Source organism: Perca fluviatilis, chromosome 9 (genome assembly GCF_010015445.1).
Source record: "Perca fluviatilis chromosome 9, GENO_Pfluv_1.0, whole genome shotgun sequence".
NCBI classification, from domain to species: Eukaryota; Metazoa; Chordata; class Actinopteri; order Perciformes; family Percidae; genus Perca; species Perca fluviatilis.
In genome coordinates, this window is record NC_053120.1 from 20997853 (window position 1) to 21282417 (window position 284565).

General features: G+C 39.5%; 17 protein-coding genes across 40 annotated transcripts in view; 9 read left to right on the forward strand and 8 right to left on the reverse strand.

The window, feature by feature from the left end:
- Positions 1 to 8996: 8996 nt before the first annotated feature.
- LOC120566203 (carboxypeptidase N subunit 2-like) lies at positions 8997 to 11515 on the reverse strand. The gene is made up of 2 exons (XM_039812523.1): positions 11428 to 11515; positions 8997 to 11231 (listed from the first exon to the last, which is right to left on the reverse strand). The coding sequence occupies exon 2, from the start codon at positions 11220 to 11222 to the stop codon at positions 9120 to 9122; it is 2103 nt and encodes a 700-aa protein (XP_039668457.1). The 5' UTR covers positions 11223 to 11231; positions 11428 to 11515; the 3' UTR covers positions 8997 to 9119.
- Positions 11516 to 12814: 1299 nt separating this feature from the next.
- Positions 12815 to 29006, reverse strand: LOC120565639. The gene is made up of 4 exons (XM_039811545.1): positions 28905 to 29006; positions 26760 to 28390; positions 26472 to 26671; positions 12815 to 15141 (listed from the first exon to the last, which is right to left on the reverse strand). The coding sequence occupies exons 1-4, from the start codon at positions 28924 to 28926 to the stop codon at positions 13425 to 13427; spliced, it is 3570 nt and encodes a 1189-aa protein (XP_039667479.1). The 5' UTR covers positions 28927 to 29006; the 3' UTR covers positions 12815 to 13424.
- A 3256-nt stretch (positions 29007 to 32262) lies between these two features.
- Positions 32263 to 33769, reverse strand: uts2d (urotensin 2 domain containing). The gene is made up of 5 exons (XM_039812033.1): positions 33636 to 33769; positions 33298 to 33402; positions 33168 to 33205; positions 32811 to 32901; positions 32263 to 32683 (listed from the first exon to the last, which is right to left on the reverse strand). Exons 1-5 carry the CDS (start codon positions 33742 to 33744, stop codon positions 32658 to 32660), a joined length of 369 nt encoding a protein of 122 aa, XP_039667967.1. The 5' UTR covers positions 33745 to 33769; the 3' UTR covers positions 32263 to 32657.
- Positions 33770 to 38424: 4655 nt separating this feature from the next.
- ccdc50a (coiled-coil domain containing 50a) lies at positions 38425 to 62987 on the forward strand. Of its 2 annotated transcripts, none has more exons than XM_039811188.1 (12): positions 38425 to 38756; positions 45288 to 45350; positions 48329 to 48458; positions 51858 to 51948; positions 54919 to 55021; positions 56931 to 57800; positions 58576 to 58751; positions 59164 to 59208; positions 59491 to 59643; positions 59793 to 59869; positions 59968 to 60077; positions 60667 to 62987. In XM_039811188.1, the coding sequence occupies exons 1-12, from the start codon at positions 38702 to 38704 to the stop codon at positions 60684 to 60686; spliced, it is 1893 nt and encodes a 630-aa protein (XP_039667122.1). In that variant the 5' UTR covers positions 38425 to 38701; the 3' UTR covers positions 60687 to 62987. The 2 variants fall into 2 exon arrangements, with proteins under 2 accessions (XP_039667122.1, XP_039667123.1); XM_039811189.1 differs by having other exon boundaries at positions 58576 to 58730.
- A 12278-nt stretch (positions 62988 to 75265) lies between these two features.
- Positions 75266 to 77586, forward strand: LOC120564993 (claudin-19-like). The gene is made up of 4 exons (XM_039810280.1): positions 75266 to 75615; positions 76068 to 76232; positions 76981 to 77059; positions 77207 to 77586. The coding sequence occupies exons 1-4, from the start codon at positions 75414 to 75416 to the stop codon at positions 77367 to 77369; spliced, it is 609 nt and encodes a 202-aa protein (XP_039666214.1). The 5' UTR covers positions 75266 to 75413; the 3' UTR covers positions 77370 to 77586.
- Positions 77587 to 81781: 4195 nt separating this feature from the next.
- On the forward strand, positions 81782 to 148558 carry p3h2 (prolyl 3-hydroxylase 2). The gene is made up of 15 exons (XM_039811301.1): positions 81782 to 82455; positions 129239 to 129391; positions 130311 to 130500; positions 137488 to 137619; positions 140055 to 140182; positions 142327 to 142416; positions 142924 to 142964; positions 143702 to 143793; positions 143921 to 144048; positions 144138 to 144233; positions 144509 to 144659; positions 144947 to 145064; positions 145206 to 145281; positions 145926 to 146066; positions 147266 to 148558. Exons 1-15 carry the CDS (start codon positions 82039 to 82041, stop codon positions 147356 to 147358), a joined length of 2046 nt encoding a protein of 681 aa, XP_039667235.1. The 5' UTR covers positions 81782 to 82038; the 3' UTR covers positions 147359 to 148558.
- A 10-nt stretch (positions 148559 to 148568) lies between these two features.
- On the reverse strand, positions 148569 to 153960 carry ccdc181 (coiled-coil domain containing 181). Of its 2 annotated transcripts, none has more exons than XM_039811303.1 (6): positions 153761 to 153960; positions 151882 to 151986; positions 150490 to 151476; positions 150185 to 150331; positions 149862 to 150019; positions 148569 to 149328 (listed from the first exon to the last, which is right to left on the reverse strand). In XM_039811303.1, exons 1-6 carry the CDS (start codon positions 153815 to 153817, stop codon positions 149157 to 149159), a joined length of 1626 nt encoding a protein of 541 aa, XP_039667237.1. In that variant the 5' UTR covers positions 153818 to 153960; the 3' UTR covers positions 148569 to 149156. The 2 variants fall into 2 exon arrangements, with proteins under 2 accessions (XP_039667237.1, XP_039667238.1); XM_039811304.1 differs by having other exon boundaries at positions 151882 to 151991.
- Positions 153961 to 154725: 765 nt separating this feature from the next.
- cpox (coproporphyrinogen oxidase) lies at positions 154726 to 159230 on the forward strand. Its single transcript, XM_039812305.1, has 7 exons — positions 154726 to 155293; positions 155476 to 155619; positions 155750 to 155860; positions 156067 to 156208; positions 156845 to 157063; positions 157905 to 158009; positions 158109 to 159230. The coding sequence occupies exons 1-7, from the start codon at positions 154726 to 154728 to the stop codon at positions 158191 to 158193; spliced, it is 1374 nt and encodes a 457-aa protein (XP_039668239.1). The 3' UTR covers positions 158194 to 159230.
- Positions 159231 to 173378: 14148 nt separating this feature from the next.
- On the reverse strand, positions 173379 to 180141 carry prrg1 (proline rich Gla (G-carboxyglutamic acid) 1). Its single transcript, XM_039811870.1, has 4 exons — positions 180044 to 180141; positions 179186 to 179226; positions 178136 to 178296; positions 173379 to 176460 (listed from the first exon to the last, which is right to left on the reverse strand). Exons 2-4 carry the CDS (start codon positions 179193 to 179195, stop codon positions 176011 to 176013), a joined length of 621 nt encoding a protein of 206 aa, XP_039667804.1. The 5' UTR covers positions 179196 to 179226; positions 180044 to 180141; the 3' UTR covers positions 173379 to 176010.
- Positions 180142 to 184950: 4809 nt separating this feature from the next.
- Positions 184951 to 191222, forward strand: tmem47 (transmembrane protein 47). The gene is made up of 3 exons (XM_039811283.1): positions 184951 to 185388; positions 189717 to 189857; positions 190152 to 191222. The coding sequence occupies exons 1-3, from the start codon at positions 185163 to 185165 to the stop codon at positions 190328 to 190330; spliced, it is 546 nt and encodes a 181-aa protein (XP_039667217.1). The 5' UTR covers positions 184951 to 185162; the 3' UTR covers positions 190331 to 191222.
- Positions 191223 to 192315: 1093 nt separating this feature from the next.
- Positions 192316 to 199969, reverse strand: tab3 (TGF-beta activated kinase 1 (MAP3K7) binding protein 3). 3 transcript variants are annotated; one of them, XM_039811284.1, is made up of 7 exons: positions 199763 to 199968; positions 198891 to 199062; positions 197375 to 198641; positions 196646 to 196806; positions 196117 to 196210; positions 193639 to 193758; positions 192316 to 193244 (listed from the first exon to the last, which is right to left on the reverse strand). In XM_039811284.1, the coding sequence occupies exons 2-7, from the start codon at positions 198990 to 198992 to the stop codon at positions 193099 to 193101; spliced, it is 1890 nt and encodes a 629-aa protein (XP_039667218.1). In that variant the 5' UTR covers positions 198993 to 199062; positions 199763 to 199968; the 3' UTR covers positions 192316 to 193098. The 3 variants fall into 3 exon arrangements, with proteins under 3 accessions (XP_039667218.1, XP_039667219.1, XP_039667220.1); XM_039811285.1 differs by lacking the exon at positions 199763 to 199968 and adding an exon at positions 199406 to 199624; XM_039811286.1 differs by lacking the exon at positions 193639 to 193758 and having other exon boundaries at positions 199763 to 199969.
- A 5110-nt stretch (positions 199970 to 205079) lies between these two features.
- On the forward strand, positions 205080 to 217333 carry nexn (nexilin (F actin binding protein)). 4 transcript variants are annotated; one of them, XM_039812060.1, is made up of 15 exons: positions 205080 to 205224; positions 207271 to 207729; positions 207873 to 208070; positions 209551 to 209635; positions 209748 to 209896; positions 212029 to 212232; positions 212826 to 212999; positions 213167 to 213355; positions 213746 to 213937; positions 214342 to 214386; positions 214700 to 214894; positions 215131 to 215352; positions 215564 to 215740; positions 215872 to 216235; positions 216402 to 217333. In XM_039812060.1, the coding sequence occupies exons 2-15, from the start codon at positions 207319 to 207321 to the stop codon at positions 216413 to 216415; spliced, it is 2619 nt and encodes an 872-aa protein (XP_039667994.1). In that variant the 5' UTR covers positions 205080 to 205224; positions 207271 to 207318; the 3' UTR covers positions 216416 to 217333. The 4 variants fall into 4 exon arrangements, with proteins under 4 accessions (XP_039667994.1, XP_039667993.1, XP_039667995.1 ...); XM_039812059.1 differs by having other exon boundaries at positions 215872 to 217333; XM_039812061.1 differs by lacking the exon at positions 214342 to 214386 and having other exon boundaries at positions 215872 to 217333.
- Positions 217334 to 219878: 2545 nt separating this feature from the next.
- Positions 219879 to 228514, forward strand: mindy4 (MINDY lysine 48 deubiquitinase 4). Of its 4 annotated transcripts, XM_039812179.1 has the most exons (18): positions 219880 to 220178; positions 220508 to 220627; positions 220717 to 220940; positions 221028 to 221289; positions 221394 to 221647; positions 221740 to 221798; positions 222007 to 222119; positions 222198 to 222314; positions 222419 to 222510; positions 222710 to 222811; positions 223042 to 223105; positions 223447 to 223512; positions 223599 to 223666; positions 223779 to 223842; positions 224116 to 224277; positions 225747 to 225927; positions 227315 to 227393; positions 227591 to 228514. In XM_039812179.1, exons 1-18 carry the CDS (start codon positions 220119 to 220121, stop codon positions 227637 to 227639), a joined length of 2136 nt encoding a protein of 711 aa, XP_039668113.1. In that variant the 5' UTR covers positions 219880 to 220118; the 3' UTR covers positions 227640 to 228514. The 4 variants fall into 4 exon arrangements, with proteins under 4 accessions (XP_039668112.1, XP_039668114.1, XP_039668113.1 ...); XM_039812178.1 differs by having other exon boundaries at positions 219879 to 220178; positions 220338 to 220627; positions 222007 to 222314; XM_039812177.1 differs by having other exon boundaries at positions 222007 to 222314.
- Positions 228515 to 235025: 6511 nt separating this feature from the next.
- Positions 235026 to 243579, reverse strand: alkal1 (ALK and LTK ligand 1). The gene is made up of 6 exons (XM_039812524.1): positions 242939 to 243579; positions 242369 to 242647; positions 240029 to 240082; positions 239276 to 239359; positions 237964 to 238037; positions 235026 to 236520 (listed from the first exon to the last, which is right to left on the reverse strand). Exons 2-5 carry the CDS (start codon positions 242634 to 242636, stop codon positions 237973 to 237975), a joined length of 471 nt encoding a protein of 156 aa, XP_039668458.1. The 5' UTR covers positions 242637 to 242647; positions 242939 to 243579; the 3' UTR covers positions 235026 to 236520; positions 237964 to 237972.
- Positions 243580 to 244492: 913 nt separating this feature from the next.
- Positions 244493 to 252309, forward strand: zgc:153738 (uncharacterized protein LOC558115 homolog). Its single transcript, XM_039810296.1, has 19 exons — positions 244493 to 244625; positions 245163 to 245490; positions 245642 to 245761; positions 245986 to 246168; positions 246267 to 246338; positions 246724 to 246929; positions 247051 to 247135; positions 247234 to 247344; positions 247500 to 247575; positions 248494 to 248600; positions 249211 to 249297; positions 249402 to 249463; positions 249567 to 249649; positions 250013 to 250120; positions 250204 to 250403; positions 251154 to 251240; positions 251343 to 251520; positions 251607 to 251845; positions 251946 to 252309. Exons 1-19 carry the CDS (start codon positions 244615 to 244617, stop codon positions 252054 to 252056), a joined length of 2454 nt encoding a protein of 817 aa, XP_039666230.1. The 5' UTR covers positions 244493 to 244614; the 3' UTR covers positions 252057 to 252309.
- Positions 252310 to 253253: 944 nt separating this feature from the next.
- On the reverse strand, positions 253254 to 258133 carry si:zfos-1056e6.1 (uncharacterized protein LOC107988029 homolog). The gene is made up of 9 exons (XM_039811776.1): positions 258009 to 258133; positions 256756 to 256823; positions 256527 to 256574; positions 256322 to 256386; positions 256183 to 256220; positions 255454 to 255533; positions 255185 to 255247; positions 254547 to 254597; positions 253254 to 253638 (listed from the first exon to the last, which is right to left on the reverse strand). The coding sequence occupies exons 1-9, from the start codon at positions 258091 to 258093 to the stop codon at positions 253585 to 253587; spliced, it is 552 nt and encodes a 183-aa protein (XP_039667710.1). The 5' UTR covers positions 258094 to 258133; the 3' UTR covers positions 253254 to 253584.
- A 4941-nt stretch (positions 258134 to 263074) lies between these two features.
- obscna (obscurin, cytoskeletal calmodulin and titin-interacting RhoGEF a) overlaps positions 263075 to 284565 on the forward strand; it is a 47643-nt gene continuing 26152 nt past the window's right edge. For 5 of the 14 annotated variants that reach the window (XM_039810709.1, XM_039810716.1, XM_039810714.1 and 2 more), the window contains exons 1-35: positions 263075 to 263344; positions 264228 to 264313; positions 264403 to 264669; positions 265493 to 265654; positions 265799 to 265903; positions 265996 to 266262; positions 266475 to 266744; positions 267716 to 267982; positions 268138 to 268401; positions 268514 to 268780; positions 269091 to 269360; positions 269504 to 269770; positions 269965 to 270231; positions 270809 to 271081; positions 271746 to 272009; positions 272159 to 272425; positions 272881 to 273147; positions 273296 to 273565; positions 274939 to 275205; positions 275377 to 275652; positions 275995 to 276261; positions 276362 to 276388; positions 277495 to 277761; positions 278377 to 278643; positions 278727 to 278993; positions 279408 to 279674; positions 279892 to 280158; positions 280320 to 280586; positions 280838 to 281104; positions 281263 to 281559; positions 281697 to 281954; positions 282285 to 282551; positions 282897 to 283163; positions 283446 to 283712; positions 283839 to 284105. In XM_039810709.1, coding sequence (XP_039666643.1) covers positions 264274 to 264313; positions 264403 to 264669; positions 265493 to 265654; positions 265799 to 265903; positions 265996 to 266262; positions 266475 to 266744; positions 267716 to 267982; positions 268138 to 268401; positions 268514 to 268780; positions 269091 to 269360; positions 269504 to 269770; positions 269965 to 270231; positions 270809 to 271081; positions 271746 to 272009; positions 272159 to 272425; positions 272881 to 273147; positions 273296 to 273565; positions 274939 to 275205; positions 275377 to 275652; positions 275995 to 276261; positions 276362 to 276388; positions 277495 to 277761; positions 278377 to 278643; positions 278727 to 278993; positions 279408 to 279674; positions 279892 to 280158; positions 280320 to 280586; positions 280838 to 281104; positions 281263 to 281559; positions 281697 to 281954; positions 282285 to 282551; positions 282897 to 283163; positions 283446 to 283712; positions 283839 to 284105 — 8383 coding nt within the window. In that variant the 5' untranslated portion in view covers positions 263075 to 263344; positions 264228 to 264273. Of the gene's footprint in view, positions 263345 to 264195; positions 264314 to 264402; positions 264670 to 265492; positions 265655 to 265798; positions 265904 to 265995; positions 266263 to 266474; positions 266745 to 267715; positions 267983 to 268137; positions 268402 to 268513; positions 268781 to 269090; positions 269361 to 269503; positions 269771 to 269964; positions 270232 to 270808; positions 271082 to 271745; positions 272010 to 272158; positions 272426 to 272880; positions 273148 to 273295; positions 273566 to 274938; positions 275206 to 275376; positions 275653 to 275994; positions 276262 to 276361; positions 276389 to 277494; positions 277762 to 278376; positions 278644 to 278726; positions 278994 to 279407; positions 279675 to 279891; positions 280159 to 280319; positions 280587 to 280837; positions 281105 to 281262; positions 281560 to 281696; positions 281955 to 282284; positions 282552 to 282896; positions 283164 to 283445; positions 283713 to 283838; positions 284106 to 284565 lie in introns of all 14 variants that reach the window. The other 9 variants (XM_039810720.1, XM_039810724.1, XM_039810711.1 and 6 more) reach the window with 8 other exon arrangements.

Genomic DNA, 284565 nt, shown 5'->3' on the forward strand with positions numbered 1-284565 from the left:
GAAAACACTGTTCACAAACTGCTCCAAACAGCTCTATTGTAGTCCAGCCTTTACTTCCGTGACGAATGTGCGTCACTTTGTAACACACGTTCTAATGCTCGCCTAGCTGCTAGCGTGGCACGCTGACTAGCTTGTAGTGCTGACCTAGGTACTGCGCATGTGTGACTCCCAACAAAGATGGAAGAGAAGTGAGATGCCTCACTCTGTAGCTAAAACAGAGAGCTCAACACACAGGGTGAAAAGAGGAGCTGCAGCAATGTGCAGTACGACAGAAATATGGTGTTTTTTGAAGATTAAACCATGTAAACCTATTCTGATACAACCGCTAAATACAATTATGAACCTGAAAAACAGCATAACATGAGCATAATATTTAAGTTGTGTGAAATGGATGTTTAATTCTCATGACAATTTGCATACCTAAACTGAAAAATTTGAAATTCAAACAGAGATTTTGTATTTGAAAAAAATCAATAATAATGTGTATTACTTTTTTTCATTTTGATTAATACAGTGTACAGCTTCCTGATGATAAGTAAAATAGAGGATTAAACGTCAAGCATGACACCAGTAGGTGATTTAAGGGATGGCAAGTGTTCTTTGTCATTTTGAAATGTGACACGGAGTAAACAGATCAAATTTAAATTCTTCCAACCCTGGGCCCAATATCAGGAAGGTAGTAATCTAAATGATCTGATGAAGCTCACGATTGAACAGTTTGTTCCAGGCTCTCTTTGTTCCCGCTGTGCACAGGAACCAAACAAGTCCCAGGGGGCTTTTACTTATTACTTAAGGGAGATGTTGAGGGAACATTTATAATTTGTGGAATTGTCGTGAGCTATAGTTATATTTATATTTTATATATTTAATCTCCTCTGTGCTTTTAGGCCATTTAGATAGCAAATACAATACAATACAAAATACAATACAATGCAAACTCTGAATGTAAAACAAACTGAATGTAAAGTTTTTCTGTGTCTGTTGACATTTGTATGTGTGTTCACACCAGCAGGTTGCAGATGCACCAATAGGATGCTTCCGGAGGGCAACTGCTGGAGTCCACTGAGCCAAGAGAAGATGTCTGTCGGTCTTTGTGTCAGACATGAGGAACAACACAGTCATTGAAAGCTTAATGCATAAATAATAGCATAGTTGTTGAATGCAAAAACAAAGAACGCATGTATTCTGTGAATAACACAGAAAGAAAAAAGTTTTGCAGCTTTGAAGTAACTATTTTATTTTCTGTGCCCACAGCAGGTGATGTGGTGGTTAAAGCTGCATTTGACCATTATGGGTTAAGTAACCTCATAGCAACAGAGCCTTGACAAGACTCCAGCAGGTACAGTCACAACCTTTCAAATGTAAGTTCCCTGGTCTGGTCCTCCCAAGTTCTGAAAAAAAAAGCCCAGACTGGTCTGACTGTGGATTGAGCGTTTTGATACTTTCACAGTATTTAGATAGCACCTCGACCTGCTTTATAATAATAAACATGTAAATGACACTTTTTACAATATGGGACCTTTAAGATTTCTATTATGTAGCCACAGGTGATCATGAACTGAATCTCCCCCAAGATCTTTCTCTCAGCTTTTCTAATGACTTCATAAAGCAAAAAATACTGTGAAGAATGGGGGCTTGAGTGCTAAAAAATCAGTCAGCCACATCTCTTCGTATGTTCCACTTATTCTTTATAATAGGCCTCTGTTGGTCATTAACCCCAGGTAATCAGGTGTACCATCCCAGCTGAAAATCCGCCTGGTTACTGCAAGCTATTTTCCAGTTGAAATGTCTTAGTTTGGCTGTAATGGGCTCCTCCTCATTTTATGGCCTCTTATGTTCTTCAGCACATTGCCCTTTTCACACGCAATTACCCCTCAGCTCTATTTCAGGCTCATTAGCAGGACTTGCAGGCTTATCCCTCCCTAAAAGCAGCAGGCTTCAAGGGATATGACAAGTTCTTCTACTTCTGGAAGAGAATCGTTTAGCTCATCTAAAACTGTAGAACTGTAAAGCCATTGAATTTAAACATTTTTCTTATAATAGAAAGGATCACTGAGGGAAGATAAACGCAAGTTTTAAGTTATATCATACATAGAGTAATAGTTTCATCACTTTGGCTACTGACACTGATACACTGTATTGTATTAGCACTAAGGATTTCTGCTGCAGATTCCTCCATGTTTTTTTTTTCAAATCACCTTGGGATAGTCCATCAGAAACTGCAAAAGAGGTTTGCTCCCAACAACAACCATGCAACCTTTAACGGTGTTTATGAGCAATAACCTAATTCTCTGCTCTCTACCTCATTGTGTGTTTGTGTGGCTAAAAGAGGGTCCGCTGCTTATTGTCAAATGGAAGCCCATGTAGCAGAAGCTCAATTGCATTGCTTTGGGAACATTAGATAACCTTCAGAGCAGGGCATAAAATGCTATAGTCAGCAAATACGTAGCTCCAGCCAGTCATTATAGTGAAATTGCCTCATGGCGAGGTCACCTGCCAGCTTGTTAGATATAACTGACCTTTTGATAGCAGGTCTTTTTTGCAAATACATTGTTTTGTCTCTTGGACATCTGCACTGTGAGGTTTAAGAAACATTTAATAATAAGTCATATTTTGTAACATTATGAGAAAATCTTCTCCAGGATTTTTTAAAACTTAAAAGTGAATTAACAAGTAAATTTAACATCAAACGCAAATTTGCCAGTAGTAACATTCTTTAGAGAAATGTTTTTCAAAGGGCAGAGAGTTTGAGATGTTCACATTTGGAGCTTTGTTCCCAGGCTTTGGCTGTCAGGATGTTGCTTGACCCGAGGAAATTAGGAAATTATTGTTTTTGAATTTCAGTAAAGTAGGACATTTCAGTGGATGCAATTGAAAGTCAGATACATAGTTTTGAATCCACAACTGGAGCTGCCAGTACACTAAAGACAGTTTAATAAGGAGATTGGAAGTGTATAACAATATTTATTAGCAACAGGTTAGCAACAGAGAAAAACTTTGGCATTTACTGTAGTCGACTACACTAAGCAGAGGCCCATATGAAGATAATAATAATTATTTGTAACACACTATATTTAAGCAAATCTCAAAGTGCTACATAGAAATGCAGGAGAAAAAAATATTAAAAAAAAAAAAAAAAAAAAAAAAAGAACAAGGAAAGGGTTAAGTAATCAGTCAAAAGCTCTGCTGAAAAGGTGGGTCTTAAGGCCTTAAAAGCATCCCCAGTCTGGTGTCCTCAGGTGGTCGGGGAGAGCATTCCACAGCCTGGGAGCAGCTGAGCAAAATGCCCCATTGCCCATAGTACGGAGCTTGGTTCAGGGGGGTTTCAGGAGATATGCTGAACCAGAGCGGAGGGAACGTGTGGAGGTTTGTGGGGCGAGGAGTTCCTTGAGGTAGAGGGGAGCATCACCATGGATGCACTGGTGGGTAAGAAGGGAAACATTGTACTCAATCATGAGTGAGACTGGAAGCCAGTGGACTGATTTGAGGATGGAGGTGATGTGGTCATGTTTGCACACCCTCATTAAGATCATGGCAGCGCTGTTCTGGATGTACGGCAGCTTCAGGAGGCTTTTGCCAGAGATCCCAATGAGGAGCACATTGCAGTAGTTGAGCCTGGATGAAACAAAGGCATGGACAAGCTATTCGGCATCTGGCAGAGTCAGTGTGGAGTGGAGTTTGGATATGTTTCTGAGGTGGGAGAAGGAGGTTGTTTGATGTGTGCCTCAAAAGTCAGGTGAAAGTCCATTTTAACACCCAGGTTGGGGACTGATGTTAAAAAAGGAATATCCTGACCAGGGAAGGTGACGCTGGTAATGATGGATGACCGGACCTGGTGTGGGGTGCCGACTAGGATGGCTTCAGTCTTTGAGCTGTTTAGCTGCAGGGAATTTTGCTTCATCCACACCTTTATCTCATCCAGGCAGGTGGTAAGTGTGGATGATGGCATAGCAGCAGAGGGGGTTGGATTAGTCCTGATGAAGAGTTGATTGTCATTGGCATAGCAGTGATATGAGATTCCATGCCGGCTGATGACATGTCCGAGGGGCAGCATGTACAGGATAAAGAGGATAGGGCCGAGTACTGAACCTTGAGGTACACCACAGGTGACGTGTCAGGGATTTAGCCTCTCCCAGGGCTACATGCTCCGTTCTACTGGTAAGGTAGTATGAGAACCAGTTATAGACCCATGTCGGAGAGACCAATTTTGGAGTGTAAGCGGTAAAGGAGGATGTTGTGGTCCACGGTGTCAAACGCAGCAGTTAAGTCCAGGAGAATGAGAAGAGATGGGGAGCCAGCGTCTGACCAGAGCTGTTTCCGTGCTGTGGCCTGGGCGGAAACCAGACTGGAACTTCTCATACAGGTTGTTTTGGGTTAGATGGTCCTGAAGCTGTGTGACAACAACAATGGAATATTTGAGATGGGCCTGTAGCTGGCAAAGACTTCTGGATCTGATGTAAGATAAGAAATAGGACAAAATGAGTCGAGATGCAGGAGATGGTGGAGTGAAGTCAGCCGGTGGATGATGGAAATTCTCAGTCACAGTTTATTTTGTAATTGCTAAACGACAGTAGGCACAACTGGAGCCCCATGTGCATAACTCTCACCACAGTCTGCACAGCAGCAGTTTATGTGGCTTTAACCACAACCTGCACAACGCTGTGGATCTACAGCACTTTGTTCAAATGCTAACACACTGCTGTCAAAACTCTTAACCACAATTTCAAAACAGAATGGATTTCTACCTGGTGCATTTCAAACGCTGCTGATTGCAATTCCAGCTGAAAGCCTGAGCAGGTGTCTTTTGTTTTAGACTTTTTTTTACTGTATATATATATATATATACACATATATATATATACACATATATATATATATATATATATATATATATATATATATATATATATATATATAGGGAAAAGCTCAGAAATACTTTTTTTTAAATAAAAAAACACCAAATAAGAATGAAACAGTTATACACTGTACTGTTTGAAAGAAACAGTGAACAGGCAAAAGAGCAAAGCTATCAATATGTCTGGGTAAGATGTCTGAGGTTACATACACAGCTAACAATAATATAGCTTTACTACGTACAGTAAAACCGTGTTTTTCAGAAAGTAATGGAGGTGGAAGCAATGGAAACACCACATTCATTTGTATTTAGAGATGATGCAGGTGCATGGCAAGCGAGGAATTCCATGTGATGATGAAAACTTGTTGCATGATGCTGGAGAGAGGCAGGATTAGCCCCACAGTTCTTTGTTACTATTACTTTAGTTTGTAACCTTTTTCCCAGTAATTATGTAAATTACTACAGACAAACTGAAAATACATATCTATTGAAGCAAACTTCTATTTTTCATTTTCATTCCTTCTTGTTTACATAAAAAACTGGTATGTTATAAAATAAATCATGTGAAAGAATTTCACTCTTTTCTTCATCGAAAATATTGATTTGTGTGAAGTCACTGAAATAATTAATAAACTGTAAAGATTTAAAATGTTTCTAATTTTCTGTCTTGGTGTCTCGATGAGGATTGTTTCTCTGCACTGAGCCTGTTTTGGGATGTGTGAAGAGTTGTTGTTTGGAATGAGTTTTGCAGGTTATGTGAACTGTTTAGATCAGGTGACTGTTGGTAATGCAGACTGTGGTTAAGGTTTTGCACATGTGGCTTCAGTTGTGACCACTATCGTTTAGCAATTGAAAAAAACTGTAAATGTCTTTGAACATCGTGGAGGTTTTGGTGGGGATGGTGGTTATTGTGGTGGGTTGTGCAATATTGGAACAGGAGAAAATAGCAGAAGTAAAGGCAGAAAGTGAAAGAAAAGCTCTTCCATATTGAACGTTTCCCAAAGCTTCATGATGATGTGATGATTTTTACACCAATGCAGGAGAGCTGTTTAGGATATACCAAAACCTCTGGAGACTTATGCCAGACATCCCAGGTAGGAATGCTGTTGTTTATAGGATGCATGGATTAAAAGATAAAAAGAAAAATAAAGTATTTTGAATCAGTACAGATGCAATCAGATCATAACTTTTTTTGTTTAATAAAGGTACATTTCAGCAGTTTGTAATACATTTCTAACTCATATGCTGAGGTGTTTCCACAAGCTCTGCAGGGTCATAGCTACCATTGAGGACACTGAGGTCATGTCCTCTGTATTTCTGTTTTTCTATTGTTAATTTACAAATTGGGGTATTTATGAGCTGGTTGTGTCATATTTAAATTGGACTACTTTAAGGCCAATAAATCAATAAAGGTTTTAGCTTAAGTTGTGTAATGAACTGGATGATTTAAACCGCGTCTCATTTTTTCCCCCTTTCAGACAATCAAAGTCCCAATAACTGCAATGTCTTTATCTGCAATCACTGAGACACAGACAAGCAAGTATAGACTGGACTAAAATACATCAGTTACTCAAATCGGCATAAATAATAAATACATCAGACTGCTTACTTCATTTGAAGACGAGAATAGCTTTGTGATGCAACATCACAAAAAAGGACTTAACAATAGCTAAATGTGCAACACAGCTGCAATTCAGAGCGGGATGAAATATTTAGCAGCACAACTCTTCACTTGAGTTATATAATATGTTGGTGTTTTTCAGACATCTGTTGTGTGTGTGTGTGTGTGTGTGTGTGTGTGTGTGTGTGTGTGTGTGTGTGTGTGTGTGTGTGTGTGTGTGTGTGTGTGTGTGTGTGTGTGTGTATATAGCCCCGAGGTGAATCTGATAAAGCAAAGTTGTGTTACCCTTATTCAGTCTCTTCATTAACCAGCCTTGCGGTCTGGCACAACTTCATAGGATTTTTTCCTTTACAGAAGACTCCCCCACTCATATGCGTAATTTACAGGGGGGATGGGTAAATTGCAGTGACTGGAGTAGTCTCCAATTAGATCCCATAAAAAAAGATGGCGCTGCCCATAGCCGTTATTCAGAAACGGTGCCTTTAAACAAGCCGCCAGGACTTCTGTACGGTTGTGATGTTACAAATATACTTTATATAGGTAGTAAGTGCTGCTACAGTGCGGTTACAGTCATTCCCCTGCTGCAATCACGGTGCAGAGACACAAAGAGCACAGTTACGGAAGACAGGAAGCACTGACCAATCAGAGCAGACAAATGGGCTTTTTCAGGAGTGGGGCTTTAAGAATATTCAGATAGTATGAGAAAAATAAAGTTTTTTGAACATTAAAGCATGTAAACCTGTTCCAGTAGAAACAGTTTGACTGACAATAGAAACACCACTGGGAACATTTTACGAAGTGAAACTGTTAATGTATTAACCTTTATTAATTAGCAGGCAATCCAGTCCCAGACTCATCCTCAGGGTTTTCTACTCTACATATTCATGAACTGACCTGTGGGATTTATTTTTTTAGCTCTAAAGATCCATTTTGACCTTGTGGAAAGACAGCAATAATTCAGTTTTTAGTAATAACATAAGGTTGTTTCTTTAATTAACGGCCACTGATGAAAAAATAAATAAAGCAGTAACATTTAACTGCTAGGATGTCTGATGATCTAAATTGCAGACACGTGTTAACCAATTCTAGATTGTGTTAAATAAAGTTTCCTATGAGCTTCTCTTGTTTTCTGTGAATGAGACACATCTTGTGGATCTCTGTCTCCCCCTGCTGTAAGAGTGTGTTTGTTGTGGCAAGGTGCCTGGATTTCAGTCATAAAAAGACAAAAAGATTTCCAGGAAGATGATTCAATCATTTTACAATGCATTATGAATTTAAAACATTTATATATATATATATATATATATATATATATATATATATATATATATATATATATATATATATATATATATATATATATATATATATATATATATATATATATATTAAAAAAAAATTTGTACAGTTACACATGCAGTAGATTTATAAAAACACGGGCACAGAAAACAGGATTAAAACATGCAAATGCTAAAATCCTTAAAAAACACACATGCAATTAATGAATAAAAGAACACACCAACACAGAAATTCACATGCAACAATACAATAAGTGGCATACACGGATGTTATTATATATTAAAATTCTTCACTTTTGACATACAAACTAACTACCTGCTCAGCACCAAACAGCAAACAGACACAGTTAGCAGAGAAACACATTCTCTAAATAAATGACATTCTTCCTCTGTATCTGCTGGATGTATAAATAGGCAACTGTTTGCTGACAAGTTTGCATCAACGTCATACCTTAATGTGATAAGTCAATGTTCTCACAGCTCATTTCTACTGCTCCCAGTTAGCCAGAAAATCAGTTAATGCAGTTTAAAGAAGAGTTGTAGTGCCTGTATAGATCCATCAACATGTACAATTTCAGATCTTATACGTATGTTTTTATGCCTGTTGGACAGCTAAACAATGAGTGAAACTCGCTATAAAGCTCCATAATGCGGATGGTAGCTGCAAATAGAGGTGATATTCTATAGAGTCATCGCTACGAGCGACCCCTTTTTCTAGTCACATTATCATTTGATACATTGTTAACATAAGAATGTTGATTATTGCCGCTAATATTACATGTTGGCTTTTATACAAGCAAATAGGGGGTTTAACATCTTACCTAAGGATGCTTTGGAAGATCAAATGTATTTGTATTTATTATAAGGATCCCCATTAGCTGACGCCTAGATGACCAGCTAGTCTTCCTGGGGTCCAAAACAACATTTAATCAGACAATATTAAAACCTTTCATAACATATACTGAAAAGAAAATAAATTAAAAAAGAAAATAAATACAACAATATCTGCTTACAAAACTAAATAACAAAGAAGAAAAATTACAATTAAAATTAAATGAAAACAATAACAAACCAAGCAAATGGCTAACAAACCAAGCAAATGGCTGCTTAAGTGCTGCTGTTGTTTTAAAGTCCTTCAGTCTCTGCCTCTCTTAGAGGCCTGAGGATGACCTCTTTCCTGTAGGAGAAGCGTGTGAGTTTGACCCTCTGGTAAATCCTCTCCCTGCGCTGCAGCAGGCGGTAAAGAGACAGGGTGAACTTTGCCAGTGCCAGTGTGCAGGTGATCTCCACCACCAGCAGCGTGGTGTAGATCATCATCTGAGATTTGCACCCCTGAACTTTGTTTCTATACTGATCCATGAAGTAAGGCGATGGCTCCTGAATGATGGGCTCCATGAGACAGGTAAAGATCACTGGAGTAGTTTGTGGAGGAGCCGTCGTTGTTTGGGTAGTGGCTGGTTGGGTAGTCATGAGTGTGGTGGTTGTGGGCATAGTTGTATAAGGTATAGTTGTTGAAGGTGTAGTTGTGGTCATAGTGGTTGTTGGTGTAGTTGTTGTGGGTGCGGTTGTTGTTAGAGTAGTTGTGGGTGTTGTTAGAGTAGTTGTGGGTGTGATTGTTGTTAGAGTAGTTGTGGGTGTGGTTGTTGTTAGAGTAGTTGTGGGTGTGGTTGTTGTTAGAGTAGTTGTGGGTGTTGTTAGAGTAGTTGTGGGTGTGATTGTTGTTAGAGTAGTTGTGGGTGTGGTTGTTGTTAGAGTAGTTGTGGGTGTTGTTAGAGTAGTTGTGGGTGTTGTTAGAGTAGTTGTGGGTTGTTGTTAGAGTAGTTGTGGGTGTTGTTAGAGTAGTTGTGGGTATGGTTGTTGTCGGTGTGGGTGTTGTTAGAGTAGTTGTGGGTGTTGTTAGAGTAGTTGTGGGTGCGGTTGTTGTGGGTGTGGTTGTTGTTATAGTGGTTGTGGTTGTTTGCAGAACAGTAGTTGGTATAGTGGTTGTAGCTAGTGGTGTGGTTGTAAGGATGGTGGTAGTTAGTTCTGTGGTTGGGAGTGTAGTAATGGTTGTGGTGGTGGTTGGTGTTGTAGTAATAAGGGTGGGAGTTGTGGGGGGAAGGGTGGGGCAAATAAATTGATCCTCTGTTAATGATTTGATTTCCTCCCCTTTTAGAGCTTCTGGATACTTACAGACAGCAGGAGACACAATCTTGTCAGAGTTTGCCTTCATCCAGAGATGAAGATGTATCAGATTACAGTCACAGCGCCAAGGGTTGTCATTGAGGTGAAGTTTTTTCAGTTTTGTTAAAGGCTCAAAAATGTCCTCAGGAAGCGTCTGGAGGTTGTTGTGAGCTAGCTTGAGTGTGATCAGTGATTGTAGCTTTTCAAACACATCTGCGCCCAGCAACTTTATCTTGTTGTTCAGTAGATTTAGCTCTGTTAGCTTCTCAGGGCCTTCAAAGTATTCAGCATTCAAGGTGACAAAGTGATTTTTAGACAGATCTAACTTCTTGAGTTTCTTCAGAGGACTGAATATTTCTTTAGGAAGAGTGCTGAGATCGTTTTGACTGAGGCTTAATTCTGTCAATTTAGGCATTTCTCCAAAGAGCACAGGTGGTAGACTAGTCAGTTTATTTTTTTGTAGGGTCAACGTTTTGAGCTGAGGGAAACCAACGAAGAATCCTTGAGGTAAATCAGTCAGAAGGTTACTATCCAAAAGCAGTTTACTTAGCTTGTCTTTATGGGGAAATAGATTAGGTGACAATTCGGTTATTTGGTTTCCCTGCAAGCCAATTTCCTTCAAGTTTGGCAAATTCTGAAAAATCTCATCAGGAATGGTGGTCAGTTGATTCTCATAAAGCCGTAGTTTCTCCAGCTTGTTTAAGTTTGAGAACCAGTCTGAAGATACAGCGGTGAGATTGTTTTTAGCTAAATGGAGCAGTATAAGGTTCTCGAGACCATCAAAGGTCCCGTCTTCAATTGATTCAATCTCATTCGCATATAACCAGAGCTCGTTTACTTTGTTAAGGCCATCAAACAAGCCTTTCTGCAGACTACGGAGCTTGTTTAGCTTTAGTATAACCCTCTCCAGGTTGCTGAGGTCTTTAAAAACTCCCACTGGGATCAACGTTAATGGAGTGTTGGAGATCTCAATGTACTTGAGGTTTACCAAACCTTCAAAAGCTTCTGGCTCAATAGATGTTGTGTTGGTGTTAATGAACTCCACCTTTTCGAGCTGTGGGTTTTCAACAAAGGCTGCTTTGGGGATTGTTTTAATCTGGCTATCCAGAAAGAAAACCTCTGTCACACCTGGTCTCAGGGTGCGTGGGATTTCCGTCACAGATAAACCGAAAACATGCTGGTTTTCTGTGGGGCAGTCTGTCTCCTTTGTACATGGTTGGTTTTGAGACAATGAAGACTCAAACAGTAATAACAGACAAAGAACAATGATTTCTCCTCTTGACATGCTTATTCACTATGAAAAGAAAAAAGTGATAAATACAATGTTATATAAAATTGAGTAGATTTAACTTGGACCTTGTATACAGTTTAGAAGTTAGTTTAATGTGTAATATATCTTCCCTGTGGTCAAGTATGGGTAACATCATAAAAAGCTTTTCTATGTCAAGTTATTATTAAATGTGATGTTGCAGAAAAATGCCAAAACCTACCTTATTTTTTCCTTTCCAAGAATGAAACCGGTTCTTGCAGCAATGAGGAGACACAAACAAGCTCAGTCTCATTAGTTATCTTCTGTATCAATGCTGGCCAGCCGGCCTCTGTAAAGTGTGCGTCACATGTGAGGCGTGGTCTAACACACTTCTGCAGCTTGAGATAAGAGCAAGGATGGAAGGTTTTTGTTGTTTCTGCTCTATATTTTTTTCTTTTCAAGAATTCATACATTTCAACAGCATCCACAAACTTTTGTTTTCAATAGTCTGAATATTCTAGATTAAAGTAGCGTATAAAACAGAGCCCTCTGCCATCACTAGGTACAAAATTATTGAATGTTAATTTTACATTTGATGGATGATTAAGCTTTCACTGCTGACTCTTAAGACTGCACTACCTACCATCTGACGTGTTAGGTATGTTAGGTTATTCACCACAGACAGTAGCATAAACAGATAAAAGCTTGATTATTATTCATCATTCATGCACACTCTCTAAAAATACTCTATGTTATATAAACATTTTGAAAATATGTATCTGTTCCCACATCAGGAAAAGCCAAAACTTCTATTTTACATGCCTTTATGTACATGCTTGTTGATTGTGTTTTGTTTTAACTTCCTTCCTAGAACATTGTTATTGTCAGGCAACAATTAGACATACATTACGGCATTTGTTACTGATTTGATTTGGCAGGCATCCGTAACTGCAGGCAAAGCAAAGAGTGGAATACTTGGCTTTTATCCAAATGTTTCAAACTTTTTCTGACTTTCTTCCATTAGATGGCAGTATTTTGTGTATAATTGATTAAATGGAGAGGAAAGTAGACATAAGTCAGATAGGTGGCTGTCGTTATTACCAGTGATAAATGTACACCATCACTACATTGCAAAATAAATACAGATTGCTGTGAATGCCACCAAGCAACACGTTTCTGGTGCAGTATCATGCTGTTCCTTCTTCCCTTCACCATGACCACTTTTAAACTTACTCAGTTTGAACTTTTCTTTGTTATTCTGAAAATCCCACAAAATGATTTGGTATAATCAACATAATCAGAAACATACAGTTGATTAAAAATGTTGTGATCACAACGTCCTGCAAAACATAGACCACAGCATACTGACAAATAACATAATCTTAAATACTTTTAGATGTGTTAATGTATTTTTTCTCATGTAATGTACAACACAGTATGTCATTGTAACTTCCAATTTTTATAACTTAACCTGTATGTGTAGGCAAACTCATTTTCAGAAGCATTTGGGGAGTTTTATCCACCTCTACACTCCTAAAAAATAGGTCGATAACGAATAACTTGCTATAGATTCAGGAAGGGAAGCTTGCATGTAATAACACTTAGTTCAGTAAATGATTTACACTATGTACAATTTCTCCCACTAAAATAGTGCATTTATTCATTGTATAGTAGCATTTGGCATTGCAAGTGTGTAAACTATAGGATGAATTGTGTTACAGTGGAGTCAAAATTACATGATTTGATTTTTCATGGATACCATTTTGCAAAAGAAAGTAAAACCGTCTCCTCAACGTATTGTTTTTAGCACAAAAGCAATTTTCAAACTGTAATTATTAATACTGGAAAATAAACAATACTGAATTCAGTCTTAATTCTACTAGAAGAAGTCACAGTGTTTCAGTGCATCTGAGCTAACATTCACCAAAATGTCCAGTTTGTCCACAAGATGGCAATGTGAGTTTACCATTAGTACATACAATGTCTGTTTTTACAGCACAAATGAAGAGGAATACTGGCTGGTAATTTTGATCATTAAAAATTAAAAGCTAATGAATTCAAAAGTTTACTTGTCTGTTCTAGCTGGTACATCTGAATGAAGTTGAAGTGGTTCTTTCTGTTGTCTTTTAGGCTCAAATATTCACTCTGGGCTGCACATTTTCCAAGTAAACCACAGCAATCAGAGCAGTTTCCCCTTGGCTTTAAAGTTCTTGGGTTGCGAATATTGGGTGGTCTAATCTACAGCACAGAGTTCTTATTTCTGCCGGCAATATTTCCCCTGCCTCTTTTGTTTCGCTTCCAGCACAAACAGCTGATGATCACAGTGCTGATGATGACGGTGGCCACTACTGCGATGACGATGAGAATGATCGAAGTATCATTTGAAACCGTTTCCTTCTCCCCTTGTCCACCGCTCGTGACCTCCATGTGCTCTGAGGTGAGGGTAGTCTTGACAGCAGGTGAGGAAGTGCTTCGTCTAGTTGGAGGAGTGTGGGGTTTTCTCCTCTTCTCTGTTGAGGTCAACACAGGCTGCTCTGTAGAGCTGAGAGGCAGGAAGTTCTCATCTGCCAGCAGAGCAATTACCTCACCGTTCTGACTGAAAGGTGTTTCACAGACCACAAGAGTTTGGTTGACCTTAGATGGGTGCTGTAACATCCAGTCTCTAAGTGGCAAAATATCCTTGTCACACCTCCAGGGGTTCTGCTGCAGAAGAACTTCCTTTGCTGCAGTGAGGGCATCTAGACTCTCCTGTGGCAGGTTGGGAAGGGAGTTATTTCGCAGGTCTATCTGTCCGAGGTTGCTCAGGCCTTGGAGAAAACCCAGAGGGAGGGAGCTTATGTCATTGTGCTCCAAGGAAATGTTGACCAGACTGGGCAGACCTTGGAAGGTCCCAGCTTGCAGGGTTGTGAGCAGATTGGTGTGAAGGGATACCTCTCCCAGCTGCTCCAACCCTCCAAAGGCCCTTTTGGATACAGAGCTGATCTGGTTGCGACTGATTACCAGGAGATGCAACTGAGTCAAGTTCCTGAATGTGTCATCCTCCAAACGGCTCAGCTTGTTGTCATACAGCCACAACTCCTTCAGGGCCATGGGCCCAAACACTCCTGGTCCCAGACTCTCCAGTTGATTTTCATACAGGGAGATCTGGGAAAGGAGGGGCAGGTTTAAGAAGATCCCTTGTGGAAGAGATGTGAGCCTGTTGTTGGAGAGGAACAGTTTCCGGAGTTTCAAAGTCTTGGAGAACAGGTCATGGTGGATATGAGTAATTAGATTGTCATGTAGAGATAGTTCCTCCAGGTCTTTAAGATCATCCAAACTGCCAAGGGGGAGTTCCTGTAGCAAGTTTTTGTTAAGCCGTAAGGTTTTAAGCTTAGAAAGACCCTTGAAAGTTTCTCTCTGTAATTGACTGATATTGTTTCCAGAAAGAAAAAGGTACTGCAGTTCAGTAAGAGGATGAAATGTTTCCACAGGTACAGATGTGTAAAGGTTCTTACTGAGGTCAAGGAGTTTCAGCTCTGCTAACGTGGAAAACCAGTTAGGACGGAGTACAGAGAGCTTGTTGCTCTTCAGATTCAGATTCTCGAGCTTCTGAAGATTTTGGAACAAGGCCTCAGGGAGATCATGCAGTTCGGTGGTACTAAAGAGTAGGGCAACTAGGTTCGGAGTAAAATCAAATGTACCAGTGTGCACTTCCCTCAAAACAGTGTCTTTAATAACAAATGTGCTAAGGGAATTAGAGAAATCAGTTAGGTCCTCTGGTTTCAGGAATTTGATACTGCAATTGGAGAAGGAGAGGACGTTGGTAGCAGATGGTACAGTTGTAGGGAAGTCAGAGAGGCCAATGCAGAGGATTTTGGTTCCTTGACATTTACACCCATCCGGACATGCCCAAGAAGCAGTGTTGAGAAAACAGAGAAGTAGGAGCACATGAAGGGTCAGAGGCAGGTCCATTATTTAACCTAGAACAAAAGAAATGGCTATGTTACAGTCCAGGTTGGTAATGAATATTGTATCAGATAAACATGGAGATCAAAGGCTCTTGTGAGCACGCATGGTCATTACATAGTGAATACCCCTTTTTTGTCCTTAAGAAGCACTCTACTGTTCCCTACTACAGAGAGTAGTCTACACACTGTGAACGTTTTTTAATTCCCTCTGTGGCTCTGGAGGACTGGAGTCAAGTCCAAAAAAGAAACTCAAATTACATTACTTAACTTTCTTAAAAATAATGCCAGTTACAAATGGAGATGGGGTGTTTGAAAGTGCATTAACCAGAAAGGAAGGGCATAGCAAAAGATGCTATCTAGCCCCATTATGCAAGAGTGTATGGCTGCAGCCTCCGTGCCTCCTGTCTCATGCCTGGGCGTGCCCAACGGTAAATTCAGATGTTCAGAATATGAAATCATGAATTATTTTCTAAATAAAGTCAGGGTTAAATTAGTGAGCATGATGCAATTCATTGAACGCCGTTTAAACTCTTAAATTAACGATAGCCATACATAGCCTATAGTTGGCAGATTTGTGAATGTTAATGTTGTCTCCTTGATGTTAACATTTGTTGTTTATTTGATGAAACCTGCGATGACTTTAAATTTTTTTAAATTAATGCTTTATTTGCAAATTCATAACCGTAAAAAAAAGGACAGGCGTAACATAAAAACTAGTGCTGTCAGTTAAACGTGTTATTAACGGCGTTAACGCAAACCCATTTTAACGGCGTCAATTTTTTTGTCACAATATTAACGTTCTTTTTGGCCTAGCAAACTTTGTAGTTTTTTTCACATGCTGTTGGAACAACTAGTAAAGTTAGAAAAACTACAACACCACACCGGATCTAGCCTGACCGGAAACAAAACAACAGGCACGCGGCTTGCAAGCCGGCCAAAGAGTAGTAGGCTAACGTTACGTTTTGAGTGGATGGCGAGCGCGAGACGCCGAAATGGATGCCAATAAGATTCTGAATGGAAAGTTTACTTTAAAAAAGTTGCCAAATGGTTCCATTGACAAGACCAAAGTGATCGGTGTGTTTTGTCGTTGTGAACTGAGGTATCATCGCAGCATGTCCAGTCTGAAATACCACTTGATGACCAAGCACACAGCTGATGCGAATTCTCCGCCCCCTCGTCAAAGCCAGGCGACAATGGATGACTTCAGACAGAAGCACATGGATACCACAAGAACAAACTTACTGCAGCCATAGCTAAATGGGTCCAAGTGAGAATGTTAGTGTGAAATTCAACACTACAGTGTAGCAACCCGATCCACTTTTCCATGTTGATAAGAGCATTAAAATGAGAAAAAATAATGGGACAAAAACAAATCAAGGGACATTTAGAATAGATAAAAATGTGCGATTCATTGCAATTAATTGCGAGTTAACTATGAAATTAATGCGATTAATCACGATTAAATATTTTAATCGTTTAACAGCACTAATAAAAACGTATGCCAAGTGAAAAAAATATAGCTCAACAATGAAGCCACCCACATAATAGTAAAATTAATACACTTTTACAATTATAACATCTGACCACAGAAGAGTAGGCTACAATAAAAAGGTTTTCATGCCTCCCATTAGCAGGGGATCTGATATCTAAAATTTAGATAAGAGGAGGTTAACCATTAACCATTATAGGCTAAATCTTTTTAATCTTCTATAATTTCGAAAGCTGCATTTATGGATATGAAATTTGACAAGAAACAATAGGATTAAAATAAAATATTGGTTAACCTCTTCCGTTTTGAAATCATAAAACATTTAAAACTGCATCAGCGTTTAACGTTAAGCCATATTACATGAGAAGGTCAACTGAGGTCCGAAAGGCGCATCACTGCAGTGTAGGCCTCCTCAAGTGTAATATTGTGATTATACAACAACGGTTGCCAACAAAATAAGTGGTAATCAATTCATATTGTGGAGCAATTTGCTCTTGAAATACAAAAAAACAAAAAACAGACAGGATTTCTAGTCCCTCCATGTTTAGTCAGCCAGACAATTTGAACTATAGCTTTGTAGTGACCGTGGGATTTCCCAAACTGAATAAATCCTGCCCGCACATAAACACAAAACTGCTTTGCTAGCTGTGTTGTAACTACATTGACATCTGCTGAAAAAATAATTGTATTCATTAGCATGATTGCCGTACTGTTTAGTTCAAACAAAAACATCCAAAACACCAAAGTACGAAGACATAGCGGACCAGACGCGAGCTTTTATTTTGAAAAGTCAAAGCTCGGGGATGGCACCAGCTGAGAGGGCATGAGACGGGAGGTTTCTAGGCTGCAGCTATATACCCAACTCGCATTAAGGAGAAATGTCCTGTGTCTTTGGAGCTTGACCTATACTAGCGAACAAAAGTCAGGTCTTGTTGGCCCAGCTGCTTTTATTTTGTTTGTTCTTTTTCAAATATGACTTTCGCATTAGTTGTATTTTCACTTCTCTTCACTCCATCTGAGATTTGATGTACAGAAGTTGTCAGTTTCCAGGACAGTAAAAGAGGTGACTGTGGTCACTTGTTTCTCCTCTCACTGAAAGAACAGCCACAAAGGGGATTCTCTTCACTTTAATTATCGCCACCATAATAAGGCAACTCTAATTAGTAACAGTGCCTACATGTTTCAGCCTTAGCATTCTTGTTTAAACCAAAAATGAAACATTTGCATAAATTGATCCAGTGTTGTACTTTGTTGCCTGTTGCTAGTCGCCAACATGGTTGGCTGGTAAAATCACCATGCTAAGCAGTCTTTTGGCATCAAAACCATTTACTTGATTTTTGTTCAAACAGCAATTTTGGAGCTCACATATACATTTAGCTGCAAAATGTTTTTTAGAAGTAAATCCCCAAACCGCAGATGATATCCTCATTGAAGGTGGACATGGTGTTTGTGTTGTGTCTACAGTGCATTTAAACATGACACGTGACATGTTTGAGGCTGTGTAGGAGGCTGTGCTCGCTGTTTGTTATGGAACAGGAGGTTCCAAAGGCAAAGCTGTGCCAACACAATGACCTGCTTCAAGTTCTGCAACTTAAGGTTGGCAAGCATGAGTTGTTTCTCACTGGCTGAGGGGTATTAGGGTGCAGAGAGAGTCTTTCCGAGGAAATAACTTTCTAAAGAGGCCAGTACGTCCCTTAACGAGCTCAGCTACAGATGTACCAGATTTATATATTTATTTTCTTTCTTTCTTTCTTTCTTTCTTTCTTTCTTTCTTTCTTTCTTTCTTTCTTTCTTTCTTTCTTTCTTTCTTTCTTTCTTTTTTTCATCCTTTCATTTAGTTTTGTTTTGTTTTTCACATCAAAGATAGAGGGTCATAAAATACATTATTGTGCATCACAGCTGTTTCCATTTTCAATACATGTACTCATGTATGCTTTCATGTGGTACTTTGGTCCCTGCTGCGAGAGGAAAAATGCCATTCTTTATTCCCAACCCTACCAGTATTTCTACTTTTTTTTAAAGATCATTTTTTCTGGGAATTTTCGGCCTTTATTTTTGACAGGACAGCTGAAGACATGAAAGAGGAGAGAGGGGGGGGGGAATGTCATGCAGCAAAGGGCAGCAGGTTGCAGTCGAACCCTGGCCCGCTGCATCGAAGAGTAAACCTCTATATATAGGTGTCCGCTCTACCAACTGAGCTATCCGGGCACCCCCGTACTCCTACTTTAACAGTACTCATTACTTTAACTGCTACTATCAATAACCCTTAGTAAAATGACTTATAACTTTCCTTCATATTTGTTCGAATGAGGTTTTGTGGGTCAACTCCCACTGGTTTCATCACAAAATCAACTGAACCTGACAGCTAGACACATGTTTCCTCTTTTAGGTATTATAACATCCCAGTCCAACCAAAACCAATGTCTGCTCCCGACTGGGAACCTGGAACGCCCTGCAGTACAGTGTAATGGCTAAAGCATTTCCTGTTCACAATTAATTGCTTTGATTTGTTTTCCCCCTTGCCACAGCTGAAGGATCAGCACTTTGTCTGTTTCATGAAAAGACTGATCTAGCAAAGTGGGGAACCGTACTGCCAGAGTACAGAACGCAAGCCACAGAACTTAATTCATGTTTTGTATAAAAGCTTTTGATTATCACATATTTATCTAACATACTGTATTAAGACTTTCGTTATCTAACATAAACCACATTTTCAAAAAAAGGAAAATGTCATCAAATTCAGTTCAAACTAAGAATCTTAAAGGCAGTATTGTACTTTACACGTGAATAAACACATGATATAACAAAAGTAAGGCTTGAATGAATTATGTACAGAAGGTTGTATTTTAAATATACAAGTAAAAGAGATTGCACAAACTTATAACTTATTGATCGTTATCCTTATTTTTATTTAGGCTCAGATTGATTTCATCATGTAATCTTCTTGCCTCATTATTCTTGACAAGTCTGTTATAAGTATAGAAGACCAGTATTCTGTTAAGCAGGACAGCATGCAATTTTGCCATTACTTACCTCCTGTAATGTTTGACGATTGAATGATCAGAGTTGGTGTGGTTGTCTTTTATGTACGTCCTCCCTTCCTTCTTGCTTCACATCCTCTGATGAAAGTTTCCAGCACCGTCTAAACTCTCACACCATCACATGTTCCTGTTCTTCGTCATCACTGAGCCCTGAGCCCTGAGCTCACAAAATCTGCAGATCTTTTTTCTGAGGCTTCAGTACTGCGGTCAAAGCCAGCCGACAGTCGGATGTCCGTGGTCAAATCAGCCGACGTTGAAATTGCACTTATATACTAGTACTTTTGGTAAATGCATTTAGACGGCGCAGATCGACGGTTTTAGCAAAGTTAGCGGTAAATAGAGATGGGACTACTTCCGGTTTTCAAAATAGCTGGTTTCAAGAAATTTTATATATAAAGTACACAAAAATAAGATTATTTGATTATTTTTACAACATTTTTACTGTATGCATTTTGAGATTTTATAAAGTAATTGTCTCACATTTCCACTGTAAAATGACTTCAAATCTGAAACTCCAGGGGTTAAAAAACTATTTTGCTCCATAAATCCAGTCAATGACTAAAAACACCAATAATTAAAATCTAACAATTTAACTGTATGAATATGGAGGGTTTTCCAAGTAAAGTTCAACATTTTAACTGTAAATTGATTTATAATCTGAAATTATAGGTGCAATAAAACGACATTGCTCCATAATTCCAGGCAATGATATATATAGATAGATAGATATATGTGAGTACAGGACATCTCTGACTACACCCTTACTGAAAATCAAACAATTTTACTGTATAAATATGGAGATTTTTCAAAGTAAAATCCCATACCTCTACTGTTAAATGACTAAAAATATGAAACTGGAGGTGCTATAAAAAGACTTTGCTCCATAATTCCAGACAATGACTGATATATTTGAGTACAGGACATCTCAAACTACACCCTTAGTGAAAATCAAACATTTTTACTGTATAATTTTGGAGATTTTATCAAGTAAGTGTCCCACATTTATGCGGTAAAATGACCTCAAATCTGAAACTGGAGGTGCTATAAAAAGACACCGGCATACTACACCAGAATACTTGCATGTTGGATGACAGTTATCCTTCTTTGTTCATCACAGTCTCTAAGAAAAGTTGCTTTTTGCAATTATCTGCAGCACACTACTCTCATATGTCCTTTCCCTTGCTCAATTCCTTCATATTAAGTAAAATGTATCATTTTGCAGATTAGCAACCAATCAAAATAAAAATGTAAAAACTGTGACAACTGCAATGAAACATTTGGTTAAATTATGTTAAAGCTTGTTAAAGGCCTGCATTTAAAAATGATATTAAACAACATTAAATAATATGGGACAGCATGAAGCTCTGTCTTTTCAATTAAAAGTGGTTCTATAATAACCATTTACAGATTCAGTGTGACAGCTGTTGCCAGTGGTTTCACGCTCAGTGCCTACAGATGGACAACAGCACAGCTTGATGCTGTGAAGACAGGTGACAGCTGTCATTACTATTGAAATTATTCAGTCATTGTTCTTATAAAGTTCTAACAGTAATATTTTAATTACATTTTTCTAATGTTTGTATTTTGTATTGTAGCCTAACTACTAACCCAGGATAAATAACCATACACTGGAATACAGCATAAATCAAGTGGTTTTCCTGTAGTGCTGGCATTGTTAAAGAAAGGTATAGAAGGAAAGAAATGTGTAACAGTGGGGACTTGTATACTACAAAGAAGGTAATGTACTATTACAAGATCAGTTTCTGAGTGAAAAGTGCTACCACCAATCTACCATGTTGGTGGCAGTGGTGAATAAACACTGTAATTTAAACATTAGCCTACACGTAATAAAGATTTTCAATTTAGGCCTGGTATAACAACAACAGTGCCAATGCCAAGAACCCTAACCCTAGACTAGAGGCGGCCATTCCTTATTTCCCACACCCCTGCTTCTGGCGCACTTGCTCGGACCACACAAGCAATGTCTTTTTTCAAAAACTCAAGTTTCAGAATTACCATAAAATGTATGGTATAAATGTAAGACTTTTACTTTGAAAAATCTCCAAAATGATACAGTAAAATTGTTAGATTTTCAGTATGGGTGTAGTCAGAGATGCCCTGTACTCAAATATATCAGTCATTGCCTGGAATTATGGAGCAAAGTCTTTTATAGCACCTCCAGTTTCAGATTTTAGTCATTTTATTGTAGAAATGTGGGACATTTACTTCATAAAATCTCCAAATGTATACCATAAAATTGCTTGAGTTTTAGTATGGGTGTAGTCAGAGGTGTCCACTGAAATAAATCAGTCGTTGTCTGGAATTATTAATGTCATATTCTTGTAAAATCCAACAATACCTTCCTTTCACAATTTAGTGGAATTTTATTTGTATTGTATAAGGGACACAGGTTACATATATTTTACTTCTGGTGAATGTAATCCATTACTCTCGTTTAATATGTACTTTGTATTAACACCTTATTTTGAAAACCAGAAGTAGTCCCATGTGTATAATTTCTCTAACTTCGCTAGTCAGTCCATCGCTTAGGCTACTTGTTTTATATCTATGCTTACTCGGTCTGGGACGTTTGAATGCATTTACCACGCTTACCAGTATAAGAGTGCACTACAATTTTAGTGTCGGCTGATTTGACCACGGAGATCCGAGTGTTGGCCGGCTTGACCTTAGTGCTTCTACCTACTCTCTGCCTCCTCTGTTTCTCTCACACACCCATGCTTCATCAAGCAAGCATGGGGGGGAAGCCCCACCCTCTGAGTTGTCTTTACAATATAGGGCGTGTGTTTGATTGAATCCATGTGATGGATGTGTGAGCTGTGCTTCATGTAGTGGATCCATATGTTTTTAAACCAGGAATTTGTGTTGGAGGTGTACGTGACTTTTTGTTTTGGGTGTTTCACATTTAACGATCAGCTGCTATATCTTTGTTATGACATCCCTGGTATGCTTGTAAGAAGACGGTTTAGGCACTTGGCAGTTTTTAGACATTCACAAATCCAGGGTTATAATTATAACTTTCAAATATCTGTTCAGTCTTACTTGTGTACAGTGGTGTAGTCTAATGTATTGTAGTGGGTATACTGTACTGTATTATAGGCCAGGATGGGGGGCCATAGTGGGGTTCTGGGTGTCCTCCCTCAGGAAAATTTTCAGTGTCAAAGACTTCATTTCCTGCACCAATTTACAGTGGAAATATCTTTAATTAGCCTATGAAAGAAAATAAAACAGATGACAATTCAAAATATATCAAAATAATAATGCAAAGTATGTTTCTACGTGTCATTGCACCTTTTTAAGTGAGCATATGGAAATCCTGGAGCTTTCTTAGTGAGTATACTGTGTAGTAATCAAGCAGTTTGGCAGAAAACATTAGCCTACATTACAAAAATGTTATTTGTTTAGGGAACAGAGCTTTACAGTTTTGTTTTTCTCAACCTGTTCATGTAAATTCATTGGCATTTCATTTTGGTGCTAAAATGTGAAGTGGCATTTCTTCAATACATCAGTGGGGGAAAAAGGCTGGGCTGGACGTGTTCTGCTGCGTTTAATATTCCTGAGCTGCCATTAGTGAATCCATCTGTTTGTAAAATTAAACTAACAAATGAACTCCTCACCACAGAAAACCGATAGTGAGGGTGGAGTTAACGTATAGAAGTCAGTTGCTGCAGCACCCAAAAATCACACTGGACACATGGTGGTTTTAAGGTTTACTGTTAAGATACTGGAAGATGTATAGAAGGGAATGTATTATCTTCTGAAAAAGGACATACTAGTCATAGATATTCTTCAACAAAGTCATCATGACCTCTTGTTATCATTGAGTAACATTCTGGGATGCAGGAGATACACCATATGCACTATTAGCTAATACATTGATGGTGAAAAGGTGAAATACTGAAGTTCAAGTTCTGTATTCCTATCTAAGTGAGATTAAAAGGTCAGCAGTGAGCACACAGATGAATAAACGTGTAATATGTCGGTATAAAGTACTTTATTTCTCCCTGTTGGACAAAAAAGAGAGTCACTGCATTTGCAATTAGATGAGTTACAGATTGAAGGTAGTAATATAGCACTATTGATGAGTTTACAAGACTTACAGTAAAAACTCCACCTGGTAATAATGAGTGTATGTTTTCCCCAAAATATTCGAAAAATGAATAATTACATAGCTAAATCAGGCATGACTAAAGTTAGAGGTTTTATGACAAAACAACTTCGTTTAGATGAGCAAGTTGGAGATAAAAGAGAAACACATTACAATGTTGTGTTAGCTGTCTTGGGCAGAATGTTAGGCTAAAACTATATTTTGTTAACGTCAAAATGCTTTCTAACAGTTCATTATTGAACTTAATAGGAGTATTGCTCTACTCTACAACCAAGAGTCGGCTAAGACCAGAGCTACCAATGGGCTGTGGAGTACATGCCCTAAATACTCCACCGGTTTTCTACTGTGCTCAAACATTCCCCGTGACCCTGCAGTATCATTTCCTCTTCCCATGCTTACCCTGTGTGTGTGTGTGTGTGTGTGTGTGTGTGTGTGTGTGTGTGTGTGTGTGTGTGTGTGTGTGTCCACTGTTGTGTGAGCTCAGCATACTGAAAGGGCCCATTCACCCGTTGCCATAGCAATGAACTTGGGTGTCGTTCATCAATTCGTCCTCTTTTGTTTGTGGTTTGTTTTAAAGTCCAATCACTTCTCGTGGAATTTGTGGCATCCATTGTCATTTTGTGCAGGTTTAAAAGCTTTGAAAGCTTTTTCGACCAGCAGTTGAACATTTCACCTCAAAAGAATAATATTATTATCATTAAAACCATTTGTATGAAAACTTAACGATACAATAATAGAGCAACTATGTTTTTTTCAATCCTTTTCTAGGCTATATTGTAAGTTATTTTGAGTGATCAAGGACCACTCCAAAAAAGGAAGTCATAACTGCACATTGCACATTGTTGTGGTTCTGTTTTTATGTGGAGGCTTGTGAAATTACAGGGGAACTGTTAGTCATCTCAACAGCTACTCTGCTCCACGAACTTGTGAAATCTGACGGACTGATGTTGTCCTTCCCGGTGTCCAAGACATGATTCGTTTGGGAAAAGCACATTCCTCCCTTGTTTTCATTTAAGGAAAAGAAACTCAGATAAGGGATGTTTATATATGCCGCTCTCTCAAATACAACTAGTGCCCTGGCACAAGTTTATAAAACAACCAGTCTTGTAAGTACTTGAAAGCAATACTTGAGTAAAAGTACAAATATCTTACCAGAAAAAACATTGGTAGACGTTAAATTCACCTTTTAGAATATTACTTGAGTAAAAGTTTTTCTTCTTTTCTTTCTCTATTTCCTGTGCTTAAGTATCAAAAGTAATTTTCTGATATTAAATGTACTTAAGAATTAAGTAAAAAAAAAAACTTTATTGTGGCTTCATTAATAAAGCATAACTCCAGGGTTTCCTCACCTTCTTAAACATCATGTAGTGGAGTAACATTTCCCAGAAATATAAATAATGAAGTAAAGTACAAATATGTGAAACTCCTACTTAAGTACAGTAACAAAGTATACTATACTATACTTACTTACAACAAAGTATTTGTACTTTGTTACATTACAACACTGGAAACAACACGTTTCAAATATTCTTTGACACTGATTTATTGGTGCATATATTCAGGTATGTGATCACAGGAGTGGACCAGAACACACACTGCGATGTTGGACCAGGTTGCATAATTTTTTATTTGACTGATTTAATTATATATATATGTATATATAAACTTACATCAGCATAGCTGTTTTTGAAAATTGCATACTGTATTATAAATGATGTACTGTATTATATAATATCAAATACAGTATATATATAATACATATGATGTAAAAAAAGATATGAAAGAAAGAAAGAGACATTTGCACATTTGATGTCTCTTCACGCAGTTTGAAGCTTTCACATCTAGAGGAAAACAAATGACTTGTGATCACTTTTGACTACATTGGCTTGACATTTGCTCAATGAAGATTAACATTTCACTGTACATAGGAAAACAGAAAAATAAAATGTGTAAAACTTACAAATACTGTTAGACATTAGTACGTATCACATTTAGCATGCAATCTTAAGGAGATAGCAAAGAAAGGATGACTGAAAGCAAGTTTTATTTCAAATGTTTATTTTAAAGATTAAATGTTTGGTCTATGAAAAAGAACTGAAAAATGCTCATGATAACCTCCAAAAGCCCAAAGTGAGGTCTTCCAATTGCCTGGTTTGTCTGACCAACAGTCCAAAACACACAGCTATTTGATTTATTATCATATAAGACAAAGAAAAGCAGCAAATCTTTACATTTGACAAGCTGATTGAGAAACTAATTGCTCAATTCCCCAAATAGTTCCTGATTAATTTTCTTTTGATTGGCTAATTGAATAAGTAACCAATCCTTACAGCTTTACATAAATTATATAAAATTATGAACAAGGAAAAAAATATAAACTTACATCAGCAAAGCTGTTTTTGAAGCTTGCATGCTGTATTATATATACTTAACTGTATTATGTAATATTAAAAACTGTATTATCGTACAGAGATTCTTTGCTATCTTAAAATACCTTCATCTTAAATTTTGTCACAATATTTTAAATTCCATATTCCAAGTCTGACTGCCTTGAAACACTTGAAGATACAACCACGTCTAGAAAACCTACACCTAATAGGGATCTTTTATAAAGTGCAACCCTTGGAAAAGGACTGTTATCTTGGTCTGTTGTGCACCAGGCCTGATAACATGTTTTGTTACACTGGAGGATGTGCACGCTCCGCCTTCAGCTCATCCGTGAGGCGACACATGCAAAACATGGCAGCAAGAATGAGGAACAAGCCTGCGGCCACGAGAAGGATGTGACTAAACATGAGGAGCCCAGTCAAGGCCTCATCTGAGGGCAGAAACCACACGTACACCCAGCCGTTGTGGAGTTTGTGGTGAACAAATTCGGGCCCCTGTTCAACCACCAATGTGTCATAGAAAGGACGGGACATGTAATCAGATAAGGCAATCTCATTGATGAGATGGAACTTCTCGTTAGGCCGGGTGGTGGTGGGAGTTTGGAGAGTTGTTGGTAGGATGGTGGTATGTAAGGTAGATGGTTTTATAGTTGGAGTGGTTGTTGGGACGGCGACTTGTTGGGTAGCTCCTTGAGTGGGGGTTGATGTTGTTGTATGCGGGTGTGGTTACTGAAGCTACAACTGATGTTTGTCTGCTGGTTGTAATAGTGTGGAATGGTTTTGTTGGCTCATGTGTAGAAAGATATCTTGATTTGACTATCACAGCATCGCAAAAGTTGAACTCCTCATCACGCAGGGAATCAATGGTACGGAGCTGTTGGTGCACTGGACTCTGACACATCACATCCTGTCTGTCAAGAACCACATGCTCATTATGTCTTATCCATTTTGCAATACCTCTGATACTACAAGTACAGTCCCAGGGGTTGCCACTCAGAGTAAGAACCTTCAAAGCTGTCTTAAGGTGGTTATTGTTCAAATCAACTGAAAAAACCCCTCTGATGCCCTGAAAGATGTTTTCCGGTAGGCCCTGCAGCTTATTGTCATTAAGAAGCAGCATGCCCAGTGTGGTTAGTCCGGAAAACAGTTGAGGATGTAGATAATGGAGGTCGTTGGATTTCAATGAGAGCTTCTCAAGCTTGGGAATGCAGCAGAAGAGGTCTGAGGGCAAATCCCTCAGCTTGTCATTAAAATGAAGGTTAAGGCTCCGGAGCCCAGACATGTTTGCAAACAAATTCCCAGGAACAGTGGTGAGGTTAGTGGCATACAGATAAAAGTCTGTCATGTCAGGCATGTGACCCATCAGCTGGTCTGGTAGAGATAATAACGGGTTGTTGTAAATGGTAAGCTTGCTCAGCTTTGGCATGTTGTAGAAGCTCTTTTCCGGGATAGCTTGAAGCCGGTTAGAGGAAAGGTTCAGGATCGTTAAGTTCCTCAGTGACCAGAACACCTGAGGTGGAAGGCTGGTGATCTGGTTCTGATGGATTTTTAGCTCCACGAGGTTGACAAGTCCATCAAAAATCCCAGCTTCTAGCACTTCTAGCTCATTGTTATAGATCATAAGCTTGCGAAGATTAGTCAAGGTGTGAAAGATAGTTGGTGGAAGTTTCTTTATGGAGTTCCTGCCAAGGTTCAGAAATTTAAGTTGGGTCAGTCCATCGAAAACATTTGAAGAAGGACTACTGAGTTTGTTCCAGCTGAGGTCCAGATCCAGCAACCTGACAAGTCCATCAAACATATCCGGAGCAATGGTCTTCAACTGGTTCCCGTCTAAATGCAGCTGCTCCAGAGTGATCAGTGGACTGAAAACCCGAGCAGGGAGGGTAGAGAGATCATTGGACGACAGCTTGACAGACTTAAGCTGTGGAGCAACATGGAAGGCGCTGGGATGGATACTGTGCAAATGGCTGTGAGTCAGACTGAAACGCAACAGGAGGTCCATGTTTGCCAAGCTCTGCTCATTTATGACGTTCATGTTTGTGTCATTAAGCTGCAGCAGGTATGTGTGGACAGGCAGCTGCTTTGGTATATCTGTGATGGTGTCTCCAACACACTTGACAGGGCCTTTAAAATAACACTGGCAACTGCTGGGGCAGAGCATATTGCAGCTGAGGTGTGGCAGTGTCAAGAAGACAAGTATAATCCACAAAGTGCCTGCAAAGTCGAAATAAAGACACATTTGACAAATGAGATTAAATCTAAAATGAAGTCTCATTAAACCCCCTCAAGTAGCAGTATATACTGTAGTAAAGGTCTTTCACTGTTAATAAAAAAAAGGCCAAAGATTTTTCTTCAACTCAGATTTGATCCGTTTTCAAATCGAATTCAATTCTTTTTTTTCTGGCATTTTAGGTCTTCATTTTGACAGGACAGCTGAAGACATGAAAGGGGAGAGAGAGGGGGAATGACATGCAGCAAATGGCCGCAGGTCGGAGTCAAACCAGGGGCCGCTGCATTGAGGAGTAAACCTCTGTATATGGGTGCCCGCTCCACCAAATGAGCTATCCGGGCACCCTGGAATTCATTCTTATTCTTGACATAGTTCTCAAAGAATACTTATAAAACAATAAACATTTAGGATATGTTCGCTTCTCTTTAATAACAGTAAAAGACCTGATCCTATCCTGACTTGGGATAAAAACCAAAACAAGTTAAATATTCTACCAACCTTTGAAGGGAGAATCCATCATTGTTCGTTTGATGTTATGACCATGTCGCTGTGATCTGTGCTGCTCTTTCAGGGCTGTCTTAAAGAGCTGGGCACCCTGTCTATCAAGTTACCCTGCCCTCTGCTCTACCAAAATGCCCGCCCAAAAACTACACTACACATCCTTCATGCTGCACAACCACTGACCTTAGCCCCCTATCTCACCAACTGTGGACGTGGAATAATGTGACGATATTGGATATAGGCGATGACTTATTTAGATTGGCTTATTTCACTGGACCCATGTTTTACTGGACATATTAGTATTGGAAATTCTAAAATAAGTGACACTACAGGCAAAAACATTTTTCAATTTTAAGGGTTTTGGGCTATTTTGCTTACATAATACTGTCTTATTTCAGGCTAGTGGGAAAAACATCAAAAATACACTTTTAGGTGTTTATTGTCTATTTGTGCCTGTATATTTCTCCTAAATTCACCTCATTTGCATATTTAAACATAAAACAGTTTCATGGTGATATGTGTTAGTTAAAATAGTTTCCCTATTCACCTGTAGTGTCTCCCCTTAATATTGGACCCATTATAAACGTATTGTAGCGTTACAATTATTCTCTTTTTATGTTTTGTGCTTTAACTAACTTACAGTATTTGTAATTGCCAGTTTACGACTGTTGCCCCAGAAAGGGGAATTCTGAGTTGCCTTTCACATGTTTTCTTTCCTTATGTGCTATGTTTTTGGGGGAGTTTTTTCCTTCTTAGGCTGTGCCAGATATGGTTAAGCCTTTGGTACATACTATTATTCACGGTTGTGTGAGTGACACAGAGGATGCTGTCTCCTTTCCTGTAGACTTATCTCCATGGTCTGACTCCACTCTGCCTGCGCTCCATTATGGACTGAACTGAAATAGATAACACCAATTTCTGTATTGAGTCAGTTAGGTTGTTTTGTGTCTTCTGCCTGTAGTGTGACAGGGCAGTTGTATGAACACTCTGACTTTTGTGACTTTTGTTTTAGATTTGTATAGATTTGACACATACAGGTTCTTCTTCAGTGTGTCACGTTGTTGCGTATGTGTAGAGAGAGAAAGAAAGTGTTTTGCTAGTGTTTGTGATTCATTGGCCTCTCACTGGCAGTCAAAGTTAAACTCCAGTTCCAGGCCGTGATGATGTACTGCTGAGTTACTCTGATACAACAGATGCATGATGCGTGTTGAGTATTACACCCCTTGAATTTAGGGGCAAAATAATTATGTCAGCAATGTGCAAAAAATACATTGAAATGTTAAAGTGATGGTTCGGAGTAATTTCACCCTAGGGTCCTTTGCACCATGATCTCGAGCCAAACACCCCCCCAGAAGCTTTTTTCACCTGGGTCGAACATTGGGAGCGTTAGCGTAGCGTAGCGTAGCGTTATCAGCTGAATAGCTTAGGCGCAGAGGCTAATGGATCGCGGTGTCTCTTAACATTACCCCACTAATAATGCCCGAAATGATACCAAAGGTCTACACTAGTATATATAGGTTGTGCACTCATAAAACGATGGATTGTAAAGTTTGTGAGTACACCAGAAGTTTATGTAAATAACACTTGCCTGCTGGCTTCTGCTCTCTGCTGCTGCTGCTGCTGCTGTTACTACCGGGCAGTAAGAGTGCTTAGGGACATCTACAAATTACAACACCGAAAAGAGATGCAACAAAAATATTTATTAATTTAATGATTAAAAAAGGTAATGTCTACTTGTCTCCTGCTAGTTTATACTACAGCACTTACTTTAAAAAATAAGTTAAATTAAAAAATATTTTTGTTGCATCTCTTTTCGGTGTTGTAATTTGTAGATGTCCCTAAGCACTCGTCTTACAGCAGCAACAACAACAGCAGAGAGCAGAAGCCAGCAGGCAAGTGTTATTTACATAACCTTCTGGTGTACTTACAAACTTTACAATCCATCGTTTTATGAGTGCATAACCTATATATACTAGTGTAGACCTTTGGTATCATTTCGGGCATTATTAGTGGGGTAATGTTAAGAGACACTTCGGATACATTAGCCTCTGCGCTAAGCTATTCAGCTGATAACGCTACGCTACGCTAACGCTCCCAATGTTCGACCCAGGTGAAAAAAGCTTCTGGGGGGGTGTTTGGCTCGAGATCATGGTGCAAAGGACCCTAGGGTGAAATTACTCCGAACCATCACTTTAACTTGGGAAAGATTTTTCAGTCAGAATAATTTGCAATTAATTGCGGATTAGTTTGATCAAGTTATGTTTTTTTTGTTTCTTTTCAGTGGCTTTAAAGTCCTCCGAGAGCTGATAGTGATGATGGAGACAATGAGTGAGTTTGTGTTGCTGTAAGCTGCTGAACTGGGATAGAAAACATGAATATAGTCCTGTATATGAAAGAAATAGTTAAAAATAGAACCCAGTGATAATTATGTGATATGGAAAGTTTTGGTTAGTTTATTTTTATTTTTCCAGGTACATCTTACTGGCTATTATCTTACCACATGACACGCAGGAGCAGATACAGTGCCAAAACATAAGTAATAATGAATGAATTATACTGAACGACTGAAAAAATACAAAATGCAAAACAGAAAATAAGATTATTTGTGTATGGCTATATGTAATGAACCGCCACAGAGTAATCTATTGTACCATGGATTGATTCTTTGTTTATTTCCCTTCACTATTTGAAATTAAAAAAGGACTATTTGGACATTTACTTCAGAAGTGCTCACTGATCAAATTATTTTTGCCTTCTTACACAGAAGAATGTGTTATCATCCCTTTACTGTAGATATTTTGTCATACCATATTTCCCATGTTTACTCGTGTGCATGTGGCTATTTGTGTGTGCAAGCAAAAGTCAACACTTTCTTTGATGCTGCTGTGAATGCAGCTGAGCGTCACATTCAGTCTGGTTTCCCTGAAACCTCTTCTGGTCATCATTCTCTGTGTGAGTCAGATCTTTTCACAGCAGGTCTCCCATTATTTAGACTAAGCCTGTGACTCAGCTTTGTCACCCTCTTCCGAAAGACACAGACAAATGAACTTCACTGTGCAGTAATGTGCCACATTCCTTTAGATAGGCGTTTATTTCCACTGTTTAGTTGATATCTGAAGTGAATAAATAATAAAAGTAGGTATGACGGTTAAGAGTATTTATATTGTTTAGTTATGTGTTTTCTTTTGATGGGAAAGTGATGCAAATAATTGTCTCCGTTTCCAAACCTCTAAACAGAGTCAATTCAGTAACCAGGTCATATTCAGTCATTTTCTCTGAAGATTAAAAGAAAAAAAGGAAAAAGTACAGATTTACATATAATTTTATTTATTTTGTAAAATTAACAGCAGTGCATTTCTAAAAGCAGTGGCAGATGTGATGTTTGTTGGCAGCGGTACAAAAAAGGTTATGCCCAATACTGCCACAAGAGAGCGACATAAACACAAGCAGTAGGCAAATAAAATCCCTGCGAAAATAAATAATATATCTTTGCAGTCAAGTACATTTAGTCATATCTGACCCTCAAGTATTTCTAGGGAGTAGCTGATTATTTACAGATTAAAGATGTACAGCCGCAGTCCTTAGATCTCTCATGAGAGCACCTCAGTGCGGTGGAAATGTTTATTGATGACTTTAAATATGGTACAACTCTATATTGCTGGGATAAATACAGTGTGATATTACTGGTGTTTTGAGTCTTAAGGCTATTTGGGATTTGCAGCTAGTGGTCCTCCTGCTCTTGCATCCATGTCAGACGCAGTACTTCCAGAAGCAAGCTGCAGATGAAAGGAGACAAATACATCTTACATGCAGAATATTACTACCACAATGGTTAGAATTAACTATAAATATTAATGAGTATGTATGATACATTTTAATCCAGAAGTATCGAATTTAACTCACGTTCACCCCGCTTCCTTGTTATGGACTTGCCTTCTGCCAAATTGGCTGTGATCTCCCTCTCCAGCTCCAGGTCCTCCCTCAACGCCTGCAGCTACAACCAGAGATCAGAGTAATTAAACGCACCACGACATCACAGTATCAATACACCATCTATTCAGTGACTTTTGTAAGGAAGTATAGTTTGACGAATTTTCATTCAGAGCCTCATGTGTACTTTGATTTTTTTTTTTTCTTCCAAAAATAAGATGCAAACACTCCATGTATACACAAATACAAGATATTAACACTGTGGTAAACCATGTTCCAATTCACATTTTTTCCAAAGTTGCTTCAAGGTCAATCTGTAAATATTCTTACCTCCTCTAATTGAGCTAATTTATTGGCCAGCTCCAGACCTGCAGATAACAAATCCAGTCATCATCAAAGCAAATAATGCACTTGTGTTATTCATATTAGTTTCACAATTATTTATTTTTTTATCTCTCACCTAGAGGATCATCCTTTTCAACAGGAACTAAGCTATTGTGTAGTAACAGTGCTAGAATCTTGCTCTGATGATTTGTGTCTTCTTTTGGATTAAAAACATTGTTTCCTGCACATACAAAGCAAATAAAAGTGCACCGTGAATATCACAAAACATGAAACAGAAAATGTCACATCCATCCCATTTCATAGTTAGGCATCATCTCCTAAATTGTTGCATTTTGGCAAAACTGAACCATTACACCAACAATGGCACAAATTTAACGGATGCAGCATACAGCATCCCCAAGCAGCATTTTCACTATATATAGACGTAAAGCAATGATATTTTTGCACACTTACCGGGGTTAAATATGCTCTGTCCCTCCACATTTAGCACTCCCTGCAGTAGTAACAAACCCAGCAGTCCTAAGCAGTAGTTCACAACTGTAACCCTATCCATAGTACTCATTGTAAGGTCCCAAACTATCGCTGCACTACGAGCACTCCTTTAAGCAAGACTGCCCTGGGTCCATCCTGTCAATATATTTATCCTCTCAGGGACCAGGAGGAGGGGCCAGTCAGCCCCTTGTGTACTAAATCAATAGCTAGTCATCGTGGGTTTCGTCAATAAGCCACCTTTTCATGGACCACGGAGAGTCTGAGTAAAATATGGTAATCTGATCTGACGTAGGTGAGGCCAGTAACCCTACATCACTCTGACAAGGGCAAATCAAACCAAGAGAGGAAGGTATCAATCATCCTGTTGGTTATGAGAGACCAGAATCAGATGTTCTTGGCACATGCAAGTCTTTTTCTTTTACATTAATTGCTTCTTTAAATAGATATGTGAAAGTGTGTTGTTCTGGGGAACGAGGGGTCAAATAAATTGATTCAGTCTCGAAGTGCATCATAGCCAGAGATGAGCTCCTCTAAGGAAAACATATCTCATACCTCTGCCAGAGAAGCAGGCACTGCTTGGGCAGTGTTAGGGTAATGAGCTAGCTGACACCTACTTTGGCTTGTGAGGGTCTCATAAAAGCTGCGATGCACCCCTTCAGACTTGATTTAGGAGCCTGGTGACATGTGGTGTCTCGCATCCAAGATCCTTTCATAAATCTATCAATTTAGTCAAGCAGCTTTTGAATACAAAGCAGCTCAAGGACCCGATGAAAACTAAATCCAGCAATGTGGAAAAACCTGAAAGAGTCTTAGGGATCGAACCAGTAGTTTAAGTCATATAAAGTAAAATTAAATGGATTGATTAGGCAACTGAAACAGTTATGTCACAAATACAGACAAACTAGACATAATTAGCAAGGGAAATAACTAAAGGGAGGGCTTAGCCTATTGTTCAAATCAAGTAAATGTCAGCTGCATGCACCAAGGCCTTATTTTTTCTCTAAATGATAAAGTATTGTTCAAAGCTTTTGCAAACAATTGAACCACGTTTCTATTAATTCTTATTCTTTATTCATAAAGGACAACACACATTAATCAACATTTCTGTAAATGTGCCAGTATTAACCAGTTGGCTAATTTCCAACTGTAGTCCTGTGGCCAGATGATTTTAGACCAGAGCAGCAGGAAGCAGCAAGAAATTAGTACAGGTTAAACTATACAGATAGTCAACAAGACACCATACAGACCACTAAAACAACATATAAGCTTTCTCAGTTAGCCATGCAGAGCTACATGAAGCAGCAAAACATTAGCATAGCTACACATCAAACAGTATCCACATTCATTATAAGAAGCCATGTAAGCATCAGAACACAGCCAAGCAACATAGACCTAAGCCATCTTCTAGCACCGTTTAAGGTGTGAGAAATATGTGGGCCGAAGTCATGTAGTAATCAATCCTGTTTCTGCTCCCAGCAAGTCCACTGCATCACTAATGAAAGAGGCCAGGGCCATGTTGGCCTCATAATATGTCACTGAAAAATAAACCGCAAGACTAATTTAGCGTTAAGTATGGACACAGTCCCTGGATGATGTAATTGACAGGCCAGAAAATGGACCACTAATACCAGTTGATTAAAATGTATGTCCAGTAAAGAAAATGTATTGGAAACAGGTGTTATGCAGGTGTGGTAGACACCAGCAAGTTGAAATGCTGAACACTAGAGGGAGCAATTACATTAACGCAATCATAAAGTGTAGTAAAGGAGAAAGAGAAGGAATTTAAGCGTAAAGTTTTTACAGCAAAAATAGATTTTAAGAATAAGGTTGAGCAAAGATTTTGTACAGGTAATGCAAAACAAGCATGGGAGGGATTAAATACAATGATGGGTAGGGAGGGAAAAAAACAAAGTGTAATTGTGACAGATTGTGGCAAATTTGTTAATGATTTAAAAATCTTCTATGGAAGATAGGATGTGAGAGACCCAAAAATAGGCTGTAGTATTACCTGTGATCAGATTGGTAGCTATGAACATATACAGCTTTCAGAGCAAGAAGTAGCCAGGTGACTCTCTAAAATTAGACCAAATAAAGCCCCGCGGCCTGATGGCCTTCAAGGAAGGGTGTTAAAGGTATGCTCTCAACAGCTTAAAGGGGTTCTTACTCAGCTGTTTCAAATTTTTTTCCAAATTCATGGAAGAAATCCACAATAATACCTGTGCCTAAGGTCTCGAAGGCTGCAGCCCTTGGAGACTTTAGACCAGTGGCACTCACTCCACTCTTAGCTAAGTGTATGGAGAGGGTGGTCAGCACCCATTTAATGTCTTCTGTTGAGAATCAACTTGATCCCCTTCAATTTTCCTATAGGCCACACAGGGGCACAGAGGATGCAACTCTTACTCTTGTAAATCAAATAGCGAAACATTTGCAAAAACCAAAATCGCTTGCTTGGGTTCTTTTTATTGATTTTACTTCTGCTTTTAATATTATGCAAATTGACATTCTTTTAGAACAACTTCATAGGATGAATGTGAATGGCGGGCTCATTCACTGGATTAGAAGTTTCTTAACTGACCGCCCTCAGAGAGTGTTAATGAACGGGGTTTACTCAGATGAGCTTGTTATAAATACTGGAGCACCACAAGGCTGCGTGTTGTCACCTCTGTTGTTTTCTAAATGAAATGACTGTGCATAGCACCAATGTTAGTTTATATAAATATGCTGATGACATGGCCTTGGTAGGACTCCTCACAGAAAATAATGCAGCACATGAGGAAGCCTACTTTAGCCAAGTCACTTCACTGCAGGACTGGTGTCAAATTGTTAAATTGGAAATTAATGTGACTAAAACAAAAGAACTTGTAATACAAATGAAACTGAGAGAGGCCAGTAACTTAAATCCTGTTGTACTTAACAGCCGGCCTGTGGAAGTAGTTGAAAATTTCAAGTATTTGGGTACAATCATTGATCGCACTTTAAGTTTTAATGTTAACTCAGAGAGTATTTTTAAGAGAGCTAACCAACGGTTGTTTTTAATTAGAAAATTGAGGAGTTTCGGGGTTAGTCAATACATTCTTGAGATTGCATATAGGGGCCTAGTAGAAAGTATTTTACAGTTTCATATAACTGCCTGGTATGGTAACCTGAATGTGAAAGATAAAAACAAGCTTTCCAAAATTGTTAATACTGCAGGGAAGGTGATTGGCAAGTCACAAAGGCAGCTTGGGGATGTATTTGATAATGCGGTACTAAGGAAGGCTAGACAGATATCAGCAGATACCCACTAAACTTGGAGTTTGAGTTGCTTCCATCTGGCCGTAGATTCAGGGTTCCAAGGGCGAGTCGGAACATTTATAAGAGATCTTTTATTCCTCATGCCATACATGAACTTAACTTAAAATGTTAAATGTGTTAATTGTAGATCGAAACTTACCTTATCTTAACTGCTTGCACTGTTTTCCATTCCTGTTGTTGCATGTTGATGGTATTAGAGTTGTACTGTTAACTGTGTGTATTTTAATGTAATTTTATATTGGTGTCATTGATGTCGGAGAAGTCGAAGACAAATTTCCACTGAGGTGGACAATAAAGTCTAATCAATCAATCAATCAATCAATCAATCAATCAATCAATCAATAATACCAACTGCTGTGTGTGTGTGTGTGCGTGTGTGTGCGTTGTTGGTGTGTGTGTGAGAGAGGAAAAAAAGAGAGAGAGAGAGAGAGAGAGAGAGAAAACAAGAAGAGCACATAGACAGCTTGTGTCCTCTTCAGTCAAACAAACACGCTTGTAGACTATTGTTCTTAAACGTACGCCGCGTGCAGTTCCTCGAGGTATTTTTATTCATTTGGACGATAGATTTAGCCCAGGGAGGTGATGAAGACTTCCTGTAGCTGCAGATGTCTAAGTCCCTTGAGGAGAGAGCTGCGTCAAGACAACCTGCTGTAGCTGGAACTATACCGGAAGTGCGATAATTCGGTCTTAAAAATTAAATCGAAAGTTGCAAGCGTGGCTGCTGGTAGGCCTTTCTAAAATGTTATGAGTAGGCCTATCCTTGGATTTGGGTAGTGTAAATGTTCTCGCAGATTCTTGCCTATGACTTGTGAATTATTATTTTACAGTTTGGTTATTTTGGATGCTATTAATAGGCTACTGAATACACAATAAGTCTTGACATTTTTGTATTTTAGCCACTATTGTTTTTAACAAATTGCAGCACTGTGCATTTTTGTGTCATCAACGTCCAGATAAACATAATCTAATAACATTCAATCAAAAAGTCAAGGTTCACTTGTGAGCAAACTATTTTTTTTTTTTATCTTTCATTTACTTGACTACTTTTTAACATGAAAATGTAATCTATGTCTATTTTTCTCTGTGATCTTCTCACTGGTTGGAAGTTACAGGGCTTATTTGGAAAAATATGATGCAATGTAGCCTACTGTACTGACAGCATTTTAACTGACGTCAGTCACTGACAATCACATACACTCACACACTGAGTCACACACTGTCCTGAATGAAGCAGACTAGCTGAGTTTTAATGTAACAATATTAATAAGTAATACCTAATATTTTTGTTTTTTTGTTTTACTTTAATTGTCGCTTATTTGACCATGCATTGTTATTGATATACAGAAACATTTTAAACTAAAGCTAAATTTCCATGGGCTTTAAAATGTCACGTCTTTTATTTTGAAATTTCTAGCGGAAGTCGTGTGTTAAGTCGCCGTGACTTGGTGGGTTGGTTAGCTAGTTGGTTGAATGAAGGTTCAGGGAGGGACGGACGGACGCTCGTAGACAACCTGGCACGGTAGCTCTTCAGCAGAGTAGCTGCTAGGCAATTTCAGCAGCGACGAACCGAGAGAGGGTGGCCTCCGAAATTAATCAAAAGGGCCGTCCAGCACCTGAACCATCAATCGGGTTTATGAGTAAAGGCGATCGATCAACCTGCGGTTAACCTTCGGTGAAAGGCGGGAGTGTAATTCAACGTCAGCGGTTTCTTTTGACTTATTATCGGTGACAACATGGCTGAATGTAACGTTAGCATCGACAAGAATAAACTACCTGGAGTGAAAGAGGGTAACGTCCATAACATATTTGCTGGCTAAATGTGAATTAAGCTAGCTGTTTAGCATGGTGACACTAGCGATGCTAATAAGTTGTATTATAACACAGGTGTTTCTTTTTGGTATTATGGTTGTGATTGTTGTTAGCACAGCTTGCTAGTTGATGCTAAGTCAGTAGTCTTAATCCTGGAGTCAGGTAGAACAACACTGATTAGACTTCAGTTACAGGCGTCGTGCCAGTCGTGTTTCCAGTCAGGGCTAGAAGGCGAAACACTATTTTAGCACGGAGGTTGGCATAATGTATTTTCACATTTCAGATAACGTTAATTGGTTTGGAGTTAGGTGAAATGGTTTGTGGACAAAGGGACATAAAATGTATTGGATACCTTTTTCAAGTAGATTTGTAACCTTAATAGTGTTAAATACATAATTTTAACATGTAAGTATCTGTCATATCCACCTTGGATATATAAGCAACCTGTTTTAATAATAATTCTTAATTTATTCCACCACCATTTGCACTTTTGCATTGCCCTATTGTATTACGGTTTACAATCCTTATAAAGCTCTTTGTTTACGTGTGTATCTGTAGGTATGTACTTATATCTGTACATAGTAGTCGTATGTCTGTTTACTTTGTTGAGCTTTGTTGTCCTTGTTTTAGCCGTATGTCTAGTTCTGTGTATGTACTTTGAGATACAACAAAAAACCGGAGTCAGAATACTATTGTTCACATTTAATTAAAGCTGAATCTGATTTAAACAATCTGGCCCGACACCAGTTTGTGGAAATACAGCGTAGGAACCAGGGGATTTGTAGCCTAATCCCATGGAGGTGTTTTCCTGTTGTAAGATATGTGGATTACATACAAGATGCATTGTCTGTTGTGATGATGAAAGCAGCATGGGCAGTGGCCTCTCTTTTTTTGATTTTCATATCCGCCATATCCGGTTACACTTTGCTTTTGGCTGTAAAGTCAGCTTAGAAACATTATCTTGAAAGACTTGGTCACCAGCAAGACAAAAACAACGCCAACCCCATCCCTCATAACTTTTATACACACTCAAAACTTCTTCTGCGGTTAACTGATGTGAAGGTGAAAAGCAGACGGAGAGTGTGGCTTTTACACTGAAGCAGATTTTGGATGGGATGCTGTGCTGCAGGGAAGGACCCGTCCTGTTAGTGTGAAGCAGCTGCTCAGCAGGATGCTTGTTATTCTGGTCAGAGAGAGAGAAGGATCGTGCATTCCCGCTGCTTGGCTAGTCTGCAGAGGGAAAGCTGAGAAAGCTGCTGGAAAAGTTTTAGTTTCATCCCTCATGTGTTAGGAAAATAGTAAAAAAAAAAAAAGTGAGCGGTCTACTTGTACTGCTATACTGTAACAGTTGATCACAGATGATCTGGGCTTGTAACCGGCCATTTCGCTCTGCACATGAAGCACTGAGACTTGAGTCTTTGTGCATCGTGGTGTCAGGCTGATTTTCTGTTTCCAGCGCAACACGTTAAAATGATGGTGTGAGAACTTAAAACCGTAGCAGATGTAGTCCTTCTGTCACTTGTTGCTTAGTGTCATGAAAACTAGACCCAGTTCAATACTGCATTTTTTTTCCAAAATGTTGACTTTCAAAAGATTTTTAAGGAACTGTCACACAAACCCAAATTGTCACTGTAGTTAAAAGAACTAGTGTTTTGCACTATACAAGCCAGAATAAATCTAAGGTTTCTTGGCTTAGAAGATTAAGCATATGGTTGAAAAAGGCCCGGTCCGTATTAATCAAATCCCATACTGATCGGAGGCAGTGGGGGGCTTTGTGGAGGTCTCGCGCTTCTCTTCGCAGCATCTGTTTGAATCCAACAATCCTCCCAGTCATCTCGCATCGTTTCAAATCAGGAAATCTGGACCACTCAACATGTTTTATTTGAATCCCAGGTGTTTTTGTGCTTGTCAATGCACAATAACACATAGTCATAGATTGTTGCTGCTTGTTAATTTTTTATGTGGATGAGGTCATCTTTGTGAGAGCAGATGATGGCCTGTGAGCCTGGCAGTGTGTGGTTACTGAGTGTGGCTATGCTCTGTAATGAAAGCTGAGAGGAAAAGAGCTGTAAATATGAGATTGTCAAAGAAATTTTATATATAAATGATGATGTACGATATGAATAAGTTTCATCGTATAACAAGAGTAGGTAAAAGAAATATCATGACTACGTTTAATCTTTAGTTTGGTCTTCACTGAAGACAACTGCTGGCAACAGCAGAGGGGTGCATGGCTGCTTGCAAGATGAAATCATGGCTTAATTTTGTTCTTCTATATTTGATGCAATGATGTTTACACACGTTTTGCAGCTGAATAAGAGTTTCTTACTGCAGCATTTTAAGATGTATGCTAAACAGAGGGTGGTTAAATCCATGTTGACTGAACCGTAGAAACGAACGCTTTAAAGTACATGAGTCCTATGCTATAGGGTCCACATCCATAGTTGGCGGAGGCTGTGAGAAAGGTCTTACAGTCCCCCTTAGCTTTTACTGTTTCCTACACAGGAATCTGTCAGCATTTGAAGACTGGTGGATCCCAAATATTCAAAGAAAGAAAAGTGGCCTCATTTCAGTACAGTTTAGATTGATATGTGGTGTGTTGGTATCAGGTCTGTATGAGGGAAAACTCCCCTTGTGCAACCGTTTGCACAATTGTTTCCACAATGAATGTTCAGTGTTTTGGCAGTATCTGGATTATTGAAACCATAAATGGAAAGTCTGCTCTAGTTAACATTTGTTGTGAAGATGTAAGATGAAAACGAGCAGTAAAGTATCTCACACTCGGTATACAGATAATTAAGATCATGATTTTAGCCATACATGTCCAGTTTGGCGAGCTTACAGCTGAGAAAACCGGCCAAATAAAATTATAATCTGCTGTCAAAAACTTTTAGTAAATGACTCGCTGGTAAATACAGTGGGGAGAACAAGTATTTGATACACTGCCAATTTTGCAGGTTTTCCCCACTTACAAAGCATGTAGAAATCTGTAGTATTTTTATTCAACTGTGAGTGACGGAATCTAAAACAAAAATCCAGAAAATCACATTGTATGATTTTTAAGTAATTAACTTGCATTTTATTGCATGACATAAGTATTTGATAAATCAGAAAAGCAGAGCTTAATATTTGGTACAGAAACCTTTGTTTGCAATTACAGAGATCATGAGTTTCCTGTTGTTCTTGACCTGGTTTGCACACACTGCAGCAGGGATTTTGGCCCACTCATCCATACAGACCTTCTCCAGATCCTTCGGTTTTGGGGCTGTCGCTGGGCAATATGGACTTTCAGCTCCCTCCAAAGATTTTCTATTGGGTTCAGGTCGGAGACTGGCTGGGCCACTCCAGGACCTTGAGATGTGCTTCGGAGACACTCCTTAGTTGCCCTGGCTGTGTTTTGGGGCGTTGTCATGCTGGAAGACCCAGCGACGACCCATCTTCAATGCGCTTACTGAGGGAAGGAGGTTGTTGGCCAAGATCTCACGATACATGGCCCCATCCATCCTCCCCTCAATACGGTGCAGTCATCCTGTCCCCCTTTGCAGAAAAGCATCCCCAAAGAATGAGGTTTCCACCTCCATACTTCACGCGGTTGGGATGGTGTTCTTGGGGTTGTACTCATCCTTCTTCTTCCTCCAAACGCGGGAGTGGAGTTAAGACCAAAAGCTCTATTTTTGTCTCATCAGACCACTTGACCTTCTCCCATTCCTCCTCTGGATCATCCAGATGGTCACTGGCAAACTTCAGACAGGCCTGGACATGCGCTGGCTTGAGCAGGGGGACCTTGCGTGCTCTGGAGGATTTTAATCCATGACGGCGTAGTGTGTTACTAATGGTTTTCTTTGAGACTGTGGTCCTAGCTCTCTTCAGGTCATTGACCAGGTCCTGACGTCTAGTTCTGGGCTGATCCCTCACCTTCCTCATGATCATTGATGCCCCACGAGGTGAGATCTTGCATGGAGCCCCAGACCGAGGGAGATTGACGGTCATCTTGAACTTCTTCCATATTCTAATAATTGCACCAACAGTTGTTGCCTTCTCACTAAGCTGCTTGCCTTTTGTCCTGTAGCCCATCCCAGCCTTGTGCTGGTCTACAAATTTATCCCTGATGTCCTTACACAGCTCACTGATCTTGGCCATTGTGGAGAGGTTGGAGTCTGTTTGAGTGTGTGGACAGGTGTCTTTTATACAGGCAACAAGTTCAAACAGGTGCAGTGAATACAGGTAATGAGCGGAGAACAAAAGGAGGGCTTCTTAAAGAAAAACTAACAGGTCTGTGAGAGACAGAATTCTTACTGGTTGGTAGGTGATCAAATACTTATGTCATGCAATAAAATGCAAATTAATTATTTAAAAATTATACAATCCGATTTTTCTGGATTTTTGTTTTAGATTCCGTCTCTCACAGTTGAAGTGTACCTATGATAAAAAATTACAGACCTCTACATGCTGTAAGTAGGAAAACCTGCAAAATCGGCAGTGTATCAAATACTTGTTCTCCCCACTGTAGGTTTGTTCAAAAGATTATTAGATCTTCTGCTGTCTGCAATATTTTAGGTTTGAGCTTTGATAAGATTCATTCACTGAAGACAACTGCTGGCAACAGCAGAGGGGTGCATGGCTGCTTGCAAGATGAAATCATGGCTTAATTTTGTTCTTCTATATTTGATGCAATGATGTTTACACACGTTTTGCAGCTGAATAAGAGTTTCTTACTGCAGCATTTTAAGATGTATGCTAAACAGAGGGTGGTTAAATCCATGTTGACTGAACCGTAGAAACGAACGCTTTAAAGTACATGAGTCCTATGCTATAGGGTCCACATCCATAGTTGGCGGAGGCTGTGAGAAAGGTCTTACAGTCCCCCTTAGCTTTTACTGTTTCCTACACAGGAATCTGTCAGCATTTGAAGACTGGTGGATCCCAAATATTCAAAGAAAGAAAAGTGGCCTCATTTCAGTACAGTTTAGATTGATATGTGGTGTGTTGGTATCAGGTCTGTATGAGGGAAAACTCCCCTTGTGCAACCGTTTGCACAATTGTTTCCACAATGAATGTTCAGTGTTTTGGCAGTATCTGGATTATTGAAACCATAAATGGAAAGTCTGCTCTAGTTAACATTTGTTGTGAAGATGTAAGATGAAAACGAGCAGTAAAGTATCTCACACTCGGTATACAGATAATTAAGATCATGATTTTAGCCATACATTTCCAGTTTGACGAGCTTAAAGCTGAGAATACCGGCCAAATAAAATTATAATCTGCTGTCAAAAACTTTTAGTAAATGACTCGCTGGTAAATACAGTGGGGAGAACAAGTATTTGATACACTGCCAATTTTGCAGGTTTTCCCCACTTACAAAGCATGTAGAAATCTGATTTTTCTGGATTTTTGTTTTAGATTCCGTCTCTCACAGTTGAAGTGTACCTTTGATAAAAAATGACAGACCTCTACATGCTTTGTAAGTAGGAAAACCTGCAAAATCGGAAGTGTATCAAATACTTGTTCTCCCCACTGTAGGTTTGTTCAAAGGATTATTAGATCTTCTGCTGTCTGCAATATTTTAGGTTTGAGCTTTGATAAGATTCATTCACTCATTCATTCTTTGTGGGTGATAAACGTATTGTAACTGTAAAATACATGAATATACATGTATCTATGTCTGTACTGATACACGCAGTGTTTTTCGTAGCGGTGAGTTTTACTCGTGTACTGTATTTGCCTGCTTGTCACATTTTGTCAGCCAGTTCAGGGACTCAAACCGGCAGCTTGTGAGTAATACGCCTACTTCTTGCTTCTTAATGCCTCTCGCACCTCTAAACAACTTTTAAGAAAAAGCAAAAAAAAAACTCCCGTCTTTATTTAGGCTTTACTGTCTGAGGGTGGATGATGGTTCCTCATTCACAGTTTCACTTCATGTTGTTGGAGACAGAAAATAACCAAACCACAGCTCACTTGCCAGCTGGCCAAACTTTTTATCAGATTAAGAAAAACAGTTTGGCCCAGTTTCTAATCTGTGAAACCTAGACATACGGTTTTTAAATGTCTCATATCATCATATTAAAATATTCAATAAATTATTAAACGGATCTTTTGATTTTGGTTCAATATCATCTAATAGTCATACGGCTCGCAAGGCAAATCCATACATCAGGTAAGCTCATCAAATAAAGAGCCACTGAACATTAAAAAAAAAAAAAAATCACAAATTAAATCTCTCCTAAATTACATTGACAGCAATTTCGTTTGGCTGCTTGTGTGTTCTGGTTAACCCATGAAACTTGGCCTTCTGTTTTGATTGGGAGTTAGATTTTAGATCATTTTTCTATGTAGGCAGATGGGCCGGATGTTAAGCACCTGAAACTGTGAATGTCTGAGATCTAACATCTCAACTGCTTGGCTTGTTTGACTTTTACTAGATAGATGAATGAGTTGAAACTAATTTTAAACTTTGTATTTCTCAGTATTCTTTTTCAATTTCAGTCTTTCTTATTTTATTTTTTTCCCCAGTGTGCCGGGACTTTGCTGTGCTGGAGGACCACTGCCTGGCCTACAACCTCCAGGAGCAAGAGTGTAAGAAACTACAAACTAGCCATGTTTTTTGATTTCTTCTTCCCAGCTCCCATGCTTTACCCTTAAGAGACAGTGAACTCTCTGTTTCAAACTGGGGACTCCTGCTTTGCTGCTTTTAACGGTACTGATCACTGATCTGTGATCAACTTCAGTTGGAGAAAAGCTTGCTGCTTTACTAAGATGAAAAAATGTGTGGAGTTCATACAGATACTGGGCGTCTGTTTAAAGACTGAAGTCATTTATTGTAATGTTTTCTGCATCAGACCCATTACGTCACTGTGGATGCAATTACAGAGATCAAGCTACCCTGCTGCATTCCTCCTGTAGGTCGCTTAATGCTTATTTTGCAAAAGAACAAACTATGAAAGATGTTTTTAGAGAGTACCAGTAGAAAAATGAATGCAGTCCACATCCTCTTTTGTCTTCTGGACATTTTTTCAAGTGTAACAAACTGCAGCGTCAGTGGCTGCTGCCTGCTTAAGCCTACATAAACCCTGCTGAGGCCACACAGTTAACTGTGTGAATGGTGCAGGATGCTACAACAATACTGTATCAGGGCTGGGCTGTGGCAGACTACAGTGGACTGGTGCATGTGATTTGTTTGGATCACATTTAATTTGTTTGTGCTACAGTTGTAGCACAGAGAAGCTGGACCTCAACTGAAGTTAGACAGCACAGTCAGCTTCGCAAGGGTTTTTATATGGAACGCACTGTGAAATACTATTGTCTCTAACTCTGTGTGGGTGTGGAAGTGAAGTGTTTGTCCTGCATGCCTCATTAGATTAGCTGGGGCTTTTATGTGAGCTCATATGTGTGTAATTAGCCGGCATCTTTTTTCACATGATTTGAAAAGGCACTTTGGAGACTCACTAAAGAGGGGTTGTTCCCTTGCTGCTGTTTTTTTTATTTATTTTTTTTTTTTTATGTGCACTATGAATGCTGAAATCTCGTGGTTACAACTCTTACACGTTCCATTCTCTTATTAAAAGCTTCTTCTGCTTTATTGTTTCAAGTTGAAATTGTCTTAGGCGCTGCTGTTCCCTCACTGTAGGTCATCTCCTGTTGAGTCAGGTTGAAAGGAGATTTTCTGACCCAGACATACAAGGCCTTCCTTTTCAGGAACAAATGAATATCTGCAGATGAACAATGGCCACCAACCTCCTCATATCCTTTACCTGCACTCATTCATAAAGAAATGACAGGAACCAACAGAAAGAAGCTTTTTACGTTGTGCAGGACATTGGGCAGTTACTGTTCAGATATCTTTGGTGAGCTTTTTATTTGAAGGGATGGATGCATTTAGAGTTTAGACAGTGGAAACATGAGCACTTTCACTTATCTGCACTGGACAGTAGTTTTGTTTTTTCTGTTTCCATAAATATGTCACCATAAAAGGGTAAATTTTGCATCAAGATCTGCAAGAAAGAAGGCCAGATGTCACCCAGCCATACCCTAAGTGTAGAGTAGGCTCTGTTTTAGCTGTGATTAATTCGGTTTTGGCTGGCCTGCCCTTGTGTTGCCATTAACCCGTTTAAAGCTTTAGTGATCCATGGCTTTTTGCTTCTTTTGTTGTCACACTAACTGATCTGTTTTGAGCTGGGAAAATCTTTGTTTCCTTTGACCCCAGAGGTCACTGAGGAGATTGCTGGTTGACATAGCCTGACACACATTTTTATTTTTTATTTATTTTTTTCTCCACACTTTTTTCCCTGGATCACATCAGCAGATGGCCATCCCAAAAGGGGCTTTTTAGCAAATTCACTTCAAGCTGTCACTTCAGTAGTTAAAGCTGGCTTTTATTTCCATTCAAAATGTTGAGCAAATCACGCATGGAAACCATTTCTTTATGACTGTGTCAGCACTTGGCATGCTTGTTTCTGGAATGTGTTTTCTTTATTTCCGTGTACAGCTCCCCACTGGTATGTCTGAGGTTCAGCTAGTCCAACATTTCTTACCCTGACTCCCCTTTTCTTGAATGATACGAGACCTTTTCAAGGTTGGGTTTGTTGAATGAACAGATGTCACAATGTCCGGGCATGTGTGTTGTGTTTTTTTTTTTTTGGTCTTGAAACGTGAATCAATTTTCCTGTTGAGAAATGTGGCAGTGGATAAATGATAGCCTTATCTTGAGTTGTGACATCAGTTTTGCCGCTCAAATCTATTTTTCTAAGGTGTCATCAACTTAAACAATTGATCAGCATCATCCAAACAAAATCGATGTCAACCCCTTGACTTTTTATCAAGTCGCCACAGCTGTGACTCAGTTTCCTCTTTCAATCCCACCAGTCAGAAAGCAGAAACTTTACGGAGCCTCTCACGGGTAAATTGCCAAACGCAATTTGGTCCTTTTCCCATGAAAGCTGGGAACAGATCGATAGCCAGGTGAAACAGAGCTGAGTGAGTAAGTGATGCTCTCCATGCTCACCAAGTCCTTGGAGTGCGTCAGCAAGCAGGATTTATCATCTGTTCTGGCCGACAACGTGCATCAATCAACCTTGGCACCTCAGCTGCGAACATTCATTTCTCAGTGAATAAGAGCATTTATTACCAGAGACTGAAGCATCTGTGTCCTCAATGTTTATCTTCTTCTCTTCAGAACATATAAACAACACTACTGCTCCTCAGAGAGGAAACCATAAAGAATGTGTGGATCTTTTAAATAAACGGTTAAACTTTACTTGAAGGTATCTACATAAGAGTTACATGACACTGTCATGAATGTGTCATAAACATTATAAGCAAGTAATAAACGTTTATAACATAGTGCTTCTTTTAGTAAGTGTCATTCGGTTTTTATCATGAGAAGTTAGGGTTAGGGTTCATGTGTCATGACAGTGTCATGTGTTCATGCTCTGCTGCTCATCATTCATCTACCTTTTATTCCTCATCATTAGTGCGGTCCAGCAATCGGCTGACCTAATCCTGCTTTGTGTGTACACAAGTTTTAAGAGCAGGTTTTATGTGTTTGTGTCTAACAGTTGAGAGCCACTTGGCATCTAACGTCAACAAGAGCCGTCTGGTGCAGAAGGATCTGCAGGTGGCCAAGAAGCTGCAGGAGGAGGAGGATCAGAGGGCCAAGGGCCAGGCCCAGAAACAGCATGTTGACATGTGGGTTGCACGCACACTCACTCACTCACTCACTCACTCACTCATTCCATTTGATTACATCTATATCAAAACATAATCCCAATATAAGAAATTGACAATACAACCATACACACAGAAGTAGGTGGATGTAGATAAGGCAACCTATTTGATTATTACCTTGTAAATTAAATTAATGAATTAGTAATGTTACTGACTCTGTTAGTTAATGCATTTACTTGAAAGCTGTTATCTGGTTATAATTCTACACAGTATAATCATATAGCTATAGCTATCCTTTTAATAGCAGAAATACAAAACTGTATTGGTTTAATTTCAAATTATACTTTGCAATAATAGCTGGCCGTTTTGAAATAGCCTACTACAGACAAATGCAGTAGGTACTGCATACTGCGGTCATCAGTAGTAGGAAACTGTTAAATCATTTTATTCTGCAGAATGCTAGGCCAGGCTGAGCCTTTGAACACGCTCTTAAAAGCACCGGACAAAAAAAAGAACTCACACCACTATTGAAAATATTGAAATGAAAAATAAAACCTTTTTGAGCTTTTAATTTTTGTTTTGTTTACTTTATAATATGCTGCATGGTTAGCTCCCCCACCCCTTCAACTTTTCTAACAGCTCATGGTGAGCAAAGACAAACAAGATATTCAACGAGGGGAGACTGTTATGTAAAGCATTGCTCGACAACATTTGCTCAAACTTTTTCAGTTATATGAACAAAACCGGTTTAGTCAGTTTAAAACTTATGTTGAAAAAAAGTCACGTTATCATTAAGGTCTGATACTACCTCTCCAATAAATAAATAAATGAAAATAATATGCTTTGGTGTGTCCCCTTAAGTCTAAAATAATATATGCCAAAGCATGTTACCACTTAATTTCTTAAATGTTTATGTGAAATAAGCAAATACAACAAACAATAATTATGAACTGAAATATTAAATCTAATGTATATACATGTTATAAGTTATTTACAAGTCTGTCAAAGAGAGACGGGTATCTCTCAGTCCTGTCAGGCACTGCTCTCGTGTGTGTGTGAGTGTGAGTGAGAGTGAGTGACAGTCGGCCAGCGAGCTTGTTAAAGTTACGCCCACAATCTCTTATGGAGCTTTATATCTCCGAAAAGGCAGAGAGCCACAGGTTCCAGTTACTCTTATAATGGATATTTGTGTTATTTCACCAAACGATCGGGGAAATAAACTCCTCTTGTCCGAGAGTTTCTTGAGAGCGCTCCAGCTGACAGCGGGGTCTGTGAAGGTGGACAGCGGCCAGCCATCAATTTTCATAAAACTGCCCATATTAGAGCTCTACACAGTTGATTTCTCACATAAAAAGAGTCTTGGAAGTGAATTTAGTGATGAAATAGTAGAGGAAAATGTGAAGAGTTTCCAGTTGTTGGCCACAACGGCAAGATGGGGTTGTTGTGATTGTTGCGGCGCTTTGCATTGTGGGATACAGTAGGCGAGATAGACTGGTCCGAGGCATACTGGAGATTTTCTCTGAATCCGTACGAAATCCGTGTATTTTTGACATACTGCAGATTTAGCTTTTGTTTGCACACTACATGCTACATTTTGGCCAAATCAGTAGGCACTGCTAGTACAGTATTTGTTGCTTTGTTGATCGCATCTGTTTTAGATTACTGCAATCTGGTGTAATTATTTCAAACCCTGTACTTAGACAGATTTATGTTCCACCAGCGAGGTGATCCATTACTCCTGCATAGACAACTCCAAAATGATTTATTGCTTAGTGTAGGTTTGGCGCTTTTATTTTCATAAAATAAATTTTTATTTTTATGCTCTTTCGTTTTGTTTGTGCAAGAGTGCAAAGATGCGAAAGTTTTGCAGGTCAAAAAATACCAATTTTTCTGATTACTGAAGAGGATTGCTGAGTCATACGTTCAGTATAATTAAGATGTAATTGCCTTTACATTTCTACACTCACACTGTTATAAAGAGCAACTGTGGAGAAGATTTGTGCTGCTAAAGTCTTTGCTACACAAGCAGCTTTTGGTTTTGTTCTCTGTGTGGTATCTCATATCCCTGAAATATAATTATATTTTCTAAGGGGTTTGGGTCCGCTCCAGCTGCAAGTCCAAAGTTATGCAGCTTCCACACAAAGTTGACTCTCAGCTCCTACATAGGGGAGTGTTGCCTGTGCTACGGTCCAGACCAGGAGCTGCAACAAAGTCCACTTGGTGTAAAAGTGCCCCTCTGTGCTCTGCAATTTTAATTGAAATAAAATTGATGACTCACAGCTCAGTGAGATTTCACAAACCCATACAGACATATATTAGTGCGCACCCCCGGGGAGAGGCCAGATGCTACACCATCGATGCAGGCAGGCCAATGCTTGTCGTGCTGGTAGCTCACACTGCCATCCACCCCGCACTTGCCAGTGCCACTTCATATACAGCCACTCTTGTGTGACTAAACAGACACACACTCTGGTTTGACTAAACACACAGACACACACACACACATAGGGGAATGCAGCATCACTTGTTTCTTCATACGTACCGATAAAGGGATATTAAGGTGCTACATTCTGTTTTTTAAGTTTGCTGTCTAAAGTCCCCCTTCTGCTCGGGTCAAATACAGGAGCAGCGCAATGTAGTTAAGCTGTTACTGTTGCTCTTTAAGTAAAGCATTACACCCGTGTATGTCTACACGTACAAACAAAAAAAATATCTTTGCATACCAGACCTCCAGGCAGATGGTGGTGTTTTAAAAATTGTGTTTAAAGATGCGAGTTAGCCAAAGTGAGCTGTTGAGATCAACATCGCAACAGGCAAGAATACAAATGCCTGAAGCACACATGCTACCTTTTACAACATGTTGGATAACTTCACTGCTGATCATGTAGTGAGTTCATTGCTCTGTGTTTTTCTGGTGTAACTTGATCAGTTAAACTTTTGTGCTTTTTGTTGGCGGGTGCATTTATTCATATATATTACATAGTGACTTTATGTTTTCATCATTGATAATTGTGAGGTGTGGCAGTGATGGGGTGTTTTTAATTTTCCATTAAAGTTTCTGTCTGCTATATTCAACCTCATGGCAAGTCAGTGGAACATGCATCTACTCTCGGAGAGTGAGATAAAAATCTTAATGTTCAGTAGAATGCCAACAGAAGCATCAGCAGAGAGTGCTCAAAAAGGGAGACATTGAAGTATTAAACAAATGTGTATGAGAGATTACTGTACATAATATGCTTGTATTACAAGTATAAACACTGGTTCCTGGTAAGAGTTTAAATATTAGATTTAAACTTGCTAAAATGTTGGCCATCATCATCTTAATTGTACAATTACAAACATTTTAGATTAACAGTTGTGCCTGTTTTTAATGTGTTCCAAACCCCTCCCCATATACACATGAACCTTTGGGAACCTCAGTGAGCGTCAAGACAATGAGATCGCATATGAGATTCAGGAACAACTGGTCCGACAGGCAGAACTACAGCGACGTCAGGAAGAGAAGGATGCGGTAAGAAACATGCAAACACACATACAGACATTTCTGCCCACTCAAGCACAATGTTGATCACCCATCAATGACTTGACTTTTACTATTGATGTACTGTACTGGGTGGGTCATTCCACTTAAACAAATACCTTGTTTGTGCCTCTCCATTGTGATAATTGAATGACAGTTATAGTGACCTGACCTGAATTTTTTTCTCAAGGTGTTAATCACAATGTTTATGCCCTACATAAAGTCCAGAGATTTAAGGTTTATGTGTCTGTGTTTTCCCCCCACAATGAGATTAGACAAAGGGCTGTATGGAGGAAATATTTATTCATAATTCAAATTGAAAGTCCAAAGAGAAAACAAAGCGAGATCAAATTAAAAATATTATTATATTTTTTTAATTTTCCATTTGGCTTTGGCTTTTGAATTTAATATTTGGCTTTTGAATTTCAATTTAACATTGGCTTTTCGTTTGGACTTGACACATGTCAATGTAAATGAGGAGGCGTGGCCCAAAGGCTGGTGGGAGGGTCTGAAACGAAAGGGGTGCAGAGGCACCTTATGAGCAGCAGGGGGAGCAGACCGCTGAGGAGCATCTGTCTGCAGCTTCAGGCTGGCTGGCCTCTTGTTTCACATGATAGAAAATGATGATGTAGGCTAAACACAAACAACATTTCATGCAACAACAGCGAAGTTTTTATGTAGTTACTATAATTGGGCCCGTGTTAGTGAGGACTAGATTAGGACTGTATTTAAAGCTGATTCTGGTTCCCAACTTCACCCCAGGTAGGTCTGTTTAAAACACAACTCGGACAACTTCTCTCTTTTGATGTTATATTTAATTAAGCAACAGTAGAAACATGGGTGTGGGTAGCTCTGCTTACGTGTGTTTGTGTGGTCAGATCTCGAGGACACACACACACACACACACACACCTTGTAATCAATTGGTTTAGAGGAATTGGCCAGAGGGGCGCCTCTCTGCCTGGATTGGTTGAGGCAGGCGGCAGGAAAGAGAGGTAGTGGGCGATAAGAGGGACATACACCAGCATTCCTCTTGGGTGCTTACGTCGTCAGACTGAAGCTTCTGACGACATCAGAGAAAATGTGCAGTTGGCCATCAACGTTATATTCATATTCAAACTCTACACAGTTAATTTATCGCATAAAAAAGTCTCAATAGTGAATTTAGTGGTGGAATAGCAGATGGAAATTATAAAAAGTTTCCAGCTGTTTTCTGCTGCTACTACGGCAAACTCCTGATCTAGATTATAGAATCGATTGCTTTTTTACAATTTTCATCTGCTATTTCACCACTAAATTCAACATTGAGACCTTTTTAATGCGATAAATTAACTCTGTAGAGTTTGAATATGGGCAGTTTTACAAACGTTGATGGCAAACTGCACATTTTCTCCGATGTTGTCAGAAGCTTCAGTCTGACGGGACAGCCAGCTGGTGGCGGCCGGGATCGCCTCCCTGCTGGCCGGCCATTGATGCTTACAGACACCGCTGTTAGCTGGAAGTCTGACAAAGTAGCCTACACGGGCTGTACAAAAGGCCGTCAATCAGGAGTGATTGTTGTCAGTAGGCTACATGTTGGAGAATAGCGTGGATACGCACCTCACACCGCGCGCACCACCCGGAGAAAAAAGTGAGAGAAATAAAAAGGAGAGGTCGCAGTTCGGACGATGACTATCCGTGTGTGTGTGTGTGTGTGTGTGTGTGTGTGTGTGTGTGTGTGTGTGTGTGTGTGTGTGTGTGTGTGTGTGTGTGTGTGTGTGTGTGTGTGTGTGTGTGTGTGTGTGTGTGTGTGTGTGTGTCCTCGAGATCTGACCACACACAAACACACGTAAGCAGAGCTACCCACGCCCATGTTTCTACTGTTGCTTAATTAAATATAACATCAAAAGAGAGAAGTTGTCCGAGTTGTGTTTTAAACAGACACACCTGGGGTGAAGTTGGGAACCAGAATCAGCTTTAAATACAGTCCTAATCTAGTCCTCACTAACACGGGCCCAATTATAGTAACTACATGAAAACTTCACTGTTGTTGCATGAAATGTTGTTTTGTGTTTAGCCTACATCATCATTTTCTATCATGTGAAATAAGAGGCCAAGCCAGCCTGGTTGTGAAGCTGCAGACAGATGCTCCTCAGCAGTCTGCTCCCCCTGCTGCTCATAAGGTGCCTCTGCACCCCTTTCGTTTCAGATCCTCCCACCAGCCTTTGGGCCACGCCGCCTCATTTACATTGACATGTGTCAAGTCCAAACGAAAAGGCAATGTTAAATGGAAATTCAAAAGCCAAATATAAAATCCAAATGAAAATCCAATGTTAAATTGAAATTCAAAAGCCAAATGGAAAATAAAAAAAATAAAAAAATAAATATATATATTTTATATTTTTATATATGGAGGAAATATTTATTCATAATTCAAATTGAAAGTCCGAAGAGAAAACAAAGCGAGATCCAAATATTATATATATATATATATATATATATATCTCTATCTTCTTTCTTTTTTCTTTCTTTCTTTTTTTCTTTTATAATTTTGATCTCGCTTTGTTTTCTCTTTGGACTTTCAATTTGAATTATGAATAAATATTTCCTCCATAGGGCTGTGGTTCAGTAGTGATCCATCAATCATGAACTGCCGCTGTTTTATATTTATTATACACTTATTGTCTTAAAGGGTGGCCTCCAACTTTAGTAAAATTGTCTGTAAATCTTGCAAAATATCTCAGATGCTATTGATTATTTCTTGCCTCTAAGTTGAAGGAGAGCTGGGTCTCATTGCTCTTGTTCTGGAAAACATCAGGGAATGATCCACTGTAATCTGATATGTTTGAAGCTACAATCACTGTCAAAAGATTAAAACTAAAACCCAAAACAAAGTGACATATTTGTTACAGATCGTCCCAAACAGGGACTTTTTCATATTCATGTGAGACAACATGCTTACAGTGGCCTTGTTTGTTTGTAGGCTATAGCTCGTAAGCTGCAGGAGAAGGAGATGAAAGAGGAAAGGAGGAGACAGAAGCAGCTGGAAGCAAACTTTGAGGAGGAGTACTTTGAGGATCACGGAGGTAGGGCGAGCACCACTGGCTCATGTGAATGTGTGGCTGTTCCTGCGTCTGTGTGTGCATATCTGTCTGTGAGGACATGAGAGAAGATATACCTCCTCTGTTTCAGCTCAGGATGTGTGAGGCTGTGCTTTTGATGCTGCACAGCGCTGGAGATTGTGGAGACTGACTCGAGGCAAAGATTTTGGAATGCATTTATAAGCACATAATTAACCTTGAAGGGAGGCTTGCATGTTCCTACAGGGAAATAATTTGTCATTTTGCTCACATTCAAGAGCAAACACAGCTGTAAATTGGTTTAACAGTGCTCCAGTTTCAGGATACAGCTTACATGTGCTTCGATAGCAGAGTTTTACCTCATATATTAAATGAATATCCAGTTAGTGGGTAATGAATGCATTAAAAAAAGGATTTAGATTTACGAACTAATGTCACACACCCACAAATGTGTTTTTGTTCTGCTTCTTTTGTAACATATTGGTGAGTGTTTTAGTGTCACATATTGGAATCTATTTCAAGTCTTTTCATGCACAAATCACCCGACTGCATGATTCATCCCACTGGAGGTCTGTTCATTTTCTACTGAACGAGAAACAGTGGATCATTTTAATCTTCCTTTTTGACTTCTTTGTAAATTGTTGCCCTGTGTCGAGTAATTCACCTCAAGTTTAGGTGTTAAATACAGTTCTTTATAGTGAAAAGTAAAGCACTATCGGTTTGTCAGCATTAGAAATGTTGCTGACATGTAGCAACTATCTGACAGTAGTGTGGCTAGGTCTGAATTCAGTTACAGTTCTTGAGCCAGGATGTTCTTGAGGAAAATAATTTTTAGTCACCTTAATAATAATACCAAAAAAGGTTTCTATTTTCTCTGCTTTTGTTTTTTTTGTTTTTTTGCCATCATCTTTCCATTCTCTGCAATGCAAATATATTTCAGAGAAACAATATTATTTACATTCGCATCCAGGGCACTGTTGTGTTGGTTATTATTGTCTGCAAGAAGTGCGTGCATGCGTGTGTGTGCGTGCAGTAGAACAAATATTCAGTTCCTTTGTTTACACTGCATCTCAATGCTGTGAGGGCCTGACATCACAGTGAGTAAACAGACACATGTTATGCAGGTTAGGAGATAGTCACTGTGTTAAGGGTTTTCATTTTGAGACTCAATCTGAGCAATTTCAAGTTTTATTTTAAATCTCCATACCACTAGTTTTTGTATCCTCCTTGTGTACACACACACACACACACACACACACACACACACACACACACACACACACACTTCACAAATCATGTTTCACTGAAGATGTCATGCTTTTGAGGATGAGGATTACAGTTGCACACGAACCAGCATGTGGTCAGAACCCTTCTCTGCTTGACAGATACATAAATAGGAAAAAATTGTGAGGAAGAGAGACAGTGTATTTTAAAAGTAAGGCTGGATAGAAAGACCAAACACTTAAACTAGCCTAGTCGCTCTGAGCATGTACTAGTCAGGATGTCTTTGTACCTGCCTCCTTGTACCCTGACGATTACATGTCAACCAGCTGGTTATATAACTTGAATTCCATTGAGCTGACTAAGTACTGGCTTCTGCTGTGTGCTTCCTCAATTTGCTTTTCCACTCATTTGTTTTAATTCCAAGTTTTGTCAGGCTCCCAGCGCAATGGTTTTCTTAGTAGATGTAAGTGTTCTCAGTCTCTGGACATTTTGGATGCAGCTAATTCCTACACTCTTTACTGTACATCTATAGCATGTACTTTTTATTTTCATCATCACTGTCCTCATCACTGTTTTTTTTTTCATCATCACTGTTTTTTTTTTCCAACATTTCCATGTTGTCATCAACCATCATCATTCTCTCCACAACGCCCTCCTCCCACCCTCGCTCCTTCTTCTCTGCCCTGTTCAGCTGCAAGAATACCCCTTGACTTGGACAAACACACCCGTCACCAAACCAATTCCCCAAGCCCCCGTGATGCACATGCTCCAGTGATCTCACATCGTGATTACTCCCCAGATTATAGCTCACTGGAGCCCAAAAGGAGCAGGTACCCAAGGCAGGACCCAGCAGCACCCCACAGCCACTTCAGATACCCTGAGCACTGCTTAGAGACAGAAGGGGGGCGAAGCAGGCATGCAGATCCATACCCAGAGCACCTGCTGGCTTCTAGAGGCAGGCATGGGGACAGGTACCCAGATTATGAGCCCACAGAGACTGGAAGAGCCAGGGGCCCAGGGTGGGGGGACACAGAGAGAGTGTTGAGAAGCAAAGAGAGACCAGCCAGACCACCTCTACCACAGAGCCTCATAGAGAGAGACAAGACCTGGGACAGAAAAAGGGACAGGCAGCATGACCTAGACAGGGGCAGAGACCTGGAATTGGAGAGGCATATGGGAAAAGAGCAGAGGAGAGACAGGGAGCAGGACCTCAGAGGGGCGAGAGCAGGAGGAAAAGACAGGGAAAGATCCAGAGAAAGAGGATTGAGTGGGGACAGACAGAGAGAGAGAGACAGGCAGATACAGAAAGACAAAGATAGACAACGAGTAAGAACCAGGACCATGGAGAGGGGACTTGAAGAGGAGCCAGGGCGGAGCAGGGACTGGCCGAGGGAGGGCATGGCTTCTTGGGAGGAGCAAGGGGATGATGGTGAGAGGGAGCGGAGGGCCGGGGGCCGGCAGCGTGTCCAGTCCGGCCCCGAAGAGGTGTTTGATGATCCGGAAGAGCAGGGCGGGGTTCCTGGCAGGGAACGCAGTCATTCTCACATCAACGGAGAGACAGGTACCACCCTGAGCCACCCTCTGGGCTCTGCGGGGGTGTTTGTGTGGTGTGCTGGAGTTGCTTTTTTTGCTTTGGCAATCTCAGGTGGTGGGTTGTTCTAACATTGCGATCACTAATGAAGACACTCATTTCCTCTCGGTTTTCATGAGGATGACGACATGTCCACAGTAGTTTCTGATGACTGTGACTGTGATTCAGATTTTGATGGTTTGAAATAATTGGATTTGTTGCTGTGCTCTGGGGTTCGCTCATTCTTGTATTGTCTGCTGGGTTGTTGCATTAAGCAAGGAAAAGATTACACTGAAATGTGTGCTGTGAATAGCCTCATGGATTTGGATAAGCTAAACTTTGGCATTCACAAAGGGTTTCAGGGCTGGTGAGCTGGTTGTTATCTTATCCTGAAGCTGTAAAAATAAAAACAGTAATAAACACCAGTAGAGATGCACTGCAGCCCTTTAGGTGCCTCATGGCTTTAATCCAACTTCAATTGTATCTATTGTGGTGTTGAAACGATAACTGGATCAGACAATTACTTTGATAATTTTAATTTATTTTGTCATTTATCAAGAAAATGGCAACCAAAAAAAATTACGCAAAACAAGAAATTTGAAGACATAGCCCTGGGCTCAGAGAAATTGTGATCGTCATTTTTTTTCACAATTTTCTGATGTCTTCAAGACTAAACAAGTAAAAATAAAAAAAACTCATTATTCGATAATGAAAAAGTGAGTTGCAGGCCATATCTATTATTAATATAATGTGCCGACATCCACAGGTCGTATTGTGCACCGAGGGAGTGGAGCAGTAGTAGTAGCAGAAACGGAGTATGGCGTGAGCGAGGCCACCAAGGGGTTGGCAAAGCTCGATATCCGTGAGCAGGAGCTCAAGGACATGGAGGTGGCCAGGAAACTGCAAGAGGAGGAAGTCAAGGTGAAGAAGGAAACCAGACAAGTATTAGATTAAGTTTATTTTTGCAAATAAAAGCTGAACAGAGAGAGAGATTGAAATCAAATCCAACAACCTGAAAAACATAGAAACTGGATATGTTGAAGATATTTTTTTTATACACCAGGTTTTTACATTTAACAACTCGTCCTCCATTAAGCTGCTATGTTCTGCTGAAAGATTTCAAAATTCCAAACTGTGCAGACATTAATACGGTCATAAGCCCAGGACCAACCTCAAAACACTTAAACTTGGTATTACTGAAGAGAGCAACACTCATTTTCTGGATTAGCCTTGAAGGTGAAGTCTGGTCAGATATTGGCCTCAATCTCAGTCCTTTCCTATGTTCTATAACCTTGGAACAATGTGTTCCACTCTGGGGAAATGTGACATTTTTTTTATTTTTCTCTGGTTTCAGGCCAGCAAGATGCATGTGCGTGCAGCCCAAGTGGCGCAGGATGAGGTGAGTGGGAATGAAGTCTGGAAACTTTTCATATCCTTAAATTTCCTGAGCTGACCCAATTAAATCAGCTTTATTGTCATATAACCCTATAATGTCTAGTGACATAGTTATTTTATGCGCTTTTAATTACATGTATGGCTGTTTCCTCATATATACAATTGATAATGCAATTATGTACTGACATCACAATCGTGTCGCCCCCACGCATCAAATCACGCAAGATTTTCTGTGGTTGTTAATTATCCAGTTGATGTGGATGTGTCTGATGTCTCGCTCTGGCAGGAAATCGCCCGACTGCTGATGGAACAAGAGAAGAAGGAGTACAGGAAGAATCGAGAGCGGGAGAAGGAGAGAGAGCGGGAGAAGGAGAAGGGAGAGAGGTTGGCCATGGACAGGATGGCAATGGAAAGAAGGCGGCTAGAGGGAGACCACAGGGTAATTTGCCCTAAACATACTCATTTTAGAACGTGTGCTTTGGGGTGAAATATTTTTTGCAACCCATGACTTTATTCTATGTAAAAGTGTTTCCACTGTGGTACTGGAACCATAATATTTAAGAAACCGTCAATTTTGTTGGTTTCCAGCCAAACTTGGAGGAAGTAGTCCGGCCCAGAACACGAGATGAGTATGAGAGGCAGAGGAACCATAACAAGCCTGCCAGGTACAAGACTCATTACTTCTTACTTCAGTCAAGAAGTAGAAACTCAAATATTTCATTAATTTTCTGTCTCTGTTTTTCTCTCTCTCTGTCTGTCTCAGGCCTCCTCAGCCTCATGCACACGACTATGAGAATGTGAACTCTGGCTATGGCTACTCGGACCACCCAGCTCCCCCTCGCCCTCCCACCAGACCTGAGGCTGCTTACAAAGGTATGATGTCCATTCTGTGACAGAATGGCTGTATTTACTTAATCCTAACATAAAGTGCTTTCTAACTAAATAAGGATGGACCCTGTATTTAAGGACCACACTTGTTTGTTTTTTCATTATTCAGTGTGCCAATGTGCTGCAATAGCAGCAATCGGCACTTATTAGTGTCTTATTAGTGATGAGAGAGAGAGAGAGAGAGAGAGAGAGAGAGAGAGAGAGAGAGAGAGAGAGAGAGAGAGAGAGAGAGAGAGAGAGAGAGAGAGAGAGAGAGAGAGAGAGAGAGAGAGAGAGAGAGAGAGAGAGAGAGAGAGAGAGAGAATCAGAAATGTTGCTGCTCATAGTCTGTGCTTTAACCTCTAGGGCACCCTGGTAATTGATGTATTATTGAAGCTTAAACAGTCCTTGTTTTATATAAGTAGAAGAGTTATGTGAAGAAACCCAACAGCAGAAATATGTTCCTGATCTCAAAGAAGACAAACTGATGTCTGAAAAGTGAAAAAAAGAAACACTACAACTGCTATACAACTTAGCTTGCAGTGTGACGTATGAAGCTGCTGATAAATCTCTCCGTCTCTTCCATCTTTTCCAGGTGCCTATTACAAGCGGTGACTCAGGCTCTCTACCATGTCCAGACATGCTGTCAGTCCTCCTTTTTTTTCTTCTTTTTATTTATCTTTTAGTTTTCAATCATTTGCACTCTGTTGACCAGAAGCCTTGGGACAATCTAATGAGTTGGCAGTGGAATTTCTTTTTTATACCCTCCAAAGTTTAAAGAAGTGGGTCTGTGAGTGCTGGAACCACACTCATCTTTTCTTCTTTTTTTTTATTTTACTTTTTTAAATTGTGATTTAATATTATTTCTTTCAACTCAACATCAAGACAAGCCAAAATAGCAGCCTTGTAATATAAACATAAACTCCCCTTGATTCTTAGCTGTTGAAATAGAGGAACCGGCTCCTCACCTTCTGTGGTCATCATGTGCCGATGTTCGTCCCATCTGTGGACCATGCCATCACAAGGGCTCAAGGCCTCTGCTGGATATAACCATGCAATCTCAAAATTCCTCATGACTCTTCATAGGATGGGCCTGTCTGGTCCAACATGGCTGCTACAGTGTCTTTGATACCAACATGGCAGCTGCTTTTTACACCCATGCTGCATTTCTGTTCTCTTGTCATGCTGTGCAACGAGGCTACACAGGTCCTATCCATGTGCCACACAGCGTACGCCTCTGGGGGGGGATACTGTTTTATTGCTGTATTCAAACAACAAAAGAATAAGCCTTTATCAAGATGCTGGTACTTTTGGCTTTGACATGTTTTACCACCTTGTTCCAGTGCAGAGGAGGTGGAGCTTTGTGATGATCCATGGACATTTAATTGGCTGTAGACTGTCATCTTCTGCTTGTGAGGGGCACTTTTTAACCCCATCACCCTTTAAAAGTGTAGATGGATGATGATATGTGTATGACTCACTGTTTCTATGTGCATGCTTACTGAAAGTGTACAACTGTGTACATGCATTTCAGCTCTATATCAATTTATATGGCTCCCTCTTTATTCTCAGAAAGGGCTAAAGCCACAAAAAGCCAATAATCTGTCTTTGTGAATTAACAGTATATGTTGGCTCATATACTGCTGTACAATATCACTTTTCTGCCACCATTTCATATCAGCTAATCATTTACAAACCAAAACTGGCCCATAAAAGAACCAGTACCAAAATGAAATGCATGTACATTGCTTGTCCGTGTCAAAACCTGAATTTGTGCGTGCTTACGGCACAAATGTGCAATTGAATATTTGCTTGTTTTATTTAAATGTAAATATCCATTTTCTTCTTCTTTTACTTGTGCTACCAAATTCTGTTTCCCATTGTGGAAAATACAAGATCCTGTCTTCAGTCCCTTTTATCTGGTGTCCCACTAGTTATGTTTGTTCAGAAAGGGAACCTTATATTTTATTTTTATACAATATTTTGTTAGTCTTTCCTCAAGATTGTTCCCTTTATTTTCATTGCCCCAAGCTTCCAATCCTCTTCTTTGTCTCAAGCTCAAAGGCAGACATCACTTACTGCCTACAGAAAAGAAAAAAACATTCCCACAATAAAACTGCATCTGCATAGAGGGAACTCAATCCCAAGATCAGCTAAAATATATATTACTGCTCAAAGGGACCTATTTTAGAGCGTAGTACTCCAGGATCCATTATTTTCTGTTCATATTGAATAATAAGGATAAGGAAAATGAAGAGCACGTTCAAGCTTTTGAGTTTACTGAAATGTTTGTGACGGCCACAAGCTGTTCAAAAGTCTTTGAACATTTAGTGCTGCTTCAAGGTTCTCGCGTTGTAATAAATGTTGCTGAAATTATAAATCAGCTTCCAAAATGATTCCCTCCCTGTTCAGAGAAAGTGTGAGATGTTTGTATTGCCAATGACAAACATGCAAGTGTTATTAAATTATGTGCTAATTGCTGTTGACAGAATGAGATTTGTGCCATACGTTTGTCATTTTTTCAGGGACTTGAAAATGGGAAAAACTTAAAGTTGTTGTGGTTGTAGCAGTTACCACACCCGCCAAGGTGGGACTCCTTATTTATTCTTTGGCGAGAGCACCGCCGTGTGGACATGTTGACAATGGCAAAACGATGTACAAAATTGATCTGATCAGGATGTACATTTGTGGATGTTGTGCATCAGACATGGAATCGAATGCTGTCCACAGCTAACATTGAGTGCTACATTTTTTTCTTTAATCCAGGGCTTGTATGCAATCTACCAATCATGAATCGGCACATATGTTGGCACTTGCTGTAACAGAACTTTTTTTATTTTAAGTAAAACCAATTAACAAGTTGCTTTTACTCATAGCATCTCAAAAATATAATAAACTATCAGCATTTCCACTGTTTATGAATACGACTCATTCATTAAGTCCCAGTTAGGACACTGAAACACATGACGCTGTTCAGCGAGTTCAACCAGTAAAACAAAGGATCAGGCCTCAAATAACCTTCAAGAAATACCTTAAGTCTTCTTTAAGGTATTTATATACCACACTTTCCAGAATGTCACCAAACCATAAAGATGACACATTGTCTACCTGTAGTGCAGGTTTTAAGCTTTTCCAAGAAAGACTAACTGCCCACAGCAGCCAAGAGGACATTGGGTTATCTTCAGCTGCATACTCTTCCTCCAACCTCTGACCTGCTGAAGCTTTTGGCCCAGAGCAAATCTACATAGCAAAAGCAACAAAATATACTTAAATTTTAAATTGAGCCTGAGTTGGCTGACACCCAGGTTCCTCTAAATGTTGCATAATGTCTTACTCACCTGTTCCCAGTATTGACGCAGGTAATGTTGGTCAATATTCACACAAGTATACTCTGCACCTCAGCAATACAAAACAAAAGGGAACCCATTGAAAAAACCTGTTTGAACTACAGGTACAGACCTCCAGCAGTTCATGCAAATATTAACTACACTAATTCAAGACTATTGAGAAAAGAAAACCGTTCCATATACATTAACTGCTGTACAAGCATTTGTTTCTCATTTCAGTAGGAACAGATACACAAATATACATGCACTGAAAGCATAAGGGCCATGCAGCATTTGGTTTTTGATTTTTTTATGAAACAAATGCTTGATCCAGGACCAATTATTTCATCTCTTTATCTTGGACTCATCTTATACTCAATCATGTGCTCAGTGTATTCATAGTGAAATAATTTCCGTGTGCGTCGTGTCAGGTAGTCTTTTATTGTCAACATTTTTTATAAATCATGCCAGTCAAGGAAAGTACAGAGTTACACCCATCATCTGAGAACGGCTGAGTGGATCTGGTTCACCAACATACCTGACATACTGAGGCCTGCATGTGGCAACACCACTGTCATGCCCTCAGTGGGATATGTCACAACCAAACACCTGGGAGCTATACCTCCGTAACCAGAAAAGTTGCTGCTGCTGTTGGGAGCTTAAGATGTTTTGAAATCAGACAGGATATCTGTTAGGCTCCTTTTGGCTTTAGTATCTGTGGTTTTAAAATAAAATGGTCTTCAGATGAGACATTAATGTATTCAAAAGGCAGATTAAAGTCTACCAATATGTGGCTGGTAGCTTGTCATTTCCAAAGCAGCTTTAACACAGACACATTCTACAATGACGATGCAGGTGTTGGCTATGCTTTCCAGACAGCCGACCTCAGCAGTGTTCCGAGCTGGCATCCGTTTGGCTGTCAATTTCTTTACAAAAATAAGATATTTATCAAAAGCAGAGATCAATGTTGTACCTCAGCCTGACAACTGCAGTCAATCCCAAACAGAAACAATCCATCCAAACCTCCCGTGTGGCACCTCTCTTTGGTCTCGGATGCACATTATTACACACACGACCAGAAACAATGACTGAAATTTTTAAGCACAAATTCCCAGTCAAAGTTTCCAGCTGTGCGGGTAACGGAAACACTGTAAAACAATTCTGCGAAGAGGAAAAAAAAAAAAAAAGTTATTGTTTTGTATATCAACAGTTAGTGCGTCATTATTAGGCCCACACATTTGAGCGTGCTCTTATTTTAGGCCTATACTGGCTGCATCACAAAATACACACAACAATCCTGTAGATCACAACTGCAAGCAAATACGGATTATCCGTGTTCTCAAACTCGTTTAATGTTAGTCTGTTCATTTGACTCATCGCTGTGCGCCAACACTATCATTCCGCAGCCCCAACAGGTGTTCGCACCATAACGAGCAGGACTGCTTGTTAACAGTGTTGCAAAAATAGAACAATATGTAGGCTACTGACAGGTTATTGAACTCACCTGTCATCCAATCATTCACGGTGCAAGAGAGTGATGAACGAGCTGCTGTATTCACCGAGTGAGTGAAATCAACTCTGAGGACTCAACGTCTTTTCCGTCTCTCACCTGGCAGGTAAAGAGGTGAGTGCAGCTGTCTATCAACTGCTGCACGCCGTGTTGAGACACGAAGACACACCCACTACGAGAGAGAGAGAGAGAGAGAAAGAGAGAGAGCGATACTACCAATTACTCTACATACTGGAGGTTTCTGTCATACATATTATATATTATTATATATATTATATACATATTTACCTCAGGTTAAATGTAAATCATTCGCAGAGAGAAAAAAAACATGCGCTTTCGCCACACTCTGATATGACTGTAAGGAAAAAGCACCAGTCATTTTAATCCAGTGCTCTCTCTCTCTCTCTCTCTCTCTCTCTCTCTCTCTCTCTCTCTCTCTCTCTCTCTCTCTTTCTCTCTCTCTCTCTGCCTGATGAAGCCTGGGGCGCATCTTCAGGAAAAACCGGTTGAGGTAGAACTATTTTGTCAGACGCTCAACTGATCCAACCCTCAACAGAGGAACGCTGTCTTTTTGGGGGGGTGGGAGGGAATCATTACAGCAGTTAAAAATGTAAATCACAAAAAAGAAAGATTTTTTTAAGTGAGGCTATTTAAACACTAGCCTACATTTCCAGTATTTCTTTTTTTTAAATAAATCTGAGCACTTTATACACTAATCCTCTAAGTATTAATCCTACACAGACAGGATTGCATCATTAGAGTTGCCTCTGTAGCCACACCTTCAGCAAGTCTTTTCCTAAATTACTTAATCTATCCACTTTGCATTTGCAGAATAGAGCTTGTGGTCTAACATGAGTCTGTGAATACATTTAGTAAATTCTAATCACTTGATATGAGGTAGCCCATAATATCAATGCGAGAGGCATGACACTTATATTTGTGGTCATATGCATAATGGGCATCTCATCTATACACTTTTTTAACTTTGACTTTCTCAAGACTTCTTGTATGAACCTAATCAAGTGTAGAATGACTCTCTCAGCCCTTGAGAAGTGGTTGTCATATTGTAAATGTTGAAATAAAGCTGCAGAAGGTAGGTGCTCCTGAATGCCGGCATGTTGACAAAAGCAAACATTCATAGAGAGGTGTATAAATTAAGCAGGCCGTTGGCCCTGAGGCGCTCTGTGCTGTGCCTGATGCAGGAATGACATCGGACTGGTTCAGAGATATACCAAGGCCCATCTTTGCAGGGAGTCACCCTTGTGTGCCTGCCAAGGCAATACTCGGGTGATTTGTTATAGCTTGCACAAAAGGACACAGTACTATTGAATTTATTTTAGGATCTTGATCAACTGGTACAATTGCAGTTTTAAGCAAAATGCCATAGAAACCCCTAAAGAGATTGGATATAAGAAATACAATATGTCTTGTTGTTGTATTATTCTATCTTATATCTTATTGGCCTGGTTAAGCTTTTGGCAACTTTTATGTACCTCACAGGTTTGACACGACTAACTTTTGAAAGGTTTGAAAATATGTTGCATGTTGTTTATTTGTAAGAGTAGCGGAGCATAATGAGGACCACAGCCCCTAACCTTCCTGTTCAGGGGAATACATGCTGTTAAAATGCTGAAATTGTTGTGTTCAAAGACATTGCTTCCCTGACCTTAGAGGACCCTAAGGTCAGGAAAAACCTGCACCAACTTTGATTTTACATGTTTAAATGTTTAACGTAAAACATCTCTCTTTGTGTCAGAATTTATCATGATTTCTACATAATTTTATTCTGCCTTAAAAGTCACAAAGAAGATTGCCTACCCTCTGGTGAGTTTGTATTTTTAATATTCTTCTGGTAACACATTTTATGAATCCCCACCAACCAACAAGCATAAAAAATACATAAAGTCAAAACACTTTTTTTTTTTTTAAGATTATTTTTGGGGCTTTTCCGCCTTTATTTTGACAGGACAGCTAGGTGAGAAAGAGAAGAGAGATAGGGAAGAGGAAATTGTCACAGGTCAGATTCTAAACCTGGACCACTGTGTCGAGGCATAAGCCTCTCAGTATATGAGTGCCTTCTCTACCCACTGAGCCAACCCGGCAACGAGGCAGTTATTCTACACAGTAAATATAAGTCAAAACTACTTACACAATGTCAAAAGCATACTACAACACTTGCCTTGTTTGTATTTGTAAAACCAGACGCACTCTAACAAACCTTTCTCACAGCAGGCGATGTGATTTTGCAGGAAATGCATGTGTACTGTAGCCTATATATAGTACCAGAGCTTTTGCATTGAAACACCTACTGGACTGTAGCCATCCTTAATGTTATGGACCTTTTTCACAGCAGACATTTTGACTTGTCATAGTAGGAAAAGCACAGCTGAAATTGATAACCTTAACGATGGCTCAATTCCATCAAGTGTCCCAGTAAGCTATTTCAGTGAGTCAGCATGCACAATACCAGGGCCTCTCCTAAGTGGAATGCAGCCATCATTAATGGTTTTGAATACACCTATACTCCTACTATGACATGTCAACATGTCTGCCGTGAAAAAGGTCTATTAGTTACAACATTGTTTGACAAGGCAAACCTTCCTTATGTGAGAAAGGCTTGAGATAATGTCACTACATTAATTAAAAGAACTGAGTAAGAATGGCTGTTTCTGTACAGTCAAAACGTTACTTGTTTGAGTCACTTGGTTACACATTGATTAATTGACTGTTTGAACAACATTGGAAGTATTGCAGTATAATTATTGCAAATATGGTATATATACTACATGCATATATTATTTGTGTAAATAATAATATAGTTGTAAATAAAAGACCAAAACTATAAACTAATACATTGACACTGAAGTCAGTAACAGGTGTCTTATTGTGTCCTCAGCCACACCTGCTCCTGGTGGTTGTTCTGCTCAGAAGGGCCACTAGATGGTGACATCCTCACATATTTTCCTGTTGGCCTATAAGAGCTTCACCAGCACTTTGCAAGTTGTGGGCTTTTCTAATGTAGGGTTTGCTTGATCAGGGTTTGAGGAGCTTTTTTTCAGCTAGCATCAGTTGGCTGCTGTCCCCTTTGAGAAATGTATTTTTAGACATTATAGAAAGCCACATGACTTTAACCTACGTTCGATTCGGTCCTCTCTACTTAGCAACTTAGAAAAATAAATATGTGGGTGTCATTAACTCCAATGATTTACTGCCACAACTGAGATTACACTGAAACTCCTCCCCGATATCGGCTTCCTCCTTTTGTGTGAGGACGATGGGAAGCATAAGGCAGCAGCTGCAGGAAGCCATGCTAAAGAAATCTAGAGAGGTCACACAGTGAGAAATACAGGAAGTCCATCCTTGACCTCTTTGGCAAGAAAATGTATTTTACATGGAACTATAATTATAATTTTACTGTAAATTAGATGCACTTTTTTCCAATGAAACCTGTCCAAGGGAAAACTGGTTTGGTCACTTGTGTGTAAACAACAGGTTTCACAGCTCGCTGCATAAAAAAAACGGCTAAAAGATTTGTGTTGCATCTGCAGTTTTGCAATCCTCCCGTTTAATTAATAGTAATTCTGTTACCCCAACACATTGTAGCCTAGTACAAGAGCAGCATAAAACAGGGCACTGGCCACTAAGTTTAAAACAATTAAGAGTTTACTACTGATCTCAAAGGACTAGTTTCCTGAGAAAAACAACCTTTATAAGCACCACATTTACACTTTCTGGCCATTTTATATCCACATAAAGACCCAGACATGTATTTGTTACAGGAAACAATGTCAGCCTGCTGATTTTTGATAAAGACTGGAACAACTGCCTCTTTCTTTGTTTGGGAGATCAGGAAATGTTTTTCAATCAATTGAGAATATATTCTCATTTGCAACAACAACCTGTCACATTCACACATTCATACCTGGAAGCTGCCCAGTATAACCACAGTCTGATCTGCTGGCCACTGAGCAGCTCCACTGGAGCAGGTGGGGTTAAGGGCCTTGCTCAAGGGCACCTCAGTGGTGGTAATGAGGGAGGGACAAGCACTGCTCTTTTCACTTTCTCCAACCAGATTTTATCCTGTCGGTCTGGGGATTGAACCGGCAACCACGCGGTCACAAGCTCACTTCTTTAACCTTTAGGCCACCACTGCCCGTAATATTTAAATGTGCGTGTTTATAATTTCATTTTATCCCTTTTCATTTGCTAAAGTTTGTCCTCATTTTCAGGATACAGACATCATTCCTCTACATAATGCCTATGCTAACATGCTGATGCTAAGCAGGAGCAATGCTTACAATGATCACCATCTTAGTTTAGCGTGTTAGCATTCTAACGTTTGCAAATTAGTGATTAACACATAGTGCAGATGAGGCTGATGGGATTGCCAATAGTTTTGCAGGTATTTAAAGGTGCTCTAAGCAATGTCACACATTTTTTAGACTACAACATTTTTTGTCACATACAGCAAACATCTCCTCACTATCCGCAAGCTGCATGTCCCCTGAACACACTGTAAAAAAAACGCGGTCTCTGTAGAAAGCCCAGGCTCCACAAACGCCAACAAAAACAAACTGTGCCAAGTTGCACCACACAACATAACAAACAGTCTTCCAGCGTTCCAGCCAGTAACCGACAAGAAGGATTTGGGGGTGGGGGGTGGGGGGTTGGTGGGGTTGGTGGGGTTAGTGGGCGGAAGCATGGAAGGGAGGGAGAGGGGACGGGATGAGGAGGAGGGAGGGGCGAACTAGCCTCACTTTGTTTGAAAATACTTTGAACATCAACAATAATTGCTGTCACCCAACATGGTTTATAGCACCTTTAATCACAAACCAGAATATTTACAAATTTTGACCAGATGATGGCGCTAGATGAAACGTCAGGGGATCACTAAAGTTACTACAGTTCATCTTCTGGTGACCAGTTAATGTCTGTACAAATCTTCACAACGGTCAATTTCATATTTCAGTCCGGACCAAAGTTGTGGGCTGACCGACCGACATTTGCATACCTACAAATTAATTTGTCTTTGTCCCAATTGTATGGCAGTTTAGATTTATGTTGATATCCATGATTTTTTTAATGTGTTTACTACTGTCTTTGCTGTGTGTGACTCTTACTCTACATGACTGTCTATAGGGTGTATCCGCTGATGAGGCGGCACGATCATAGTCATGCCGACTAACTTTTCTCCCTCCCTCATTTAAAAAAGTATCATACTTAATGTTACAGACTAAAGTACACCCACACACACTCTGTGACCTCTTCACCTTTTGATTTACATATTTTCTGTTCGGAGATTCATAGGAAACAACTGTTTTTGGCAGCTAAAAGGGAATGTGAAGGCCTAATTTAATTTTGGTTGCAAATATTGTAACAAATGCCTACGACACGATGATTCAATATGATTTCCAGCTGTGTCCGTAATTATGTAAAATTTGTAAAATTGTAAAAGATTATGTAAAAGTGACTAGAAACTATATTCAGCAGGGTACAGGATACACACATGCAGGCAGTGGTGTATTGGTGACCACAAGAAGGTCCTTAGTTCAAATCCAGGGATATGAACTAAGGACTTAAGTTAACCTGACTGAAGCTTTGCCGGGGACTTTCTGGCCCTTTTTTTTATGAATTTTGTGTGTTCTTTCTGTGCCTAAATTAGTTTCCTGCCTCATTCCAAAGATATGCCCGTAGGTGTGAGTGTTTGTTAGGTACCTTTTGCCCAATGTGAACTGGGATAGGCTCCAGCCACCCTCGACCCTACAGATAGCAAATGAAAAAAATGGCAATGAAATCATGAAATGAGAATCATTAAAACATTGGGGCTTGGTATTTAATTTTTTTGTTTTTAGCCTCTTCTGTGTACTTTGTGACAGAGAAGAACATGAGGTGTCCGGTGGCTGAATGACTAAGACACATCATATAACCACAATGACTCTGGTTAAATTCCAACAGGGCACCTTAGTTGCATATTCCCCCTCTCTCTCTTTGCATGTCCTGTATGTATATGTACTATCACAAAGTAAAGGTAAAATGCAGCGAGCTAAGCACCCTTAAAGCTTGAACACAGGAATTGGCCTTTTAAGTTTTTAGTGGAAGGAATTATGAAGCTGTTTACAACAGGTTCAATGTCAGGGATTCAAACTCAGAAAGATATTGATACCATAAACAAGTAGTAGGCCAACTGCATTGTAAATTATTATTCCATTTTGAAAAAATAACCTAAATGCATAGACTTGCTGTCGAATTAGTTACACTTTTCCTCATGCCAGAAAGTATCACAAATGAAAAGAATATTATGAACTTGATTAAACGTGCTGTTTTAATATTAGTTGCTAGTCTATTGACACGTGCATGTGCTCCTCTGATGGTCCAAGTTTCTGAAATCGGAAGTCCTTCGTCCGACTTCGGTGTGTTTACATGCGTGTTTACGTGCGTGTTTAACCACAACAACAAACATGGAAACTACAAAGAAGATGTGTAGGATATTAAAAAATTATATTTGAGCAAAACGTTTATATATAATATAATATATATATAATATGGGAATTAATAAAAAGTTTCTCACCGTTAAAAAAAAACTATCTAGTTTTATGTCAATGACACATATGACGTCAACTCAGCAAGTCGGGCACCAAGATCTTTCCCGAGTTTCCAAGTTGTTGTTCTGACTTTAACCGGTTTTCACATGCATTTTCCAACTCAGAAACTTGTTTTTCTGATGTGCCTGACATCACATAAGCAGCAAAACACTTTACACATTTTCAGCCCCTTCCTGTAAAATGGTGATACATTTTACTTTCATGAACACACACCAGCACCTGTTGCACATGTTAATCAGCACATATACAGTACAAATCCCTAATGCTTTTACCATCATTATTCTCATGAAATCCTCCCTTGATGGGAATCGATTGAAGGTATACGGGAAGGTAGCCAACAGCTGATATACAAACCCCATGTTGTGGGAGGAGAGATTGTCGGGATGAGAGATGACATAATCTTTTCTATATAGATCTCTGGTACTGAACAAGTTATAAAAGGAAGTCTGTTTTTATTCAGACAGAGGTCATCTGGTTTAATAACTTGTTATGGTACATTTTAGCCATTTTAACAGTTGATTGATGTTTTTTTTGCTACACAAGAGAATCACAGGGAAATGTCCTGATATTATCATTAACCATCTGGTTGTGATATGCAGCCTGCAAACATACAGCAGGAATTCCTTGGAAATAAAGTTTTACCATATCAGTGATATTAAACAATAGCTGTGAAAAAATGAAATAAATAAACTTAGTGCCTGTGAGGGAACGATACATAATGAATTGCTTTAGGCAAATTCAGACCGGTGCTGTGACTAATTGACACACAATGTTTTGATGGAGGCGTGTTCCAGGAAAGGGTGGACACTGATCCCATCTAACAGGCAAATGCGTTTGTGAGTGCGAGTGTTTACAAACTGGCATCCCCTTCACCAAATATGGTAAAATAATTTGGTAATTGTCTGGGTAAAGTGAAGACCATTTGTATATGTAAACACAAGCTTGCTGCTGTAGTTTGCTGAGCAAAGGAATGACAATTGAGAAATTGAGGTGAAAGACCTCTTTTACTGAAGTTTTTGTCAGTTTGTTTCTTGTGTTGTTGCTGTTGTTGTTATGACTATGATACTACTGACATTTACATTAAACTCAATGTGTAATGACAGACACTTGTTGCATAAGGCTCTGTCCTAAAGTGAGTGATTTGACTAAAAGTGGCTATGTGTAACTTTCAGTTTGTCTAGCGGCTGCTTTGGACAAAAGCGGTAGTGTTTTTACCACACCTGCTGTCGTGAAGCTCTTTTATTTCGATGCTGTATTGCCCACTGTAGATTACTGAGTTAGCGTTACCGGGAGGTCATAGGCCTATAATCGTGATGATTATTTTGTTCAGACAGAAAATCATTCATTTACAATAAGAGCATACGTTCAAGATGCATCGTTGCTTTTCAATTGTTGCATACGGTAACATTGTGATACCCGGTTTAGCTTACGATACCCGGTTTAGCTATATAGCCTACTCTGGATGTATCGTAAGCTAAAACGGGTATCACTGTCACATGTGTCACGAGCCAAAGCTTTAAGAGTTTGTTGTAGCAACCAACGTAATAATAACTAAGATTTAATAGCGCATTTCATGAACCCCAAAGACGCTTTACACAAGTACAGGTGGACAATGGAAAAGATAACAGTAGGCCAACACAAACATGGACTAAAAGGAATAAAAGCTCTAAATGGAAGGGGGACGTAACTTAGTCTAGACTAGGCCTACTGGTGTACAACCACATTGTGTATTGTAAAGTTGTCTTTCACGCTCCCTTTTAGCTTTTAGTTGTTCTAAGTTTAATTTCCTGCTTTTTTGTGATGTCCCTGCCCCAGTTTCAGCCATAAGTACCGCAGATAAGCGTATAAGGAAATCTCCTGACACCTTTTACCTGGCTGGATACAATAACACAGGCTTTTCTGGTGTTACTCCGAAATCTGTGACCCGGCAGAATGTTTGCTCTCTAGCGCCATCTACCTGCCGTAAATCAGTTTGTGACTTGAAAAATCGGACCTGGGCAGAGGCATTAATAAAAACTATATAAAAACAGTGTTCTTTTCACTGTGAGTCTCGATTGCTGTTACAGGTCATTTATGATCATCAGATGAAAAATTACACAGTTTCAGAAACATTTAAAGGTCCCATGGCATGAAAAATTCCCTTTATGAGGTTTTTTTAACATTAATATGCATTCCCCCAGCCTGGTCCCCCAGTGGCTAGAAATGGCGATAGGTGTAAACCGAGCCCTGGGTATCCTGCTCTGCGTTTTAGAAAATGAAAGCTCAGATGGGCCGATCTGGAATCTTGCTCCTTATGAGGTCATAAGGAGCAAGGTTACCTCCCCTTTCTCTGCTTTGCCCGCCCAGAGAATTTGGCCCACCCGTGAGAAAGAGAGAGACATCATGGCTTTCAAACGAGCAAAGTGGCAGTTGATCAAGGCCATACCCCCACCCTCCCCTTTCCCCCCCTCTCTCCTCCTCAATAGCTACAGACACAGAAATGGCACATCCTAAGGAAAGCTCATTGTGGGACTGGCTCTAGTGGCTTCGGATACAGTATTAGGGGACCACTAAGGTCTATATAAAAGCATCCAAAGAGCGCCATGTCATGGGACCTTTAAAAGTTACCTATAGTAACTTTAACACAATGTATACAATGTGTTCATCAGCTCTACATGCCAGGTGTATGAGTCCTTCTTGGTAGTCAAAACTAATGGGGCCAGCCAAGCTGCAAGTGAGACCCATGTGAGCAATGATGACTTGTTAAAAACTTTTCCTTCATTTGCCACTCAAATTTGCACATTGGCCTTACTCCACGTAACCACTGAATGCCCACCATAGACAAAAGGGAGCCAGTGGACACACTTTGTGGTATTAATGTTACCTACTTAACTGAGGCTATGTTGAGAAATGTTGATTCAACTATAAGAACGTTTGTGACCGTGTGAGATTCAGACATTGTTTCTTCAGTTGTAATATGATTGTGAGTATAAACATCAGAATGCAAGTGTTGCTTACAGGCTGCAGTAACTGTCTCTGACTGACAAGGTAAGTTGAAAGTGATTTTTGATAAAGACTGGAACAACTGCCTCTTTCTTTGTTTGGAAGGTCACTTCAGGAAAAGATTTTGTGTGTGATTTTTAGTCAGTTTTACTTTTTTATTAAAATGTGTTTACAATTTAATTTTAGCCCTTTTCATTGGCTAAAGTTTGTCCTCTATCATTTTGAGGATACAACATAATTCCTCGACATAATGGTAAGTTGAAAGTGTCAGCTCATCTTTTTAGTTAATTTGTATGTAATTCGTGTAGGCTATATATTATATTTATATATTTTTTTCTTGATGTTCTGATTTGGAATGATTTTAATGTAGATTTTATTGTTGATTATACGTTTTGTATTTTTTCTCTGAATACGATGGTATTATGATTATGGCACTTGGACTCCTGCACCAATGCTGTCTTTACATCAAGGACCACAATGGAAATACGTCTTGGATTTGATTGTGTTATCCTTGAGATGTGTGTGACCTGGGGTTCTCTATCTTATTGTGTCAAGTTAACTAAAATACACGACACTTTAAGGGGGAAAGGCAATCATTTCACAGCCTAAACTTACTGGTGTTGAATCAGATTTTATTTCTTCAGAATAGTCTGTATTTACCGCAATGTATTAACTGGTAAGACTTCGATCAGAAAATCTTCCCATCATCCACTGCAGATGGAGGAGAGATCTCATGCGTCACGCGCCTTGGACTTTAAATAGAGGCTGCAGGGAGGCATGTAGCATACTGTCTAACGGTCTGTGAGAGCAGTTGACTACTGGCTTCAGCGACTTCTGCTCACTCTCTGCTAAGTTTCCAAACAAGTTATCAGAGTTTTTTTAATTCATTGCTCTCTTGCCGCTCTGCTGTTGTCTGGATAACATGGCCAGCTCGGGACTTCAGCTCCTCGGTTACTTCCTCGCACTTATCGGTCTCGCGGCCACTGTTGCCGCTACTTTGATGGTTGAATGGAAGAAGCAGTACCAGGGCAAAACTTACCGCATCTATGAGGGCTTGTGGATGAGCTGCAGTGGCAATGAGAGAACAACCTGTGAATTTCACCAGTACCTCCTGAAGCTGCCACGTAAGTTTATTTATTTATTTATTTTTATTTATCGCATCTGCATCTCCTCTAAAAACCAGACGCTGCTTGTTGAGATACCTTCCACTGACAAAGAGTTACTATAATTAGCCTGAAGTGCGTCTTTGTCGTGTAAGCTCTTAGGAATGACATAATTTCTCTTTATGGCATGTCTGATGATATTCATATAGGAGTTTTTTTTTTTTTATTCTATTCTAGAATTAAGGTACTGCCAATTTTGTAGAATTATAATCTTCATTTCAGCTTTATTTTGAGCTGTTGAAAAAGTTCAAAGTTTAAGCCTACTGGGTTAACCAGAAAAAGACTGCACACATAATACAATAATATGAGTATTATGTAATATCTTATAGAGATCTTTCCAAAAATCACAGACTGTATCCATGAGAGGTTTACTGTACAGTATGTACTAACATTTAACCCTTCTGCTCCTCTAGCTGAGGTCCAGGCTACCAGGGCCGTGATGCTGGTCAGCGTCTTCCTCTCCTCTGTGGCGCTGATGGTCTCAACCGTGGGAATGAAATGCACCCGCTTCATGGACGGCAAAGCTGAGTTCAAATCCGCAGTAGCTATGATTGGAGGAATCATGTTCCTGATTGCAGGTGTGTTCAGTGGCAGCAGAACCAGACAGTCTTTCACAGCCACTCAGAATGGATAAGGTGTCAAATATAATGTGCTTATAATGTTCCCATACATTATATTTTTTTTATTTGACCTTTAACTAGGAAAGCTTCATTGAGATTTAAAATCAGTCTGTTTTCTACTGGCCAAGATAGGCAGCAATAACAGTGACTAAAAACACAAGAAAGATATCCCACAAAACCAAAATTAAATGATTAAGTGATTATAAAAATCAGGACATTTCTAATACAATCATGTAAAAGATTTCATCCTGTAAACGACCTAACTGGCTCTTTCAAAACAGCCCAAGAGCTGTTTAAAACCATAGAAATAAATAACTAAGACTGATCCAAAACAATAACTAAATGAGAATAAAATATCAAGACTCTAAACTACCGCAAGTCATCAACAGCCACCAGAGAAAGCACCCAGTTTGTGCAGCAACGTGAGCAGAAATATCATCAGCACATAAGAAAAACTTGACCACCTATATTAGGTTAGTCGAAAGATATTGCCTTAATCATTTCATAATTGAAACCTCATGAAGTCCTATGAAGTAATCCCCGGAAATTGTAGTTCTTCTGTTTATTCTCCATCTCTACTATTTTATCATCCCTAAAACGATAATAAAACTGCACACACAAAATCAGTAAATGCAGTGTCTTAAAACAAAGATAGCAGGATTTAAATAAACACTGATGAAAAATATGATGTGTTTTCTTGTTTCAGGTTTATTGACCATTACCATGACTTCCTGGTATGTCAAAATGATTGTCCAGAAATCCTATGAATACCATAGCCTGACCAGGTACACGCACACACACACACACACACACACACACACACACACACACACACACACACAAAAAAATTGTCACACACAGTTGATTCTGTACATACATCTTAACGTATGTGTGTGTGTGTGTGTGTGTGTGTGTGTGTGTTTTCTCTGCAGTGCTGAGTTTGGTAATGCCGTCTTTGTCAGCTGGGCTGGCGGCTTCTTCACTATGGCTGGAGGGGCTTTCCTAAGCTGTCGGAGATGCTCAGGGTCCCAGACTGGGTCCATCAGCTCCAACCACCTCCTCCCCACCACCCACCCTAAGTCAAACTACGTCTAGTGGAGGAGGGCAGGGGAGAGGCCCTGATACAGTCATTTCAGCGGTGAATTTACAAACTGGAGCAGGTTGTGTTTTTACGATGTGGAAAATGCCAATGCAGGATTATAAATACTACCTATCGAACATGAACACAGTTACCAGGATCAGAATTACACACACGATCAGTCTGTTTGTACTGACTTTAAATCCCAGTTTATAGCTTGAGCTTTTCTATTTTAACACAACACCTGTGTTTGTTTGTTATGGCGTCAGTCATTGCTGTAGTTTCTGCTGCTCTCAGCTATTTGTTTTTTTTCATTCAGAGAAATAAAAGGAAGGATTACATTTGTTAATAATTTCAAAAATTCTAACTACATATTATTATATCAATTCTTTCAGGTCTACTGTAAATGTTCTGAACTTTGTCAGCCTGTTTGTGTAAGTATAACTAGCAATGAAGAACACTTGATTTAATAGTTTATTCAGACATAAAGTTTTGACACTCTGTTGGCAAGATTTCTGTACATTTCATTGCTTTTCAAATTCACGCTGGTGTTTATATAATGTTGTGTATGTTAATTATATGACTAAAGTTTTATGTTCTTTTTTCTATTTTCATCTATTTTTTTGTTATCCAACACATTATGTGGCAGTTTGAAAAACATTTTGAAATAAATCAAATGTTTTGGTTTTCTTTACTCAGGTTTACCTTACTTTCTATTATATCACATACAGTGTTACACTTCTTTTTTGTTGTGTAGAACTCAATAAATCACTGCTGACATGGTAAATACTTGTCATTCTAATTTATATAATCATAATGAGATTATATATTCGTAGCATGTGTGTTTGTTTTGAAAAAAAAAAGTCATATCATTTTAGTCAGTCCCTCTTTGAAGCGTTATGTTTTAAACACTCAAACATTGACTTTTGATGCAGGCAGAATCTTTGGACTCAATGGAAGGTTTGTTCTTATCAGGACAAGTGAAGGTTTTAGGCAAATGATGTGACATTTTCTCTGTTTTCTCTGTCACTCATGACACTAAATTAATGTTTCTTCTTGAATTAATTTCTTTCTTAAATTACTCTTTATACTCAAATTCTGACTCCTAGGGTGCAGTCCAAATCAGTGAATGATTCCCTTGCCTAACATGAGCAGTGTTATGGTCAGTGGTGAAAGAAGTGCTCAGAACCTTAAAGTATTATACCACACTGTAGACATTTACAGAAGTGTTCGCATCAACATGTACTTAAAGTACTAAAAGTAAACACTCATTATGTAGAATGGCTAATGGTGCTCCAGTAATGAGAGTTTTCCTGACACTCAATCCCTTTCCTTCCTCTCGCTTTACCCTCTACATACTGTATTCACTGGCATCTGGTATCACAGCTACTCCCATTGTGAGCTCAGAATTGATTGGAAGGGGAGTAAGGATTTCTATAGAAACCGAGCTGAGATTCAGTGTTATGAAATCTTCCCTAGGAAAAAGGAGTGTTATCTCAAACCCGGTAAATGTACTTTTGACATTTTGTTACAAAAGAATACAAAAGACAAGAAACAACTACACAAGAGAAAAGATGGCCTTAAAATAAATAAATCAAGTCTGAGGGGATTAACTCCTTGCATGGCAAAATGATTTGATCCTTTGATGATATTAATTGCAGAAGACTTTGGTGCACAGGTAAGCCTTCCTGGACAGGGTCAAACTGAACCAAGAAACAGCCTCATTCTTTAGTGGAAACACAAATAGCAGGAGAATGTGTTGTGTCTTCGGCGGATGTCAATTAATGTAGGAATCTCTCATGGGACTGGCACCCTGCTGCAGAGACACTTCCTGAACTCTCAGAGTGGAAGTAAAAACAAGGATATTTTTAAAACTGATTACTGACTACAACAAACACAAAGGTAAACAATGAAGTGAGCGATCTACATCTTTCCGTAATATTATTTACTTACAGATAATTTTGGCCCATCATATATCAAATTAATAAAGTCTGGGCATAATGAAATCTTCAGGACTAAAAGACAGCAGACTGAACAAAAACACATGTGGGTGCATCTATGTTTCTTGTAGTAATTTTATTATAGAAGCAGTTTATGCTGCAGTAACAACTGCAATACAATCCAGTACAACAGTCCTACAATAAAATGCTACAAGTGTGAGTTGTTGATTCAACTCTCCTGTTTCCTGTTATTTTGTGCATTTATTGTAGGTGTATGGACTTTGTACAAACACGTAGAGCCATTCATACTGAGGCATCTTTTGCTTTAATGTGTTTTCTTTCTTATCCATTATACCCTGTACCTTTTTCACATTCAAACACCGCTGTTATCTTTGCAAATAGAAACACAAATGTCCTTACTGTAAAGAAGTTAAAACCTCAGCAGTATCAAAACCTTTTTTGAACAGGGAGTATTTTGTGATCCTCCCACACACTCACTTACTCACTTAGTTTATTTAGAAACGGTGCACACAGCACAAACTGGAATTTAGATCTTAGAGGGGGATTTTGGTAAAAGGTTGAGTGACTATTCAGGATGCCAGTAAAGTGTATTTTAATGCAAGTTTATGTTGCTGAGAATGACATGTACCGCCCTCTAGTGGTCTATTATAACATTATAATAATATAAGTATAACATTTGTCTACACTTGCAGCTTACAGTATCTACTGTCTATGTTAGTGGATTCACAGAAGTGATTTTACCGGCTCGGCTACATACCATCACCTCTGTAGTTTCAAGGAGTATTGGGTTAGCAGTTGCTCAACATGTTGATGTATTATTTATTTATTTAAGATTCACGTGTTTTTGTGTGTGTGTGTGTGTGTGTGTGTGTGTGTGTGTGTGTGTGTGTGTGTGTGTGTGTGTGTGTGTGTGTGTGTCCAGCACAAAATTCTGGGCCCTGTAGAAAGCTATTTTCTAAGGGCCCCTCTATTCTCATTCTAGCCAAGGGGTTAAGCGAGCGTCCACAAAGCGTAGCTTTGGAGCCATTTTGTTGCTATCAAGCCATCACCCGCTGTTAGCATTCCATTGACTGCCATTCATTTTGGCGCCACTTTGACAGCCAATAACTTTATATCTGAAGCGTTTACAGACTCTATTTGTCCAATGTTTATTTCTAAAGAAACACGACAATGTATAAAAGGCTCCATTACCTTGTATCTCACGTTATGGCTCCGTAGCAGACGTTTTTGTAAAAAATTGTGTCATAACCACGCAACTTACTGTCGCATAGTAGAGGAATTACCGTACAGGAAAGGAGAAGCTCGCAGGCAGTTTTGACTTACATTAGCTGTTTAAGTTTAATTACTAATGTTAACTTGCATTTTAGTTAGCAATAATTAGCCTGTGCCTATGTTATCTCTTTACATATACCTACGCTCTCCGTCTCTGCAAAATTGTGAATGACTGAGATTTCTTTTGGCACAGTTACCAGAAGACTTACAAATTTCAGACAGGTTGCTCATGTCACATCTACGTCTTCAAGCTCAGTTGGAGGCTGTGCAGTAACACTCAGCTATCACCGGAAAAGTGCTTCTAATTCACTTCACTGGTCTCGTATATTTTTGGGACTCACATTAGGGCCCTGGGTACTCAGTCTCCTTTTCCCCCCAGTTCGACGCCCCTGTGTGTGTCTTTGTGTTTGTCTTACATTTGTCTGTGTAAGGAAGCTGAGAGGTTGGTTTTAAAAAACAGTGATTAAACTGCTTATAACTGAAATAGCCTCCAGAGGGAGACAGTCACCTTTAAGTGGATTGTGTCTGATTCTCACACTGAACCCCCTAAACGAAAGAAACTGCCAGAAAACAAGACAGCAAGTATTTGTACATATATCTCACCATACTAGATTATGTGAAAAACAAACACTGAAAGTATCTACATAGCCTATTTTTGTATTGCTTTATTTACCAGGGATAGGGCACATTAATAAACAAACGCTGTTTTCATCTGTAGCCTAGTCTCTGGACAGATGTTACAAATTCATCCCCCAAAAAAGAACATAAGATTAAAATGACAAAGTTGTTGATTTAATATCCTTGCGCCATTTTCTTGGAAAACACAGCTAGGCTACTTAAAAAGCATAGAGCTTCTTGAATTAATGGCCGATCTCAGTAAAACGTTGTATTAATCTAATCTAAATAGTTTTAGATAGGCACATTTTTGTCTATGAGGAAAACTCTCTTTTTATGCCGTTGGTTTAACAGAGGAACTTTTCTTTTTCAGGCATCTTTCTAGTCACTTTTAGCCACGCTTTTATCTTCAATGTTTCCTCAAAACCGCAGTGGAACCTTTGGAGATTTAATATTTTTCTTATATTGTTTAAGAGACGAATAAAGAACCGTGTGGTGAAATGACGTGAAGTTGGTGTTTGTGGCGACCCACGGGACTCCCTGAAGGAAGGACCCTCCAGCAGCCTGGAAGGAAAGCTGTGATTGTAGCTACTTTGGCCATTCATGTCTTGGAGGGGAGGAGTTAGCAGAGCCAGAGAGGGGTCATAACAAAATGTGTGTCCCCGACTGACTAAAGCAACATTATTTCCGCCCTGGTCCGGTGCCGTCCTGAGTATCTCTGTGAGGAGCTTTTAAATGGACTCTAAAACGAGTCGAAGCTGGTTGTTGTTGTTGTGACTGACAGCCGCTCGGTCTGCTCTCCACCGGTCGCTCCTCACTGTCTGAACAGAAGCAGAGGATGGATGGAAACTTTTCACCGGCTGCTATCTTCTCAGTAGTCCTGCTCACCGTCGTGTTGTCATCCTCAACAGCTTTCCTGGAGCCTTGCGACCTTTTATATGACAAAGCGGTGCAGGCATTCTCCAACGGGGACTATACAAATGTGGTGCGCTATATGGAAGGAGCGCTCAGCAGCTTCACAGAAGTCCGGCACACTAAAGTCCGGTGCCGGTTGAGGTGCCAGGACCAGCATCCTTTTGATGAAACCTTCTCGGACCTGCGCTTCACCGACGTGCTGCTCCGGAGAGCGGCGTGTATGAACACATGCATCGAGGAGAAACTTGGCACTCAGTCTGTGCATAAAATCAGCGAGGATGTAGTGCAGGACTTCCACAGGAGGATCCCCTACAACTATCTTCAACTGGCTTATCAGAAGGTAAGTGAGGGGGGAGTAGCAGAGTAAACTAGCTCTGAATGAGCACTACTGTGCTCTACTCAGCGGGGAATTATTTATCTCGCTGATCTGCTTCACGTTACCTGCTACAGCTACAGCATCATCAACTGTTGCTGCTACCCGGGCAACTGATACAGAGGGATCAGATAAGAGGTCAGCTGCACAGCACACATGTAGAAAACAAGTGTAGGAAACATGTGTTGCCAATCCACGTCAGTATTTGTACATCCAAAATTTGCCATAATACTCATGTGCCAGTAGCCTACCTCACTCATGTGCAATACATCTTTGTCCTACATGGGACATTTGTTACAAAACAATTTTTTTTTTCAGGTCCTGATAAAAGTTGAACATGTTGACCTATCAATCTAGCTAGAATTACATTTTCTATAAAGAATACATTAAACATACATATAGCAAAACACATATATAAAGAATTGAGCAAAAAATGTGTACTGTTAACATTAAAATGCAAGACAAAAATGAATGTACCACATCTCTGCCATATATGCCGTTACTGATATCAGTGTGGTAAGCCAATAATGGTGGCCTGCTGATAATAGCTATCAGTCGCACTCTGTGCAGAAACCTAAATAATAAACAAGCTTTGTCTTAGTTCTTTAAAAGTAAATTTTTATGTAAAAAGTGACATTTTCAGTCTTGACAGCAGCAATATGCAACAGTGTGATGTAATGCAATACATGTGTGCATGTATCACACTCATGATGTCAAAAACGACTATCCTGTTGATATTAGATTAAGTTACAGGTAGATCAAGGCCCAGCGGCCTGATTACAGCTGGCTGACTCGACAGATGTCTGTGCACTTGCTTCAGTCCTTTGTTTACAACCATGCTTTCGATTTTATGGCTCCTCTGTGTGCAGTCAGTTATTTTTGAGTAAATGTTTGTAGATTTTTTTTGTTTCTCCAACTTTTTCTTTCTCTTTTCTGCTTCATCCCACATCCACAATGGTAGCAACACACTAGTGTATAACTTAAGATCTACTTAAAAGTGCAGTCAGATAATAGATAACATGTGCTTTTGTATTATTGCAACTCTTAAACTGCCACTATATTCCTCAATCTCTAAACTATAAAAATCTTTGTTATTCGTTCTACATTCATACAAATTTCCAGAGCAGCATTTCCCATGAGGTTTATCTCTTGCCTGGGACGATGTTGAGCGCTCTGCGTGGGAAAAATCCAAGAGACGGATAAAACAGGAGAGCTGGGAACAAAGTGTAATTGCTGATTCAGATTCTGATGTACTATATTTGTCCCTGATGAGCGAGTGAGTTTGATGTGTCTGTCGAATATTTGCCGTCAGTTTCGTATTGGTAGCATCACAAATGTATGAACATCTCCCATGTGATGGCAATTTTGTATTCAAAGCGCCTTATTTAGAAAGAGTTGGAAACCCCCCCCCCCTTGTTATAAAGTGATCTATTCATTAGGTTGACTGCAGGTGTGTGCTAGCATGTTTTGTGTGGAAGAAAAAAACGGTAACAGGAACATCCTGAATGTCTCCCAACCTCCCTTTATGCTGACTATTATTGTGGACTTCTGACAGATGAAAAGAGTGGAACTTGAGCTTTACAAATACTGCATTCAACAGGAAGGCATACAATAAGATGTGTGATTGCAACAATGATACAATGATTCCTGCAGGGAAATTGTCTTTCTGCATCCGTCCCTCAAACAGCATGGTCTGGGTCAACTTCAGGACACTTGCAGTTTCAGTGTGACTATCATACAGCCGTGACTACATGTTAGTATGTAAAAATAATTAACTTAGGCTATGGTTGAGTATTATTCAACATTTGACCTTCATGTGAGTAAGAGAGAGGCATTTTAACCCAGTTGGAGCTCAGCTAGGAAGCTGGCACCATCTCCTCACATGAACCTAAGACCCAGTCGACTTCCACTTTTGCTGACTGCAGACCAGCTCCACATGCCAGGGTGATGACACACAGCTTCCACCTTTCAGAAGTGGTGGGAAGTTAATCCACAGTCTTACTGTCTGCTGGGCAAATGGTTTCTCCGTTTTTTTCTGAATCAGCAGAGAAAGAGCTGATGTGATCCTCTCATAAAATTGCATGCTTTGGTCTAGACATGAGCATAGACTCAGTCTTACACACAGATCCTCGACCAGCTGTAAAAATATTACTAATCTTTTGTGATTAGAATTATGATTTCTCTAACATCTGTTTAGAGAAGTGGCACATTTAGTTTTTTTCTCTCTCACAACAAAGCAGAAACTGAAGCTCTCATGAATGTTTTAGCAGATCTTTATTTCGGCCTCCTCTGTGTCTCCTAGCGTGTTGACGTCTTTCTGAACTGAGTACACAGGAGCACATCAAGGCAGTGAGCTCCGATGTTAATCTTACCACAGGTAAGGAGAGGCCCAGCTGGAGCGTTCCCATTGGCCAGGCTGATCAGAGCACATCAGACCAGTCAATGTGTACATATGCACATTAGCATCTGAATCGTGTGTGTGTGTGTGTGTGTGTGTGTGTGTGTGTGTGTGTGTGTGTGTGTGTGTGTGTGTGTGTGTGCACCCTCACGTGTGTGTTAGTATGGGGGTATTTGGTGGTGTTTGTGAAAATAAATAACATTCCTGCACATTCCAGCGTCACACTCCCTCCTCCTGACATCCTCTGGCACAATGCTTCCATTGGGCCTGTTAGAGGCTCCACAGTCACCAACTGTTCTCACTCAGGCTGCTGCGTATGTCCCCAGCTCGCCCATCATTTAGCCTGGCAAATATTTTATTTTCCTGTTGTGGTCTGTTTGCTTTTCTAAAAAAAGAGAGGTATTTCAGGTATTAAAGGGAGACTTCTGTAGCTGCCATTGGGCTGGACCCTGATGGCCTCCAGTGATCTCTGGCTCTGGCTACAGCTCTTGCTACAGTTGCCCAACTGCAGAGGGATCAAAGGCCCTGAACTGCCCGAGGGACAAGAAAAGATCCTATCTCCAGCCTCTATATCCTTAATCTGATACATTTTACAGCGCTGCCGATCCAAGATGTTTCCAAGTGATTGTGAAAGAAGGGCTCTGTGAATTTATCAATGTTTATTTAGATTATGGAAACATTTTGTGAAAATCATATAAAAACCATAATACAAATATCCAGAGACAAATTTGGTTGTAAAAATACTACATGAGTTGCAAACACTGTAACATTTGTTTTTCTATTTAGATAGACTTGCGCATAAATAGTAGCTAATTTGCATTTTCACAATTTTTACTTTTCATTTTCTCATACTGAAAGCCTTTTACTATTGCAGGACTTTTTAGGTGCATATGGGCTTTAAATCCTAGTGAAAATCTCTTTAAACTGTCATTACCTTCTAATAATCTGGGTATTTTTCTTTGAAAATAAGTTAAAAATGATGAGCCATAGGTATAAGCTCTTAAGTTCCACAACCTACTAGTTGGTCAGTCATTACAAACTTCCATCAAAATATTTAGGAGCCTGAATGCAGTGCCCAAGGACAGCTAGACACACACTCTTGTCGTAGCGTCATGTAGTGTGTGCATTTGTGCTCACCTCACATTACATCTCACATAACCAGACCATAATTGGGTTTGTTTGACAGCTCACATTAGACTGGCATCAAATATATAATTTGTATTAAAGGTGCCCTGCCACATGTATTTCATTACTTTGTGGTAATGTCTGAAGTTATACAATGGACTCTGTAACATTTCTTATGGAAAAAAATGCCTTGGTTACCTTGTTTCAAGCCATTCTAGCGTGGTATAGAAAGCCTACAGGAAGACTCAGCTCGATTTCTGCCAGTTCTCATTAATATTCAATGAGCTAAGCTGCTTGACTCTGATTGGTTAACAGCTAGCCAATGAGAGCCTGGCTATCAGCATCCTTTACCCAGCGCAACTGGGCGAGCTCATGAATAGTAATGAGCTCAGGCAATATGATGTCAGACTGACCAGCTTTTGTAATTGGCCTGATTTCTCCGCTTATTTCTTTTCAGTGGCTAGAGCTGACATAGGAGGTAGCAGTTCATTTTCACATTCACCACATAACACAAACACATATGGACCTAACATATTTCAAAAAATACAAGTAAAAATGGTTTTGTGTGGCAGGGCACCTTTAAGGATTCTCTATGTTCCAGACGAGTTTGGGGAGATTTTGATATGGCATTCCATAATGATCCTGTTAACGTGCTCATCCTGTTTAAACCCACTTGTCCAGACAAGACATTTGGAGCCACCGATGTAAATGTAGCGTCAATGTTGAGGATTTACAAGGATTTACAAGGATTTACAAGCCCCAAGCTGAAAGTTGCAAAGGATTTGACACACACAAGGCATTTCTTTTAATTGCACTGACCTCATAGAGAAGTCTTGTGAACTTGGGACACAACTATCCCATCTTCATTTTGTTTTGAGAACTTCCCTGTCTCCCAGCACGATGTTAAAAGGTGACAGTAGGTCAGGACAGTCTCTGAAGCCTGCTGATGTTGTGAGCCTCTTCTGGAATTTTCTCTTTAAAGTTCAACCCATTTATAATTCCACTGTGAATGTGATGATTTGATTACAATACAGCAGGCAGCTTGTGGCTCAAGTACAGCCCCCCTTTAGATTGCCTTTTGATGGCCACAGGGTGGGATGAAATCTGCTGGCTTGGTTTTGATTACAGGTTTGGTGGTGTGTTTGTGTGGTAATGATTGCAAAGCTTTTGGTACATTCTTGCTGTGATTTATTTTATATTTTCTTTCTAGCTTATTGGGAGAAATTGGCAGAATTAGCCAAACACACAGCTGCAGCATGGGGGGACATGTCTGTTTCCAGCTTGAACCCCAGCGAGGAATGTTGGACATAGAGAATATTTTAGTGGAAAATTAAGAGATTTTGTACAGACAGAGCTCATAGCAGTGAGTGTTTATGCACTAGATGGGAATCACAGATGATGTTATTGTCATCTGCAGCTGATAATAAGAGTATCGAAGGGTTTTAGACGGGGAGAAGGAGCTCTGTCTTTGGATTGAATAAAGCAAGCGGTAACGCTGCCATTTGCTCAGAGGCAGGCAGGTTGTTCACCGCCAAGTCAGATTTATGTGTTTGATGTATCGGCAGGGTCGTTTTGCGGTTATCCTATTTGCAAAGTGACTGGGAGCGGGACAAAGAGTAGCAACAAGACCAGATGAAATTGTAGGAAAAACATATGCTCAAATGAAGGAAATGCAGACTCAGTGATTCAAAGGTCTATTTAGAGTTTGTGATACCTAAAGTTGCTCAGCATGAAACCATAATAATTTGTAGCAAGTCCATCTTCAATTCAATTAAATTTTATTTATAGTATCAAATCATAACAAGAGTTATCTCGAGACACTTTACAGATAGAGTAGGTCTAGACCACACTCTATAATTTACAAAGCCCCAACAATTCCAGCAATTACAGTAATTTCCTCAAGAGCAAGCAGTGCGACAGACTTCAACTCAAGTAAGTGTTTCAATTCAATACTTTAAAGAAATACTTTTTAATCATTTTGGGACATGGAGTATCCGCTGGATGCTTGGCAACCTCATGGTGATGACTAGACTCCAGCGCCCGGCCAAGAAATGTTCCTGCACTTAACTCTACGTAGAACAACAACATGTTGTTTTTACACAGATTTCAGTACAGATGTTGGAGATAAAGCAAATGAGACACAGCATGTTAATTTTGGAGCTTTAAAAGTTAGGCAAATTTTATTACATTTAGACAGGGCCAGGCTAGCTGTTTCCCCGTTTCCAGCCTTTTGTGGGCTGTAACTTCATATTTACCGAACAGACATAAGAGTGGTATCAATCTGAACAACTAACTCCCAGCAAGAAAGTGAATACAAGTTTTTTCTAAAAATGTCAAATTATTCCTTTAATGAACAGTTTGATTGTCTATCAATATATTTTAAACTTTCTTCAAAATAAATAAATATTAAAATCGAATATATCTTACCTGAGGAAGCCACTTGATACGCTGCTGGTGACAGATTAACTGTTTGTAAAATAATAAAAATACTCAACTCTGAAGTGAAATGACTATTGCACAAGAAGGCAAAGCTGACAAAGTGTATTTCACTCTTCTGTTACTAACATGAAAACTAGAAATAATATAATTAATTTAAGTGCTGTGATTGATGTGATTGTGACTGTGATTGTGATGTGATTTTGGTGTACATATTCTGCTTGTACTTGCTGGGCAAAAAAACAACACCAAAATAGTTTAGATAAGATTCAAGTACTTAGTCTTCTCTTATTAAAATTCCCAAGAAAATAAAACATATTGATAATGGAAAAGGAAGGATTGGTGAATACGAACCTGGATACTGTATATTGTATTCAATAAATGTAAATAATCACTGTAGCAATGATCACCTTCACCTATTCCTCTGCACACACCTGCAGTGCCAACATGCTGCTCTCCTGGCTCCCCTGACCTAGCGTGCAGTGCTGTGCTTTGCCCAGACAGCCAGACATTGTGGCACTTGGCTGTGCCAAAGGCCTTCTGCATGAATGGATTTGAGAGGATAACGCACTACAGGAATGTGGGGGCATGCTGTGGCGTAACACACCCATATTGTTCTCGCCCTGATTAACAATTAAACGGCTGCAGGAGAGGAGGAGGCAGGAGGCTGCTAATGGGTCACTGCTGAAAACACTGCAGTGGTTGGTGAGATGGGACGAGACCGCAGCAGGTGGAAGGGAGTCGGACTTGGATCGGAGGTGACTTTGTCAAGCGCTGGCATCTGTGGGCGAGACCGAACCGAACAGCAGAGAGGCCAGATGCGGGAGCTGACGGAAATCAGGAACGTTTTTGATTCAAGTTCCAAACTCTTGATTAATAGAGAAATATTTATCACAGCGGCGAAATTGTGGCTGCAGTATATTCTCAATTTATGGAAGATCAGAATTTGACTTGTCACAAAAGAGAGGATTTGGACCAAGATTCACTTTGCTGATCCAACCAGCTGGAGAAAATAATTTAGATATACGTGTGTGTGTGTGTGTGTGTGTGTGTGTGTGTGTGTGTGTGTGTGTGTGTGTGTGTGTGTGTGTGTGTGTGTGTGTGTGTGTGTGTGTGTCTGTGTGTGTGTGTGTGTGTGTGTGTGTTTCCATTTCATGGATGCATTTCATGGATGGACAGATTCATTGGGTGTGTGTGTGACTGTAAATTCTGGTTATGTATGTCTGAGCTGTCTGAGTGGAGAAATAAGGGCTGGGATGGAAAAAACAGAGTTTGCCAGGCATCTGTTCAGCTTCACTAGTGACTTGAACAATGTGTTGGCTGCTGCGGGGGTGCAAGCAGAGAAAACACTTCTATCCATCATGTTACCTTCTATACAGCAGACATGATCACTTTTTATTTTCCATTAAATCGTGAAAAAGCTGAACATATTTATCCACACATATACGCACAAACTGAGTAGAAATGTTTCTTTCCTGTGCTAACTTTACAAAAAAAATTACTTTGGATTGTTTCGAGGATGTACTGTTTCAGACAGACCGTGAAAAGGAAGCTTTTATGCTAAAGAGGAAGAACATACATTGATCTCTGTTTTGGATTTATTCATACACCCATGGGTGTGTCATTCACTGTAAATCTAGAGATAGAAAGAGCCAGTGTACACTACGAGTGGTGTTGTTAATTTTCTTTTTACCAAAATATTTGTTCACATGAAGCCAGTAGCCAGATCAGGATCTATTCCGAGTGTGACTGAACACATATTTGGCTTTGACAGAACTGTTGGCACATATTTAAGTCCACACAAGAGTAAAATATTCCACAGGTTTTCTGAGGTTCCTACACCTCACAGCTTGTTCTGCACAACCATGTGCTATAAATTGGGCTAATGTCTCAGGTTGCATCTGTCCTCGGGAGATCATTTCTTGGAATTGGAGAGCTGTGGGCTTTGGGTTGGAAACCACAAAGAGGGTATAGGCTACAGGAAGTTGTGGAAAACACTTGAAAATTAAGTTTCTAAGTTAGCAGTTAATGCAAAGAAGGTTTCAACATCTTTATAATTTAATAAATATTTAATCTGTGGGGCCCAGTCCTGTATTGTAGTGAGAACTCCTCTGGTAAATTGGTAAAGTGTCTGTCCTCTATGTCAGAAGGTTTATGGTATTTGGTATGTGGCTGCTGCACTGTGGTCCCAGCAGCAGGGAGCCTGCTCAGAGCCACAGCAGGGTCTCCTATGCTCTTTTTCCACTGGCTTGGTGAAGCACAGATTTGTGATCACATGACATGATCGTATACATTTCCAATGCGCCCTCACAGCAGGGGTACCTGATATTGTTCTGATGTTATGGTTCTGCTTGGGAGATGGGCCAAACGAGAACTGTCTCCACCCTCAACTGAGCTGTGACATCGGCTGGATCAACAGGAATCTGGGTCCAAAGCAGTGGACTCTGACCACCATTCAGCAGAAAGATAGGATGGAAGACTACAACTGAATGGCTCAAGTGTTAATGTTGTTTATTATGAACATAACTCTATTATATATATTCTACAACTCTATTGATTCCAGCTTCTCAAATGTCAAATGATCTTCTTTACTCAGACCAAGATTGTCAATCTAATTTGAAAATGTAAATTATAGATCCTGTGCTAAATCCTCCAGTCCTCCTCAGAGGTGAGGATCATTCATCTTTTGAGGGCAGTTTGTTTGCCTTTTTGACCCCACAGCTGTTTCCTGTCAAATTCAGTTAGAAGTATTGATTGTTTATCCAGGCCCTCATTGCTTTCGTCAGCCTGCAGGGTGATGGTCCCATGGTGACTCTGTAGTTAATGCATGCTTATGTGGCATTGTTTATGTGTGTGTACTGTATATGCGTGTTTTAGTGTGTGTGAGAAACTAAGATATGTAGTTGGAAATCAGAATGTGTCTCACATGAAACGGTCCATGGTCGGGCCTGAGATGTACTTCAGCCATGTCCTTTCTTGTATTAGAAAGGTTCCAGTACAGATGTCTTTATTTTACACCATGAAAAGACAACATTACAGCTCTCTGAATTCACCCTACTCACACATCACCAAGTTAAGTATGACAGCTGGCATGGAGAAGGAGACTATTTCCAATTTGCACACCCACCTCTTCCTCCCTCCTACCTACGACTGCCAAAGAATAATTAATCTTAGCAGTGCATAACGCCAGGATTTCCAACTATTATCCCCTGCCGCTCTGTGACCTGCTTATCTTTGTAGTTAGATCTCAGCACCTCCTCTGCCCTAGAGGTTTTTCCCTGCAGGTAAACCGGTAGTATTACACCTATTTAAGAAGACAGGAGAGAGTAGTTTTCATGATCCCTTGTTGACCTGAACCCTGGCCGACACTGACCTCGCAGCGTCTCCACATCTGGTTCAGATCTCTGTGATTTGCAGTAGTGTGGCAGGATTTGAAGAAAGTGAAGTTGAGGCGGAAATGTGCACTAAGGTGCTTTTTTTTACTGGTTTGCAGTTGTGTCATCTTTGGCCAATAAGAGGTGCTTCTAAATGGCTCAGGTAATGAGACAGGTCAGGGCTATCACTGCTGGTCTGAATTTTTGGGGTAAGCCCTCTATCAGCTGTATGAATGACTTATCTAAACACACAGTGGCCTTTATTTCACAGAGTGGCTTTATTCCTTAACCTGCCTCTTGATTGTTCATTATTCACGCTGCTTAAATTGAACTGAGACAATTATTTAGAGAAAAAAAATTTAAATAAATTCCCTTAATCCCCCAAGAAAGATGACCGTAGTTTTGGACTCCCAACATGTGGATGGATCATATAACATGGCTGCCAGAGATGGTGATTAAACAAAGAGTGTGTATGTGTTAATCTTCCCTCATGAAAGCCAAATGTCCTTAAACAACCTTTGCTGTAAATTTAGGACTTTCCTGGAGCAGCAGGAGTACATCATTGGCAAAAAGTTAAAGCGTGGTCAGTTCTCCATTATTGCCTGTTGGCTCCTACAGCAAGCTTTAAAGATTTGCTGAACTGAATTATAGGACAAAAAGTGAGACAGAAGGAGTTACTCAGGACTGAAAATCCTTGACAGCTCTTTGGATTGGAAAATAAAATAGTTAAAAACAAATGAATCATTGTCTAATAGAGTTAGTACCCATCTGCTCAAAGCATGTCTGCAACAAATATATTTCTGATTATTAACAACGTATTGACCTTCCAGCTTAAACCTCCAATAACCTGGGGCCTGTTTCACAAAACCAAGATAAGGGATTAAGCCGGGATTTCCCAGTTATCCTGGATGAATTAAGCCTTGACTCGGTTTCACGAAAGCGGAGGCACATAAATCACCATGGAGATTTATTCTGTGCAGCTAGCCTGCTCCTGATCAGGCTAACAGTCAGGATTTATTTAATCCTGGAGGCTTTTCTGATCACCCAGCAGTGGTTTTACCCTATTGTCAGCCTGGATTAAAATACAACAGGTGCATATTGCTGTTTATTTAAGTACTGTTATTATTTAAAGTTGTGACCATTATTTTTTTATTTATAATTATTTATGTGACAGTCATTGTTACTGTTATATTGCTGTATGAAGACTGCTGTTCATATTGTTGTTGTTGTTGTTGTTGATGAATATATTATGGCAGTTGTTGAGATAATTAGAAAAGGCTGATAAAATTTCAAATGTGTTTTAAATTAAGTCTGTTACTAAGGGCAATACATACAATGCTGTACATTTCTATAGTTGACCAATGCACCTTGAATTATTTTATTTGATTAATTTTTTTTTAATTCTTTAACAATAAGGATCATGTTTGTTCCACTTCCATGTGCATTGTATTTGGCATTCTTGTCACACAATTTATGTTGTCCTGTAAACTGGGAATATAATTTGGGAGGATTGTACAATTTAAGAACATATCCTAATTGTACAATCCTCCCAAATTATAGTCTTAGTTCACTGGACCAGTAACTATCTAGTGATGTAGGCTTCTGTACATTCATGTAACAACAGGGAGAGGACACCTCAATGGTTTTTGACCTCATATTTGGGGGGAAATAACTGATGAATATCACTCTGTTCCATTCATGTTTACAGTGTGCATTGAATTTATCACTTAATTATCTTCATAGTTTCTAGATTTTAGAGTCCAGTTTCTTCAGTGTCTTTATTTTCTATGTCCATAAATACAGGGAGCAAGGCATATAATATGTAGAGAAGGAAACTCGGCCTCTATAAAAAATAAAAAAATGAAACGCGAGAAAAAGCGTGGCAGATAATAGCGGACCGACTGAATGATAGTCTAAAAATATACATTTATGAACTACTGCTCTTAACTGAAACCATTCAGTGAGTCACTGTCATTTGCAAAAACGAACAGTTGTAAACTTTGCATTAAAAGCGAGCAGTGGAAGTTAATACGACTTAGGAAACTTATATTTTAGCCCATGAGAGAGGGAGGAACAGAGTGAAAGAGATATTTACGCATCATATTCTAGCGTTGTAGAAAATTGATCTTCATTGTAAATTTCCTGAGTAATATTATCTTCTGCTTACTTTTAAGGCAAAGAGTACAACTGTTAATTTGTGAAAATGATTAGTAGCCTAATCCTTGAATTGAATGATTATGACGGTTTCAGTTCAGAGCAGTGGTCCGTTATTGTATATATTCAGGCTACAATTACGCATTCAGTCGGTCCGTGATCGTCTGCCTCGCTTTCTCTCACTGTTTCATTACAGCGGCTGTGTTTCTTTTCTTTTTATACAAATAACGTGTTTCACGTCATCATACTTCCACAAGAAGCTGCTGCTCACTCTGTATAAAGTATGAACAATGCGTATTCTCCATTTTGGCATCAGTAAATCTGTGATCGACCTCGCTGTCTTTTGAGGAAAGCCATGGATGCGCATCTATCTGAATTACTTCAGCCTGGCTCAACCTAGTCGCTCCTCCTCAGCCTGGCTTGGCCTTCGTGAAACGCACCAAGCCAGGATGCACAGATTAGACCAGGTCAAGCCTCGCTTTATCAGTTATCCTGGATTTATATATTCTGCTTTTGTGAAACAGGCCCCTGGTTACTTGGGGAAACAAGCTGTGAACACAACATTGACATGTTATCATCTTTTGAAGTTGATTTGGTGAATTTATTAACATACAGTTGCCTATTGACACATCCAGCAGTCACATGTTTCTGTCCTCACAACAAATATCCAAGTCCAATATTTGCTCTCCTTTTAGCTCTGTTTTGGTCTCCACCAACCCCTGAGGTAAATATCTGGCTCTTTAGCTGCTAAATCCTCCACTAACTAGTCGCTAACTGTATCTGTCTGCTGTTTGGTGCTGTGCAGGTACAGTAGTGTAGTGTACAGTGGGTTTTTAGAGTTTTTTCGCCGAAAACCGCTGCCTGCTGTAGCCAAACAGCGGTGAGAGTGAACCAACAAGTCAGTTGTAAAACCAAAACAATGAGCTGAAGAAGAACAACAACAACAACATCTAACATTGCTATTACATTGTCATCGTCCTGTCAGGTGATGGAAAAATCTTCAAACTAACTTTAGAACAGCTGATATTTAGCCAACGTTCGGAAAGCACCATGCTAATAAAGTAATGTACATATACAAAGTTAAACTTGCATTATGTTTCAGTGGTAGTTTGTGCTCTGTTTCTTGGCCAGAATTGTGAAAAGTTATTTACAACCCTGCCACACCAACCTTGATAAGCATTGACCGAAATTGCACGATATACAAACAAATCATGGTTTTATGGCTTCTACTGTATGTGGTAAAAATAGGACAGCTTAGACTTGAAAGGGGACAGAGAAGGGGAATTGACCTCTGAGTCAAACCTGCGGCCGCTGCATCGAGGAGTAAACCTCTATGTAGGTGCCCTCTGTAAGTATTTCTTAAGGTACCAAATACACCTTCAGACATCCAGGATGATGTAAAATGATATACTCATAAAGGCCTGTCTTGAACTATGCAAGGCCTGTTTAAATCCCTGAAGACCGGCGTCAGCTAAGGCTACATGTACAAGTTGCAATTTACAACAGCTTTTTACAGATTGTTTCTGCTCGAGGCTAGTGTTTATGTTCAGCCCTGTTTGCCAGTTTAGTAATAAGTCGTTAAAGTGAAGATTTGGAAGTTTAGTTTATTAAAAGCGTTCAAAGGACTGTGATGTCACCCACTGGGAGAGCCCCTGCAAAGGATGTTAACTTTTTGGCTCCAGTTGTGATTTTAAGAGAAAACAACCTCAGCGCTGCCACTTTAAGACAATGTATTACCCTGTGACCACATGGACTCAATACACAGGGAAGGCATCACTCTTTGTGAATGTCTACATGCAGAAGTTATCATTTAACTTGTGACAGAGGAATACAGGAAAATAAACTCTTCCGCCTGCTGTAATCATAAGCGGGACACAGCCAAGGCCAGAGACCCGTTCAGTTCTGGAGAAAAGAGACTTCTAGAAAGTTCACAGACTGGTTGGTGTTCATGCAGAGGGTATCCAGTGTCATCCTGGACATGTCTGCTTTGTGTAATGGTCTGGCATTTTTACAATAATTTATTGTTTTGTCCTTGAAGCTGTTTTGTTGTACCATCTATGGTTCCTGTTTGCTAAAGTTTTGTTGTTATAGTTATGGTGGATATTACTGTTAATTGAAGAGGCCTTCAGAAAGAAAGCATTGGGGAATGTACTTCACGGTGTATGGTTGTACAAAATACAAACAAAAAGGAAGATAATTCCTTGTTTTATTCACTACTTTCATTTTTGTGTATGTATAGTATGTTAAAGGCGCAAAATGAACCTAGGGGTTAATACCATATGTGTACCGAGTCGACCGTTCTGGGATATGTTTTGATGCTAATCAAATGTGTCTGTAGCTTGAAACAAGCTACCGCAAACCAGTGATTAGCTTCTAACGCCAATAACCAGTAACATAGCTCAAAAATGTTTGTTGTTCGACTGGTCATGACTGTTTTCCAAGATGGCGCCCGCATGTAAACATGAACGCTACTGTCTTTATAATCTATCTTTTTAATAAACTGTCTGTACACTTACAAAGTTCTCAGTGCTTTGGTTTACATGTAGGGACCCTAATTATGCTACCGTGGAAGTGCGGTGCTATTTTGAGCCTTGTTAGTGGTGTAGAAATGGCGATTTACCCTCTGCCCCGACTACTAGCGTTAGAAGCTAATCAGCGGTTCGCGCTAGCCTGTTTTCAAGCTACAGACACATTCGATTAGCATGAAAACCTATCCCACAGAACGGTCGACTCGGTACACATATGTTATTAACCCCTCATTTTGCGCCGGAATTGTCCTTTAAGTTTCTGGTCTGTATAGTTTGAAGTTAAGTCATATATTAGTATTGAATAAAAATTCCTCAAATGTCTTAGCAAACATGCCCATTATCCAACAATTTTGTGTCATGGTGTGACTAGTAGTATGTCCAGCTAAAGGTTCACCCCTATAATGACCTGAAGGTGAGGACAGTCAATCTGGGGGAACACTACAAATATTTGGCTGCTGTTCAGGAGAACAAATATTTGGATTAATTATGTATGCCATTTAAACAAGGGCAGCTGTGTCTTTTCTTTTCCCTGTTGTGTCAGCTCTGGTTTATAGGTATTTAATAGAAACAGGATTACCCCTCTACAGGTTCCATATAGCAGCAAAATACTCTTAAGGTATTTACAGAATGTGAGTCCTCTGGAAGGCCAAGGCCATCCGAGACTGTCCTGACCAGCCCAATACAAAGATTTTGAACTCCTGCCATCAGGCCACTGCTGTGGAGCACTTGCTAGGAAGATAAAAGGGCTTCAGGTTGCTTTTGTATCCATGGCTATAGATAATGGCCAACATGCTATAGCTTCTGCACATTAAAAGTTGCCCTCTCTGCCTCCTTTTGCATTGTGAACCTTTCACTTGCACGTGTATTTGCATGTTATACATTCTCACTTTTCTTTATATCTTCTGATTTTGGAATCTATGGTGTAATTGTGTTTGTTTAGCTACTGTCGGAGTGGTGTTACACCTTCCGGTACATTTCCATTCATGGGACAACTTAGATGGACTTGTTTTGACATGACATTCACTTGAGTTTTAGACTTGAATCTGTGTTAATATTAGTTACCAACTTGTCTAATGTGTATTAGCAACATCATTCTATCACTATAAGGTAATGTGAGGTAATGTTTATACTTGGAGATAGGGGTGGTAATGCTGTGTTTATTGTTGCTAAGTTGCAAGATGTTTATCATAGTGAGTAAACAGTTCATACTATGTTAATTATATTAACACTGGCCAAGTTGATACTAAAGAACACTGGCTCCATCATAAAACACCACTGTTTGACAGACAACAACTGTTATCTTGTAATAATAATTATACCACAGCATTCCAAACTGATGATAAACTTTTAATTATCTTTATTTGTACAGGCAACATCCACCATTCTTCCATTGAAAAGATTGCACTACAATGTAACAGTGGTGCAGGCAGTTGATAGCATCGCTTTCTCTTTTCAGTACAGACTAGCTGAGATACGTTTAGCTTTAGTTGGCTTCCTCAGAGTACTGTACATTTTCCTGTGGACTGGTTATAGAGCTGAAGTGCTGACGCAATAGAAATCCATATGACTCAGATATTTTCTTTCATATTGCTTTACTGGCAAACCCCAAACTTATTTGGACTTACTTGTAAAGTAAGTCCAAATGTTTGCTTTTAATGTTCTAAATCAGGCTGTGCATGGTAGTTAAAGTGGTTTAAGTTAATCATAGGTGTTAAGTTCTAAAAATATCTCACGTTTATGGCACACGTTTGCGAGAGTGTAATGTTTTGCCTTCACGAAGCTGAAATAAATCGTAAACTGTGTATTGTAATTAAGTAAATTCCTCACTTTAACTGTGGTTCACACAAACTGAACCACAGCTAGTTATGATGTTGAATGTCAACTAAGCAACAGTGTTGAGAAACATTTCCATCATTCTTTCTGTTCCTACATCCTCACAGAAAAGGCTACTAATTAATTAAACCGGTGCAGGAGCACACCTTGTGGGCTGGTTTCTAAGCAGCAGCAGGGATACAAACAGAACCAATGAGAGACTTGCTGCTCCGTGGTTTGGTGGCTCATGGGATCTCTTCATCAAAAAGGAATTTTTACATGGTTTGGGCAGAAAGCTGAATCTCATTCTAAGGGAATGAGCGGTTAATTCCCCAAGAGAGTCTGTAATATAGATGATTGGGACTTGAGAAAGGAATATGACTTTCTGTACAGTAGAGCCATTGTAGCGTTTTACAGAAACTGCTTCATGACATCATGTAGATGTAGGACAGTAAAACAACTATTCTTTGTCATATACAGTTTGAGTGGGAAAATCTTGCTACGGGTTACTAGAATTCCAGAGTGTAGTTTCTCAGAAGTTAAGTTTTATTGGTTTTACTAACTGGCAGTATGTCACTTTATCTTGACAGCTTTAAATACACATCAGGCCACGCCAGACCTGCTTTCATGAAACACCAGGTTATCTTCTTCAACAGATCTTTTCTCAAATAACTTGACTTTTTGAACTTTTTGCCACTGATGATGCTCTCTGTAGGAAGCAGCCTCATCATCCTCTGTGCCTCCTCACATATTAAGTGTTGTGTGGGCCTCGCAGTGGCCAACTATAACACAGCCCTTGTAGTCCTCTCACTTGTCGGGTGCACTGTGGTTTTCGGTAATGTGTAGTCATGTCATACATACACTGAGGCCTCCGTGTTTAATGTTTTCCATGAGCTGTGTTGCGTCTAGTGTACAGATTGGCTGTGGTTTATGGCCGAGGCAGTAAGGTTTTAGTGCACCGTCAGCCTGTAGGAGGCTTCAGTTCAGGCTGCACATGTGGTGTGAGAGGCATAGACGAGAGGCTCAGTAATGGGATGCACAGGCGCTGACTTGGCCTCAGATGGTGCATCACTGCCAGGGCAGGATGAGCTCATGTGTAAGTAGGTAGTAATACAATAAATTTCAATGTGGAGTATATGATGCATATCGTGAAATCATAGTTTTTCCAACACAAATTCTGTCTCTAATTCATACAGGTGTGTCATCGCACCAAACATGTCTGAACAGAATTACTCAAACTCTTTTATTGCTTTAGTTCAGTATGTGTGAGTGGGTATGACCACAAAACTAATGAGGCATTAAACTGTATCAAGATGTTTGGGACTCTGACTGTCCTTCCGTGTAATTCAGAAGAGCGAACCAAGTTTTTATGACAAAGTTATAAAGAGTTTTATAGCTGATCAATACTGGATATTTGAGGCAGAAACTAATATTAATAGCTGAGACAATTGAGAAGAAAATGATGATGACATATATATTCATAATGATAATGAGCGGGGCATTTTACAGTTGAAAAATAAACTTGAGTGGACAAACTATACAATGACGACACTATTTCTAAATTCCTTATTGAATTAATATACAGTATCTATAATAAGTGGATTTCGACCCATATAGAATGGTTCAGCCAATTCATTGGCCTAGCTCTAAAAGAGATGTACAGTCAAGCTGTTCATGTCCAAAGCATTAGCATGATGTCAGACCACAGTCTTGACTGCTGTTCATATTTAGCCAGATCTTCTGGTTTTTAAGTGGTATGAGATGTGACAGTGGATACTCTGTCACAGTATCCAGTGCCTGAAGATGAGGTATTAGCTGTGGAATAGAGAGGGCTCCTGTGCATATTGGTACAGATCTGTTATTGTCTCTCCAGTTAAAGTGGCTCACCAGTGTCAGAGTGAAGCGTTTGAAAACAAGCCACTGCCCCGTGTGTTTTGAGTCATGGCTGCCTTGTCTCTAAATCACCCTTACTTTTGTTCTAACCTCACATCTATGCCCTGAGGCAAACATACACACACATTCCTACATCATCTGAATAAGTGCTATGGATAAGACAATGGTGGCTTTTAAGTACTATGCCTTATTCTGTTGTGGAAGAAGAAAAACACCAGGGTACTTGGTCACTTTCCCTCACCTGCTTAAGATTAAAACCCAAGGTAAATGTTTGAAGGTCTCTGGAAATGTCCCACCACTTACAGCTGTCATGGCTTAGTGTAGAAATGTTCACTCAAAACAATCCTTCATCCTTGGTTATCCGTCCGGCCTGAGAAAGACTACAGTAGGTATAATTTACTGCTTTAAAACCTGCTTATTCCAACACTTTGTGGGCACATACTGTGCCTTTGTGGATTGTTCAGTGAAAGTTAAGGCACATCATACCTGTCACCCCGTACTTTGTAATTTAGGGATTGTGTTGGAATTACCCCTATTTTGTGAGCATGTTATTATGTTGTTTTCAGCAGCTAACACATGCATTCAGTAGCCTCTGTACCTCCTCAGGCTATCAGAACCATCATCCTCTTTTTCCAATGATGTGATGTTGAAGAAAGTGAAGCTCAGGCTTATAAATATGATTATTTATTTAATTTTCTGCCTGTTTCCAGCTATTACTCTTCCTCACAGTGCCACACGTAATACAGATCACAGCAAATTCCTAGCATCGCAGCCCCACAATAAAACCCAAATAAAAGAGCTCTGATCGGAATATTGTATCCGTGGAGCCTGCAGCTAATAAAGTTAATGGAAACATCAGTCAAGGCTGGATGTCGTGTCGCTTCTCTGTCCCTGGTGCACGGAGGCAAGAAGACGAGACAAGGGAAGACATGGCTGGTTTCATTCTCAGGGGCTCAGTACGAGCCAGCTGTGAACAGGGAGGGAATTACAGTAGGTTAGCCCCACTTAGTGAGTCACATTTTTGGAAACGCCCACACCAATCATGACAATGCATTTCTTCAGCTCTGTTCATCATCTCCCTTTATTTAAATACATCTTTTTGGGACACTTATCGAGCAGAAGAGCCACCAGGTTCAAGGCGTGACAGTGGTTGAGCTCTCCAAAAAGCTTTTGTTTTGGCAGGGCCGGAGGAGTTTTTCCTCTCCAGATTGCTGGGGATTTCCTCTCCTCCCCTGGGGACATCCTGTTATATGAGCTGGGACTCAGCGGAAAGACCTGCTCTCAGTGATTGGACCTTTTCCCCTGCTAAATTACTACATTTGATTAATACAGGCAATTATTCTAATCTAAAATTCCACATTAAATACTTTGGTTCTATTTTGCAGCATTGCACTTGATGTATTTTATCAGGTTAGGGAATATATCCATTAAGTTCTTGGATTGACATTCATGAAAGGAAATATATATATATATATATATATATATATATATATATATATATATATATATATATATATAATCAATCATTCTCTTCTATAACTTTAGCAGCTGTGTGTGGGATGACACAGGTCTGGATGAGAGGAAATATGCAGGGGGAAATTAATCCAACAGCTCAACTCTAAAATGTTATTTTTTGAGGAAGGAAAAGCTTAGTTGAAGTGAAACCATTCTGTGTGGTTCAAGAAGGTATGAGAGGGTTGAAAATTCAAAGTTTATTTGTTCAGACCAAATCATTGTTTTATGGTTAGGTAGGTAATGTAGTTTGGAGGACATTGACTGATTTGGCACCAAACCACTAGAACTGAAATCACCAGCTCAACTTTGCAGTAGTTAAAGAATATTGAAGCGAGCTAACTTGGCTCTAAGGACGTCAGTCGGTCGGTTCAACATCTGACACCCCATCAGGAGGGTGACATAATTTATCTTTGCCCTCCAAAACTTTTGAAATACAAATTAGCTTCATGATGTGATGATGCTATGGTGAAGGTTTGGTTAGGTTTAGGCGTAGATCATGGTTTGAGTTAAAAGACTTTAAGTACTTTGTTAAGGTTAGGGGAGCTTCATCATCATGGTGACAATAATAAATACATGGTCAAGGTTAGGGAAAGATCTTCGTCATACTTTATACCGTTTTGTTGAGCCAACCATCCACCCCAAACTCTTCCTTACATAGACTCTATAACGTCACCTAACTTCTTCCTTTGCTCCTGTCATTATTTCTATGGACAATAAAGGACTTTGTCACTTCAGTACGTATGTCGTTTTGGGGCACTTGCTGAAACGACTGATGCTGTCGTCCTTGTTGGGAGGGCAGTCTCGTCGGTCCAGACTGAAATATCTTCAGAACTGGTGGAAGGATTGAGATAAAAATGCTCTTGGTCCCCTGATGATGACTCCTAATGATATTGGTCCTTTGACTTTTCATATAGCGCCACCAACAAGCTAAAACATCCATATGTTCAAACTTCCAACATCCTACTCTACACCTCCAAAACTAATTATTTTCGAATATATTCAGTCAGCGTGAGCTGTACTTCAAGATAATGCTAACATAGTTTGTTTGCTGTTGCTGTCTGTGCTAGCGTGTTGCACCTGGTATATTTGTATGAATTTGTGTCTTTTTGTGTCTTTTTAGGAAAAAACGGTATCGACACTGGCATTTAAAAAAAAAAATCACCAAACCAGATGAAGTCAAACTGTTTTTATGAATCTCTGCTAATGTTTACCAGCTGTGAATAAGTTTTTCTTCCAGACACTAGATCAGACAGCTATAACACAGCACTGACCGAGTGATCTCATGCTGTAACAAACTTGTCCATGCAGATTTTTTTGTGTTGTACCTTTTGAGTGAAGTACACCCCAGTGTAAAAAGACCTGACCTTTGCCCTCAGCTTCTAGCCTGGCCCATATTAATTAGACAACAGCTTGGTCGAGGCTGCTCTGTGTCACACAAGTTATCTCCAAAGAGTAATTAACATCACTGCGGACGCTGATAGAAATAAAGGCCAGTTGTGCCTGAGGGCCTCTTGTTAAACAGCTGGGTGGGGTGAACTCTGGCCTCCCTGGCCCGTACTTTAGTTAACAGTCAGTTTGTCATTTTCTTCTCCTCCCTAAGAAGTCTCTTGTTAATGGTATTCCTGCAGTGTTACACCCAAAATGTGCCTTCATACTGTAACAGAGTGAGTATGTAGTCATGATGGAAGATGCTGTAAAACCTTAAATCATGATGATATTTCACTGACATATTTGGGGATTCTTGCATTCAATAAAGGCTGAAGACAAAATTGCATTTGAGTTAAACAGCCCAAGCCAACATCAACGTTACAGCTGTTTGCACCTTGTTTGCCTTTTTCTTGTCCAGGAACTCCAGGTTTGAGTAAACTTGTGTTCCCTGGCCTCCTGACTCATAGTCTGAATCTTGTCCAAGTTTAGTATCAGCCATTTTCCTCTCTTCATTTCCTCCTTCACTTAAGCTCAGCACAATGATCTAATTTTCATGTCTATAGTAAAGGAAGTATTACTGGGGCAACAGCTCTGGATCAGGATGTTTAGGTGGATAACGTAAGTCTGGAATATATTAATGAATCAATTTGAGAATTTGTTGAAGTCGTAATGACCCCAGCTGGGTCTGTCCAAACTCCTCTTCCAAAAAAATAAAAACTTAAGGAACATCCATGATGTGATCCAAGTGCAGGAGTTAAACTGTGGCTTAACTTTTTACACCTAACAGGAGATTTATTGCCCTATTACGCTGGCAGAAGACCTGCTTTTCTAATGAGTGTATGCAGAGTTAACGAAAGAAAGCTTAAAATTCAAAGGGGTTTTATTAAAGCTAATATATTGTGCATTTTGTCCAATTAATTGTCAAGGTTATAACTCCGAAATCCATAATTTCATCCATGTTCACCACAAAAATGATGGAACGTCTGGTGCAGCATTTGTGAGGTTGCTAACCAGATAGTCTATATCCACGACGTTCCACTTCCGGGATTGCTACGTTGCCGCCGGAAATTCCACCGGATTTTACTCTTTGCGGCCAGATGTCCGTTACCTTCCGCTAGCTTTTTGTTGTAATTTTAATCTCCGGTCGATTTATGATGACTATGGTTAACTGCTCCTCAGATCTCTGCAGGGTAAATCCAAGGGGGTAAGCTTCGCTTCAGAACTCGAACCTCCTATGGCGCCATTTTGTTGCTACCTGGCCATCACCTCCCGTTAGCATTCCACTGACTAGCATTCATTTTGGCGCCACTTGACAGCGAATAACTTTACATCTGAAGCGTTTAAAGACTCTATTTGTCCATTGTTTAGTTCTAAAGACAATGTATAAAAGGCTCCATTACCTTCTACCTGACGTTATGGCTCCGCAGCAAAGTTTTTGTAAAAATAGGCTAACGATTGTGTCACATAGTAGAGGAATTACCGTATAGTACTGGATAAGCTTGCAGGCAGTTTCAACTTACATGAGCTGTTTAGGATTAATTACTAATGTTAAATAGCATTCTAGTTAGCAATAATTAGCCTGTGCCCATGTTATCTCCTTACATATACCTACACTCTCCTTCTCTGTAAGATTGGGAATGATTGAGATTTCTCTTGGCACAGCTGCCAGAAGACTTACAACTTTCAGACACGTTGCTCACGTCACATTTACGCTGTCTCTGTCAGTTGGAGGCTGCGCAGTAAAGCTGGCCATCACTGGAAAAGTGCTTCTAATAGCCTTCACTGGTCTCCATCCAGAGCAACGGGGTCTGTTGGTCCATTATATACTGTCTATGGGTAAATCCAGACAGCTAGCTAGACTATCTGTCCAATCAGATTTTTCTGTTGCACGACTGAAACAACTTTTGAATGTACACATTTTCCATCAAAACAAGTTCCTTCTCGAGGCTATTTTGCAGCGGCACCGTGGCTCTGTCCAGTGCTTAGCGCCGTCTATGACAATTGTGATTGGTTTAAAAAATGCCAAACTACCAGAGCACGTTTTTCTCCCATCCCAGAATGCTGTGTGGACTAGCCAGACCCTCCTCCGCTGCGCTGTGGAGGAAGGTCTGGCAAAGCGAGACTACTAACCAGATAATGTGAAGGGGAATTACTGAAATAATTAAATAAGGGGTAAGCCTACAGAACCTGATTGGCATTTCACACTTTCTTAATAATCTTTAACTAGCCTGCTCTTGAATGGGTTTCATTGTTTATAGACATTTTGAGATATATTTTTTCTATTATATTTCTTGCCCAATCAGATCAGCTGTGTTTTCAGATGTTCTATAGCCTATTTTCATAATTCAATCTTCAGGATGTTAAGGTGAAACAAAGTCAGACATTAAAGGGGGGTTCTGTTGATCCTGCCAGCAGGATTTTTCTGCAAAAGAAAAGCCGACTTCTTATAATGAACAGATGTCTAATTCCAGACCTTGTGTGTCCTTCTTTGCCAAACCACTTCCTCACAGTAGTTTAACAGGGCAGTGAGTCCAGACCTGAAACTGAGACTTTTAAGCCTCTCACCTCTAGTTACAGGTGACCTCCATCTAACAAACTACAAACAAAATACTCACTCAGGGGTTAATAGTCGCTGAGGTCTAGAAGCCTCTCTGTAACTATTTTAAGTGGCAGCTGGCATTGATTCCTGCCAGTGTCACAGCCCTAAAAATAAGTTTTTAAGTGAAGCGGAGAGTGTCAGAGCTGCCAGAGTCTGAATGTTCGAGACTCTTGGAGAAAGAGATCCTCTTTGCCTGTGTTGTGGAGTTTGGCAGAAGAAAACCAGAACTGTTTGGCTCTGTCTGCTTTTGCGCGCTGCTGGGGAAGGTAGATACATTTGAAGGGTGAAACGTGCAAACAATTGAGAGACCATCTGTGCCCTTTTTGTGAGGGTCGGCGCTCATCATTATTTATTCTCTCTGCTCAATTAGGCCGTAAAGTCTGTATGTTCTCAACCCCTGCAGGGAGATTGGAGCGGACACAGGTGGACGTGCAGATACACATATTTATGCATGAGCACACAGAAACTCAAACAAACCTCTGCCTGAGGTGTACACATGCAAGGCTGGACACACAGGCAGGGAAACCGATGCAGGTGGGACACTTCAACAAGCAATAACACAACTCATGCATCCTTCTGCCCACACACATCTTTTCCACCTCGCCAATCCAAACTGATCTCAAAGTGACTCTTGTTTAACCTCACATGTTTTTATCTACTGAGTTCTTATTTGGAGGAAGGGGTCCAGTGTTCAATCGTACAGTAGACAGTGTGTTGATTTTATTGCCTGTGACCCAGCATGACCGCAGCAGAAACCATTGTCAGGTGGGTTGCTCGGCCATGCAGATTGAGGGATGCAGATGGATATCAGGATGGCTGGTACAGAGGCATTAGATGCTGTCAGTTATTCACTGTCATGACAAACAACACATACATAAACACTCCAAACAGAGTCTGTTTGTTGTATCATTTAGTCACTACAGTAAGTCATCCAGACAGCCTGTCGATTAGTCAGTCAGTGAAGTTGTGTTCACTGCAGGCCTTCTTATTTTATTTTATTTATTTTAATTTTTTCCTACCACCTCTTCAGAGGACAACTTTATTTTGAATAAAGTAATATATATATATATATATATATATATATTACACAGTATGGTACATTCAGAGATAGAATTACATTCAGTACAGTTGTCTTATCATAACCATACACCCTGTTTTAGTGACACCCTGGATCCATATAAGGGCAGGGGGGATTAAAACACCACGTACGGAGTGTAACACATAACACGACAAGGTGATGGACAGAAAACAGAGGAAAATGACAAGACGGGACTGGACAGGACAGTTAACAAACACAGGGATGTATTATTAGTTTAATGATTGGGTAGAATGATCGTGATTCACATTGGGTGGTCACGGGTAGGGTTGGAAAAACATGTTATGCATAAGTGTGGATAGTGTGTGCCTGTGTGTATGAGTAAAGTGGTAGCTGCAAGGGCAAGGTGTGCATTGTGTTTTTCCATTGAAATGTATTCTGAGATTAAAGTTGTCCAGTGATTGATGTGGCAGGATTTCTTTGATTTCCAGTTTTGGAGGACTACTTTCTTAGCGACAGCTAGAGAGATGAGTAACGGATTCCTGAATTTTTGCGGGATGTGGATTTCGGAGACGTCACCAAGGAGACAGAGTGTTGGAGATGATGGGATTCTGTAACTCAGGGTGGTGGACAGTGTCTCAGTGACCGTGATCCAGAAAGAGTGAACTGGTTGACAGAGCCACAAGGTGTGCAGATAGTCGTCTGTGCTACCTAAAGTGCATTGTGAACAGATACCTGTGTTTGCTAGGCCCATTTTGAACATTTTACTTTGGGTGATGTGAGTTCTGTGAAGGACTTTATATTGTATAAGCTGCAGGTTTGTGTTGGCGGTCATGGAAAAGGTATTCTTACAGATTTGTTCCCAGTAATCAGGGGTGGGAGAGAAGGCCAGATCAGTTTCCCACTTGGTTGTTGGGAGTGTTATTGTTGTATTTTGGTTGGAAATCATTGTATATAGCCGGGAGGTTAGTTTTTTGAAGTTGTTAATTTTCTGGGTCTAAAGTTCTTCTGTAAGCTGAGAGGGTTGTAATGTGTTGTTGGTGAGTCCGATTTAATCTTTATTTTGAGTCGAAGTTGTTGATATTGAAGGAATTGTTCTCTCCCAACCCCATATTTCTGTGTGAGTGTGTTAAATGACATGAAATGGTTGTTTTCAAATAGGTGGTGAAGGTGTGTGATTCCTTTTTGTGCCCATATGGAGAAGTAAAAAGGTTTGTTCTGTAACACTGGGTTGTGCCAGAGTGGGGTGAACTTGTTTAACTGTAGTGATGATTTTGTGATTTGGTTCGTTTTCCACCAGGCTGTCAGAGTTGAATAGATGGCAAAAACTGCAGGCCTTCTTGTACTTAAGGCGTTTTACTTTTTTCTGGTTTTTAACTTGTTTATATCCTGAGGTTTACAATACATCTTCTAATAGCACAAAACGAAAGCAATAAAGATTTAAAGAGCAACAATTAAATGAAAACAATTTTAAGCCATGCTTGTGGCTTGGCTTTAGGGTGGTCAGTGGGTCAGTCCACCACTTTGGTCCAGCCTGAAATATCTCAACAACTATTGGATGGATTGCTGTGAAATTGTGTACAGGCATTCATGATCATTGGTAATTAAAGCCTACGGAGTTCGGTGATCCCCTGACATCTCCTCTAGTGCCACCATGAGGTTTACATTTTTGTTTTTGAGTGATTGAAGTACGGCCGCACAGAGTGGCTAGCATGACTGTAAACTCTTAGGGCCCTATTTTAACGATCTGAAACACAAGTGTGAAACGCAAAACGCAAGTAGCTTTGTGGGCGGATCTTGGGCGCTGTTGCTATTATACCGGCGGGAGTCTTGCGCCCGACGCAAATCTTAAATGGGCTGGTCTGAAGTAGCTAGGTGTGGTTTGGGCGTAACGTGAAAATAATCAATCAGAGCGTCATCTCACATTCCCTTTAAGAGCAGGCGCGCTTGTTCCATGGCGGATTGCTATTATGATGGCGGATTTGCCTGGTGCACGCCAGCGGGAGTTGTCCAGGATGCGGAAAAGTAATAAATGCCCGTCTTGTCCGGGTGGCGATGTTGCTGCGGCCTCTCGGGCGCGTCTCCTCAAGTCTGGAGAGGATTGCTGCAGCCATGGAGCATGGGCCTCCAAACGCACCACCTGCACCTGTTGTGCCCCTTCCTCTTCCCCCCACTCCATCTCCGTCCACCCGCTCCATCAGGAGCGCATCGCGCATTGCCACTCCAGGAACAGATTCCGCCGGAGTGTCCAATCCCACCGTAGTTCAACATCACGTCTCCTTAAGTCCTCTAATATTTCTTCATTTATGTCATCAACACATCCATGATTCATGGAAATGTTGTGTAAAACACAACAAGCCACAAAGAATGCTGCGACTTTTTGAGGACTGTACTGTGAAGTGCCTCCTGATCTATCCAAACACATGAAGCGCATTTTCAGTAATATTTTTCTTTGTAATTATGTATGGTTTTCAAAAATGTGAACTGCTGTAGATGAGAGAAGTGTATGCGCGTTGTGCACACGCTACATTATGGCCAAGCATTCGTCCCTAAAATAGCATCTGAATAACGCGCTACTGACTTTAGACTAGCGCCACTGACTTTAGACCAGGTTTTTCCTGGTCAGTGGCGGAATTGTTTTCTGAAACTGCAAAATAGGACCACGTAACGTTTGCGCCGGAACACGCCTCCTCTTTTCGCTGAACTGCCCCCGGGAGCGCAAATACATTCCCTAATTTACCGACGTGCTGTGGAGGGAAAAGTCCGCTGTGCGTTGGGTGCAAAATAGGAATGATACATGCGTCGGTGTACAAAGGCAATTGCGCTGAGTGCAAGATAGGACCCTTACTGTTGTTGTTGTATCAGTGTAGTTTTTTTTGCCATTCATGCTTTTCAGAAAGTGCATACCAGATCTGTGTGACTTGTGTGGGAAAACATCAAAATTAGGACACTTATTAGTTAGTTTGATTGTATCTGAAGACTGTCAGTCAATCATATGCCTCATTGAGGTAAAAGTCTTCTCAAGGGACGTTCAAGGCTCTATCTCCACAGGATATGAGATCTTTTTCAGAGAGATGGAGGTGATTATTTTCATCTCCCGCAGTGCATTCCTCTGATAGTGGTCTCAGGTTTTTTTAGAAGCAGTCACTGAAATGTTTAATTGTGTTTTGTTTAGCCTCTGTCATATATAGTCACTAAGAAAAACATTTTGTACAGCAAAATCTGCTCTGGTTATTTTAGTTCTGTCTAGTTTAAATTGTACTTATTTTTTCACGTTTTCTTTAACTTCAAAACAACATTCTTTTTGAGTCTCACTGATAAAAAAGGCAACTTGTTCAGTCTATGATGTAGTATATATCTCATACTTTCATAATCTAACACACACACAGACACTCAAGGACACCGGGGCTCTCAGTGTGTGGCCACACAGGATTTTCTCAAACAGGAAATATAATCTAAACGATGTTGTCAACAGACAAGCAAATAGTGTAAGATTGTAAACAGACTACCCACATCTGGGCCAGCTTTCACCTCTGTCCCTCATTCTTTTTTCTTTTTCTTTTTTTTACCTATAACACTGTGGAGAATTCAGGCCTGGAATTAGTTTCTGGAGCTTATGAGAACTCAGTCTACCTAAATAGGCCCAACGGTGGAGACACAGGTTTTTAGTCTTTCTTTAATTTGGCATGGAATGAAAACCGAATGGACAGACTGGGACTCAACTGGGGTCAATTGGTTTCCATTAGTGTGAGCCCAAATGATTACCGGTCCTAGTACTTCTAACAGCAGAGGCATGTGAGGGTTGCTCTTGTAACAAAGAACAATGGAGGGCAGAAGTAAAGTGGAAGCAGCTTTTTATAATGAAGGATGAAAATCCTTTTTCGAACCATATTTTAAGGTCTCAAGGGAAAAACACATGGAGCATATTATTGCCAGGCCTGAATTTATGAGGCAGAGATTATCGTGGCTTTAGTATTGCATGTTTTTTATTTCTAGGTATGATATTGTATGTTTTTTTTGTTGTTGTTTAAACTGTTTTTTTTTTTTTTTTTCTATTACCCTAAAGTTGCAGCAGCAAAGATCATCAGCATCACTGAAACTACAAAGGGGGGTTTCCAAGTCCTGTTTTCACCTGACGGTGGATCTAGAGGAAAAGTCAGAGAGATCACCAATGTTATTACAATTTATCCTGGAGGAACATGGGTGTCTGAACCACATTTCATGGCAAACCATCAAATAGTTTCACTCAAAACCACAAGTGTAAACCTCATGGTGGCACTGGAGAAAAAGTCAGGGAATCACCAAAGTCATTAGGATTAATCTGGGCACATAATCTCTGGGCACCATGATTATCTGTACAAAATGTCACGGCAATCCAGCCAGTAGTTGTAGATATATTCAGTCTGGACCAAAGTGTATGTCATCACCTCTATTCCTTTTTGGGGTATTTTCCTGAACCAAGCCCCTGTCCCTTAGCCTGGCTCCGCCCTCCTACGTACTTCTGCTCAATTTACATTTCCCTTCAGTACTCCGTCTGGGTTTGCGGTATATTCTTGGGTTTTCTCCGGCCAAATATTTGGCGGTCCAATCAGCGAACAGAGGGAGTGGCTGAGAAGGATGACGTTGAGGATGTGCGCTAGAAAGATGCGAGCGAAGCCATTCAGTCCGTTGTGGCAACACTGCTGAATATCCCGAAGTTAAAGCCAGAGCAAGAACAATATTTCCTGAGTTGTGTTGGTGGCCATGATGTTGTGGCCCTCCTCCCCACGGGGTTCGGGAAAAGTTAGATTTTCCAGCTCGCTCCGTTAGTGGTGAAGGAGTTGGCTAAGGCTAACGCTAGCGATGCTAATGCTAAATATAAGCCGATAATTGTTGTCGGTCTCCCCTTTCGTTGCACATGCGCATGACATACGTCACGACCAAATGTTAGCGATTGGTTATGGCAGATCCAGAGTGGCTCTGGGCAGATCCAATAGTTTTAAACTTCAACAGAGTACCCGCCTTCAAGGAAGCTAACACTTGTCGATGGAGAGTGGCCAGACTCTCTGTACAAATGAAATGTACGAGAGTCTGGTAGGATCAGGCTACCTGTCCCTGCCTGCCACTGTATATGCTGTCTGATTGTTCGCCAGTCAAATCTAAGAAACACAGTGCCTGTGTATTAAATTGACTCTTGACCGGCTGTGTGTTACACTGCTTTGCTCTTTGAAAGAATAACATTTAAAGACAAGAAGATTCAGTAAATAAATGTCTGCTACAAATTATAAATCGTAACTCTAAATCTGTTCTTCTTAAAACAGTAGTCTCTTCCTAAAGCCTGTTAAAACTTTTCAAATTAAAAGACTTTGATTGGAGCGATGGTCACTGAGTTGACACTGTTGGTGGGTTGTAGTTGCAGCTGTGTCTCGTCTGAACGCCACGGCTCCTCCGTCACTGCTTGAGAATGTGTGGCATGCTGGTTTCTGGGATGTCTCACCACTAAGTCATCAGCCTGGCACCCACACGACCCTCTGACCTAAGCCCTGTCCAGCCGCTCACAACACATCAAAGGGAAAGGCAGAGGGGGTGCAGGAGGTTGAGCCGTAGACATTAAGACGTGGACAGGCACAGACTTGCTTGCTCACATACTTGCTTATTTCTTTTACTCACAACATTTGTTTATCTCCAAGTCTGTAAAACCCAGAGCAAATAACAGTTCTCCTGAATGCAGCACAAACTGATCATTTTACTGTTGTGGACAACATCTGCTTATAGATATGACATGGAGATAGGTAAATCAATATTATGTGATCTGTGTCACATGATCTGTGTGTGTGTGTGTGTGTGTGTGTGCGTGCGTGCGTGCTAAAGAATGAGTTTATTTAGACTGAATTCCAGTCAGCATGCTGTGTGTCAAGAAAACTAGATCTGTGTAATGTGACAGCAGCAACAGGAAGTGAGTACAACTCACTTTTCAAGGCCTTTGAAAATATTTAGCTCTATCAGCCTGTGGGTGTTTCATAATTGCCTGCATCAGCTAAAAGGAGGTTAATGTGGAAAATAAGATAAATCAAATAGAAATAAAAGTGATACGATGCTGGGTTTATGTGTTGAAGAACAATTCCTCTACAGATTTGACTTCTTTCTCTATATTTGGAAACCTTGGTGTGCATTGTCATGCTAAAACATCATCATTATTAAACATCAGAAAGATGATCAGTGATTAAGCGCTCATATATAAACAGACTTTGCACAGTGCTTCACAACTGAAGATAAAATTAAAAGAGCATTATCAGAAAAAAGGTGGCTCGAATGTAAATAAAAAAAATGAAAAGAAATGTAATTAATTAAGATAAAGAGACTTAAATTTGTTTGTAGACTGCAAAAAATATCTCAATCAGTGAAATTGGCAAACAATCTTAAGAAACCATCTTTTATCATAAGGTTACGTTGCTCACCTTATATTACTTCTTCTGCTTATCATTTTATCCACATCTGGCTCTAAAAAAGTGTGTACGTATGGTCTGAAGTACATATTAATATTTTTTCAAAAAATTTGGCAATTTCTGTCCCGGGAGCAGAAGTCCCAGGAAATAGATTTTTTTTCAGATGTAACTTCAGCTACATAAAAACATGTTGGAAATATCAAGAAGCATTAAATGCAACAAGGAGAAATATCCATAAACATATGGGTTCCCAACCTGACTGCTTTAGTGTATTATTTGGTGGTATTAAAAAATATATAAGGTGAAAGAACACCATTTATGTTAATCAACATTAGAATGAAGATAACATAAACTTTGCATGCAGCTTAAACTTCACTGGGCTGTGAGGAATATGAAATGCCAAGTTTATTGCCTGTAAGAACAGCCTCATTGAAGTGATATTTAACAATTTTTTTATTGTATAAACAAACGGCATACGTTTAAGCAAGTCACTGAGCGATTTAATGTCATTCTTTAAAACTGTGACAAATTCCATATTCTGTTACCTAAAACGTAATTATTTTTTCCCCGTCATTATATTTTATTTCTTTGGGAAACAGGAAATGGTTTGGATGTGTATTCCCGGGAATTCCGTTTCCCGGGATTAAACCCTATAGTCTGAAGTATGTGTGAGGTGTGCACATTCGCACTGCACATTCATCTCTTATAAAACCAATGCAAAGCGGGTAGAAGGCCCTCCAATGTTCAGAGTACATCCAGGGGTGCCTGTAGGAGGTCGAGCGGTCGTCTACCAATTGAAAGTTTGGTTGTTCAAACCCTGGCCTCTCTGATTTCAACATGAACAAAGTTTATCTGATGAGCAGTTGGCATTGTATGGCAGCCTCGGCCGCCAGTGTATAAATGTGTGTGTGAATGCTGCCTGTAGTGTGTAAAGTGCTTTGAGTGGTCGTTAAGACTTGAAAATCACTATATAAATGCTGTCCAAATTACCATTTAACATCCACCGTTATAATTATGATTTCTTTTTAAATCTAAATATTGTGCTGTTGCCAAATCGATGCCTTCCCCACTTACTGTTTTATTCACGTTTCATTTCTCTCTCTACAAGGCAACGGTGTCACCCGGCTCTCTGCAGTAACTTTCCTCATGTTCTTATGTGTGCACACACTCGTATAGAAGAGTTATGACCACTCGCTCACACACCAGCTGACAGACATGGCCTCTCACACGTGCAAATTTACGTTTGGGTTTTCTCACACGTGTCCACACTCTCTGACTCACAGCAAGTGTGTGTAAAAAGCCAGATGAAATGCGGCGGTGTGTCGACCCCCCTGACACTGCAGCGTGGCTGGGTTTTTGAAAACAGCACCCCAGAGGACAGTTAGTGACAGGCTGAAAAAAATTCTAAAATTAGGTCTTTTCAGCTTTTTCCCCCCAAAAGTTCCACTGAAGATTTATTTCCTTCCTGTATCATCTCACTGTGTGCAGATTGCAGTTTGACTGTTAAAATGCACTTGCAATAACTTAAAGTTATTGTTGCTGTCAAATGAACGCAGTCTGTGCCAAGATCTCCCAGTGGGGGAATGTAAAAGTGTGTGTCTGGGTGTGTGTGTTTGCACATGTATTCATGTAGATGTCTTCACAGTTGGACCTTAAATCATTTCTTGGTTGTTGGTTAGGTTTCCAACTATGTCAAGAATTTCTTCTATCCACAATAATGGTTCCAGCCTGTCAGTGCAATTTACACCCAACACTTTGTTCTTCTTCTATGGCATACTGAAATTACTGCACAGTGATTTATTTACTATTATAATAGAGACTATGTTCACTTGACACAGGTGTTAATGATTTTGTTGTTGTTTTTGCTGTTTCTCTTTTCTTAATTGGACAACAAAACACAGAAAGCCTCCCACTATTGTCCCAGATTTATGAAAAGCCAGAGTTCAGTTTTAAATAAGCTGTTGGATTTGCTCTGTAATGAAAAACAACCTAAATCATCTCAGCTGGTGATGGATGCCTTCCTCCTTATCAGTGAAACAATGCAAATGACCAGCGGAGCAGGATGAGTCGTGCATGATCTTATAGGTGTCCTTTATTTTGATGTAGGAAGAGACGGGAGACAAGAAACCTCAAGTTTGTCTTTCGCCACTGCAACCTAACGTCACACTGCTTAGAACTTCTGAGCTGGGACCTGTCTTTTGCCTCCCGCTGAGTGTTTACACGACCGATCTGTGTCATGTGCATTTCTTGCCTCCCTTTTGCAGCTGAGCACTAAGCTCATCTCCCCCTTCTTCTCCCTCCATAATGTCTGACTGTTCAACCCCACAGGGAGCGTATCCTGGATTCGGTTGCATCCTCTAGTGGTGGTCTCTACATGGGAACTAAACTGTGTAAATACAGACGAGGTAGTGAAAGGGAACAACACTTACTGTAAACTTCACACCATCTTATCTGTTTAGTGCATGGGAACACGATGTTTATCTTATAGGGGAAAGGGACCATTACAGGACAATGTTGTCTTTACAAACACTTGAGCTGGCCCTCCGTGATGCTGGAAGGCTGAGAGAGGCTTCATACAATGGACTACTGCTCTTTCTTGTTGTCATTTTAGCCCTCATGCTCGGCTGTGATCTGGGTAGCTTAGTCTCAGCATGCATACTGCCAGCAGCTTTAGAAAGAGACTGAAGGAAGTGCATTCTTCTCTTCTTTAGGAAATCCTTAATCCATGCAGGCTTGACTGTTTTTGCTTACTTTCTTGGCCATTCCTTGATATTTTCCCAGGGCTCAGGAGGTGGCAGCTTGATTGATGGGCTGATTTTGTGATGAAACATTGAACCGGTATGCTCTGTCACTGTTTGATTTAACCCCCAGAAAAAGGTGTATCCATTACCTCACCGTCGGAGGGAGGCTGAACCATGTTTGAAGTTTGAACTAGGAAATACTCCTTCAGGGCACTTGAGCCTGTCATACTCTAATCTGGGGAAGAAAACTTCTGACACTCAGCGATTTAAGTCTTTTAGAGGATGTTTCTATCATGACACCCGACTCACTCATCAACTATGCTGATTAACATTTTTTAGGAATGGGAAGTGCAAAAGTAGCTATTTATGTAGATTTGTGTTTCATTAAAAGTGATGCATGTTTGACAGCTTCCAATAGTTTCCAAATGTCCCCTGTTAAAGTTTGACATATTTGTGATCTTTGCACCCATCATTGGTTTTCGGCTGCATTTCAGTTTCTCAGCTGAGTGTTGTGCGCATTTTGTAATGCCCTTTGTCTTTGTAAAAGCAGCACATTGCTACAACACCAGATTGATTTCAACATGAACAAATATATTTTATATTTCTCTGGGGTACGTGGGGGCCGGACAGGGTGAGAACTGAGTGGCTGGATGAATGCTGGCATTGTCTGCTGGGGCACACGTACTCACTGCCTCACACACATACTCACTGCCTCTCTCACACACATACACACACACACACACACACACACACACACACACACACACACACACACACACACACACACACATACACACACACACACACACACACACACGCGCACAGAGTTCCTCATAGCGTCCTCCTTTGTTCTTTCTCGAAGACCCTGTAACACAAATAAACATTTGCCTGCTTTAGATTTAGACACCACATCATGCTCGCCTTTTCTTATTTTTCCAGTCCGATCCCTTTCCAGGCGTAGTGGAAAAGCTGAATGCGCCCACGCGCATGTAAGAGAGTGACCTTTAACCCCTGTCTCTGAGTGGCCTGCCCGTAAATGTTTCTTTCAAATGTGCTGCTCCTCATAACGTTCCTCTCAAACGGGAAGTCCCCTCATCTCTGGAGCTTTATGGGGAAATTGGGAACATTTCTGATGTGGTTTGGTCTCATGTTATCTCCTCTGAGATAGTGGTGAGACAAACATGTTACAGGAAAAGTTTGACATTTTGGGAAATATGCTTATTCGTTCTTATTCAATCTTTCTTGAGAGTTAAGCTGCTTCTCCGGGCTGCACATATTTAAACGGACTTAATTCAGACACGTGTTTGTTTATGCTTGTACAGATTGGGGGTGTAATATACGTGTCCACTAGGAAGCAGTGTCATGTTTAGCAAACCACAATGTAAAGAAAACGGAAAAGAAATCAAAAAACGGAAATCAATATTTTGGTGACAGTGTAAACAAACCACAATGTCCATGAAACAAAACGTGAAAGAATTTGGATTTTACCAGCGTAAATGGATGGGACACTGACAAGATGGGAAACAATATTAGGTGCCTTGCAGAGTTATTTACACTCAGGAGGCCAAGTAGTCACGCCAGAACTCTCAGCAAGAAAGCAAAGTGTATTCCTCAAAATGTCGAACTATTCCTTTAAGCTATTGCAACACACTAGAGCCCTGCCAGACTGCTAGTATCTGTGGTATCCTATGTGTGAGCTCTAGTTCCAGTCTGTGTACACCTTCGATACACACACCACATCCTCAGCCAAAGGCAAAGTTAGAGAGACAAAACACAACTGTTAGCCACATTTCAGATTTTTTGGGCCAGTCAGAGTGTGTTTTTCCAGTCTTGAAAAAGGCACCTTTATGTGACTGGAAACTGGTGGAGTGTGAGATCAGAGGATTGTAGCGTAAAAATAAGACGTAGGTCAGTGGGCGTATAAAGCTGTTTTTAGAAGTTCCTGAGAGAAAAGAGTGTGTGTGTTACTTTATTTTGGGCAGGAGGGAACGTGAGAGAGGTGTCGGGGGGAGGGCATGTAGGCGGTAGGGAAAAGGAGGAAGACATTATAGGTGATTTTCCACCCCGTCTGCACTACTTAAAACGTACACACCTTGTGTTTTTGAGGTTTCCACACAAAGCTGGCCTTGTGTGTCCTGTAACTGCCAGGAAGCAAGATCAGACATGGGAAAGAGCGTGATGGTTGACTAAGGATACAGTAGCCGACGTGGTGTCGGGTGGCACCAGGATAGCTTAGAGAAAAAGGTTGTGTAGTCTCTCAGTGTTAACTCCCACAAAGCTTAACTGGGCTGTCACTGGAGATGGAGAGGATAATGGAAGCAGTCGTTTCCCTCTACCTCCAAATGATGTCAGCCACAGGGCAAACACAACTACAGATGTACAAACAACAGTTCAAGTTGCATGATCCAGATTAGCTCATAATGGACATGAACTGTGTTTTCATAACTAATAGATTCTGGATCATGTGCGCCTGTTCCACATTCTGGGTTCCTTATGACTTTAGGCCATTGTGGCAACTTCAGAGCACACAGCTTGGGCACACAACACCAAGCCACAGTTAAGGTTTGTTCCAGTGTACAGTGGCATTATTATTGTTCTGCCACTGTTTTCTTTTCAATGTACCATCTCCCTGCCAGGGATTTTTAATATGGACGGATAGAGGCTGGTGAAGGAAGGAGCGACGCCTGTTGTGCCTCCTGTGTCTATCACAGGGTAATGAAAGAGGCTTTTTAGCAGCGACAGCAGTGAGGCTTTTTCAGGCATTCCTTTGACATGACCTAATTGAAGGAACACACTCAGGGTGGGGCGAGGACAAGCAGAAAGAGACCACTGTGCAGAGCTGTCAGCAGGATGGACAGATGAGAGAAAGAGGGTTGGTGTGATGGAGAGAGCAAGGAGGAAAGGGAGGGAGGACATCAAGGTGGACAACATTTACCCATGACATCACTAAGAGGAAAAGCTCCCCTCATTTTTTCCCCCCACAGCATGTGCTAAACGTGTTAGCCATGTTGCATGTAATATACACGCTAACCAACCGGCTGGCTGATTTCCTGACTGGCAAGGCAAAAATATGAGTTACAATCCAGGTCTTGTGTTAAAGTGTTATTTGATTTAGCAGCAGAGCAAAAACAAACCCTTGTCCGGTTCATTTAGCTGAGATTATCAAGCGACTAATTCACACCTCCAGTGTACAGTAAAGACATTATGTGACACGTGTGTACAGTAAGCATGCGCTGAAGCATCTTTTTGTCCATCAAAGCTACATAGTTAATGAAACGAAAGACTTAAGGGTGCATGATGGAGAGGTTAATTTGTAGAGGCTGTAATGTTTTCCGGTCCAATTAACGTCACACATACATCATGAGCACCCTTTCCGTGTATTTCACTGTTCTACTGTGCGTTTGTACACATGTGCAAGTATAGTACGTGTCGTCTTCATCTTGTCAAACCCTACTTAAGTCTGGGTGAATAGGGGGTCTACATATTGTCTTAAAGAAGATGACCTTCCAGTTTAAACACTCAGACATAAGTTGTTTTCCAGACTTCCAGGAATTTCTGAAGTTCCTTGAATCGTCAATCAAAGTGCTGCTGTGTGCTTTTGAAACGATCCAGAGTGAAAGGAAGTGGGGCGCTCGCCTCATGGGCAGGTAATCAGCCATTTAGACAAATTTTCCTACAGTGAGTTCCTCGTGCCAGGCATTGCCAATGCATTCCCTCAGAGTAGCTGCTACAGCTATCACTGGCAATAAAAAAGCTCAGGGGGTGTATGCAGCTTTCCTCGCCAGACAAATGTAATCCCAATCCTACTCCCATTTGTTAATGATTTACAAGTATTGTGAAATGGTCTCGATCTTCTTACCAGCCAGATGCTCATATCAAAGTGTCAGCCTCGTAAAGGGCCACATGCTCTCTTAAGCTTTAAACTCATCAATTAAATGGACCTCAGCAGTGGAAACCATAAAGACTCCATTGTTGATGCAAGTACAAAGACTACTTTACATTGTCCGTATACAATAACTTGTGTAAAACATCAGAAAAGATTCAAAGATGCCCATCACAATATCCTAGAGCACAAGGTCTTGATAGCCAGTTCGGCCGTGCGTGCATTTTGCTAGTGAGGAATGGTCCATGAGAGCTGTGTGGAGGCAATCCCAGCCTGCTGTTGAGTACAGCCCCTTTAAATGTAAGATCAAGTCCTCACAATGTTGGACATTTTTGCTTGAGAAAGTAGGTGCTGATTAATATTCTTTTCAGCGTCTTATCGTTGCAGCTCTAATCAATAAAACGATAAAAATGCCAACACAATACTACTATTTCTAGTCACTGTTCCATTATCTTTATTGTGACTATTATTGCCACTGTTCATCACACCCCCAACCGGCACCGTCAGACACCGCCTACCAAGAGCCTGGGTCTTTCCGAGGTTTCTCCATAAAAGTTTCTCATCACCGAGGTTTCTTCCTAATAGGGAGTTTTTCCTCGCCACTGTCACACTAAAATGCTTGCTCTTGGGGGATTTACTGTAATTGTTGGATCTTTGTATATTATAGAGTGTGGTATAGACCTACTCTATCTGTAAAGTGTCTTGAGATAACTCCTGTTATGATTTGATACTATAAATAAAATTGAATTGAATACTTTTTTGATACTTTACTTTGAGAAATGAAACCTTTTTTTCATTTAACAAAAGCCAAACTCGTCAAACTTAAAATTTTGTTTAAACACAAGCACCTGTACAAGAATTCTAATAGAGCTCTTAGTACTTGACAGTTGTCAATAGTCTGTTCTGGACACAGTTCAAGTGGTACCAGTAAAAACCAAGTCTTGAGTGTTGATACCTTGCCCTTCTAATAAACTTGCAGCCGAGCAGGAAGTAACAACCCCTCTCTCAAAGTATTTCCTGTCACAATCCATTTAACAAACTCAAACATGGACTTTCATCTCTTATCGTAAAGTTCACCTCATGTTGTGTCTGCTAAAATGTTTGGCTTGGTTGTGTCTGCACATTTCATTTTCTGATAAACCAAAGACTGCTAATTATGTGGTTTACTTGCTTGTCTGGGGAAAACTACCTTTGTGACGAATATGCCTCAAACCCTACACATCATGACACAAATATTAGTTTAGTGACAGTAAACTTTGCTATGTTCTGGTCAGAAAAAGGACTGCTGTGTTTACAGAGAAGTAAATATTCCTCCCCATTAAAGCGCTCAGTGCTCCTCAGACATATGGCCTGTCCTTGTGTCAGGGTTTTGGGTTTGAATTCGGTTGGTTTTGGTTCTGTTCTTGTTTCCTGTTTTTGTTGTGTATTTGTTCTGTTTTCTGTTGTAGCCCGTGTTTCCTCCCTTGTCTTGTCTAGCTGTAGTTCCTGTCTTGTTTTCCCGTGTGTCTGTATGTTCTGTTTCCTGTTTTATTTTGACAGTCTGGTTTTCTGTCTTGTCTTGTCTGATTTACTTCCTGTCTTTGGTTTTCCCTCCTTTGTGATTGCCCTAATGTGTTTCACCTGTTTCCCAGCCTAGTGTCACCTGTTGCTTGTTTTCTCATTACCCTGTGTATTTAGTCTCTGTTCTGTCTTTGTCTCTTGTCGGATTGTTGTTTGCTGTTCGGTGTCTCTTGTTTGTCCTGGTTTTGCCTGTTCCTGCCTGTTCCTGTCTGTTCCTGTTTTGGGGATTCTGCTTGTACCTGTTTTTGCCTTCTGTTTCCGTGACATCTTTTGTTTGGTATGGCTTTCTTATTTTTGTTTATTAAATCCTCCAAGCTCACACTGCCGTCGTCTCTGCATTTGGGTCCTACATCCTCTGACACCCTGACACCTTGTGTTTATAAGTCCATAGCTCTTGGCAGTTATTATCTGTCTACTGTACATTTCAATACTGATTAGAGTTCTACTTTATTGTGATTTAAGTACAAGCTTTATATTCTTTCCATCCTCTTCAACAGTTTTTACAGTTTGACAGTTCCTCTGCAGAACATTGCTTAACAGGTGTATCACATGGATATTTGTAAAGCAGACACCACCTCGCTCACTTCACTGGCCTTAAAAAGCAGTCTTGATGGTTTCAGAGGTGTCAAAAGTATTCACATTCATTACTCAAGTAGAAGTATGGATACTAGGGTTTGAGAAGACTTCTGTTGAAGTATCAACTCAAGCTTTTTACTCAAGTAAAACTGTAAAAGTACTGGTTTCAAAACTACTTAAAGTATGAAAGTAATGTAAGGGGTAAAAAATGCTATTAAGGACAAAAGCTTAGCCCCCCCAGGGGCCTAATAGTGCACTACCCCACCTCCACAATTTTTTTTTTCTAAAGACCATAATGACTATAATGTTATATTAAAATCATACCTGAAAACTCAGAAGGGCTGAAAAAGGTGACGCATCTCTTCTGTGTTTTTCAGACAACGGCAGCTACAGTCTGGTGTTAGAATCCTCTCCAGTGAAATATAGGCACACTTTTACACTGCTTAGCTGCCAGCATTTTAACCATGTTTACTCCAGCTGCTAGCTAACGGTAGGCTAACGTTACCTGCTGTGGACTGTAGTGTTCACTAGCGTCCCGTGCGGCGACGTTTCAGTTCTCTCTAATGTCCGTTTTCAGAGCATCAGAGAGAAGCGCATTTAAGTGACATCTAATAAGGCACCGAAATCTGCATTGCTATTCGGTCCGGTAGATAACGGTCGTTAAGGCACCTAAGGGTCTGTGCAGGTGCGATAGATCGCGCACAAACCAATAGGGTGTCGGAATGGTATATGTTTATACTTCTTATCCACCCACAATCAAATTCACTCTATCTGGATGGCGCGATTTATCTGGATAGATTTTTTATTTTTTTTTGTGTGTTTTTTTTGAAAGATGACAAGCCGGAATGAAAACCATCTGAACTGAAATAGGAGTAATGAGGCTATTTTTAAAATGTAAGGCGTAGAAAGTACAGATAATTGTGTGAAAATGAGGAGTAGAAGTAAAAAGTATGCTGTAAAATAATTACTCCAGTAAAGTATAGATACCCAAAGTGTCTACTTAAGTAAGGTGTCGGAAGACACCTCTGGATGGTTTATATAACTGCAGCTGTAAGATTTTTTTGGTGCGATTAGCATATAAGTGGAGTTCAGGCTGGAATAGTGTTCATGTATTGTTGTTTGTAAAATCAACCGCCCTGACAACGGCATAGCTTTAAGAGCGTTCCCAAAAAAGAAAAGCGTTTGCTCCTGCCACGGTGAAGTCTGGGTGCCAGAGTAAAATCTGGGTGCGCAATGTGGGCTGCAAGCGCTTAATGCCCTCACCGCGTGATCAAAACCGCTTCCCCTGCGCTGCCTCCCCTCATTGAAATGACTGGAGGCAGCGAGTTACCACACAGCAGTGTGAAAGCCCCATTGGACTTCTACAGAAGGTCTAAAGGCCACTCTTTAACATTAAAATCCTCACTGCACATGTACGTCTTTTGATTTATAGCAGCTGTTCTTGTGTCCAGTGTTAATCTGAACACTAACCTTTCTCTATTAAGAGAAAGTGGGCAAAGTCTCCACACCTTGACGTTTTAGGGAGTAAAAACTATCCATTGCTAGCATTAGACTCACTTCTCTAATCCTAACGGCTCCAAATATTGAGCTCTTCTTCTTCTGTGTGAAAACATTACTGCGGAAGTAAGGTCAAAAGTTCAATGTGTGCTGCACCCGTTGGCCGAATACGATCACCTGTGTTTTTTAGCCTAAAAATAATCTGTTTGTTTTATTAATGTATTTATTCATTTTTCAAATATAAATTATACTATGTACACATTAACGATTTTTTATTTATTTATAAATCAACCACAGCAATATCTTGGGGGTGCTATGGCAATCCTAGGTGTAGCTACAGTACCCCCTAGCCCCTCCCTGGCACCGCCTATGCAGCTCCTATCTAATTTTTTTGGGTGGTAGTTCTGCCTCTGAAAAGCCATCTCTGTAACTGTTTCCATGCTTGTTTGTGGCTTTGGGATACGTGCTTTTTGTCACAACATCATCTCTGCATCTGTGGCGCCGGCCCAGGCCTATTTACATACCTGTGAATCAAGCAGGAGGCCCAGAGGAGAAAGACATGCAAATGTGCGTTTGCCTTGGCACTCCTCAGTGCCCACATCAAGAGCACTTCTCTCAGAGTGGCAGGGCGGTCCAGCAGCTCTAACACAGGTTGCTTTTTAATGAGGAGGGCAAACTGAGGGCTCAGACTGAGTGGTAGTTATTCACCTCTACAGGTGCTCCTTTGAAATTCATGGGAAAGGAAAAATGCACTCATGTGGTACAAGATGTACACTTCTGAATGTATTCAAATGTTTGCTTTTAATGGCAGAGTTTTAGAGTTGCTGTGATTTTAAAGGGGGCATATGATCAAAAACCTACTTTTTCAGTGCTCATGCACATACATTTGGGTATCTGGTAGACATATTCTGATACCGGTATCGGCACCGATACCGGTATCATTATTGGCTCTGATACTGCCTAAAACGCTGGTATCGGGAAGTACTGGAGTTTATGCACCGATCCGATACCACATAATAAAGCCCTAAAGAAAATCTACGTTAAAGTGGTTTATTTATGTTCTTTTTCCGTTATAACTGACTGTCAAACTGGAGAATAAAAGAAAGTTCTGTGGCATTCATGGTTTGTGTTTGTTCATGTTTCTTAAGAGTTTAACCTGAGCCAGACCGACAACAAAGATAGAAATCATATCACATCCATACAGGGATAGTAGTATACAGTTAGTAAACATAATAAAATATATCACACACTGGTATCGGATTGGTACTCGGTATCTGCCGATACGCAAGTTCAGGTATCAGAATTGGTATCGGGAAGCAAAAAATGGTATCGGACCATCTCTAGTATCTGGAGGGCCTATCGACCTACAATCAGTACAATATGTACAAATGTACAAATGTGGGCTACCTAGATCAGAAAACAGGATTCAAAAAGCCATTCAAGCATGTAAACATGCTCTAGTAGAAACCCAAAATACAAGTATGAACCTGAAAATGAGCATGATACATCCCCTTTAAATATTGTATTGTCACTGATTCACTGATAGAGTTCAGATAAAATATTTCTGTTGTGTAGCTCATCAACATTTGTCAGTGTATTTGGAGCAAAGTGACTTGCAAGTTAAAAAACAATTGAACAAATACATTGATTTAATTAATACCTTTCACTTCTATAGAGAGAAGTAGCACAATGGCTAAGGTGTTCACAAGAAAATAAATTACTTTCTTAGTATCCATTTTCTCCTCGGAGGCAGCAGACACAGGAGAGACAAGTCATTTTGATTTACCCATACACGACTGTTTCTAGGCTGTATTGTTTTCCATTACACTATTCAGTATAATGGCAATCTCACTTTAAACCCGTGATTGATTTCTTGTCATCCAGAGGGGGTGTTTCAACCTTTCACTCTGCTCTGTTTGATATATGAGCATGTGTTTTCAATTCAGAATCTCCAAGCTTGGACTGTTTGGGTTTTTTGACAGTTTGATATAGCACTCTGACTCCCAGAAATCCTCCATGTTGAATGATCTGTCTCCATAAAGTAGTAGTGACCATCTTGTAGCCTATGTGTGGGCTGAGGTGCTGTTAAATATGATTGTAAATCTATTATCACCAAAGTGTGAGTCATACACTGAAACACACAGTAGATCTGGTCTTGTTTTCTGCCTAACTGTTCCAGATACATTTTTTATTTTTATTTATATTTTTTATTTAAGGGTTTGTTCCTTTTTTAAATAAAAGAGTCCCAAAAGCATAATGTTAGCCATGACTGTGAAAACTCAATGATAGAAGTGGAAAAACACCGTGAGCCTCCAATGTTCAAGGCTTCCCCAGGTTTTAGGTCTCGAGACAATAGATCTGGCAATGGCCGACCACAGCTGTGTTTGTGCTCGGATGGTGTACTGGAGTAATTCCCCTCTTCCTCCAGTTGACCCTCTGGCCTGAGCCAGGTTATCCCCGAGGGGCAGAGGGCGGCCGAGGCCAGAGGAGGTGGAGGGAGGTGAGTGCTGGTCTGTGGCTGCAGTCTAACTTCTTCCTTCCCTCTTGCCTCCTTTGTACACCACAGCCGCTGTGATCGTTGCTGTTTAGTCTCCGGGAGATTTGACTAAACATATCAGCAGATGATGATCAAATTCAGTAAAGCGAAGTTGACAATAGCGTCTTTAAGGAGCTATTCTTGGGGAGACTTTGTCAGGAATGCAGCAGCAGAGGACACGTGATAGAGCTGGGTTGTGTGCTTGAGATTGCAGCATCAGTTGGAGAAAAAAACAAATCCCCCCACAGATACACTTACATTGATTTCATCTGCGTTTAATGCATTCCACGTTTTACTGTGTGCTGAAGCTGAGTTTTTGGTTTCCTTAATGTGCAGTCTATTTCTACTTGATTGTGATTTACATCTGCTTATTTTGTAAGAACTCAGTCATTCTTGCTTTATGATGAATTCAACTGCTGTTGGTGAATCTCTCTTTCAGTCAATATCAATTGTAAAGTAGTTGCACTGGAAATTTTCTGTGTTGGGCACGTAATCCATGTGAATAAGAAAACTAACATGATCGATACAGGAATTCCCACTAAAAGTATTGAGTGCAAATAAATGTTTCTGTTAACATCCTTTTTTGTCAGGTAAACTTGTTTTTTTTTGTCTGAACTCTGGCATTGCTTTTATTCAATGTTAGATTTGTTCTTCAGCTGTTACAGTATTTTATTAAACGTGTCATGCAGTGCACATGAATACATCGCACAATAAGACTTAATATGTGCCACTCAGCTACCATAGTCGTCCAGCTGTGTCTCCCAGTGGCTCCAGCCAGGTGATCTGACCAGGATTTCACTCGACGCATAACCACGCATGGCCGGCTGGGCTTTTATCTCCTGCCTCTTCTGCTGCCACATGAAATAGACCAAACTGTATTTCACAGGGAGTCATACTTCATAAAGAAGTGGGTTGTTTGTGAGTAAAAAAAAGGCTTGCTGCTTCTTCTGTCAGACAAGTTTGTGTTTTATGATGTATTGTGCAGACTTTGTGGAACACAATGTGCTTTGTTTTTGTATCTGCATGGGTTTGTCTGTCCTACATTCAGCGGTGTGCTGGTTGTCATTCTACTCTTGAACTACAGATTTCCCAAATCTTGTATAAAAAGGGAATTCCCAAGCTTTATCTTGCTAATTCACCCATTGAAAAAATAAATAAAATAAAAGCACAAAGGTTTTCACTAAAACAAATGTATTTCCTGGAAAACGTGAATCAGTGCTGAGTGGCAAAACAAAGGGCTGAGTGTGTTGAGAAGCTCTCTCAGCCACTTATGTTTTTGGCAGCCATGCCAGAGTGACCTTCTCAACTGTGAAACGCTGAGATCTGCTTTACGTTTGCACCTGTTGGGAACACAAATGATTTAGACAAATGCAGTCAGATGTCTCTGAGATTATGTTTGCAAGAGGTGTTCAACGCCTACACAAGAGACCAAGCTCTGTCTCTAACCTTGTCTACGTTCACCTCTCTGTATCTATCTTTCTTTTCTCTGCATGTCATCACCTTCTGTTTCCTGCATAACTCACTTTTTACCCAGTTCAGTTACTGTCAAACCCAACATAACTCTACTGTTTTTTATAAATTATTTATGATTAGTTGGAAGTAATGTATTCTATAGAGAATGGATGGGAAAAGAAGAAAGAGCAGATCTGGCATGCAACAAAGGTAATAGGGCAGCATGCATCTTCAACTGCTTTTCTCTTGAGTGTAAAAACTGTCTGCGTTGAGTTCATGGACCTGTGCATCAAAGGGTTATTGTGAAAAGCGGTTGTGTAAGGCAACCCATGTTGAGGCTTGAGCATGATTAGGACGTTATCTGATGTTTGGATGGTTGAGTTCTTGCAAAATAAAAAAAATAAAAAAGCATCTTAAAGCTACAAGCAACTAGCTTGCACCAGACATCTGGGATCTCTGAGCTTTGTTTTTTTGCTCAGAGCAGATCCACAACTGTTGTGTGTTGTGTCATACCAGAGAGCAGAGGTGTACATAGGGTTAGGGTTAACCCTTGGATTACATAGATGCTAAAGGAAAGCTGTGGTCATGGTGGGGAAGGGGAGTATCCTCTTTCTTGCTAACTTCTCACTTATTTACTACTTACCACCTGTGCTGCCTCAGTGTAGCAACTGTGATGACAATGGAGAATGGAGTCATAAACAGGAAGGTAGAAACCTCAGAAAGATGTTACAATCAGAGGTCATCGCCGGGGATAAGTCCATTGAATATTTGGTTAGATTATGAACTTGTTTTGAAATATATCTGGACCCGGAAAATAATTTTGTAGTGCGCTGTTGACAACATAAACTTTATAGACTATTTCTTATTTTCAGACAAATTCACAAATTCGGACAGATGGACATCCAATCTAGGGCCGAAACTATTAGTCAATTAATCAATGACTCGATCACAGAAAATTAATGAGCAACTATTTTTGATTGAAGCATTACTCATCAATTCCGACTTATCCAATGAGAGCATTTTCTCTTTTCTGTTTCTCATCATTGTAAACTACATAGTTTTGGACATTTGAAGACATTTGCACTATTTTCTGTCAATTAGTGACTGAACTGAACGATAATTGATTAATTGAGAAAATAATTGGAAACTGCATTGCCACACACATCAACACACACTTCTTTGCCACTCAGTTTTTCTCAGTAAACAGTCTCTTCTTTCATGTGTTTATGTTAGAAACATTTGTTAGGAAGACGATGGGCTGCCTGTGGTGATTATTTTTATTCTAATACGTTCGTATGCTTTGAGTGCAGAGACCTCATCTGTTATATTCGCTGTAATCATGACGGCTCTCTCTAATGACAGGATGTGGATGGTGCTTCGCTGTAAATCTGCTCAGTTTTTCTGTTTTCTTATTAATCACATTCAGAAATATGACTTATTTCAAGTGGATTCCAAATTACTTGCCAAGAATGGATTTATTGGAAACGCTTGAATGCGCCCTCGTATTGGCGAGTGGTCTGTTTGTCCTGCAGGAGCGGCTTCAAATGAACGTCTGTTTTTCCTTATTTTTTAAAAGCAAGGATTCAGAGTAACAATTTCTTTGGCAATTTTAAACAGTCTGTTTCTGTTTACATTTTGAATCTTGTTTAAAACTATTGAAATATTGATTTAACAGAAAAAACACACTTATGTTGGGATTGCAGTGTACAAACACCTTCTGTTCTGTTATCATTATTATTATTTTAAAAACATCTCTCTTTCTTTCTTTGTTTCTCTCTTTAGTTGAAGCAGCCTGAAAAGGCAGCGGCGGCGGCTCACACTTATTTCCAGGCCAACCCAGAACATGTGGAGATGGGTCAGAACCTGGAGCAGTACAAAGACCTGCAGGGCGTTAAGGAGGACCACTTTGTGGACCGAGAAGCTCGACCTCACCAGGTAAGGCAGGAAATCTTAATATGCAAGTTTGGATATAGATATGTAGATGTTAACTTTTTAGTTATTTCTCACTTGTTTCTTCTCTTTTTATCCCTTTCCAATGGCTATTCCTGTTGCTTTTACCTGAGCATGTGTCAGATCATTACTGTAACCTGCTGCCATCTTTTTTCAATCCTGGCCAAATGTCTGGCGACTTTTTCTTCTTCACGTATTTCCTAAAGGTTTCCTAAAGTGCAGCTGTTGTCCCTGTGTAAAGTGTCCTTTGTGTTAATGGCCCGTAAAGTTTAATGACTGGAAACTCATATAGTGCTGGTTGCGGTGAAGCTGCAGAGTTTTGGATCCTTTGTGCTCTTATTCATTTCCAGTCTCATTCCACTGTCTCTATTATCTCTTTATCTTCAAGTCAAGCTCATACAAGTTCCTATGGCACCTTCTGGGAGAAGCTTCACACTCAGTACACACCTTACTACCTTATTATGCCATTTATAGCTGTACCTCAAGTAAACTTTGAAACATTACTGATAATTGAAGTTATTGTGTGTCTGTAACTTCCACTTTGCTGTCCAAGGCAATTTTTCTTTGGGGACCATAAATTAATGTACAATAGATAATATGTTAAATGTATTCCTATAGAAGTGACAGTGGGAATCATTTTTGACAGCTGTTCACTCAGCTTCAAACAAGGGATCATCGCTGCTGCAGGAACCTTGATGTGCACCAGAGGATTTGTAAAGAACTTTTATGAACTGGCTACAGGTTTACATTAAAAGTGACCAACAAATATTTGCTTATAAAAATGTCTAAGATAAATACGTCAATACACAGGCATATCATAAAGAGCTTTGATGAACAACACCGGAGGTCATAAATACTCCTTCCTAACTCCTAACTCTGATCCTCCGTCTCTCCTCTATGACAGCGCTCCTTCGCAGCAGCAGTGAGGTTGTATGATAACAGCGACCACAAAGGAGCCATCGCTCTGTTTGAAGAGGCTTTGGTGGAGTACTATAAAGCAGATTCAGAGTGCCGGGCCCTGTGTCAATGGCCGCAGAAGTTTGAGGGCCACGACCACCTCCGCTACCGTTACAGCCTCCATGAACTCGTATCAGGTAAGAGCCAACATCTGAAGAGGTTTACTCCAACAGAAAACTGTTGTTAACATTCATCAATCCTGTATTTATCCTCAAGCAGCACAAAACAAGTGATGTAAATAACCAGGGTTCTAATAAGGCCACATATATTGCAATACAATCCCAGCATGCACATGGACATGATGTGGATTTTGGATGTAATTTGTTTGTGTAATCAGCTGTATTTATTCTTAAAATGGCAAATCAGAGAAATAATTAACTATTTAAGTTTCTAATTGTAGAACCAGGACTTTCTCGTTTAGGTTGTGGTTTAAATTATTTACACCATTTTTGTGTTACATCCATAACAACATGTTGATGCTGAATAGATGTTGATATGACAGCTGGCACTAATAAGAAAAAAACATGCAATATACAGGAAAAGTAAACAGTAAGATGCAATCTGACACTGGTTCAAGCTGTTTTCGTGTGAATTTTATTGTAGCATAATAGCATATTGTGATATTTTATTGCTATAAGGAAATTATGTCTTATTTGACCACATCAATGCATTAAAGCTTGCTCAGATGTTCTTTGCCTTCTGAGAAACCCTGCCTTGTATTTTCCGTTGATTTGTAAATACCACTTTGTATACATTTTTAGACTCCGTCCTCTGACAGTCAGATCCTAAATCCTGTCTTTAGTTGATTCTGAAAAGTCCCAGAGGTTCATTACATGTTCTTAGATGAAAGGAATGAGACTGTCTAGTTGTGGAGCATTTCATCAACTTGTTCTGACTTATCCAGACTTATTCCTGTCTTATTATTGGTTACATTTGAACTTCAAATTATTTTGTTAATATTTGTTTTCATCAGCTTTTACTGGCACTCCACGTGTTTTAATACAGAGATTTATATGTCAGTGCTTTGGACTTAAATTTTGTGAAGATATAAAAAGGTATAAATACATGTCTAACTGCAAAGGCTTCAGAGCAGATTTATAGGTACAAATAGGAGCATGGCCAGTACAGTGTAATCTGTGGGGAAAACAAACACAAGTAAGGACATAGACATCAGGTCCCTTACACAGATGTTGGATTTTGTCCCACAGACTTCCTTCAGTTGTTCATTATCTGATCATTGGCATTACTTAAATAGGTGAGATTGCATTACAGACCCTTGGGAGCTACTAAACTCTACTTACGATGTAATTAAGATGTTTTCAGACATGATGTTGAAGACTAATGGCACATGCCAGACCCTAACTAATTGGTCGAATTAATATATTGATTTTGGGAGTATTAAGTTGGCACTGTATTCTTTTAGCAAACTCTCTACACAAACAAACATGCATATCCAGAGGAGTACTGCTCTACACTAAATCAAGACATAAAATTCTTTTACAAAGTCTCTTAGAAATTAATCAAATGAACAACAGTAAGAGCCCCAGTAAGTGTCGATGTGTTGAGTGATATTCTCTGAGCTGGACTGTGTTCAGTTTAAAGTCCTGGGATTTGGTAGACATACTCAATTATCGTATTTGACAGTCCAGAATAGCAGCGTGAGTGCACCCAAAACCCTGCTGATACAAGTCTCACCTCTGTCACTCTTTAACCTCACTTAACCTTGTTTCTTTACTGCAACCTGAGGGCTTTTTCTTGGCATCTCCTTTTAACCCTCGTATTATGTTGAAAAAAAAATGACATTGATGATGTTATGGGTCAAAATGACCCGTACAGTGCAAATACACTCAAAACAAACTTTTTTTCCTCATCACAAACATTTTTTCCCCCAAAACTGTTTTTACCAATTATTTAGTGAAAATATTTCCGGTATACACTTGCATATTCCATGCATAGTAGCTAGATTTGGCATCCTAGGATGCCCATATTTTGATGCCATACTTGGGAGGCTTGTTGGGCATGTACTGTCAGAAGGGACAGCGCCCCCTGAATGGAACAAGGTGTTCATCTACAGTGACATGGGGACCAGGATTGTACAAGACAGGTACAATTTTGACCCATTCATCCCATACATCTCTGATCTCAGCTAGTTTGTCTCTTTCACTCGACCAGCTCTGGTGTTGCGGAACACCCAAGCTTTCGTATGAATTGACTCCAAAGACATTGTTGCTAGAAATATTGGCCTTCCACTCTCATCATTCCACAGACTGACAATTGCTCTCGATCTCGAGACACTTTACAGATAGAGTCGGTCTAGACCACACTCTATAAATTCCAAAGCCCAACAATTACAGTAATTCCCCCAAAAAGCAAGCATTATCAGTGGCTGTTGCTACAGTGGGCGAGGAAAACATCCTCCCTTTTAGGAAGAAACCTACCGGCAGACCCAGACTCTTGGTAGGCGGTGTCTGACGGGCCGGTTGCTGATGTGATGAACAGTGGCAATAATAGTCACATTAGAGATAATTGAACAGTGACTTTGAGGTAGTCATGAAAGTTCATGTCATAGCAGGGCACATCGTGTCATACTGAGTAGTGCAGTCTCCAATACCGGATCCTGACTACTCTGTGCGTATGAGCATCACAGCAGGGTGTTGCGGGATGTAACGTGGCACTGCAGAGCATGGGTGGATGCTGCGGACGCAAAAGGACTAGGATTTCAATGTATGCATGCAAGTCAATCTGATCCAGTGACTTCCATTTCTTTTGAAATACACACCTCCCCTGCAAGTTGGTCATGTCCACTATGATCCTATCTATTGGTTGGGATATGAAGAGATGAAATGGTGATTGAATATCATCAACTAGTGTGGCAGAAAATCTTGTGGGGCTTGGAGTCATCTTGATGACAGTCTGCCTTGGCGTCAGTGTTTTGATGTTGACCATTTTATGTTAGCATCTTTAGCTGTCCATGTTGAGGATGATTGCTGCCCATTGTTTTCAGCTAATGTATACTACACCAGACTGGTCCCCTGAATCCTCTTCATCATAGGAAAATTCACAATCCGGATCGTCAATAGCATCGAGCGCACACACACACACACACACACACACACACACACACACACACACACACACACACACACACACCCACACACACACACACACACACACACACACACACACCTAAATGGGTGTTGAAAGTCTCCGGGTCAAAATGACCCGCAACATCATCTTTGTATACAAACTCTGAACAGACATTCCACTACACATCAGTGTGTCCACATTTTATGAACAAGTTCATGACCCTAAATGAGGAAATGTCATACAATTTCATGGAGAAAAAGATAGGTTAACCAGTATTTTGGTCAACACAAAAACGCAAATGGGTCAAATTGACCCTTAACATAATATGAGGGTTAAAGGAAAATTCTGGTATTTTTGTATGGTTTCCACTCATTTGTTACAAATCACAAATGTTATTGTTGTGTGGAATTCCAGTTTCTAGTTTGGTGCTCTGGCTTTCTGGTTCAGACGCATGTTATGACATTATTAAGATTTAAATTTTCAATTTTTTTGTGTTTTCTTAGTTTGACAGTATAGCTTGTTAATGCGAGAATGTTTGGCAGGTGAGTCTTCAAAAAGTTTAATTTTAGGTATTAGAGCTTCCTTAGAACACCTGAATGCACCACATGGTAGCCTTTTCCATGCACAGTCCATGCTTTCAGTTATAGCTTCCAGTATTTTTTCAGTGGTGTAAATTTGACCAAAGTAGGCAACTAATTGTTTACTATTTTATTTATTATGAGTAACATGCCATTTTATACCCTAAGGACATAAAACAATGTCTGCCTGTACAGAAGGGACAATACATTCTTCAGCTATAATATGGTCTAGAAAACTGCCCCTCTCCCTGCTGCTGCTTTCTGTGTCCTAAACACACTAAGGGCCCTATCTTGCACTCAGCGCAATTGCCTTTGTACACCGACGCATGTATCATTCCTATTTTGCACCCGACGCACAGCTGACTTTTCCCTCACGTCGGTAAATTAGGGAATGTATTTGCGCTCCCGGGGGCGGTTCAGCGAAAAGAGGAGGCGTGTTCCGGCGCAAACGTTACTTGGTGCTATTTTGCAGTTTCAGAAAACAATTCCGCCACAGACCAGGAAAAACCTGGTCTAAAGTCAGTGGCGCTAGTCTAAAGTCAGTAGCGCGTTATTCAGATGCTATTTTAGGAGCGCATGCTTGGCCATAATGTAGTGTGTGCACAACGCGCATACACTTTGCTTCTCTCATATACACAGACACAGCAGTTCCCAATTTTGCAAACCATACATACAAGGAAAAATATTACTGAAAATGCGCTTCAGGTGTTTGGATAGATCAGGAGGCACTTACAGTACAGTCCTCAAAAAGTCGCAGCATTCTTTCTGGCTTGTTGTGTCTTATACAACATTAACATGAATCATGGATGTGTTGATGACATAAATGAGGAAATATTAGAGGACTTAAGGAGACGTGATGTTGAACTACGGTGGGATTGGACATTGCACTCCTGGTGGAGCGGGTGGACGGAGGAGTGGGGGGAGGAGGAAGGGGCACAACAGGAGCAAGTGGTGCGTTTGGAGGCCCATGCTCCATGGCTGCAGCAATCCTTTCCAGACTTGAGGAGACGCGCCCGAGAGGCCGCAGCAACATCGCCACCCGGTCAAGACGGGCATTTATTACTTTTCCGCATCACGGACAGCTCCCGCTGGCATGCACCAGGCAAATGTGCCGTCATAATAGCAATCCGCCACGGAACAAGCGCGCCTGCTCTTAAAGGGAATGTGAGATGACGCTCTGATTGGTTTATTGCACGTTACGCCCAAACCACACCTAGCTACTTCAGACCAAACCATTTTAGATTTGCGTCGGGCGCAAGAGTAATTTATCCCGCCGGTATAATAGCAACAGCGCCCGAGATCCATCCACAAAGCTTTTCACGTGCGTTTCACGTTTGATACTTGCGTTTCAGATCGTTCAAATAGGGCCCTAAGAGCAGCTGATCGACAGAGGTCACTATAAAAAAAGTTGCAGATCAGCCCAGCAGCCACTGGCATTCGTCAAACTGGTAGTTACTGTTAGAGCCTTAGTGTTATTCCATCATCAAGTGTTAGTCATACAGTTTTAATGAGCTTCAAATAACGAGCATTAAGCTCACCTTTTATGCACTGTGTTATTATTTTAACTTGTTTACAACATAGCAATCAACCTCAAATGTCTTCCTAAATAGACTCAGGCGTTTTCAGATGTGGAGACAAAAAAGCACCAGATCATAATTACGTGATTATACTGTTATACATACACATCTACTTTAGTTGGTGGTGCTTTTGATGACACAAGTCAGGCCATTCTCTCTCGAAATTGAGACGGGTTTTGTGCAGTAGCCGCAGCTTAATTGCTGACGAGTGTGCTTTGTCTCAAATATGTATGGCTGGGGTTGCATAAACACAGAAACGAAGGCTAATTAGTTTTGGCCGTGCTTTGTTTGATTTACAATCAGGGGATTATTTTCCATAGCACCATTCTAGAAAAGTCTGTGATTATGATGTTTATTTGTGTTCAGATGTACTTATGTTTTTTGTGAGAGTAATATAATCTGTTGTGTGAGTTAAATAAACGAGAAAGCTTTTCATAGAATGACTTCCTTGTGTAGTGGTTTAATTTTCAGGAAAAAAATTATACCCTTTACAGTCCTGCGTGATTCTAAGCCTAAAAACATTTTATAACTCTGCTCCTCTGAGACTCTTGAAGAGATCTAAACAGACCACTACTCTGCTGTCTGAGGGTGAGGAAAGTTACGCTGCAGCTGCTCAAGAGTGACCTCACTGTACATTCACGCTCACTAAACACACACACCAGCATGCTATCATCCAGTCGGCTGGCTCTTCTCCCGGGGACATAAGGAAATGATGTGTTGCACCCTGTGAAATCTGTTGTTCCACAGGTGGTGATAAATCCTGTTGTTTGTCAATCCCTCAGGGAAGACAAAGACATGGAAGCACTTTACTGTTATAAAGAGAACAACATTTAGTTGATCTACTTCACAGCGACAGGGAACAACACAATGACAAATTTGATTTGCTACAGCTTGTCAAGTTAAACTCATTCCAGTGTTTTTTCTGCAACAAACCCTTCACCGAAACTGGACAACAGGAAACAACAGACACCACTTTCAACATTTGTTTTATACACAGTTCTTATTATTTACAGCATAAGGACACATAATGAAAAGCTCTCATGTTCAGTGCGGTTCTACAGTATATAGTATGCAATAGACAAATAATTGGCCAAACCGTTTTGTCTATAGTCCAAGGAAATTTGTGTAATGAGCTTGAGATTCTCTTGCTATTAGACGGACTGTAATGCTAACAAGTAATTCATTATTTCCTAGCTGTTTTTCAAGTGGTCTTTTAACCCTGAGCCGATATCACACCAATGATCTCAGCAGACTTAATGGCTGTGGGCAAGAGACCATACTGTAGTGATCAGGGCTGTCGGACTGGGGGTGGAAATGTGAGGATGCTAGAATGAATAGCTGTGGATGCGGTGAGGCGTCCATAGAGAATGCCTTTCTACAGGGCCCAGAATTCTGTGCTACGACCCCGGTAGTGACCATTGAGCATATTATGTAAGTGCATTAAATTTACAACATACCACAGAAGGTCTCATAACTGACTCAATAGGCCCAGCGGTATCAGTCACTCTGTAATGGAAGCTTTGGCCACTGTTCTGCTTTCATATAAATAATGTACTGTTTTAAACTATTTATCTTAGAATCAACCAATACAATAGTTTTGTCACAACTGTGTAAACAAGACATCTACTGCACGTCTGTTAGTCCTGGAGGAGAGGTAGGTAGGTAGGTAGGTTAAATATTTGAGACATAGGGTTTACTGTCAGTGGATGCTGATATAAATGTTTTGGACTGAATGTACCAACTGGCTAATCAGTATATTTGACCCTATTGGTATCCAGCCCCTAAACCAACACTCAACGTAATAAGAAGCCAAATGCTACATACTACTATCTCAAAGATAAGCTGATGATCTGAAAACTGATCTGAAACCATTTTGTTGCAGATCACTTCACTCAGGTGCTGCACTGTGAACACGAGTGTGTTCGAGACCTCGCCACCCGGCCAGGCCGCCTCTCACCCATGGAGAACTACCTGCCTCTGCACTACGACTACCTTCAGTTTGCCTACTTCCACGGTAAGTTGTTCAAGGAATTTAAGACTTATTCAGACCTTTTAGAGGATTTACTAATTGCTGATTTCATTTTTAACCACTTTTCTGATCTCAAACATTTTTAAAACACTTCCCGAACATCTATCTGACTATGCTTGGTGTAATTATGAACAAAGAAGATGGATACACCCATAGGTCACACACTTACATGCACGTACAAGAACTCATGGTGACCACAAAAAGCTGCAGACAGGTTGAGTCAGTCAACAGTTGGCCGCACCCCGTTTAGAGTTTCACAAGTATTAATGACATTATATGGTGTGTGTTTGTGTGTCTGTCTGGGCAACTTTTATACTATATGGCATATGCAGTCTGATGTAGGGGCTCTCAGGTGTGTGTGTGTGTGTGTGTGTGTGTGTGTGTGTGTGTGTGTGTGTGTGTGTGTGTGTGTGTGTGTGTGTGTGTGTGTGTGTGTGTGTGTGTGTGTGTGTGTGTGTGTGTGTGTGTGTGTGTGTGTGTGTGTGTGTGTGTGTGTTGAAGTAGTGAAAAACTTTTCTAGACAAGGGTGTTGGCACAACAACAAAGCGTATAGTTGGGAAAAGACAGTGTGCTGAGTGGTTGTGAGATCACCACATTATACTTAATGACCCATAAGCATGTGGCTCTAATAAAGCTAAGTGGATCATTGGGTCTGTGCAAACACACTGAGCAGCAGCAGCTGCTGGTGTGTGTGTGTGTGTGTGTGTGTGTGTGTGTGTGTGTGTGTGTGTGTGCGCGTGTGCGTGCGTGTCTTGTCTGTGTTTATAAGGCTATTGAAGTGTGAAAAGTTTTTTTTTTGTTTATAAAAAAGTCTCAGTGAGTCAGATATTCTGTATCATAAAGTTGGAAATGGCTCACATGCCATCTTTTTAATATACATAAAAAAAATATTTTCCCTGATATCGAAACTCATATACTTATAATACTATCTATGACTGGCATTGTTCAACCATATCCATTCACTATATTTGCATTCTGCGTCTTTATTCATTGTTACTGGCAGTCCTTATTTTCCATGAGTGTGTATCCAAACAATGCATGCATGTACTGGGCAAGTTGCGGAGATTGAAAGTAAATGCTAGTGTTATGCAATCGTAAATTCTGTATTACCACTTTGGACATCTCGTTTAGTTTTTTTTATTAAAGCAAGATTCAATGAATCCTCAGACCGTGGTTTGTTCGGTTTGTAATCACAGGTGTAACAAGAAAATCTATATTTTTATGGGGTTACTCATAATATCTTTAATGAACATTGCTTTACATACTTGTCTGTCTTCCAAAACATTTAATGGGGAACACAAATACCTGGTAGGATGATGCATCCTTGCAGAGGAAGGGTGCTTTCATCAGTTATATTTCTTAACATACCTTAATCTTAAATAAATATTAATTATGTTAAACATGCACTTGTTAAACCACTTGTGTCTTACCCACTTTAAAATGAAAACAGTGTATGATTTGTATGTTGGAAATCCTGTTTTCGAATATAAGGCTACTTCTTTACAACACTGAGCCAAGTTTGTTTATATCCAGCATAACTAGATTGTATGTTTTAGCAGCATGGTGTGTGTATTAAATACAGTATGATTTTTACTTCTTCTTCTTTTAAGTACCAGCATTGTTCCTGTTAAAAATGTAAATCTAAGTCCGTAATCTGAGTGCTTTAACACCCAGTAGCACTGTGGCCTGCTGTGTTTCACACTCCTCAGTTGCTCCACACCACAGTGCAGCAGTGGACGTTTGCCATCACTCAGTAGAAGTATGCTTTAGCTGCTTAAGTTTCCGAAATAAATTCTCAAAGAGGTTTTCTGTTTGACTGAGCTTAAACCTCCAGACTCTTGTTGACCAGAGAACACGCAGCTGACAACAGCAGATACTACGCAGCTTTAGCCTCGGCCAAGACAGGGAGTCTTTGGCTAACCCTGCACCTTTACAATAATGTGTTTGTGTGTGCACTTAGTGGCTTTTGTGTAGAGCAGAAGGTGTGTGTTTGTGGATCTGTGGTTGAATGAATATATAGGATGACAGTAGAGAATGGTCCTGCTGTATGTTTTTCTCACTTCATCAGTGTCGCGAGTGACAACTCCTGAGTCCTTACAAGCCTCCTCAGAATCGGCCGTGTGTGTGTATGTGTGTATGCGTGCATGGGTGCGTGTGTGCTTTTTCCACTATGTCAACCAGTGCAGGTTTTGTTCCATTGTGGTAATGGTTTGGGAATGTCATCCATGATAGATACATTTCCAAATTACACACACACATGGATGTGGTCATCCAGTAGATAGGTCAGCAGCTGTAAATACACAGCTCCATAGCGCTACTAGAGGTTAAAAAAAAAAAAAACTCCACAGGTTACTTTTAATTGTGTTCACTGTAAACCAAACAGAGAAACCACTTCAATTTCTTTCTGTCTCTCTCTGCAGTGGACAGGCTGGATAAGGCGCTACAGTGCGCTCTGACCTACCTGTTATTCCACAAGGGAGAGGAGTCCATGACAGACAACGTGGATTACTACAGAGAGGTGCTGGGACATGATGGCAAGCCAAGAGAGGTGAGGATCTGCTGTTCTCCTCGAGAAATATAAGAAATACAAGCTTGTTCTCCTCTGAGATTTAAGTGTAGTTGGTGGGATAGTTAGTAGAACTTCATTAAGTATAGTCTTTAGTAAGTTCAACATTATACTTTTGAATCATAGGGAATGTAGGGAAGGAGAATAGAGAGGAAAAGTGTGGATGTGAGGGAAAAGGAGGAGAGGTTGCAGGCCGTTTGCTGTATTTCTTGGATGAACTTGCTTCTCGCCACTTGGCAGCTATTGCCGCTTAAAGTTTGCTTTTCACTTGTATATGTTCTCCATCCAGCTGGAAGTATTAAGCAATTAGCATTTTGCTACGTCAATGTGTTTACAACAACATATTTCTTCCTCAGGGCATGCTCCTTATTATTTCCTTGCCCCCTGGTATTCACAACACTCTGAATGATTAAAGGCTGAATGTCTGCCCGCTAGAGCAAATTAAATTAGTTAAGTCTGGCTACCCATCAGCCACTTTAGCATCAAGAATTTCTTCTTGTGAGGGGAACACAATTAATTGGGAGGCAGTTTGGGACAACATTTTCCACTGTTTCAAGAACCCAAACCACCAGTATATCCACTTCAACATATGTCATAGGACATATTGGACTCCTCAGAAGAGATACGTCTCGAAAGTCATTCCCACTCCCTATTGTACGTTCTGTCAACCTGAACAAACTGGAACTTTCCTGCATATGGTCTGGGAGTGTGAACAGGTGCATGAGTTCTGGCACAAAACAACATCAATAATATATGTGATAGGATATCTAATCCCTACTGACGCGATTTTTTTGTTACTTAATGATGACTAAATTACACCTGCTCGAGAGACAGAGGAAGATTTGGCTGGTCAGCTCAACTGCAACCAAGAAAATGATAGCTCAACGCTGCCTTGTTCAATTTGTGTTTCTCTGTTCTGTGCACCATCTGATATTACCTGGCACATATTGTGGAATTTGTTCTGTATGTCTGAATGATAAATGGTGCTAATAACAATAAAAAATTGATCTGTTCCTAAAACTCTGATCAGCTGCTTTGAAAAGTCAAGCAGTGCCTAGTTTAAGTCTCAATTACAAAACCTCTTTTTCCTAGAAAGCCTGGTACTCATTATAGCAAGCGAGGCTCTCAGAAGGACTGTGTGAATGTGCGAGTGTGTTTTGCTGATATCGCATATGTGTGTGAGAGATAAAGAGAGGGCGACGTGTTGCAGGTCATGCTTATGTTTTTCTACTCATAGCTTACATTTTTCTAGCCCTCAAGTCTTTCCAGTCCCGTCAGTTTACAGTACATTCGTTGGCCCACAGATTGCCTCTCCTCTCTGCGTCCTTCGGCATCGGGGAGCTCATTTAACAGAGCCCTAGATCTCAGTGCCAGGCCCGAACTGCCTCCCTGCCAAAGAATCCTGCCTTTCAGGAATGGTGGAGGAGGAGGAAGAGTCATGTAAGAGTGCCCACAAAAGTCTCTGGAACAATTCGGGGGCTGTTTGTTTTGGGGGTGTTGGAAAAGAGGAATTCTCTCTTTACTGGATGCTACTGGATTCTGAAGTTTCATAATAGTCATGATCCTGGCCTTAACTCCAACCTCCTCTCCCCTTCTCACACAGACAAAAATAAAACACTTTCTGCACCAATTGTTGCTTTATGATCCAAGTCTTGTGAAAAAGCTGATTTTTGCTTCAATTCAAGTTTTTACTTCAGGCAGGAAACAGTAGTAAAACTGTCCCTGTGAGAGGACAAAAAGAAAGAGAGGCCATCACACTCCATTAGTCGTGGCACTGAGGCGAGGGAAAGAGAAACTTATTCTGGTTCACTTTGTAAGGGTGAGGAGAACAAGAGTACACTGTCACTTTAAGAGTTTGGAAAAGTTATGGTGATGAGCTTTGATAAATGAAAGATCAACATTAAAACATTAATAATTTTGTCTCTACTGTAACTGTGAGCATGAAAATAATGCAGTGATTTAAAAGACGATTTTCTCAGCTAACAAATTGGCATACTGTTAAATAAAACATGTATTTCTCAGTTATTTTCCTACTTTACGTCTGTCAAGGACAAAAGCATGTGTTTACATTTACTTTAATGACTCAGGAAACTGTTCACCATAAAATGGTGTGTTTGTGTTCTCAGGAAGCTGCATGGTACCTGAGGAGGCACAAACAGGAACTGGAGCTCCTTCTGATTGGCAGCAAAACCATGGGTGTGGAATTTACAGAAGGGGTGAGTTAACAGTGTACATACATTATCCCAAATCTTGTTCATTTTTTATGTGCAACTACAAACTCAAAGCAGACTGCTAGTATTCATTGAAAGATCAGCAGTGCCCTTTAATTCCTAGTTTTGCCCAGAAATGAAAAGAGACTGTAATTTAACGGGCGGTTATCCGTAAGCCAGTCCACATGTGTCTGATGCAGAGCAGATCTCCTGCTGGGTGTGTAAACACATTAGTGTGTGCCCCTGCTGCCTGGCTGACTCAAAGCAGGGTAACAGGTGTCTGGCACGGCCACCGCGCACTACTGTCTTCTCAGCCAACAGCGACACCTGCTGGCCACTTTGACACGTTATATTCAACTTTTCTTTGTACACAGCATTTATGAAACTACATGTGAATAATCTAAATCATCAGTCAAATCAATCCCATTGTTCTTTATCTGTTTATTTACGACCTGGCACCAGAGCTTTAGAAAGTAAGAAAATGTGCAGGTTACATATCTGTCTTTTTTGCAGAATTACTGGAGCAGCACAGGGGGAAGAGAGGACTCAAACAGGTAAAGATATCTCTTCATCTGAAAAACTTTGAAAATGTAACGTCAAGTGTAGTGCTGTATATATTACAGTAGAGTTTCTCTTCTCATTACCTGGGGCTTTTTCTTCGGTAGTAACAAAAGCCGCACATACAGATATATATAGTAACCTATATAATATAAAAATTGAAAGTGGCTATATCGGTATTATTTTAATAACAATGGATCAAATGACTAAGTGTAGTGTGAAAAGGGTCCACCCTACACTGCTGTTTCGCTCCACTCTTTAGAGATTCATAGCTTATTTCAGCTCATTGTTTTCAACTTTCCTCTTTGTTTTGTTCACTCTCACTGCTCTGTTGCGTTTGGCCGCAGGTGTTTTCAGCTAAAATGCTCTAAAACCCAAATGTACGCTACATGCTCAGCACTAACAGCAGACAGACACAGTTAACAACTAGCTGGTGAACATAGTGGAGCATTGAGCAGTTAAATAAAACCATATATTTTCCTCAGGAAACAAATCTAAAGGAGAATGAATATTGGATTGACGTTCATTAGGTGGCCAGAAACTCAACTCTAAATGAATGATATTGTTCATATCTGCTGAATGTGTAAATAGGCAACTGTGTGCTGACAAGTTCACCATGTCAACTGAATATGTCTGCTTGTTTCTGCTGTACCCAAAAAAATCAGTTATTGCAAGTTTAAAGTTTAAAATCAGAATTTTGACAAAATGCATCCTCTATTCTGTGTTCTTCCAGGATTCCTTCTGGTACAGACGGCTGGATGGAGTATGTTCCCATTTCAGAGAAGAAGAACGTCACTCTCGCTGCTCCACAGCGTCTCAAAGAAGGTAAACCTGAGATCAGGAGTTAAACCGCTAAGAGAAAGTCATCAGTGTTCAGTTAAATCTTCTCTGACCACCACGGCTGAGAGATTTCATGTTGCATTCTTTAAATACTGTTCTGGGATCTGTGTAGGTGGCCCCTTGGTGTATGACAGCGTGCAGCTGGTGCAGAACTCTGCAGCCTTGAACGGGACCCAGCGGGTGCTGCTGGATCACGTTATATCTGAAGAGGAGTGTTTAGACCTCAGACGCCTGGCACATGTAAGGACATTAACACAACGATGATAAAAATAATGACTTTAAATCTTAACTTTTATAGATTAATTCTGGCTGTTCTTCTTGTCTTTCAGGCTGTCACCATGGCAGGAGACGGTTACAGAGGGAAGATGTCTCCACACACTCCCAATGAGAAGTTTGAAGGAGCCACTGTACTTAAAACCCTGCAGGTACACTCACCATAAGCATAAACAAATGATTGCATGACTCATCCGCCCAATAGTTGTCAAGCTTGCAAGAAACTTTCATATTTTCTGATCAAAGAGTATTTGAAGAGAACAGTTGAATCTGAAGTCACAATTCAAACCAGGAGATCAGAATTATCTCGTCAGTAGCTTTATCATATACAGCGCTCAATAAAATGTGTCACGTTAGCTGTATGGTATCTGTCTTGATTTATTGTTTGACTCTACGTGTTATTACAGTCTCCATTTCTTCCCTGCAGTATGGCTATGAGGGCAGAGTGCCAATGAGGAGCGCTCGCCTTTTCTACGACATCAGCGAGCGAGCGAGACAGGTTATCGAGTCTTACTTCCTGCTCAACTCCACACTGCACTTCTCTTACACACACCTGGTGTGCCGGACAGCCATCACAGGTCACTCACACACACAGAAGCATACTTTACTTGACACAGAACTCACATATACATTTGAGACTCTTGAGAATAAGCTTAATTCCTGTACTTTAATGATTCAGGGAAATCAATGGACTGATTCCATCAGTAGATTTAATAAATGCTCCTGTTATCCTTAATGGTTCACTTACTGTATGGTGGAAGATTTAAAAATAAAAGACCCAGGAAGAAAAACCTGGAAAAATACAGAGGATGTTCGATTTATCAATTTGTATTTATGCTTTTTGTGTGTTGGTGTCCATTCACAGGACAGCAAGATCACAGGAATGACCTGAGCCATCCCATCCATGCTGACAACTGTCTGCTGGACCCCGAGGCCAATGAGTGCTGGAAGGAACCACCAGCATATACATACAGAGACTACAGGTATGATTCATTAAAAATCATAAACTTACTTTGCTGCAGCTGTATTACACAGTGAAACATTAATAATGGTCACTATCATATGTGATTTAATGTTGACTGTACTGATATGTTGACTTTATACTACACTTTCTTTATTTCCAGTGCACTGTTATATCTAAATGGAGATTTTGAAGGAGGGGAGTTCATATTCACAGAAATGGATGCCAAAACAGTCACGGTAAGATGGTTTCTCCTAAAATGTGAGATTTACTTCACACAGGGGACGGCCGCACTTTATAAGTTTCTGCAGGTTATTTATTTGGTTACAATACAATACAATCACAATGTATAGTTTAATTAAAACCTGAACAGGGTTTTTATTTTTTATTTTACAAAACAGAGCTTTTTTTGTTGAGGAATAGAGAAAGAGACTTCTAGTATTCTCCCAACATTTAGCCAGTCTCTTTTTTTGACACGCACCTTTGGCTGAAATAACCACAACTATTTGTATTATATGCTGGTTAGAGGAGGATATATGAGGGTTAAGGGAAGTTATATGATGTTTAAATAATATATTGAAAGGGAGGAATCATTTCAGGGTAATCTCATCCTGCTCTCTTCTCGCCACAAGCATTTTACTTGACATCATATGGGTAGAAAGAACAAACCAAATATAAACACAACAGCGTGTCCATAAAAAGAGTTTATGATCAGCTTTGATGCTCACTTGGGATTACACTCTAGGACCCTCCAGCAGGACACATTTAACAACCAAGCTGAATGTAAATAAGACAATGAAGTGTTGGCCTTACTAAAATAAACAGATAATGCTAATTTTTGACCTCACTTCTGTTCCTGCTCCGTCTCCTCCATCCTCTTCAGGCATCAGTGAAGCCCATGTGCGGCAGGATGGTGGGTTTCTCATCAGGAGGGGAGAATCCCCACGGTGTGAAGGCCGTCACCAGCGGGCAGAGGTGTGCTGTCGCTCTGTGGTTCACCCTAGACCCGCTCTTCAGAGAATTGGTAAACTAATGTTTCAGTTAAAGAAATATTCATACCGTAGGGTAATAACCACTTTGCTTCTAGGTCCTAATCTTGGATCCAATTTTGACTTTTTTTATCTCAACAATTACTGGATATATATATATATATATATATATATATATATAGATTACATTTTGTACAGACATGTTACCCTCAGGATGAATTGTAATAACGTTGTGATCCTCTGACTTTTCATCTAGCGACATCATCAGGTCAAAATTAATATAGGTCGAACTTGACATTCCCATCAGCCTTGGTTGTACTTGGGGTTAAGTGCTAATTAGCTAATGTTACCATGCTAACACGCTAAACTGAGATGTGTTAGCATTAGCTACTGACACCAATGTGCACAAGTACAGCCTAAGAGAGCTGCTTGCATGGCTGTTGACTCTTTGTTTCATCTGACTCCATCTAAATCTACCAGACAACGTAGCTTTAAATATTCAAAGCTTGTCTTTTTGAAACCATAAACTGGGGATGCAAAGAGAAGCGTGCTTCTTCCCCATAAATGAAAGGCCATAGTTCCTCTCTGTGCTATCTGGTGCCAGATATGGACACTGGTGGGAAAACCAAGTTTGGGAGGTACGTCAGACCAACACAGGAAATGAGCAATCAGTCACCTCTTGTTTCTTTTCTATGAGAAATTACTTCTGATGAGTTTTTTGTGAATCTATATCCACGACGTTCCACTTCTGGGATTGCTACGTTGCTGCCAGAAGTTCTGCCGGATTTCCCTCTTTTTCGGCCGGATGTCCATTACCATCCGCTTTCTTTGTGTTGGAATTTTAAACACCGGCCGATTTATGAAGACTATGATTAACTGCTCCTCAGATCTCTGCAGGGTGAATCCAGACAGCTAGCTCAATGCTAAATGTCCAATCAGACTTTTCTGTTGCACGACTGAAACAACTTTTGAACGTACACGTTCCACCAAAACAAGTTCCTACCAGAGGCTATTTTGAAGCGGCACCGTGGCTCTGTCCGGCACTTAGCACCGCCCATGACGATTGTGATTGGTTTAAAGAAATCCCATCCTGGAATGCTGTGGGGACTAGCCAGACCCTCCTCCGCAGCGATGTGGAGGAGGGTCTGGCAAAGCGAGACTATGATTTAGCTAACTTGAATATAATTATTGCTCTAGTTTAAATATAACTTTTTTTCCTCTTTTCCTCTCTTAGGAGAGGCTGCAGGCGGATGAGGTGATCCAGGCATTGGACACACAGTCTGTGTGGGGTCAAGGCCTCAACATCAACCCTAAAGATGAACTGTAGAAGCAGAAAAACAGCTTCACACCATCCCCTACTATCAAATCCTTCTATATATGTTAACTATTTATTGAATTGACCTTTGGATAAGAACTTTTCTATTTTTGTACTGTTTGAAGTGCAAGATTAATAATGTTGTCATTGTTTGTGTTGTCAGTTGTATTTTTTGAATGTTTCTCTACACACAAGTACTTGAGTTTACCTTTTGTTCTTTGTCTTTCCCTCCAGTGACATATTCTATTAGAGAAAAAAAACAATTTACTTTGTTTTGTTGTACCTGGTGAGTCAGCTGTTTTATGCAAGACTGATTTTATCTGTAATCTCACTGAACTGTGAAGAAGCTAAAGAGAACAACGGCAGTTGGCTTTTTCTTTTTTGCTTTGAGTTGTTTTTGTTCTGGACAACATATCCAATGGGTTTTATTCATAATTCACTATGTACAGATATAAAAAAAATACCTTCATTTTAGTGGTCAGTAGTTCAAAATAATTCACAAAGGTACTGTTACATATAAATTTTTTCTTTTCAGTGCCAGTAATATTTTTTTTCAACGTAGCCTGTGCACTGCTTTTCAAATTTTGGTACCTGATTTTCAAAAAACACTCATACAAAGAGTTTAAGAAAGAGATGTGTTCTAATATGCTGAATATTTAATGATCATGCACTCTGTCCTTCTCTGTGTGTCAAGTTTGAAACTGAAAATGTCTTCTGTCTACTTCTCTGTCCACTTTTCCTCTTGTTGTTGGCGTGATGAATCACACCGCTCCTTTCTGGGCACACAGCAGAATATACTGGTTTTACATGCTCACTGGCATAACAACATGGTGTTTATGTTTTACTTTTATTTATGTATTTTTATGAATAGACAGCTGCCGTCGTAACTGTCGGCATTTAATATGAGGAACTTTTTTTGATAAAAGATGTCAATCATTCCTGTTTCAAGGAATACATATTTGTATCAATCTTTATGTCTTTATATTTGTGTTGATGATACAGATGATAGGCCGAGTCGTGCACTGTAAATCCAATGGACAGAAAGGTACAAAAAGTAGCTTTTTCCTACATAAATTCAAACTGCTAACCAAAAACGTAATCCTGTCGTTTTATGAAGTTGGCCACTTTTGTTTCACTGATATTTAATTCTGAAATGCTGTAGCACACAAAATGTATGTGTACATGCCTATAAATTAAAAATATAAAACTCCATATCTATGTGTAATGGTGTATTTGTTTTATTTATTCATGTCATAAAATTAAACATTATTTTGTATCAAATAAGAACGCCTTTTAAATGAAGAAATTGATACATTGCTTGTGTTTTGTCCATTTCATGTCTCTCAAACAGCCAGGCGTATTTTCCTCTTACATATATATATATATTTCATTCCTTCTTTACAGTTTCATCTGTTCAAGTAACCTGTTGTGAACTTGAAGGTATCCTTATATCTATGTAACCAAACTCTCTGACAAAAGGCATACAGTAACAAATGGTTCAGCTCTTGTGTTTAAGCTGATAAGGAGCTCCATTTAAAGTAAAGTGCATCTGCCACTACAGAAAGTAAATACAGTAAAAAAAAAAAAAACATTCATTTTCTCACACTGTGTAGAGGTCACTGCGGTAAACTTTTTTTTCTTTAGAAATGTGCTTTAACACAGCACAGAAAGATAATAAAACAAAACCCTAGAAACAACTGAACACAGAATAAACGAGGCCTTATGTTTCAGAACAAGTCTTGCATTGCCCAGCCTGCGGTTTTTGATGCCATGTGAGGTGAATCCAGCGGACAAGTGTGATTTGTTTGCTTCAGAAGCGGTAGGCCAGCTGTTCGGTGAATCTGAATGGCTTGGTTTCATTGACAGTACACAGCAGGTCCCTCATGCGGCGCGCACGGCGCTCCTCCAGCACCAACCGACGGGAGCGCTCTCGAGCTGCCTGCTGCTCCGCTCGCTTCTCCGCCTGTTTCCGCTTCAGCCACCTGAGGACGGGAAGAGGATGGAGAGGACCAGTGGCGAATTTACCCTTATGATAAAAGCACATGTGAAATGCAATCTTTCATCAAGTGAAACATTTCACATGGGATGTTGTGATTTCACATGTTAAACTAAATCTCAAATTTATAAAGTTACGTTAGTATTAAAATTGAAAAGAGACAACATGTTTTTTTTACTTTACATGTGAATGCAAACTTAACATGTGAAATGTTTAACTTCACATGTGACTTAACTTTTCACATGTTAAGATTTGTATTCACATGTAAAGGTAACAATGTGTTGCCTTATCTGATCATTTCTAAATGTGTGAACCAAATTTGACATTTGGAAATGGCATGTTTTTAACTAACTACCGGTAATAACTAACAAATCTGTTAGCAATCACACAAGAAAACATACAATAGTATTGTACTGTATATATGAAGATACAACATCAAAAGAGAAATATTGATAAACTGTGAGAGGTTGTGAAATTATTTGATACTTAAAGTTAATAAAAATATAAAAGCACACTCACAGTTTGAAGGCACGTTCACACTCTTCGCGGCTGCGTAGGAAGTAACCACTGTCCTCCTCGAGCCTCTTCAGATCCACCAGCTGTCTCTCTTTCTGCTGCTGCTCGTGCTTCCTCTTAAGCCACAACCTGAAGGACTCCTCCGGGTCGCTGGAGTCTTTCTGCACGAGGACGCATCAGGTAATAAAGTGGAAACAATGGCTAACATTTATTATAGCAATGTTTTTCAATCGCCCTGACTAGTGCAGTGATTTGCTTTTCCTTGTATTTTTTTATGAATGAGGTTGGTTGGTTCAGGATTATTTGCCTTAGAGCCTTAGCCTTACCTTAAAATTATTCCTCTCCATCTCCTGGGCTCGGTGAATCCTTCTCTCCTCCTGAAACTGCTCTTTCTTCCTCAGCAGCCAGGCCTTAAATGCCAACTCGTTCTCCTGCCTCTTCTGCTTCTCTTCCTCCAGTTTTCTCTGCTCTTCCTGACATGGTAAGCAAGAGTGATTAAAACAGTGTCTATGCAATTAACAACCCTCAAATTGGAAATGCCATTCTGTTGTTTTAATGTTAGATGTGCCACTTTTACCGGTGAGAGTTCAGAATGTACAAACTTTTAATTAACATTTAACTATGTTCCTACCTCTCTGGCTAGCTTCTCCTTCCTCTCGTGGATCCTCTGCAGCAGCTCTTTCTGCTGGGGGGAGAGGGTGTAGGTGGCCTGGGAGGGTGTCCCGGTAGCTGACTGCACCCGCCGCTTGCTGCCTCTCTTCTGGCTGCCTCTCTGGCTGTGGCTGGCTGAGCTGGGTCTGCTCCTGGGCTGAGCCGGAGGTCTGGGGGCACGGAGGGAATCGATGCCCTGCTGGAAGCGAGAAGAGCCAGCAGCACGAGGACGCGGAGAGGAGGACCAGTGGGTCCTACTGGAGCTCACAGTCTGCTCCTGGTGACGTAGGGAGGAGTAGTCACTGTAGTTGTTTGCTATAGGAGGGAGAAGTCCTTGACTCTCCACCTCTTTCAGGCTGACCAGGTCAAACTTACCATCCTTTTCTACGAGGACTCTGCCCTCCTTTACCCCCCCCTCAAGGCTCTCCCCAGCCATGCCAGCTCCTCTAGATCCTACACTTTCCTCCTGAGGGGAAAGTTTGAGCTCAGAAAGCTTCCCTGACACTTCAATCTCTGCCTCTGAATCCTTGCTGCCCTTTACCTCTTCCACCTCATTACTATGTCCCTCTTTGTCAAACTGCAGTGGAGGCACCACGAGGTCCACCAGCATCTCTTTAAAATGCAGCCTCCTTTGCCTTGTCATATCAGGAGCTTCCTGGTCCTGCAGCTCCCGGTTAGCCTGCTGGATCTTCTCCAGAATGTACTTCTTCTCCTCTTCTGTCTGGTCATCCATCCCTGGAGGAGGTGGGACTATAGGTGATGACTTATTTGGGCTGTCTCTGTCTGAGTCATATTCTAATGGCTCCATAGGTGAGGGCCACCTCTCTTCATCTTCTTCCAACTCCTCTGTTTTCTTGCCTCTCTTGTCCTCCTTGTGGCTTTTCGGCTTCTTTTTCTTTCCTTTCTGTTTCTCATCCTCCTCCAGTTCCTTGTCAATTTCTGCTTCTATGTCGTCATAGTCAGGACCCTGTGGGGCCGAAAGGCAGCAGACTAATTAATTAGGTTTGGAGGTAGATGAATGAGCAACATCAATACTAATAGGCGTGCTGGTGTGATAACAGACGTGTACGTGTGTTCATAAATATTGCATCCACACAGTGAAAGCACTGCATGTTAACTGAGTTGGTTTCACATGCATACGATGATATGTGCCAGGCAGGATGGGTAACTCAACACTACTCACTATTACGCTTTCACAGAGCAGGGTCAGGGACCCATGCAGCACCCAGTCTGCAGTAAGCAGAGCAGCACTCCAAACTTAGTTTCACACAATAAAACAAAGAAGCAGGGGGATTTAAAAAAGGAAAAAACAACAGAAAGTAAAAAGGGAGATGCAATTAGCCTGTCCAATGATCATATATGAATTGCTTACCTGGTCCTCACTCCGGCTTTCCTCACTGATCAGCCAGTCCAGATCCTTCTCAAAGTCATCGTCATATTCCTCCTGAGACTGTTTGCAAACCACCTCACTCATAATCTTCACTGGAAGAAGACCAGAGACACATTTTAGACAAGAGTATTACTACACTGGCAGCAGGGCCTGAGGAGAGTGATATCAGTCATTCAGGTCCTGAGCACGATATCTCAAATTCTACTGACCAGATAACCAAGACATTTGTTGTAGAAATGTATGGTTCATGGATGATTCCTTATGATGTAGGCCACCATTAGGCCAAAATATCCTCTTGACCCACACTTGGTCCAATGAAAAGGTCTCTCAAAAACTACTTTGGATATTTGTGGTTCCCAGAAGATGTTCTGTGAAATGTTAAATTTCAATATTCGGCACATTGATAGCTGTGTTGTAATTCTGATTGAACATTAGGCTCTAAATCACATTCAGTCTCCTTTTAAACTGCTGTGTGGACAACATTTGTCCATCAGTTTACTTGAAACTGGAAGGGTCGGAAAGGAGTAAGGACAAAAGAGCCCGAGGAGATCGTTATGTCACTGTTATTTCCAATCTGGCCTGGGAACGCCTCAGGATCCCCCAGTCGGAGCTGGTTAATGTGGCTCGGAAAAGGGAAGTTTGTTGTCCCCTGCTGGAGCTGGTGCCCCCGTGACTCCACCCCCGAATAAGCGGACGAAGATGGATGGATGATTCCCAGAAGATTCATTCAAATATTGTTGATGTCCCCAACACATTTCATCTCGTACCAACTTTAACACAAAACTCTTTAATTTTTTTGCTTCACTATGGATAAAGCTTTTTTGTAAGTTTGGGGGTGAGGAAGTCGATGACAGCAGTCTATGTCACTATGGGGCTGAACCCCTTTTTTTTTTTACAATTTATTTTTAATTATTTATATAGCCTATATTATTAGACATATATTAAATTTGGCCTTTGATTGTGTGGTTCATCAATGTATGAAAATTTGTGTTGAACCCTTCCAATGGAAGACCTATATACCTCTGTGGATAGAGATTGTTAGTGTTTATACTTTAAATGTCAGTGTTGGACATGGCAGTCACATTAAAGTTGATATTATGCAAATAAAACACAATTTAATACAATATTTATATATAATATTTATTTATATATATATAATATATATTATGACTGTGTTGCAAATTGCATTATAATGCGGACATGACAGTAAATAATGGTTTATTTATATTTACCATCACAGTTAGTATGAGCCAACAGAGGTTGGATAAGTGGCAATGCTACACATCCTACTGTTGACCTGTGTGACTGAGGTAGTTAGTACAGATCAGGGTATCCCATCAGGTTGGACAATCAAAACAAGATCAGAAAAATCTAATTACAAGCAAAATGATACCAAATTATACATTCACTTTAGTTGTTGTGCCCCAAGGATTGAAGAGCACCTGAGTTTTTTGGATTATTGTGGCACTAATTCACATCACTTTACTGTATTCTTGTTGGGGATTGGTCGTCACCTACTGGACAGAAACCAGTATAACAGGGTTACCAGTAACTATTTAGCTTGTTTTTGTTTGTAATATAATAATAGATAATAATAAATAATGCCCTCTGCTCTGCAGACATGTAGCTAGGTTATGTTTACAGTAGCTATGGTTCTGTTGTGTTTTCACTGGCTACAATACAGAGTTTACCATAATCCTGTTTGTTTTGCTCTGTCTGCGGGCTATAAAAACAAACAGGACGCCGACAGAATTAAGAGGCTGACTTGTAGGGCACAGTTTACGCCCTAGACTCATTTTAATCACAATGTTTTGGCTACTGGGAGTAAAAATAGAAGCAACATGGTTGTTAGTAAACTCACCACCAGCAGGTTCTTGCGTAGTATTACTGGCGAGTTAAAAGCGGTGAAAGAACACATCCAGTCGGGTTATTTTGTGACTATATCACTTCATCTAACTGGCCCACATAGTGCCTGGCAGTCTGCGAGCAACACCTGTGCACATAATCTGTCTCTAGTCCGTCTACAGCCCTAAAAGGTTTAATAGACTCGTCGTCATAGAGACCTACAACACGCTTTACTACATGCGCATGCGCATACTAAACTAGCTTATAACATAAAATCTCCATGCACACAACCCTAACCCTAACAAGAGAAAGCCTCTGTTATATAATTAACTGCACTATATAATTAACAAATGTTTTGAATTCATATTTATTATGTATAACCAAGTTATCACAAACGTGGCTCCTACTGGGTCACTGCAGGTTTGAGTTTAATCTATACTACAGCACGACCATTAGACAGTGGGCCCAGTCAATTACTTTATTTCGGGCATATAGTCCATAGTCCAGAAAACTACAAGATAAAATAAAATCTTGAAGAATGCTTTATGGACAAAAGGCAATGCACGTTTAAACAATAAATATGAGATTCTGGTCGGAGTATAATTCAAGTTCTGTCTGTATATTGTCGACACTCGTTTGAGGATTGGGGAAGTCAATCATGTAACACAAAACAGAAGTACGTGAAATCGTCTTTACTGGAAAAAATGAGGGGTCAATGAATGCAACATTTCTTTTAGGCGCACTGCATTTTGGGTCTTGATGTTGGCTTTAGGCTTTCACTACGCGGAGAGCTCATAGGTGGAGCTTGACGAAGAACGACATTTCCCATGTTGCCTCTGTCACTACCTGGAAACTACACGCCCCTTGACTTGACGCACGACTGATAGCACGTAGGCAAAACTTGTGATGTTTGAGTAAGTACATTCACGTTAACTCTGTCCACGGCCGATACGCACCGAGAAAACAGCAGTTCTTCTACAAATGGCAACCATTGTCTTTTGCTCAGTAAACAAAACGGCACAGACCACCGCCAGACGATGTTTGTTTTCACATTTAAAGGGGCTTGCTAGTTCAGGGGAGTCACGTCTGCCGTTATCCTGCACTCACAGCCCGTCAGTGACTTTCCTTGCGGGTATAAGATGTTATCCCAGGGGTTACAGCGTGCGTTTCATGTCCCATGGGACCGCAGGCAGAGCCGCAACCGGGCGAACCAGAAGGGGAGCCCTGGCGCTCATTGGAGCCGCAGCAGTAACGGCATCAGCGGCGGTAGCGGGGTTTTTAGCCAACGCTAACCACTTCCAGCGTGCTGAAATGGCAACGAAAGTATCTCGAGCCGCGGAGGAGAATGAGCAAGAGGGGGATATTTTGGAGAGATGCCGGGGGTTCATGTCTCCTCCAGTGACAGACATCGGTGTGCTGCAGGAGAGGAAAGGGGAGATGCGTACGAGGATGGAGATGTTGATCATGGAGACGCAGGCCGCCTTTTGCAACGCCCTGGAGGAGGTGGACGGTGGGAAGTTCAAGGTGGACCGGTGGCAGAGGAATGAAGGTAAGGGAGGCTCACCTGATATGGTTGTGAGACTGAAACTGCAGAGCTCAGTGTGGAGCAGAACAGATCCATGTTCATTGTGGCCATAATGCTTAAGGTGTTAATGAGACTCTTGAGGTATTTACTAACTAACTCGCATCTATCTCTTACTATGTATTCCATTTTGACCATGTATGTGTCAGGTGGCGGAGGAATCAGCTGTGTGATGCAAGATGGAAAGGTGTTTGAGAAGGCAGGGGTCAATGTATCAGTGGTGTTCGGAAACCTGACTGAGGAGGCTGCCAGACAGATGAAGAGCAGAGGGAAAGTCCTCAAAGGGAAAGATGGTAAGTTTTGTTAAGTTGATATTTGTATGCACACTTAAAGCTTGATATAGTTCTTCAAGAGGTGTGGCAACCTACATTCAGAGTAATATGTGATGGATAAAGTGTTATGTCATGCTCTGTTTTCTCTCAGGTAAACTGCCATTTTGTGCCATGGGTGTAAGCTCTGTTATCCACCCCAAGAACCCCCACATCCCCACAGTGCACTTCAACTACAGATACTTTGAGATCGAAGAGGAAGATGGTGAGTGTCAGTACTTGACGTCAGCAGTTGTGTCTTGGTGTCAGTGACACTATTGAGTGCATGAATGAATGAATGATAACCCTTGTGTCTTTTGTGTGTGTGTGTGTGTGTGTGTGTGTGTGTGTGTGTGTGTGTGTGTGTGTGTGTGTGTGTGTGTGTGTGTGTGTGTGTGTGTGTGTGTGTGTGTGTGTGTGTGTGTGTGTTAGGCACTAAGCAGTGGTGGTTTGGTGGAGGCACAGACCTGACTCCAGTTTACATTAATAAAGAAGATGCATTTCACTTCCACAACACCCTGAAGGAGGCCTGTGACAAGCACCACCACCAGTACTATCCAGACTTCAAGAAATGGTACAGTTTGACTCAAGATTAGTCCCGCGTTTGTGAAACTCCACATATTTGTGTAACTCAGCACGTACACATGTGTAGGTCTGATTTGTGTATGTGGATTACAATGGGTGTATCCTCAGTGTGGGATGATGATAAGAAAAAGTCTCTGCCTAAAATTCTTCAGTTGCAGAAAAACCGTTGAGCCCTGACGTAAGCCAGTGACTGACCATTTGGGATATGGAAGGGCCGGGTGTGGTTTAGCTAATGTGGCTTGTAATAAGTACATTTTGTCAACTTAATTTGAATTTAAATCTAAAAGGAATATTTAGGCATTTTGAGAAATATACTTATTTGCTTTCTTGCCGAGAGTTAGATAAGAAGATTGATACCTTACTGTATCTGTCTGTTAGAAATAAAGCTAGAGACAGCAGCTGGTTAGTATGGGCTGAGCAGTAGGGGTGCTGGTAGACAGAGTCAGTCTAGTTGTTCCCCCTGCTTCCAGTCTTTATGCTAAAGCTTCATATTTAACATGCAAACATGAGAGTACATTTTAATTCTCATTTAAAAACTGGCACTATAGATGTGCTTTCATCTTATTTTTAATTCCTTTCAACCTCTTGATTGAATGTATTTGCCTATTTGGGTATGTATTTCTAGGTGTGACCGATACTTCTACATCCGACACAGAGGAGAGACTCGGGGTATAGGAGGGATCTTCTTCGATGACCTGGACTCTCCGAGTCAGGAGGAGGCATTCAACTTCGTCCAGAGCTGTGCCCGCACCGTGGTGCCCTGTTACCTGCCCATCGTATACAAACACCTCAACGACTCCTTTACTGATGAGAACAAAGGCTGGCAGCAAGTACGACGAGGAAGGTGAGTTAAAAACGCACAAAAGAACCGGTGGTTGTTAATAACCAATGTATACATAGCTCATTTAGTTCAATGCCTCAAGGCTTTTCAAACTAGTTCTGCTGAACAAACATTACCTTCATCCATCATAAGTAAAAGCCAAATTTGACATCACCATAATGTTAATGCCTTAAAGTCAACCAAATCAACTATGAATTAATCAACTATAAATAAACTCACACAAACATTACAAGTTGCTTTACAAGTTGCTTATGATAGATGATCTATCACAGTTAACATTTAGTTTTCTTTATTTTGTAAAAGCGAAAATAAAAAAGACTTTGAAATGCAAAATGATTTATGAAAAAGTTTTGATGTAGACTCAGTTAAAGTTTTGTAGTTAAGCAGTTGAAAGTGCAGATAAATTGTGTCCACATCTTTAAGGTTGGTGTGTGCATTTGTCAATCCTGAAAGACATACTGCGAGAAAAGATGGACAAAGGTTGATGTGAATAGGTTCTTTTATAGCATTACAAAGGTTCATGCACTGCAGCTGAGACTCTTCTATCAGAGCTGCGCACAGCCACATAAATGCACTAACCTGAAAGACTTCAATGATTATCCAACAATAACTTTGACTGAAAATACAGATTACTAAATGTTCACTGTGCAGGATTACCTACATATCTCAAGCAAGTTTTTAATGAAGTTTATCGTTGATTTGAATACACTTTTACACATTCTTGGTTTGCATATTGTTTTGGATTGGATTAAGGGGCAACATATTTTTAATAGTGTCTACTTAATGTATCATAAACCACATGAAGCTAGGTGTCTACAGTAGGTTTTGTGTGTTTCTGTCGTAGATATGTGGAGTTCAACCTGGTGTATGACAGGGGAGTGAAGTTTGGCTTGGCCACGCCTGGCTCCAGAATTGAGAGCATTCTCATGTCTCTCCCCCTCACTGCCAGGTAAGATTACACTGGTTTGAAGTACTGCTAGCCCTGCTCTTGTATGACAGAAATGAGCAGTCTTTGTTGCTTGGTAACAAACTCACCCTTCATCCTCAGGTGGGAGTATATGCATGAGCCTGCCAAAGGTACCATGGAGGCTGAGATGCTGGAGGTGTTACGAAACCCCAAGGAGTGGGTGTAACCACCACCGTGTTCACATGTCAATATGGACAAATCCTCCGAAACCGTCTTTTTTGTATTGTATAATGGTGTCAACTGTCTAGATCAGCAGCAGTTAACACTGTGTTTACCAAAATAATATTGCATTGCATGTGTCTGAAAAGTTTTTTAATCTGCAATTGTTATTTTTTGCTCTTTCCTGTTTGCTTCGTTTTGTCCAATCAGCCTTGTTAACCCTTGTGTGGTCCTTCGGGTCCCGGTGACCCGAAGGACAAAACAAAGGTTAATGCAGCACCTTGGTGCTCGTTTGTACAGCATTTTGGTCAGCTTAAACAGTGTTTAAATGTGCTAGGAAACAAACTTTACTTACTTACTTTACAAGAGACAGGGTTTAGAGAGCAATTCTCAACAAAATAAACAGAAGTACATCATCCTTGTGTGGTCCTTCGGGTCCCGGTGACCCAAAGGACCACACAAGGGTAACACTGAATCACATTAGTTATGCATTACTACTGGTGGCCACAGGTGGTCATTGCCTGCTTTTTCGATGATGTGCTTTTTTAAAGAAATGTTGTGTCAAACATTAGCTGTGTTTTTTTTCTATGCCTGGGCTGAATGTCGCTTGCTCTACCTGAAGCTCTTTAGCACTACTCTGCTTTTAACAAAGCACTCAAAGGGAAAATAGGGACAAACTGAGCCACGGCATGTACTGTATGTGTATGCCACCACTGTTATGAAATGTTAATAAATCTCTATATGTTTCTGCGCATCTGCTCAAAACAATGGGTTAATTTTGACAATCATAGATAATGATAATAAGGGACTAATAATTCCACTTGAGAACCATTTACGTAGTGGTTCATCCACTTCTGGTTAATGAGTCACTTCCTGATTTGTTTGAACAGTAGTAAAACAATAGTTGGATATTAGATCATGTTCCACAGAGAGGATGGTTGTGATTTATAGGCCAGGTGGCTCATTGACACAGAATGTTGGAAAACAAAATGACATTTTAAATGCAAAAATAATTTATATCTAACAAATAAATTGTTCTGTTAACTTTCGTGTCTTTTTCTGACTTTATTCTTAATTCCTTGTGCATCATTTTAGGTCAAAACAAAATCATTACAAAGTCATAGTATAGTATGTCATAACAATTTCATTAAAATATTGTATTGTATGTCATAAAAACTCATATAGTAGGTCATAAAAATGCAATAAAAAAGTCATAATGTAGTATGTCAGGAAGTCATAGTATGCCATAAAAAGTCATAGAATAGTATGTCGTAAAAATCATTAAAAAAAAGTCAGAGGATAGTAGGAAAAAGTTATGAAAACTCATAGTATAGTATTTCATAAAAAGTCATAGTATAGCATGCCATGAAAAGTAATAAAAAGTCATAGTGTTGTATACCATACAAATTATAAAAAGTCATAGTATTGTATGTCATAAGAAGTCATAGTATAGTATGTCTTAGAAAAGAATTATGAAAAAAGTCAAAGTAGTATGTCATAAAAAGTCATAGTATAGCATGTCATCAAAAGTAATAAAAAGTCATAGTATAGTGTGTCATAATGAAAATCATAAAAAAGGTCTCAGTATTGTATATCATCAAAAAGTCAGGAAAAGTGATTCACAGGGCATGGTATCCACCCTATGCTTCATGCACATTGTATTCGCTAAAGACCATGGGCACATTTCTTTATGTGTTTTGCGAGTGTCCCCCTGTTGCACGGTTCTGGCAAAATGTTGCCTCCGAATTAACGACACTCGTCTCTGGGACAGTCCCCGCGAATATACCAGTTCTGCTGCTGAATGACACTTCTTCACTACAGATTTCTAAATGTCAGAAAAGGATAGTCCTTGCCGGGCTTACAGCTGTAAAGAAAATTGTGGCGGTGTGATGGAAGCCCCCACACACTTTGACCATTAAGCAGTGGCTTCTGACCTTTCTTGACATAGTTTATATGGAACTTTCAACAGCCCGCATAAATGGTGCTAAACAGGTAAATGTGGATATGTGGCTTTTAATGGCAGAGGCATTAAAAGGTTGACTGTGACTATAGTTGCCAGCCCACGGGGTCCTGGGGAGGGTGGGGTTATATTGTTTTGCTTATACAGGTCTTATTTCATTTGAATTCATTAATTTTATTATTTATTTTTTTGGAGGGTTGTTACATGTATGTTCTGTTACCTGTAACATGCTGCTGGTTTTGTCTATGTTATGTGTTGAATAAAAAACATTTGATCACAAAAAAAGTCATAAAAAGTAATAGTATTGTAGTCAGAAAAAACTTTCATAAAAAAGTCATAATGTATTATAGCGTAAAAATCTATAAAAAGACATGGTATAGTATGTCGAAACAAGTCATAGTATAGTATGTTGAAAAAAGTCATCTAAAGGTCATGGTATAGCATGTCAAAAACGTCATAAAAAAACTATGTGGAAAAAAGTCTTAGTATAGTGTGTCGAAAAAAGTCATGAAAAAGTCATAGTATAGTATGTCTAAAAAAAGTCATAAAAAAGTAAGTCGTGAATGTGAAAAAATCATAGTATAGTATGTCAAAAAAAGCCATAAGAAAGTCATAGCATAGTATGTTGAAAAAAGTCCAAGTATAGCATGTCGAAAGAAGTCATAAAAAATTCATAGCATGGTATGCTTAAAAAAGTAATTGTATAGTATGTCGTTAAAATTCATGAAAAAGTCATAGTATAGTATGTCGAAATAAGTCAAAAAAGTCAAAATGTAGTATGTTGAATAAATCATTAAAACGTCATAGTATAGTAAGTCGAAATAAGTCAAAAAAGTCATAATGTAGTATGTTGAATAAATCATTAAAAAGTCATAGTATAGTATGTCGAAATAAGTGATAAAAGTCATAGTATAGTCTGTCGAAAAAAGTGATAAAAAAAGTCATACTATAGCATGTCGGAAAAGTCCTAACAAATTCATAGTATAGTATGTGGAAAAAAATGACAGTATAGTATGTGAAATTTTTTAATAAAAAAAGTCATAATATAGCATGTTGTAAAAGTCATCAAAAAGTCATAGTATAGTCTGTCGAAAAAAGTGATAAAAAAGTCATACTATAGCATGTTGGAAAAGTCTTAACAAATTCATAGTATAGTATGTGGAAAAAAATGACAGTATAGTATGTGAAATTTTTTAATAAAAAAAGTCATAATATAGCATGTTGTAAAAGTCATCAAAACGTCATAGTATAGTATGTTGAAAAAAGTCATAAAAAAGTCATAGTATAGTATGTCGAAATAAGTCATTAAAAAGTCATAGTATAGTATGTTGAAAAAGTCATCAAAAAGTCGTAGTATATTATGTTGAAAAAGTCAAAAAAATTCATACTATAGTATGTCAAAAAAGTCATAAAACAGTCATAGTATAGTATGTTGAAAAAGTCATAAAAAAGTCATAGTATAGTATGTCACAAATGTCATAAAAAAGTCATAGTATAGTATGTTGAAAAAAGAAATAGTATAGTGTGTTGAAAAAGTCATAAATAAGTCATAGTATAGTATGTCACAAATGTAAGGTCATAAAAAAGTCATAGTATAGTATGTTGAAAAAATAAATAGTATAGTATGTTGAAAAAGTCATAAAAAGTCATAGTATAGTATGTTGAAAAAAGAAATAGTATAGTATGTTGAGAAAAGTCATAAAAAGTCATAGTATAGTATGTTGAAAAAAGTCATAAAAAAGCCGTAATTGAGTATGTCAAAAATGTCTTAAAAAGTCATAGTATAGTATGTTGAAAAAAGAAATAATAATTATAGTATGTTTGTAAAAGTCATAAAACAGTCATAGTATAGTATGTTGAAAAAAGTCATAAAAAAAGTCATAGTAGTATTGTTAAAAATGTCATAAAAAAGTCAAGTATAATTATGTTGAAAAAAGTGCATAAAAAAGTCATAGTATAGTATGTTGAAAAAAGAAATAGTATAGTATGTTGAAAAAGTCATAAAACAGTCATAGTATAGTATGTTGAAAAGGTCATAAAAAAGTCATAGTATAGTATGTCAAAAATGTCATAAAAAAGTCATAGTATAGTATGTTGAAAAAGTAAATAAGTATAGTATGTAGAAAAGTCATAAAAAAAAGTCATAGTATAGTATGTTGAAAAAAAGAAATATGATAGTATGTGGGTAAAAAAGTCATAAAACAGTCATAGTATAGTATGTTGAAAAAGTCATAAAAAAGTCATAGTATAGTATGCAAAAAAGTCATAAAACAGTCATAGTATAGTATGTTGAAAAAAGAAATAGTATAGTATGTTGAAAAAGTCATAAAAAAGTCATAGTATAGTATGTTAAAAAAAGAAATAGTATAGTATGTTGTAAAAGTCATAAAAAAGTCACAGTATAGTATGTCAAAAATGTCATATAAAAGTCATAGTATAGTATGTTGAAAAAGTCATAAAAAAGTCATAGTATAGTATGTTGAAAAAGGAAATAGTATAATATGTTGTAAAAGTCATAAAACAGTCATAGTATAGTATGTTGAAAAAGTCATAAAAAAGTCATAGTATAGTATGTCAAAAATGTCATAAAAAAGTCATAGTATAGTATGTTGAAAAAGTCATAAAAAAGTCATAGTATAGTATGTTGAAAAAAGAAATAGTATAGTATGTTGAAAAAGTCATAAAACAGTTAGGTAGTATGAGTATGTTGAAAAAGTCATAAAAAAGTCATAGTATAGTATGTTGAAAAAATAAATAGTATAGTATGTTGTAAAAAGTCATAAAACAGTCATAGTATAGTATGTTGAAAAAAGTCATAAAAGGAATCATAGTATAGTATGTCAAAATTAAAAAGTCATAGTATAGTATGTTGAAAAAATAAATAGTATAGTATGTTGAAAAAAGTCATAAAAAAGTCATATAATTATATTATGTTGAAAAAAATAAATAGTATAAGTATGTTGAGAAAAAGTCATAAAACAGTCCATAGTATAGTATGTTGAAAAAAAAAGAAATAGTATAGTATGTTGAAAAAAGTCATAAAAAAGTCCATAGTATAGTATGTTGAAAAAAAAATAAGTATAGTATGTTGTAAAAAGTCATAAAACAGTCATAGTATAGTATGTTAAAAAGTCATAAAAAAGTCATAGTATAGTATGTTGAAAAAAAAGAAATAGTATAGTATGTTGAAAAGTCATAAAACAGTCATAGTATAGTATGTTGAAAAAAGTCATAAAAAAGTCATTAGTATAGTATGTTGAAAAAAGAAATAGTATAATTATGTTGTAAAAGTCATAAAAACAGTCATAGTATAGTATGTTGAAAAAGTCATAAAAAAGTCATAGTATAGTATGTCAAAAATGTCATAAAAAAGTCATAGTATAGTATGTTGAAAAAATAAATAGTATAGTATGTTGAAAAAGTCATAAAAAAGTCATAGTATAGTATGTTGAAAAAATAAATAGTATAGTATGTTGAAAAAGTCATAAAACAGTCATAGTATAGTATGTTGAAAAAAGAAATAGTATAGTATGTTGAAAATGTCATAAAAAAGTCATAGTATATAGTATGTTGAAAAAGTCATAAAAAAAGTCATAGTATAGTATGTTGAAAAAAAAGAAATAGTATAGTATGTTTGAAAAAGTCATAAAACAGTCATAGTATAGTTATGTTGAAAAAAGTCATAAAAAAATCATAGTATAGTATGTTTGAAAAAAGAAATAATAGTATAAGTATGTTGTAAAAAGTCATAAAAAACAGTCATAGTATAGTATGTTGAAAAAAGTCATAAAAAAGTCATAGTATAATTATGTCAAAAATGTCATAAAAAAGTCATAGTATAGTATGTTGAAAAAAATAAATAGTATAGTATGTTGGAAAAAGTCATAAAAAAGTCATAGTATAGTATGTTGAAAAAGAAATGAGTATAGTATGTTGAAAAAGTCATAAAACAGTAATAGTATAGTATGTTGAAAAAAAGAAATAGTATAGTATGTTGAAAAAGTCATAATAAAATTATAGTATGTTGAAAAAAGAAATAGTATAGTATGTTGTAAAAGTCATAAAACAGTCATAGTATGAGTATGTTGAAAAAGTCATAAAAAAAGTCATAGTATAGTATGTTGAAAAAAGTCATAAAAAAGTCATGAGTATATTATGTTGAAAAAAAGAAATAGTATAGTATGTTGAAAAAAGTCATTAAAACAGTCATAGTATAGTATGTTAAAGAAAAGTCATAAAAAAGTCATAAGATATAGTATGTTTGAAAAAAAAATAGTATAGTATGTTGAAAAAAGTCATAAAAACAGTCATAGTATAGTATGTTGAAAAAGTCATAAAAACAGTCATGAGTATATTATGTTGAAAAAGTCATTAAAAAGTATATAGTATAGTATGTCAAAAATGTCATAAAAAAGTCATAGTATAGTATGTTGAAAAAAAGAAATAGTATAGTATGTTGAAAAAGTCATAAAAAAGTCATAGTATAGTATGTTGAAAAAAAAATAGTACTTGATATGTTGAAAAAGTCATAACACAGTCAGTATAGTATGTTGAAAAATAAATAGTATAGTATGTTGAAAAAGTCCAAAACAGTCATAGTATGAGTATGTTGAAAAAGTCATAAAAAAGTCATAGTATAGTATGTTGAAAAAGAAATAGTATATAGTATGTTTTGAAAAAGTCATAAAACAGTCATAGTATAGTATGTTGAAAAAAAGTCTTAAAATGTCATATGTTAGTATGTGAAAAAAAAGTCATAGTATAATATTGTCAAAGTCTGGACATTAACCAGGGATCAGAGTCATAGGAGTTATTTTTGCAGATGTCCTAACCATTGAGACCACAATACCACAAAATAAAAAGAAAGTTGAAAACAGTCATAGTATAGTATGTACACATAAAAAGTCATAGTATATAGTATGTTCGAAAAAAAAAATAGTATAGTATGTTGAAAAAAGTCATAAAAAAAGTCATAGTATTGTATGTTGAAAAAAAAGAAATAGTATAGTATGTTGTAAAAGTCATAAAAACAGTCATAGTATGAGTATGTTGAAAAAAGTCATAAAACAGTCATAGTATATTATGTTGAAAAAAGTCATAAAAAGTCATAGTATAGTATGTTGAAAAAAGTCATAAAACAGTCATAGTATAGTATATTGAAAAAAGAAATAGTATAGTATGTTGTAAAAGTCATAAAACAGTCATAGTATAGTATGTTGAAAAAGTCATAAAAAAGTCATAGTATAGTATGTCAAAAATGTCATAAAAAAGTCATAGTATAGTATGTTGAAAAAAGAAATAATATAGTATGTTGAAAAAGTCATAAAAAAGTCATAGTATAGTATGTTGAAAAAAGAAATAGTATAGTATGTTGTAAAAGTCATAAAACAGTCATAGTATAGTATGTTGAAAAAGTCATAAAAAAGTCATAGTATAGTATGTTGAAAAAGTCATAAAAAAGTCATAGTATATTATGTTGAAAAAAGAAATAGTATAGTATGTTGAAAAAGTCATTAAACAGTCATAGTATAGTATGTTGAAAAAGTCATAAAAAAGTCATAGTATAGTATGTTGAAAAAAGAAATAGTATAGTATGTTGAAAAAGTCATAAAACAGTCATAGTATAGTATGTTGTAAAAGTCATAAAACAGTCATAGTATATTATGTTGAAAAAGTCATAAAAAAGTAATAGTATAGTATGTCAAAAATGTCATAAAAAAGTCATAGTATAGTATGTTGAAAAAATAAATAGTATAGTATGTTGAAAAAGTCATAAAAAAGTCATAGTATAGTATGTTGAAAAAAGAAATAGTATAGTATGTTGAAAAAGTCATAACACAGTCATAGTATAGTATGTTGAAAAAAGAAATAGTATAGTATGTTGAAAAAGTCATAAAACAGTCATAGTATAGTATGTTGAAAAAGTCATAAAAAAGTCATAGTATAGTATGTTGAAAAAAGAAATAGTATAGTATGTTGTAAAAGTCATAAAACAGTCACAATATAGTATGTTGAAAAAAAGTCTTTAAAATGTCATATTATAGCATGTCGAAAAAAGTCTTGAGTATAATATTGTCAAAGTCTGGACATTAACCCAGGGATCAGAGTCTGAAGTTATTTGCAGATGTCCTAACCATTGAGCCACCATGCCACCAAATAAAAGAAAGTTGAAAACAGTCATAGGATAGTATGACATAAAAAGTCATAGTATAGTATGTCGAAAAAATAAATAGTATAGTATGTTGAAAAAGTCATAAAAAAGTCATAGTATTGTATGTTGAAAAAAGAAATAGTATAGTATGTTGAAAAAGTCATAAAAACAGTCATAGTATGAGTATGTTGTAAAAGTCCAAAACAGTCATAGTATATTATGTTGAAAAAAGTCATAAAAAATTACATAGTATTAGTATGTTGAAAAAGTCATAAAAACAGTCATAGTATAGTATATTGAAAAAAAATAAATAGTATAGTATGTTGTAAAAAATCATAAAACAGTCATAGGTATAGTATATTTAGAAAAAATCTTAAAAAGTCATAGTATAGTATGTCAAAAATGTCATAAAAAAGTCATAGTATAGTATGTTGAAAAAAGAAATAGTATAGTATGTTGAAAAAGTCATAAAAAAGTCATAGTATAGTATGTTGAAAAAAGAAATAGTATAGTATGTTGTAAAAGTCATAAAACAGTCATAGTATAGTATGTTGAAAAAGTCATAAAAAGTCATAGTATAGTATGTTGAAAATGTCATAAAAAAGTCATAGTATATGTATGTTGAAAAAAAAATAGGTATAGTATGTGTTGAAAAAAGTCATAAAACAGTCATGAGTATGAGTATGTTAGAAAAAGTCATAAAAAAGTCATAGTATAGTATGTTGAAAAAAAGAAATAGTATAGTATGTTGAAAAAGTCATAAAACAGTCATGAAATTATATAGTATTTTGTAAAAAGTCATAAAAACAGTCATAGTATATTATGTTGAAAAAAGTCATAAAAATAATAGTATAGTATGTCAAAAATATACATAAAAGTCATAGTATAGTATGTTGAAAAAAAAAAATAGTATATAGTATGTTGAAAAAGTCATAAAAAAATCATAGTATAAGTATGTTGAAAAAAAAAATAGTATAAGTATGTTGAAAAAAGTCATAACAGAGTCATAGTATAGTATGTTGAAAAAAAAAAAATAGTATAGTATGTTGAAAAAGTCATAAAACAGTCATAGTATAGTATGTTGAAAAAGTCATAAAAAAGTCATAGTATAGTATGTTGAAAAAAGAAATAGTATAGTATGTTGTAAAAGTCATAAAACAGTCACAGTATAGTATGTTGAAAAAAAGTCTTTAAAATGTCATATTATAGCATGTCGAAAAAAGTCTTAGTATAATATTGTCCAAGTCTGGACATTAACCCAGGGATCAGAGTCTGAAGTTATTTGCAGATGTCCTAACCATTGAGCCACCATGCCACCAAATAAAAGAAAGTTGAAAACAGTCATAGGATAGTATGACATAAAAAGTCATAGTATAGCATGTCGAAAAAATAAATAGTATAGTATGTTGAAAAAGTCATAAAAAAGTCATAGTATTGTATGTTGAAAAAAGAAATAGTATAGTATGTTGAAAAAGTCATAAAACAGTCATAGTATAGTATGTTGTAAAAGTCATAAAACAGTCATAGTATATTATGTTGAAAAAGTCATAAAAAAGTCATAGTATAGTATGTTGAAAAAGTCATAAAACAGTCATAGTATAGTATATTGAAAAAAGAAATAGTATAGTATGTTGTAAAAGTCATAAAACAGTCATAGTATAGTATGTTGAAAAAGTCATAAAAAAGTCATAGTATAGTATGTCAAAAATGTCATAAAAAAGTCATAGTATAGTATGTTGAAAAAAGAAATAATATAGTATGTTGAAAAAGTCATAAAAAAGTCATAGTATAGTATGTTGAAAAAAGAAATAGTATAGTATGTTGTAAAAGTCATAAAACAGTCATAGTATAGTATGTTGAAAAAGTCATAAAAAAGTCATAGTATAGTATGTTGAAAAAGTCATAAAAAAGTCATAGTATAGTATGTTGAAAAAAGAAATAGTATAGTATGTTGAAAAAGTCATTAAACAGTCATAGTATAGTATGTTGAAAAAGTCATAAAAAAGTCATAGTATAGTATGTTGAAAAAAGAAATAGTATAGTATGTTGAAAAAGTCATAAAACAGTCATAGTATAGTATGTTGTAAAAGTCATAAAACAGTCATAGTATATTATGTTGAAAAAGTCATAAAAAAGTCATAGTATAGTATGTCAAAAATGTCATAAAAAAGTCATAGTATAGTATGTTGAAAAAAGAAATAGTATAGTATGTTGAAAAAGTCATAAAAAAAGTCATAGTATAGTATGTTGAAAAAAGAAATAGTATAGTATGTTGAAAAAGTCATAACACAGTCATAGTATAGTATGTTGAAAAAATAAATAGTATAGTATGTTGAAAAAGTCATAAAACAGTCATAGTATAGTATGTTGAAAAAGTCATAAAAAAGTCATAGTATAGTATGTTGAAAAAAGAAATAGTATAGTATGTTGTAAAAGTCATAAAACAGTCACAGTATAGTATGTTGAAAAAAGATATAGTATAGTATGTTGTAAAAGTCATAAAACAGTCATAGTATAGTATGTTGAAAAAGTCATAGTATAGTATGTCAAAAATGTCATAAAAAAGTCATAGTATAGTATGTTGAAAAAGTCATAAAAAAGTCATAGTATAGTATGTTGAAAAAAGAAATAGTATAGTATGTTGAAAAAGTCATAAAACAGTCATAGTATAGTATGTTGAAAAAAGAAATAGTATAGTATGTTGAAAAAGTCATAAAACAGTCATAGTATAGTATGTTGACAAAATAAATAGTATAGTATGTTGAAAAAGTCATAAAACAGTCATAGTATAGTATGTTGAAAAAGTCATAAAAAAGTCATAGTATAGTATGTTGAAAAAAGAAATAGTATAGTATGTTGTAAAAGTCATAAAACAGTCACAGTATAGTATGTTGAAAAAAAGTCTTTAAAATGTCATATTATAGCATGTGAAAAAAAGTCTTAGTATAATATTGTCCAAGTCTGGACATTAACCAAGGATCAGAGTCTGAAGTTATTTGCAGATGTCCTAAACATTGAGCCACCATGCCACAAAAAAAAAGAAAGTTGAAAACAGTCATAGGATAGTATGACATAAAAAGTCATAGTATAGCATGTCGAAAAAATAAATAGTATAGTATGTTGAAAAAGTCATAAAAAAGTCATAGTATAGTATGTTGAAAAAAGAAATAGTATAGTATGTTGAAAAAGTCATTAAACAGTCATAGTATAGTATGTTGTAAAAGTCATAAAAAAGTCATAGTATAGTATGTTGAAAAAAGAAATAGTATAGTATGTTGAAAAAGTCATAAAACAGTCATAGTATAGTATGTTTGTAAAAGTCATAAAAACAGTCATAGTATATTATGTTGAAAAAGAGTCATAAAAAAGTCATAAGTATAGTATGTCAAAAATGTCATAAAAAAGTCATAAGTATAGTATGTTGAAAAAAATTAATTAGTATGTTATTTAAAAATAAAGTGTAAGCATAAATATGGTAAAAAAGTCATAAAAAAAGTCATAGTATAGTATGTTGAAAAAAGAAATATAGTATAGTTATGTTGAAAAAGTCATAAAAAAGTCATAGTATAGTATGTTGAAAAAAGAAATAGTATAGTATGTTGAAAAAGTCATAAAACAGTCATAGTATAGTATGTTGAAAAAGTCATAAAAAGTCATAGTATAGTATGTTGAGAAAAGAAATAGTATAGTATGTTGTAAAAGTCATAAAACAGTCATAGTATAGTATGTTGAAAAAGTCATAAAAAAGTCATAGTATAGTATGTCAAAAATGTCATAAAAAAGTCATAGTATAGTATGTTGAAAAAAGAAATAGTATAGTATGTTGAAAAAGTCATAAAAAAGTCATAGTATGGTATGTTGAAAAAAGAAATAGTATAGTATGTTGAAAAAGTCATAAAACAGTCATAGTATAGTATGTTGAAAAAAGAAGTCATAGTATAGTATGTTGAAAAAGTCATAAAAAAGTCATAGTATAGTATGTTGAAAAAAGAAATAAAATTATAGTATGTTAAAAGGTCATAAAAACAGTCATGAGTATAGTATGTTGAAAAAAAGTCATAAAAAAGTCATAGTATATTATGTTGAAAAAGAAATAGTATATTATGTTGAAAAAAGTCATAAAAACAGATCGAGTATAGTATGTTGAAAAAGTCATAAAACAGTCATAGTATATTATGTTGAAAAAGTCATAAAAAGATATTAGTATAAAATATGTTAAAAAAGTCATAAAAAAGTCTAATGTATAGTATGTTGAAAAAAAGAAATAAGTATAGTATGTTGAAAAAAGTCAAAAAAAAAAAGTCATAGTATAGTTATGTTGAAAAAAAAATAGTATAGTATTTTGAAAAAGTCATAAAACAGTCATAGTATGGTATGTTGAAAAAAGTCATAAAAAAAGTCATAGTATATTATGTTGAAAAAAGAAATAGTATAGTATGTTGAAAAAAAAGTATTAAAACAGTCATAGTATAGTATGTTTGTAAAAGTCATAAAAACAGTCATAGTATATTATGTTGAAAAAAGTCATAAAAAGTCATAGTATGGTATGTCAAAATGGTTTAAAAAAAGTCATAGTATAGTATGTTGAAAAATAAATAAAGTATAGTATGTTGAAAAAGTCATAAAAAATCATAGTATAGTATGTTGAAAAAAAGAAATAAAGGTATAAAGATATGTTGAAAAAAGTCATAAAACAGTCATAATTATAGTATGTTGAAAAAAAAAAAAATATTATAGTATGTTGAAAAAATAAATAGTATAGTATGTTGAAAAAGTCATAAAAAAGTCATAGTATAGTATGTTGAAAAAAGAAATAGTATAGTATGTTGAAAAAGTCATAAAACAGTCATAGTATAGTATGTTGAAAAAATAAATAGTATAGTATGTTGAAAAAGTCATAAAAAAGTCATAGTATAGTATGTTGAAAAAAGAAATAGTATAGTATGTTGAAAAAGTCATAAAACAGTCATAGTATAGTATGTTGAAAAAGTCATAAAAAAGTCATAGTATAGTATGTTGAAAAAAGAAATAGTATAGTATGTTGAAAAATTTATAAAACAGTCATAGTATAGTATGTTGAAAAAGTCATAAAAAAGTCATAGTATAGTATGTTGAAAAAAGAAATAGTATAGTATGTTGAAAAAGTCATAAAACAGTCATAGTATAGTATGTTGAAAAAGTCATAAAAAAGTCATAGTATAGTATGTTGAAAAAAGAAATAGTATAGTATGTTGTAAAAGTCATAAAACAGTCATAGTATAGTATGTTGAAAAAAAGTCTTTAAAATGTCATATTATAGCATGTCGAAAAAAGTCTTAGTATAATATGGTCCAAGTCTGGACATTAACCCAGGGATCAGAGTCTGAAGTTATTTGCAGAAGTCCTAACCATTGAGCCACCATGCCACCAAATAAAAAAAAGTTGAAAACAGTCATAGGATAGTATGACATAAAAAGTCATAGTATAGCATGTCGAAAAAAGTCATAGTATAGTATGTCGTAAAAAATTATAAAAAGTCATAGTATTTTTGTCATAATTTTTTTTATATAAAAAGTCCCAGTATTGTGTGCCAAAAAAGTCATGAAAAGGTCCTAGTATAGCATGTCATAAAAAGTAAACCAGGGATGAGAGTCTGAAAAAGTTGTTTACAGTGGTTCTAACCATTGAGCCACCATGTCCCCCAAGAAAATAAAGTTGAAAACAGTCATGAGATAGTATGTTGTAAAAAGTCCTAAAACAGTCATAGCATGTCGTAAAAAGTAATAAAAAGGCAATGTATAGTATGCTGGTAAAAAAGTCATAAAAAAGTCATAGTATAGTATGTTGAAAAAAGGTTTAGTATAATATGGTCCAACTCTGGATTGGGGATTGAACCAGGGTCAGAGTCTGCAGAAGTTATTTGGAGCTGTTTGAACCATTGAGCCACCATACCATCCAATAAAATAAAGTTGAAAACATTCATCGGATAATATGACGTAAAAAGTCATAGTATAGCATGTCAAAAAAAGTCAAAAAAGTCATAGTATAGTATGTTGAAAAAAAGTCATCAAAAAGTCATAGTATAGTTTGTCAGTATAAATCATGAAAAAGTCATAATATAGTATGTTGAAAAAAGTGATGAAAAAGTTATACTATAGTATGTTGAAAAAGTCATAAAAAGTCATAGTATTCGATGCTAAAGAAGTCATAAAAAAGTCCAAGGATAGCATGTCATAAAAAGTAATAAAAAGTCATAATATAGTGTGCCATGATAAAAATCACGAAAAATGTCATAAAAGGTCATAGTATAGTATGTAGTAACAAAGTCAGAGTGTAGTACGTCATAAAAAAGTCATAAAAAGTCATAGTATAGTATGAAAAAAAAAAAGTTATGAAAAAGTCAGTGTAGTATGTCATAAAAGATTCATAAAAAAGTCATAGTTATAGTATGTCATGAAAAAATGTCATAATAAAATCATGGTATATCATGAAAAAGTCATAGTATATAATTTCATCAAAATTCATAAAAAGTATAGTGTGCCAAAGAAGTTATGAAAAAAGCCATGGTATAGTATGCCATAAAAAAGTCATAGTGTATGTCATAAAAAAATTCATAAAAAGTCATAGTATATTATGCCATAAAACTGTTGTAGTATAGTATGCTGTGTTTTGTAGGTAATCTGGAACTGCTCCATCAGGCCTTGAGGTTATCAAGCAGCAGTCGGTCAGTGAGCGCGCTGACAGTTGTCCTTTTCAAAGGATTTCAAATCAGGATTCCAAAAATAAAACTACACAGAATCCTACTAAGCTCCTGCGCAATAATTAAATTCACAAAAACTCTAGCATACAAGCTACGTAATGTAATAACTCAGAAGAATACTTTTATTACTTTTTAAGATTTATATTTTTTTATTCATAAGGTCCTTAATTGTCGCTAAAGTGATTCATCAACTTTTAATAGTCTTTAAAGACCGTGCGGACACCCTGTGGATCCTCGGGTGAGTCCAGCAGGGAATAGAACAGAAGAAAACTCAAGTTTAAACGCACAGAACACAAAAAATAATAATAATAATGATAATAATAAAATGAAATTAAGGAAACATATAGCAAATTTTTTGTTTTATTACAAATTAATTCAAGCTTCTGCACATATGAAGGATTTATAACAAGTTATTTTGCATTTAAGGTTATATAACATTTTGTTTGTTTGATAAGGCATTGTAAAAAAACAAAAGAACAAGAGTACAAGTGACCTAACCAAAATGGCTAGCCCCACCAGCACAACTCAGTTTAAGGTCATAGCAAGTGCAGAGGTTCACAGGTCAACTCACAAAAAATGTATAATAATCAGTGCTCAAAGTCTGTGAGGTGTAGACAGGTAATGTGACACGTATCAGTATCCGTGAACATTAGACAGAGATATTTGGTTTTGAGAGTGTATGCAGAAACACTCCAAATAGAGTTAGAGCACGCCCCCCCGAAGTATTACAGTGACATTGTAATGGCTGAGAGTGACGCTGAAGACGTCAAACTAGACTATCCTGATTTTAATCAAACTTTCCCAGTTTGAGCTTATGCACAAAAGGCCTTCATTTATCCACGGCATACTGTATAATAGTTACACTAGTGTCAATGTATTCATTGCATTCCTATGCAGTAAAAAACAATATATATGTAACTTACTTTCACATGTACAGACTATACATATTTATATTCAGGTACATTTACACATGCTAAACGTGAACTCTGTCCGTAGTGTCATTAAATACAGAACCTCCCTTCTGATACCGCTTTTCCCCAAAGCTTCTGTTTCTATTGCCGTCTGTCCCACATTCCTGTGCAAGTCACTCTACAACTTACATTTATGGTGTAGCTGCAAACCTATTTGAAGAACACTCAAATGTGTGCTTTTGGGGAAAGTGGCGCAGCAAAAGACTCTGTAGTCATATCCAACATGGTTAGATTTTTTTGTAGGGGAAAAAGTAGGGGAAGATTTTCACAGTTAAAGCAGGCTCTGAGCAACTGTCAACAGCCCAGAAAAGGACATGGGCAAGCAAGCACTGACCCTCAAGAAAAAGTGCATAGCCAGATCCAACCTCAGGTGTAAAGACCAAACTGCATGCATTACCAAAATATAAGCACATATGGCACACATACACGAAACACATTTCAGCACTCCCCCTTTATAACTGCTGGTCTTATCTTGAATTTTAAATTCCAAAAACATTCACAAGTGTATACTGAAGCTGGACCGATGCATTCGTTTGGCAACTTGACTATTTAAACCTGCAATAAGTGATAATTTTCAGAGGTCATTTACAGTTAACAAGCCCAGACATGCAAATCACAACTACTTGCCCAGAAGGAAATTGCTAAACGTAAATGAATGTCTGGCGAAGACATTTTTTATATTTTAGCAAACTTAAGACCTAGATATTTCCCTCAGGAGTCGGTCGACCAAGCAGAGCTAACAAGTTAATATTGGACTACATAATTGTTTGCTTACAGGTTGGACTAGGAATGGGCCGAGAAAACCTTATGAAGCTTTGGGTCTCTTTCTTTCTTTCTTTCTTTCTTTCTTTCTTTCTTTCTTTCTATTTGTGCTGAAAAACATTTGACACTTCAGGGCTTCAAACACAGCAAACACAGTGACATCTGGTAGCTTGTAAAACTTACAGCAGCCCTTCGAGACGAGCCAAAGCAGTACTTAACACCTCTCTGATTTTAATAGTTTTAGTCTCATACGTGTTATTTTATATGAATCGCAATGTGATGTGATTGAATGATATTCATTAAATTAGTCTTACTTTTATAACATTATTACTTGGTATTAGATGGAAATGTTATCATACTATCGATTGTGACATTATGACATCGCCACATTTCTCAGTTATTCTCCTCTCGTCGTAGCATAGCAATATAGTTTAGCCGCTTCACTTTTTTAAAGCTGCAGACGGTCACCAGTCAAGTGGTATTCTTGTATTGACACAATCTCAGTTACACTTTATTAAAAACGGTGCTCCTCACAGGAGTGAAACGATATTCGGTATCACCCCCCCCCATCTCAAGGTTAGACATAAGAAATTATAAGCTTGATTTCTTAACGCAATTTTTTATTTGTCTGGGTTTCACTGGAATTGTTGTTTTGTGGTCTAAATGCTGTTTCCGAGTCTTGCAAAGCAAACTTTTGCAAAAGTATATGCAATACCCACAATTCTTATTTTTTGACAAAGAGGTCACATTTAAAAGGTATTAAAAATTGTTGGAAAATATCTGCTATTGGCCACTTAAGCCTAACAAAATTGGCACTAAACTACAATGAAGCATCGATCCAGGTCCCATATAGACTTTTGGAATAGTTGTCGTCCATTATGGCAATCGGAACCCTTTTCTTTACTCCATATGCAACATTTGTTATGCCCGCTGAGTTAAATGATTTGCTACAGTGTGACAGCATAGATGTAACTTGAGGAAAATCAGCAGAGGTTGGTTGGTTTTGGTATTGCAATATCCTTCCTGCCATTACTTCACCTCAATGATGAAAAGGTTAGTGCAAATTTCAACAGCGCTGGCTCAGGCAAAGATTGCATTAGTCCATTGACCAGACAGTTAATAGTCTTTCTGAATGTGTTGAATGGGGAAGGCTGGTGATACCACAACAGTGATACTGCTAAATGATCAGATGGTCTTAGTGTAGGTTAGGGCTTTTGTTGGAGTAGTAGTGAGAGACCGGTTTACTTCCCATGGCCACCGCTAGTACCACTAGTAGAGCTAGTGTTGACTATATCCTCATACTGTGGAGGTGGCTCCGTCTCTATTTGGACATCTGCATGGCCCACAGCCTCTTCATAAGATGGCGGCGGGTCTCCACCGCTTCCTCTTCCTGATGTGAGCTCTGAGCCTGGATAAGCTGGGCTGCTGTGGACGCTGAGTTCCGAGTCCCTCCCCCAATGGTCCATAGAGACCACTGACAGGACGTGGTCGTTATGAGAGTGTCCCAGGCTGGGGCTGCGCTGCGAGCGCTTGCGGGAGTGGCAGCGCCACACAGTAATGGCGACGGCGACAATGATGAGCACAACCAGCAGCAATGGCACGATCAAGTAGAGAGAGTGGACTCCTCCAACCACTGTCTCCAGCCCTCCAGATGGACTGCTCTCCCGCACATACTCCTCCCAGAACCGTCTCTGCAGCCAATCAGGAGACAGACACACATGGTGTGAAAAAATAAAACAAGACCATAAATATTATCTTCACGATAAGACTTAGCTACATTCATGCAGGCTAAGTGTAAACATGGTGGCTTAGAACAGTTTACAAAACACAGGGTCACAGTCCACACTGTGTCCACTGTGTGAATACTTTATATCTGGATTACTGCAACACAAAGGCAGCAGACAACAACATCTGAACAAAAAGCAACCACATGATTGTGCACGTCCATCTGCGTAACTTTGCTCTCTGGCCTCTCACAATAGTTTTACAAATACACCTCCTTCTCTAGCATGGACTCGGCTGTTCTTCCTGCTGATAATCATCACTTCCTGAAAAAACACCCACATTCCACAAGCAACCACTCTTGGCATAGGATTTCATTACTGGATACATGGACCAAACAAAATAGCACTTTGAAAAGATTTTTGGATTTTATTTAAATAGGGTGGCTGGTATGAGTTACTCAGCAGTGTAATATTGATTTGTGGCGTTTAGCTCCAGCTGGGAGTCCTGTGTGCAGAGATTTCCAGCCAGCAGGCAAGCTGAGATAAGAATTAATTATGAGAATTAAACAGCAGAAAGATAATTACGTTTTTTTGTACTACCCTGTGGAACATTGTGTGTTTCTGCTGTTTATTTTTGTTTAATGACCTCATGAGGTCTGGTACATTCTTGTCTGACCAGTCACCGGCTGGTTGGGAAACCTCTAAACACACGATTGCCTGCTTGAGCTAATATCGCTGTATAGACATTACAACTGGTAACTCAAAAGACTAAATGATAAAAAAAAAACACTATCTCTTTATGTGGTTTATGTTGGTGCCCACATGTAGCCATGTGCAATGTGTGGCCTGTGTGTATTTAGCCTTCAAGAAAGAAGAAAGAGCAAATCTATATCCACTTCAACATATGTCATAGGACATATTGGACTCCTCAGAAGAGATATGTCTCGAAAGTCATTCCCACTCCCTATTGTACGTTCTGTCAACCTGAACAAACTGGAACTTTCCTGCATATGGTCTGGGAGTGTGAACAGGTGCATGAGTTCTGGAATAAAACAACATCAATAATATCTGATGTGATAGGATGTTGACGTCCTCATTGTTTTGTTACTTAATGAAGACTCTAAATTACACCTGCTTGGGAGACAGAGGAAGATTTGGCTAGCCGGCTCAACTGCAACCAAGAAAATGATAGCTCAACGCTGGCTCCCCCACACTCGCTTTGTATAAAACAGTGGTTAATGTATTTTCTAGACATAGTTATGCTGGAGCTCTCTACGGCAAGGATTAACAAAGCTAAATCATCAACTCAGCCTAGGGGAAAGCGCAGCAGCACAAGTATCAGACGTAATGACCTCAGCCCCACAAGAACCAGAGGAGAGTGATTAGGCAAGGTATGGCTTTTCTTTGTTTGTTTTGTTTTCTTTGAGACCGCAGAGGGTGCGGGGCTGTGAGAGGGTTTTTGTTCTTGTGTAATTTATGTTTCTCTGTTTTGTGCGCCATCTGACATTACCGGTCATACATTGTGGAATTTGTTTTGTATGTCTGAACGATATAAATGGTGCTAATAAATGTAAATCACAAAAAAAGAAAAAAAAGAAAGCGGGATTGTAGGTCTGATGTGATGTGTCGCTCATCCCCTCACCGTCTTCTCGTCGTTCTCAAAAGCCTCACGGGCCTCCTCATAGGTGCAGATCTCCTCGCGGCACTCCCTCTGGATGTTACCCTGCTTCATCTCCTCCAGCAAGAAGTTGGCCCTGCGCAGCCGGTGCAGCACCGAGTGGGCCGCGTCCGCCGGCAGGAACACTGAGAGGGGGCAATAGCGGAGGAGTGAAGGGGGGGAGAAAAAGACAAGGGCAGAGAGGAGGAAAGGATGAAAGATTGAGAGATGTGTGAGAAAAGAAATGCATGAATCAAGATCACAAGCAGAGACAAGAAAATCAAAAGAGACAAAAAGAGGAAAGTAGGGGTGAGTCGGTAAGCAGAACAGCATGGGGAGGAAGCAAAGCGGGGAACATTTAAACAGAGAGAGTGTATTGAAAGAGAGAGGAATGAAGCAGAAAAAGGAAAACAGGATAGAGATGCCAAAAAAAGGCAAAAAAAAAAGGAGAGGAAGAGAGGTGGGGACTGAAACAAAGGCAGTAGAGCAAAGCTGAGCGCTGCACAGTGCCCACATTTCTGCATAAAAACAAAAGCTCCTTTGATTTAGGCATCCATCCCTGGGCCACATAAGACAAACTAGAGGATTGAAAATGCATAGAGAGACAGAGTGGCCTTCTGTTTCACACATCCAGGACATAAACTCTATCAGAAACTGCACACAAGCTGCCACAACATGCCCTGGAATGTGATACCAAATTAAAAAGTAATGGCGTCCGTATTACTCATAAGTTTAGGGATGTGATCAACACATCAACACTTAAAAAAAAAGCTGAACATAATTATGGGCAAAATGCAGGAAACCCCCTTAGGAGAGAATGGGTATTGTGTGCTTATAACAAGAGAAAAAACCTGAAGAGTCACATTCCAACAACTAACTCGAGCTTCACAAACACACATTGAACATTTCTTTTCTTTCCTATTGTGAATATTACACAATAGGAACGAAAAAAAAATAAGAAACTGGAGAGGCGTTTCTGATAAAGTTCATGTGAATTTCTCTGCCTGTGGAGTAAAAGCATAGCTTCACACTTACCACTCCCCATGATTCCTACGAGTCTGTTTAGGGTGATTTATCTGAAGAGAATCAAACACACACATGAATGCACAGCTTTGATCCTGCCGTTACATGTCAGACAATAATTACCCAAGACCATCTTTTAAAAACCACACCTATTTCTTTGTTTCTTTCTTAAGATAAACAGTTATTTAAAGCAACAATATCCTAATAACTTATGAGACTAAAAGGGAGTTAATGTCCAACATTGTGACCATGCAATACAGGGAAGAGCATCTGATTTTACCCAGATCGACATTATGACATTTTTCACTTTAAAATTCCTTTAAAAAAAAAAAGTTGATTTAAAAAGGACGCTATGCGTTAATGCAGGGCATAACAACAGCACAGCCGTGGGAAAACACCAACACCGCTTTAGTCAACATGTCCTACATTTTTTGGGACGAATTATAACAAAATGAATGCATAACAACATAACGGTTCGTAGCTACCCGAAATAGATCATCAGCGGTGGCAACATCACTAACAAAAACGCCGCCGCCCCGTTACACAAATGATAAGAGACGGGACAACCACTGGAAGCTAAAACAATGTTAGCTAAGCTTCATTGCGGATACAAATGGTCTATTCTCGTCCGTATGAGTAGCGCTGTTAGCTATGTATGGAGCTGGTTAACGTGTATTGACAAGCGGGGGTGATTTGTAGGATCAGTGCGTCTCCAGCTTCGAATGCGATTTAACGAGCGACACATGATTCAAACGGCCGGATATCCTGACACAGAGGTCGATAGAAGGACCTCCGCTGAATATTACAGGCTTTTACCTCGCGTCGAAACCTTCTGTTAGTATAGAAATAAACTTTATCCCTTCAGCTCACCTCTTTTCGTCCTAAAAATGCGTCCTCACAAACGCTCCCTCGGTTTCTCTGCTGCCTGTGTGTTGCTCTGTATGGTGCGCAGGCGCATAGCTCTGTTTGCCTACATGAAGTGCCCCTTCCCTTTAATTAAAGGGGCAGAGATCTATTAGATCAACATACCATTTTCCATTGTCCCAACTTGGATGTTAGAGGAGTGAGGTAGATATGCACCTTTTAGAGTGTAAAAAAGAAAAAATTACAGATAGGATTCGGGTAAGTAGTAGAGGAACGTTATTATACACTCACCTAAAGGATTATTAGGAACACCATACTAATACCGTGTTTGACCCTATCCTATCAATATGGGCCAACATTTCTACAGAATGCTTCCAGCACCTCATTGAATCAATGACAGAGAATTAAGGCAGTTCTGAAGGTGAAAGGGATCCCCCTCACCATTACACCACCACCACCAGCCTGCACAGTGGTAACAAGGCATGACGGATCCATGTTCTCATTCTGTTTACGCCAAATTCTACTCTACCATCTGAATGTCTCAACAGAAATCGAGACTCATCAGACCAGGCAACATTTTTCCAGTCTTCAACTGTCCAATTTTGGTGAGCTCGTGCAAATTTGTAGCCTCATTTTCCTATTTTTAGTGGCGATGAGTGGTACTCTGTGGGGTCTTCTGCTGATGTAGCCCATCCTCCTCAAGGTTGTGCGTGTTGTGGTTTCACAAATGCTTTGCTGCATACCCCGGTTGTAACGAGTGGTCATTTGAGTCAAAGTTGATCTTCTATCAGCTTGAATCATTCGGCCCATTCTCCTCTGACCTCTAGCATCAACAAGGCATTTTCGCCCCCAGGACCGCTGCATACTGGATGTTTTTCCTTTTTCAGACCATTCTTTGTAAACCCTAGAAATGGTTGTGTGTGAAAATCCCAGTAACTGAGCAGATTGTGAAATACTCAGGCCTGTCTGGCACCAACAACCATGCCACGCTCAAAGTTGCTTAGATCACATTTATTTTCCATTCTGACATTCAGTTTGGAGTTCAGGAGATTGTCTTGACCAGGACAATACTCCTAAATGCATTGAAGCAGCTGCCATGTGATTGGTAGATAATTGTATTAACAAGAAATTTAACAGGTGTTCCTAATAATCCTTTAGGTGAGTGTATGTTTGTTAAAATATATCTGATGCTTCAAAAAAAGATAGTAAAGTAGGAGTAGCTTTCATTATCCCAGCTTTGAATGTTATGTCAACTAAAAGAACAAGTAATAATATCAGTGTGGGAGAAATGTTGGCTATTCTTTTAGCCCTTGAGTGTGTAGAATACAATAAACCAAGCAAAGTGTTAATAGGATCAGATTCAAGCAGTGCACTAACCAGTTTCAAAAACATGCAGTCAGAAGCAAGACAGGACATAATGTTAGTATAGCTGTTTAAAACTAACTAACTAACTACTAATAGGAATTCATCTGGATTCCAGCCCATATAGGAGTGGACGGAAATGAACTGGTTGACAAATTAAATATGGAAGTAAACTATAGTCAAGATGAAATTAAAGTATAATTATAAGTAGCAAAAGGATTAGCACAGGGAAGCTAAAGCTAGAATGGTCTACAGTATTCAAAAGAAGGTAGGAGAGAAGGGAATATAGCAGAAATAAAAAAAGAAGAGAACATAATTTCGAAAATGAGATTTGACATACTGGACTAAATAGTACGCTTAAAATAATTGGGAAACATGAAACTGGTATATGTGAGCACTGGAAACAGTAGAGCATGTAATTATACATTGTCCTAAGTACCAGCAGGAAAGGATCATTCTGAAAGATTTATAGATTTAATATTAAAGAAACTGAATTTGTAAAAAAAAAAGAAAAGAAAAAAAACATGGCTTATTAGAAGAATATAAGGTTTATAGTAGTAGTAGTAGTAGAAGTAGTTGTAGTAGTAGTAGTAGTAGTAGTAGTAGTTGTGATTGTAGGCTATTCTGATCCACACTCCATTTCAGAAGGTGGCAGTAATGCACACCAAAAGTTGTTTGACAACATGTAAAAAAAACATCACAAGAAGAAAATCAACACATACTGACAGCATAATTTCAACTCACATAATAACTTTAAAATAACTTCATAAAACAACGGAATTCAAACAATGCCTTAACATAAGGTATTATTAATGCATACTAATTACTGTAAGATGAATAATCAAAACCAACATTGTTTCACATCATTGCTTCAAATTGAAAGGTTAAACTTTTAAATTAATTGGGAAGAGTACATGCAAGGGTTATTGACCACTGTCGGCTATTCATTTAAACTTTGCATGTAGTTACCACACATAGGCTAACATGACATCATTTCTCAGAAACTTCAAATAAAAAAACAGTGTTATTATAGGCTAGTTAATGTTGTTGATGTCTTCAAATCTTATGGATCTGATCGATGTGCATATTTCCACCAAACTTTATTTCTATTGTTTGGTTTAAAAAAAAATTTATGTTTAAATAACCAAATCTTTTCTTTTGTTGTCATGGTGTTTTATAGTGGCAAATTATCTTTATTCTTAATCTTTTTTTTCATTTTCATTTCCAGTACAATTGATGTCCTCAGTTAGCCTGACAAGCCAGACCCACATCAAGATGTTGGGTCTTAGCAATAGAATAGCGCTACAACCAACCAGAGCAACGAAGAAGGAAGAGAAGCTAGTTGATAGATTAAACTTTTGCCGTATCCGGTCGGCAAAACTCCGAACACATCTTCCTTTTTAAGAATGTTCTTTGTTCTTTTCTCAAAGAAAAGCTTAACTCCAAGTCTTCCAGAAGACTGCTGTTCCCAGCAGCAGCAGCAGCCATAAGCCCGCCCACCGACTCTATACACGATGTGATTGGCCTGACTAGAATTTGTTTTTTCCAGCTCGCAAGCCAACGGAGAGTGCCTAGACCCCCCTGGCTGCAAATTAAATTTGCTGCCGCTAGGGTGCGTCTAGATTTCTAGGATAGTCCTCAGTAATATGAACATAAAATGAATCATTGATATTTTAGATTAGATATTATTGTGAAAATTGTTGCTGTTCTTGTAAAGAACAACTTTAAAAAATATTTTAGTATTAGCCATTTAGTGCAGCAATATCAATCAATCATGGTGGAATGGATGGTAAAAAGTGGAATGTCTAATCCTAGTTAGTTGGGATAGCTGTAAAATGCATTCAAAAAGGAACTGACTGCAAAAACAGTATCACCTATCATTATGTTGAGTTTGTGTAACCGTTGTGATTTTCATGGTCTTGAAGACTGAGAAAAGAATCCAACTCCAATTAATTGTCATTATTTATTAGTAAACAATATATGTATTGGTGGTATTTGCCTCACATTCCTCCTTTTTGCTCACATTATTCAGCTGTGGTGCACTGCCAGCCTTATTGATGGCAGAGGGAGAGACAACAGTTATCAATTTTGGCTGTGTATTGACTGTGTGTGTTCCTGTTTTTACTCACTGAGTCTCTACTGATTGCAATCTGTAATCATCAGTAATGATGTTGAAAGACTTTGCTGCCAGGAACAGTTGACCTACACTCCTGTAACTCAAAGACACACACACACACACACACACACACACACACACACACACACACACACACACACACACACACACACACACACACACACACCAAAACTGCTGTTAATTCACAGCTCTGAACTCTGAGTGATTTTTCGTGTGTGTGTGTGTGTGTGTGTGTGTGTGTGTCGTTGTGCGTCTGTGAGTTAATCAATATGAATTAATTCCAAGATTCTTCCCTAAGGACAAAGGATTAGCTAAGTTAAATTAGGAAAAAAATGAGCTGTGTAAGCTTCCGTCAGAACAGGGTGTGCGTGTGTGTGTGTGTGTGTGTGTGTGTGTGTGTGTGTGTGTGTGTGTGTGTGTGTGTGTGTGTGTGTGTGTGTGTGTGTGTGTGTGTGTGTGATTAAACAAAGTGTAACCTGATGAGAGGTAGGGTAAAGTGTGTCGCAAGAGAAAAGCAGTGATCCACTGAAACAAAAGTAGAGTTAGATGTTAGATAATTTACTTGTCAGAAAACAGGATGTTTTGCATGGTGTTGGCTGTATTTTGTGGATGCATTTTGCCAATTTTCCACATTACATAGGTTTACATTTTCTTCCCACAAAGTAGAGCAGCAAAACCTCTAAAACAGCATTTGACAGAAAACAATGTATGTTATATTAAACTTTGAAATTAAAAAGTTGATCAAGCAGGTTTTGTCTGTGCATGCGATTGTAGTCAACAAGAGATTTTAATTGCATCCAGAGGGGATAATGTGACTGGGTGATATATAATATTTAAAAGAAAAATGTCAGTTTGTGATGACCAGTATTAATAGATAATAGTACAGTTATGGATTGTGGCAAGTTATACCTTTGAGTGCCCCGATTTCCCATCAAGTTGCGTCTACTTCATGTCATTAAGTGGTGTCTTCATTTCCCAGAAGGCCTTTTGAAAATAGCTAACAGACAACAGGATAGGAAAAAAACATTTCTTACAGGTGAAAAGTGTTGAAAGAGAAGTGTTTTCCTTTCCTTGCTAATTCATTAGTCACTGTTAGAGTTAAAGAAGTTGAGAGTTGCAGTTCAGCACTTAGAATCCTACAAAGAAGTTGTTATCCACTTTCATAGCACCTATATTGTGTAAATCAGTGTGGTTGTCAAGGAGCATAATCAAAATACACCACCGGCCATCAATGCAAAGCCACAGATCTCACAGACTTCTGTTTTCTGTTATTCTTACTGCATCAGTGATTTATTAAGAGAGAGAGAGAGAGAGAGAGAGAGAGAGAGAGAGAGAGAAGAGATGCTGATTATGTCGAATAGTTCTAGGCACTAGGACCCAGCAGGTGCAGCACCGAGCTATTTCAGTGTTCTGCATCCAGTCCCGTCAGCAGAGCAGAGTGCTGGTCTCTTCGCGACGCGGAGTGAGCGGCAGCTCCCCATCCTGCTACCCACAACACGGCACGGGAAGGGGAGACGACCACATCTTAAACCTGACTAATGTTGCGGATTTGACAGACCCCAAAACACATATGTTCTTCTTCTTCTTCTTCTCTCTTTTTTTTTTTATGAATAAGATACTTTAGATATGGCTTCATCCGTGAGCGGCACAGAGGAGGTCCGGGTGTCGCCGTTGACGCCCCTGAAGTTGGTGGGACTGGTGTGCGTCTTTCTCGCCCTGTGCCTGGATGTCGGGGCCGTGTTGAGCCCGGCGTGGGTCACGGCGGATGACCAGTACTACCTATCCATGTGGGTGTCCTGCTGGAAGCCCGTGAGCTCCGCGGAGTGGTCCTGTAACAGCACGCTGACCACCGGTGAGACAGACGCTCATGTGCCCAGACACACTGACTTATTGAAGCCGATGGGGTGATGCGCCACCATGTTGTTTTGGAAGTTTTAAACCAGTGGCCTGTTGTAGTTTTCGGGAGGTTTCACCCTTGAAATGGCAGATTTTCGGGTTGCAGACAGACACCCATATTCATATTCAAATGACAGAGTCAGATGCACTGCACTCAGGGATAACAAAGGGTCCCCGCAGACAGAGCACTGCTGAACCAATCTGTTCTGTGGGTGAGAATTATACCACATCACCCAAGAGAGTGCTAAATGTTAATTACTTTATAATGAGCTATTGCCTGGTTAATTTAAACTCCAGATTTTTTTTTTTTTTACATGAAATAAGATAGTGAACAATGGGCTGCACATCACTGCTTTCAAAGTGGGAAATAAAAAAAATAAGTGTAGAAAATGTTTATCCTTGAGTGTCAAAGTCTGATGAATAAGACATCTTTGCCTTTTCTATCTAGGCTAGTTAACTTTTCTTCAGAAACAGTGCGCCACTGAATGATGTGGGAATTTTGCCTGACCAGGAGCGGTCCAGCTGGGGTTTCATTTGGCCTTTTGTTACTCACAAAATGAGCCTTTGTGTGGGTTTCTTCACCGGCCAAGAAGCAAGGGCAACTCAGAGTAGAGAACTCCCCAGAGATCCAGATGTCTGAAGATTAGTAACCAGGGAAACATGTGAAGCACTCCAGAAATGCTGATTTTCCTCTATTAAGGACACTTCTTTATGGAGTCCCCATGAAGGTTTTTTTCTGGAAGCATTTCATATTTCCATCACAGCCAATCATTCAGGAATAAAAAGGGTGGTTGAGAATTGGCCATTATATGAACAGCTTCAACAACAATCAATCATGACTTCAGGAAAACATTTATTCATATCTGACAAAATCTAATGCAGCCCTGCAATTTGTAATATTTGTTTTTATTGAGACTGATTCAACTCTGGCACATTTTTAGGCCACAGATTGTGGTATTGCTGTATAAGGTTACACTGGATTGCAAGGTGGACAAAATAACAGAAACACTTTACAGTATAACCCAGTCCAGTACAAACACCACAAACTATAGCCTAAAAAGGATGAGAAGAAGTAAAAGCTCAAAGCGTTTTAAAGGTATGTTCACTGCAAGGCTTTTTATGGGGTTGTATTGCTTTTTCGCGTTTTTTCTTGTGTCAAAAGTCAAAATATTGTCAAAAATGACAATATTCAGTGCTAATCAGACTTGCTATAGCCTGATTAGCACTGAATATTGTCATTTATCTCAAAAGTGATTATTATCAGCATAAAAGTTATCTAAACTCTATTCTGCAAAATGTGGGTTTACTACAGCTTCTTTCATTTCTTTGTGTGTGTGTGTGTGTGTGTGTGTGTTTGTGTGTGTGTGTGTGCGTGCGTGCGTGCGTGCTTTTATATTTCCTTTTTTGCTGCGCCTGACCTCCTCCTGTCTGCTGAGTAGTGAATTGTGTTTTTGTTAGTCTGACAAAATGTTTTCTTTCTGTCTGAGAGATGAGTAACTGTGGGTCATGCTGGCCCCGATCCTCCTCTGTCAGCGCAGACAAAGTGCACTTTGGTGCCATATAAAGACATGCAGTCTCAGTGTCAGCTCTCAGCAGCAGGAGCAGCAGCAGCAACATACCACAGTAAATGCACACAGCAAACTGCCCATTTCCTCAGGCGTGTGCTTGGCTAGGCTTATTGATTTGAATCCCAGTAATCACTTTCTACCCCCCCTTGCTAGCCCCCCAATATTTACTCAGAGTCATGCTCTGGGCATTCAATAAATCCTGTTAAGTTTGAAACACCAGCTGGCCACTCAGATGTTTTGATCTTGTTCTGCAAGGCCTTCATGTATATGTGCTTGTGTGTTGCTGGTAAAATAATATGCAGTGTGAATTAGAAAGCAGATGAGACTTCATTGCCTTATGAAGTGTTTAAAATATACCGACAGAAATAGTAACTCCTCTCTTTCAGTTTCTCTCTAACACATACACACTTGGGCAGAGTGTCGGAGGTCACGTATAAAAGAGACAGACTCTACAAGGGCTAGGAATGTGGAACGCTCGTGCAAGAGCAGTGTGTGGATCCCAGGTCGGTGCGAGATGAGGGGACGAATGTGGAGCCAGTGTGTGAGCGAGCCCAGCGCAGTCAGACGCAGTGATGCCAAAGCATATTAATAATGTAATACGTTATCCATCCCGTTTTTGGGTGTCGGTCTTGTCTTTGAGGGAGGTCAGAGCTTTTGGTTACAGAGAGCTTGTAAAGGTTCAGCATCTTGCTCATCAGGTCTTGAACCAGGGACCCCTGGTTGACAATCTCCCTTTAACTTTTGCATCCTGCTGCCTTGAGAGAGTGTGACGGAGTGTGTGTGTGACAGCAAGAGAGACACTCGAGGCTTTTCTGTGACACAGATCTTCCACCATTGTCTCAGACAAAGAAACAGAATCGGGGCCCCGATGGATTCTTTCGATTAACACTTCAGCAGCGCCTGACATGCACACATGGGACCATAATTAATGCTCAGATTGGATCTTGTGTACTGTATCTCCTTTTCCATCTGTCATCATGCAGGGCTCAGATTAATAGTTTGGCGCTTCCTGCTCGTCAAAGCCTTTAAGCACCCCGACTCTGGCTGTGTTTCTTGCACAGCGTACAGGGTCTGTTCCAAATCTGAGATGAGATGACTTTCTTCCTCCTGCTGTTTTCATGGGCACACTGATAAGGCTTTCGCGCTGACGGCACCCAACTGACCGAGAGAAGATATCTCACCAGTGATATGCTTTGACAACTACAGGTCAAGTTACTGTGGCCCTTTGCTGATAGGAAACCAGTGAGGCAGCGGCAGAAAATGAAGAGGTCAGTCTCCAAGGGGGCCTCTTGTTGTGCAAGCTGGAGGTTGAAGGGAGCCGGTGCTCTGCTTTTTGTGGGCTCTTTCCAACATCCTGTGGTGACAGGGCCCATTTTTAAACTCTAAATCCTGAGCCATATTTGGTCAGAAGTAGTTAATGTTTGTTCATATTTCAGCTGCTTGGCCCCTGGAATAAAGTTTCTCTCCAACAAGAGTGGGAACTGTATTTTAAGCAGCTTATGTTCCGTCGCTTTCTCTCCGCTGGTGAATGTTTTAATGATTTTCTGACTCAGTAGAGAGGAAAAATTCTCGGCAACGCTTAATCTTTTTTTATTTCCTGGACTCCATAATAGACAATACCATGTATACTTATTAAAAAAAAAAAGACAAAACACTCTAAACTAGTATTTCAATATACATTTTTCCACCCACTGTAATATTGAATCACTTATGCAGACCCCCTTTATGCTTTGATGTTATTTTTTTTCACCCACTGTACTTTACATGATGTCCTCCTGTGTAATCAAACGCCTCATCATAATATCCTCTGCCTGTTTACAAATAGACCTCCTGTTTCCACAAGTACACAGTAAAACTACGAAAGGGACCCTTAATCTCTTAACAATAACATAGTGTCTCCCAACAATCCTCAGTTAACATCACATGGCTAATTAAGTCTCTAAAAAAAAACACGCTCTTCTGCTGAAGTGTTCTTTTCTTTGCACAGAGCAAACAAAAATCTCTCTGTTTTTTCCTTTTTTTGACATACTGTACACATTCTTATTCTGTTCACCTTTTTGTTTCCACTTTGGCATTCCAACAAAGATAGGAAAGCGAGATTGAGACGGCAGTTATTTCCAGTTGAGTGTTTTTTGGAGTAAATCTGAATGAAATGCTGAGAATGTTGCTGAGCTGGGAGGGATACTCATTATGTGAATCACCTCACTGAAGCCAATGTGCAGCATCAGGATCCGTTACTGAACGCGCTGAAATCCGTGCGTAGCCATGCGTTTGTGCATTTGTTTGTTCCTTGTCAGCCAGAAACTGCTGTGCTCAGTTCAAGGTTTCACTGCATGGTTCTCATTCTTTTTCTTTTTCTTCTGCCACTAGCTATGGCTGAAATCAAAACATTATGAGCCATCAGCAGCTTCTCAGAATACACTCAGAGTTGTCTCAGCCTCCGAACCACAAATAGTTTGTGTTTACACTGTGGTAATTCACCACAAATGTTAGTGGGTGGATTCATTTTTCTCTTGTGTGAGATTGAGCATGGCGGTGTTACCGTGGCTCACCAATATGGCCTGGGAAGGGCTCTGTCTTTTTATTCCTCCTGTCAACAGTGCAGACACGGCTCTCCAGAGTAACCTCGTTTTAGCTACCTATGTCACTCTCTATCTCAGTGTGATTTCATGCCTTTCCTCCCTCCCTCCTCTCTGTCCCTGTGTGTTTGTCTCAGACTGGCAGATAGCCACACTGGCCTTGCTGTTGGGGGGGGCGGCCCTCACCCTCATCTCTTTCCTTGTGGCGCTGATCTCCCTGTGCTCCGGCTCCAGGAGTCGCTGCTACAAGCCGGTGGCTATCATGCTGTTCTCTGCAGGTATGTAAAGAGATTCTGTAGCAATAAAAAAACAACAAGGAAGAGCTGAAGGACAGTCCAAAAATACAAAACAATGACTGTCCAGCTTCCAAAATGATCTACATCCATTATAGCTGTCAGGGGAAAGATCAAAGGCACTTCATTCTAAAACAGTTTGAATATACGATTTTGGTGGCCATCAGAGTGCTTTGTTCCAGTTTTTGTAAGATGGTCAGTCATTGCTTTAAATCTGTATGTATTTACCATACTTATGTTGACATTAGTACCTTTTCTCTTTCCCATTGTCCTCTGCAGTGGTACTCCAGGTGTGCAGCTTGGTCCTGTTCCCCATCAAGTTCATAGAGACAGTCAGTCTGAGGGTGTACCACGAGTTTAACTGGGGCTACGGCGTGGCCTGGGGATCCACCATCTTCTCTTTTGGAGGAGCCATCCTCTATTGCCTCAACCCCAAGAACTATGAAGACTACTACTAAAACGATGTGACACAAGAGGAGAAATTGAGACTCTGTTTCACCCGGTGTCCTCTCCTGTAATAGGAACTTTCTGTCTTTTACACAGTTCACAATCACAGATTAAAAAAAACAGGAAATACAAACGCCTATTGTTAGTTTCAGGACTGGAAATGAGCTCTTCCATTTGATACTGTGAACTTGTTGTCTCAAAGACTATCCTCACACATTGGACCAAAGCCCTGTGCTCTCTGAGAAGGTTTGGCAGCAAACCTGGCTTGGAAAAAGAAATCCAACCCAGCCAGTTTAATTTGAATTTGATAATGTCAGCAATCAGATAATTCTGCATGCATCCCCTTTAAGTGGAACTCCAGTAGATCTGGGCAGCAAATCTGGAGGGAACAGATGGGTTCACTGACCCCATACCAGGACGATTCGGTGGAATACTTAACAAATCAGAGCAAAGAATGAGGTAAACTCGGGCCTATCAGGGAAGTAAGGGACCCAGGGAGGAAGATATCTTATTGAAGTAATATCACGAGGATGACAAAGTGAGGAAGACAGGGCACACCTAAGGAAATGCTACATTTCCCCAGAGATACTGTACTCTACAACTGGAACTTGGCTTAGCCTTCTTCCTCCAGTAGAGTGTAATAGATACATACTGATTATAAACAGAAGCTACCTAAGACAGTAAAAACATTCCACAGCCACCTTCCAAATTATTACATACTGGTGAGAGGGACATTTACTGGTTAATAAATAGCACACACATGTAAACAGTGGAAAAACCTTTGGCTGCTAATGTAAACCTGCAACATAACCCAAGTTATACCTGCTTTTTGATAAAAAAAAATGGTTGTAGTGTACGTATGTATGCACAATAAGCCTAATAAAGTAATATGCATTACAAGAAGACCAGTGGGAAAGAAGATGGCAAATGACCATGTCTGCTGAGTGTGTGCGCATGTCTGCATGATCATACGACCCAGCATGTGCTCACACACCTCCCCATGTGATGCCTCCTTATCTTCTTACCCTGTAGGGAATGCTCTGTGTAGTAAGCACCCTTAAGAATACACATTTCAGATAGGGAGAGGCTGTAGCATAAAAAGTATTGTAGTTATTGAAAAAAGTATGTATACTTAGTTTCTGCATCTAAATTAAGGTCCATGATGAAGTACTTTAGGACAGTGGTTCCCAACCTGGGGTCCGGGCACCCCTCAGGGGGGCGGCAAAGATCACAGGGGGTGCGCAAGTCTTTATCTGATTTGAAGTTGAGGTAAAAAAAAATATTTGCACATCTTAAAAAAATTATGATAATACACTAGAATATATAATGTATACAAAAGTCTGTATAAAACTATATTTTTGTTCTCGCTTAAAATTGTAGGCAGGCTACTTAGTAGGCCAAACCTCCGGGACCTCTTAACCTGGGGCCCTTGCTGTCATCAGGTCAGCTGCTAGCTGCTATCATCCTCGTTTTTCCTGCCGCCACAGCATCACTATTTTTTTAATTAAACACGGCGGCGAAACGTAAAAGTGCTGATAACTGCTCTGAATCAAAAAAGAAGGTAAGGCTCTATCTCGAGAGTTTCCTCAACTTCAGTTTCGGGGCCCAGCTTTTCTTAGACATGAGTAGGCGGGATGCCAAGGAAAAAAGGTTGGGAACCACTGCTTTAGGAGATGCTAGCATGAAATGTGCCGTGCATGAGTAGTGTTAGGACTATGGGCAGAAAATGGAAAGTTTCAACCTGAAGGACAGTGGGACAACAAGAGGTAAGACTTGTGGCAGCAGAAGACCTACAATGGTAATACCTGTCTTCTCAAACCTGACTTAAAAACTTCTCCAAATTCATCTTGCAACATTAGTGAAAGTGAGCGTGTGCATGCCACTACATTTTGCTGCTGTATTTCTGATTCCCCCTGGTTTGATTACTTGCATAATAAACATGTACTGGAAAAAATAAAAAAGTATGGTTGGTTCATGTGGGAAAAAGGAGCATCTGTGAATTATTAAAAAAAAACCTATGCAGACATGCCAGCTGTGCGTGGCAAAGTCACATAGAATCAGCTCCTTTATTAACTACAGCAAGTTGAGGCATTTGCACAGGAAATTAACATCTTCTGAACACATAATACACGGTGGCACAATATGCATAAAAGTACCAGGAATATACTCCTATGCAAATGTCTTTAGTGTTCATCTTTCAGTGAAATTAGCTCTAATACAGAGCCTAATACAGTGTACAGTCTACATTTCGCATTAGTCAGAATGTATATACCATTGCTTTCATTGTTCCACTGTCAGAGAGGGAGTTACAGGACCTAGATTAAAGTGGAAGTGCCTCCATTTTGAGTTCAGGAATGGGAGCGGTTGTGTAAACAGGGCAGTCACTGTTTCTGCGTGGAATGTTCTCTAGGTAAACCGTAGCTCCTGCTCCTCCTCAATTGCTTCAACCTTTCCGAAGCTGCGACCCACCAACTGCCAGAGTCGCAGTGTGTCATGTCACTCCCTCTTTTATACTTTTGCCATGAGAAGAGTCTCCAACTGTCCTGAATAAGAATCATCCTCCTCCAATTTAAAAAGAGTCAAAGTGCACAGGAGTAGTAGATGGGAGCAGGACAAGTGGGCAGAGAGGGATAGTGGCTCTTCCTCAGCAGGTAAGAGGGGCTTATATATTGATCGACAGGGGAAGACCTCTAGACAGATTCTGGAGGAGTGGGGCTTATACGATCCAAGGATTGGCATGGCATAGGGCAGGGGTGGGCAATACAGCACAGCGCTAAGCTCAGGTGTAGCGCGGCATCTCGCACTGTTCACAGCGATTGAGTGCAGGGTGGTTGAGGAAGGTGCAGCTTTCACAGTTCCACTGGGCACCTTCAAAGTCCTCGTCCCTCTGGGGCCCCGGCACTGGCTTGGGGACCTGCTCCACTTCTAACAAAAACAGAGGAGAGAAGCAGCACATGAAAAAGGTCGTTAATTCACGCGAGTCACTCAACACACGTGCGAGACATGCATTCAAGCATCAACCATTCAGTATAAACGTTGAGAGACATAGGCATTCACTAAATAACAAGGTTTCACATCTAGTTTTCATGTGAACACATTTGTGGAGACTGCCACTCACCAAAATCAAGTAAGACAAAATACTGTATGCAGGATGCAAACTCATCAGGGATGAAAACGGTGACAAGGATGCAACACCGAATTGAAACTCAGATCTGTATCTTGGAAACAGTATGAACATAGGATTCTACCCCGTAGAACATCGGTCATCTATTTTTCCTCTCTTCTTTACATATCCTCATGAAAATGTCTCATGACTCACTTTTATGTTCTGAAAACTGCGCTGACAAATTCTCGCCTTTCTTTCCAGGTTTGGGCGGCACAACTGGACCGGGCTGAATGTTGTCATAAAAGTTGTTCATTGCTTTTGGATCAAACTTCCCTGTGGAGGAAAGCAGAAACCAGATACAGACGTTTGTTTAGAAGTGTCCATCCCGACCAGAGGTCCAATCAGTCCGATCAGTTTCCAGCTATTCTCTTTGAGCCTCTTGACTGACTGCCGTGTTCAGACCGAACTATGCTTTAAAAAGTCCCTGGTATATGCTAACAGGTACTTTTTTTTAGCACCACCTCCGTCGAGGTTCCAAGCGAGCTGAGGCGATACCAAAAAGGTGACGTGAAAACCTGCAGACTACCGATTGGTCGGAGAGAATCGGCACTAATCACTGCGTCATCATTGCTAGCGCCAGACGGGGGTGTCCTGAACAAACCCGCCGTTATTAAATAGTTTAGCCAGCGGTGTTTTTTTTTTTGCTGCCTCCAGCTTCTTTTGAAACAAAATTTGTCTTCTGGCTGTGGCAACAACAACACACCTTCCACGTTCTGTGTGTGTGTGTGTCGCGTTAGGTCACGGCAGTTTCCTGCGGCGGCGCTATGACGATGGATGGAATTTCTCTAGCTCAATAAGCTGCTTTGTGAAGCTGGGCTCCACACAGATCACTCACACGAATTACTGTTTTTCAGTGGCTGTTTGTCACAACAATGACCACAATTAACACCATTTTTCAGAGACCTATGTCAACATCCGTCCATTCGACTTTTCTCTAAAACAACTGTGAATTTTGGCTATTGAAAAAATTGGTCACAGCCCCAAATAACAGTAGTCTCCAAAAATAAAAAAAGCCAACAAAGTTAAAATAATGTGTACTTAGATAACAGGAACAGTGATAAATAGATATGTAACATTTACATTGAAACTTTAACTTAACATTTTAACATTGAAAGAAATACAATGCACTCAAGAAGCGCAAGTTTAAACCTAGGGGCTGACCAGAAAATACATTATTTTGCAGCAGCTTTTTTTGCTGAAAGTTCATTGACGGAGTAGGCCATCCTCAAAAGTGTGAGAGGGGCACTGGTGAGTGAAGTCAGCGTTCGAAGGCTCAGAGGAGAGACATTTATCTCACACACACACACACACACACACACGCACACACACACGCACACGCACACACACACACACTAACAACTACTGTCCGGGTGCTTCACCATTTGCAGCTTTATGGAAGAGTGGCAAAGAGAAAGCCAGTGTTAAAAACAACTTGCATACATGCAGGGTCCAGAATTAGCACCCGCCACTCGCCAAATGCGAGTAGAACTCTACAGTATGTTGGCGAATAAAATAAAATAAATGAGGTCAGCCGCCATTGGCGGGTTACTGATATAGGATTTCACTACAAACGGTCATCACCACAACACATTAGTTGATTGACCACGTTTGGTTTTGCATCGACTCTTCACACTGGTGGCGACATGCAACGTATGGCTGTCAATTATTGTATCACAATGCTTTGACCCTCGTTGTCCACCGTTGCTACGCTTACTTTATCAAGCCAGGTACCACAGAGGAGAATTTTGCGCTAACCGCAAAAGAGTCTGCAAGTATGTGGCCGTACATTGCCAGAGTAGACCAACCTAAAAGGAAAAATGAAGAGCACAGTGGAAGTACGATTAAAATAAAATTTACAGAGAAGTGGCGCTTCACAGTTAAGGGGGTGAGGAGAGATTGGCTTTTTAGGACAGCAACGCCAATATATTGAGCTGCAGCATTCGCTGCAGGGACTCGACAAATAGAACCTGCTCTTTTGTTTGTGTTGATTTTTATCATATGCATGGCAGGTTGAAAAATATTTTGGCCGGTAAATTTTTTCAGTTTACCAACCACTGGCAGATAGACCAAAAAGTTAATTTTGGACCCATGACACATCGGCCAGTGTTTGCCAAAAGGCATTTGGAAGACTGAAACAAAGTGGAAGAACTTTCTAGGAAGACCACAATCCAAATGTTCAGTGGCACTGGGCTGACTGCAAGTAAACTGGTCACACTCATGAGCCTGCTGCCAGTTAGACTGTTTCAGCTTCCAAAAACACCACTCCTGGTAAATATATAAAGCACTGAAACTCATTTCCATTTACACTGTAATTCGGGGCATATTAAGGCAATGATGTTGTTAATTAGGTAATCAACAAGGATCAAGTCAAACACTGTGCATGGGCCCAATGAGGGTCAACCTTGGATCGGCCGTGTCCTGTCATGGACCAGCCAGTCATTTTAGAGCGCTGCATCTGTATGCAGTGTGATGGAGCCTCATCCATCACTTTGGACCCAACACTGTCTGCTTCTGGGCTTGGCTTTTTCAAGATCAATGCTTTCAAATAAATCAGAGACACACTTCAAAGGCTTATGTGTAGGAATGTGCATTTGTGTGTGTGTGTGTGTGTGTGTGTGTGTGTGTGTGTACCTCTAGACTGCAGTAGATCTGTCTCCTTCAGGGTACAGTCGATATCAATCTGAAGCTGTCTGTTCAGACTCCGCAATCGGGTCATCTCTTCAGGCTGCAACCGCCGCAAACACACAACCCAGTTAGAGTAGACAAAAATAAACCCCAAATATTCCCCATCCCTCTGTTAAAACTTTGTCTTGCCATCAGAAATTGTTTTAAACTTCAATTTGTAGGATAAAATAGAGCAATTATTTCTTATTTTTGCATTTTGGCTGCACCTGGAATACTAAGTGGAATAAAGTTTGATTGTTTTTAAGATCAATTTGATAATTTTTCTGCCTTTTGAACAGCACACATGACTAAGTCCAAAGCCTGCTTCAAACCCAGAGTCAGTCAGGAGCAATGTAGCTGTTATAGCCTACAGAGCTTTCATGACTATGGGATTAAAACATTCCGGATGCGGAACTTGTGAAATAATCATTTAACAGCATTTTGTTGTACGTTACCTTTTATGTGCATGTGAAAAAGTATTAAAATTAGTCCTTACTCTGGGTATAAGACTGGAGGAGTTGACTCGTCGAAAGCGTCTTTGAAGGGCGTCATATTCCATATTGTTGACATCGGCCTTCAGGTTCTCTAGTTTCTGCTTCTCCAGTAGCAGCTCCTTCATTAGACGCTCCATCCTGGCCCGCTGGTGGAGCAGGAGAGCTGGAGGGAAACACACCAAAAACAAAATGCTTGAAATTCAAGAATGAAAAATACAATTTTTATAGAAAACCTTTTCTCACTCTAGTGCTCTACTCTATACTAACGCTGACATAAAAAGGTAATAAAACACTGACATACCACAAACTACAAAATGTATATGTCTGGGGAGAAAGTCTCAAATATGATAGCAAACTATGCCAACAAGATCACCATTAAACACCACAAATTGATAAACACTTCGTCATAGTTTCAAAAAATATTTCAATTTTAAACGTAAAGTGTGAGGATTACTGACAATTACGGTAGGATTGGTCCACCAATACACAAAATAGTCATCAAATTCTAAGATGACATGCATCTATAAACTTTGCTCAACAACAGTTTCATGCACACCAGCAGAAAAGTCTTCTAAGATGAAGTCAGCTATTCTCAGACTAAAGGCTTTGGTCTCGTCTTTATTTTAAACAACACAGCCCCAAACACACATCCAATGTCAACTCCAACTGGAAAACAGTATTGACAAAAAGTCAAAACTGCAGAGCAATAGAAAAAAACAAGAATCACCTACCTTGTGTATAGGCATAGTCATCAGACCCTGAGCTTGAACGTCGGGGCATATGCTGAAACTGACTGACAATGTTCCCTGGCAGAGCAGAGATGGGCAGGATGGGTGCAGGGGCAGCGTTGTGCTCCCCTTGGTCTACTATGTTGAGAAGAGACTCCGCTTCGGCAACAGGAGGTGAGCTGAGTGGCCTCTGGGGCTGGCCTCCTGGGGACACTTTGATTTTAAAGGTGTATGCTGACTGGCCCGGTTGAGGAGAGGAGGCAGGCCGAGGTCTTGCAGGACTGGGATGTTGCAGATACATCCCAGGGTGGAAGGATGCCGGGCCTGCAGGTCCAGTCATAGTGATGCCCCTCGAGGGGGAGCTGGGCGAGGGGCTGGTGGCCATGTAAAGTGCTCCCTGAGGATGTGGGGTGTGCACAGGTGAGTTGCTGCGAGGTCGTGGACCCTCCAGGGTAATCTCTATCTGGTTCTTGAGGCTTTTTGTGTGGTAGGGCCTGTAAACAGCTGGCTGTGCCTGGGGCTGTTGCTGGTGATGGTAGGGCATGCTGGGAATGGTTGGGGAGCTAATAGGGAGAAAGACATATTGCTGGTGCTGGGGTTGTGGCTGGGGCTGTGGCTGGGGCTGTGGCTGGGGCTGAACCTGATGCTGCGGGGAGCTGTAAGGCGAGCCGTATGTGGGAGTACTGTAGGGGGACTGCTGATGCTGATACACAGGTGCCCCTGAAGAGGACCACGGTGCCGGCTGTGGGCTCTGGGAGGGTGAGGGTCTCATATACAGGGTGGTGTTGGTGTTTGCGTAGTGCCCTGGGGGGATCTGCAGAGCCTGTGGGACATTGGGTATACTTTGCTGCGAAAGTGTGACTGTTATAGGGTTCATAGAGTAACGTGGGACAGGGGCGTATGTGGGAGACATGCCCTGCATTGTTGGTGGAGGAGTGGGAGTGCTAGCCGAGCGGCTCTGATCATTCATGAAGAAAGGATTATAACCCGGGGAGGGGGCCATGGTGGCAGGGGCTGACAGTGGCTCAGGGTAGCTGGGCCTCTGGGGTTCGATGTGACTGTCACTGGTACTGTGTACAAGGGAGCGTCCTACTCCTGCTGCTCCTCCATTTGCCTTGCTTGCCTCTGAGCCTGGGTATCCCAGGCTAATGTGTAGCATGTGGTTTCGATTTAATCGCCCCTCCTCTGGACTGTGATGGAACTCCCCATACAGGTATCTGTTACTCTCCTGAGCCAACAAGCGGCAGCATAGATCCAGGTTATTGTTGTTCTGAGACAGCAAAGGAGAACAGTGTCAGTCATTCAGTGTGGATCAGTCATAAGTGATAATACTACCGGTTGGTAATCGGGTAGGGCAAACATAGAGAGATATCCTAAAACAAAACAACCTTCTACCCAAGTGTACATTGCACAACATTCTCCAACAGCTTTTCTAAATATGTACAGGAATACTAAATGAGCCGTGTAACCTTCGGTCAGAACAGAGTGTGTGTGTGTGTGTGTGTGTGTGTGTGTATACCTGCAGAAGGCACTGTGACACTACCCCCTCTGGGATCTCTGGGAAGAGCTGTTTGAGGTCCTGCAGGATGTGGTAGTCAGGCTGAGACCCTCCCTGCGCCATCCTGAGCCAACACAGAGAGTCACCGAGCCCAATGCTGCGAAAGCTGAAATAATCGATCCCGTCTCATCCCCTGAAGATGCAGAGATGACAGACAAAACTCAAATCCATGGGAATGTTCGCAATAATCGTATTAGCATTGTTGGCCTGCTACATTTCTGCCACACACCCAATGTGTCAGCAGTAATCGAACACATCAATTAAATAGTCTTTGTGGGGCATGTCGACCTAAAGTTTTCAAAGAGATGTGTCCAAGAAAGAGAGGAGGAACAACCGGAACATAACACACGAGCAAAGAGAAAACAAGCCAGCGTCACTGGTATTCATTCGCATTAGCACAGGAGTGCTAGCAAGGTGCCTCTCAGTCTGTTGTTGTTTGTTTAGCCATACTGTTGCACCAAGCAACGACGACATACCATAGCTAGCCAGCCGGCTAGTTCTCAGCATCTGTTAGCCTCTGTGCATCACTCAAATAAACAACCACACCGGTGTGATGTGTGGCTACGACAGGAAACAGCATTACCATCCCTGGGAGATTGTCCGATGTTACCTGTAACGTTACCCAATTCAGCAACACAACCCCCTAAACAAGTCACCTGTTTAAACAAGATTAACTTAAGTCGTCAACTGCCTGCCAGCTAACTTTGCTAATGCTAAGCGTAGCTTGGTCCTGTTGGCTGGTCAGCTGTCACAAGCCTGGGTGTTGATGGATTAGCTAGCTAGCCATGCTAAAATCAGCGAGCGTTAGCCACTAACGGCTCTATAAAACTTACCATATGTTAGGAGTCTCCCTCATGTCTCGGACCATAGCTGAGTCGCGAGGAGAGCTAATATTTTCGAATTGGTACACTGAGGTTCGTCAATGAGTTGTTTGGACTAAATAACTTATTGTTTCGCATTCCAGCGTTGGGCCCCTGCCGCTGAATTGCATACGAACAAGCTGTCTATCGCGATAATGTCAGATTTTCCCGGACCAGGAAGTTGTTCAAATTGGCTGGATGGACGCTGTGAGTGCGCATGTCTGCATGCCGTGCCCCACTGATGACCATCTGGCAGAAATGTATTCAGTTTTTACCTAATACATCCATGGGTTATACTCATTTCTATTTAAATAAGCAACAAATGTCTCCTAGAAAAATAACTTGGTCACTGTAAATACAGAGTGATTAAACATGCTGTAACATAGTACAATTTAAATATCAAGACATCAAAAATGACATTAAACATAAATGAAAACTACCACTAGGCTACTTAAGTAAAAGTATGCTGAGTCTGATCCAAGACGGTTTCTAAATATTGCATTTATCTTAGGAGAATTTTCTCAACACATAAAGGAACACTTCATCCTTCAGGTTATCACAAACATTCAAAATCAACAAATGTAAAGACGTGGTTTTCACTAGGACAGGAAGGAGATGAAAAACAGTAATCTGAAAAGTAGGCCTAAACTGTCAGACAAACAGTGGAGTAAAAAGTACAACATTTAAAATATAGTGGAGTAAATATATAAATTTGCAAAAAAAATGGAAATAGGCTACTCACATTTTAGCCTACTCAAGTTTGTGCTGAAGTACAGTACTTGAGTAAATGTACTTAGTTACTTTCCACCACTGCTCAGCTCAAAACACATTCAACATTAAATCTAATGGGCTACTATAAACACTTTTAATTCATTTTGATTTCCCTTTATTTAACCAGATGAAATTATCATTGAAATTAAAATCTTTTTTTCAAGAGAGACCTGACAGAATACAAATATTGTTATATCAATGAACACAATTCAAATAACATGAACAGGCTAAAAGACAACTACATGTTATAAAAGTATATAGACAATATCCAGTTAAAATGTATAAACAGGTATGAGTTTCCAAAACTATCAAAAATAATGTAAAAAACAAACAAACAATAAATTCAGAAGCAAACGCATTGACAAAGAAGGCTATTTTCTACTCCCTTTAAAATTGACTGGCATTCCATAATAGTTATCAGCTCTGAGTTTTCTGCACATTGTTCTGGATTATTATGGAGAAGGATGAGCTCTCAATGTAATAATCCTACCTGTAGGTCCATCCACCTCTTGCTGTGTGTGCCTCCATTAATATCATGAGTCATATTTAGCATGCATGTGTGAGTCTACAGCCTGCATGAGAAGAGATCAGTCACCTGATCTAAAGTCATTTCGCATGACTTGATAACTGGTTCTGGCACTTTGTATGAACTGACAATCACATGTGTCAAAATTTACAGAAAGGCTTTGTATGATGGAAAAAGTAGCCATGATGCTCAATATCTATTTATATGCTTATCAAGTTCATTTTTCAGTTGTTCAGTGTACTTTGGTCTAGTGTGGTGATCTGATCTGTGTGTTTTCACCAGGGGGCAGTGAGAGATCCATGAATTTGGCACAAACACTCCCACTTCAGTGACAACAACATGAACTTGGATGGATTTCTCTAAAGGAATATGTACATTGTGGTTAATTGGTTTAACAACTGAGGGAAAACACATCTTCCCTCATGATTGCTGCAGATTAAGTCAAAAACAGTAATAAGAGCATGTGACCAACTGTTGAGTGATGCACAATTATATAGTAATCTTTGATAATGCAGTGGTTGGGGTTGTGAAAGGATTGTGGTCAGTCATGGATAGCACCAGTCTCTCCATAGGCTTGTCTACAAGCCAGTAATGCAGAGTTATGTCTTGCTTATGTCAATGCCTGTTAGCTGAGAGGGCTGACAGGTTTGTGAATAGTCTCAGAGGAAGGACACAAGACCTTTTCAGAATACACTAAAAATTATTATTTGCATGTAGTGTATTTTAGCCAAATGTTTAAAATCCTATTCATAAAGGTTTGTTATTTTTGGTATGATATTGAATTAAATTACTTTTACTGTACTGTCTGTTACTGAAATGTACTTTTGGAAAACAAATAACATTTTCTCTAACTTAAAAAGGCTCACGGTGTGCCTTCAAAGCAACTTGGTAAGAGTGTGGTCTACTCTGTCTACTGGTGACACCTGTATTGTGATGGGGTTGCTTTTTCTCCTTATAACCGCTAAGCATTTAGCAGTCACAGCTGGAAAAGTATGATATGTATTCACTGCACGTGTAGTTCAAGAGAGAAACAGCTCCAATATATTCTGATGTTGGAGATACAGAGACCGCTAAGGTGAAACAAATGTTACATACTGTAATTTGCTTGTCCTCGTATTCAAGAGAATAACAGCACAACATATGTGGTTTCTAGATTGAAAGGCCTGGCCAGTCATTTTAGCAGCACTATTGTAACCTCAGTTAACCCTGTATAACTGGGCAGCTGCAGGGCAAAAGAGAATTCATCACCTACGGTGTCTGGCCAGTCTAGTCTGGTTAACTCATGCAAGCCTTCAGCAAGAACACAACAGAGAGTCCTGACACACTGAATCTCACATTAAGATGACAAAGTAAAGACATTATCGATCTAAATTGAGTGCCTGAGGAATGTGTTAATGAGAAATAGTTTTTATGGCAGTAGCATTAGGATGCTATGGTGGGCAGGAAGCTGTAGCGCCTCATCAGCTATGTGTACATTATTGTGATATATAAATTATGTTTGTGACATGGTTTGTTCAATGAATGTTTGTTGAAAATGTGTGCCGTGTGATCAGTGTATAAACGTGGAGGGGGAGCCATTGTTCACAGAAAATGTTAAGTCTTTGCTGAGCTTTTTTTGGTAATGTGGTCTGATATTTACCATGGACTAATACTGTTTAAGTAGAGGCGTGGCCAACTGGCATTGGTGTGTCCATCCACCAGCACAGTTTTGACCTGCTGAGCATATACAGTCTATGCTGCTGAGCCAGTCCACTGGAGTATCAGCATGCGTGGGTGTTTGGGCTGTACCACCACAAACATATTCATAGGGGTGTCAGGGCTGAGCTGCAACAGCTGAAGCTAGGGCCAAGTCTGACTCAGGTTAGCTGTCCATACAGTGTTGATAAGTTTCCACAACTGTGGTGCTATTTAAAGCAGTCCCCTTGTTGTCCCTGATGCCCCGCAGGATGGAGGAAGACGGAGCCCCTTTGCCCTGAGAGTTCACAGAACAGACCCCCACCCAATTTATGCCTTAATCTGAGCAGGAAGTGAGTAAATGACGGGGTGAAAACGAGCCTCTCTAAAACACTGACAAGTCTGTAAGGTGCAGATAGGCTGATCAATGTCATGCAACTATATTTCTTGTAATATTCATATGACTTCAAAAGGCTAGATTTATGTTTGCTCAATAAATCACTAAAACAATACAGATCTACGCATGTCAAATACAACGACATAAAGTGGAAGTTCCATGCTAGCTTACAGGAAGTACTCTGAGCTTGAAGTACATTGGCTGGCAGTCTTACATTACAACCAGTTTTTTTTGTCTTTTTGTACATGTTTGTTGAATTGTGTGCACCAGTAGGTTTTACTTTTTGCAATCAAGGACCTTCCAGTAGTCTTAATGTTCTTTCATCGAAGGAATTTCATCAATGGCTCTCAGGTTTCACTCCAAAGTACAGTATTAGCTGGAGCTTTTGCTCTCTTGTTCGGGGTTTCCCAAAGCCTCCAGCCCTTGACACAGCAAAAGTTGCTGAAATTATGTAACATTTGCAGTTAATTCTGACATATACCTTTAACCTATAAAGTAGTGGTTTATGTTATCATTATCAAGTGAATCATGTAATACACTGTGCCACACCAGGTTTTCAGTATATTACAATTGATTATGTAGGCAATAAGAGGTGTGCCACCTCTCAAAAACCTCTATAACATTCATAGAATACTAGAATGGGTACTTTTCTGCCTGCGGCCTGTTTGGTCAGTGAGTCAGCAGCTGTGCGTGGAGCCATTAGAGCAGACAACATGTATCTGCTGTAGAGTTTCAATTTACATCCACCCACAGAAACAGAACCACTTTCTCATCTTAGACTCATCCAACTCTGTCGGATAGTCGTACACTGTATATTCCCTAAAATATGTGACGGAATTGATGATCTCTAGATGTGACCATATTGAAAAAAAAATTTGGGCAACTCTTGGCATGATGATATGAGGTCCAACCGTCATTGCATAGCAGAGTGACAGCAATACCTAGGTTAGGCGGGGAAAACAGCCCTCTTCACTGATAAGTCGGGAATCTTGGCTCTAATAGGCCAAGAAGCAGATAAGGATAATGTCTGGTTTTAGTCCTCCCAAACATACATGAGTTTCCAGTTTCTCTTGTACCACACACCGCTAGTCCATTTTTTAAAGAATGTGTAAGATAAAAAAATAAAACATGGATTATGCAAACACAATTAACCAGATGAAATTAGCTGTAACAATAATATAAAAACAGGAAATGTTGCATGATGCAAGTCTGACATATAGGTTAGGGTATAAACAACAGATAAAACAGTTAGACACGTGTTTCTGCATACAACTACTGCCCTAAATTAGAGCATACACATTAATCCTCTAACAACTAAACAACATACATAGCCTATTATCTTATAGGAATTACACAGTGATACTGAAGGAAGTATTATGGTCACTGTAAACTCCCTGATAGCTACAGCCATATACTATTCATAATTGCAGACACACTATCAGCCTCTGCATGGTGGGTATCATGGAGATATTAAAGTCATATCAGAGAATATACATCACCTCATTAGTCAATAACCTGATATTAAAATAAACAGTTAAATCATTGCAAATTAACCATTAAAACACAACAATACTGTAGGCCCTTATTGTCCTTACAAAATTATTAGTGATTTGTAAGGACAATTATTAACAGTATTTATACAGCTGCGACTGCAAATTATCTGGATGAGACTGTGTGTGTGTGTGTGTGTGTATGTGTGTGTGTGTGTGTGTGTGTGTGTGTGTGTGTGTGTGTGCGTGTGCGTGTGTGCGTGTGTGTGTGTGTGTGTGTGTGTGCGTGTGTGCGTGTGCGTGTGTGCGTGTGTGTGTGTGTGTGTGTGTGTGTGTGTGTGCGTGCGCGCGGGCACACGAGGCAACAGCTGAACCTGCGGTAGGCGCGCGCGGAATGCAGTATCCGGTAGAAAGTAACGGTACTTTTAAGGAAACTGCTCACCGACACGCAACCAGCAGCCAGTCGAGTTGATGAACCCGGTGGTCGCATCTCGGATTGACCTGCGTTTCACTTCTTCTGGTTTATATCGATCTAAAGGATTTTAGTCAAAAACAGGAGCGACAGCACGCTAAAGAGGTAAACCCCCATTTGAATAGATTACAACATGTTGTAAGAGGAGGTTTGTAAAGCCATACAACTTTGTTCATCATTATGTAGCAAGGTCAAAGCTACATGAGTTTAACGAAAAGTTGTCTTAAACAGATCATCTCAATTTAGGCACACATCACTTACATCAGATAGCCTATCTTAAAGTGTAAATCAACCTCTTTTAAAAAAAAATATTGTGGTTAGTTAGGCTACAGTTACAGTTTGTAGTGACAGTTCATCCAAGTCCACAACAGCCTACGTATGTGATCAGGCATACAGGAACAGAACACACAAATTCTGATAGGCTGTAATAATTAGAATGATAGATATATCATATCACATTAATATATCTGCATGTGTCAAACGTGTGTGACTGTCATGATATATTGTGCCAGCTGAGTAGGCTACAGAAATAGGACATCACCACCCAAACCTAAAGTTTGTCCTGTAACTGGATTTTTGTTTAGTTCAGTGTTGATTTAAAGATATGAAGATTTATGAAAGAGTTCTTTTATAACCAACAGATAAATATTTTACACCAAGTAGGTAACATTTTCAACATCCGCCCAAACAGAAAGTTAATATCCTTCGAGTCAGAAAGAATAAAGAATTAAGAAAGATGACTTAGTTGTCCAAAATGTGTGTTTGTTATTAATGCACAGCAGAATAAACATTTCCACAGGCTGCAGTTTGAAAATGGAAGGTGAGTAGCCTATCTGAAACAGTTGTCAGTTTGTGTTTCTGTCGGCCTTCTGACATTCACCTCCTTGTTACTGGGCTTGAGATTGGAATCAAAATTATCATATTTAATATATCATAATCAACAAGCAACCTTTCAGAATGAAGTAATGAAGACACAAAACATAAGCCATATGAAATCCTCATTTTATTTTACTGGCCTACTTATAAATTAGCATTTCTGATGTTATTCTGACACCCAAAACTTAGTCCCATATGTGTGCAACGAAACAATAATCCAACTGTGTTAAATCGTAAAATACAAATAAAATGTATACTGGTTAGAAGACTTTTAAGTCTCAATGGGCTGGGAATTTTAAGTTGACCATCTATGTGATATGGGAAATATTAGATACACTGTGGTACATCTACATTTCCACTTGTATTCCATTCAACAGAAAAATGGTCAACTTCCTGATCAGTGTCATAATGTCTATGATCTTCATAGAATATAAAAGGTATTTGAGTACACTGACAAACAGCAACAGACTTTAGTGTTGGATGACTAACAGTCCAAACAGCTCTCCTATTATCCCGTTGCCTAGCTCTTTGTCTGGCCATTTTGTCAAGGGTCTGTAGGGCGACATGTGGGTGCCAACTTGAGCTCTGTCCAACTGCCTATCACTCTTCAGAAATAGCCATGATCACATGCCCTGGACCCGCAAGTGGGCTATAAATAGAGGTCAAGCTTCCAGTACTCTCTTTCTTAACATACTGGGAAGTGGAGCAGCTTTCTTTGCCCCTAACTTTGTAGTCAATAAGGGCCTGTTGCACTTTTAAATCCGACTAGGAAAATAATGTTATTACATAATAATAAATTCATTAGGCAAAGTAGAGGATCTGGCCTTTGAAATGTCTGTAAACTGGTGGCCTGATATTATATAACAGTATAAATAACAGTTAAAATGAAATTATTTTAACACAATACAAATTTACAACAACAATAAAAATATGGATCGCTGAAAGAGTCACCAAAATATTTAATTAATAAATTGGTCAACGTTTGCTAAAAGAAGTGAATCTTTTCTGCATCTTGATTGTTTAAAAGGTGCACAAATGCAGGCACTGACCACTTACAAATTCAGGTGACAGCCAATGAGTGCCAATCAATAATCAATAACATTTGGCAAGGGACATAAGTACTTTATTTTAAAAGAAATACATCTGATGAATCAATGAAAATCTGACTGTTCATGTGAAATGTCAGTTACATACTTAAGCTTTGTGATGTGTAGATTGCGTGTGCATAATGCAATAAGAAAGTTAACATTTGAATCCTCCTCCTTTGCTTTGCAGGTAACATCTATACAGAGCAGTTTGTCAACTTGTCATTGTGGTGCAAACATGACTGAGGTGGCGCAGATTGCGGCTGTAGTCGCACACGACATGGACGATGTCACAAATGAAAGTGAACTCAACATGAGCGATGCAGAAAACAAGGAAGATCATACGACACATGAGGAAGACGACGTGGTGGTTGATGAACAAGACAACGACGCAGCCGAGGAGAAAAGTGAGGAGACTTCACATATAGAAAACAAAGAGCCTTCCCACAAGAATGATGAAGAAAGTATTGAGCCTGACAACAAGACACACATGAACGGTGTGGATCACAAGGAGAAGGACACAGCCGATGAGAAAAATGAAAGCTCAGAAGCTGTTAATGGTGAAGAACAGGACACAGAGACGAAGGAGGATGCAGAACCTGACACAAATAAAGACCAGAGTATTTCGGATCTGGCACTAAAGAAAGAGGTGAGTGAAGAATTTAAGATCACAAGTGATGAAATACATTTTTGTGGACGATGTGATTCCTGGCCATATGGATATTTCCCTTCACAGAGACCATCTACCCCTGCTGCACAAATAATTGTCCCTCTCTCACTGTTAAACCACAGAAACTCCTCCGATCCAGAAAGCCGGTGGCTAGAAGCTACGTGCCAAACCTGAACAAAGACAAGGGGGAAGTGACGGGCAAGTTTGAGGCCATGCAGAAGGCCAGGGAGGAGCGCAGCAGACAGAGGAACATGAACGAGCAGCAGAAAAGGAAGGAGCAATACATCAAGGAGAGAGAGTGGAGTCGCAGGAAGCAGCAGGTCAAAGACAGATAACCCCACTAACCTCCGACCGTGACCTGCATGGCATGATGGGGCATGACGGGGGTTTGACAAGGCTGCCAGTTGGAGTGAGAATTCATTGTCTTTTATACACCACACAGTGTTTTATAGAATTAACCCATTTATAGTATTACCTGTTCATACAATTATTAATTCACGTAATATTCAACTTTGGTTTGTGCTTGACTTCAAAAGATGGTCATTTTAACCCCAATGATGTGCACAAGGAATACTTAAGGACTGAACCCCACTGGTCCTCCAACGGAGCCTCCATAATTCTAAACACGTTGTGCAGCCAAGCATCATTATCCAGATCCCAAATTTTACACGTACCAAAGATACGCAATTACAGGAAAATGCATGTAAATTAGTGCTGAAACATTTAGTCGAATAATTGAAAATGAAAGGGAACTCAAATTTTACACTTCAGCAGAGTTCCCAAATGATTTTTCCCTACTAGTATAACTTGGCTGTAGAGAATCTATCGGCTGTTAGTGGTCAAGTTGCATTGTGGGTATTTGTAGGCGCCAAGTTTTGAAAGGAAGAAGAACGTGTAGAGAAAAAAAAGACAATACAATAATTCTGCTGCATCAGTTTCTTTTCGATTTTCAAGGGAAAACTGCACACACAAAACTCCAGCTTCTCAAATAAGATGATTTGCTGCTTTTCTCTGATTTATATCACTGTAAACTGAATATCTTTGGGTTTTTGGACTATTGGTCAGAGTAAAGCAAGACATTTGAAGACATCACTTTGGGCTCTGTGAAATTATAATGAGCATTTTTCACTAAATTCTGGCATTACTGGACTAATCGATTAATCAACTAATTGTAAAACAATAGACAGATTAATCAATGATAAAACATAATGAATTATAATCTAGTATAAAATTATGCACGAGACATACACATTTTTTCAACTTATCTAATATTAAGCCATGACAAAATGGTATAGAGATAGAGAATAATGAATTGAACTGTATTTTACTTCTTACAAATGTAAAAAACAAACAACAATAATAATGGTGAATATGTATGAATTAACAATTCTCAAAACTAAACCTCAATATATATACACTATACATGTATATGAAAAGCTACATGTGTGAAAATAAAAGGGGAATGTCAGAGATCAAGATTTAAGACTTTGAGATTGACTGTGGTAAAATAAACGCAGTGATACGGTGTTATGTGAGTGGATAATCACTGATACTCAGAAAGAACAACCTCCCTGTGTACAGCCGTGCCATAGCTGGCCGGGCTCGAGCACCTATGCTCATCTCCTGCCTGTGCAACAACACCGGGCCCAATCAGAGGCCCATCTGCAGGTCACATGACCCGGCTATTAGCAGGGATTATGCTCTTGTTTTTGCTGGGACCAGCATGGCTTCTGAGTGGCAAAGGAGATGATCCCAGCTAAACCGTAACCTCCCCACTGCTCTCTATCTGATCCGCCACAGATAAAAGAACTGCTCGCTTCCAGTGATGAGGAAGAAGAGGTGAAGCCAGCAAAGGTAGAAAAATCCTACGTCCCCAAAATCACAGGTAAGACACACAAAGGGATGCAAAGAGTTGGGAAGATGGATATTCGGCGAGGGATCTGGAAGGAAAAGGATGCTGAAGGCTTGTGTTGTCTTGTGTCCTGTGAAATCCTTAGGTAGTGTGAAGGGGAAGTTTGCAGTAATGGAAAAACAAAGAGCAGAGGAAGAAAGGAAGAGAATGGAAGAAGAGAGGAAGAAGAGGGAAGCCCAGGACAATATGGAAAAAGCCAAAATAAAGAAAGAATTGGCTCAGAAAGCAGCTGAGGTAAGTAATCCTTGGCTGAATTTCTTGTACAGGGTCGCACCGCTCACTAGGACAGCATGTCTACATGCAGTTCAGGCAGCACTGCCTTTTCTGATGAGAACGGCATACTTGTATGTGTAATGATTCAGGTAATCCTCAGCTGCCACTCGGATGAGTTATTTTAAGTGGCATTTGAGATCCAAACAGTTGGCAGAGGCTGGATATAGGTCTGAAACCACCAGTTGCATTGTTGACATGACCAGCATGTGAACTTGGTGACGTGGTAAATTAGTTATTATATCTTACTGTGTAAGACTTGGGGTAGATTGGAAAATTATGTAATGTAGATCAAGTGAATATTTCCAATTTGTACAGAACAGAGAGAAGGCCTTGTACCTTTAGACAGTGTAGTTCTTGGGAATGGTTACGTAAGTATTCCTGTGCCAGATGGGCAATTACAGGCAATTACCTGCTTCTTCTTTGCCCTAATTCTGCTCTGTACAGCGAGAACAGTCTAGCGTTAACACGGCCGTAAATGTTCAACAGCTCTACAAAAATCTGGACACAGGACACTGTTGTCAAAGTAGTGATTTTATTTAGTTTTTGATTGAGAATACGTCTTTACTACTATGCCTTTATCATCATCCGTAATGATCAGGGCCGTAACTACAACTGTCCACTGAGGACATTGAGGACATGTCATTTGTATTTATTGTTGGAATTTAAGGGTTTTAGCAACTACAATTAAAAAGAATTCTATAATTAAAAACTTAGATATTGTTCAGGTTGATTTCACAGTTTTTGGACCTCCTATTAGTATTTGTCCACCAGAATTGTATTCCCGTTAGGTTTAAGAGGGCTTTGAAACAGCATTTTAAAATCCTAATGCTGGGAAATAAAATGCTTTATTTTATGGGTCTCTCTAATCATTTTTGTTGGATGTTTTCCTATAAAGAACTATATAATAATTATCGGGCAAATGGAGACATAGTTGTAAGCAGGTATTTAGTTTAGTCGGTTCTCTTAAAATTACAAGCAATTATTGTTTTTCAGAAGCTTTTCCTAAAAAGAAACTGCTCAATTTCAATAAAACTCGCAGAAAACATTGTTATTATTACAAAATATAAAAAGAAGCTAAATAACAAAAATCTAAAACTAAAAATGAATAATAGATATAATATTATAATAATAGATAAAGTGATCGCTGTCAGCAACACCATTCCCTACAAACCTTTCCTTCTAAAAGGTGACTCATCTACAATTACATTTACTAGAGGGCTTTTTATGTGTATTTCCTACCTGTCTGTAAAGTGAATCACTCCCCCATTTTATAGCTTGCCCCATTACTATTTTTTTTGTTGCCACTTATATGAAAAAGCAGAATAATGCTTTAGATCCTTTTCAGAAACGGGGTAATGCCTCATGATTAAAAGGATCCTGTCTGAATGTAAAGAAGAACTGACTTGATGATCTAGAAACAACTGGAACAGCACACCGACAGCGCTGCCAGGTGTAGACAGCATGACTGGCAACTGTTTCCCACACCTCCCAGTGACTAAATTAGCTCTAGACCTCCTTACTGTGACTGAATTAGACTCTGCTATCTTAGACTGACAACCATACTCTGACCTACTGCAAATGGCAACATTAGGCCAATAGAGTTGCTCCCTATCCACTCACATGCTCTTATTTCCAGTCTGTGTGTGTGTGTGTGTGTGTGCACTGCGATTGACCTGTATTTGTTTTTTCCTCTACCACTGAACAGTTAGTGTGTCATGCTGTCTACAAGAGCTCAAGTGGTTGAAAAAGTATTCAGATCTATTATTTAAGTAAAATGATCCATATAAGTTTATGTAAAATAAACTCCATTACAAAAATACATGCCGAGAAAATCCCACTTAAAAAGAAATAAAGAAGTACTGTATTATCAGCTAAATGTACTTAAATTATCAAAAGTAAGTGTGGAAATACTCAAGTAAAGTAGAAAAACCTCAGCAGAAAAACCTCAGAATTGTACATAAGTACAGTACTACTAAGTTACTTTCCACCACTGTCAACCTCTTGCACACGATTTACCAATATGGTTGATTTTTCATCATTCATTTAATTTTATTTTTTGTAATGACAATCCTACATTATCAAACACCTTTTAGGATGGAGATGACACAATCCTGGTACGAGTGGTTCCAGCGAAGTCATCCCGACCTCCGGGCAGAATCAAGCTGAACTTTGAAGACATGGAGAAGAATCGAGAGGAGGAAGTGAAGAAGAAGGCCGAGGAAGAGAAGAAGAGACGGTACGATGAAAACAGACGCTCCTTCAGGGATGCCAAGCGACGCTCGGTTGTTCAACAGGAGGTAGGGACATGATGAAAGAAACATTATCGTTAACATTAACCCTTCTGTTGTCTTCGGGTCAAATTTGACCCGTTTTTCAAAATGTCTGTATCAGAAATATGGGTTTCTTTTTAACTACCTAATTTGGATGATTCCACACATCTCGCTTCACAAGTACAACAACAGATAGGCTCTCTACTTTCAGTGACTTTTGGGTGTTTTATAATTCAAAACCAGACTGAACGTTGACATTTATCCTTCTGTAATTATCCTATTTTTAATATGAGTCTAAATAATTCATAATTTCTGCTTTTTAACTCAAGAATTAGGTATAATTTCCTATAAATGAGGTGTACTGAGTGACCATGAATTCCAAAAATGAGTGTAAAACTGGTAATAAGTTGGTGTTAGTTTATAAATGGTAGTGAAAAGAAGCGTTAACGTAAAAAAAAAGAGACAAAACATTGAAAAAAGAGACAAAAGTGTTGATTTTCAGGACGACAAGTGAATGCTCGAATGGAAGACAACACATGGGTTAAATAAGATTTTTTACAACCACCTACAGTATGTGGATCACAGTTAAACAATGCATTCTCACTCTCATTTGGATTTAGGATGAGGAGGAGAAGCCTTCAGAGAAGGCGCAGGTGACTCCTGGAAAGCTGAAGATGACATTCGAGGAGCTGGAGAAGGAGAGGCAGGAGCACAGGAGGAAGCAGGCTGAGGAGGAAGCCAAGCGCCGCCTGATAGACGAGAAGAAAGCTTTTGAGGAGGCCAGGCTGGGAATGGTAAACAAAACTTCAAAACATAACATTCAACTTCACAACTCAATACATGTATAATATTTTAATATTCCTTTTTTCCCCTTGCATCCTGATACTGACAAGCAGTGGTATCAGAAAAATATAATTTCTGTTGTGACTGCCTCAGACATTAGACGTTTGTGTGTTATCAGGGAGAAGATGTGGAGGACACTCAGCCAGCTCAGGAAGACAAGGAGGAGTTCCGACCTGGAAAACTGAGGCTGAGCTTTGAAGAGCTGGAACGGCAGAGGGTAGAAGAAGAGCGCAAGAAAGCAGAGGAAGAGTACAAGAGACGAATGGTGGAGGAGAGAAGAGCTTTCGCTGAAGCCAGGAAGAGCATGGTCAGTATGCTTCCCATAGGCTAAGTAAAAATTAAATAAAATATGAAAAATTAAGTGAACTCAAAAAGCTTTCTTAGATTATAAAATGTCCTCTTGCAGTGTAGACATCTTAGTTTCCAAACATGGAATATTGTGGTATGTCATTGTAATTTAAATGCATCTTAGATCTGATATAGCCTTGAAGGAATAGTTACACATTACGGGAAATACACTTATTCACTTTCAGGTGGAGAGTTAGATAAGATGATTGATACCACCGTAATATCTGTATGCTAAAGATAAGACAGCAGCCAGTTAGCTTAGCTTAGCATAAACACTGGAAACAGAGGGAACAGCTAGCCACTTTTTATCTACAGTACTCAAAGTTTACCGTGCTGTGGTCTTACTCAGCTTGTAGATGAGGATGACGAGGGGCTGATGGCCTTACTGAACCTGGAGGGCAGTAAGCCCGGGAAGATATGCGCCAGTTTTGAGGATCTGGAACGCCAGAGAAGAGAGGACGAGCAGAAGAGGGCAGAGGAGGAGGCCAAGAAGAGACTGGAAGAGGAGAAGAGGCTCTTCGCTGAGGCCCGAAAGAACATGGTAAGTTTACATCACCCAAAAGTTATACTCTGCATGTATTTATATTAACAGAACATGTTCGTTTTTGGTGATGCAGCCTTTGACTTAATTTGCTGCTGCTGAGCTGCTGAGCTTTCCCTGAAAACTGCATTATAACAAAACATTAAATTGCCCCTAAACACATACATGAAAATGAAACAACAAATAGCACATAGACCTACTTACACTTTATGTATGATATGTATGTCATTATAAACAAATATCAGTTACTGTAACTTTTCACACTGACTGACTGTCTAAATGTGATCTCTATAATTGGATTCTGATTTTAATTGAGGATGAGGATTAAATGTACTGTATATTAATCTGATCAACTCAAATGGTACACTGCACCTCTGTTCCCTTGTCCAAATTATTTCTTTAAGAGCTCTGGCCTGGATCAGGAAATGTCTGCATATGGAGATGAAACAGTAAGATATTTTCAATTTCAAATGTATATTTTTCACAAAGAAATAAGAGGAAACAACATACAATATTCTATCATAAATGTATTCCCTATGAGCACAAGGGCACAAAGCTCTATGATGATGGTGGTGATGCATGTTGTTTTTAAATGCTATGTGCGACAATAAGAATGGCTCCTGCTTAGTATTTGCTGCTTTTATGACATTATTTAATGACGGGTAAGTAATTGGACTTTTGTTTGTTGTTTGGCTCTATTACGGACATAAAACTTTACTCCCATACAGAAACCTCTTCCTTTGTGTGTACTTCTGTTTAAAGGTACAAGATGAGGAAGAAGGGATGGTGAAGAGTGAATCTCAGGAAGCACTGCACCCTAGAAAACTGGAGATGAACTTTGAAGAGCTACTGAAAGAGAAGGAGGAAGCTGAGAGGAGACGCAAGGCAGAGGAGCGCAAAAAGAAAATGGAGCAGGAGAAGCAGGAATTTGAACAACTCAGACAAGAGATGGGCGAGGTCAGTTTGGAACAGATGAAAACACACACTGTTTAACTCTATCAGCCAATTATGCTTGAGAATACAGTAGTGTACTCACATTTGAATTTCTATACACTCAACCTTGAGATATCTTAATGCAATGACAACTGTAAAGTCATATTGTTTTCAGTCCACATTGTGATCACTTGTTTCCATCATGTACGTGTTCTCACAATTATGCAAAAAAAAAAATGGGCTTCTACTGTATCTCACAGGATGTAGTGAATGAAAGCTCAGATGTTGTAAGCAAAGAGTATGAAGAACTGACCAAGCTCAAGAGGACTGGCTCCATCCAGGCTAAGGACCTCAAGTCTAAATTTGAGAAGATCAAACAGCTGACTGAAGAGGACATTCAGAAAAAGATTGAGATGGAGAGAGCACGGAGGAAGGCCGTTGATGATGAAATTAAAGAGAGAGAAGCTGAGAGGTTCCAGGAGGTAAGAGAATACACAGGGTATACAGGGGCGAGAATTTTCCAACAAGAGATCAATAATTCAAGATGCCACAAACAACTTTTGTGAGTTTGATTTGATAAAATTACAAAACATTCTCCCTCTTTTTTATATATATATATATATATATATATATATATATATATCAATGGAGGATTATCATAATGTCACATATAATAATTGAAGTGTTTTTCAGGAGGATGAGGAAAAACAAACAACTCCAGCGAAGGCCGAAGAGTCACCATTCAAACAGAAGGTGGATATGAAAGCCCGATTTCAACAAATGGCCAAAGCCAGAGAGGACGAGGAGGAGGAGAAAAAAAAAAAAAAAATAAAAAAAAAAAAAAAAAAAAAAAATGCTGCCCTCCAAAAAGTAAATCTTCCATGTCCATTACCATAAATGCAAGATCGTTCCTTATGCATGACAGCATAGCAAGAGTTTGATGTAAGGTTGCTTTGACCCTGGCAACAGTTTATGATTTTCTTTTTGTCATCTGTTTGCAGAAGAAGGAGGATGATGTGGAGGACGAGGGTAGCATCATCAACGGCTCTGCGGCCTATGAAGATGAGGAGGATCATGCCAGATCGGGGGCTCCGTGGTTTAAAAAGCCCCTTAAAAATCAATCAGTGGTGGACTCGGAGCCAGTTCGGTTCACCGTTAAGATCACCGGAGAGCCCAAGCCGGAGGTGACCTGGTGGTTTGAGGGAGAGATGCTCCAGGACTGTGAGGACTATCAGTACATAGAGAGAGGAGAGACATACTGCCTCTACCTGCCGGAGACCTTCCCAGAAGACGAGGGAGAGTACATGTGCAAGGCTGTGAACAGCAGAGGCACAGCAGCAAGTACCTGCATCCTCACAATAGAAAGTAAGACCACCTTGGTGTGATTGCATGCCTGCATGATACCTCCCATCTGGATTTCAACCTCTCTCTCTCTCTCTCTCTCTCTCTCTCTATAAAGTGGATCGCATGCTCCTCTTCCTCGTGAACTCAGGCCGATGTGGATAACTGCTCTTCTGTTTCTTTCTTGCAGCTTATGACTACTGATGCCCTTCCATGTTCTGGAAACTTTCCCAGTTGTCTCTCACTCCTTTTTAAAACTTTGTCCCTCATGGTATGGTCAAACAGCAGAGGGAAGAAAATAGCAGTACGCTTGGCATTCCTAAGGGAGGGATACACAACACAAAAAAAATGCGACATGTTGTTTACGTTTGTAAAGCTGCACTCCCTGTAGAGTAGGATGATACTTGTGCCAAAAACAGACACGATTCTTGTTCCCATGCCAAGGGTTGTCTTTGCTGCGAGGCCCTTATGATATTTGTGAGACTAGCAATTTTTAAGTATCATAGTACTGTATTGTAAATATCACTCTTTATAGTCCAAACATGGCAAACATTATGTTTGAGACAATGAAATGTAAAAAATAAGATTTGTACTAATTTTAAAGAACAAGGTAAGGGAATATCAGTAAAACATCTTGCTTCGGTATTCTACTACTGCTCAATAACTTTACAATATTAATCAATTTTCTGTACTCTTTGCCATATTACAGTAGTAAATGGTATTGTGATACTTGTCAGGTATTATATAGAGGGGTAACATCGCTTAATCATCACTTAATTAAAATTCCACAGTGAAGGGTCTGTTGACAATGATATTGCAAAAACAAATCAGTTGAACTCACATGTACATCCTGATTTTTAATTAAACTCTTTTGGTCCAGATTAAATGTAATGTGACTGCAGCATCTAAAAAAGATGAATATGTTCATTTTTCATGTACCAACCCCCTTTTCTTGTTTTGAGTTAAATGTAATACCCTTAATACAGTTGTACTTATTCAGTTGTGCTGGACAGTGGGTGACCGTTTTATGGTTTGATAATAAAGTAAACATAGGCCAGCCTGAATATTTGTCATATTATAAATGAAAATGTTTTAATAAAATGAACAAAAATATTAGGGTAATTTTTGCTGTGTGTTTTATTGTTGCATGGGGGCAAATTCTGGTGGTTGCATAGTCTGGTGGTTGCATAGTCACCAGTTCAAGTAAAGAGGGATTTTTCCTTCAAATAAAACATTTTTATATTATTTATTTATTAATTATTATTATTATTGTTATTATTAATTATTATTATTATTATTATTAGTAGTAGTAGTAGTAGTAGTAGTAGTAGTAGTAGTAGTAGTGGTAGTATAACACATTCTCAAAAAAGTATGATGATTCTTTCTATTCTTCTATCATGTTAATTATCTTATGAATAGTTAGATTTATCTTGCGACTTTTTTGGAGATCCAGCCCCCACTGAATATAGTCATAAACTAAGCGCTATTCCAAGTGAATCATGTTGAAACATTTATGGAGGCACTGAAGAAGTTGTTGATGTAATTTAATAGAGTGTGGGAAGAAGGAAGAATCCCAGAGAGCTGGATAATTATTCTGACAAGGAAACCTGGGAATAATGCCAATAAGCCAACAAACTACAGGCCTACTGCCTTGACATCACACGTCTGTAAATTGATGGAACGGATGGTCAATATAAGGCTAATGTATTTCTTGGAGACAATAATTATGGTGGCTAAAAACCAAAGTGGATTTAGGAGAGGAAGTGGCACTATGGACAACACTATGGTGTTGGGTCTGGAGGTTTAGTTAAGAAAAGCTCAAGTAAAAGAACTGTAAAGCAAACATGTTGTAGAGCAGGGATGTCAAATTTCACTAAGGGCCACACTGGAAAATGAGAGTCACATCAAGGGCCAGACATGTAGAGTTTATTGACATGCTTTTATATAGTCTAAAGAGTTAAATATCTTAGACTGTATTGTTGCATGTCTCAAATAGCTTTCTCACTTACAGTTTGGTCCACATAAAACCCTAAGTTCCCTAGCCAGAGTTTAGTCAAGTAAACAATAGATTTATGATTAGATTTTTCAAAGGCTACCCAACTCACACCTGTTTCACACGTTTGAATATGCAAACTCTCTGGGTCTGTGGGAATTTATGAGTCTCAAAGTCAGCAAATCTGCCAAATTCTGCTTTGAGTTTCACTTAATTAGAGTCTGAAAAACAGTTTCCCATCCTTTTGGTTTTGGTACACAACAAGGCAGGCCATAATTTATTGTGAATCTAAATCTATTTGTGGGCGGGATCAAAATTTGTGAGGGGCCGGTTTTGGCCCACGGGCCTTGAGTTTGACACGTGTGAACAACTCAGGGGAGTGTTGTAAATCCAACTTATTTTTCTGTGATTAAATGCCAATGGATATTGGAAGATCACTGTTAGCAGATGAGTGGGCTCTGTGGAAAAAGGGAGAAATGTGGAACATATGGTTAGAAAAGAAAAGTAACAAAAGTTACTAGGGTCTTCACAAGAAAGAGACTCAGGGAAGGTAATAATCTGAAAATATAGAATATTTTATTTTATTTAGAGAGTTGAAAGGGTTTTTTTTCTTTTTCGGTAGTGTCATTTAAAAAGCATGTTAGAAATGTGGAGGATAAGTGTAAAAAGTGATAAATGTTATGAGATGTCCTGCAGGAGTGGAATGGGTATCTGATATTGCATCACTGAAATATGTATCTCTAATCAGATCAAGACTATATGGGAGGGTGGTATGTCGATCAGCAGCAAAATGTGTGCTTGTGGGGCTTGATGTAATACAGGCTGTGTATATAGGCTTTGAGAGTGTTTTTAGGGGAAGTGAAAACATCTGTTCTGCAGTTTAAATTCCTAGATGAGATATGCAGATGAACCACAAATTGCTTAAGAGTATACAGTATACTGTTGAGCTGTATGCCATTTTGACGGCTTTAGAATAGGTTGAACAAAACAAACCAAACAAAGTCTGTAGTGATTCAGTCTCTGCACTGCACAGTCTCATGCCACGTTCATCCTCGACTCAACCAGGTCGAAGGCTCCAAGGTCTTATTAATTTGGGTTCCTGCTAGAGGCATTTGGGGTAATGAAAGAGTGGACAAACTAGCCAAACAAGCTGTTAAAAAAGAAAACATAGATACACATTAGTCTCTCAAAATCAGAAGGAAAGGGCATCTGTGGAAGGAAATCAATCAGCAGCACTTGGGATTGGAAGATAAGAGAAAGACATTTACATTCAGTTCGAAATCAAGTTGGCACTGTGAGAAATAGGGGAGGGAATAAAAAAGAGGAGACAATCATGACTAGGTTAAGAATATGACAAACTAAACTAAACAGCACACTTCACAATATATGGAACAACCATTCGTTTTGTGGGATCATGTAGAGCATGTGCTTGTTAGTTGCAGGAAATATGTATCAGATAGAAAGAACGTGATGGAAGAAATGATGAGTAGGGCTAACATGAGCAGGTGTAAAGGACATACTGGAGTGTGATGGTAGTGGACAAGGCAGAAGATGTTTGGTCAGCTTCCTAATGAGGAAAATCTTACATACCAGACAGACACTGTAGGAGTTAGCTAACTCCAGAAGGTGGCAGTAGTGCAACATTAAGGATGTAAGCTGCCGCTAAAACCCAAAGAAGAAGAAGAAGCATTGCGCAGGATCGCCATGGTAACGTACATTGCTGAACAACAACTCTGAAAGACGCGTCCATCTCTAGCACAAATGGGGACGGTCTCTGAAAAGTTGAGGCGCAGCACATCCCTCAGCCTAGTTATGGTTCACTAGACGGTTAGCTAGCTAAAGGCTACTGTCAGCGCAGCTAACGTTATTTGTTGATTATCTAAGGCTATCACATCCGGACACGTTCACATCACTATGGCCGCTTCAGTTGAAGAGGTCTCTTTATCCGTTGTACGGGAATATCTAAGTCGAAAGGTAAGTTAGCTAACGCTAGGTGGTGAACGAGCTCAGTGCTGGACAGCAAACCGCTACCAGTGCTAGCTAGCGTTAGCCCCTGTCTAGCTAGCTATGGTAACGTTAGTAAACTGTATGTGTTTAGCTACACTAAAACCTGTGATTCTGTGCCACAAACAGAGGTCAGAGATTCAACTCCGAAACCAGTTTCTGCTGTCACAACCGACACAGTGCGTGACCCTGTTTAGAAGGATGATGGTTTCATAGCTGCTACCATTACTATTTTTGAGACTCTCAAAACATGAGAAACACTTGCCGTGTAAACGATGTTAAACACTGTTGATGCGCAGGGACTCAGGAGGACGATTGCCTGTATGGACGAGGAGCATCCACGCACAGAGGCCAGTATCAACAACAGATCCCACTTGAGGCAGATTCTCAACATGGAGGGTCTCTGTAGAAAGAATAAAGTAAGTATTGCAGCTGGAGGTTGGCTGCTTTGCAAGTGGGTAACATTAAAAAAGAAGAAAAAAAAAGAGTCTTTTCTCTGTCATTGCAGGCTCTGAACTCCCCCCTGAAAACATTACTGGAGATTATTGTAAAGCATCACATTGAGGGCCTCAAGAATGACGAGATCACCTGCAGTAAAAGTGATCCGCAGCAGTCTGCTCGAACTATGAGCTGGATTGCTAATTCTTCTGCAGTATCACCAACAGTGATGAATGACGCACAGACAGAGGATAGCACAACAGCTTCTGTTATTAGCAAACATGTCAATTTGAGGTATTTCACAAGTGTCATTCCTGATTCATTATGTTTTGACTTTTTGAAAATTGGTTTGAACATATATGGAATGTATCTCTCTCACAGGTCTGATATAGGAGAAGTCTGCCCTTCTCAGCCTCTGTATGCATCATTATTACCTGAGACAGACAGACTGTCCAGTCAAAATCAAACTTATGACACAGAAGACCAAAAAGGACAGCCACTGATGGCTTCCCTCCAGGACAATGATAGCTTAATCAGAAGAGAACCGGAAAAAAAGACTTCCACCACTGAGAGCACCCAAAGGAGCAGAACTAATCGAATTAGACGTGGCATGATGGCTGGACCAATAGCAAGCACATCTCAGGTACTGGACTACTGATGCAGTTCTTAAAATCTCATTGATCCCATATTCATCATATTACTTATATTCATCATACTCTCTTTCATCACTGATGTTTTTCCTTTAAGGAATCAAACAAAAAAAGGCAGAATCAAAGGCTAGAAGTGTCCCAGCCGCAGCTCATAAAAAAAGAAGAAAACAGGCATGCTGGGGATGGACTTTTAGTGCCTGGCGTACATCAAAAAAGCTCAGAAAGCGGCCTAACTGAAATCACCTCAGTTGACTGCGTAGGAGTTCAACGGGAGTTGTGCATTGCACAAGAGAGAGTGCAGAGGGAAAACAGCTTTGAAAAAGTGCAAGAAGACATACTGGAGACTACAAAGTAAATAGATTTAAGATGCTTTTGTACTGTTGAAATTATTTTACTACCAAGTTTTTGTTCATATGTTTATGTACATTATGTCTGTTTCTTAGAGTTAAGTCTTTGCCCAGGCCAAATGTGGTTGATTTGGATGCGTCTGAGATGGTTTTGGGTAGGTACTGTGTACTTCAGGATTGGGGACTACAGATGAAAATGAGCCTTTCTGGCACTTATTTTCAGAAATGTTATTAAGATGTTCTGTCCCTGTCAAATAAAGTAATAAAGTAAACTATAAAAGAGGCGGCAGCCATTGTCTTTGCCTTTTTGTGATTTGTTGCCTTGTATTAGTCACATCTGATGGTATGTAAATCCATTTCCAGATGACATTGATGATGACGACGATCTGCGAGAACTCTCCCAAGTGTCCTTTCAAAGAACCGTCGCAGAGCAGCCCTGCTGTGCAGGCCGCCCGTTGGACCAGCACACTGCCACGGTTGGTGATTTAGACCAGTGTTTCTTTAGAAATGCATTTGCCTTTGATTTTCTGTTTTCTGTTTTTGTTTTTCAACAGGAATTGAAAGCGGTTCTTCTTGGTTCCAGCCTACATTGTTTCAGTGTTGAGTGGAGGAATCAGGGTTTCACATTCTTAGAAACGCATGACCTGAGATACGGAATCGTGCAGAAAAAGGTTGTCTTAACTGTGCCATCTTGTTAAAATTCAGTAATCCAGAAAACTGATTTACATATGATTTATTGATTTGTGGTATTATGCAATCTGTTTTTATATTCTAGGGTGGACCTTGTGGAGTTCTGGCATCCATCCAAGCCTTTGTCCTAAAGAAACTGCTGTTTGAAAACGTTGAAAGCAGTAATACAGGCCTTCAGTACGTTATCCTTCAGCTCAGAGCTTTGACTCATAATGTTAACCTCTGTGCCCTATTGTAATCACTTGGATGCTTTTCACAGCCAATAGTTCACATCAAGGCATGCTTTGTAGCCACTGCATTGACCTCTGCATTTGGTATTAACTGTATTTTTACCCCACACAACCTGCTTTTTACTCAAATCCCACTTTGTTTTTAGGAGGTTAAGACCTTCTAACAATACCAGGAGAAAGTGTCTTGTTTTAGCGGCAGCCGAAATACTGTGGAGGGCTGGCGAGGGAAAACAAGCCACAATTGCAATGTAAGGTCATACTGGTATCCACTTAATACTCTACATCCAGACCGATACACAGGACCTCATTACTCATTATGTATTTAACTAGGTTGAATGCATGTGAATACCTGGCTTAGATGTTAAGAGTCGGGGTGACCCATTGATCTCAGAAATTGCTATAAATCTTTTGTTTCAGGTGCAGCATTGATTTAGACAATCTTTGCGCTTTTTTACCATAACTCTATTTTTTAAAACAGAAATTCAGGACAAAATCAGTTCACCCCAACTGGACGCTACAAATCTCGAGGAGTGCTCGAAAAGGTAAGGAGATACCACACTCTTAAGTTGAACAAATGGAATTCAGTTGGATTTAGCAGCATATAGACGAGGATTTTTATATTAAAAATATCTTCAGTAATTTTTAACTACATCAAATAAACATTTCTCAACACAGTTTTAATGAGCTGTTGGGCTGAATTTGTGAAATATCTAAAATGTTATTGCAGGATTGCAAAAACTCATTCACACATTTGTTGTTTTTATTTTATATTGAATGATAGTGTAATAAAGAAAGTGTAATTGTGTCAATACTATCAATTTACAAAATTAACTTTTTTACAAAAAATCTGCAGTGGAAGTTTTATAACCACCTTCTGTTTTAGATAACATGCTTTACTGTGGATAACATCAAGGACCTGCAGTTGCTTCTGGAGCAGCATATTGATCAGGCAGGAAACTCAATATTAACGTTTAATTTTGCCTGTCAAATGTACGAAAGATGCCAACCTGTTTGCTTTCATCTCTTTTTCCACAGTTTGAGACTGGAATGTTAGGATGCATACTGTTCACCATATCTGCTGTTCTCTCTCGATCCATTGACAAGTATGTTGTGCTTTTTTAAGATCTAAGACTGAACAAGATGTGAGTTATTAAAATCACTATTGGCTAGATAATGAAACATCACCCTTGTTGTTTCTCATTATTCTTTCTTCAGAGTAAGAGACGATATGGACGTGCCCACCACCACACTCATCGGAGCCCATGGCTACTGCACTCAGGTTTGACATGCTAAATGGGTTCAGAGCATTTTGTTTGTGATTCAGAATCACACATTGTAATGAATAATAAAAAGGCACAGGAACCGGTCTTGATGACATTGGTTTTGGGACATACATTTCTCTAAGTGCATGCCAGACTTAGATGTTGTACAACAAAGGGATCTTAGTGTAAGACACAAAACCAGACAGGATGTAATACTACTTACTGTTACTGCTGTATACACAAAATATATTCTGGTTACTAAGATTGCTTTTTTGTATTGTGTTCACCAGGAGCTGGTCAACCTGTTGCTCTGCGGCAGAGCAGTTTCTAATGTCTTTGACAATGACATGGAGCTGGACTCAGGCAATAGCAACATGACTCTACTCAAGGGAGTCAAAGACCACTGTGACGTTGGCCTGCTGTCCTTGTTTGAACACTATAACATCTGTAAGGTGAGTGACATATATACACACACACACACACACACACACTCTCACACACACACACACACAGACATCTGTGTGGGGGGGTGGGTGCTGCTGACGGCACATATGTGCCCATAATTACAGCAAAGAATGTTCTTAAGACTATTATGGGATTTATATGCTAGTTAACAACACATACACTGTCTGAAAATGTTTACTCAAAGTACTTCAGTTACACGAAAAAAGGATAACTGAAGAACATGGAAAGTAACAGGCTCTACTTATCAAGCTGTAGCATGGTAATAAATTCAATTCGCCAGGTGAAGTGAAATGTAAAACTTGCACTAACTCAGAGAAAACAGATACTGGGCGGCATCTACCAGAACCTGAAGTACAGTAGAGAGGAAGTAGAGCTATGAACCTTATTCAAACTTTCATGATGGACAAAAAAGAAATGCTAAATATTTTTAGATTTTTTTTTCATTTTTGTACACATCATTAACATACAGAACATATAACAATACATGTACAAAACATATTCTCATCGAAATCCTTACTTTCCCTAATTTGTGACCGCTCAAAATTGTGTGCAATGCATTTTTATGCCTCCACGCTGGCATTAGCTGTGGACGGAGGAATTATGTTTTCGAGTTGTCCGTACATCCAAGGTCAAAGGTCAACTTAACTGTGACATCATAATGTTCTGCTAAAACACTTTTCTGGCCATTATTCAAGGGCACAACTCAGGAACATAAGGGGAGATTTTTCCCATATTTCACATTTGGTCATCTTGAACTGTGGTGATTGTATAGATCTTCTGTGCTGCCAGGTTGACAATGTGTGTGAAGCATCCACGTTTCGCCCAAAAATACAATTAATACCTTGTATTAAATTCCTTCAAAGTCTTCACTAGATATTGGGGCTGCACAATATGAGGAAAATATGCGATATGCGATAACGTTGTTGAATATCACGATAACAATATTACTTGCGATAAATAAACCGATATTAAAGTGTGCTCAGTTCTGCATTTATGCTGCTTTCAGTATTCTAAAATAAAACAAATTGCTTGTTGAATTTAAAACAAATGATGGGAATCATTTCCAACATTGAATTGCATATGAAAGGCATCACTAAAAAAAGAATGACAGTTACATTTTAAAGTGCAGTTTTCTACTGCACTTCATTGCGAGTGTCTTTAGCAATATGTTGCAGCCTTTCGCGATGTGTTTATTGCGCCAGTTGATATCGCGAAGACGATAAAAAAACAGCCCTGCTACATATATTATGAGTCTGGACAGACATGGATGTAAATTGCAACTTGACTGTTTGATGGAAGCATACAACCGCAAGGTGGTGATGCCAGTTTAACACTTTTTGATATGTTAATAATAAAAAATGATGATGGCTAAATTCCATTTTGCTGCTTCAGTTATCGGGTCCTGGTATTTAATAGATTAATTTGCTCTGTTGTGTTCTACTTTCTTCTATCTAAGGTAGGGGCTTACTTGAAGACTCCATGTTACCCCATTTGGGTGGTCTGCAGTGAAAGCCACTTCAGCGTGTTGTTTGGCCTGCAGAGAGAGCTATTGACCAATCAGGACAAAGGCCTGGAGTTTGACCTCTACTATTACGATGGACTGGCCAATCAACAGGAAGAGATCCGCCTCACTGTCTGTATGTATCATCACTTGTTCTCAGTGCACATGTCCTTTTTTGGTTATGTTTTTTATCCTCCCCTCTGTGCATTAGGGTATAATTTCATTATTATTATGTGATCTTGTTTTCCTGGCAATCTCAATGAGCAGGGTCCTTCTTGTGTTAAAGGTCCAATATGTAATATATTTACTGTGATAAATCCAAAAATGACCCCAATGCGTCATCAGATATTAAGTAAACATACTAAGTTGAAATACTATCTTTACTGACAACAATGCTAATGCCAGTGTTTTCTCCTTTTGAAATTTCCGTTCCGTGACGTAATTTCTGTTTGACAGCCAGGCCGGGTTGCCAGATGAACCTGTAAAAACATAAACCCAGCGCGCTACAGCTGTAACGTTAGTACAGTCAAGCAGCAAACAAACATGATCAACGGAGATAGATTCTAACTGACCTAAAAAACCCTGGCATGTTTCTAACAGTTACGGGCGTGACCAGAGATGTTACAAACCCCGGGTAAATATTGGATATGTATTTGAAAGATGGAGACAGCTTAGATCCCAAATGGATGCCAAGTTGGCTATTTTCCTCCTGAACAGGTAGCTAAGCATTAGCTTCAGGCTAATTTATCACGGCTTCAAGGGGCGGGCATTTTATGTCATTTCAACATTTGTGTACTCACATTGAATTATATAGCTAGAGTACTTGAGACACAGCCAGTAAAGTGATCCCAACTGGTACTGGCCATGCTAACCCTGCTAACGTTACCTGAGGACCAGGCAAGTGGGCCCTGAGTTTGCAGTGTGTTTAGCGATTGTTGTCTTTATTCTAAACCAATAAAGTGTGTTCAGTCAGGTGGAGAGGATGCAAGGTAGTGTTATTTTTAGCGGTTTTTTCGCAATTTTTAGACGAGAAAGTTTTTTTTTTCGCCGGGGGGAAAAAGGGGTTTTTTTTTTTTTTTTTTTTTCTTTTCTTTCCTTTTTTTTAAAAAAAAAAAAGTGTTTTGTGAGTTGGGTACAGAGCTCCACGTGAGCATGGGCTTCTATCACTGTCAATATAGCCAGCATCTAATGTTAACTACTCCGCTGTGCTGTGAAGTAACGTCTGGCTATGTGAGACAAACGTACAACTACATTGTTGTGGATGCTCCTTCAGCGCGCTCTGGAAGAGGGTCTGGCAAAGCGAGACTATGGATGCTGCGGTCTCAGCCTGGCAACCTCCGTAAACTTCGAGTCTGGGGAGGAGGGGGCAGGGGGAGACAACTCTCTCCAGTATTTTGAATTTGTACTGCAGTAACTATTTTAAACACTAGCTGTCAGTATTACATATTGCATCTTTAATGCTTGAGTAGTGTTGAGTTATTATGCTGTTGCACTAATTGCTAATTAAGCATTCATATTTTCAGCTGTTGGCAAATCGGCCCTGAGCTGTCAACATGTTGACACTGATCTCATTCCACCACTGGAGCATTGTATCCGAACAAGGTAAGGCTATTTTGGCATTTCAAACACAGACGTACGCCCAACCTGCACAGTAATGTCTGCAGATCCTGAAAACAACCATGAAAAGAGCTGGTGTTTAAATACCTTGCATGCTCTAAATAGAGCTTGAAGTTGTAAAGGATCATGTCATATGTACCTGTGTCCGCTCTAAATGCCTTAAACTGTTTGTTTTGTTTCAGGTGGAAAGATGCGTTTGTCAATTGGAATGACACAGAGCCTATTCTCTGACTGATCACATGGTTTGATGTTATTTTAATTATGGATTAACATCCATTTTGCATCACGAATACAAATACTTTTACATACGTTCTTTGAAGGTTTCATATTTACCCATATATTTTAGCATTAGCATTGTTTTCTCTTCATAGTGAGACACAGTGTTCTGCCATTTGTTTACATGACATGAAGGCCTGTATCTTTTATATCACATAATGTATGTGCAGCTGGAAGGGTTTGGGTCCAAACTGGGATCATATCAGCCATAAATTGAAAAATGATATTGGAGAGAATGCAATTACTTTTTCAATTTTTTTCTTAAAGTTTAGCAATAAGCATAAGGTACATTTTTCTTAAAGTTCTAAAGTTTGGAGGGAAACTTGTACTTTTGTTGATGGTGAAATGTAAGCTGCTGCAAGATGCCGTATTGACTCTTTTTACATAAAGACATAATAGATTGATGTCCATATTTTACACTAAATTAATATGATTCCCTGTTATTAGAAAATAAATGAATATGTGATATTTTAATCAAGAAAAATGTTGAAAAATGACTTAATTTCACATCATGTCTTTACTTATTTATGTTAGTTACTTACTGTATAATCTTGTATTAGTTTGGTTTTGGCCTGAAATCAAATTGCCTTTTATTATGCACACGCTTTAAATGAGATCATCTGTTAGGTTGTACTGTTTTTGTTTTCACTGCCTCAATTATAGTTCTAATGTGTTGTCAGGAGATTTCATTAAATAAATAGACTGGTGTGGGTTTGTCAAAGAGAACGAATATTATACTAAATTGCTTATAATTGCCTTGATGAATTTTCACTTTTAACAGACCTCTCACGTGGAACAGAAAATAAAACTATTCAATACCTCAACTCACAGGGATAGTTGTTTTGTGTTCATTTGTATGGGCCTTTTATCATCAAGCTGCTTTTAACTGCCAACAGAATAGAAAAAAAATGCAGCAAAACCGTTGTAACTTCAGCATAGTTATAATATATGTGTGTTAGTCCTCCACCCCTCATTTGGTAATTGTTTTATTTATTTAACCTTTATTTAACCAGGTAGGCCGTTGACATTTGCAACAGCGACCTGGCCAAGAAAAGCATAAGCGTACAGGACAACATACAGTTTCACATTCAATATAGTACAAGAAAACCGAATACAGTAGGCTACACAAGTACAGATTAAGTAGGCATTTCAAACCGGCGCAAAGTGAGTAAGAAACTATTGATATGCTTAAGTGGTATGGTGATAATACAATATACATGAATAGACAATTTATAACACTGCTGAGATGTAGTAAAGAGTCAGAATACAGACATTGCAAATGTTTTTTATGTCTCTTTCTATCTTTCATTGATTTATACTGTCTCCACTTGTTGCTCGATCGCCCCTCTATGTCTTTTACACAGAAAGCCCATACACACACACTCACACACACACAAACACACGTGCACCACAATAATATTATTTTGGGTTAACTGAGTCCAGTTCCCCTGCTTGTCTTGTGCGGGGCTAAATCCGGCTGGCATCCAGACTAGTCCTACGCCGGATTCCCTTTATAAATCACAATCTACTCTAAATGTGGCGCAGCTTTGGCGGCTTCATGCCACGCCCATAATTGCCCTTAAATAGTCAGTGAAACGCCCAAAATTAATATTCATCCATACCGACATCATGCGCACAGAGGAAAACAAAGCAAAGGACTTTCACTCAAAGTGAAGTTGTAGTTCTTGTTAGAGAGTTGGAAAAAAGGAAAATATGTTTGGCGGGCACAGTGTGGGCATTACTAAGGCCAAAAAAGCTGAAGAGTGACAACATGTTGCAGACGCAGTTAATGTCACAGCCTCAGAGGTCGGACTGTGGCCCAAATTAAAAAGAAATGGTCCGATTTTAAAGTTGATGCAAAAAACGCCTAGCGCTACTCCGAGAAAGTGTTTCTGCCACGGGACGCAGGAGCTGTCGGCACGACACCGGCACGGCGTGGTTTCTCCGAGAGCTCCTCTCTAAAACAGGTCAGAGATCCAACAGGACAGCTCGAGGCAGTCGGAACCGGCTCTGAGGCCACTCGTCCTCGTTTGCCAGCAAGTCTTCTTGCTGTCGGTCTCCATTTCCCAACAGTGCAAAGCCAGCCATTGTGCGTCATTACGCATGGCATGCTTTTTTCCATCAATGTGATTATATCTAAAAAGCTTAAGGTGTCGGAATTAATCTAATTATAAATGACAAATAGTTCTGCGCAAGGAGCATTTAATTAGTAAAACTTGTTATTGTAAGTTTCACAATGGTTAAAACATGCTTTAGACCTACAATAAAAACAAATATTTTAAACAAAAATAAAACGATCTAAAGTCATAAAATAAACACTGTCTAAAACACTATCACTATGATAGGCTACTGCATATGATGAACATATTAAAACGATGTGCTCCGCCAGACGAAGGCATCGCAAACTTCATCAGTGTAAAGTTGTACTTATTAAATTTTTAAATTTTTTTTTCGCAAATATATCTTATATCATTTGAATTTACGATAGCATCTTGTTTTAATTTGTCTGTTTTTCATTGATCAAACAGGTGTCTGTGCAGGATATTAATTGTAAAAATGGCTCTGTGAATTCTTCGTATCATCAATGAGAGGCAATAGTTCGACCCCAGAACACTGTTCTATAGCTGTTTCCTAGGTTTCAGCATCATAATCATAATTTGGTTGCCCTGTTGAGGAAGACTATAAATCCCTAAATGACGTAGCCTAACAAGGTCATCTATAAGAGATCTTACAAACACTTCAATAAGAAAAGCGTTTGTGAATAAGTAGACTGGTGTGTAATATGCAATGAGAAGAACTCTGAAATAGAACTCAACGTATTATGAACTTGAAATAGCAAATAGGCATGCACCCCTTAAAAGATTTAGCTTAGTTAGATGAAAAGTGCTCCATGGCTATATAAAGAACTCATGGACCCAATGATTTTAAGGGAAAATGCAAGAAAACAGCAAATAAATAGATAAGTCAGATAAGAATAAGAATAATAAGTCAGAAAGAAAAGTCTACTGTCAATTAGGGAATTTAGTGACTGAGCTAAATAAAAAGAGAGTATTATAAACAGGATAGTAAAATAAAAAAAAATGATTGACACTGAATGAAATATTGTGTAGGAAATCTAATCTATCACATGCATACAATCTGAAGGGGCATTCATTACAAAACTTCAAGACACTCATAAAACTACTTTAGCGACTTGTTCAAAAGTGAAGTTGATAAATTAAGAACTGGTAAGGGCGCCTGGGTAGCTCACTTGGTAGAGCACGCGCCCATGTACAGATGCTCAGTCCTCGATGCAGCGGGTTCGATTCTGACCTGGGGTCCTTTGCTGCATGTCATTCCACCTCTCTCTCCCCATTCATCTCTAAGCTGTCCTGTCATAAATAAAGGCCTAAAATGCCAAATAATCTTAAAGAAATAGTAAGTAATGATTGCACACTATCAGAGACATTAACAGAATCACATTATGAAGGACAATAAGTGCCATTTTAAATTCAGTCATATTGACAGAGAAACTGTTATGAAATTGGCTGGCATAGACAAACTAGATAGCAAAATACTTAAACTTGTAGCCAACTCTGTTACATTTCCAATATACCATTTTTTAAACCAGTGCCTTAACATTGGGGTTCATCTGACTGCATGTAGGGAAGGCCAAAATCATTCCACTTCCGAAAGACAAAAACTATATTTTTAACTGTCGCTCTATGAGTATTTCACCATAATTAAAATAATGCTTCAACAACAATCTGCTTTCCATCTCTCAGCATGCATACAGAGTAGGCCATTCAACAAGCCCTGCACTTCCACATATGGCCGATGACTTATGGATAACAAGACATTAGTGGGAGCAGTAATGTTGGTCTTCAACATGGCATTCAAAGTAATTGCTCATAGCATGCTTATTGGCAAGCTACAGTGTTATAGTTTCACTTCCAATGCAATCTCATGGTTCAATGTCACTGTGGGGTCTATTTTTTACAGTCTATGGGGGTCCCACAAGAAAGCTGTCTAGGGCATTTGTTATACTCCATCTTCACCAATGATCAGCCATTGTGTGTTTTTACACACATGTCAACACAGGCATGTATGCCAATGACACCACTGTACAAATTACATCATAAACAACCGAGTCTCTTGCCATTCCTTGAATTTGTCTGATGATTTTGGTCATCCTGACCAACAGAATATCCCGAACCTGCATGCATTCATCTCAAGCAGGTTAGACTACTGTAATGCTCTTTTTGCAGGATTATCCAAACAATCAGTTGGACCATCCACACCTCCAACTTATTCAAATGCAGCAGCCGGTGTGGCCAGGTTAGCTCAGTTGGTACAGCAGGCGCACATATATAGGTTTACTCCTCGACGCAGCGGCCGCGGGTTCAACTCCAACCTGTGGCCCTTTGCTGCATGTCATTCCCCCTCTCTCTCCCCTTTCATGTCTTCATCTGTCCTGTGGAAAGAAAGGCCTAAAAATTCCCCCCAAAAATAATCTTAAAAAAAAAATGCAGTAGCGGGAGTCCTTACACGTAAATTTGAACACATCACTCTGGTGCTTAAATCACTTCATTGGCTTCTGGTACAATACAAAATCGCTTTAAATTCTTCAGTTCTTCAGTTACTGTGGTCCTGCTCTCTGGAACAAGCTGCCTGATGAAAGTAAACTCAATTTTTTTTTTTTTCTCAGGCATTTGATTAACTCTTTGAAAGAGAGCAGCTCATGTTCACAAATAGTGAACTTTCTTTGGCCATGGAAATAACATATTGGAAATCTCAATTTAGGTGGTGTTCCCCTTTTTTCGTCTGTACTTTTATTGTCTGTCTGTATTGTATTTGTATATGTTCAGGACCCCAGGAAGACTAGAGTCAAGCCCATGTGCTTCTAATAGGGATCCTTATATAGACAATAAACAGAGCATACTCTGGCTTTTTACTTAAAAATGTGAGTTCTTCTTCATTTTCAGTTTGCCCAAACTAAAATGGTATCTATTTGGAAGTAAAATAAATCCTAATAAATAAATATATAAATAAAAAATAAATAAATGCTATTTGCAGAAAACAATGTATTCTTACTATACTGACATTACAGATTACTTGACACATGAGGACGGTGTTAACATCGCAGCTTGTGTAATGTCTTTTTAGCAAATCTGTTTTTAAAAGATGTTGAACTATCTGTCAAATGTAAATGAGGCATCAGTTATTATCTGTTAATATTATTCAAAGCATGAATTATTGAACGATGAGTACAATAGACTAGAACCATCACTGTGCTTGGTGGTACAGATGTACAATTCATTTTTATAAAAAATACCACTTTGTGCATTTGAGTCATTTATTTTCACTCATTTGATGAATAAACATTTATGTAATTCTTACACATTTTTCCAAATGAAGAAAACAAACTCAAAGCTAATTATGAATTAACTCTTAACTATGCCACATGTTGAAAGATGCCTGGCAGTTAATCGGTGCATTTAGTCTTTTAGCCATGGCAGGCGTCAGAGCACACACAGTGTGGTGCATGTAGAGGGGGTGGCAGGGAAACCTGTGCCAACACCTCCAGCACATGGGATCAAAGACACTGCAGCTGGCACACAGACAGAGCTGCAGCAACTCACTTCCCATTAAACTTGTGTAATGTGGACCAGAGTCCACACAGTATCTTTGAAGTGCAATATGGGGGTCAACCCATATCCAAAACATGTTGGCAACAACACACAATAAAACAATAGAAGCTGCTTTCTTTATTAAAACTGTCCAAGTAAGTCTATCTGTAACATTTCTATTTTTGTGCATTGGAAATGCTGAAGAAGAGCCCAATGTGACGGTAACAAGTCATTCAACTGTCAAATTCCTAATTTTATTACCTGAACGTATACAGTATTATTGGCGACTCATGTAGGGATTTATGCATTCAACAAAACACAAAGGAAGAGTCATGAATTAATCATGAGATATGAAGCCCTCTACAACAATTTTACAGCCATCAAGGCTACTGCAATCACTATAAATAAGGTGGCTTGCTAAAATGAAGCTTTAGGGTCTAAGAAATTGGATTAAAGTGTTTACGTTTGCCACAAAATTCTTTTGCGGATGGGGGGGAGTTTGATATACGTCATAAGGAGCCATGTTTAGGTTTTAGGTTATATGCTAGTCAATCTTCCATAAATAGTTGGCGTGTGAAATATTTTAGTAAGTGCCAAAGGGCTAAATCAAATTACAAATCTATGTATGATTTCAAAGTCAATTAAAGCAAGGACTCGGGGAAAATGGTGTCAATTTCGAACTGGGATTTGCTTAAAAAGGTCCAAAGTCTGCTGCAAGTCCAAATTAGAGCTACCTCATAAGGGATAAAAAGCTCATCTGTATGTCTGTTCCGTACCCTATCTGTTTCAAAGAACAGTGCAGTTGGACATGACTAGCTGGTATGGTTAAAACATTGAGGTGTGTCTTCTCTCTGCTGCTGAGCTTTGATGCATCCGGGTGCAGTATGACAGGAAACAAATGGCCCGGCTTTGGTCTCTATTTACCATTTATCGCACCAGCATTTCTCAGAGGTATCAGAGGAGGGATTTGGTGCTTGTGTGTAATTGTGTTAGAGCCCGCCCACATGCTGTCCCCAGTGCATCTTCTGTCTCCTCTCCTAATCTATGCTGTTTGTCTTCAGATAAGTGATATCCTCCTCAGATTAAGATCCGATGTCCCTGCCCTGCCCAGCTGGAGGGAAAGGGATCCCCAGTGCATCCCTGTGAGGTGCAAGCTGTATTTTTAGCTTTCTAATCCTTTTATAGCTCAAGCAGAAAACATCACCCATTTCCATTAATTGTCTGAGGTAATCATGATAGAATATGCAAGAGAGGAAGTACTTGTTTTTTGCAGGTATGACAATATTCAGGTATTTGATGGAGCATACATTTCTAAGACGGACTCTTCTGTTCCCGAGAAAGCTGGGCTTTGTGGAAGAGAGGCAACCGTCCATTTTATGGCCCTTCAGAACAAGGGCATCCCATATCTCATATCAAGTTGGAAACACTGCATGGATTGAGATATCTAGATGCACTTTGAGTTCACAAACTTTGTACTGAACTGAATGCTTCCAAAGCCAAGTTGAATAATGCACGACCCAACCTAACAAACTGTTCCTGCTGAGTCTATAGAGACATGCTGGCGTGAGAACTGAGCTGTTGTAATCTTTGGCTTAGTGGATGTTTCCTTCAGAATGTATCAGCACCCCTATGTGTGTGGTTCAATATTTATTTCACTTCCATAAAAAACATCACTGTAACTATTCCCCAGGCACATATCTCAGCACAAGATGATAAAACATGACAAGAAGAGGAATGTTGGATCCTGTTTATTTTGTCAGGACTTTATAGTTACTGTAAGGTTAGGTCATTTAAACTCCTTACAGAAATACACAATGATCAAGAAACGTTGCATTGAATGGCAGCTCTGATGCCTTTATCTACCATCAGATAGCTAATGTGAGGAAATTGCAGCTTTGTTTGTTTTAATCTCTTAAGTTTCCCATACATGTTGTTTGCTGACACTTTTCTTGTCTGGCACAAAGTCAAGTTAGACATGTTCGCCGCATATCAGATTTCAGCTAGTCTGAGGCTCGTGGTCTGCAGGCACATTGGATTGTGTTGATGTGGAACAGGTTTGCTTGAAATAGTTTTACCTCCTAAACTGCTTTTTCAACTGTACGAGAAACTCTTGCCAAAGCAATGTGCCAAGCCTTCGAAAAGGCAAAAAGACACTCCAAAGTAAGAAAAAAAGATAAAACTGTGATCATCCACTTACATTAATATATAGCTACACAATTTAATACCCGTAGAAAACTACAAACGTTTCAAATGCCTTGCACATGTGATCACTTAAGGAGTTTGCTAAGCTTTTGCTATTCTTTTGCAATACTCTGAATTGCTCAACATCCTGTTGAGTCCCAGAATCCAAGATATCTGACAGCTGTGACTGACTGCCAGAACTTTTGCAACAAATTTTTGTTAGTATGTATACAGCAAAGGAAACACCTGCTAAGAGGAGCAGGGAGGGACAGGGGAGACCGCATCATTAAAGAGCTGAAAAATAAAAGAGTAATGTTTGAGCCAGAAAGAGAAAAAAATATTCTTACTGCAACAAGTTTGGAATGAAATCCAGTTTTGTTTAGTGCTTTTTACAAATTGAAATGACACTGAGCAGAGGACAAGACTGTAGGCTGGGATAAATGTCGGGCCGTCATTAAAAGACCACATACACTTACCCTCATCCCCCTCATCTCCAATAATAGCAAAATATGCTGTGCTTCAATATTTCTTTATTGTTTAATACTGCAGTGCATATCACCACATCATTCCATATGTTCTCATTGTCAGCAATCACTCAAGTGCCAAATAAAATGTAATGAAGACAACGGAGGAGCGTGACAGATCTTTCAGACCAGTTTCAGAATATAATATCAGCATATAGTGGAAAAGGAATTCATATATATATATATATTATATTACATAAATGCTTCCTCTCCATCAGATATGACTTTTATAACCAAAATAATCTTAATTTGGATGTTTGTGAAATTATTATATACATACCCTTTCAATAAATAGGTGCATTTAATATTAAATGAATGTTTCCTCACAAATATATGGTACATACAGGTACATTAAAATAAAAAGCACATCCATTCAAAAACCAACAATGTCCATCAGCATTTACAATAATGACAACAAAAACAACAAAAATAGAAACACTATAAACACAACAATGTTCATATGACTGCTGTGGATTTGAAGGCACTTCCTTGGCAACACATTTGTCCCTCTTCAATTATTACCTGAAATGAAATAAGAAGAAATACTTATAGAGTATAGAGTATATAGAGTTTCTGCATGCTTTAAAGCTATATTTGAACAATTCTTCTGTACAGTATTGGCAAAGACGCATCTTGACTTTCTGAGGAAGTCGTGTTGTCAGCTTCTAAAGAGGTCCATTACTGGCCTACCATTCCTCAGTTTTATGTCTAAGCTCATTCAGAAATTATCAGGATGACTAAATGATAAAATAATGAATCACTTAATACGCCTCGATTGTGATATACATTTGTCAGATTTCTCAGAACAGTGCAGGCAGGATGTTATCTGATTCACTTGAGAAACTGAATACCAGAGAATGTGTCATCCTGCTCAATTTTTATAATCACCAGAAGTCCTATGTGCAACGAAAACCAAATGGCCACTTGTAAACTCTTTCGCAGTAATCACTCACCAGATAGACCTAATTGCATTCACTGAGAGCACATGCTATTACCCATGTCGCATTTAGGACTAGACGGCAGCGAACACATCAGACCTGCTGTCATCGAAGATCACCCTAACAAAGGGATGACTATGACTATGTCCAAAATGATTCCACTGATAATAGTCTGAGTTCTACCGTTGTCTTCAGAATGGCCACACTTAGTTTTAGTGTGTTTAATGTTGTTATGTTTAATTTCTGGCAATAACAATAGATTTCATAAAAAAAATTAAAAAAAACACCATGTTCTGTTCCTGTTCATCTAGTTCTACTTTTCTTACTTTACCCTCAGACTGTGCATTACTTATTATAAAATGTTTAGTTTTATATCCACCTACAGATAGATACAGAGAGTTTGTGGAAATGATGTTGCTCAACAAAGACAATACAATTAACTGTTTGTGTCAGTTGACAAAAAGATGGCATGGCATTATGATTGCCTTCTCTATGAAAGACATTCCTGGTACTGGAAAACTCATTTTCAGTTGACACATAATCACACTCACAAATTTTCTCTCATTCAAAAACCTGGTACAGTGGTGCCAAGACAACAAATGATGATAGAAGATTAATAATCATAAAATAAATCAACAAAAATTGATTATCATCCATAATCAAAATAATTGCTAGTTACAGCCCTTACAATAAATGGTTACATTTGCAGATACAGTTACAGAGCAGTTGACCACCACCAGTCATAAATATTCGAGAGGGACATATAAGCAGTACCCTAAAAGTTATTGGCAAATTCTTCCCAGCAGGATGCAGGAGACAATGCATAGAATTTCTCAGGTGCTCATTTTCCCAACACGATACACATTTGTCATGTTTTTGATATCATGATTTCAGAGAAATTAATGTGTGAAATCAGTTGTTTTCTTCAGTTGCACTAAAATAAATCTGAAGAAGCTGACAAGGAATCAGAGTATGTATGGACAGCAGACTGAACCCCACCCAAGGAGAGAAAAACACTTTTACTCACATGCAATATCTACGATTGCATGCAGAGTGGACTCATTGCTAATCGTGTTAGCAGTCTTGCACATCTTTTGTAATCTGAAAAAAAGACAGTAAGAAAAATTGTCAAAGTGAGAGAGAAATAAATGCTAATGAAAAAGACATAAGAGGCAGTCCTGACGTCAGAGGTGTTGCAATATGCAATTAAAGTTGCAATTATTACAGTTCCTTTAACAGAGCAGCATGTACAGTTCACAATCACTCATGTTTTCTAATTTCATCATCAGTAACATTAGAAATGAGAAATGAGAGAAATAAACCATACATTCAACAACAACACTACAGTCACACTTTGTAGACTGTAGTTATAGCTCTGGGTGCTTCTACAACAGTGGTTTCCAACCAGGGGTTCAGGACCTTCCAAAGGGTCACAGGGGAAATCTAAGGGGGTGCAAGCTGATTAAGATATTTGGAAAATAGGAAATAAAGATATTCTGCTAAATGTTTCTAATCTTTTTATATATATATAAAATATGGCATAGTTTTACATCTGTATGATTCTGAAAAATATCTTGTGACACTTTTTGGTTGAGCTGCTAGCAAATCACAGAAATATGCAACCTGTTACAAGGCCAAGGGGTCAAGTAATAGCTTTTCTTTAAAGGGTCATATGCTACAAATGAATCCTAACACTCTGGTCCAACACTGCGCCTTGCAGACCATTGGGTCTGCAGTGACCATTTTGAACAAGATGACTACTGCAAGCTAAAGAGGAGCACATTTTTCTAAAGAAAAATGCAGTTCCAAGAGTGGAAAGCTGCAGACAGAGTGGAGATAATGCCATTAGCTATAGTTACTGTGTTGACCTGGCATCATCTTCTCCATCTTTCCATAATGTTGTCAGACACTTATAATAACAATCTGAGTCTGTGGCAAAAACAGCCCTTTTTGTGGACGTACATTGATGGTGACAATTGCCCCGAGCGATTACATTGCAGCCCTGTACGCGGCGGAGTTTGGGGAACTCAAAAAAAAAAGATTTAACTCCTGCTAATTCCTGATTGGTGCGTGGGCCTATGTCAGATCAATTTTTTTTCAACTAAGCCCCAGCCACCGAAAACTAGTGAAAAGAGCACAAAAAAGTTCCAAAAAACAGTTTCAACTTTGGCAATAACATGTTGTTCATGTGGGAAGAAATCACCCACAGTAAAGAAGCTGATTGACACAAAACATAAACAAAACAAAACTTTCTGGGCCTTTAAAGCATAATACTTGTTTTGATAAAGGATGACACAACACACATTGAGCACATTATAAAAAGGAAAAGGCATACATACATGCTGGTCTTGAGCAATCCCTTGTGTTGTGATAAAGTCTATGAAAGTGTGTCCTGCACTCCGACGAGAACTTGACTGGTCCTGCTTAATAGACAAGGTCTTATCAGGCAAAATGAAAGAGATTTCAACGGCTTAATTATTCACTTTTATGTATGTTGCAAGTACTGTATACCATGCCTAAGCCTGCAGTGAACGTGTGACTAGTCAACAGGGGGAAGAAGCCAAATAACAAAGTGAAAGTGAACAGTGCACTATAACAGACATGGTTAAGGAGTCAGGGTTCAACTGGACTTAGTGAACAGAGGTCTTGAGTTTTCAATTATAATCACTTTTCTGCACCAACATTTAAACTTTTCACACTAATAAGAAAGTCTATTCACAGGTCCTGAGACAAATAATCAGCTTAACCTCGCACTGCCTTCAACTTAATTCTGCCGGCTTTAGACCATGTGCTGTTTCTCTGCACTATACGTCCCTACAGCTAAGCCAGGCAACCCTCCTCTGACTCACAGGAGTGCCAGTGTTCATGAAGGTTCCCAGACCTGAGCATACTGTACAGTATGTTGACTGACAGGAATGATGTTCTCAAAGGGGCGAAACTAAGAGTTTCTAGCCAAAGATTGCATGGGAAAAGTGCCAACTATGCTCTGAAATATGTTTTGCCAGTTAAAGTAGTTTTGCAATGTCAGGAAAGGGCATCAGAGAAATGCAATGAAGGATAAAACTTTGCATTCATTATGGTGATTTTCTTACCTGTGAAATGCTGAATGAATTTGCCTTTCATGTTTACATCTCTAGGAACAATTTCTGAAAAAAAAAAAAATCACTGTTAGCTTGTCAATCAACAGTCCTTTTACAACAACTGAGAACATGCCAAAATGTACACAGTAATCATGATGAATGTGATTGTTTTTGTCAAAGTCACCTTGCCCTGCATATATAATAATAGTAATTGTGATGCAGGGAATTTCTCAATATCACCGCTAGGTCAAAATATAGATCAGTTCAACATGTGCCTGCACCATTATTCAGAATGATTTTGATCATTTCATCTCATGAACATAATTTCTAACAATGGCATTCTAAATGAACATTATTTAACCCTGTTCATCAGTAGAGCAGCAAATCTAGTATATCTGTGAAGAATTTATGCTTTTAGATTATTCTCTATGGAGATCTGATGTCAGTGGAGGTCTAGATGGGGGTAAGGGCATCAAGTACCCCCCTTCTACTCAATGTCCATGCAGGCAACACATGGAGGTGTCCGATAACACGTTACCCAGGATAACAGGCTAAAGAGATTATTGTATGGGAGTTTAATGCTCATCAGAATAAGTCCATACAAGTAGTTACTGGGATAATATTAAATTAGCCCCCAGACCCAGGAACATGTAATGCTGTCACTGCAAGAGGAGGATGAAAGATAACTATTTGAAAGCCAGCATAGGAAGTCCTTTTGAATATATTTAAAGTCCAAAAGAGAAACTGTAAGAGATAAACCCAGTTGTAAAATAATGGTGTTTCCTTATATATCATGTCCGTCTTATAGCTTTCATTCTGATGACACAGTCACAGCTTCCGAGTAACAGGCAAAGACAACTACAGGGTGAACGCATCAGTGGGTTTACAGATGTTTCTCCTTCTTTCTCGTTGTGTTCAAAACATCTATCCTTGCGTGACCATGGATCTTTTTGGTAATGTCACACGCACCAGTTGCTAATATGCTGCTTTTAATATCCTCAAAAGATAAATTCCATCCAGTCAGTGGTCTGAGAAAGGTACTTTTACAATTGCATAAGCTGGGGCCAAGACTTTGAGCTTCACGATGTCTGTGTAACATCTCAAACATGACGATAATTTATAGTGATGGAAGACAGAATCTTATACTGCAAATAAACAATACATTATGTTCACTTGGCTCCTAATAAACTCCCATTGCACATACCAGTGAGGCAATCCTAGACTATAGCACAAAGTTAACTTTGCCTGTTGCAAGAATACAAACAGTTACTGTACATTAAAGGATTTTCTGGTGTACTATTTCTTTATTATGATCTGATTTGGGGAAACTTTCTGTCTTGGATCTCCGATAATTGAAGAGGAATGTATTAAAGATGTACTTAAATGGCTTAATTCCAGTCTGGACATAATGCTTTATATAAGCCAATAAAGAGAGCTGCACCAAGCTTATTCTCACTTGTCAGAGACCTCAGATACGGCAACAACCATTAATGTCAGGAGAACTGAACAAGGATCAATTTTAGTGATAATAATATTAAAGGTAAATTTGTTTGGGTAAGCTCAAATCAGTAACCTGGCCTGGACTGTTGTGCAGTCTGTATAAAGTCTCCTTGTATGGTCTCATTCCATAATTGCAGTCAGAAGGAGTAACAGAGACTTTGATACAGCGCTCTAAATTACATGAATGTGACTCAACGACAGCCCGTCTTTTCTCTCTGCTCTGCCTGATATGTCTCGCGGAGATGCTTGCAATTGGAGACGCTTTCGATTGGAGATGCTTTAAGGGATGTCACAGTGTGTTTGTGTGCGTGCAGGGTGGTCATCAATCATGTTTAAGATTCCATAATGAATCACACTGAATGAATCATTCACAAGTTTGATCCAACGATGCTCCTCCTACATGAGTTCCTACCTATCCACGTCTCTGTCCATCCATCAGTCAATCACAGTTTGAATGATACATCCAAGCTATGTGGTGAAACGGTATCTCTTAGAAATGAGAACACCAAGTATGTTAAATGTGTTTTTTCCTAGCAGATGAAGCATACCTTCATTACATGCATTATTTAACCACTCCAAATTGAGTTGGACATTTGAGGACAGCAGGATCTGGAAGCTGTACCCTGTCTTTTAAGCATAATCTTGCCAATAACCATTTATGAACAGGCAAACCTTATTTTCATTTCCATAGATCTTGAATTAGCATGCATACAACAGGTTCCCTCCAGCCAAACTAAATAAGGCTCCTCAATAAGATGTACAGCACAGACCAGACCAATGACAGCTGTCTCACAGTAAAATGGAGATTATGCTTTCATCATCAGGACCTAAAAATAAATCTTATCAGCTTACCTATGAGTCTACTGTTATCCAGCCTAGGAACATAGAAAGGCTTTTCCCGGGAGGAGAACTTCATGTCTTGGGCTGAAGTGAGTCCACTGCTACAGCGCCTGAAGACGGGTTTTTCCCTTTGCTGGCTGTCTCTAATAACCTGTAAGATTAGATCCAACAGGGTCCTTCTTTCTTTCTGCTTGAAGTCCTTGCTGTCCATACACTGGCCCGAGGTAATGAGCAGGAAGAAGATAGTAAACAAAATGTGCCATTTCCTCTCCGCCTGCATGACTTCAGTGTCTGAAAACATGAGCAAATACGTTTTGTTACACATGGTTTCTATTGAGTCTATGTAATTCTAAAAACCAAAAAGATAGCTGTACACTTTGCATCATGAACTCAAACAGCTGTATCAGCATTGCTTGCCATTTGAGATCCTTCACATTCCCAAAATAACTCTATCAGAGGTATCATACATAGCCTCTAAAATTGGAATTAATCACCAGAATGCACTTTACGCAGCAGTCACATTTCGTCTAGTTTAACACAAGGGTAAAACAAAATATATAGTCATTCTAACTTTAGACTTACTAGTTTAGGAGTTAAATATGCTTATGTCCTGGAGAGTGGACACAGTTGTCTTCAGCAAATTCTCCCAGGCGTTGTCTGTGGTCCGGATAGGAGAGAGAAAGAGTACAGCCAGCAGATTGCGCTCACCACCGTCTTTCTTGAAATAATGCGTCCCTATTTATACGAGGAGCCACCTTGTTGAAGGTAATACAATCGATTTCGTGTGGGTGGTAAGGCAATGTTGACATCTTTGGTGCAATTTCTTCCAGTGGCATTCGCTCACTTTGGCATGCGCCCCTCCTTTACGCACCAAAACATCACTAGTTGTAGGTTAACAGGACTTTTCAGCTCCAAATAAAAATCACCCTTTCCGGACAGAGTAATGGTTTAACAATTAAAAAAGAGCCCCACTGATTTTTCCATTGAAGAAAATAAACGACAAAGACCGTGGCGCAGCACCGCGCAGGAAAGTCGTTTTCCAAATGGACCAACTTGTTGGATGTTGGATACAGAGAAGAGAAGAATCTGTGGGCCTGTAAGCTTCTAGCTGACCTGTCAGCAAGTCGATGTTTTTGCTCACCGATGTCCAAGTCTTGTGACCGCCTAAGCGCTGCAGAGAATGCGCCTTCAGGAGCAGCCATCCGGCAGTTTTCCACCCTTCTATAAATCTATAATTGTGATAGAGCTTTTTAAAATGATGAAATTAGGGTACATTAAAAATGCATTTGAAAGGGAGTTCAAAAAGTTAGTGGACTGCTGGCTCGATCAACTGTCTGAATAAAATCCCAAGACAATAAACCAAAATCAATGCATGAAGTCTGCAAATATATGTTCATATTTTCATCTGTCATTCATAACTGGGGTTTATTTGGCTACAGCTTCCTTTTTTTAATCACATACACTGGCAGCGAACTCGCACTTTGCATGGCACCGGGTATATTAGACGACAAACTCATCTTTACTGACTTTTACTGTAAGGGTCTGTGAATCCAAAGAAAGGACGTCACCTAGTGGTGTCTCACTTGTTGCGCAAAGATGTGGTTCGAAGAAGCTGTGGGCCTATTATTACCAAAATTGCTAAATTTCTCGCGCAATAGTGAAAAAAACCCCCATTGTTTTAATTATGATTGTGATTATTCTTTTTATTCTTTTTCTTTTTCTTTTCTTTTTTTTTCTTCACTTATTGTGATCACAGAACAAGTGAAGAAAAGTAGGGGCACATAAAGGTTATGAGGCAAGACAAAGACAAAAAATAAACTACAAAAAACAGGGAGGGTTATGCGGTCATACAAAATACATATAAATGCACACTTATTTATTTATATATTATATATATAAAACATTATAATTCTCCTTTTATCATAATTATTAATAATATTAGTATTATTTCAGTAAAGTATACGTATAAAATACCGGTTTCCGCAATGATTTTCACAGTGAGTTATTGCATAGATATATGGATATATATATTACTCTTGTATATATCTCTATCATGATCTCTATGGTTATATCTGTGGAATTACTTCCGGAATGACTGTTACCATGGAGACGAGCCAAGCACTTTGTCAACTTTGGAAAAGCTGACCTCATGTTTGATACACTGTATCCTAATGTTAGTTTAGTTTTACCCTTTGTAAGTTGTTGGTTATTTGATAATAAACAGTGAAACCCGTATTTATTTCCCTGGAGGCAGAGCCATGTCGCAAAGGTAACGTTAAACTTCCCAGCAGACACCGCCGTTACTGCGTTAACGTTTACTCCTACCGTGGCTCAACTTTAGCGTATCAAAGTTAACTTTAGCTAACGTTAGCTAGCTAGCTAGCTGGTTTCATGCCAACAACCCAAGCAATGTTAAGCCAAGTTGTAACGTTACTGTAATGCTGTGCACATAATGCACTTACACACTTCTTGTGGCTCAAAGTACATTTGAAAACAATACCTTGTCACTTCACCTGCAATTTGGAAATGTTAAATTAAGCATCAAACAACACGACAGCAAGCACACGTTAAGAATAAGGTACCGCCGGTAACGTTATTTGAAAATGTGTTTTTTCAAACCTCATTCATGGCAGCAGGCACTATATGGCAACAATAATCACATGTGCGACTCTCCAGTAATTGTTAGCACATGAGACTCCTGCTGGTTAGCTAAATAACAGAGCACATTTTCTTCTTGACTATCTCTCACCTACAAGTAGGTACCATTTTCCAGCCTCGGCTCATCATATTGTTTACATTATTCCAGGACATACAACCAGCTGTGGACAGATGCTCAGTTAGAGTTGGGCCGTCTGCTAACGGAGGAACTGCCTACTGTGCCCCCTCGCCCAGAAAAGGACAGGGTAGTGTTCTTCCAGCGTCTGGCCATGCTTTATGTGCGCTACATCCAGATCTTCAGACAGCTGGAGAAGGTCTATGACCAGGTGGTCCACCCTCAGAAAAGAAGAGTTATTCGAGCGATTCTTGATGGCGTGATGGGGAGGGTGTTAGAGCTAAAGAATGAAATGGTGGAGAAAGAGTTTTCAGAGTACCACTACATGGATGATGTCCTTCATGATTTGAAGCTTACACCTGTGAGTTTCATTTTTAAGAGCAAGTTTGCTGAAATTACCTGAACAACATTATATCGACTTATTCACAGCAGGCATTGGGTATATACAGTATACTGTATGTGATGACTCTTCAATAATGATGTAGCAGCTATTTTCTTTGTTGTCAATCTAGGTAGACCTTGAGATCCCTATCCCTCGCTATTTCATCAGTGATCGCAGCAAAGAATTTCAAGAACGAAAGACGATGCTGACAGATATTCTTAAATTGGTGGAGGTTACTGAAAGCCCAGAAGTGAGTTGAAAAGTAGCCACATTTTAGTTAAAGCCTGTATGTGTAGGACTGGATATTCTTTGACTTAATTTGTTCATTTAAATTTGTTACATACAGAAAATTATCAGGAAAAAGGAGATACAAGTATAACAAATATGGGAAACAAAAAATATTGTTATAATTTATAATAATATTTAATTAATCAATGCTAAGAAGAGCAATGTTTCAGTATTTTGTCCTTACAGCCTCTAATGACCAAGGGCATGAGTCAAGAGGAGGCCATTAAGATCCTTCAAGTGGTGGAGAGGGCCCGCCAAGGACGTCTGAGGGCCAAGCTGAATGAAGAGAGCAGAAATATGAACAGGATGTATAAGACCAAGGACCCTGGAACAGCTGCCATTGAGTTGGCCACAGTCTGCATTCAGAAGGTCCTCTGCTATCAAAATAATCCTACATGCCTCTTTCTCTGCCGCTGTCTTTGCCTTGTGTCATCTCTCATGCTGAAAGAGTTGAATGTGATTTGCAGGTGTGGAGGGGCTACATACAGAGGAAGAGGGCAAAGATTGCTCGGGACGAAGAAATGATTTTTCTGGGAATGGTGAGTACCATGTGCCATAAATTTTTCTAATTGGGTTTAAATGTAAAACTAGATCCACAACTTTTTCAAAGCCACCAGTACTTGTAATGAATCCAATCCAAAACCTGAATGATATGTATACCTTAGGACCTCATGTTCCTCCTTTGTCTTGCTTGAGATTAAGTTAAACTTGTCATTTTTTCTGTTAAAAAGGAGCAACTACAATATATCATGAAAGCTGTATTGCAATATTTCCTTGTTCCACTTCAGTATGAATTAATATACCACCCCAGTTTTTCCCTTGAACCCTTGTCTGTTCGTTGATTATAATCTTTTGAGAGCTTGCAACAAATGAAGAAGTGCAGGTTTTTAATATAAAAGATATGTTTGGTTACTTTCATGTTAGGCCATGGATCCAAAATACCAGTTGCCATGCCCTGCAGAAATCACTGCCCAGACTAGTGAAGCTTGTACACGGAGTAAGCAGGTGGAGCACAACGAAGACTATCAGAAGTCTGTAGTGGCTGTCACAAACCAACTACGTGATGTAGAGGGTCATGACATGAGCAAAACCATGAAAGACCAAATCCGACAATGGTTTATTGAATGCCGGTAAGGAGGCAGGGAGAGGCTTGTCTTGATTTTTTTAATTTTTTAATTTGATTTCCACATTAAATAAATCAAATAGCTGTGTTCTCACTTTTTCCCTCTTCTGTTTGTCTTTTTGAAATAGTGATGCTACAGGATCGTTTCCAGACTACCCAGATGAAGAGGACGGAGGCTCAGCCCTCATTTTTGCTGAAAAGAACCCTCAGCAGGTAAAATACTCCCCGAAGTCAAAAGTAAGATTTATTGCATATTTTTACAGAAGTTTGCAGAAGGAGAATTACGGTTGGTGTGCACATATTTCTTTCAGTTAATGGAAGAAATTGCTGCAAAGGAAGAGGAGGATTCCAACAACAAACCAAAAGGGAAGGAGGAGAAGAAGGAAAAGGGGAAAAAGGACAAGGGGAAGGATGATGAGGAAGTAAGGACTCACAAGCTGTATTGAATACATTTTTAGTGATTTATATAATATTCAGTAAATTCTGGTACTACATGGGATTTCACTTATTCATACCAATCCTTTTCAGCTGTTTCACTTACATTAGTGAACCAATGTCATTTTATTCTGAACCACAGGAAGAGGAGGCAGGGTTGAAGATGCTACCTTCGGCTTTTCTGTCAGACTTGGAAGTAGGAAACAAAACCTTTGTAGGTATGTTAAAATGTGTGTATGTTTATAAAAGAAAATGAAAAAAGGTCAATATAATATAAGAATAGATATATATTAAAGTGTACAGTAGCCCCTAAAATATAAATAAAGAATAAAGTCAACACTTGTGGCATGAAAAAAAACATTCCACATTCAGTTCAAAATCATTTCCAGACTATATTGTTGTCTACATGGAAACCTACTAAATGAGAATGGGTATGCAACATACCTTCAAGTTTTTTTTTTTTGGCAAATCACCACCACTTAGTGTATAGTAATCGGGTTAAGTGTGCCGATCTGGATCTGCACCTTCGATTAATCAATAAAAAAATGAATCTAATTGGCAGTTTCATACATCAGTGTTCCCCTTGTTTAAAATAGAGCCAAATATCCATTCCAGTGTTTCCCCTGTGGTAAAGTCAGTTGAACTGATGAAGATCCCATTGTCGGTAGCCTACTGGTTTTAGCTGAGCTAGACAGAGAATATTCAGTTAAAACAGATCGGTGACGGTGTTCTCTGGAAGTGAATGTAGCCCAAAAGTTGTGTTGTATGTGGAGTGAGTGCATCGGACTCCGTTTAAAAAACAGCCTTTTAAATGCTTGTCAGCAACCCCTCATATGGTAACTTAGGAGGCAATATGGCCTTGTGTGCTCTGATTAATTTTGCATGCATATTTTTGTTTTAATGAAAACTCCTGTCTGTTTTGGAAGAAGGAACAAATGAGAGTAACAGGTGAACTACCTTTAAAGGGAGTTTTCTTTACGTGCTGTGATAGAGACTTTAAAGTAATAAGATTGAAAATGTCCCCCTTGGATCTTAGGGTTCCCCCACCTGCCAGATCCCACTTTAACCTCTGATAGTAATATTCTAGTTACTTATGCACATAAATAAAGCCTAAACTGAATATTTTTCATCCTCAGATTTTTGGCAAACCCGCAATGAGTCTAGAAACTTCAACCAGAGGCACGAGGTGGAGCTGATCAAGGAAGAAAATAGGAAAGTCATTGAGGCAGAGATTCGAGTACAGGTGATACTGACTATGCTAAATGCTAACCAACACATGTTAGGAATTTAATAGTCTATATCCTTGACATTCCACCGGATTTCACTCATTTAGGCCGGATATACGTTGCACTGGGCTTCCTTTGTGTTGGCATTTTATACTCCGGTCGAGGACTACGGTTAACCTTTTCTCAGCTTTCTGCAGGGTAAATCCAGACAGCTAGCTAGACTATATGTCCAATTTGAGTTTTCTGTTGCAAGACTAAAACAACTTTTAAACGTACACATGTTCCACCAAAACAGTTCCTTCCGAGCCTATTTTGCAGCAGCACCGTAGCTTTTCTCCGCTGCTTAGCACCGCTGCTTAGCACCGCTGCTTAGCACCGCCCAAGACGATTGTGATTGGTTTAAAGAAATGCCAATAAACCCGTGCACGTTTTCCTCCCATCCCCGAATGCTGTGTGGAGTAGCTTTGGAGGAAGGTCTGGCAAAGACTAGGAATTTAACAACCAGCTGTTTTCTATTGTCTTTTGGTTACCGGTGCTGTACTTTTAGCAGTTCAGTGTCACTGGTGTTTAAAACTGATAACAGCACCACCTGTAGTTGCACTGCTTGGTCTGTTCTGCTTGCATCAGGTAGATGAGCAGATGAGACAAGAGCTGGCTGAATGGAAGCTAGCTGTGGATAAAGACAAGGGTGGTAAAACCAAGGGAAATGCCAAGGTAATAAATGAGAGAAAACTCCACACATATTTTTGGGGGGTTTGGCCACAGTTTACATTGATCACATTGAGCTGTGTCCTGATGATATGTATATCTCTCCACAGAAAAAGAAAGGATCTAAGAGTGGGAAGAAGAAGAAAAAGGACAAAGATTTGACAGCCGATAGGTGAGGTCACACAGAGGATGCACTTCTGAAGTACATGCTTTTCATTGTAGAATTGAGTTTTATGAAGTCGATTATTATAACATTATCTATTCACGTCTACTAGGACTCTTGAGTCTCTGTGTCAGGAGCTGGTGGAACAGGGCTTGTTGAAACAGGCAAATAATGTTAGGCTGCAGGATTACATGGGTAAGCCTTTGTATATTGTTTGTGTAAACTGGTATGCCATCTTTCAGATCTCTCTGTGTTATTTTGATCATAATTGTACGTGAGCTTTTAATCTGATTGAAATCAATGTGTAGACAAAGCAGAACTCTCACAATTGAGCACTTTGTAACGGTCAAGGTCTCTGGAAAGTGTTCAGTGGTGATGTGCTGCCCTCCTCTGGTTTGTGATTGCCAAAACACTATGCCAATGACACTCTTCTTACTTGCACATTAATCGTAGAAAGGAAATTGATTTTAAAGTTATTTCTTTCAGTTTTCCCAATGATTTACAGTGCAGATGAATAACTATTGGCCTAATACTGTAGTTGTTCCCTCTTGTTCCTAGGTGACTATAGCTACCTTGGGACCACACTGAGGCAAAATGACATTGAGCCCATGCCATCATTGTCAGATGTGCGGCAGGTCTTATCTCTATATGCAATTTTACCATTAGGTATTAAAGTGTTTCACGTTACATTTTAAATAAATATAACTGGAATATATTCTGGTTTGAATATAAGGTGTGTGTTGTTGCAGGCTCACAGGTGGTACATGAGAAAGCTCCTCTGATAAAGGCCATCCTGCTGGCAGGGCCGGCTGGTGTAGGTAAGAAGATGTTGGTCCACGCAATCTGCCAGGAGACAGGAGCCAACCTGTTCGATCTGTCTCCTCTGAACACTGCAGGAAAGTACCCAGGCAAGAGTGGCCTCGCCATGATGCTTCACATGGTGTTTAAGGTAACACACTGGCATTTAAAAGAAAGTTTGTAATGATAGCGGTTAATCTAAAGCTCTTTTAATGACTGCTGCTAAACTGTTTAATTGTATTTTCTTTCCTTTGAAGTCATAATCCCAACATATATACATGTAAGTAACATCTTATGGGATCTTATGACTAAGTACTGTCAAATACCCCATAAAATGCAAACAGAGAATATTCTCCCACCTTTGGTATGCAAGGCAGTATGTTGTCATGTCGTAGCACCATTAGTTAAGATTAATACACTACCTAGAAATGTCCATTCCACTCCATTATAGACAGAATACCAGCTGAGATCAGTTGCATTGTTTTTTGTTAACCAGGGCAGCAGTTTTCAGATTTACAATTATATTTTAATAATAAAGTTAAGTTAGCATTGGTTAAAATGATATCAGATTAGTAAACAGAATGTGCCTTCGGAACATTGGATGAATGGTTGCTGATAATGGGCAATGTAGATATTGCATTAAAGATCAGCCACTTCTTTCTACAACAGTCGAGAACCCTTTTGCAATTATGTAAGCACATAATGTAATCTGAAAACTGCTGCCAATGCAACTGATCTCAGCTGGTATTCTGTCTGTAATGGAGTGGAATGGAAATTTCTAAGTGACCCCAAACTTTGGACCGGTAGTGTATGTCATGGTGAATTTGGTGGAGCATGATGAATTTTATAGAAGTGCCTCTTGCAAGTAAAAAAGCAGTTTTTCACAAAAATCTTCGCATAGGTTGCAAGATTGCTGCAACCTTCGGTAATATGGATTGAGGACGCAGAAAAAATGTTCTACAAGAAAGTTCCCAAGGAAGAAAAAGAGGTATTTCTGGGAAGGATAAAGTTGAACAGCATTATCATGTTGTTTAAATGTTTCAGCTTTCGATTTGCATGGTAACTGAAACCATTTTGTACGTGTACGCAGTTAGATCCCAAACGCTTGAAGAAAGACTTGCCCAAGTCTCTCAAGTTGATCAAAGGGGAGGATCGTGTTCTGATCGTAGGAACCACCAAAGACCCACTAAGTGCTGATATCAAGTCACTGTGTAAAATGTACAGCAAAATCATCCTCATCCCAAGACCTGACTACGGCTCAAGATACAGTAAGAACAGACACATTGGGGAACAATTTCATTTTGCTGTGGTTGTTGGTATGAAAAAACTGACCTTTGACCTTGTTTGCCTTCAGTCTTGTGGAAGCAACTGATCAGAAAGCATGGTGGTGAAGTAACCAGGGCGCTGGACGTCAGCTCTCTTGCGAAGATTTCTGATGGCTACACGCCAGGTCACGTCGTCCGGGTGATCCAGAGCGTTGTCACCAAGCGTCGCATCCTACAGCAGGCAAACAGACCACTGACTGCTGCCGAGTTTGTTGCTCCATTAGCCAAGATTGACCCCGTGTTTCAGGAAGAAGAAGAGGCCCTTAAAGTATAGCGGATATGTCATATTTAGTTTTCATTGCATTTTCATGATTGTAATTGCTTTGTTGTATATTAATCATATGTTTTTCTTTCTTGTGTATCACTAGAACTGGTATGCGAAGACCCCCCTGGGAAAGAAGAGGATTAAAGCTGCCACAGGAAAGGAAGAAGAAGAGGCACCAGTTAAAGGCAAAGATGCAAAGAAAGGGAAAAAATGAGTTTGTCGTCATGTTTTTATCACAACTGAATGTCGTTAGATATTTATTAAAGCTTGTATGTGAATTGCCTTCTGATGACTGACCCATTTACTTCCTACAAAGTAAATTAAAAAAAGCAGTAATTTTGTTTTTGTTGTGTGTTTTCAAATGGGGCTGCCAAGTACGTATTTGACAGTGGTGGAAGTAAGTAAGTCATGCATTCAAAATCTTACAGAAGTACATAAGTATTAGTATAAAAATATATTTTTTGGCCTTGACCAACTGCCACTTTGCTTGTTTGCAAGCCATGATGTCTCTCTCTCATGGGCGGGCAAAGCAGAGAAGGGGAGGTAATCTTGCTCCTTATGACCTCATAAGGAGCAAGATTCCAGATTGGCCCATCTGAGCTTTCATTTTCTCAAAGGCAGAGCAGGATACCCAGGGCTCGGTTTACACCTATCACCATTTCTAGCCACTGGGGGACCATAGGCAGGCTGGGGGAACACATATTAATGTTAAAAAAACTCATAAAGTGAAATTTTCATGCCATGGGAGCTTTAATGATTTAATTCGAAAAGAAAAAAAAATAGGTTAGTAACGTTAACGTTACCCAATTTACCAGTATGCCTGCACATCAGTTGATTACAGCACAACAGTCACAATGATCCCATTACATTACACTGGAATTGTCACCTGTTTTCCAGTTTTCATTATATTAGAGATATTGGGTCACCTTATTATATACGTGCATGCGCTTAAAACATTCTTCAACCGCCCTCCGCACTTCCCTGGAGTGTTTTGAACCCGGACGTACTTCGTCAGCGTGCTTTGAGTCGTAGTCGTTGCTATGACACCATACAGTATATAAAAAAGTGGATTTTCAGAGGGTGTTGTATAAAATGTCCATGATAATCAGTAATGTGAATATATGTATTATTTTCTTGTTTTCTGTTTGTTCTACTTTGTACTTATATTAGCTGAGTATATATGTGTTTTTTGACCACTGATTTGGACTTATGAATATATAGAACAGACTTGATTTACACATACTGATTTTTTGATTATATTTTGTTGTTTTAAGTAGTGTTATAACTTGGCTATAGTATATATCAGAGGATCCATATGGTACTAGTTGAAGTCTGAAACACCTGTAAAAGTGCTGATGAAGCATACTATGCTATGGTATATAAACTATATATATATATATATACTATTAGTTTATTGATTTCATGGTACACACAACAAAGATTATATCACAGATTACATTTGGTCATTTTGTCAAACAATACGTGCTTCCATAATTAATTCTACACAAAAAAAAACGACACAAAAGGGTTACAAATATGTTCCTCAACTATACAAACGTGACACACTACATTTCCAGGCAGAAAAAAGTGTAAAGAATTTCTGATAATATAGTTGTAATAAAACCTAACTAAAACATGGGTCTATGAAAATAAGTTGTAAAAATTCAGATCATCATCCATCCTCATGTGGTAATGAGTTGTGTAACCAAAGTCCCACTGATGGTCTGTGTCTTCTAAAACAGTTACCACAGAGGGGCTCTGGTCAGCCCCCCCTTCCAGCTGCGAGAATCTGCCACCTGCAACAGAGCGGGGCAGAGTGCAAACACGAAACTGAAAATAATGACATGCAGTAAGATACACAAAGACTGCAGAAACAATGTAGAGACTTAAAGAACACATGAAAACATTTCTTGGAAGTGTTTCTGAGACTGTTGCAGCTAAATACTTAACTCTGAGATCTGGAAAATTGCAATGGGCAGGGTTTGTCAATTAGATTAAGGTAAGCTATGAGCACCCACCCAGACAAAAGTCAAGAAAAGATGACACAGTAACCACCTTATTCAAAACCATACAACGAAATAATAACAAAATAGACAAACTATGAACCAGATAAACATATGTATAAATGAAAACACAAATCATACACGTCTCTCCCCAGCACAAAGCTTTTTAGGAGCCCTCCAGAAAGCTCAGGCACCTTCCCCACTTTCTAGTATAGACATCCAATCAGGCAAACCGTTTATATGACATTTTTTCAAATGCTGCCACCCTAGCCATCTCACAAGCCCACTCCTGGATTGATGGCATCCCTTCATTCCTCCATCCTCTTAAAATAATCTGTTTGCCTATCATTAAACTAGCCTGGACCCAGCTTTTATAGGATTGACCAATCTTCCACAACAAATAATCATGGGCTGAATGGAACCTGGGTCCCTGCAATCTGACATAGGTTATGATGTGTCCTGGTCCAAAATTCCTGGAATTTATCACAGGACCATAGGACATGAAATAATTGGCCTTCCTATGCCTTACATTTCCAACAATTTGGTGTGTCTTTCAAACCAAGTCTTAACAATCTGGAGGGAGTCCAATAGAAGCGTTGCATAATCTTGAACTGAATGAGGTGCACCCTCACATCGCTTGACACAGTTTTAATATTCCTACAGATTCTGATGTGTTATTGTGTTTGATCACAGTGACCCACCTGCATTCTCTTATGAAGAAACCTCAACTTTTGGTTGAGACATTCAATCTCCTGAAACAAGACAGAGAAGCCATGGTCAGGTGGATGCAGAGATGCATATGAATGTAAAAATACCTCTGATTGTAGAATCATAACACACCCTGTCCTATTTATATTATCACATTTTCACAAATAAAATCAAACAACATTTCCCATTAGTAAGTGGCCAGCATTACACTCATAAGCATCGCTGTAAGTGTTGTGTTAGTCTATATCCTTGACTTTCCACTTCCTGGACTGCTCCGGTGCCGCATGAAATTCCACCGGATGCATGTATTTTCCGTTTCCTTCCACTTTAAACTCCAGTGGATTTATCAGGACTACTGTTCCCTGCTCCTCAGATCTTTGCAGGGTAAATTAAGACAATCTGTCCATCTGAGTTTTCGCTCGCAAGACTATTCTGCAGCGGCTCTGTGCGGATCTTAGTGCCGCCCAAGACAATTGTGATTGGTTTAAAGAAATGCCAATAAACCAGAGCACGTTTTTCTCCCATCTCGGAATGCTGTGTGGACTAGCCAGACCCTCCTCCACTACGCAGCGTGTGGATAGACTGGCGTTGTGTTAACTGTTGTAGAAGGCCCAGAGAAAAGTTCAAATACCTGGCTTAGTTTTTCGTTGTGCCTGAGTTTAATTTGAGGCAGAAGCTCCTCCAGTCTCTGAATCTGTAATAAAACATGGAATCTATAGTATATTCATGTTTTGGCAGGTGATACAGCTTTATGATCTAGACAAAAGTAAAATGGCAGGAAGACACTGCACTATTATTCTTTCGATGAAAGAGTCTAAACCTTTGACAAGAACGTTCATACTGTACCATTACCAAACCATTATTGAATAGTATTAGTGCTATGTGGTTACTGTGTCTTACCCTCCTGTCAATAGTCTGTAGCCTGGTCTTCATGCTCCTGTTGAGCACAGTCATGGGAATGGTTCTGGGCTTAGGACACACTGGGAACAGAAATATTACAAACATTACAGACATTAAAAATGTGCCTTTTCTTCAGGCTGAATTTGTGTTTCACTTTTGTAAGAAATAGATATGGCTAATAACTGATTCAGGGAGAAGTTAAGGAGAACTATTACATTTCTGCAGCACACAAAGGAGAATACAGTATCAACAATTCCAGATCCCCATGAACAGATGTGTAGTTAGCCATGCAGGAACTATGATTTGTGATACCGTGTTGCCTTTTCTTATTCTTTGTGACTCAAAATGTGTTTCAGTCCATTTTGGTTGAACCTGTACTTCATGCAACCAGGATTTTTTTCCTGCATAATCTGATTTAAATTGATCACACTTCACTTTAAATCTATATATTTGGCATTTATGCGCAGTAAACAAACATTAATAAATGGTTTATAACAAACTATAATGTAGTTGTATGCTGCCAAATGGACATTTTTAAGTGTTTATTAATGCTAAGTATTTGTCAACAATTAGAACTTCTCCTATGAGGACGTATGTTATATTATTACAACTGTGTTTCAATTATATTGTCATTCATTATCTGTTATAAACCAGTATCCACTGGACCCACAGTTTAGAGAGAGAAAAGAAAACACTGTCAAAGAGAACAAAAGGTGAGTCCGCTCTTACCATGCTGAAAGATCTTGGCTACCTCAAGCACATATGGCCTGTAGTGAAAAACACGTCACCAGTTGACATTAATTAGTGCTTAATAAATGCAATATGTACTGAATTATAGGACTAATTGTCTCCAGTCAAAGACTCTTACATGTGCTTGCTGTTAGCAGGGATCGAGCTATTCAGAGGGATCAGGCAGCCACGGTGGTTCCTTATCTGCAAACAGATCAAAGCACAAGTGATCATTTGACAATTTTAGCTACAACCAAAAACTGATTTTTCTCTTCTTTTTTTTTTATTCTGCAAAGATTCAGAAACAAGGCTGCATCTCTAATAAGAAGGCGAAAGAATCGTACCTTGAATATGACATCGGAAGTGTTTAGCCCAAAGGTAGTGGTGATAATCTGAAAAGAGATAAAATATCAAAATATATATCAAAATATACTACATAAAAAAAAATGAGCCAGAGTTTCAGTTTTTATTTAATTTTTTTTATTTATCTTTGTTAAATTTTAATATTTATATTAAATAGGTGAACAGGAACATACTATGCAGGCACAATAACAAAAGCAACAGGTGAACCACCTGTATGATCATGGTAACCTCAGCAGTTGGAGGAATGGACACTTCACGAAGAGCCACCACTCTGTCATCTGCAAGAGATACAACATGAGATCATGCTACCACTTTTTAAAATGTCACTATTTAAAAAGTGTTTATATGTTGTTTTTACATTTATCTGCTGTAAGAGGAAAGTTTATCTGTGCTCACCTTAAATCTTTCTGTTTCAAATGTGAACACAAGAACATGATTTTGTGACATCACAACTATTGTAAGCAAATCACACTGCAGTACACAAGTGTGATGTGGAAACGTCAAACCTGAGTACACATATACAAATAATGGATTTCACAGTGAAGAATATTTTGTGTCCAGTATTTAAACTTTTGGAATAAAAAAAAAAGAATTGCATCTTCATAAATTCTGGATTTTTCAATGAAGTAGGAGTTAGATATACAACATATCAGTCACAGATTATTATTCAAAACAGAGTATGTTTATGTATCAAACACACTTAGGTCTTGATTGATAGGCTACTTAATGGACCCTTTATCAATCCCTCATCAACATTTGCATGCTGATGATTTCGTCAGCTTTTTTTGGATGCTTATTAGAAAATGAGAAACTCATGACCCTGTATTCATTTCTTTTTTTATCTGCAGACTTGAGCATTTATTATTGACTTGACTCACTGCCAGAAATGTCACGCGGCAATTAATGCTCTTATTTATTATAAGCATACATTATTTATAAAACGCGCCATCACTACCACAAACACACACACACACACACACACACACACACACACACACACACACACACACACACACACACACACACACACACACACACACACATCAGATATGGAACTGGCAGGAATCATGTGATAGTTCAATCGTTTAATAGTAATCAAAAATAGGCTTTTCATTCCCTCTTTGAATCACTTTACTGAATATGAGATGAAGGGCTGCAGCCAAGCTGATAACGTCAAAAGTCAAATACAGCTGCTCTCGTCTAGACAAGTTATGGCTATAAACGTCAGCTACACATTTGCTGAAGTGAAAAGGAAACATCATATGTAGGCCTATGAATAACCTAAACCTATATGCTGGCTGTCTATGACATAAACATAAGCGTTCTTCTAATCTCCATTTAGTCTTTAATGGGTTAAAGAGGCCGGTTGCCATGGACACAGACTCACAGACCGAGGACATCAGTGGCTGAAAAACAATAAATCACTGCTCGTAAAGTCGAAAAACTTAGAGAAACCTACGAACCGTTTTTATCAAGTCGTCTCAGAGCGATCCAGGCCTTTGATCCACGTGGTGATTTATCAAAACTGACGTTAGACATTTTAATCATCCGAACAGCAGCACCAGACACAGAGTAGCCTACCTGCGACATCCGGTCTAGGACTTTCAAAATAATTCTTTCTAAATCCACTTTACTCCAGTGTGTAGCCTATATAGCCATCGAGAAATAAAGTACTAAAATAATGTGAAATGACTTGGGTATCCAAGACAGGTTAGTTTGGAGAAATTTAATGTAATTTAAGTGAACAAATAGTTAAAACAGGGATTTTAAGGGCTCTATAGTTGTCTGAGTTTATAGATACAGCAGTATAGGCTACAGCCCACACAGGCGGAGCGACACGATAAGTAACCTTAGATGCATGTAATAATATCTTCTATTCTTTGTTTAGTGTTGTTTCGTTAGTACTGCTGCTGTGACATGTGGAATTCTATCTATCTATCTATCTATCTATCTATCTATCTATCTATCTATCTATCTATCTATCTATCTATCTATCTATCTATGTGACCAGATTTCTGAGATAAAACGGGGACACTGCCCCATGGGCGTCACTAGACCTAAAGCTGCACTGGGGCACAAGCCCCCCTAGGGGGATCCATGGGCATGCTCGCCTGTAAGAAAATGTTGTCTATTTTAACGTTTAAATGCATCAATCTGGTGCACTTTGAAAAAAAATTCTGAGGTTAGACTTGATTATTCTTATCTATGGATAGAAATATTTGTGCTGTAGCCTGAACTATTTTGCACTTCAGAATTATAACCATGCACACACAGGTGGAATAGTTTTTCTTCATATTTTTGCATTAATGTCACTTGGAAGCATACCAGTAATAATATATATTCATATTCGTAAGTGGGATATATATAAGTAAGTGGGATTGTCTGGAATCTGGCAATATAATAACCATTATGAAGGGATACACTGGCTAAGCAATTTACAAAAATGTACTGTATATATTATAATTAATTATAATGTAATTTACATTATAATTTTGGCCCAAAGTGAAGAGTTTGTGAGATATTTCACAGATAATAATGGGTGTGCAGAGATTTATGCAGAATGCAAATATGATAACATTTCATGTAAGTTGAATGTTAATTTTCTCGCATACCATTTGTTACAGCAACTGGCGCTAATATTATTGGAAAGCTTAGATTCTGGTTGAGGTAGTTGTGCCAGACTCACGCCTTTGGCTGAGTCTCTATCTGTCAGAGGGAGAGCAGGAATGCGGTTGTGAAGAAGTTGGTAATTTCATGGTGCAGATTAGCACTTTTGCATGCACTATATCCGTGTCACATTCTCATTAGGGGCTGATCCTAGAATCGCCCCTGCTGCTACTTCATACTTGTAGGCTACCCCACTACACCTCAGAGGGAAATGTAATGTTTACTGCACTACATTTATCTGACAGCTTTTGCTTTATTGCTTTACGCTGGGCTTGTTTCTGCAACATCTCATTGAGTATCGGATACAATTAAAATTAAAGTTGCAAGCAGCATTGGACAGTCCGTCGTGCCTCTGCGTGCATCAGGGTTACAGGCGGACGCCGCTCCTTGCGACTGTGCATTTGCGCGGCACTCAGACACTGCAAATTGTCACCAATGAAAAGGGAACTCCCTGCTGAGTTCAGTGATACCTCACACAAGACTCTACGTCATACAGTTCATTACCTGTGAAAGGGGGCGTGGCCAAAGCATAGGGGGCGGGTCAAACCATCACCAATCAAAAAGAAACTCTGCTGAGTTCAATGATACCTCACACATGACTCTACCTTAAATAGGTCACCAGTTATGAAAGAGGGCGTGGTTTAAGCATAGGGGGCAGGCCAAACCATCACCAATGAAGAAGGAACTCTCTGCTGAGTTCAATGATCTACCTTAAATGGTTAAAATGTTACATGGCCTGAGTAAGTGGGCGTGGTTAAAGTATAGAGGGTGGCTCAGTATCACATGTAGACCACACATTATAAGTTTCATGTAAATCGGATGATGTTTGTCATATAGGGCTGATTTCCTGTTGCCAGCGGGGGGCGCTATGGCCAAAAGTCCATTTTGGCCTAAAAATGTCCTCAGGCCTGGACTCTTGTCACTTGTCAATTGGACAATGTACACTAAAGTTACAACAACTTCTTTGTTCATCGATAAATGCTCAAAATGGCCGCCACACCACGCCCACACCGCTGGACGAAAAGTTTTTCTTTTAATAACTTTTCATCGTTGAGGTCTTTAGATGACACAGACCGAATGTGAAGTTGATCTGATGAAATCAGTCAGTTATAACGGAAAAAGAACATAAATAAACTACTTTAATGTAGATTTTCTTTAGGGCTTTATTACGTGGTATCGGATCGGTGCATAAACTCCAGTACTTCCCGATAACAATACCAGCGTTATAGGCAGTATCGGAGCCGATACCGATACTGGTATCAGTATCGGAACATCTCTAATGAATACTGAAAAGTTTTGAGCCAACTGGACTCAAGTTACACCCACTTCCTGTTTCGATGGCGAAACGCACAAAATGGCCGCCCCGCCATGGCCATGCCCTAGGACGAAAATCTCCTATCTCATCTTTAACGTCTCAAGATGGCACAGACCAAATTTGAAGTTGATCAGATGAAATCTCTAGGAGGAGTTTGTTAAAGTACGACGTGGAAATGGCCAAAATTGCACTAATTTCGAACTTTCAATTCAAAATGGCAGACTTCCTGTTTTTTTAACTTTGTAGGGGGCGCTAGCAAGCCATTTTTGTGCGCCTATTCCCAAAACCCTTAAAATACGTACATTTTCACCAGACTTGATGCGACCGTCAATTTTGGTGAGTTGTTGAGTATGTTAAGCCCCTCAAAAAGGCAATTAATTTGCCGGGAAAATAATAATTCCTTCAGTTTCAATAGGGCCTTCGCCGCTGTTGGTGCTAGGGCCCTAACTATTGAGGAAATATTTTCCTTTGACATTGGTCCAGTATTAAACGAGATCGCTGCAGTCGGCAACGGCGAAACAAGCTACAATGTAAGTTAATAGGATGTCAATTGTCCAGCTTGTATTTACGTTCATAAAAGTGCTCGTTTTGCCACTGACAGGCTCAGATTAATATTCTGACAAGTGTCTGACAACATTATGGAAAGGATTTCTAAGGAGGTCAACATTTCTGTTAAAGAGTAAGATCCTTTTTTTAAACATAAAAAGTCAGTGAAATTGCATTCGCTAAACCCACCAGACTCCATCTAAATTAACAGTCGTTTTAGCATCGTAAAATGGGCATTTTAGAACATCTCTGAGCTCTGAGCAGCGCTTGCTCTGGCTGTCTTGAGCCTGCGCGTGTAGGGTGCACGACTAAACGTTAGGTCAATGTTTTCTTTCTTTCATTCCAATTTCGGGTCTGTCAGTCACAGTGAAAAACGAGGACATTTCCGGGGACAGCTCCAGCAAGGGACAGGTCACCGAAACCGGGGACTGTCCCCGGAAAGCGGAGACGTCTGGTCACCCTAATCTGTCTCTGTCTGTCTGTCTGTCTGTCTGTCTGTCTGTCTGTCTATCTATCTATCTATCTATCTATCTATCTATCTATCTATCTATCTATCTATCTATCTATCTATCAACAAAGATTATCACCTCTGCAAAATGTGCTGCTAAATGAAAAACCATTTGAGGGCGAGAAACAGAACACAGTTTTAAATATGTGTTAAACATTTCTATATTCCTCTAACCACTGTCAGGTGTCTGGACTAGAGGACATGTGATACACAAAAGGGGGAGGGTTTCCAAACACAGATCCAGAGGCTTAGGTGGAGTGTTCAGCTGTTTTGTCGACTTCTAAATTCACTCAACACATCCTCACATTGCCTTGGTTCCTTAAACACTACTCTATTTTTAGCTTATGTGCACCATCAATAAGATGCTATACACGAGAAGGCCCCCATTTCATGATATCAAGTTGGCCATCTTCATTGTGGCGGGATAGATTGGGGGCCTTCAGGTCTATTTGAGTGCAATCTTCAAAGGGTTATGACATCATGTTTTGAAATTAGCATTTAGCAACAAGCAAAAAGCGTAGTGTACTTAAATTGAATCTTTCCCGCTCAAATGTCTAAGAAAGCGGCTACAGTAAAAGCTTTGTAATGAATGGGCTGCAGGAGATCTGTAAAATGAGACTGGTTCCCTTCTCAGTGACGACAAGTTGTTTTTTTGTGCCCCAAGAGATTATCCTGTCAAGTTTCACTCGACTTAGGAGTGCTCAGTGGCACATGGAGCTGTCTATCAAACTGAGGTGTACACAATGCTGGGTAGTGCTGGCTTTGTTCTGTCTGGCAGTCTTGTTGTTTTACTGTAATGCAAATAAAAACCTCAACCCAACATATTTTTGAGTTGGAGGAGCTAGAGGAATAATATCGGCACTGCATGGCTGCTGTGTTACTTTGAATGTTTTCTATCGAGAGCTTAGCAATCATGGGTAGCAAACCGCTTTATACTCAGGTCAGGAAATGACCTCAGAAAGGAATGCCGATCAAGTGTTATTTAAGAGAGGAGTCGTGTGTGTCTTCATATTGTTTAATCTTTTGTGACCTTTCAACTGCAGCAGTGGTGAATACTCCCTGTGGAGATCCATGGACTTTGAATGGTCTAACCCAAGGTTTAGGACACTGACAGATATGGGTCAGAATTGCAAAGAGCATGTGATTAAACTGCAATAACGGGATTAGTATAATGATAAGAAAACTCTACTTCTGTCTCGGACCAGTCATTTTAGATCTCTGTTCGAACAACCTTCAAGTAATTTGCGCTAAGCTTGTCTCTCGCTCATTCATGCACACTGGAAAACCATCAAACAACTACGCTAAGCATATTGTATACATTTTGATTGTTTTTGATTGTTCCATTGATGCTGGACATGAGTTGCCTCACACCATTAAAACCAAAGCTATCTTTGCCCTCATACTGACGGAAGGCTATTTTGGAGGTTAGTATGTGGGGAGAGATATGTCAGCTGTTCAGCCCTATGCTCCATCAAAGAAAGAAAAAAAGAGAAAGCGCTATAGGCTCTCTGCTTTGGGGACAGGGACGCAGCTTGCAAACCTGGGCATGCTTTCCTTTGGCTAAACGTTTGTTGTTAATCTTAAAGGCTTTGTGTGTAACAAGACAAGACTCGGACAGATCTGTTGCCATGGTGGATGTTTCTCTCCTCTTTTTTCAGGTGAAAGTAATTTGTTTTTTGTCATCGGTGCCACAAGAGGACATGCAAGGATTTATTCTTTCCAGAAAACTCCAGTCTAAATTGAAGGTTGGTGCATCGCTGCAGGTGATCTGACATATTCTTGTGTTATTTTGGTAGTTTTTCTTGGCATTATCTCTTTGCTTGCGTACTATGATGGAAAATTAATTAAAGTTAAATCATATACTGCACAGTTGTATTATAAGATACGCAAGTTTTTCACTCTCAGCTGTTTTGAGTTTGCTCAACTCATGACTTTTTCATTTCCATGGTATTTTTTCAGCTTACATGCCATGTTAGAGAAGATCTCGATGGCTATCAGAACTGATTAGGCCTATAGAGGTTATCTAGATAATGGCTGGCAGATTCAGTGCCATTGTGTGACGCATTACTGTAATGTGATTTTAGCTGGTAGGTAATGAGAAAGAATGACCCTCCTCTTAGAGTTCTTTGAAAACCTCATAATGATAGTGGGAGGAACCAACCTCCAAAAAGTGTGTCATGATCTCACATATATCAATCAGTTTAGTGATTGGCAGTTCTTATTTGGCCTCTCGTTTGTTTTTTAAAGCTTCCCGTTCTTCTCAGTTCAGTGCATGCAGCCTGATGGAGGTGGCATCACAGCTGAGGTTATATTGGTAGTGCTGAGCTCAGCCAAGTGAGGTGACAGAGATTACTCTGCTCTTCAGTACTGAGGAGGAATGGCATGCTATCGCAGGGATCAACCATTTCAGAGTGATGCCATGTGTATCCATTTTGACATGCCAATGCTGCCGTTTTGGAAGTGATGGTTTTATATCATTATTGGCCTGAGAAGAATTTGTTTGGCATGTAAAATGGAGTTTTGTCTAAAACAACATGATGATGCGTTTACGGCTGAACCGATTATTCCTTTTCTTCTAAGCCGTTACCTGATATATATTTTCATCATATAATAGTTGTAGTCCTTCTGTGATAACTGTGGCAACAGGCAAACACAATTCCCCAATCACACTGAGAGAAGAGCAGGAGGGGGGATGGGAGACAATATACCTGGAGGAATTGTAGCAGCTGCAAGTAAGTTCTCTTTCACACATAAAGTGGTCAATTTCAGTGTAGTAGCAAATGAGCATTTGAGTCTCTAATGCTGCGTGTTTGTGTGCCAGAGAACCGTCTGCAGGTGGTGAAGGGGTTGGAAGATGTGGAGGTGTCTGAGTGTGAGAGCTGCTCCTTTGAAGTGAAACTCAATCTGGCCTATATCGAGGGTGTGTGGACCAGAGATGGGATGCAGCTTAAGTCAAAGCCCAGCTGGCGCATCAGCACACATGGGAAGAAGCACTCCCTCGTACTGAACAGGGTGGCTTTGGGAGATGCAGGCCTGTTCTCTTTTCAGGCCAACGGCATTCAGACCTCATGCAGACTCAGTGTCACAGGTAAGGTGGTTAAATAGACCTGACTAAGGCCTAAATGTAATTAAAATATGACCGCACTCTTGTGTTACTACATAACGTAATAGGTTAATGTATACAATTACGAATGAGTAAATAAGTCATAATAAGAGGTCATATGTAAGAAAAAGAGAGAGGACCATGTACATTGTGGAATCTTAGTTTATCCAATTGGAAAAAATAATGCCTAAATGTTTTTAGCCATGTTAGTTACAGGGCTCTAGGCATGGTTATGTTGGTCAGTAAGTCAGCCCATGACCGCTCAGGACTGAAATATCTCAATTACTGTAGGATGGATTGCCATAAAATCTTTTACAGACATTCATGGTGCATCAAGGATGAAACCTTGTGACATTTTTGATCCCCTGACTTTTCCTTAGCACCACTAGCATGTTGACATTTTTTGGGTTGTATTGACATATCTCAACAACTATTGTATGAATTGTTTTGAAGTCTTATACAAACATTCATGGTCCCCAGAGAATGAATTGTAATAACTTTGATCCCCTAAACTTTTACTTAGCACCATCATCAGATCAAAATTTCAATTTGTCCAATACATTGGTTTATACACCTGCAAAACTAATGTCATTCCCATCATGTGTTTGATGTTAATTAACAAACAAATGTGAGCATGCTGCTACGCTAAACCAAGATGGTGAACATGGTAAACATTATGCCTGCTAAACATTAACATATTAGCCTTATTAATTATTATTATTATTATTATTGCTATAAGAGCGATCTGACAAGCAGATTCATCAAGTTCTGTTGGTTTTACAGTAATGGTTTGGTTATCTTCTGCCAGCTAGGGACATCCATATAGTGAAGGAGCTCGAAAATGTTGACACGATGGAGCGTCAACCTGTGAATTTCCTGTGTGAGGTCAACCAGGTGGATTTGGATGGTCGGTGGTACAGAGATGACTGCCGAATTCGACCTGGGGACAACATCAAGATCAGATACCAGGGTGAGAGACCAACCACATGGTTTCCAAGCTAAGAAGCTGTGTTTGAGTTGTCACAGTGGTTGCACCAGGCAGTTCTTAGGTGTAAAGAAAATATAAAACCTGGTTAAATACAATACAACATTTTTTCCTTTGATCTGATTGCAGGTAAAACTCACACCCTGTTCTTCAAGTCAGTCAGGCCAGAGCATGCTGGAGAGATCAGATTCACTGCAGAGCGTGTCTCTTCCTATGCAACTCTTACAGTGAAAGGTGAGTCACAACACTGTTTATGTCACGATTTAACATGGATTTATGGAGGGGTTGTTCGCTTAAGGTTTACAGCCTGTTCCTCCCTTCTTCAGAGCTTCCAGTCCAAATAGTGCGTCCTCTGAGGGTCAAGATAGCCATGTATCGCCACCGAGGTCTGCTGGAGTGCCAGGTGTCACGGCCTAATGCTCAGGTCCGGTGGTACAAGAACAGGAAGGAGCTCGTGCCCAGTAAAAAATACCAACTGATCAGCCAAGATGTCTACAGGCAGCTGACCATCGACAACGTCTGCTCTTCAGATGAGGACACCTACACCTGTGATGCAGGGGATGACAACACCTCTTGTCAGCTTCTCGTGGAGGGTAAGCTGCCTGCTGTCACAGCAATGAAATCAAATAAGGTTTATTGCCTACTAACAGTACATGTATGCATTCATGTACCCAAAAAATTGTGTAATGCCCATGTGCACATGCATTTCTAATGTGTAAATTATACAATCAAGAGTGATTTTTGTAATGTTATAAGTCATGAGTTGTATTAGTAGTGGTAATGTGTATTATGGCTGTACATGCAGAGCAGGCTATCAGAATAGTGAGGGGGATGAGCTCAGTGGAGGTGATGGAGCCAGAGCCAGCGCTGTTCCAAGTGGAGACCAGCCTGAAATCAGGGAGGCCTCCCCGGTGGACCCTGAACGGTGAGGTGCTGGAGCCTAGCGCAGCAGTGAACATCGACAGGAAAGGCACCCTCCACAGCCTCTGTCTCACCTCCACAGAAAGCTCCATGTCGGGCCCCATGCTCTTTGTAGCTGGCAAGAGTCGTTCCACTGCTCAGCTTACTGTCAAAGGTGAGTTGGCTAAACCTGGTCTGAGCATGGAAGAGAGACCGTGAATAAAGCACTTTGAATTTGTCAATGAGATCTGCATTCCTTTTGGATGAAATGATTAGAGCAAAAATAAATTATAGAGCAAGCTAGCTAGGCTAGCCAGGTAACGTTAGCTTAAAGGTCCCATGGCATGAAAATTTCACTTTATGACTTTTTAACATTAATATGCATTCCCCCAGCCTGCCTATGGTCCCCCAGTGGCTAGAAATGGCGATAGGTGTAAACCGAGCCCTGGGTATCCTGCTCTACCTTTGAGAAAATGAAAGCTCAGATGGGCCGATCTGGAATCTTCTCCGTATGATGTCATAAAGAGCAAGGTTACCTCCCCTTTCTCTGCTTTGCCCCGCCCAGAGAATTTGGCCCACCCATGAGAGAGAGACATCATGGCTTTCAAACGAGCAAAGTGGCAGTTGGTCAAGGCCACACCCCCACTCTCCACTTTGCCCCCCCTCTCTCCTCCTCAATAGCTACAGACACAGAAATGGCACATACTAAGGAAAGCTCATTGTGGGACTGGCTCTAGTGGCTATTATTCTGTACCAAAGCTGAATTTCGGAAAAGAGACTTCAGATACAGTATTAGGGGACCACTAAGGCCTATATAAAAGCATCCAAAGAGCACCATGTCATGGGACCTTTAATAACGTTACCCAGTGTGGCTAATTTGCAAACGGATTATTACTGAAATAAGTCATACCAGTTTGGTCTATATCGATGACGTTCCACTTCCGGGATTGTTCAAGTCCCTATTTTTTGGCCAGATGTCTCACACCTTCTGCTTTCTTTGTGTTGGCATTCTAAACTCTGGTGATTTATGAGGACTATGGTTAACCGCTCCTCAGATCTCTGCAGGGTGAATCCTGCTAGCTAGACTATCTACTATATGTTTTGCAGGAGTGTCTCATTAAGCAGCTTTACATCTCTCTTTTCTAGAGCGACCTCTCCAGGTTGCCCGCCACTTGGACGATGCAGAGGCGAAGGAGAACAGCTCTGTGACTCTGAGCTGTGCGTTTTCCCCGTCTCCCAGGGTGGTGCGGTGGTTTAAAGGTCGTACGGCTCTGAAGACCTCGAACAAGTACAGCATGAAAAGGGAAGGGAAGCGAGCACAGCTGACCATTCATGGCTTGACAGGGATGGATGCAGGACAGTACCGCTGCATGGCTGGGGGCTCCCAGAGCACAGCTCATGTTAAGGTTGAGGGTAGGTTAAACATTGTTTTGGGAAGAAATTGAGGTGTGAGATAAAGTAATAACACTTTCTGTATTGGAGAATTTCATTTAGTTTTCTATTACTTTACCTCTGTATGTTAGTTCAGTTGATGATTTAGCGTCATTTCTTTCCCCCTTTTATTGAAGTGCGAACACTGAAGTTGGTCAAACACTTGGAGCCAGTGGAAATGGAGGAGGAGGGCATGGCAACATTCTCCTGTGAGCTCAACTATGTGGTCGCCAACGTGGAGTGGCTCCTTAACAATGTTCGCCTCTATTGCAACGCCATCAACAGGATCCAGCACATGGGCACTATGCACAGTCTCACAATAAAGACGCTGCGACCACAGGAGAGCAGGGTCACATTCAAAGCCGGCCTTCTCTCTGAGACAACCACCTTAAAGGTCAAAGGTCAGCTTGGGGAATAACTGAAGTGTATGATTAGTTTTTCCTGATGCTTGCATTTCTATTTGTTCATTTCTGAGAAATATGCACACTTTATGTATGCTGATCTTGGCTCCAGAGCGCCCAGCAGTGTTCCTGAGGTCTCTGGAGGATGCAGTAGGAGAAGAACAAGGGGAAGTCTGCTTGCAGTGTGACATTTCCAAAGAGACAGTGACCCCTGTTTGGAGGAAGGATGGTATGGTCCTTACCGCTGATGATAAACATGAGTTACTTCAGTTTGGAAAGACCATGGCATTGATCATCCATTCCCTGAGCAAGGATGACGCTGGACTGTACACCTGTGACCTGGGCACCAGCCAGACCAAGGCCAAAGTTACTGTACATGGTGAGTAGTAGGAAAAATGTTGTTGGTTATTTGGAAAGTCTTGAAAATGAAGTGTTCACATTAAGCTGTCTGCCTTTTCACAACAGTGCCACCAAATTATTGATAGAATGATGAAAGCAACTTTCAGAGGGTCAGTTTTGAATTGTGAACCTCAAGTAAAAAAATTTTTAAACTGACAAGAAGGTACTCAGTTATTCTGTCATAAAAGTTGTTAAATGACTTTCTGTGGTGTTGCAGTAAATGTCTCTCTCACTGTAATGGTACTCTCTAAATATATATAACACTGTTTTGTTACTATATCTGTCTACAGACTTACATATCACTATTGTTCAACGTATGAAGACAACAACTGTCCTGGAAGGCGAAAGCTGCACTTTTGATTGTCACCTCTCTCATGATCTCGATGATGAGCCTTCCTGGACCATCAATGGCCAGGTGTTGGTCCCCAATAGCCGCATCCAGGTTATCAACAATGGCCGCAACTATAGGATGACCATTAAAGATGCTATACTGACTGATGCTGGAGACGTGGTCTTCACAATTAAGGACTTGAGCTGTAGGACCATGCTCTTTGTTAAAGGTGAATACCTGGCTTTCTCGGAAAACAAGATAAGCACCGTTTTATCCGTGTTTGTGGGGATACCTGTCTCTGTGTTTTATTTTGAAATATGCCATTTGGTAGATGCATTAATCAACCAAGCTCTCCCCTCTTCTCTCCTTTAGAGAAGCCAGTGCACATCTTCAGGGAGCTGTTGAATGTCAAAGCGGTACCTGGCGAGGACGCAGAGCTGAGCTGTGAGATCACCAAACCAGAAGTCACTATCCGTTGGCTGAAAAATGGCCATTTGATCAGGCAGAGCCCAAAGTATGAAATGAGTGTGGAGAAGAACTCGGCGCGATTGGTGATCAAGAATACCACCATCAGAGACTCTGGAGAGTACTGCTGTGAGGCCGAAGGCATTGCCTCGCGTGCCAAGCTGGAGATTAGAGGTAAGTGAGGGCTTACGAAATAATGTTTTCAAATATGTTAGATGATGACTAATACAATGTAGTGTTCATGCTGTAGTGTAGTGCAAATCAATGCTGCTGTCCAGTGTTTTGTGCTGTTTTGCAATGCGGGTCGGCGACTGGAGTAGAAAGTGTATAGCTTGACTCAATTTCCTAAACTTAATTTTTCCTTTCAGAACTTCAGCATACATTTGCGAGGGAGTTAAGGGACACACGAGCAGAGGAAAAGGGTAAAGTGACCCTGGAGTGTGAGACCAGGCGGCCAGCCAAGCGGGTGACCTGGCTGAAGGGCATGGTGGAGCTGAGGTCTGGTAGGAAGTATGTCATCAGGCAGAAGGGCGTGGTGTTGTCCCTAACCATCACTTCACTGGAGAAATCGGACACGGATGTATACACGTGTGATGTCAGTACCATGCAAAGCCGGGCGCAGCTGACTGTGCAGGGTGAGAAGAACCTAGTGAAGGGAACACTGGGGATTGCATCACTGTGGTTCAGGTTCATGGTAGTTGGTCTAAAGTTATCTGTATGTGGGCCTCATCAGGACGGATCACTGTATTAATTGAATCTCTGGGATATTTTAGTCCCTTAAAATGAATGAAAAATTGATTTGCAAAGTATATACTCAACAATAAAATAAAGGAATATGCATGCAATAGCTGACATATGGAACCATACAGCCAGTGCAGGATATGATAGAAGTTACTGCAACTCTAATTTATCAAGCTGCTGCTAAACATGTTCTTTTCTTATGTTCTTTTTTTGACTAGTAAATAAAAAATAATAGGCTACTCACTGTCCATTAAAGTCTTGATTTTAAGGGCCTCAATCATTTAATTGAGAGATGATTTATACTAACAGAATTAGATACTGCTTGTAAGAGAAATAGTATATCCCCACTGTGGCTATACATGCTAGGCTAAAATCCTTTGCCAAAATGATGTTGTTTAAAGCTTCTAGTACCCACTGTATATGATGTTTATGGGATTTATGACTTTTCCGTCTCTTCCATGATTCTCTCAGGTCAGAAGGTGTTGATCCTGGATGAATTAGAGGATGTTGAGTGTCTAGAGGGCGACACAGTCACATTCAGGTGTCGAATTTGTCCCAGTGACTACATTGGGGTCAAGTGGTATCTGGACGAGACTCTGCTGTACACCAATGAGCTCAATGAGATCCAGATGTTGCCCGGAGGCTTCCACACCCTCACATTTAGACAGCTTGCCCGCAAAGACACTGGCACTATCTCGTTTGCAGCAGGGGACAAAAGATCGTATGCCTCAATGTTGGTTAGAGGTGAGGCTTTAATCTTAATGTGTATTTTCATAATGATAATAATAACTTTTATTTACATAGCGCCTTTCATGAAACCCAGAGGCACTTTACAGAATTACAGTGGCTATACTAAGGGAGGTTGTAGGCCGTGGTGAACAAGTGGTGTTTCAGGAGATTTTTTTTTTTAAATGTCCAGGGATGCAGCATTTTGAATATCTGCAGGGTGTTCCATAGGGATGGGGCTGCGACACTAAAGGCTCTGTCTCCAAAGGTACAGAGTCTGGTGTGGGGAAAGGAGGGCAGGCCAGCATCTGAGGACCGCAGGTTTTGGGGTGGGGAGTATGGATGGAGGAGGTCGGAGAGGTACAGTGGGGCCAGGGCATGGAGGGATTTGTATTTGATGCAGGACTTAATTGGGATCCAGTGAAGGTGGCTGAGGGTTGGGGTGATGTGCTGCCACGTCTTGGTGTGGGTGAGGACCCTGATGGCAGAGTTTTGCACATACTGGAGCCTGTCTAGGGTTTTGCTGGGGAACCCAGACAGGATTCCATTGCAGTAGTCCAAACGGGAGGTAATGAAATTATGTATGAGGGTTTCTGCCACGGAGTCAGAGAGTGATGGCCGTAGTCGTACTCTGTTTTCATGTCACATTTTCTAATTTGGCTTTATTTCTTTATGTTACCAGAGAGACGTCCCACCATCATTAAAGCACTTGAAGACTGTGAGGCTATTGAAGGAGGTGGTTTGGTTTTGTCTTGTGTGGCCTCCAAGCCATGTCACATCCTGTGGTACAAAGATGGCTGCCTGATGTGGAACTCTTCAAGGTATTTTGCCAGTCGTTCTGGCTGTGAGGCCCGGCTGACGATTCGGGAGGTCTGCAACAACGATGCCGGAGTGTACGAGTGCAGTGCTGGATCTGTTACAACTAGGGCCGTTGTAACTGTCAAAGGTTATTACAGGATTGGTATTGCTTACTTTTGGCCAACATTAAATGCCAGAGGGATGTGAATGATTATATAGTATTATACAGGAAACATTTGTTATAAGTCTTTAAGTATTAGTATCCATCTGTTTTTCCTATTTATTGTCTTTTTTTAGCCATCCCAGCAGAGTTCACCCAGTCTCTAAAGACTGTGGAGGCCAAAGAGGGGGAGACTGTGACCCTGACCTGTGAATACTCTCTGCCTGGGGTCCAGTTCCACTGGAGGAGAGGTTTTGAGACTATCAGGCCTGGAGATAAGTACCTGATGAAACAGAGGAAGACCATTAATTCCCTAACCATTAAAGCCCTGAAGCCTGAGGACTCAGGAGAATATACCTGTCAGTGCAGAGATCACCGCACTACAGCAAGCCTCAAAGTACATGGTGTGTTATCAACTTTTTCTTACCTTCTTGTGCATTTTACCAAACCTAATTTTAGCAAAAATATACAGTTTCATCAAAACACATTTTTACAGGTGCATATTTGAAAGTAAATTCCTGATTTTCTCACAGATTTGCTGTTGTGCTCTGCAGTAATATTTATGCTATTCAGTCTACTGAGTCTCTCCTATGGCCTGAGGTAGTTGGCACTACCAGAAAATGGAGCCAGTTCACAAGACCATTTATACCTATCACTGCACATACATTTTTCAACTAGTTTGATTGTTAAATAGCTCCATTACACAGAGAGATGTTGCATTCTGTTATGGTTGGTTAAGACGCTTTATTGAGTGTTGTGGTTTAACATGTTTTGCTGACTGGCTGGCATACTTTGCACAGCTTCACCATTTTCATCTTCCTTCTAACTGTATTTAAAAAAGTCACCTTTTGCTTTCCAGCTGTTCCCATTACATTTATACAACAGTTAAAGGACATGCAAGCAGAGGAGGGAAGCAATGCCCTATTGCGCTGTGAGCTGTCTAAACCTGGTATTCCAGTAGAATGGAGGAAGGGACATGATCTGTTGAAGAATGGAGTGAAATACCAGATAAGGAAAAGGGAGACCAGCCTGGAGCTTCTGATCTGGAAGCCTGTTCCTGAGGACAGTGGGGTCTACAGCTGTGTGTGTGCTGATCAAATGACATCTGCCACTGTCAAAATCACTGGTAGGACATCATTTACAAATAGGCTAATGGGTTTTAGTGATTTTGTGGGTTTAGCTTAAAATCATTTCTACAAATAATGTTGATAATTATCAATATTTCATCATCAATGAATATTTATCATAATCTATGGTCACCCATGACTCCACAGCTCTCCCAGTCACCTTCAAGCAGAAGCTGAGGAATGTGCTGGTTGAGGAGGGCAACACTGCGGCTTTACGCTGTGAGCTGTCAAAGTCTGGTCACACTGTCGAGTGGAGGAAGAGGGGGGATGAACTCATCCGGAGTGGAGAGAAATATCATATGCGGCAGAGAGACATGCTGATTGAACTGAGGATCTTTGATGTTACACCTGAGGACAGCGACATCTACACATGCATCTGTGGGAACATAGAGACCACTGCAACTCTGACTGTTAATGGTAGGTGTTTGTTATTGACAGTTTCATTGTGTTCTATTTTTTTCATGTTGAAGCAGAAAGTGGTATTAATATCAGATCTGTAATGTTCCCTGTACGGTAACAGGTAGGTTACTGTCAAAAAGTACGTGACATTAAACATAGCAAAACAGACTTAAAAGAGCAATACAAAACAGATTTGAATTAGACAACTTGTCTATACAATATGTACACAAACCTCGCCGACTGTGCATGGAAGCTTCTTTTGTCACAATAAACAAAATAAATATGTATGAATTAAAAATAAGGTTTTGAACAACTGAACACAGACTGTAAATGTCGAAAGGCCGCAAATAGGAAAGAGAAGAGTTAAAGTAAGGCTGGGCAATATATCGATATTATATTGATATCGTGATGGAACTTGATATTGTCTTAGATTTTGGATACCGTAATAATGTAAATGGCTTAAGTGTAGTCTTTTCCTGGTTTAAAAGGCTGCATTACAGTAAAGTGATGTCATTTTCTGTCGTACCAGACTGTTCTAGCTGTTCTATTATTTTCCTTTACCCACTTAGTCATTATATCCACATTATTGATGATTTATCTAAAATCTAAATGTGAAGATATTTTGTTAAAGCACCAATTGTCAACCCTTTAACACATAACACAATATCGACATCGAGGTATTTGGTCAAGAATATCACAATATCTGATTTTCTCCATATTACCCAGTTAAAGTGTAAAAATACCCTGGTTTGGATGTAAAATCATGCAGCCAGTACCGAACTGAAAATATGACCGTTGCTATTGTAACTCTCTATTGTAAAGCTCAGTCATATAAAAGCAAAAGAGCACATTGCACAATAATACATAAAGAATTGGCTACTATAAGTGTATTTTTTGGCAAAATGGAAGTTATCACTGTATTGACACTGTATGATTCCAAAGTTTCCAGTAAATTCCCAGAAAGATTCGGAAGATTCCTGGAAAAAAAGTGGGGGGAAAATTAGGAAAATATACTTTGACAACAAACAATGAAGATCTTTACTCTAACACCTGGTCACATTTGCACTTTGCTGCTTCCTGCAAAGTCATGCTGAACTTATTTATCTTTTTTTTTTAATGCAATATATTTAATTTGATGTGCATGTTTTTACTGTATGCACTGTACATCTGAGCCACATCAAAGCAGAATTCCTACGGCCTCACTGATTCTGAAAAGCCGTTCTCAGCTGCAATTCATTTTGACACTCACATCAGCTAAAAGTAGAAAGTTATTGCAATGAACCGGAATTTGCAAAGTGTTTTTGGCATATCATGGTGTACACAGTGTGTACAGTGTATTCTTGTGATTATTCATTTCTTTCTCATGACCTAACTTTATCTTTGCCTGTAAGCTCTTCCCATCAACTTTAAGCAAAAACTGAAGAACCTCCAAGTAGAGGAAGGACACAACATCACACTATATTGTGAGATCTCTAAAGCGGGTGTCCCAGTAGAGTGGAGGCTTGGAGGAAATCTGCTGGAGAACGGAGAGAAGTACCAGATTAAGCAGAGGGACTCGGCCCTGGAGTTGATCATCAGAGATGCTGAACCAGAGGACAGTGGGATCTACACCTGTGTTTGTAGAGAGCAGAGAACAAAGGCCACCGTTAAAGTTATCGGTATGTTCAATGTGTGAGATGAGTGTAATGAAGCACACTCTGTAGGTTCTTTGTTTATTGTCCATTGACCCTTTTTTAAAGTGTATTGAGCTACCTGTTAAGTGCTTCTTTAATGATCTTGCATGTTTTCTGCTTCACGTGTATAAACAGTGTCTGTGTTTGGTTCAACAGCTGTTCCCGCCACATTTAAAGTAAGACTGAAGAGCCAGGAGGCCGAAGAATATAGCAGTGTGACATTACGCTGTGAGCTTTCAAAGAAGGGAGTCGCGGTGCAGTGGCAGAGAGAGACTCAGGTGCTGTCCGAGGAGATATATCGAGGAAAGTATCAGATGAAGCTGGAAGGAAAGATAGCTCAGATGACTATTCTCAACGTCCAACCAGAAGATGCAGGGAAGTACAGCTGCATCACAGGAGATGAGAAAACCACAGCTGAAGTCAAAGTGAAACGTAAGTTTAAAGCGTGCAAAGAACAGTGAGAATGTATTTAATTTCTCTTGCCCATATTAGCTTATATCTAAACAGCTGTTGTTATGGGTGCCTCCTTGGATAGTCCATGTCTCAGTATATCTCTTACTTACTGAAGTTGTGCACCCGTGGCTTAGTGATACATAACTACAGATCCATTAGATTTCAAATGTCTACGTACATTTCATGTGGTGCAAAATCCCAAATCCCATACCTGCATTGCAACAAAATAAAAATTGAGGAGCCCGTTTGATTAAGACGAAACGGCAGGTAGTGAATTAATGCAATCAATAAATACAGGGTTTTCTAATATACCCCCAACAGCACTTCCTGTGACATTTAAACGAGCGATCCAGCACCTGGTGGTGAAGGAAGGGGACAGTGGAGTGTTCTGCTGTGAGCTCTCCAAACCTGGAGCTCCAGTGGAGTGGAGGAAAGGCAGGGCGATCCTGAAGCCTGGAGAAAAATACGAGATGAAGCAGGAGGGACCTTTCACTAAACTGGTTGTCAACAACGTAGAGGAGAACGATGCTGGCAAATATATCTGCAAGACTAAAGACAGCCAATCGACTGCTGAGCTCACTGTCCAAGGTAATAGAAATTCAAATCTCCCCCACGTGTTGGATTCATTATTTTGTGAAGCACATTTCTTCCTTCTTTTTTTTTAAATTGTCCCCAATATATTCAACAGAATCACCCAAGCGCAGACGCCAAAGAGGTCAGCTTTAATGTAGTACAATAAAAAACAAAATAGACTTAGTGGGTATGAGCACTGTGTGAGCTCCACTATGTAGCTTCACTGAACTCAATGTAGAAATTATTGTTTCATATCTTGTCCTGCTTATGGCTTAATGTCACAGTACTCTGTGTGTACTGTACATTACTTCTCATAAGCTGGGTGAAAAGATAGAGTAGATATATGGGATGTAGATTCATATGGGATGCAATAGTTTGCAATTAGATACATCCCATACAGTTCTGTAACTTAACTAGTATTAGTATTAGCTTAAGTGTTTTCATTTAAGTGATATTACATGTATATTTAATATGTAATATCAATCATATAATCCATTCCACTGTTCAGTTTTAACGGAATACTTAGTTTAGTAGAAAAAAATGATTTTGAGCATGACAGATTGTTTTGTGAGTATGCTGTGTTGCTTACATCACTGCTGTAATGTAACTGTCAAACTGAACACAAGTAAATGTGTTATTGAATCCAGTGAATTCAGTAGAAATTTGCATGATCAGATAATTGTTACCATGTTTCCATTTTAGCTGTTACATTTAACGCTCTCCATCGATCCTTATTTCGTCCTTTATTCTCTCGAAAGCTTTAAAGATGTTGTAGGTAGGATTGTGAAGATCCAGGACTTAGCCAACAAATTTGAACATCAACACCTTCTCAGTCCCTCCCCCCTTTCCGCTAAAGCCCAAATGTTCTCCTAAGCCCCTCCCCCCACAAGGGAGAATGAACGTGTGTGCATGAGCAGTGATTGACACGCAGTTAGACACCCCCCCTGGCCCTGATTGGTGCATCTGAACAGGGAGTCATGGATTTTTGCAAATCGCACTACAGGCTGTAGGTGGTGCCAGAGGAGCCAGATTTTTTTTTTTTTATTACCTGCTTCATGTAGTTCTACTCGAACATAGGGTCAGTTCCAGCAAATATGACAGAAAGTTAGTTTCATAAGTCTTACCTACTGCACCTTTAAGCTGCAAAAACAGTTCTCTTTTTGAGAATTCATTCTAATGGGATTATTCCTTTTAGTTGAGTTTCAATTTCATATAGGATCTTCTGTAAGATTTGACTCTGATTGACAGGTTTACCACCAAGTTTTAAGATGCCGCTAGTTAACCAGGAAGTGACGGAGGGCAACAGTGTGGCGCTGCGCTGTGAGCTCAACAAACCTGCCCCTTCAGTGGAGTGGAGGAAAGGAGGAGAGCTGCTGAAAAACGGAGACAAGTACCAGATGAGGAAGAAGGACCTGCAGGTGGAGATGAAGATTGCTGACCTCAGTCTGGAAGACACTGGAGATTATACCTGTATATGTGGAGAACAGAGTACCAAAGCTAGGATCATTGTGAATGGTGAGTACTGCATACACCACAATAAGTTGCATTGTTCTGCTTGAGTGCACTCAAAGAGCTCATGAATACACAGTATACCAAAAGGTAAAATATAAACATGCTAAATACAACTGAATCTAAGGGTAAAACAACACAGAACAAAATGCAAATTAGACAAAGTTGACATAATAAATGTGGAGTTATTGTGGAGAAATACTGTACGTTGTGTAACATTTGGTTGGTTGAAAGTTGGAATATACTGTATCAGTACAGTAGGGTGACATAATAAGGGATTAACGTGTTAGCAATTATAGAACAGCTTCCAAAAATCGTGGAAACTAATGTAAAACACCAAGTTCTCTGAAAGTAGTGATCCAGACGATCCACTGGTATTGTTTTACTTTGGTGGCATCCTTGCCATTGTACTTGGCAGATCTTCGAAACAGCGTGGCTTGTATTGTCACCTCTTTCTTTCTGTAGAGGAGGATGTTTCTGATGTTACCTGAACGCTTGTATGGTCTATACTGTATATGGTTGCGTTAACATGACTTTATCAGACTTTATTATTAGAGAGCAGCAAAACAGACATGAACATCTTTTCAATCATTTTGATATTTCTCCTGTGGTCTGCTGCAGAGCGGCCCATCAAATTCCTTCAAGAACTGAAGAATATTCAGGTGCAGGAAGGCAATGGAGTGACGCTCTGCTGTGAGCTCTCCAAACCAGGCACTCCAGTGCAGTGGAAGAAGGGAGACAAGGTGTTGACCAACGGAGAGAAATACCAGATAAAGCAGAGCGGCTCCACCCTGGAGCTCCTCATCAGGAAAAGCCAGCCTGAGGACAGTGGCACATACAGATGTGTTTGTGAAGACCTGAAAACGACTTCCACCATCATCATCACTGGTGAGAACCATTACACATTATGTAATACAACTGTGCTTTGGCAATTTGCACATCTAATACAGTATTTTGCGTTCACTTTTCAGCGATCCCGGTGACTTTCAAGCAAAAGTTGAAGAACCAGGAAGCTGTGGAGGAGGGCTGTGTGACACTACGCTGTGAGCTTTCTAAAGCAGGAGTTCCAGTGGAGTGGAGGAAAGATGCTCAACTTCTGAAGGAGGGAGAAAAATATCAGATGAAGCAAGAAGGCAGGATGGCTGAGATGCTGATCAGAAATTTAACTCTCACAGATTCGGGGGAGTACAGCTGTTTTGTTGGCACTGTTGTGACTTCAGCTGACATCAAAGTGAGAGGTATGTTTCACTACAGCCATTCCATGGATAGACACTGTTCAGCTGGGAATTTTGTTTCTCAACCACAGTGAGACAGACCTGGTATTTCCTAAAAAGTAAACATGGATGTATTAATAAAACATATATTAATAATAATAGTTATTATTATTATTATTTATTATTGTGGGGAAAATTGAGAGATGTCCCAACCAGCAGCGTCATATAGCCGCCCATCAAGAGTCACTATTGCAATCAATGCTTGCTCTTGCGGGGAATTGTTGGGTCTCTGTAAATTATAGAGTGTGGTGTAGACATAGACTGTATACAAAAGGTGAAGTGTCCTGAGATAACTTCTGTTATGATTTTACACTATAAATAAAATTGAATTGAGAGTGAGCTGTTTGTAATTTCAGATTTGTTGTGTTTTTCCCACAGCGATTCCTGTAACATTTAAACAAGCGCTGGAGAATTTGGAGGTGAAGGAAGGGGACAGTGGAGCTTTCTGCTGTGAGCTCTCCAAACCTGGAGCTCCAGTGGAGTGGAGGAAAGGCAGAGTCATCCTCAAACCTGGATACAAATACGAGATGAAACAGGAGGGACATCTCACTAAACTGATAATCAACAACATGGAGGAAAGTGATGCCGGGAAATACACCTGCAAGACGAAAGACACCCAATCAACTGCTGAGCTCACCGTCAAAGGTAAAGTAGAAACCCTACGCTGAAAAAAATGATCTAAGCCTTTCTTAGCTATCCTCTCCCATTTGATTTAATTGAAATTGAAAGAACTTACAAGATAGGATCAAGTAAAACGATATTTAAACTAAAATTAGGAGTAAGAATTTCAATCAACTAAGTGCAACTAATTATTTGAACATTTTTAAAGAAAATAACCAGTCCGTGGTTCTTCTCCTTGCAGCTCCTCCCATCACATTCAAGACAAAGTTAAGAAACCAGCAGGTGGAGGAGGAGAACAGCGTGATGTTGAACTGCGAGCTGTCGAAGCCCGGCCTTGCTGTGGAGTGGAGGAAAGGACAAGAGCTGCTGAAGAATAATTTCAAGTACCAGATTAAAAATCGAAACAGCAGCATGGAGCTGACCATCAAAAACACACAGCTAGAGGACAGCGGACTTTACAGCTGTATCTACGGCGACATCAAGACCACAGCCAACATCACCATTACACGTAAGGGAAGAAATTCAGGCATTTAACAAGATAATCCTTGTAGAGAAATGTCCTGTTTTATTTGCTTTCATAAGCACAGTGGTTTGACCTTATGCCAGTTAAAGACAGGTTAACATATAAACAAACAAAAAAAAACAATACAACATGAACTTTTTCCACAGCTATCCCCCTCACCTTTAAAATGGGTCTGAAGAACCAGGAGGCCCCTGAAGGAGGCAATGTGATCCTTCGCTGTGAGCTGTCCAGGGCTGGGGTGCCTGTGCAGTGGTGGAAGGCGGAGGACCAGCTCTATCACGGGGGAAGATATCAGATGACATTGAAGGGGAGGACAGCCGAAATGCACATCAAAAACATCCAGCCCGAGGATGTTGGCGAGTACAGCTGCGTCTTGGGGGAGCAGAAGACAACGGCTGAAGTCAACGTGAGAGGTATTTGACACGCTACGATTTATTTTACATCTTACACTTAAAACTTACATTGTGTTAAGTTGCATCGTTGTTGCTGATGGTGTTATTTTTAAATATCCATCTATTGCCAGTGCAGCTCTGTGTTCTCTGGTAACATTACTATTTCACTGTATTTCTGTTGCTTTGGCAAGCCATTAACAGTAGGAGAACTTATTATTTTAGGTGTACATTCAACTTTTCCAGCATAACGTCTCCTTTCCTTCTGTTCCCAGCGGCAGCATCAGTGTTCTTTGAGAAGGAACTGGAGAGCCAAGCGGTGATGGAGGGGAAATCTGTGCTGATGTCTTGTGAAGTTTCCAGTGCTAATGTCCCTGTCACTTGGAAGAAGGACAACAATGTGGTAGAAGGAGGGCAATACATTTTAAAGAAGAAAGGCCCCACACACACCCTGGAGATCAAGAAACTGCATATGGAGGATGCTGGAGAGTACTGCTGCATCTCCAGAGGCAAGAAGACCACTGCCAAGCTGATTGTGAGGGGTAGGTGGTTACCGATAGAAGTTTATTCCTTATTTACTGATATATTTGACTAATTCATTTACAGTACAGGAAATGCGTCATGAACAAAACCAAAAGGCTATTCTCATCTAAGTTGTAAATATTTCCCATTCCATCTCTAAAAAGCAAGCTGTATATAGCTTCCTCTTCCTCCACAGAGCGCGTGCGGATCGTTACAGAGCTGCAAGGTATAACGGTGACAGCGGGTGAGGACGCAGTGTTTGTGTGTGAGCTGAGCCATGCAGACGTGAGTGAGGGTGTCTGGTGGCTCGGCTCCAGCCCTCTGCAGAAGAACGAGATGAACCAGATGACGTGCCAGGGTCGCCAGCACCGACTGGTCCTCACTATGACAACACCTGAGGAGACGGGCATTGTGGCATTTGTGGTTGGGGAGGAGAGGACCTCTGCACGTCTGCAAGTTGTTCCTAAGGCCCAAGGTAAGCAGAAACATACGGAATAGAGGGTGTAATTTAAAAAAATATGAATACATCAGAATTCAGTACTGTGTAAGTTCAGCTAAAATGATTTCCTCGGAACCAGACGGTCTAAAGTGTCATTTGATTTCACATTCTAGTTTTATTTGAGGAAAAGCCTAAAGATGTCGTGATCATGGAAGGAGAGACAGCTACTTTGTCCTGCACAACCTCGGATTTCACCTCCCCTGTTACCTGGAGGCGCAACCACATCCCTCTCCGAAACGGTGATAAATATGAGATACTTAAGAAGGGAAAAGTCAACCTATTGCTTATCCGTGATGTGGATCCCCTGGATACTGGCACATACTGCTGTGATACAGGAGATGTGCAGAGCAGTGCTATACTTACTGTAACAGGTAAAAATGGAAGTAATGTTGCTTTTAGATAGTGGATTAATGTTTCACGTTCTGATGACAGAAAGGTAGATACTGTAAAATGCACCTCCTAACAGCCAGAGGTGTATAGTCCAGGTGCCAGAAAGTAGAAATCTTGTCCAGCAGCTGTCCCAACCATCACTAAACCAGCTCCTCTACCAGGTAGATGAGCTCGTTAGTGAAAACACCTGTTCTAGATGTAGAGGCAGATCCAAAAACATGGCAGGATTTTTACTTTCTGGCACCTGGACTATACACCTCTGCTAACAGCCTAAATACTACATTATAACACCAAATGTCCTATTTTCCCAGAGCTCCCTCCATTCTTCCAAGAAGAATTGCAGAGTGTGAAAGTTGAGGAGGGAGGTACAGCCTCTCTGTACTGTGAGCTTTCTAAACTTGGAGTGCCAATTCAATGGAAGAAAAACAGGCTGCCACTAAGAGCCAGCAGAAAAAATGAGATCAGGCAGGATGGCTGCCTCCTCCAGCTCCACATCAAGGATCTCAAACTTGAGGACAGTGGAAGCTACACATGTCAAGCAGGAAGTGCAGAGACCACTGCTACTGTGACAGTGAAAGGTGGGTGTGCATGTCACAGTGAACAATTGCTCAATACACAACATTAAATGCACTGCAAATTTTAGTACATAAGAATACTCTCAGTCACAAAAAGTAATGTATTTTGTGAGTTAAGGTACTTTCCTGTGATTGTGTGAACTTCCTGGATGTCATTGCATTTTTTTAACATAGGAATTGCCCCACGAATGTTCCTAAATGTAATCAGATTCAGTACATTTTGTCAGCACTGAATGTCGTCTAGCCCAAGTACAGTGAACCTCTTGCTTTGAAATATTGCATGTACTATTTTTAACTAACATGCTGAACTGGATTTACAATTTTGTCCTTCCCAACCTTTTTTCTTAGAGCTCCCTCCATTTTTCAAGAGAGAATTAAGAAGTGTGGAGGCTGAGGAGGGAGGTGCAGCCTCTCTGTGCTGTGAGCTGTCTAAACCTGGAGTGTCACTACAGTGGAAGAAGAACAGGCAGCCTCTGAGAGCCAGCAGAAAGTACGAGATGAAACAAGATGGCTGCCTCCTCCAGCTGCACATCAAGGATCTCCAACCTGAGGACAGCGGCAGCTACACATGTCAAGCAGGAAGTGCAGAGACCACTGCTACTGTATCAGTGAAAGGTGTGTGTGCATCGATTTGCATGGCAATGAAAATTCAGTGTAATCAGGATCTAAATCATAGAAAACTAAACCTAGTCATTTTTTAATGATTTTTATGATAGTTAAACGTCCTGAAAGTCAATATGATTTAATATGATATGGAGCAAAGTCCACTGATCTATCATATAAGTAGGCAACAAAAACATTAACATAATTTCTACTACTTACTTGCTAAACTTTGAAATATTTTTTACAATAAAACCATGTTACTTCATTATGCTCTGGCCCTCCTATCTTTCCCAGAGCTCCCACCATTTTTCAAAGATGAATTGCAGAACGTGGAGGCTGAAGAGGGAGGTGCAGCCTCTCTGTGCTGTGAGCTGTCCAAAGCTGGAGTGTCAGTACAGTGGAAGAAGAACAGGCTGCCACTGAGATCCAGCAGGAAGTATGAGATGAAGCAAGATGGCTGCCTTCTCCAGCTCCACATCAAGGATCTCAAACCTGATGACAGCGGCAGCTACACATGTCAAGCAGGAAGTGCAGAGACCACTGCTACTGTGTCAGTGAAAGGTGTGTGTGCATTTGGAGAATTCTGACTTAAGTATTAGAACTGCATACATTTAATGTGTAGTGCTTTCCTGTACTTATCTGGTCTATCTGGTAGCCATTGTGTTTTTTTCTTGTCCATTTTCCCAGAGCTCCCTCCATTCTTTAAGAAAGACTTAGATAGTGTAGAGACTGAGGAGGGAGATACAGCCTCTCTGTGTTGTGAGATGTCTAAACCTGGAGTGTCAGTACAATGGAGGAAGAACAGGCTGCCTCTGAGAGCGAACAGGAAGTACGAGATGAAACAAGATGGCTTCCTCCTCCAGCTCCACATCAAGGATCTCAAACTTGAGGACAGTGGAAGCTACACATGTCAAGCAGGAAGTGCAGAGACCACTGCTACTGTGACAGTGAAAGGTGGGTGTGCATGTCACAGTGAACAATTGCTCAATACACAACATTAAATGCACTGCAAATTTTAGTACATAAGAATACTCTCAGTCACAAAAAGTAATGGATTTTGTGAGTTAAGGTACTTTCCTGTGATTGTGTGAACTTCCTGGATGTCATTGCATTTTTTTAACATAGGAATTGCCCCACGAATGTTCCTAAATGTAATCAGATTCAGTACATTTTGTCAGCACTGAATGTCGTCTAGCCCAAGTACAGTGAGTGCAGAGACCACTGCTACTGTATCAGTGAAAGGTGTGTGTGCATTTGGAGAGTTCTGACTTCATTAGAACATTTTAGTATTATAACTGCATGCATTTTATTATGCAATGCTTTCATGTACTTATCTGGTCTATCTGGTAGCCATTATGTTATCCTACCCACCCACTTAGAAAATAGGTTTTCCAAAACAGTTCAAATTCTGTCT

What these genes read in the sequence shown, in the direction of transcription:
- LOC120566203 (XM_039812523.1), bottom strand. Translation starts at nt 11,222, where the DNA reads ATGTCAAGAGGAGAAATCATTGTTCTTTGTCTGTTATTACTGTTTGAG.
- LOC120565639 (XM_039811545.1), bottom strand. Translation starts at nt 28,926, where the DNA reads ATGATGGATTCTCCCTTCAAAG. An exon ending in CAAACTCCCACCACCACCCG is followed by an intron (nt 26,672 to 26,759) that starts GCCTAACGAGAA and finishes GTGGTTGAACAG; the next exon opens with GGGCCCGAATTTGTTCACCA. An exon ending in GAGCGTGCACATCCTCCAGT is followed by an intron (nt 15,142 to 26,471) that starts GTAACAAAACAT and finishes TGTTCTAGGTTA; the next exon opens with AATAATGGACCTGCCTCTGA.
- uts2d (XM_039812033.1), bottom strand. Translation starts at nt 33,744, where the DNA reads ATGAGTACTATGGATAGGGTTACAGTTGTGAACTACTGCTTAGGACTG. An exon ending in TGAAAAGGATGATCCTCTAG is followed by an intron (nt 33,206 to 33,297) that starts GTGAGAGATAAA and finishes TGTTATCTGCAG; the next exon opens with GTCTGGAGCTGGCCAATAAA. An exon ending in AACAAGGAAGCGGGGTGAAC is followed by an intron (nt 32,684 to 32,810) that starts GTGAGTTAAATT and finishes TTTCATCTGCAG; the next exon opens with CTTGCTTCTGGAAGTACTGC.
- ccdc50a (XM_039811188.1), top strand. Translation starts at nt 38,702, where the DNA reads ATGGCTGAATGTAACGTTAGCATCGACAAGAATAAACTACCTGGAGTG. An exon ending in CAGAAACAGCATGTTGACAT is followed by an intron (nt 48,459 to 51,857) that starts GTGGGTTGCACG and finishes TGGGAACCTCAG; the next exon opens with TGAGCGTCAAGACAATGAGA. An exon ending in AACCATAACAAGCCTGCCAG is followed by an intron (nt 59,870 to 59,967) that starts GTACAAGACTCA and finishes TGTCTGTCTCAG; the next exon opens with GCCTCCTCAGCCTCATGCAC.
- LOC120564993 (XM_039810280.1), top strand. Translation starts at nt 75,414, where the DNA reads ATGGCCAGCTCGGGACTTCAGCTCCTCGGTTACTTCCTCGCACTTATC. An exon ending in GTACCTCCTGAAGCTGCCAC is followed by an intron (nt 75,616 to 76,067) that starts GTAAGTTTATTT and finishes CTGCTCCTCTAG; the next exon opens with CTGAGGTCCAGGCTACCAGG. An exon ending in AATCATGTTCCTGATTGCAG is followed by an intron (nt 76,233 to 76,980) that starts GTGTGTTCAGTG and finishes TTCTTGTTTCAG; the next exon opens with GTTTATTGACCATTACCATG.
- p3h2 (XM_039811301.1), top strand. Translation starts at nt 82,039, where the DNA reads ATGGATGGAAACTTTTCACCGGCTGCTATCTTCTCAGTAGTCCTGCTC. An exon ending in ACCTCAGACGCCTGGCACAT is followed by an intron (nt 144,049 to 144,137) that starts GTAAGGACATTA and finishes CTTGTCTTTCAG; the next exon opens with GCTGTCACCATGGCAGGAGA. An exon ending in GTGCCGGACAGCCATCACAG is followed by an intron (nt 144,660 to 144,946) that starts GTCACTCACACA and finishes GTCCATTCACAG; the next exon opens with GACAGCAAGATCACAGGAAT.
- ccdc181 (XM_039811303.1), bottom strand. Translation starts at nt 153,817, where the DNA reads ATGTGTTCTTTCACCGCTTTTAACTCGCCAGTAATACTACGCAAGAAC. An exon ending in AAAGCCGGAGTGAGGACCAG is followed by an intron (nt 151,477 to 151,881) that starts GTAAGCAATTCA and finishes TCGGCCCCACAG; the next exon opens with GGTCCTGACTATGACGACAT. An exon ending in TGTGAACGTGCCTTCAAACT is followed by an intron (nt 149,329 to 149,861) that starts GTGAGTGTGCTT and finishes TCCCGTCCTCAG; the next exon opens with GTGGCTGAAGCGGAAACAGG.
- cpox (XM_039812305.1), top strand. Translation starts at nt 154,726, where the DNA reads ATGGCAACCATTGTCTTTTGCTCAGTAAACAAAACGGCACAGACCACC. An exon ending in CAGCAAGTACGACGAGGAAG is followed by an intron (nt 157,064 to 157,904) that starts GTGAGTTAAAAA and finishes TTTCTGTCGTAG; the next exon opens with ATATGTGGAGTTCAACCTGG. An exon ending in TCTCTCCCCCTCACTGCCAG is followed by an intron (nt 158,010 to 158,108) that starts GTAAGATTACAC and finishes CTTCATCCTCAG; the next exon opens with GTGGGAGTATATGCATGAGC.
- prrg1 (XM_039811870.1), bottom strand. An exon ending in TTGAGAACGACGAGAAGACG is followed by an intron (nt 176,461 to 178,135) that starts GTGAGGGGATGA and finishes GATTGGCTGCAG; the next exon opens with AGACGGTTCTGGGAGGAGTA.
- tmem47 (XM_039811283.1), top strand. Translation starts at nt 185,163, where the DNA reads ATGGCTTCATCCGTGAGCGGCACAGAGGAGGTCCGGGTGTCGCCGTTG. An exon ending in TAACAGCACGCTGACCACCG is followed by an intron (nt 185,389 to 189,716) that starts GTGAGACAGACG and finishes TGTTTGTCTCAG; the next exon opens with ACTGGCAGATAGCCACACTG. An exon ending in TATCATGCTGTTCTCTGCAG is followed by an intron (nt 189,858 to 190,151) that starts GTATGTAAAGAG and finishes TGTCCTCTGCAG; the next exon opens with TGGTACTCCAGGTGTGCAGC.
- tab3 (XM_039811284.1), bottom strand. Translation starts at nt 198,992, where the DNA reads ATGGCGCAGGGAGGGTCTCAGCCTGACTACCACATCCTGCAGGACCTC. An exon ending in CCTCCAGTCTTATACCCAGA is followed by an intron (nt 196,211 to 196,645) that starts GTAAGGACTAAT and finishes CGGCGGTTGCAG; the next exon opens with CCTGAAGAGATGACCCGATT. An exon ending in AGATCTACTGCAGTCTAGAG is followed by an intron (nt 193,759 to 196,116) that starts GTACACACACAC and finishes TTTCCTCCACAG; the next exon opens with GGAAGTTTGATCCAAAAGCA.
- nexn (XM_039812059.1), top strand. Translation starts at nt 207,319, where the DNA reads ATGACTGAGGTGGCGCAGATTGCGGCTGTAGTCGCACACGACATGGAC. An exon ending in CTACGTCCCCAAAATCACAG is followed by an intron (nt 209,636 to 209,747) that starts GTAAGACACACA and finishes TGAAATCCTTAG; the next exon opens with GTAGTGTGAAGGGGAAGTTT. An exon ending in CTGCATATGGAGATGAAACA is followed by an intron (nt 214,387 to 214,699) that starts GTAAGATATTTT and finishes TTCTGTTTAAAG; the next exon opens with GTACAAGATGAGGAAGAAGG.
- mindy4 (XM_039812177.1), top strand. Translation starts at nt 220,119, where the DNA reads ATGGCCGCTTCAGTTGAAGAGGTCTCTTTATCCGTTGTACGGGAATAT. An exon ending in GACATACTGGAGACTACAAA is followed by an intron (nt 221,648 to 221,739) that starts GTAAATAGATTT and finishes TCTGTTTCTTAG; the next exon opens with AGTTAAGTCTTTGCCCAGGC. An exon ending in CTCGAGGAGTGCTCGAAAAG is followed by an intron (nt 223,106 to 223,446) that starts GTAAGGAGATAC and finishes CTTCTGTTTTAG; the next exon opens with ATAACATGCTTTACTGTGGA.
- alkal1 (XM_039812524.1), bottom strand. Translation starts at nt 242,636, where the DNA reads ATGCAGGCGGAGAGGAAATGGCACATTTTGTTTACTATCTTCTTCCTG. An exon ending in ATTCATTCAGCATTTCACAG is followed by an intron (nt 239,360 to 240,028) that starts GTAAGAAAATCA and finishes TTGTCTATTAAG; the next exon opens with CAGGACCAGTCAAGTTCTCG. An exon ending in GGATTGCTCAAGACCAGCAT is followed by an intron (nt 238,038 to 239,275) that starts GTATGTATGCCT and finishes TCTTTTTTTCAG; the next exon opens with ATTACAAAAGATGTGCAAGA.
- zgc:153738 (XM_039810296.1), top strand. An exon ending in ATGATTTGAAGCTTACACCT is followed by an intron (nt 245,491 to 245,641) that starts GTGAGTTTCATT and finishes TTGTCAATCTAG; the next exon opens with GTAGACCTTGAGATCCCTAT. An exon ending in CCACAGTCTGCATTCAGAAG is followed by an intron (nt 246,169 to 246,266) that starts GTCCTCTGCTAT and finishes TGTGATTTGCAG; the next exon opens with GTGTGGAGGGGCTACATACA.
- si:zfos-1056e6.1 (XM_039811776.1), bottom strand. Translation starts at nt 258,093, where the DNA reads ATGATTAAAATGTCTAACGTCAGTTTTGATAAATCACCACGTGGATCA. An exon ending in GAGACGACTTGATAAAAACG is followed by an intron (nt 256,824 to 258,008) that starts GTTCGTAGGTTT and finishes TATCTCTTGCAG; the next exon opens with ATGACAGAGTGGTGGCTCTT. An exon ending in TTCTTCATAAGAGAATGCAG is followed by an intron (nt 253,639 to 254,546) that starts GTGGGTCACTGT and finishes GCTCTGTTGCAG; the next exon opens with GTGGCAGATTCTCGCAGCTG.